Source organism: Pelodiscus sinensis, chromosome 29 (genome assembly GCF_052426305.1).
Source record: "Pelodiscus sinensis isolate ZL-2025 chromosome 29, ASM5242630v1, whole genome shotgun sequence".
In the NCBI taxonomy this organism is placed as follows: Eukaryota; Metazoa; Chordata; order Testudines; family Trionychidae; genus Pelodiscus; species Pelodiscus sinensis.
This window is the reverse complement of record NC_143080.1, coordinates 14,264,113-14,539,010: the sequence shown is the minus strand read 5'-3', so window position 1 is coordinate 14,539,010 and position 274,898 is coordinate 14,264,113. Positions and strand designations below refer to the sequence as shown.

The following is a 274,898-nucleotide window of genomic DNA, read 5'->3' as shown; positions in this document are numbered from 1 at the left end:
AAATCAAACGCTAGAAGATCGACCTGCGGAGCGTCAGTCTTCTCGTGAGCGTAGACCTGCACCTAGTGCCCTGCCCCCGCGCTGAGGCTGGACCGAATAACCTCCGCCGGCCAAAGACGGCCCCTCGCTAACCCGCGTCCAGGGGCAGCCCAGCCAGTCGGCGCTGGGGACAGTAAACTTCCCATAATCCGGCACCTTTAGGACCCGGGGGTGCCGGATTATCAGATATGCCGGACTATAGGAAGGGGGGGCTATGAGGGGTCTGGGGTGGAGTGGGGGGGATGCGCCCCTCGGCGCTGAGGGACCAACCCGGCAGCACCCCAACTGCTCTGCCCCAGGTGTCCCCGAGTCAGCAGCTGGTCAGTTTCAGCAGCGGCTGAATAGCGGAAGCCGGGGGCAGAGCAGCTCCAATTGTCCCGCTGCCCGGAGCACTTCCGGGTTCCAGATGGTGCTGGACCATCAGGAGTGCCGGAGCATTGGATGCCGGACTAATGGAGCTTTACTGTACCTCTGGCCCTAGCTGTGCGTGCCTGGCACTCCAGGACAGGGGCCGTCTTCCCTCCTTTGCAGAGCAGAAATGCCAGGTGCCCCCAATGAGCCACGACAACCCATCTGCAGCCACGGAGACCACTTGTGGGGATCCTACCCCCAGACTGCACCTGCACCCTCCCTCTTGGCCACACACTGCACCTTCCCTTGCTCTTCCCCCTCCAGCTGCTAAACACCCTACTTCCAGCCTGCTCCTGCACCCCACCCCCTACCCAGACCTCACCCCCTCCTGCACCCACCTCCTGCCCAGACCTCACCCTCACCCCTCCTGCACCCCACCTCCCGCCCAGACCTCACCCCCTCCTGCATCCCACCTCCTGCCCAGACCTCACCCTCACCCCTCCTGCACCCCACCTCCTGCCCAGACCTCACCCTCACCCCTCCTGCACCCCACCTCCCGCCCAGACCTCACCCCCTCCTGCACCCACCTCCTGCCCAGACCTCACCCTCACCCCTCCTGCACCCCACCTCCCGCCCAGACCTCACCCCCTCCTGCACCCACCTCCTGCCCAGACCTCACCCCCTCCTGCACCCCACCCCCCACCCAGACCTCACCCCCTCCTGCACCCACCTCCTGCCCAGACCTCACCCTCACCCCTCCTGCACCCCACCTCTCGCCCAGACCCCTCCCCCTCCTGCACCCCACCTGCTCAGATCCTACTCTCTCACCCCATCCCACTCACTGGCAGCCCTGTTCCACACAGAATCCCTTATTCTTGTTCCCACTCCAGAGCCTCGGAGGGGGGGGGGGCACAAAATCTAGTAACCCCAAAAGCCCAGAAGAGTAAATTGGGCCCATGGAAAGCCCTGACCCTTATTCCTCCCTGTCCCTCCCCCCTCGCCCCAAGGAGCTGGAGTGCCAGAGGAGTGCGGTGTGGAGGTTAGGGGGTTTTGAGGAGGTTTTTCTCGTCACTTACGTGGTCCCCAAGTGATTTTTCTGTGGGTGAGCGGCCCCCGATCCAGAAAGGGTTCCCCACCCCAGCCATAGCTAGAGACACATTGAAACCTCTCGTGTGGGACGTGAACGAATATTTTTCTTTATTTAAAATGAAGTTTGATAAATGAACACGAGACAGTTAAAGTGCTTAAGCTGCTTCCCAATGGCAGTATGGCCTCCCTCCCTGGTTAGATCATTAGCCCCCTGCCCAGCTGCACTTCCACAAAATGGCTCGGGCGCGAGTCTAGAACTAGCGGCGCATTTCCCTTAGCACGGGGGGGCCACAGGAAGGGTTGCATTGAGCCGGGGGGGCACAGGAAGGGTTGCATTGAGCCGGGGGGGCACAGGAAGGGTTGCATTGAGCCGGGGGGGCCACAGGAAGGGTTGCATTGAGCCGGGGGGGCACAGGAAGGGTTGCATTGAGCCGGGGGGGCACAGGAAGGGTTGCATTGAGCCGGGGGGGCACAGGAAGGGTTGTATTGAGCCGGGGGCCCACAGGAAGGGTTGCATTGAGCCGGGGGGGCCACAGGAAGGGTTGCATTGAGCCGGGGGGGCCACAGGAAGGGTTGTATTGAGCCGGGGGGGCCACAGGAAGGGTTGCATTGAGCCGGGGGGGCACAGGAAGGGTTGCATTGAGCCGGGGGGGCCACGGGAAGGGTTGTATTGAGCCGGGGGCCCACAGGAAGGGTTGCATTGAGCCGGGGAGAGCACAGGAAGGGTTGCATTGAGCCGGGAGGGGGCCACAGGAAGGGTTGCATTGAGCCGGGGGGGCACAGGAAGGGTTGCATTGAGCCGGGGGGCCCACAGGAAGGGTTGCATTGAGCTGGGGGGGCACAGGAAGGGTTGCATTGAGCCGGGGGGGCACAGGAAGGGTTGCATTGAGCCGGGAGGGCCACAGGAAGGGTTGCATTGAGCCGGGGGGGCCACAGGAAGGGTTGTATTGAGCCGGGGGGGCCACAGGAAGGGTTGTATTGAGCCGGGGGGGGGCCACGGGAAGGGTTGCATTGAGCCGGGGGGGCACAGGAAGGGTTGCATTGAGCCGGGGAGAGCACAGGAAGGGTTGCATTGAGCCGGAGGGGCCACAGGAAGGGTTGCATTGAGCCGGGGAGAGCACAGGAAGGGTTGCATTGAGCCGGAGGGGCCACAGGAAGGGTTGCATTGAGCCGGGGAGAGCACAGGAAGGGTTGCATTGAGCCGGGGGGGGGCACAGGAAGGGTTGCATTGAGCCGGGGAGAGCACAGGAAGGGTTGCATTGAGCCGGGGGGGCACAGGAAGGGTTGCATTGAGCCGGGGGGGGGGCACAGGAAGGGTTGCATTGAGCCGGGGAGCACAGGAAGGGTTGCATTGAGCCGGGGGGGGGCACAGGAAGGGTTGTATTGAGCCGGGGGGCCCACAGGAAGGGTTGCATTGAGCCGGGGGGGCCACAGGAAGGGTTGCATTGAGCCGGGGGGAGCACAGGAAGGGTTGCATTGAGCCGGGGGGGGGCACAGGAAGGGTTGCATTGAGCCGGGGGGGGCACAGGAAGGGTTGCATTGAGCCGGGGGGGGGGCACAGGAAGGGTTGCATTGAGCCGGGGGGAGCACAGGAAGGGTTGCATTGAGCCGGGGGGGGCACAGGAAGGGTTGCATTGAGCCGGGGGGAGCACAGGAAGGGTTGCATTGAGCCGGGGGGGGGCACAGGAAGGGTTGCATTGAGCCGGGGGGGCCCACAGGAAGGGTTGTATTGAGCCGGGGGGCCACAGGAAGGGTTGTATTGAGCCGGGGGGGCACAGGAAGGGTTGCATTGAGCCGGGGGGGCCCACAGGAAGGGTTGTATTGAGCTGGGGGGGCACAGGAAGGGTTGCATTGAGCCGGGGGGGCCCACAGGAAGGGTTGCATTGAGCCGGGGGGCCACAGGAAGGGTTGTATTGAGCCGGGGGGGCCACAGGAAGGGTTGCATTGAGCTGGGGGGGCACAGGAAGGGTTGCATTGAGCCGGGGGGGCCCACAGGAAGGGTTGCATTGAGCCGGGGGGGCCACAGGAAGGGTTGCATTGAGCCGGGGGGGGGGCACAGGAAGGGTTGCATTGAGCCGGGGGGGGCACAGGAAGGGTTGCATTGAGCCGGGGGGGCCACAGGAAGGGTTGCATTGAGCCGGGGGGGCACAGGAAGGGTTGCATTGAGCCGGGGGGGCCACAGGAAGGGTTGCATTGAGCCGGGGGGAGCACAGGAAGGGTTGTATTGAGCCGGGGGGGCACAGGAAGGGTTGCATTGAGCCGGGGGGGGCACAGGAAGGGTTGTATTGAGCCGGGGGGGGCACAGGAAGGGTTGCATTGAGCCGGGGGGGCCACAGGAAGGGTTGCATTGAGCCGGGGGGAGCACAGGAAGGGTTGTATTGAGCCGGGGGGCCACAGGAAGGGTTGCATTGAGCCGGGGGGGGCCACAGGAAGGGTTGCATTGAGCCGGGGGGGCCACAGGAAGGGTTGCATTGAGCCGGGGGGAGCACAGGAAGGGTTGTATTGAGCCGGGGGGCCACAGGAAGGGTTGCATTGAGCCGGGGGGGCCACAGGAAGGGTTGCATTGAGCCGGGGGGAGCACAGGAAGGGTTGTATTGAGCCGGGGGGCCACAGGAAGGGTTGCATTGAGCCGGGGGGGGCACAGGAAGGGTTGTATTGAGCCGGGGGGGGCACAGGAAGGGTTGTATTGAGCCGGGGGGCCCACAGGAAGGGTTGCATTGAGCCGGGGGGGCACAGGAAGGGTTGCATTGAGCCGGGGGGGCACAGGAAGGGTTGCATTGAGCCGGGGGCCCACAGGAAGGGTTGTATTGAGCCGGGGGGGCCACAGGAAGGGTTGCATTGAGCCGGGGGGGCTACAGGAAGGGTTGTATTGAGCCGGGGGGGGCCACAGGAAGGGTTGCATTGAGCCGGGGGGGGGCACAGGAAGGGTTGTATTGAGCCGGGGGGCCCACAGGAAGGGTTGTATTGAGCCGGGGGGGCCACAGGAAGGGTTGCATTGAGCCGGGGGGGGCACAGGAAGGGTTGTATTGAGCCGGGGGGGGCACAGGAAGGGTTGCATTGAGCCGGGGGGCCCACAGGAAGGGTTGTATTGAGCCGGGGGGGGCCACAGGAAGGGTTGCATTGAGCCGGGGGGGCACAGGAAGGGTTGTATTGAGCCGGGGGGGGCCACAGGAAGGGTTGCATTGAGCCGGGGGCCCACAGGAAGGGTTGTATTGAGCCGGGGGGGGCCACAGGAACGGTTGCATTGAGCCGGGGGGGGCACAGGAAGGGTTGCATTGAGCCAGGGGGGGCACAGGAAGGGTTGCATTGAGCCGGGGGGGCCACAGGAAGGGTTGCATTGAGCCGGGGGCCCACAGGAAGGGTTGCATTGAGCCGGGGGCCCACAGGAAGGGTTGTATTGAGCCGGGGGGGCCACAGGAAGGGTTGTATTGAGCCGGGGGGGCACAGGAAGGGTTGCATTGAGCCGGGGGGGGCACAGGAAGGGTTGTATTGAGCCGGGGGGGCCACAGGAAGGGTTGTATTGAGCCGGGGGGGCCACAGGAAGGGTTGTATTGAGCCGGGGGGGCACAGGAAGGGTTGCATTGAGCCGGGGGGGGCACAGGAAGGGTTGCATTGAGCCGGGGGGGGCACAGGAAGGGTTGCATTGAGCCGGGGGGGCCACAGGAAGGGTTGCATTCAGCCGGGGGGGGCACAGGAAGGGTTGCATTGAGCCGGGGGGGGGCACAGGAAGGGTTGCATTGAGCCGGGGGGGGCCACAGGAAGGGTTGTATTGAGCCGGGGGGGGCCACAGGAAGGGTTGTATTGAGCCGGGGGGGCACAGGAAGGGTTGTATTGAGCCGGGGGGGGCCACAGGAAGGGTTGTATTGAGCCGGGGGGGGCCACAGGAAGGGTTGCATTGAGCCGGGGGGGCCACAGGAAGGGTTGTATTGAGCCGGGGGGGGCCACAGGAAGGGTTGTATTGAGCCGGGGGGAGCACAGGAAGGGTTGTATTGAGCCGGGGGGGCACAGGAAGGGTTGCATTGAGCCGGGGGGGCCACAGGAAGGGTTGCATTGAGCCGGGGGGCCCACAGGAAGGGTTGTATTGAGCCGGGGGGCCCACAGGAAGGGTTGCATTGAGCCGGGGGGGCCACAGGAAGGGTTGTATTGAGCCGGGGGGCCCACAGGAAGGGTTGTATTGAGCCGGGGGGCCCACAGGAAGGGTTGTATTGAGCCGGGGGGCCCACAGGAAGGGTTGTATTGAGCCGGGGGGGGGCACAGGAAGGGTTGCATTGAGCCGGGGGGGGCCACAGGAAGGGTTGTATTGAGCCGGGGGGGCACAGGAAGGGTTGTATTGAGCCGGGGGGCCCACAGGAAGGGTTGCATTGAGCCGGGGGGGGCACAGGAAGGGTTGCATTGAGCCGGGGGGGCACAGGAAGGGTTGCATTGAGCCGGGGGGCCCACAGGAAGGGTTGCATTGAGCCGGGGGGGCACAGGAAGGGTTGCATTGAGCCGGGGGGGGGCACAGGAAGGGTTGTATTGAGCCGGGGGGGGCATAGGAAGGGTTGCATTGAGCCGGGGGGGGCACAGGAAGGGTTGCATTGAGCCGGGGGGGGCACAAGAAGGGTTGCATTGAGCCGGGGGGGGCACAGGAAGGGTTGCATTGAGCCGGGGGGGGCACAGGAAGGGTTGTATTGAGCCGGGGGGGGCACAGGAAGGGTTGCATTGAGCCGGGGGGGCACAGGAAGGGTTGCATTGAGCTGGGGGGGCACAAGAAGGGTTGCATTGAGCCGGGGGGGCCACAGGAAGGGTTGCATTGAGCTGGGGGGGCCACAGGAAGGGTTGCATTGAGCCGGGGGGCACAGGAAGGGTTGCATTGAGCCGGGGGGGGGGGCCACAGGAAGGGTTGCATTGAGCCGGGGGGGGGCACAGGAAGGGTTGCATTGAGCCGGGGGGGCACAGGAAGGGTTGCATTGAGCCGGGGGGGCCACAGGAAGGGTTGTATTGAGCCGGGGGGGCCACAGGAAGGGTTGCATTGAGCCGGGGGGGCCACAGGAAGGGTTGCATTGAGCCGGGGGGCACAGGAAGGGTTGCATTGAGCCGGGGGGGCCACAGGAAGGGTTGCATTGAGCCGGGGGGGCCACAGGAAGGGTTGCATTGAGCCGGGGGGCACAGGAAGGGTTGCATTGAGCCGGGGGGCACAGGAAGGGTTGCATTGAGCCGGGGGGCCACAGGAAGGGTTGCATTGAGCCGGGGGGGCACAGGAAGGGTTGTATTGAGCCGGGGGGGGCCACAGGAAGGGTTGCATTGAGCCGGGGGGGCACAGGAAGGGTTGTATTGAGCCGGGGGGGCCACAGGAAGGGTTGCATTGAGCCGGGGGGGCCACAGGAAGGGTTGCATTGAGCCGGGGGGGCCACAGGAAGGGTTGCATTGAGCCGGGGGGGCCACAGGAAGGGTTGCATTGAGCCGGGGGGCACAGGAAGGGTTGCATTGAGCCGGGGGGGCACAGGAAGGGTTGCATTGAGCCGGGGGGGCCACAGGAAGGGTTGCATTGAGCCGGGGGGCCACAGGAAGGGTTGTATTGAGCCGGGGGGGCCACAGGAAGGGTTGCATTGAGCCGGGGGGCCACAGGAAGGGTTGCATTGAGCCGGGGGGCCACAGGAAGGGTTGTATTGAGCCGGGGGGGCACAGGAAGGGTTGTATTGAGCCGGGGGGGCCACAGGAAGGGTTGCATTGAGCCGGGGGGGCACAGGAAGGGTTGCATTGAGCCGGGGGGGGCCACAGGAAGGGTTGCATTGAGCCGGGGGGGCACAGGAAGGGTTGTATTGAGCCGGGGGGGCCACAGGAAGGGTTGCATTGAGCCGGGGGGCACAGGAAGGGTTGCATTGAGCCGGGGGGGCCACAGGAAGGGTTGTATTGAGCCGGGGGGGGCACAGGAAGGGTTGTATTGAGCCGGGGGGGGGGCACAGGAAGGGTTGTATTGAGCCGGGGGGGCCACAGGAAGGGTTGTATTGAGCCGGGGGGGCACAGGAAGGGTTGTATTGAGCCGGGGGGGCACAGGAAGGGTTGCATGGAGCCGGGGGGGCCACGGGAAGGGTTGTATTGAGCCGGGGGGGGGACAGGAAGGGTTGCATTGAGCCGGGGGGGCCACAGGAAGGGTTGTATTGAGCCGGGGGGGGCACAGGAAGGGTTGCATTGAGCCGGGGGGGGCCACAGGAAGGGTTGCATTGAGCCGGGGGGGCACAGGAAGGGTTGTATTGAGCTGGAGGGGCACATGAAGGGTTGCATTGAGCCGGGGGGGCACAGGAAGGGTTGTATTGAGCTGGGGGGGCACAGGAAGGGTTGCATTGAGCCGGGGGGGGCCTCAGGAAGGGTTGCATTGAGCCGGGGGGCCACAGGAAGGGTTGCATTGAGCCGGGGGGGCCACAGGAAGGGTTGCATTGAGCCGGGGGGGGCCTCAGGAAGGGTTGCATTGAGCCGGGGGGCCACAGGAAGGGTTGCATTGAGCCGGGGGGGCCACAGGAAGGGTTGCATTGAGCCGGGGGGGGCACAGGAAGGGTTGCATTGAGCCGGGGGGGCACAGGAAGGGTTGCATTGAGCCGGGGGGGGCCACAGGAAGGGTTGCATTGAGCCGGGGGGGCCACAGGAAGGGTTGCATTGAGCCGGGGGGGCACAGGAAGGGTTGCATTGAGCCGGGGGGGCACAGGAAGGGTTGCATTGAGCCGGGGGGGCACAGGAAGGGTTGCATTGAGCCGGGGGGGCACAGGAAGGGTTGTATTGAGCCGGGGGCCCACAGGAAGGGTTGCATTGAGCCGGGGGGGCCACAGGAAGGGTTGTATTGAGCCGGGGGGGCACAGGAAGGGTTGCATTGAGCCGGGGGGGCCACAGGAAGGGTTGCATTGAGCCGGGGGGGCACAGGAAGGGTTGCATTGAGCCGGGGGGGCACAGGAAGGGTTGCATTGAGCCGGGGGGCCCACAGGAAGGGTTGCATTGAGCCGGGGGGGCACAGGAAGGGTTGCATTGAGCCGGGGGGCCCACAGGAAGGGTTGCATTGAGCCGGGGGGGCCACAGGCCCAAAGGTTCGCGACCCACCGTCCTACGGGGTCTTGCTCTCGGGGTGGGGAGCGTCGCTGCGGCAGGGAAAGCCGTATGCCAGGCATGGGAGGGAGGTGGGGGCTACCTTTCCCCCGGGGCTGGCGAAGGCTCGTGCGTCGCGGCTGCGTGTGCCCAAGAGCTGCTCTGGCAGACAGACACCTTTGTTACCCGGCGTCGCCCGGCTCCTGGACTCAAACCAGTTTTCTTTTTCTTCATTGAAATCATCGCTCTGGGGTGGGGCTGGGGAGGGCGGTTCAGTCTGCAGGCTGCCCTGGGGAGAGAGGACAGCCCCGGCCTGCTCTCGCCGCAGCAGCGTGGGACCAGGTGAGAAGCGCTTCTCCGTGGCCACTGCAGCTCCAGCGGACGCAGCCAGGGGAGGGTGCACGTCCCCTGGCTGGGGACAGGCTGTCCCTTTCTCCACCCCTGCCCCTGCTGGCCCAATGGGATTATAGCTGTCCCAGTCCCCCTGTGGTCATTCTATAGTATAACTGTCCCTCCTAGCAGACCCCTCCCGTTGAATGTTATGAGGAACAACTGAATTCTAGGCACATCCCGCTGTCCAGGCACAACCAACCCCTGACCTTGCTTCACATTATGATAAAAGGAAGCTGCATCCCACCTTTGGTGGTCCTGCCTCTTACCATTTCGGAGGAGTTGGACTCACAGACGGATGGAGGGACACGCAGACAGATACACAAACTCTCTGAAATATGTAGTCGATATCTGGACACAATTCTTGGGCAGTAGGCCTGAGTGCGTGGGCTGAGATTTCTGGGGGAGGGAATTGCCTGCGTGCTGTTTGTGACCTCCACTGTCCCAGGACTGGTACATCTGTGTATCTAAAGCAGGGGCGAGGAACCTCAGACTCAAGGGCCGGATGTGGCCCTTGGCTTGTCTGGATCTAGCCCCGGGGGTCAGGGCCCCCTCCAGCATTGAGGATCCCGTGCTGGTGCGCCAGCCCCTCTGCTGCCTCCCTGGGGGCTGGAGCGCACAAACGCCAGTCGGCTGCCCCCCAGGCTCTGGTGTGCAAGAGGGATGTGGGGAGTGTCGTTCTCCTCAGTCAGGGGCCACAGTGAGGGTGTTTCCACGTCTCACTTGTGTGCAGCCCCCAGCGGACTGTTCTGTGGCTCAGTGGCCCCCGACCCACAGAAGGTTCAAGGTTGCCGTTGAGCTCCGCCTCGCTGCTGTCTCCCCGCTCAGGCACCGGCCCGTGAGGCCTCGAGCGCTGCGCCGGGCGGTGACCAGGCTGTAACAATAAGGTGCTTGGAAGCCGCCATAGGACCCATGTGCCCTGCTCTGGGGGCACAGCGGGACCCCTGCTCGCGTCCAGTGCGGAGTGAGTGTCCAAGGCCTTGTCTGCGCGGGACATTTACCCCAACGGCAGCTGCCCCAGCGCAGCCCCACAAAGCTGCCCCCACACCCACCTGAACGGCGGGGAGCTGCACGGGTGCAAATCCGGGCCTAGAGCAGCTTTGCCGGTCGGCGCGAGGGCCGGGCCAGGGCCAACCGGCGGCAGCGACTCCCGGCTGATCCTTGGGGAGGCGGGAAGCAGGCGCTAGTTGGAAACAGCCTTTGGGCTTTTCTGCAGGAGGGGAACGTGCTGGGTTGGCCAGGCTGCAGGCCCGTCTCACGCCCGTGCACCTGCCTGTAGGGCTGCTGCTCGTGGGGGGTGAAACCAGGTGTGTGTCGGCCCCTGAGTGTGACTCGAACCCACGCTGCCACCTCAGCCTGTCACAGCTGCCGTGCGGCCTGACCGCAGCCGGCCTGGAGATGCCACCCTGGCCCCCGGCGCGTAGTGCCTGCTCCCCAGGGGTTTATGGGAGTTTGGCCTCTTCTGGGAGCCGTGGGGTATCTCCCAGGATCCCCTGCTTCTGGGCATGGGGTCGGGGGGATCAGTGTGGCTCGGGAGCCATGAGACTGCAGCAGTGCGGGCACCGGCCCAGCTCCCGGCCCGGCCCCTGCAGCCACATGGCCCTTTGGGGGTGGCTTCATACCACACGGGTCCATGGGAGTCGCTCGCGTCCCAGGATGGCGCAGGGGGAACCTGCTTGGCTGGTCCCACTGGCAGTGGCCTGGGAGGAGAGGGCAGGTCTCAGGTCAGGGCCTGGCTGCTGCTGACCAAGCCAGGAAGCAAAGCAGGGAGCCTGCCCACCTGGAGGCGCTAGTGAGGTGCCAGGGTGCGGCTGGGCCGGCGGGAAGCGGGTAAACGCAGGATTTCAGTCCCCCGCTGGGACGCTGAGCTCGGGGCCTCCCCCGCCCCCACCCGTCCCTGCCCTCTTTCTGTTGTCTCCCCTCCTCAGGGGCGCGTCTTTGCAGCTCTCCTTCAGGGGAGTCCGACGGAGCCCACGGCTCCCTGCAGGGTCTGTCCCAGCCGCCGTCCCGACCAGATCGGATTTTGAACGTGACTCAGTCTGGGCTCGCTGCCTCCGCTCGTCACTGCCCAGAGCCACACCTCTGTACAAACCAGGTCTGCGGCCTGCTCTCCACAACACGCCAGCCTCTGTGTAAACGCCCCGGCTCCTTCAGCCTTCCCAGCCCCCGGCAGGGCCAGGCGCTGCGCCGAGGAATGCAAACAGGAAAAGGCGTTTCCTCTGCTGGCCTCCGAACGGCCAAGGGGACCGTGGCCGCGTCCAGCTCCCTGTTCCCTCGGCCGGTGCCGACATGAGCGACCCTCGCAGCCCCTGGGGTAACTGGCCCATCTGTTCCATTGCTGCCAGCTACGACTGAGGCTTGGCTTCCCGTCTCAGGTGTTGGGAATCCCTCGCTCTCTCCTAGGTCAGGCCAGCCCGGGGCTTTGGTGGTGCCAGCTGGGCTGACGAAGGGCGGTTACACCATGCACACACAGATAGCAACGGAGCCGAGAAATTCCAGGCCCCAGGACCGGGGCGCTGGGCTCAGCACTGACTCCACAGAGGCGACTCCAGACTGTAACTGGGAGCAGAATCCGGCTCCCGGTCGGTTACAACCAAGTAGACCCACCCGGAGCAGCGCTAGTCACTCCAGTTCCAATCCCATCAATGTTTCCATTGTAAACTCCCTTCTCCAGGGGTGGATGTCTCCGCCCTAGAGCTGGCTGCAGGCTGGGACTTGGCAGATCAAGTTCTCGGGCCGGGAATGAATCATTTTCATGTGTTTGTTTCACGCGGTGGTGAAACCCTGGAGGCCGACTGGGCTGAGCGTGTGTCCCATGGAGTCCACCCTCCGCGCCAGCAGCAGCGTGTTTGTTTCCTGGATTTTCACTTCTTTGACCGCAGGGCAGAGCAGCAGCCTGACCCCACCGGCCTGGACAGAGCCTCACCCCGCCAGGTGCATGTCCGGTCCCCTCCCTGCGCCTCACGGTGGTTCAGAGATTTCCCAGGGCCCCCACCCCGACCGGCACGGTAGGGAACAGGTCGCTCTGTGGGGCACGGGGGAGCTGAGCCATGCCGGCATTTTCCCAGCATCACACAAGAAGTCCATGGCTGAGCCAGACACAGAACTCAGGAGTCTGGAGTCCAGGCCTGTGCGCTACCCACTAGGCCATCCTGCCACTCGTCATCTCTTGTGGCCCATTTCATCCCTGGCATCAGTGCTGAGCGGAAACCCTTCCCGGAGCTTGCGCTGAATCCCCTGGGTGCTGCTTCTGCCAGGCGCCCGCCCAGCAGTGCTGCTTGGACTCCATTCAGATGCACACAACATGCACACAACAGCTTTGAAAATTGGGTGACATGCTCAGGGGCGTGGAAGGCAAACTGTCACAATAAGAGTCCCTGGCTGGACTCTTCTCCCCCCGCCCCCCCCGGTGAAAGCCCCTCCCCTCGGGGACGCTGGCAGACCAGGTGCGGCTCATGCCAAGGCCCAGGGGGCACGTGGGGTCAGTGCTGGGAGGGAGGCTTGTGGGCGGGCGGGAACCCCGCGGATCCCGCTGGGCCCAGGTTCCGGCGCTGCAGGGCGGGCTTGCAGGGCAGACCGCTGCTGTTGGGCCGCAGGAGAGGGGCATGCGCTGAGGAGAGGCGCTCGTCCTGGGCAGGGGCTGCTACCACCTTCCTTTGGAGCCCCCACTGGAAGCTCCTGAGAAGTGGGGCTCACCAGCACCAGGTTTTGGGCCCCGAGGTCCCGCCACTGTGCTGGCTTTCCCCTGAGGCCCCCTCCCGCCACTTGCTCCTCTCTGCCGCCTGCCCCGTCACTCGCCCTTGGGGGGGGCAGGCAAGGCAGCTGGGAAAGGGGGGGGACAGCCGGTGTGGTGGCCTGGGGAGGGCAGAGAGGAGCCAGTGGCAGGCGCTGGGGGAGGCAGAAGAAAGGAGCAATTGGCAAGCAGGGATGCTCAGGGGAAGAGGTGGGGGCAGGGCGTAGCGGAAGAGGCTGAGAGGGATCGGGCCTTGGGCGGGAGAGAGGGGGTAGAACATGGAGAAGGCTGCCCCTGCACCACTGACCACTGGCTGGCTGGAGCCGCACCCAAAACCTCTCCCACACACAAACCCCCTGCCCCAGCTCAGAACCCTTCCTGCACCCTAATTCCCTCCCAGAGCCCCCTGCCTGCACCAACAGCCCTGAGCCCCCTCCTGTACCCCAAATCCCTCATCCTCCGGCTCCCCCCAGAGCCTGCACCCCCAGCCTGAGCCCTCAAACCCTCCTGCACCCCTGTCCCTGCCCTAAGCCGCCCCCCATGCTCTGAACCCCTCATTTCTGGCTCCACCCCAGCACACACACCCAGCTGGAATCCCCACCCCCTCCCGCACCCAGCCCAGTGAAAGTGAATTGCTGCCCCTTGTTCTTCTGCAGGCATCGCCCCCTTCAGCTCCCATTGGCTGTGATTCCCAGCCAATGGGAGCTGCAGGGGCGGAGTCTCAGGTGAGGGCAGCTCAGGACAGCACAGAGCCAGGAAGGGCTGGCCCAGAACACAGGGCCCTTAAGGGCTGCAGCCTCTAAAGCCCCTTTTCCCGCTGTGGCAGGGGAAACGTGTCTCTTCCTCGGCCACGGCCACTCTGTGCACAGCAGCCCTGAGCCCCTCCATGGGACTTATTTGGTGGCCGCCCAGCCAGCCGTGCCCTGCCTTCCCGAGCACCAGACATGCAGCTCCGCGGCCGGCCCGGCCTGTGGCAGGACTCAGGGGGCTGCAGTTCACTGGACCGGGCAGCGGCAGCGGGAGAAGCTTGGCAGGGATGGCGGGCGGTGGAGAGGTGGCTCCAGCAGGAGCGAGGGAAATGCAGACAGGCCGGCAGCTGCATCCGGCTCAGCGAGGGGCAGATCCACTTGTCTCTCTGGCCCGGCTCCAGCGCCGTCCTCGAGACGCTCTTATGCTCAGACGTCTCCCTGTGTCAGTCTTTGCTGGGCCTGCCCTGCCTCACGCCGCTGGGCCCCTGGCAGCAGGGAATCTCTTCATCCCTCTGCCGGTGCAGAAACCACCGCGCTCGCTGTACAGCAGGGCCAGCTTCCCACGCGCCCCTTCCGCCCCCACGTGGCCCCCGGGTGAGGGGCAGCAGCTGTCTGCCCCCCCCTCCGGGCAAAGCACACCGAGGCAGCGAGTGGGAGGCAGTGAGGTGTGTCCAGCCCCCACCCATCCCCTGCGGCTCGTACAACTTGGCAGAGCTGTGGGGGGCTCGGCAGACCCAGGTCAGGGGTTTGGCTGCTTCCTGGAAAGCTGAGCTCCCCTGCGGTGCCCGTGCACAGATTGCAGGGCCCCCACTTTCTCCCTGGGTGCTCGGGTCCCTGCCAGGGCACCACTGGCAGGAGGGTCCCTCACCCCATGCACCTGCCCCAGCCCCATCGGTACTCAAATGCGGAGGCCGGGAGCTGGGGTCCTAGCTCATGCTGGGCAGGGGCAGCACTGGCCCCCCAACTAGTGGGTGCCCCTTGCTCCAGGTAACCCTCTTGGCCCAGGTCCAGCAGGGCATCTGGAGCGCCAGCATCCCCACTGGACCACCCCAGGGTTCCCCACCCTCTCCCCCCGCTAGTGCCCTATGAGCAACTCGAGCCCACTGCCCCTGAGCCCACGGCCCCCTGGGGGGAGACCCTGGCTTGCTGCAGTCAGAGAAGAGGGAGACTGAGAGCATGTGCGGGGGGGGGAGTCTGCGGATTTGGGGGATGGTTTAGGAATAGAGCCCTGTTCTGGCAGGCACTGGGGAGTTTTGGGTCAGCAGGGGTCAGTGCATAGAATCCCAGAGCACTAGGACGGGAAGGGACCTCGGGAGTCATCGAGTCCAGCCCCTGCCCCCATGGCAGGACCCAGCACCCTAGACCATCCCTGGCAGGTGTCTGTCCAACCTGCTCTGAAATATCTCCAGGGACGGGGATTCCACAACCTCCCTGGGCAACTTACTCCAGTGTTTGACCCCCCTGCCAGGCAGGAACTTTTTCCTAATGTCCAACCTCAACCTCCCTGGCTGCAGTTTAAGCCCATTGCTGCTTGTTCTATCCTCAGAGGCCAAGTAGAACAATTCCCACCCCCCCCCCCATGACATTAGATACTGAAAAACCGCTGTCATGTCCCCGCTCAGACTTCTTTTCCAAACCCAAGGAGCCCAGTTCCTTCAGCCTTGCCTCCCAGCTCGTGGTCTCTAGACCTTGCATCGTTTTTGTTGCTCTTCTCTGGACCCACTCCAATCTCCCCGCCTTTGTCTTGAAATGCGGTGCCCAGAACTGGACACAAGACTCCAGCTGAGGCCTGATCAGCGCAGAGCCGAGCGGAAGAACGACTCCTCGTGTCTTGCTCACAACACGCCTGTTCATGCAGCCCAGAATCACGTTGGCTTTTTGTGCAACCACGTCCCACTGTTGACTCATGTTTAGTTTGTGGTTCACTCTAACCCCTAGATCCCTTTCTGCAGGACTCCTGCCTAGACAGTCGCTTCCCATTCTGTGTGTGAGATGGATTGTTCCTTCCGAAGTGCAGCACTTTGCATTTGCCCTCATTGTATTTCATCCTATTGACCTCCGACCTTTTCTCCAGTTTGTCCAGATGAGTTTGAATTACGACCCGATCCTCTAAGCCAGGGGTGGGCAAAAGGGCCCCTGTGGTCTGGATCTGACCCTGCCACCCCTCCATCCCCAGGCCAATCAGGATCTGGGGGCGAGGGAAGTGTGCGAAGTTTCCTTTGCCCTGCCCCTGCCCTACAGAGTGGGCGGAGACTTCACATGCTCCCCCGCCCCCAAGCCCTGATTGGCCTGGGGTCAGTAGGGGGAGTGCGCAGTCTCCTCCCACCATCAGGGGCATGGGCACCTAGGGGGAACCTCTGGGGGGCCAAACACTTCATCGCTCCCCCACCCCTAGACCAATCATAATCTGTGAGTGAAGAAGGGAAGAGTCCTGGCCCCACCCCTTCTGCTTGAGGCCCCGCCCCTTCTGGTGCAGCCTGAGGCCCCTTCAAAAATTTCTGAAGTGGCCCCCAGCAAAAAATGATTGTCCCCCCCCCGCTCTATGCCTGATCTAAATCGGTGGTGCAGAGCTGGTCCCAAAACAGACCCCTGCGGAACCCCACTTCTGCCTTTCCAGCAGGATGGAGACCCGCTAACGACTCCTCTCGGAGACAGGTCATCCAGCCAGCTCTGCACCCAGCTCCTAGTGCCCCGTCAGGTCGTGTTTCCCTAGTTTAGTGACATGTGAGGCTGTATCCACTAGAGGGTCTGATCTGGCTCAGGCTGGAAGGGGGTCCGGTCCAGTGGAGGGGTGTGGGGCTGGCCCTTGGAGGGTGCTTGGCCGCATCCTTGGGGCACAGGGCAGGGCCACTCTGAGGAAGGGTGCTATAAATGGGGTTTCTGAACGCTTGTCATGGTTTTGATGTTCAGAAGTTTTACACAACTTTTCACCCCTCCCCCCATTCACAGGAGAATGGAGTCCAAGCCCTGGGAGCTGGGCAGGGCGCGGCAATGGGGCGGGGCGGGGGGGGGGCCGTAGGGCAGCAGCACAGGCCTGGAATTTGGCTCCCGCTTGCTGCTTGTAGTGTGTTCGTTTTGCCCTGGGCTCCCCTGCGGCAGCCACCTCCGACTGTAACTTAGAGGTGCAAATAACCCCAGAGCAGCGAGCGCTGGGTCCATGGGCAGCCGGTGTGGGGAGGGGAAGGGCCCCACCTCCAGCCTGGCCCTGCCCACACACTGCCCCCAGGACGCCCACTGTGCTGCTGCCCCCAGTGCCCGCCCTCCGTGCTCTGCGCCGGAAAGGCTGGTGTGCGCACGCCCACCTGTCCTCCTCCCCTCCCTGTGGTGGGGGGCGGGGAGGTGGCTTGGCTCCCGTGGGAGGTGGGGCCTCAGCAGAAGGGGCGGGGCTCGCCTCCCCCAGCTCTACCATCCCCAACCGCCCATGGCTGAGTCAAAGACGAGTCCCGTGTCAGGCTCTGGCTTTCACACTGCTCCCCTCCCCGGCGGGGCCAACCCTGCGGGCTCCTCGGCTCTCCGTGGCCACCCAAAGAAGTGGCCCGTTGCCGGGCCCGCTGTGATTCTGTGGTAGCCCCACAAACCCTGGGGGAAGCCCGTCGGGCCATCGACAGAGCCCGGGCTGCTGAACTCTACCTGAAGAGGTGGCTTTGGGACAAAAGGCTCCGCGCCCGGCCGCCAGCCAGCCTGACTTCTGCTCGCCTCTCCCTCCCTCCCCGCGCCGCGGCCCATCCCGGGCTGGCTCTGCCGACACTTGCCCGTTTTTTCCTGCTCATCTCAGGCTTCTATAACACAGACACACACGAGGCCAAGGGGCTCTGAAACACGCAATTGAAAAAACTAACACACGTGACGCAAGTCAACAAACAACTTTAATTTAATCTTGGGGTTAAAAATAGCACAGTGAGACAAACCAAACCATTCCTCACACTGGGCTGGTCACACACACGCACGCACACACACAGACACACTCATGCACACATGCACTTCAGCATATGGGCTGGTCACGCACACACGCACACATACACGCATGCACCCACTTCAGCACATGGGCTGGTCACACACACATGGACACACACACACACACACATACACGCACGCACCCACTTCAGCACATGGGCTGGTCTCACACACACGCACACACGCACGCACGCACCCACTTCAGCACATGGGCTGGTCTCTCACACACATACACGCATGCACTTCAGCACATGGGCTGGTCACACACACACGCACGCACGCACCCACTTCAGCACATGGGCTGGTCACACACATACACACACACGCACGCATCCACTTCAGCACATGGGCTGGTCACACACACATGCACTTCAGCACATGGGCTGGTCACACACACACGCACCCACTTCAGCACATGGGCTGGTCACACACATACACACACACGCACGCATCCACTTCAGCACATGGGCTGGTCACACACACACACTTCAGCACATGGGCTGGTCACGTGCACACACACACACACACACTTCAGCACATGAGCTGGTCACACACACAGACACACACACACTTCAGCACATGGGCTGGTCACACACACACAGACACACACACACTTCAGCACGTGGGCTGGTCACACACACACACACACACACACACACACACACACAAAACGCATCCCCCCCAAACGCAGCCTCCCGGCTCCAGAAGCTACTCTCGTGACTGGCCACGCTCGGCTGGCTAACTGAAGCCAGGGGACAGCTCGGGGAACTGCTCTGTGTCGTCCTTCTTCTCCAAACCGATCACTCTCAACACCGGGGACACAAAAGCTTCCCGCACAGCAATGGCAACCCGCTGGGATTTCAACGTGCGCTTTGCGCAGTGGAGCTGCTCGATTTGGCCCGTGTCCCAGGCCTGTGCCCGAAGCCGGCAGCCACCGCGCGGCAAGTTAGGCTCGTTTAAATGCCCTGCAGAAGAGGGGTCCTGGGCGTCGGGGTGAAGACGGCCGTTCCCAAAGTCCACCGGGCGTCCCACTCCCATTGTCTCGGACAGGAGCCGGGAGCTCAGCTCCATCCAGGATCAGGCCCAAATCAGAACCCAGTGGGGAAGATCCTGGATGCACAGGGTTGGAGTAACTCTCCGGTCGGCCGGGGGCTACTAGGTTTTGGGGGGTGATCCCTATACAAGTCTTTTCCTAATTGAAAACAAAATGATCACAGTAATCCCTGTGTCGGCAGGCAGCATACCCCTGGGATGCCATGTCAGGGCGGCAGATGGGCGCCTCCGTCCCTCCCTGCATTGCCTCTTGGGAGTGGTGGCTGCAGACCTCCCCACCCTGGGGTACAAGGCTCCTCCCCTGTCTCGGGGGGCAATTCCTTATCTCCCGTATCCAGGGCAGCACAACAGTTCTCCAGAGCCACGGAGGGAGGGTTGGGAGCAGGGATGGAGCACTGCCCGCTGCCAGAAGTGACCAGTGCCAGTGTCCACCCTGAGCCAGAGCCATCTCCTCCCCCCCGCGGTGTGCCAGCCATCCCCTGTAGCTGGACAGCTTCCTCAGCCTCAGCTGCTGCACATGAATACTCTGACTTGAGGAATTTCTCCTGGACACAGAAGTTCTTCAGCCCAGACACCTCCCACCTGCTTCCTGAGAGACTCCCTCAGCAGGCCCCTTGCACCCTGGATGGTTCCCCGGCCTGGTTTTCTGTGAGTGGCAAACGCAGGCCACAGTCTGCAAAACCGTCCCAGAATCTGGGGAGAAGCAGCCGTGGTGAGGTGGCCTGTCTGGACACAGGCGCGGACGGAGGAGACAGGAGCAGTGTTGGTACTCGTGATGCTTCCTTCCTCACCGTTATTAGGACTCCCTCCCTCTCGACCTACCGTTTGCAGTCCCCTGGCACTAGATCCTCACAACGCTCTGTATCTAGAACCAACCTCATGTTGTTTGAGTTTCCAAACCTTTTCCCCTTACAGGGGAAATTCTAGTTTACTTTCCCAGGTAGAACCACGCTTGCTCTCCTTAACTGCAGGGTGTGAATGCTACCCAGGGTTTACCCTTAAAAGAATCACCTGAGCAGCGTGGCTCCAAATACTGTTTATTATCCGTCTGCCACTCCCCAGACTCCGCAAAAGTATGTGAGACCCATGACACCCCTCAGGGCTCAGTCTCGCAAATGAGTAACCACGTGATGAGCACCTACTGCTCGCCAAGGCGTCCTGTGCACTCCGTGAGAATGTTTACATGAGCAAAGTTACTCAAGAGTGTAAAGAAGCTTTAGGGGGGAGCCGAGTTAGCCTGTACAGGATAAACTTAAAAAAGAACCAATGGTCTGGTAGCACTTTATAGACTAACAAAACAGGTCGATGGGATCATGAGCTTTCATGGGCGCAGCCCACTTCTTCAGATGACCAGAGTTTTGAGTTTAGGATGTGCAGACCCAAAATAAATAGGGGAGACTGGAAAGAGGGGAAGGGAAAAAAAAGAGGGCAGGAAACAAGGAGCAGAGGGCATGAAAATATCAAAGGGAAAAACAAGTAGGCAGAGCTGGTAATCTATAAGCACCTAAAGATATAAGCTACCAAATCAAAGACTCATTTAATTGCACATCCAGTAATTTGATCTATGCCAGCAATGCCCCACTGCTATATACATTGGACAAATTGGACAGTCCCTACGGGAAAGAATCAATGGACACAAATCAGATATAGGTAAAGGGAACATACAAACCTGTTCAGTCTACCTAATCACTCTTTAAAAGATCTCCAGGTGGCTGTCTTGTCACAAACCAATTCTACAAGCCAAATACCCAGAGAGGCGTTGGAATTACAATTCATCCACAGGTTCAATTCTCATCCTGATGGCCTCAATCGAGATAGCGGATGGCTGGGACATTATCAACCTAACATTCAATGAAGGTGCCAACAGCTCTTTGTCTGTGTAGATTCTTGCAATAGTTCCCTTCCTATCTAATTGCTATCCTATGATCCTTATCTGCTTCTTTTAACTAGCCAATCTTTAGGTGCTTATAGATTACCAGCTCTGCCTACTTGTTTTTTCCTTTGATATTTTCATACCCTCTGCTCCTTGTTTCCTGCCCCCTTCCTTTTTTTCCCTTCCCCCCTTTCACTTTTCCCCTAAGTCCATGGTACCATCTACATGTTTTGTTAGTCTTCAAAATGCTACCAGACCACTGGTTGTTTTTTAAGTTTATCAAGAGTGTAAGTGTGTCAGGACTGCACCTTCCGCTCTAAAAATGCTGGGATTTGCTTCTGAAGGAGCTGGGTGCTTGACGCCCTCCCGTTGAATTTCATCAGAAGCCCCACGCCCATCGGCTGATGTGAAAGTCTCCACCTTAGCAGAGGTTGCCACCAACTACAGTGACAACAACTAGGCCCAGAGGACCACAACTGCTGTGCCACTAAACAAGCCTGCAGAGGGGCCATGTGGCAGCTCCTCACGCCGGCCTCTAGGCATTTTCAAAATCCCACTAAGCCCCTCTTCGCATCTTTAGGCACCGACATGCCTTTGAAAATCTGGCCCTGGGTCCAGCTTCAGCGTCTTTTCTCTGACCACTGTTCTAATGCTGCGTTGCTGGGTTTTTAGAGAGCTTCAGGAAACTATTGGACACAGAATCAGCTGGCCCGCTGCTTCCCAGAACAGAGCATGCCCCACACAAAATTGGTGACCAGCACACAAAGCTGCAGTGGGGTAAAAGCACCCCCCCGTATATTGACATTGCTCTGTCGCAGTGTTCGCCTGAATTAAAACTTCTCTCCTAGCGTAGGCAGCTGATGATAACCACAGATCCCCACGCAGGCTGCTTAGCAGGTGGATTATCAAGGTGGGCAACACTGCACCTGGTAACAATAGAAGAAAGAGGAGGAAAAATTGTGAAATTCAACCACCTCTACCCAGCCCCCCGGTGTCTTTGGCCATCACAGGGCATTCTCGCGCTATCCAGAAAGGGTCCGATCCTGCTGACAGCTCTGTGAAGGCAGACGCTGTGCCCACAAAAGCAGCAGAGTTTGCAGGCCTGGGGCTTAGTCTATAATCACATCTTCTCTTATACTGTTGGACTACGTCTAGACTGGCATGATTTTCCGCAAATGCTTTTAACGGAAAAGCGACGAAGAGTCCTGTGGCACCTTATAGACTAACTGAAGTGTAGGAGCATAAGCTTTCGTGGGCAAAGACCCACTTCGTCAGATGCATGTAGTGTAAATTTCCAGAGGCAGGAATAAATATGCAGGCCAGGATCAGGCTGGAGATGACGAGGTGGATCCAATCAAGGAGGATGAGGCCCACTTCTAGCAGCTGATCTGGAGGTGTGAATTCCAAGAGAGCAGAAGCTGCTTTTGTAGTTAGCAAGCCATTCACAGTGTTTGTTTAATCCAGAGTTGATTGTGTCAAACTTAAAGATGTAGCTCAGCAGTTTCTCTTTGAAGTCTGGTCCTGAAGTTTTTTTGCTGCAGGATGGCTACTTTTAGATCTGCAATTGTGTGTCCAGGAAGATTGAAGTGTTCCCCTACAGGTTTTTGTATGTTGCCATTCCTAATATCAGATTTGTGTCCATTGATTCTTTTACGTAGGGACTGTCCTGTTTGGCCGATGTATATAGCAGTGGGTCATTGTTGGCACATGATGGCATATATTACGTTGGTGGATGTGCAGGAGAATGTACCAGTGACAGTATGGCTGATCTGGTTAGGTCCTGTGATGGTGTTGCTGGTGTATATATGTGGGCAGAGTTGGCACCGAGGTTTGTTGCAAGGATTGGTTCCTGAGTTCGAGTGATTATGGTGCGTTGTGTAGTTGCTGGTGAGAATATGCTTCAGGTTGGCGGGTTGTGTGTGGGCAAGGCCCGGCCTATCTCCCATGGCAAATAGTTAACCTGTGGAACTCCTTGCTGCAGGAGGCTGTGACGGCTACAACTGGAACAGAGTTTAAAGGGAAGTGAGATCAAGTCATGGCAGTTGGGTCCATGGAGTAGTCTTAGCCAGAGGGTAGGAGTGGTGTCCCTGCCCAAGGTTTGTGGAAGGCTGGAGAGGGATGGCACGAGACAAATGGCTTGGTCACTGGCTTCGGTCCATCCCCTCCAGGGTCCCTAGTGTTGGCCGCTGTCGGCAGACAGGCTACTGGGCTAGATGGACCTTTGGTCTGACCCAGGACGGCCATTGTAAGCTCAGGGCTCAGGGTCGGGGGGTCTCAGTGGACCCCCTTGATTTTCATGCACACCTGCTCCTGGGTGGCCAGGCTGGCAGCTCTCCTGCCCTAGCCGGCCACTTTCCTGTGACCTAGTGCGGAGGTCGTGGACGAGGTCCACGATGTCCGCACTAGCCCAGGTGGGTGCCCGCCTCTTGCGGTCCCGGGCAAGCTCCCGGGAGCCGCCAGCCTGGTCCCGGGAAGAGGGGGTGGGCTGGGGGGCATCGGGTGGGTGGCTCTTTGCCGTGCCAGGTGCAGGGTCTGCTGGCTGGGTGCTGGCAGGCTTGCACCTGGCACGGGCACCGTAGCCAGCCTGTGCCCCTTTAAGGGGTCCGGGGCCGGGAGGGGGGCATAGAGTTTCCCTGGTGTTGGCCAGAGTGGCCACCAGGGCAAGCTGGGGAGGGCTAGCCTCCCACTAGTTCGAATTAAGGGGCTACACACCCCTTAATTCGAACTAGTAAGTTCGAACTAGGCTTAATCCTCGTAAAATGAGGTTTTCCTAGTTCGAACTATTTGCTCCGCTAGTTCGATTCAAATTCGAACTAGCGGAGCGCTAGTGTAGTGGCTAGGAATGTTAGTTCGAACTCACGTCCGTGAGTTCGAACTAACATTGTAGTGTAGACATACCCTCAGGTCCTTGCAGTGCCTGTGCAAGACCGAGCCGATAATCAAGAGGCCATTTGGGGGCTGGGGGCAGTCGCTCTGGCAGCTGTCTCTGTCCGTCCACTTAGCTTAAAACCGCCTCGGCAGCCGTTTTCATGGGACATGCAGCCCCAGGATGCTCAGGGACCACCCCCTCCCTCTTCTCTCCCCTCAGAACTCAGCCGACTGGCCAAGGATGGGTCACCACGTGGCCCAGCTGGGCCTTTTCATTTCGGACCCTTCCGAGGACGTCAGCCGGCTGGCCCGGGAGGGGGTGCACCGCCTCTTCCAACTAGTCCTGCACCACAGGGGTAAGGAACCCAGCTGGGAAGTGGGCCCCAGGGACACCCTGAGGGTGCCGGCGGCGGGGGGAGGGGACCCAGCCCTTTTCCCCAGACTGGCCCAAGGGGGGATGCGTCCCTCTGTGTTCCCGTCCTTCTGCCCCCTGTGCCCCTCCATTTGCCCAGGGATGCCTGCAGGGACCCGTGGGAGGGGAAGGGCTCAGACCTGCCAGCAGAATGACCCTGGTTTGTCTCTTGCAGGCCTCAACATCCACCAGGCAGAGGACCTGTGGTGCAGGCACTACTATAAGGAGAGGTGGGTCCTGGCTCACAGCAACACCGTCAGGGTGGGAGAGGTAAGGACGCGCTGCCAGGGCAGGGCAGGGCTCAGGGGTGGGCTGCCCCTTTGTGACGCTGTCCCGGGGCAGCACTGCACGGAGCCCTGGATCTCCCGTAGAAGGGGAACCAGGGCGGGGGGGGAGGTAACACTTTCTGATGTTGGCCAGTGGCCTAGGGCTGCTCTGTTGTGCACAATCTGTTTCTCACACGTGCCAGGCCCTGGCCGTGCTGCGCTGACACCCCACGGTGACCATCGTACCTCAGAGCAGCCCCCGGCAGCCCGTGTTCCCCACAGCGACAGAGCCGGGCTGGGCTGGGTACAAAGTGTTGTGATAGCAGGGCCAGCTCGACCATACAGGCGAATTAGACGTCGCCTTGGGAGCCAGGCTTCCTGGGGCACCAAATTAAACAGAAGAGATTTTGTCTGTATTTAAAATATCTTCACGTGTGTTATCTCCTCTGAACAAAGTGTCAAACATTGTACCTGTCAAACAGCGCCACGTGGCCATGTCAGAAGCTGAGCTGCTTATAGCGCCTAGAGGAGCACAGTGGGGTACGTCAATCCAGTTAAAACGTGGCCGGGCACAGTTTGAAAAGAGCCACGCCGAGGTCTGCTGACTGGCAGCTCAGTTGGTTTCAGTAGCCCAGTGCTGGCCAGTCACACAGCTCGGTCCGTGTTGCTCGCTCCTTAGCGAAGGCCGGTCGGCCACCCGCAGCAGCTGTTTGCCGTGTGAGGAGCCGTGATCCCGAAGGCGCTGTGCCCATGAGAATCGTGTCTTGTGCTGGACTTCAAACGTCTGGGAAGAGGTTTTATCCAGATTGTAAAAGGAGCATCACAAGGACTTGGAACATTTCTTGTCGACTACTGCAGTTAAAGTAGCAGTAAGGCCGGTTTCCTTTCTCCCTACGGCAATGGTCCATAACAGACATTCTGCCCTTTTGTTTAATTGTTAAATAGTTTAAAAACAGTTCTCAATGAATGCTGACATGATAAAAGAAATGAGAACTTACCAGCTGTATGGCACCGAGGTGGCATCGCATGCACGGTAACATGCCCAGAAAGATGTTAGTAAAATAGAGAGCTACACGCTCAATTGTAAAGTCGTCACTTTTCTCTTGCCTTGTGTTATTTATTTCCTCCATATTCCATCATTCTTACTAATCCTTTTGTTGATAGCCCTGCCCAGAAACACTGGGTGCAACTCAAAATGGTTAGAACGCAAAGGTTTATGTTGAGCCAGGTGGTTTGGGGCCAAAAAGCTTGAGAGCCGCTGCTCTGGGATGTGCCCTGCAGCCTCCTGGGGGAGGGGAGGTCACCTCCTCTGAAGCTGGGTTGGGGGAGAGGGAAGAGGTTTCTGCTGTAGGGCTCCCTAAAGCTGGGCCCTGGCCTCTGTCACGTGGTGGTGGGGGGGGTGTCTCTGTGTTTCCGATGTGACTTGAGGTATCACCCCTTCCTGACAGCACGTCCCTGCCCCCAAAAGTGGGAGCTGGAAAAAAAACTGTAAAGAGTCTCTGAGGAGCAGGGATATGTGCGTGTGGGGGAGACCCCCAGACACCTGGGCACAGAAAGGGCAGCTCCCCTGGGCCCTGACTGGGCTCTCATCGCCCAGCCATCCTCACCACTGCCCTACTTCTGTCCTGCTCCTCATCCCCCACCCTCCGCTGTTCCCATCCCCTGTTCTCCTCCATCTCCTCCCCCTTCCCTTCTCCTTCCCCTCCCCATTTCTACCTGCCCAGCTCTCTGCCCATCCCCATCCTCTCCCTCCTCCTCATCTGTCCCCCTCTTAAGTGAGGGGCTTTGCTGGAAATGTCCCTTCCCCCCCCAGCCAGGGAGATCTCCCCTCCGGGAACAATTCACCCCCCCATCTCGCTCCCTCCCCTCCACATTGTTTCCTCCATTCCCCACAGTTGAAAATTGAGTTCCCCCGTCCCCTCAGGTGACAGTCGGGCTCCTCCATCCCCTCAGGTGACAGTTGGGCTCCCCCATATGCAGCTGCCTAGGTAAGCGCCCCCCAGCCAGAGCCTGCCCCGGCACCCACATCCCCTCCCCCACTGCCTGTCCCAGGCGACCACCTGAACCGTCGTCCCCCTTTCCCCAGGTCACAGCTCCCTCCCTGACCCTGCACCCCCCCCCCCCCGACATCCCACCCCCAGGCCAGACTCCTCTCTGGCACCCTGTGACGGCGTGTTGGGGTCCCCCGCCTCCTGCACCCCCGTAATGGCACGAACAGACTCCACCAGCCGGTAGAATAGAGGTGGTTTATTGCTTCTTCAGGATACAGCACAGCACAGATGTCATCAGGCTACAGGGCAGGTCTAGGATGCCTCAGCCCCCCTTGATATAGGGAAGGGGGTCTCGGCTTCTAAACCCCCCAGCCTGTAGCTGAGGCTGCTTCCTCCATGCTCCCAGACAGAAACTAACTAACTCTCCTCCAGCCAGGGCAGACTTCCACCCGCTCCCTGCACCCAGGCTCCTACCCTAAACTCCCTTCTGCACCCAACCACCCCGTCCCAGACCCCAAACCCCTCGGTAGAAATGTGGCCCTTGATCAGTTACCAAAATGCCCCCCCATTAAAAATTATTGACCAAGCCTGATACAAATGTTTTTTCAAATGTTGTTTAATCAGAGTTTAAATCCAGTTCTATACAATTAGGAGGGTTGGGGAGAGGGGGACGCAGCTGCTGGCTCCTCAGCTCCCTCACTGGCTGTCTTCCTGCTGCAAGGGAAGCAGAATCCGTCAGCGGTTCATCCCCCAAGGACTCAGGGGTACTGGGCCCCCCGGGATTTCCACCCCCCTCCCCCCTGCGCTGAGACTTGTTCTGCTCTCTGGTCACGCCTGTCAGGCCTGCAGCCCGTAGGGTGAGCTCCTGACCCCCCCAGGGCTCCTGACACCTCTGCCCCCTCCCGCCTCCTAGGACACGGTTTCTCCCCCAACCATGCGGGTAGGACATGGGGGGGGGCAGCCTGAGGAAAGGGGTGGGGGGGACTCACTGAGGGGAAGAGAAGGAGACCCTGCCCCTGCCCCACTCTCCTGCATTTGCTCCTGCTGCTCACCATGTATTCCAGGAGCTGATGGGCCTGCCCCTGCAGGGCGTAGGCCAGGACCAGCCCGGCCTTGCTGTGGCGCCGCAGGGGGGAGCGGGCAGCGTGCAGAGCAGTCTCCAGAAAGGCATTCTCCTGCTCTGGTGAGAAGAGCTGCCCAAAGACCTGAAATCAAGAGCACGGGAGGTTTCAGCTGACGGCCCAGAGCCCGGCCCCAACTCCTGGGGCTAAAACAGCTTCCTCCTTCTGCAAACTCCCTTCCAGACCCTGCACCCAGACGCTCTCCTCACCCTGCACCCTAACCCCTGCCCCAGGTCACCCCTTCCTCCTGCCCCCAAGACCCTCCCAGACCTCACCCCCCTCCGCACAACAGAGCAGCCCTAGGCCACTGGCCAACATCTTGGAGCGACCTCCATCAAAAAGTGTTGCCCCCCGTCCCGCCCTGCTTCCCCTCCTACGGGAGATCCGGGGCAAGGTGCGGCGCTGCCCCTAGGAAGCGCCGCCCCTTTGAAACGCCGGGACAGCGTCACAAAGGGGCAGCGCCGCCCTGTCCACGGCTCGAATAGTCGAGGGAAAATGCATCGACCATTCGATCAGCGACTCCCCGCTCCCACCCCGCGTCCTACCCGCACGAGGGCCCCAGCCAGCCCCACCCCCGAGCCCTGCCCTGCCCTGGCAGCGCGTCCTTACCTCTCCCACCCGCACGGTGTTGCTGTGAGCCAGGACCCACCTCTCCTTATAGTAGTGCCTGCACCACAGGTCCTCTGCCTGGTGGATGTTGAGGCCTGCAAGAGACAAACCAGGGTGATTCTGCTGGCAGGTCTGAGCCCTTCCCCTCCCACGGGTCCCTGCAGGCATCCCTGGGCAAATGGAGGGGCACAGGGGGCAGAAGGGGAACACAGAGGGACGCATCCCCCCTTGGGCCAGTCTGGGGAAAAGGGCTGGGTCCCCTCCCCCCGCCGCCGGCACCCTCAGGGTGTCCCTGGGGCCCAGGTCCCGGCTGGGTTCCTTACCCCTGTGGTGCAGGAGGAGTCGGTACAGGCTGTGCACCCCCTCCCGGGCCAGCCGGCTGACGTCTTCGGATGGGTCCGAAAGAAAAAGGCCCAGCTGGGCCACGTGGTGACCCATCCTCGGCCAGTCGGCGGAGTTCTGAGGGGAGAGAAGAGGGGGGGTCCCTCAGCATCCTGGGGCTGCACGTCCCATGCTAACGGCCGCCGAGGCGGTTCTGAGCTCGGGGACGGACAGAGACACCTCCCGGGGCGGGGCGGGGCCGGCCTTGCGAGGAGACAACCCTGAGCAATGGCCCCGACTGAAGGGTCACTCCGGGGGTGGAACAAGGGGATCCACTGACGGCCACTCCCCAGTCTGGGGCCCAGGTGCCCCCCGGAAAGGCCCAGGGTCGCCCCTCCTCGGGGAAAGGAGAACGCGGCCCTTTCCCGGCACATTCCCAGCTCTGCCTCCCGGGGACGCTCCCAGCCCCGCGCCCTGCAGCCCCAGACCCCCCGGCTCCGAGGTCACTTACCTCAAACCCCGGGAGGGTGGTGGCGACTCCCAGCAGGGCCGTGGTGCTGCCAAGGGCCCTGGCTCGCTCCTGGGGCAGGCGGGACTCCAGCCACGGGCTCAGGTGCTGGGGGGGAAAGAGGCAGGTCAGGACCCGTAGGGAGGCGCCGGTTCTGGGCAGAGCCTGGGGCTCCTCTCAGACTGTGCCCCCCCCACCCCCAGCCACTGACACAGCTCCTCTCTCGGCCCCCCGAGGAAGCAGGGACAATGGCCCCGTCCCCCCCACGGGGCTCACCTCCATGATCAGCTGCAGCCTGGCGGTGTCTGGGGACTCGGCGAGGAGGCTTGCCAGTAGGGCCTGGAGGTCGACGGGAAGGGCCCGGATGAACTGCTGCAAGACAAGGGGGAGCCCTGGGTCAGAGGGGGGTTGGGGAATCCAGGCCACCCGCTGGCCCCGGGGTGCAGCCTTGAGCAGGGTCTGAGCCGCCTCGCAGAGCAGGGAGGAGCCCAGGCTGGGCATGGAAGGGACGGGCCCCCAGGGAGAGCAACGGGAAACCTGGAGGGAAGGATCCAAACCTGCAGCTTCTTCTCTCCCTCTGCCCCCACCCCACTCCTCTCTGGAGCTCCAGCCCAGCCCGGGAGCAGGGCCCGGAGGGACGTACCTGTGTGTGGATGGGCTCCTGCTGCCAGTCCCCAGACACAGTCTGTCCCACGGCTGCCCTCAGCAGGGGGCTCAGGAGCTGGGCCTGTAGGGGAGGCTGCAAGGTGCTGGCAGGAGAGAGGGGCAGAGACTGTTAATTCAGCAGCAGGGCTGTGTCCAGACTCAGGGGTTTTTTCGGGAAAACTAGCCTTTTTCCGAAAAAACATCATCTGCGTCTAGACTGCAGTCGCGTTCTTTCGAAATTAAATCGAAAGAACGCGGCTTTTCTTTCCACGGCGGTAAACCTCATTTCACGAGGAAGAACGCCTTCTTTGGAAAGTGCTTCTTTCGAACGAAGGCGTTCTTGAATGGAACTAGGGCTTCTTCGAAAGAGAGCATCCAGACTCACTGGGTGCTCTCTTTCGAAAGAGGCTTGCAGTCTAGACATAGCCCAGGAGACAGAGACTTTCCCACTGCCTGGTCAGGGGATCTGCTCTGGGGGGGAGTCGGCGGGGGGGGGGGGGTCGGTACCTGAGGCTGCAGGCGGCGTTGAGGCAGTCGGCCAAGACCAGTGGGGGGGGGGAGTCCTCCATGATCTCCTGTGAGACCCAAGGAGACAAAGGGGCGTGTGAGGCTGGGGCCCCCAAGAGACGCTCACACGGCCAGCGCCCCCACCCAGCAGGATCCAACCCCACTGCCTCCCGCTGGCCTGTAGCCCCCCTGCCCGGCACAGGGCCCCTCCCAGCAGCCCCCTCCCAATCCGGGACCAGCTCAATCCTTGTCCCCAGGCCGTCTCCTGCCCCTCACTGCCCTGGTGACCAGCCTCTGAACCTCCTCATCCCTGCTCCCCAGGCGCATCCCCAGCAGCTCGCTCTGCTAACCTTCCAGCTCCCCCCCCCATGGCACGGGGAGACCCCTCCCTGTTCCGAATCCCCCTCCCTGTCCAGCACCCCAGACCTGCCCCATTTCTGTGTCCCTCCCTCCTCCAGCATCCCCACCCACCCTCCCTATGTCCACCTCCCCCTCCCCCTCCAGCACTCCTGGCCCCACCCATCCCATTTCCAGCACCCCCACCCGCCGCCATGGCCCAGGCAGACCCCTGTCCACCCCACGTATCCCCTCCCCTCCTCCCGGCCGCCGCGACTCGCTCACCACGATCCTGGCCATCATGGTGTCCTTGCAGCAGCGCGGCGCCAGGGTGTCCTCGCCCCTTTGGAGGGCGGCGAGGCAGGCGGGGGGGACGGCCAGGAGGAACCGCTGCAGGGCGGCTGGGCTCTGCACCCCAGAGAGAGTCTGTGAGCCTGGGGCCTGCCTGCCCCCCACGGACAGCAGCAGGGCTCAGGCCTCCCAGGAGTGGAGGTGGGAGCTGCCGGTTGTCCAAGCACCCACACTCCCCCCCCAACTGCTGCCTCAGGCTTGTGGGGGCCCAGCTGGTGCATGACAAGAGACCTCAGCTTGGGGGGCCCAGGTCATGCAGGAGAAGGGGCCCCAGGGGGATCCCCAGGGACAAGCCCCTCCCGGAGGGGGGGACGTGCTGGGAAGGAGCCGGACAATCTCGGGTCCCCCCCGTGTGGAGAAGGTTCCTACCGTGTCCCGGGTGTGGAGCTGCTCTTCAATATCATAGATGGCCCCTTCCTCCACCCGGGAGTCCATCCGCTCCTGGCAGAGCTCCGCCGAGGCGCAGGGGGGCTCTGTGCGGGAGGGAAGGGACCAGGGTGACTCCAGCGGCCAGCAGGGGTCACGCGCCCCCATGTCAGGGACCCAGGGCAGGTTGGGCCCCACACGCCCCTCGCAGGGACCCATCCCCCTTCCACCCTCACATCTGCCAACGCCCTCAGCAGAGCCCCCACCAGGAACAAGAGAGCCAAGCAGCAGCTCCCGCCCCCATCCATTGCCCTGGCTGCGGGGCAGACACTGGGGCTGCCCCCCCGTGTACTGGGTGAGCCCCTGGGCCCAGCATGTTCACGGCCCCTCACCTGGGTCTGAGCGGCTGCAGGAGGTGGCCCGGCTGCAGCTGGAGGCCCAGGCGCTGCTGCTCACTGAGCTGGACCCACAGCTGCAGGGGCTGGTGCGGAGAGGCTGGGGGCTCCCGGAGACTGGCAGGTCCCCGGGGGCCGGGCAGGGTGATGCCCCCTGGTGGTAATGGGGGCTGGGCTCCTGGGGCAGGTGTTTCTCTCCACAGAGGAGGCCCCAGAGCCACCCTACCCGGCTGCCCCGCTGGGCTGGGTCCCGCCTTCCCAGCCGCCTCTGGAGCCAGGTCCGGAGGGGCCTGGCCGGTGGGCGAGTCGCCCCGAGCTGGTGGGATTCAGCTTCCCCGCCCGCGGGGACGGAGGAGCTGCTTCCCACCGGCCCTGGGGCCATCTTCAGGGCTTTCCGGAACCACAGCCTGATGTGTTTGGCCATGCTGCAAATGAGGGGAGCAAAGGGGAGCTTGGGGCACAGCCTGCAGAGCGAAATCCAGGGGTTCCAACTCCCCAGAGCGACTGCCTCCAGCCCCCAAATGGCCCCTTGCTTATCGGCTCGGTCTTGCACAAGCACTTCTGGCCCTTGACCGAGGGCTGGGCCTGCCTGGAACCCAGCCGGCCCCGGGCGGGATCCAAACCCCTGGGGGCTCTTACCTTCTGCAAAACGCTGTCCGGATGTGGAACTCACAGAGGACAAAGCAACTGTGAGCAGGAGACGCACCAGAGCTAAAGCAACCGGGGGTCTCCAAAGTCCCCTGGGCCCGCCCCCCCCTTTATCAGCCTGAGATGTGGGTTCCTCTGTGAGGTCACCACCTCCCCACCTGCCCTTTGCCTGATCTGCTGAGGGCTGCCCAAAGCCCCTGTGAGGTCACTGCCCCCCCCACCTCACCCTGCCAGGCAAATGTCCTGCCTCTGGCCACCCCTCTGGGAAGTTGGAGCCATCTGACGAAGTGGGTCTTTGCCCACGAAAGCTTATGCTCCTACACTTCAGTTAGTCTATAAGGTGCCACAGGACTCTTCGTCGCTTTTGCAGATTCAGACTAACACGGCTACCCCTCTGATACTTTAACGGAAAAGTTTTCCATTAAAAGCATTTGCGGAAAAGAGTGTCTAGATTGGCACGGACGCTTTAACACAAAAGCACTTTTTGCAGAAAAGCGTCCGTGCCAATCTAGATGCGCTTCTGCGCAAAAAAGCCCCGATCGCCATTTTCGCCATCGGGGCTTTTTTGCGCAAAACAAAAAAGCTGCCTACACTGTGTAAGCTTTGCGCAAAAGGACTTTTGCCCGAACGGAAGCAGCATAGTATTTCCGCAAGAAGACTGATTTCAGACAGTAGGAAGTCAGTGTTCTTACGGAAATTCAAGCGGCCAGTGTAGACAGCTGGCAAGTTTTTCCGCAAAAGCAAAACTGTCCAGTCTAGACACAGCCTTGGTGTAGCACTAAGCACACTGTCAGCATTTCGCAAATGGGCATAACAAGAGCCTGTCCATTTGCCCTAGGAGAGGGAGACATTTTCCTTTGGGCATGCCTACATTGGGGAACTTTTATGCATTGGCTAGCAACATCCTTAAACAAGGGAAAGACATCAAAGAGTTAAGTGCCTGCAGTTTGCAACAGAAGGGAGGGCCTAAGATCCAAACATTGCTTCATGCTGCAGGTCCCACAATGCGGGCAATGGAAACGGATTATCAAGCTGTGACGTTCCACACAAGTTTGGGGAAAACACAAAGCTGGATTTTAAATGTCTCATTAGGCACAGCACTGCACAGATCACTTCCTCCCAAGAAAACCTACATCCAAAATGAAATGGCTCCCTCCCAACTGAGCGCCTGCCATAGGGCTACACGCAGCAGCTCCAGTTCTGTGCTGTGTTCCAAAACGCCTAAGAACATGTTTTTGATTTTTTTTTGTCATTCTCAGTCTCTACCCCTACTGGCTGGAATCACGGTGCAAACTGAAGCAACATTCTCATCACCTCTTTGCTTAGGAAGACATAAAATGGCTACGGGCAATGGCAAGCCGTGCACGCATTAGGAAAAGCCGGGCATTTTGCAGATGCAGCTAATTAAAACCATTGGAATCGCTGCACTTCTGCACATGTATTTCCTTTGCACAAACACATCCCCAGCGGGGCCAGAGTCCAAACCGGACAGAGAAACTTGCGCAGTGCGGAGCTGTGACTGTTTGGTGAAAATGGGCGGGGGGGGGGGGGGCATTGGGGCAACTTCTTTTGGAAAGCGCCCAGAGACAATTTTGCAGAAACTGCTCCCAAGTGGCAACAGCAGACTCAAGCGCTCTGCTGGATGCGCCCCCCCCCCCCCGTGGGGTTTTTTTTTGGGGGGGGAGGTGTGAGCAATGCATTTGCACAAGGACACTGCAAAGGGCCCGGGCCGCGGCTGCAGCGCTCACCCCCCCCCCCAGCGGGGAGCCAGGCTGCAAAGGGAAAACCGCGCGGGCCCTGCAGGGCCGCGGGCGTGGGGCGGGGGCAAGGCGCTACAAACACGTCTCGTGCTGAGATTTCCCACAGAGGGAGGGGGAGGAAGAGCTAGTGGCTGTGCCAGCTTATAACTACCACTCCCCTGCAGCCGCCGCAACCTATTCGCGAGGAGGAAGAAACAGCTGCCCGGAACGGTGCATCATGGGAGTTATAGTCTCTTCCCGGCCCTCTATCCCCGTCAACTCAGCGGGCGCTGGCCTCCGACCACGATTCCCACAAGGCTTTGCGGCGGCGCCTCTTTGCCTCCATCACGTTCCGCTCGCCTCCCTCTGGACGCTCTTCCCATTGGTCTGCGGCTCGGCTGCCAATCATCCCGACGGCGACGGCGGATTGGGCGAGCTGGCGGCTCCGCGCGGCGGCTTGCGGGGATGGCCATGGCCGCGGGAGGCGGCGGCCATTTTGTGAGGCCGGCGGTGGGTGGGCTGGCCCCCGCCCGGCGGCCTGGCCTGGGGGGGGGCATGCCGCCCGAGGGGCCCTGGGCCGCTTGTTCCCACAGAGCGGGGGGGGCGGCCTCTCCGCAAAGCCGCCGCCGCCCGCCCCGGGAGGGGCCGCCTCGCTTAAACCGGAGTGAAGCCGGTTTGCTTGGGGGTGACGCTAGAGCTGCGCCGAGCGGGGCTGCAGCGCCCCCGGTTCCCCCCCCCCGTTTGCAGCCCCCCCCGGGGGGGGGGGGGGGGCGCCCTGACACATCCCAGCGCCGCTGAGCGGGAGAGCCTCGCCTCGCCTCACGCGGGGCTCGCTCCGGATCCTGGGGGCTGCGGGGCCCGGCCCCCCGGGGCGCAGAAGCAGCGGCGAGGCCGCCTTGCAGCGCGTCTTGCCGCCAAGCTCCAGCCCCCCGCGCGGATCCAGCCCTGCCCTGCGGGCCGCAATCGAAAGCCCGATGCGGATCGTGCCCCCCGAGATAAATGTCAAGTAGCTTGATTGACAGCAGCGTAAGTGAGCAGAACTGGGGCTAGTGCTGCTGCACAAATACAAGCCGCGCAGATACCCGATGGGAGTTCTTATAACCCCGTCCCTGCGGCATGCTCCGCTTGAACTAATACAGGGAGAAATTAAACAGTTTCTGGGGGAAACTAATGAGTTTTGAAATTTTACTGAAATTTCATCTAAAGATTTTCTGTTAATTTTTACATACTTGACTCTGAGATCAGACAATTGCAAGAGTCTTCTAGCAGAAACCAAGAGTGGACATAACTGAGGAGAAGGGTCTAATTTTATTTTGGGAGTGAACATTTTCATTTTCCTAGTAAATGGCTGTTTTCCATGCTTCTACTTTACTATCACACAGGGTGATTTTCTAGGCAATGGAAAATAATCCTTGAATCCTCAGGGAATGTTCACTTGCTGAACCCAGTGGATCACTTTTAATATGGCCTCCTCTCTGCTGCTATTGTGAAGTGAGACAATTGTCAGTGTGCCATTTGTAGAGGCTTTTAAAAAAATACCTGCCTGTCTTTAGGACTAGAGCTAGATCGGTAGCTTTTCAATTAGTTGCTAAAATGCCCCCCAATAAATAAACCAGAACAGACCTTGTCTTTGAGTGATTAGTTTCATTACTTTAGCTGTTGGAAAGGAGCTGCAGAGACAAGATAAGTAGTGAGTAGAGCGCTCTTCGTGTGCAAGCCTTGAAACAATATAGAGTTGCATGGTAGGCAGTTCTTGAGATGCCAAAAACAGGTGCATCATCCTGATGAACATTAGGAATTGTGAGTGTCTATATGGTGAGTGTATTTTGATGTGTTTAACATACAAGTATACTGCACTGGGGATTAGGAAAACTGGATTGTATTATTGACGTTGTCACAGACTCATTGTACAACTTTGGTCAAGTCACCTAGTCCCAGATCCATAAAAGTTTTTAGGCTCCTAACTTCCACTTTTGTCGACTGGGGCTTAGCCACAGTTTCTTCTACCTGTAAATGAGTAGAATATTGAGGTATGTATCCATGCGCATTATGAGATGTAGCTTTTAGTCTGTAACATCCTGGCTGTGTCTAGACTGGCAAGTTTTTCCGCAAAAGCAGCTGCTTTTGTGGAAAAACTTGCCAGCTGTCTACACTGGCAGCTTGAATTTCCGCAAGAACACTGACGATCTCATGTAAGAAATCAGTGCTACTTGCGAAAATACTATGCTGCTCTCGTTCGGGCAAAAGTCCTTTTGCGCAAAAGGGCCAGTGTAGACAGCTCAGATTTGTTTTGCGCAAAAGCGCTTCTAGATTGGCACGGACGCTTTTCCGCAAAAAGTGCTTTTGCGGAAAAGCGTCTGTGCCAATCTAGAAGCGCTTTTGCGCAAATGCTTTTAACGGAAAAACTTTTCCATTAAAAGGATTTGCAGAAAATCATGCCAGTCTAGACGTAGCCCCTGAGATTTGAATCCTGCCATTTTAGTGAAAACTGATTTACAAAATATGCAACAGAAATACTGAAAGGATCTTTCATGCTAGGAAGATCAAACTAATCAGGGACAATTTTCTTTAAAAATGTATTGCTTGCATTACTCTGGAGTCAATATGTTGTTTGTATTCTGATTCACCAGTTTATATATAAAGGTTCAGCTTTATTAATCACTGCTTACCCTCTTTTCCTAATTGGTCAGGTACATAATCATTGTTTATACTCAGATTTTGTTTAGCTCTAGTTAGCTGGAGATTTATGCTTAATGATGGCTTTTATTTTAAAACCAAAACCAGGCCTTGTTTAGGTATAAAATCTTTAACTAAAGGGGTGATTTCAAATTTAGTTAAACTACTCCATCTTTTGAGTGTGAACACTCAAATTGATTGGTTTAAACCAAGTGTGTGTACACAGGGTTTTGCAAAAACCAGGCCTTGTTTAGGTATAAAATCTTTAACTAAAGGGGTGATTTCAAATTTAGTTAAACTACTCCATCTTTTGAGTGTGAACACTCAAATTGATTGGTTTAAACCAAGTGTGTGTACACAGGGTTTTGCACAGGTTTAAGTAAATTGATTAAAATGGTTATATGCTACTAGCAGCACATTCTCTATCAGGGTCCCAGAACTTGCTCTCCTTAATCCAAAATTGCCCAAATTTGGTGACTTTACAATACTGCAAAAGCCATCCGTGTGATAAGTTTTTGGAGAGGACTCATGCTCTGTTCCAAGAGTTATAGGACCTGGAAGAAAGCTTTTTTGTAATGACTGGCTGGCTCGCTCGCTCACTAGTTACTGTCTGATTTTTTTTTTAATGCAGCTGGGGTATTACTATGTTGCAACATTAATTATCAGAGCCCCAGAGTCTTGTTTAGGTGTCTTTGTTACTATTTAAATCTGAAGAAATGAAGACCCTTTCCATTGTACTATAGATGAAAAATCAGTCCATGCTGAGAAGAGTGGCTTACAAGATGTGCTATTCTAGTAAAATATGCATTGACTTAAACACAAGTGTTCTCAGCAATCTAATAAGGATTCCATTTTGTGCTTCAGGAATAACTTTTAGTTTTCATTCTGTAGCACTATTAGATGTATTTATGTGTTGAGCATTTCAACATTTGATACACTGTTCAGATGGCATTAGTTTCCTGCTGAATCTTCCTCCCCTATTCAGATGTTTTATTTTTAACCAGTGGTTGCTGTTCTCACTTTTTCCTGAAGGGAATAATTACACTGTTTCGAGGAATGTGTTCCAGCAAGACCTGCACAGACTGCTGCCACCACTCTTACTTAGGATATTTCTGCACTGTCCATGTCACAGGGCTGCTGTGGATGTGAGCTCTCCTGGTGATTTAAAAAAAACCACTTCCCACAAGAGGTGGTAGCTTTATCACTGACAGCGCTTCCATGGCAATATAGTGTTGTCTATATTAGCAATTGTCAGCATTAAAACCTTTAGCACTTGAGGTGTGTGTGTTTTCTCACACCCCAAATGACTTTAGACGTATTAATCCATAAGAATAACTCCTGTAGTGCAATCCACAGGCATGGTGGTTAGTCTAAAACTTGCCATACTTTAGAATCTCTCTTCAGCATAGAAAGAAAAATGTTATGCAAGTAATTATGGATCTATTCAATTAGTATCCAAATTGAGCCTCATGTAGTATCATGGAGTGGATAGATAATCTTTTACAATATTCATTACAGCTAGCAACATGAATCAGCATTCTGCTAGTGCATTGCTCTCCACCCACACTGAAAGGGACACTAGGCAGGATTTTCTAGTAGAATCTATTTGATTTAATAATTTTGCATTTTTGGGATCAACTGTTTGTTTATCTTGTCCCTACAATAAGGGAAAGTATTCCAACAGTTCGACTTTTTGGCAAGTGGAAAATCCTCACAATGAGATAAGTGTAAACATTCTCAGTCCAGAGATCCATTATTTTACAAATCATATACAAACCCAATTCTCAAACTCTTGCAATTGGCTACCTTAAAGCTGATATATTTTGATCACTCCTGTCTGTCTGTCCCAGAAGGAACAAACAGAATTAGTGTACTTTCCAGCAGAGCCTGGAATCATGATGGGGGAGAACTTTGACATGAAGAGTCCCACAGACCTTTGAATCCTGTCACCACTCTTAACATCTATGTGTAACCAGTAGACAATATTGAGAGGACACTGGCTGCTATGCCAGTGTTACACAGCTTTCTTTTCTGTTGCAATCTCCTTGGTTACGTCTACACTGGCAGTTTCTTGCGCAAAAACTCTTCCAGAAGAGAGCATCTGCACTGGCATGTGCTTTTGCCCAAGAGATGTGCTTTTGCGCAAGAGCATCCATGCCAGTGTAGACACACTCTTGCGCAAGGAAGGCTCTGATGGCCATTTTAACCATCGGGCTTTCTTGCACAAGAAATTCATGTTGCCTGTCTACACTGGCCTCTTCTGGAAGAGCTCTTACGCAAAAGGGCTGTGTCTACATTGGCACCCTTTTCCGGAAAAGGGATGCTAATGAGACGCTTCGGAATTGCAAATGCCGCGGGGGATATTTAAATATCCCCTGTGGCATTTGCATGAACATGGCTGCTGCTTTTTTCCGGCTCGGGGCTTTGCCGGAGAAAAGCGCCAGTCTAGACGGGATCTTTTGGAAAATAAAGCCTTTTCCAGAAGATCCCTTATTCCTGAGAACAAGGGATCTTCCAGAAAAGGCTTTATTTTCCGAAAGATCCCATCTAGACTGGTGCTTTTCTCTGGCAAAGCCCCGAGCCGGAAAAAAGCGGCAGCCATGTTCATGCAAATGCCGCGGGGGATATTTAAATCCCCCGTGGCATTTGCAATTCCGAAGCGTCTCATTAGCATCCCTTTTCCGGAAAAGGGTGCCAATGTAGACACAGCCATGGGCTTCTTTCTGAGTGGGAGGGTCAGAGTTCCAGTGCAAGAAACCCTAATTTTATACATTAGAACGTCAGTTTACTTGCGCAAGAACATGTGGCCAGTGTAGACAGGCAGCAAGTTTTTGTGCAAGAGCGGCTGCTTTTGTGCGAGACTGCGCTTTGTAGACACAGCCCTTGATCTTAGCTAACTGAAGAAATTGGAGCCTGTCTAAAGAACACTTGGTGCAAACAACCTATGGAAGTCTGAACATGATGCTACTCAGAAGGAAATACTTCCAGATACTGGCAGGCACCATTGCCTTACCCTTTGAGGATGTGTCTGTCCTCTGCTAGTTAAGACAATGTACTGCCATAAGGTCAAACTGGACTTATTGCTGTCTTTGCTATGACACACTCTCAAACACGCTTAGCTAAAGATGAAAGTATCAAGAAAATTGCACTTGTCCCTGTCAACTGATTTGGCCACTGGGGCACGTGCTTGGCACTGCCAGTCTGGATTACTCTTCACTCTACCTGGATCCATGCCAGTGGTCACCAACCAGTAGATTGGGATCTAGTGATAGATCTTGGAGCCTCTGAAAGGTGATCCTGACTGGTTTGGCCAAGAGGCTATCTAGTGCGGACACTTCAGCTGCCTCTCCCACTACTGCTGTGCAGGTCCTATCCTTCGCCTTGGAGCTGCCTCCTCCCACTCCTAGAACCTTCTGCTTGTTGGGCAGGGGAGGGGAGGGAGAAGAGGGGTGCTGATGTCAAGGTGCCTCCTCTCCCATCCTGTATCTTATCTCCACGGAGCAGAGATGGGGCCCAACAGGGCTTGGGATGGAGTTTGCTGGCTGCTTTTGGGAGTGGTGCAGGGCCAGGGCAGGGGTGAGCCTGCCTCAGCCCCACTGCGCCCCCACCCAGGAGCCACTTGAGGTGAGCAGTGCCCACTTGGACCCCATATCCTGTATTCTTACCCCAGTCATGAACCCTCTCCTGTACCCCAAGCCTCTACCTTAGCCCTGAGTACCCCTGCATCCAACTACCTGCCCCAAGCTCAGCTCAGCGCCCCTCTTGCACTTCATACCCTTAATCCAAGTCCAGAGCCTGCACCTTAGCCTGCTGCTCCTGCCTGGTAAAACTGAAGGGCCGTGTCTAGACTGGCGCGATCTTGCACAAAAGCAGCCGTTCTTGCGCAAAAACTTGCTGCCTGTCTACACTGGCTGCATGTTCTTGTGCAACTAAACTGACATTCTAATGTATGAAAACAGGGCTTCTTGCACCAGAACTCTGACGCTCCCGTTTTTGCGCAAGGGCCAATGTAGACAAGCAACATGAATTTCTTGTGCAAGAAAGTCCTATGGTTAAAATGGCCATCAGAGCTTTCTTGCGCAAGAGAGCATCTACGTTGGCACGGATGCTCTTGTGCAAAAGCACATGCCAGTGTAGACGCTCTCTTCTGGAAAAGTTTTTGCACAAGAACTCTTCCGTAAAAGAGTTTTTGCATGAGAACGTGCCAGCGTAGACATAACCAAGGAATGAGGGAGGGAGATGGAATGAGCAGGGGCCAGGCCTCAGAGAAGGGCCAGGCAGGAGGTAGGGAAAGGGTATTTGGATTTGAGGTAGATCTTGGATTGACTTAAATTCAAAAAGTGATCTCATGCTTAAAAAGGTTGGAGACCAGTGATCTAGGCATAAGAACAGCCATGGTGGGTCAGACCAAAGGTCCATCTAGCCCAGTGGCCTGTCTTCTTCTGAAAGTGGCCAATGCCAGATGCCCCAGAGGGAGTGAACAGAACAGCTAGTCATCACATGATCCCTTGCCTGTCATCCATTTCCAGGCCCTCACAAGGCGGCTAGGGCCACCATTCCTGCCCCTTGTGGCTGATTGCCATGGAGGGATTTATCCTCCCTTAGAATGGAAAGAAAGTTTGCAAAGCTGTGCCAGCTGTAGAATGTAGCAGTCTGTCTAACAGGATGAGCTAAAGTGCATGTATGACACCAATGTTCTGCAACTTGGTATCTTTTGTCTAAGAACATGCTGCCAAATGGAAACCATTGATTAAATCAAAGCATGATTTGGAGACTTGATGCTCCACTCTGGGAAGCACCTTTTTAAGTGTCCTGAAAGAATCAGCTGTGAAGTGTTTCAGCCCACTTTAAGAAACATGCTTACCAGTGAACTCGAGTGTAGACAAGAGTGGACAGTTTGTAGTTGGGAGCAACTGCTGTGACAAATGTTTTATGGTAATGTTAGAATCTAAGCTTTAGGGTGGTACACCACTGCAAGTTGAAACAGCAATACCAAAAGTTGAGGTTGTTTTGCAACAACCTTTCTTATTATGCTTTATAATTTAAAAAGTGCAACACAGCAAGTACTTGAAAGAATGGGGGAGTTTAAAAACATTCTTGGAGAGAATTTCATTTGTACTTGGAATTAGTCCGTTCCTACAGTTGCACTCCACCATCCAGCCTTCCTCTTCAGCAGGTTACTGTTTGAGATGTTTGGTGCCCACTTCGTTCGCTGCAACTGATGCTACAGTGCACTAGGCCAGGATCTGCTGAGTGATGTCATGGGGGAAGGAAAGAAATTAAGACAAGGGCTGTCTACACTGGCACGTTCTTGTGCAAAAACGGTTGCTCTTGCGCAAAAACGGTTGCTCTTGCGCAAAAACTTGCCTCCTGTCGACACTGGCCACTCATTCTTGCGCAAGTAAACTGATGGGCTGTGTCTAGACTGGCCAGTTTTTCTGGAAAAGCTTGCCAGCTGTCTACACTGGCCACTTGAATTACTGCAAAAGCACTGACGATCTCATGTAAGATTGTCAGTGTTCTTGCGGAAATACTATGCTGCAGCCATTCAGGCAAAAGTCCTTTCGCCCAAACGGGCCAGTGTAGACAGCAGTTTTGTTTTCTGGAAAAAAGCCCCAATCGCAAAAATGGCGAGCGGGGCTTTTTTGCGGAAAAGCGCATCTAGATTTTGCGGAGAAGCGTCCGTGCCAATCTAGACACTCTGTTCCAAAAATGCTTTTAACAGAACTTTTCCATTAAAAGCATTTCTGGGAAATTATGCCAGTCTAGACATAGCCATGTTGTACTGTAGAAAATCAGGGCATCTTGCGGGAGATCTCTGACACTCCCTCTCAGGAATAAGCCCTCTTGTGCAAAAGCTCTTCCAGAAGAGGCCAGTGTAGATAAGCAACATGGATGTCTTCCGCAATAAGCCCTTACGGTTAAAACACCCATCAGAGCTTTCTTGGGCAAGAGAGCGTCTACACTGGCATGGATGCTCTTGCACAAGAGCACATGCCAGCGTAGACGCTCTCTGCTGGAAGAGTTTTTGCAGAGGAACTCTTCCGCAAGTGTTTTTGCATGAGAACACGCCAGTGTAGATGTAGCCAATCTGTTTACCGCAGCTAGAGCTCTAGTATTTTCTAGTTCTTTCTAAAGAAAAGAATTGATGATACATGCCTTAAACTAGAATTGCTGCCATGAACATGTAATTAAAATCCACCTTGAGCCTTAACAGTAGAGGTCCTAGGTCACTGCAGAGCTAGCTGTTATAAACTCCCTTTCCTAATTTGGACAAGTTTCCACTTCGAATATGGATGACTTTTGCTGCCTACCCCCACTGTAATTGCTGGGTGAACCTAATTTGCTCCTGTTTTAAAAGATGTTGCTACACTGTCTGCACATAGAGTGGGTATCAAAATTGGTAAAAGTGTCACACAGCAGATGTAACTGCGACTTGCATGTTTAAATGGTTGCTAGTTTAGCTTCAATATGGCTCTGTCCACACCAGGCTGCCTTTTGGGGTGCAGGAGATCTCACTGTGCATTGTCTGTCCCGAGTCTTGACCCTTATTATAAAAGTGCAAACATCTCAGTACAAGGCAAAACTGACATGACACTTTACAGCAGGGTTTGGAGAAAATACAGGTATCTGACTTTGTGCCCTATATCTTCCTTTCATTCTGATTCAAATACATTGGTTCAGCAGTTAGTCACTATTTGCACTCTTATCTCCATCACTTGTGGGTCATTTCTGTACATTAAAAACCCTAACAGCTATTGCATAATTTTACTATTTATTAAAGGATCATTCTGTTCTGTAGTTTAAAAATATTAAGAAAACCAAGTCAGCTTATAATAAACATATCTAAATGTTGTACGCAGTGCTTATTTACGTTCTTAGCAGCTCTACAGATCAACAAAGACATTAAAATTCAGAAGAGTCCTTGAAATTTAAGGCAGGCCAATATCAATGTTTTGTTACAATAAGCTGTGAATGACTACACACAAACATGAAGTAGAAGCAAAGTATAGAACTATCTACTCACCCAACAACCCTATTGCATTTACTTTTGTTACAAAAATATTTGCTAAGGCACCAGAAAGCAAAATGAGTTTATATGAACTCATGTACATTACTGGGGTTAGAATTTGAAGTTCTGTAGGCAGCAGAGATGCAAAAGAATGAAACCTAACCTTAAAAAACCCATAGGCAATTAGACCATTTACAAATACAAGTATCACTTTAGAAATTATTCAAAACATATTCCCATAAAGGAGAATGCTATTTTGAATATTTTTCTAGAAATCACACTGAAACTGTTACATTTACAAGTATTTAGATTTATTAGAACTCTATAATGAATTGTATTTTTCAGAATTTGGCCGATTTACAAGTCCCTAGGTTTTTCCCCCTCCCCTGGATTTTTCCCTTTTGTTTTAAACATAAAATGCATAAGTGGAGTCAAATTTACTTGCACATCAAAAGAGACATCCCTCCCCTTGAGTCACATTTATCTTTAAAAAAAGGGGGAGGATTCTCAGTTGCACATAGTTAACAGAACACGCACACACTACACTACGGCTATAGCTTCCAAAACAATACAAGGCTGTGGTTTATTCCGATTATGTTTCATAAAAAGGATCCACTGTTTATATATACACATGTATATAATGTTACATTCCATCCCGGTAGAAATCCCGCCCCCTGTCGCTGCCCCAGAAGTCTCACTCTCCAAACTTGGAAAGCGATTTCTCTTGTCTGTGAAGTTCATTCTCTTTCAACAGCTTCAGGTTCTCGGCTCTCAATCTGTCCAGTTCCAGCTCCAGTTCTCTTACCCGAGAGTCCTCTGCCGAGTCCCCCCCGTACTTTTTGCTTTCCACCCTCAGCCTGTTGTTCTCATCTTCCATCCTGGAAAGGCATTTTTCCAGCTCCAAGTACTCCTTGATCAGCTCCTGCTTGCTCATGTTCTGCAGGCTCTCCACATGGTACCGCTCGTAAGTCTCTGAGAAGTCCCTCTGGAGAAACTCGCTGCCATCGCCGCCCATCCCGTCGCTGCCTCCGTCCTCCACCGCCGCCTCCTCCAGGAAGTCCTCCTCGCTGGTGTCATCCGACTTGGCGGCCACCCGCTTGGGGCAGAGGCCCGTCTTCAGGTCCGGCTCCTCCTGGTCGTGATCCTCCATCAGGAACTGGGTGGTGTTGTAGGGCGCCACGGGCTGCCCCTTGGCGAACATCTCGGCCCGCAGGCGGGAGGCGCGCTGGCTCTGCCGCTCGTCGAACTGCTTCTTCTCCTCCCAGCTCAGCTTGTAGTAGGGCTTCCAGTGCCGCTTCTTCTTGGACGGCCGCCGCCGGTGCTTCTTCTTGCCCAGCTGCCGCAGCTCCTCCTCGGCGCCGCCAGGGGGCCGGTCCCGGGGCCCCGGGCACGGCGGGCGGCCCCCGCCCTGGCACGCCCCGGCGGGCGGGCTGGCCTGGCGCACGCTCTCCTCGGCCCGCGGGCTGGCGGCCCCGGCGGGCCAGCCCGGCCCCCGCTCGCCCGGCGCGGCGCCGCCCCCGGCGGGGCTGGGGCAGGACGGCGGCTGCGGCTCGGCCATGGCGTCGGGCGGGGCTCAGGGGCGAGCGCTCTGCCCGCGGCGGGCCCGCGCCTGGCGCATGTGGGACGGGAGCGGGGTGCGCGCCGGGCCCCGAGGGGTTAACGCCGCTGGCCCCGCCCGGCTGCTGCGCCGAGACCGGGCACACTCATCACAGGCGCCGCAGCCCCGCCCGCCCGGAGCTCAGCCCCCGCACCCTGCGTCGCCTGCTCCCAACTGCAGCTCGTAGCTCGCTGCCGCGGCTTATATAAGGCCACCAGACCCCGCCCCTCTCTGCGCAAGCGCGCTGCCCGCCCCGCGCCCCGACGCATGCTGGGATTTGTGGTCTCCCGTCCCGATCGATTCTCTGGCCCGCGCCTGCCGGAGCGACTACGATTCCCAGAGGCGCGGCGGGGCCTCTCCTGCGGCCAATCAGCTCGAGAAGCGGGCGTGGCCTATCGCACAGTCGCTGCCATTGGCCTCTGAAGCCTCGGGACTACGATTGGTCCTTCGTCCGCGGCTAGACCAATGAGAGAGTAGGGGTGGCACTTGGTCCCTACCATAGTGTTTCAAGGGGGCTTAAACTCTTGGGAGCCGAATGGCTCCGAGCGGCCTGCCAGAGGCTCTGTAAGGTCAAAAGTCAGTAGCTGTTCGGTTTCTGTGCTCCCAGGGGAGGGGTCGCGAAATGTCCTGTCGTCCCTCCTCACGAGGAAAGTGGTACGTTCCAAAATAGTCCTGAACGGCTTCGCCGACTGAGCGGAGGAGACTGCGAATTGGGCCACTTTGCTCCCTCAGTCACAGCGTGGGGGGAGGCGCGGGGGCAACTCCGACTGGGAACGAGAGGGGCCTAAAGGAGACACACGCGTGGGAGGCGGAAGGACCCCAGGGATTGGGATCTGCGTAAAATGTGAGGTGACTGTGATGAGGCGTTGATCGAGGCGGAGGGAGATGTAAACAAACCAGAGAGAGAAACAAGTCCCATCTTAAAGGGACAGCGTCTCCTCCTCCCAGCCTCCCTCGCCGCCCGCTAGAGCTGTGCTGGAAGGGCAGCCGGGACTCCCCGGTCCTAATCCTGGGCTGGGAGCCTCGTCTCCCGGGCGAGGGGCGTGTCCCCGGGTTCAAGAGCAGGGGTGCGAGCCCGGACTCCTGTCTCACCTGCCCTAGCCAATCTGTGCCTCGGTTTCCCCATCTGTAAAATGGGACTAAGAGCTGCCATGTGTAAATTCTGCCCTGCACACGCAGGCTACGTCTAGACTGGCATGATTTTCCGGAAATGCTTTTAACGGAAAAGTTTTCCATTAAAAGCATTTTCAGAAAAGCGCGTCTAGATTGGCAGGACGCTTTTCCGCAAAAGCACTTTTTGGGGAAAAGCGTCCGTGCCAATCTAGACGCGCTTTTGTGCAAAAAAGCCCCGATCGCCATTTTCGTGATTGGGGCTTTTTTGCGGAAAACAAATCTGTGCTGTCTACACTGGCCCTTTTGCGCAAAAGTTTTTCGGAAAAAGACTTTTGCCCGAACGGGAGCAGCATAGTATTTCCGCAAAAGCACTGACAGTCTTACATGAGATCGTCAGTGCTTTTGTGGAAATTCAAGTGGCCAGTGTAGACAGCTGGCAAGTTTTTCCGCAAAAGCAGATGATTTTGCAGAAAAACTTGCCAGTCTAGACACAGCCACATGGCGTGGAGTTAGCCTGTGCCAGCTCAGCCCAGCCCTGCAGGGGGATTGCCCATGCCTGGACTGGCTGAGCTCAAAACTGCTTTCCCCTGTCTCCAGTGGGAGCTCTGGCTCTGGGCTCTGCCACGAGTGGTGGGGGAGATCTGAGTGTGCGCCGCAGGGATAGAAATGGAGCTAAATGCGCAGCCAGCAGCTTTACCACATCTCTTGTGGATCAGAGCAGAGGGGAGCACTGAACGTACACTGGTGGACTACCCATGCCTCTGGCCCCAAAGCCTGGCTGGCAAACATGGCCCATGCAGAGCTGGTTACAAACACGAGTCCTGAATCCCGTGCCGGCTCTGAACTCCTCAAGCCTGCGCTACCTTCTTCCGCCCCGGGGAAGGAGAAAGAAGGAAGGTCTCGCTAGGGTGGGAGGGGCACATCTGCTGCTGCATGGGGGCATGTGTAGCGCTACAATTAATACGCCTGGCTTAATCGGCCCTTCCATTAGGGGACACACTCCGAGCGCTTCTCATACCCTCCAGGCGCTTTCCTTCACTCGGTCCCCCTCGGTACCACCAGAATTAGCAGAACCGGGATCTTCCACTGCCAGTAAAGGGATTGGGAGTGGACTTCTCACGTCTCACTGCATGGAGGTGTTTCCCCCTCTCTAGGTTGGGGACTGTGTTGTGTCCCGTAAAACACAGGGTGGACTCAGCTCATTTGGGAAGTCGGAGCAGCTGGCTAAACCTCTACATCTTCCTTGGCTGGCCAGTGGATTACTGCTGGTATAATTCCAGGCCAAGAGTACATAAAAATCCCCTATACCTTTCAACAAGTCAGCGATTCTGAGAAGGAAGCCATGCTTTCAGTGTGTGTGGAAGGGGATTTTTGTTATGTTAAAGAAGGAGCATAGTCTAATGGTCAGAGCATGGGGTTTGGCATTCAGGAAACTAATCTGGGCTGCCATTCTCTTTCTGCATGAACTTACCCTATCTGTACCTCAGTTTCCTCATCTGTAAAATGAAAGTTCTTACAAAGACGAGAGAAAAAATTATTCTCTTTAGCCTTTGATGATAAGACAAGGAGCAAAGGGCTTCAATTGCAGCCAGGGAGGTTTAGGTTGGACGTTAGGAAAACTTCCTGCCTGTCAAGGTGGTGAAACACTGGGATAAATTGCCGAGGGAGGTTGTGGGATCTGCATCACTGGAGATATTTAAGAGCAGATCGGACTGACACCTGTCAGGGGGAGCAATAATTTTTGCCCATGGGCCACTTCAAAAATGTTTGAAGTAGCCCCAGGCCACCCTGGAAGGGGCGGGGCCTAAACAGGAAGGGGTGAGGACTAAATGGGATGGGGCGGGACTGCCCCACTCTCAGACTATGATTGGTCTGGGGATGGGGGAGCCCCTTTGCCCCCCTTTGCACTAGGCACCCATGCCCTGGAAGAGGCTTGGCACGCTCCCCCAGTCACGGGCCAATCAGGACCCGGGGGCGGGGAAGCACGGGAAGCCTCCTCCCGCCCTGCAAGGAGCACGTGGCACTTTGAAGTGCTGCGGGCGCCTCCCAGGGCTGGGGAAGGGTGAAGGAAGTTTCACGCAGCTCCCCCGCCCCCAGGCCCTGATTGGCTCGGGGGCGGGGCAGTGCGCGAAGCCTCCTCCACTCCCCCCCCCCGCCCTGCGAGCAGCCGTGGTGCTTCTCAGCCCCACATGCTTCTGGCAGGGCGGGAGGAGGCCGATTAAGGCCTGGGGGTGGGGGAGCGCGCAGCCTTCTCTGCTCTGCCCCCCCTTGCGGAGGCCCTTGTGCCCAGCTTGGTCCTGCCCTGAGGGCAGTGAACTGGACTTGATGACTCTGGAGGCTCCTTGCGGTCCTAGGCTGCGTCTAGACTGGCATGATTTGCGGAAATACTTTTAACGGAAAAGTTTTTCCATTCAAAGTATTTCTGCAAAAGAGCATCTAGATTGGCATCTAGATTTGCTTTTCCACAAAAGCATCCGTGCCAATCTAGACGCGCTTTTGCGCAAGAAAGCTCCCATGGCCATTTTAGCCATCGGGCTTTCTTGTGCAAAAAATGAAGGTGCCTGTCTACACTGGCCTCTTGCGCAAGAGGGCTTATCCCTGAGCGGGAGCGGGAAAGTCTTTGCGCAAGAAGCCCTGAGTTTCTACATTACAGAGTCAGTGCTCTTGTGCAAATTCAAGCGGCCAGTGTAGACAGGAGGCAAGTTTTTGCGCAAAATCTTGCCAATCTAGACGTACCTCAAGTGTTCTAAAATTCTATGGTATTTGGAAGTGATTTGCGAGGCTCCATAAACCTCTTTGAGATTCTTGGATAGAGAGTACTTGAGAAAGGCAAATACTTTTACTTTTAACACCTTGCAAAGAACATTAACCTTAATTAACAGAGGGAGCACTCAGATGAACAGGATTTCAGAATCATCTCATCTGAAGAAGTGGGTTTTGGTCACAAAGGCGCATGATACCATATATATATATTTGTTAGTTCCCAAGGTTACGCCTACAGAGCAGTGTTATTTCGGAATAACTAATGTAATAACATAGTCCGTGTCCACACACAAGCAGTTATTTCGATATAATGTCAAAATAACGTCCAGCCAGAGGACTTCTTACTCCCACTCCTGTAACCCCCATTTTATGAGGAATAAGGGAAATCGGGAGGGGGGGAGTGCTCTCCCTCAGACTTCCCACTGTGTAGACTGTGCTAAAAGCTGAAATAAGCTATTTCAACGCTACACAATTGATGTAGCTCAAGTTGGGTAGCTAATTCGGATTTAGCCCTGCTGTGTTGATGTAACCTAAGGTGCCATGGGCCTACTCACTGTTTTTAAAGATTAACAATATGAATTTGAAAAAAAATCGTATACATCCTATCAATTTCATATTAAATGAATGAATTTGAAAAAATGGAAAATCTTATTTACTTTTTACTCCTTATACTGTATTTGGTTATTTTGTTTTCATTGTCTTTTAAGTCCTGCAGGTATTTATGCATGTGGGACAGCTTTAAAGCCATTATTTCCTTTTCATTGCATGAAAAACCTTTCTGTTATTCTTCAGTTTTATAACGCGCTGTTCCTAGAAAAATCTAACTTTGGGACTTAATTTCAGCTGCCTGTTTTGTTTTTGAGCCCCAAAACATCCCCACAGGGGAGGTAAAACTTATCCCATATTTTACCTAGGGGGGAAAGTGGAGGCAGAGAGAAGCTACGTGATTTTCCAAAGGTTACACAATGAGTTGGTGTCAGAGATCAGAGCAGAATTGTAACGTCCATTCGCCTGCTCTGTGTGCACTCGGTGCTAGTTCAGCAAGCCTTTTGCAAAACACCTTAACGCCATGGCTTAAGGAAGGCGGAACGTCAGCTAACATGGCTCTCGGCCTCAGGCCTAAGGCTGCACCTTCCAGTGCAGAGCTGAAGAGGGAATTTTTTTCCCCCCTCGGTCTCACTTAACAATTGATCTGAAGGGAAAATCCAGGGCAGCACAAATGGGATTCTGGTTCTTTCGGCTCATGCCAGTGAGTGCTAACACATTTCCTTCAAGAGAGTAAGAAAAGGTTCGTTCATAATCAGACAGGAAGCTGCCAACATGTCGGGCTGCAGATGGAGGTTAGAGCACCGGAAATGCAGCTCTGCAGCTAGCAGCAGGGGAAGCAGGACCCGCTCTTGCCTCTTGCAAGGTACGTCCCAGGGCTGTGAAGAGTGGTTGTAACCACAGCGGCAGCTCACCAAAGAGGAACCTCGGCTGGGAAGGAAAATGGCAGCCCCCGCGTTGAAATGCTCACACACTCACGAGGACGCTTGATGTGCACATGGACACAGGGGGGCACCCACAGGTCGAACTAGGAGACGCAGTCGGAGCTGCGCAAACCGCGCCGCTTCTTTCGAAATCGTTTCCAAACAAAGCGCTGTTCCGACAGGTGCCTTAACCCTCGCGGAACCGCGGTCACAGGGACGCTGGCATAGCGCGCCCGTTATTTCCAAATCCATTTCGAAATAACGGGCGTGTTTAAAGACGCGGAAAGGCTATTTCAGGGCACTTCCGGGATCCCGAAATAGCGCCGCTGTCGAGATGGCCAAGCGGCCATGTGGCCCCTGCACAGGACCTTGGTTAGCGAACACTCCAGTAGGGGGCTCCCCTTTGGTGGCAGGGAACCCCATGAAAATGGGGGGAAGCTTATTTTAAAGGCGTTTGAGGGAAGCCTGCCGGGGACTTCGCTCTCACAGGGACGTTCCCGCTGCTCTCGCGCACACAGCGCAACTCTCACGGGCGTGGGAATGTGTCAGCTGGCCAAGGGCTGAGCGTTTCGTGGCCTGCGGGCTGGTGCAGAGCAGGTCCCTGGCCCCAGACAGCCAGGGGCCCGCCTGCTCTACTTACCACGCTTAGGGACGGGTCCAGCCTGTGTCCCGTAGGCCTGAAGTATCCCCCAGGCCTAATCCCTTTATCCTGCCAACTCCGCGGGAGGCAGGGCAGGGCTGTACCCAGGGCACAGACAGGCACAGAGAGACTGAGGCCAGATCAGCCGCTTTAGGCCCCCCGACATCCTAAAACCGGCCTCAGCTGCTGCCTAACGCCCCGGTGCCTAAGTCTCCTAGCTGCCTGTTCCCACTGGCTGGCATTCACTGAACCACCTACGCCCTGGCCCCATCCCACAGCTTCCCAACCCCCCTCAGCTGCCTGGCTGCCCCCAGGCCTCCTTTGGGGAGCCAGGACCAGCGCATGGGGTTGGGGGGGGGCACTCGGCTTTGCTGCTCTCACGTACTTGGAGATCTGGGCCTAAGTGACTCGCCTCGGGTGGGGGGGGGGGGGAACTGAGCTGAGGCTTCCAAGACATTGGCTGATACCCTAACCCCTGAGCATGAGGGACTGAACCCCGCCGCCCCCCCCTGACACATGGGAGGGCAGGGCTTCTGGATCCTGGGATTCCCAGGAGATTGGGGGCTGGAGGGGGTGTGGAGGCTGGGAAGGAGGCTGGTGCAGGGGGAGCTCGGGGCAGGGGTTTGGGGGCCAGAGGGGTGCGGGGGCTGGAAAGGAGGCTGGTGCAGGGGAGCTCAGGGCAGGGGATCGGGGCAGGAGGGGGTGTGGGGGCTGGGAAGGAGGCTGGTGCAGGGGAGCTCGGGGCAGGAGGGGATGCGGGGGCTGGGAAGGAGGCTGGTGCAGGGGGAGCTCGGGGCAGGGGATCGGGGCAGGAGGGGGTGCGGGGGCTGGGAAGGAGGCTGGTGCAGGGGAGCTCGGGGCAGGGGATCGGGGCAGGAGGGGGTGCGGGGGCTGGGAAGGAGGCTGGTGCAGGTGAGCTCGGGGCAGGGGATCGGGGCAGGAGGGGGTGCGGGGGCTGGGAAGGAGGCTGGTGCAGGGGAGCTCGGGGCAGGGGATCGGGGCAGGAGGGGGTGCGGGGGCTGGGAAGGAGGCTGGTGCAGGGGAGCTCGGGGCAGGTGATCGGGGCAGGAGGGGGTGCGGGGGCTGGGAAGGAGGCTGGTGCAGGGGAGCTCGGGGCAGGGGATCGGGGCAGGAGGAGGTGCGGGGGCTGGAAAGGAGGCTGGTGCAGGGGAGCTCGGGGCAGGGGATCGGGGCAGGAGGGGTGCGGGGTCGGTGTCCCACAGGCGTGTGCTGCGGGGTCTGCATCCCATGCACCTGCACACTGGTGGGCTGGAGGAGCAGGCGTCTGGCACCCTGAGCAAGGCCCCTCAACTGGGAGCCTGACACTGCCCCCCTGAATAGCGCCAAGGGGCAGTCCAGGCTCAGGGGTGCAATGGAAGAACTGACACCGAAGTAACGGGGGCGGGTGGGCAACCCTGAGACTCCTCAGACGGAATCACGGGACACTGGAGCTGGGAGGGACCTCGAGAGTCGAGTCCAGCCCCTCCCCGACAGGACCCAGCGCCCTGAACCATCCCTGGCAGGCGTCTGCCCAACCTGCTCTTCAGTGTCTCCAGGGATGGGGAGTCCACGGCCCCGGCGCTTTACCCCAGTGTGTAGCCCCGACAGGCAGGAAGATTTTCCTAACCAGGGATGTAACCGTGGAGCCGATGAACCGCTAAGCAAAGGCCTGGGGGTTACTGCTACAGACGCGCAGGGGTCACTTTAGAAATCTGCCTGGGGGCGCCCCCCAGGAGTCCTGCTTCCAGGGCCCTGCTGGCATCGCTCGCCCCACATCCCCCCCAAGGCCCGGGCCCGGCTCCGGGGGCTCCTCTGCAGCCCCACATGCAATACGCGGATGCAAGGGACTTAACGAGCTAATTTGCATATTTGCACAGACGCTGTATAATCATAGACCTCAGCGGGAGGTGGCCTGGCCTGTGTGGCCCCGGGGCGGGCTCCCCTGCCAGGCAACTCCCCCAAGTGCAATGCTAGAGTGATGCCGCCAGGGAGCCGGCTGTGGGCACCAAGCCACGGACCCCAGGCCCTGCCCAGCCTGTGCCCAGCCCCTCGGCAGTGACGGGATCTCACCGTGGGCGTCGGCACCGGGCAGGGCAGACCTGCCCTACCCCTCCAGGTGTCTTGGAGGCAGCTGTGGATCCAGGGAGCCGCAAGAGCGGGGAGGGGGGGCAGGCGAGAGACACAACACAGCGGCTCCCAGCCTTCCCCTGCCACGCACCCGCAAACCCCGTCACAAGCGCTCGGCGGACCGGCGACAAGCTATTTGCACATTTGCATATTCATTATGCAAATACAGAATTTGTTTAATGTTTTGGTTCAAACCCTCCTCTGCTGGCACTTAATCTGGGACAGTTGCTCAGATTGGAGCAGCTCCGGTTTGGGAATCTCCCTCACTTCCGCGCAGTGAAGGCCGATGCAGAGGGGCCCCATCCCCCCGAGTTCTCCTGGAGCGCCCGGGCCCCACCGGCTGTTCCGCAGGCTCCCTGCTGCTCTGGGCTTGCACTTGGTTTGGCTGCTAGTTTTTGGCTTTTGCCGACTAGCCTTGCACACTAGGCTCCTTTCTAGCTCATGGGGGTTGGCTGCCGATGCTCAAAGGCCTCCGCCCGCCTCCCCGGGGTAACCACCGTGGCAGGTTTTGCTCCTCTTCCTTTTTGAGTGTGGGAGGGACGATGTTTGGGCCTCTGTTACTGGGGAGTTAAACCGTTTCCGTGCAGCTTTCCGGCATTTCCTTCTCAGGACTGTTCCTTCGCATTTCCACGGTAGCCGCCTCACTTTCGTGGGCCTCCTTTCGGACGCGAAATGCTGCTTTGCCGGGTTTCTTTGCCGGGCTCCCTAGCTGAGGATGTTCCATGGAGCGGATGAAGTGGGGCTTGCCCCGAAAGCGGGTGACACTAGAGACTTTGTTAGTCTCAAGGTGCCACGGAACTGGTGTTTGGAATTCCTGGGGGCTGCTAGGACCCAGGGAGCCTGCACCCCACTTAGGACTAAATCTAGAATCGCCTCTCCCCTTGGGCTCCAGGACGAGCTACTCCAAGAAGCAGTCGTGAATGGGGCCTGGAAATGTTACCTCCCCGTCCTGCCCGGACAGACACGTACCCAGGCAGTACGGGATCAGAAATCCTGCATCATCCCCGCGCGTCCTGGTTTCGCTGAGTCACCATCACCAGCCTGGTCCGGAGGTCGGCAGGACCCTTCTGCTGCTGGACTCACCCTGCAGGCGCAGCGCGTCGGCCCGGAGTCTAGGGCGGTTGGGCACATTGATGATTTTTTGCTAGATTTGACTCTGTGCTTCCTTTCGCCCGCCAGCCCGGCCTGCTCCGTCACTCCTGCGGGCGTTCCGCCTGGGATCCCTGCGTCCCATTGTTCCACCAAGTGTCCATGACGCCGGCTTGAGCAACACCCTCGCTTGATCCCCGGCGCGTAGGGTTTGGATTCCAGCATCTGTGCAAAGTGCTTAGAACATTGGCCCTCATTTAGTTGCCTGTCTGCATAATGTGTAACTTGAATGGGGCTGTCTTTTGTCTGACACGCCCTGAATCCCCCATTAGCCCCCCCACTGCACACCTCTATACCCTCACTGCACGCCCCCATATCCCCACTGCACGCCCCCATAGCCCCACTGCACACCTCTATACCCTCACTGCACGCCCCCATAGCCCCACTGCACACCTCTATACCCTCACTGCACGCCCCCATAGCCCCACTGCACGCCCCCATACCCCCACTGCACACCTCTATACCCTCACTGCACGCCCCCATAGCCCCACTGCACACCTCTATACCCTCACTGCATACTCCCATAGCCCCACTGCACACCTCTATACCCTCACTGCACGCCCCCATAGCCCCACTGCACACCTCTATACCCTCACTGCATGCCCCCATACCCCCACTGCACACCTCTATACCCTCACTGCACGCCCCCATAGCCCCACTGCACGCCCCCATAGCCCCACTGCACACCTCTATACCCTCACTGCACGCCCCCATACCCCCACTGCACACCTCTATACCCTCACTGCACGCCCCCATAGCCCCACTGCACGCCCCCATACCCCCACAGCACACCTCTATACCCTCACTGCACGCCCCCATACCCCCACTGCACACCTCTATACCCTCACTTCACGCCCCCATAGCCCCACTGCACACCTCTATACCCTCACTGCACACCTCTATACCCTCACTGCATGCCCCCATAGCCCCACTGCACACCTCTATACCCTCACTGCACGCCCCCATAGCCCCACTGCTCACCTCTATACCCTCACTGCACGCCCCCATAGCCCCACTGCACACCTCTATACCCTCACTGCATGCCCCCATAGCCCCACTGCACACCACTATACCCTCACTGCACGCCCCCATAGCCCCATTGCACACCTCTATACCCTCACTGCACGCCCCCATACCCCCACTGCACACCTCTATACCCTCACTGCATGCCCCCATAGCCCCACTGCACACCTCTATACCCTCACTGCACGCCCCCATAGCCCAACTGCACACCTCTATACCCTGACTGCACGCCCCCATAGCCCCACTGCACACCCCTATACCCTCACTGCACGCCCCCATAGCCCCACTGCACACCTCTATACCCTCACTGCACACCTCTATACCCTCACTGCATGCCCCCATAACCCCACTGCTCACCTCTATACCCTCACTGCACACCTCTATACCCTCACTGCATGCCCCCATAGCCCCACTGCACGGCCCCATAACCTCACTGCACACCTCTATACCCTCACTGCACGCCCCCATAGCCCCACTGCACACCTCTATACCCTCACTGCATGCCCCCATACCCCCACTGCACACCTCTATACCCTCACTGCACGCCCCCATAGCCCCACTGCACGCCCCCATAGCCCCACTGCACACCTCTATACCCTCACTGCACGCCCCCATAGCCCCACTGCATGCCTCCATAGCCCCACTGCACACCTCTATACCCTCACTGCACACCCCCATAGCCCCACTGCACACCTCTATACCCTCACTGCACGCCCCCATAGCCCCACTGCACACCCCTATACCCTCACTGCACGTCCCCATACCCCCACTTCACTCCTCTATACCCTCACTGCACACCCCCATACCCCCACTGCACACCTCTATACCCTCACTGCACGCCCCCATTGCACACCTCTATACCCTCACTGCATGCCCCTATAGCCCCACTGCACACCTCTATACCCTCACTGCATGCCCCCATGCCTCCACTGCACACCTCTATACCGTCACTGAACGCCCCCATTGCACACCTCTATACCCTCACTGCACACCCCCATACCTCCACTGCACACCTCTATACCCTCACTACACGCTCCCATACCCCCACTGCACACCTCTATACCCTCACTGCATGCCCCCATAGCCCCACTGCACACCTCTATACCCTCACTGCATGCCCCCATGCCCCCACTGCACACCTCTATACCCTCACTGCACACCTCTATACCCTCACTGCACGCCCCTATAGCCCCACTGCACACCCCTATACCCTCACTGCACGCCCCCATACCCCCACTGCACACCTCTATACCCTCACTGCACGCCCCCATTGCACACGTCTATACCCTCACTGAATGCCCCTATAGCCTCACTGCACACCTCTATACCCTCACTGCATGCCCCCATGCCTCCACTGCACACCTCTATACCCTCACTGCACGCCCCCATTGCACACCTCTATACCCTCACTGCACACTCCCATACCTCCACTACACGCTCCCATACCCACACTGCACACCTCTTTACCCTCACTGCATGCCCCCATAGCCCCACTGCACACCTCTATACCCTCACTGCATGCCCCCATAGCCCCACTGCACACCTCTATACCCTCACTGCACGCCCCCATGCCCCCACTGCACACCTCTATACCCTCACTGCACGCCCCATTGCACACCTCTATACCCTCACTGCATGCCCCCATAGCCCCACTGCACACCTCTATACCCTCACTGCATGCCCCCATGCCCCCACTGCACACCTCTATACCCTCACTGCACACCCCCATTGCACACCTCTATACCCTCACTGCACGCCCCCATAGTCCCACTGCACACCACTACACCCCGATTGCACACTCCCATACCCCCACTGCACACCTGTACACCCTGATTGCACACTCCCATACCCCCAATGCACACCTCTACACACCCACTGCACACTCCTACATCCCCCCTGCACACACCTGTAGCCTCCACTATAATTCCTTCTGAACTCATCGGCATACCACCTAGTGCACACACCCCACTTCACCTCCACAATAGCCCCCGTATGGCACATGCCTACTGTACTCAACCACCTACACCCACACTGCACTCAACCACACTCCCACTATACCTCCACACTGCACCCCCACTAAACCCCCCACTGTGCTCATCTACATTCTACCCACACCCTACCTACATTGTATACCCTCTACACTGCATCACACCCCAGCCCACAGCACATCCTCCCACTGTGCAGCTACAGACACCACATCGCCCTCACCTCACACCTCTGTGCACATACTGCATCCATCCCATGCCCCAGTGCATCTATCCCCACACCCCATGTGTATAAGCTTATCCACCCCACCCCAACACACTGTACTGCATAACCTACATATATCTAACTGCACAAACCCATGGCACCCTCCCCACTGCACACACATCACAGTGTAGACACAAACATACACATCGTGCATGCAGTGATGCACACACACGTGCACACCACACTTGGCTAGGCACACTGTACATGTAGGTGCACCCTCCCCATCCCCAAACTACTCACGTCGCACTATACTTGTGCACACACACACACACACACACGTGCACACACACATCACACCGAGCCCCTTCTGGCCATACGCCCCGTGGTTCCTGTGTACACCCCCCAACTCCTCCGCACAAAGTCACTGTTCACACCTGACACCTCCCCCATATCTCACCTGCTGGAGCAAGATTTTTCGATGGAACCACTTGCCACTGGAAGATGCTGATTCGGTGGAACTGGAACCTTCCTGAGGAACCCGCCAATTGGAAATGCCTGAGGGGAGGCAGCTGAGCAGACGGGCCGGGCCGGTTCGGGCCTGCCTCCCGCAGCCTCGGCAGTTCGCCCGATGGAGCAGCTCGGCACCAGGACTCACAGGGCGCGTGGGCTCCTGGCCTGCAGGCTGGCAAGAGCCCGGAAATCTTCTAAAAATTCCATTTTGGTTCTGAAACAGAATCTCCCTCCCCCGGAGTCTTCTTCAGAAATGCGGCATTCTCTGTGGGCAGGAAACGCTGGTTCCTGTGCATCGCCCCCCCATGCACACACACACGCACATATAGGTATGTGCACATACACACACAAGCACGTGCACACACACACACGTGCGCACACAGGCATGTGCGCGCACACACACACACACATGCACGTAGGGGCACGTGCCTACACACAGACATACAGGCATATGCACACAAACATACACACAGGCATGTGCACACGCAGACACACAGGCACACACATGGGCACTCACTTCCAGGGATCCTGCTTGCAAATACTGTCACTAGCAGCCGCAGGGTGGCAAATCTCAGCCAAGGCAGACGGGCCAAGGGTGCCCAGGCCTGGCCGCTAGCAGGTCCAAAGCGCTTGGCCGCCAAACGTGCAAGAGGCCTGAGGCCTAGGGAGCGCCGCCCACAGCCCCTTTGCGCGACCCCGCTGGCACCGAGGGCGTGAGGCGGGCACGACTTGGCAGGTCCGATTTGCCACATGCCCAGTGGGAGGCCACGGTACTCGGGGCTCTTCCTGGGAGCTCCCCTTTGAGGCCTGGAACAGCCGGGCGTAGGTTAGAGCTGCCCCGAGGCTGCTCTGGCTCACGTGGGCGGTGGAACTGGCCCCCGATTCAGAGACCCACAAAGACAGTCGAAGTCACTTTTGCCCCCGCCCCATCCCTGGGGTCCTGCCCCAATCCCAACCCACCCTTGGGGTGGACACACTCACCGCTTTGGCTGCCTGCAGCTGTCAGTCTCCCCAGCAGGGGTCAGTCTCCCCGGCCCTGGCCTGCTAGGAGGGCCTCTCCCCACCCCACCTCTCCCTGCTTCCTCCAAGGCGCCCCTAAGACCCGAGGCCGCAGGCCAAGGACTCTCGGCCAGCTGCTCAGAGCTGCAGCAGCGGCATCGCCTGCTGGTGCCTGTGGCGCCCCCTGTGGCTGCAGGGTGTGTGTGCGGGGGGCGGGGAATCGCCAATGGTCCTCCTCATTGTTCACTCCTGTGTGCGGGATGAATTTTATGTGCACCAGTATGGAGGTGCTGTGCGGTGAGGGGGGTGGAGCTCAGTGCTAAGGCAGAGGGCTGGGATACAGGGAGGTGGCAGTTCTGGGGTGGGCCCAGGGATGAGGGGCTTGGGGGGTGACCTGCCCTGGGTTTAAGAAGGCAAATGGCATGTGTGGGGGCGGGGGCTGTGATTGGCCGCTGAAGCTGAGGGGAGCTTGCATTGTGTGGGGTGCTTGTGACGCCAACCCACCCTGGTCAGGCTGAGCAGGGAGGGGGGTGCTGCTGCACGGGGGAGCCGGGCAGTGCCCTGGCAGAGCAGCCGCTGGCGGCATGGCGATGGAGCCCGGGGAGCTGCCTCGCTGCCGAATGCCTAAGGGGAGCTCTCTGCGTCCTGGCACGCTCCACTCTCTGCCAGCGGCAGCCCAGGCTCCCTGCACGGCCTCCCATGGCCTCCCGCCAAAGCCAGGGCCTGCGAGGCCAGCGACTGCCAAAGGCCAGCGTCCCGTAATCCCAGCTTCTTCCCCGACAGCAGACCTGGGCTGGGACCCGCCGTGGGCGGAGCCTGCCTGAGCCAATCACAACCACCCCCACCTTGGCTCTTGCTCCTTTACGGTGCATCACGTGGGCTGAGTCTAGTTTTCTCTTTCCGGTTTCCATCTGGCGTGTCAAGGCCCAGCCCTGCCTGTGCTCCGGCCCCGGCTCCCCCGCCCGTCTGCTCGCGTCGGACCTGGGTCACTTTAGGGCTTTTTTATATTGGCAAAAGGCTCAGGGAGAGGCGCGGTTGCTGGTGCCGTGACTGCTCCTGCCTCGCCTGGCCTTGGCCCTGCTCACCGGGGACGGGGTGCCTGCTGGACCAGCAGAAACGCGATTCTAGCGTGAGCGGCAGCTGCACCAAGAGGGGCTGCGTGTGGGGCGCTCTGGCGAACCGGGCCCCGTGCAGACGACAGGCCGCAGCACTCGAAGGCCACGCTGCGGGCTGGCGGGAACGGACCCCAAGGGACAGATTTCCAAGAGCCTCACACCCATAACTGGGCAGGTCCCACTGTGCACCCGGCAGGCTGAGCTCTTCCGAAAATCCGGCCCTAAATGACTCCAAGACTCCACAGAGCCCTCGCCTGCCAGCCTCCTCGCCCTCTGCCAGAAAGGGGAGTAGGCCCAGGCATATGTGCACGGAGCCCAGCTTTCCCCTTGGTTACCAAACCCAGCACCGTGTTTTTATCCCTGCTTAGTGCAACCCAGGGCGGGGCCGGCTGCCTGAGACAGCTCTGAGAAGTGTCTATGCAATCGGGTGTTCACTCTGAAACCTAACGACGACGGCCATGCAAAGGGCAGCACTATTGCCCGTTTCATGGTCACCATGTTACCGAGAAGATCTGACAATGTCCTGCTCCAGGAGGCTATTTGGAACCTCGTATTTGCCGTCCCGCAAAGCGCCAAGCACGGTCGCCCGCTTGGTCTCTGCTCTTCGCGAGGAGAAAGGGACGTGCTGGGCTCCTCGCACCCCCGACATCGCGGCCACAGGCTGCTCTGTCAGAGCGGGCAGGCGCAGGACATGGGCCTTGTGCATGGAGCAGAGGGCGGGGAGGTTTGGGATGGTGCTCAGGGCGGGTCAGTCCACTCCGCTAGGCCAGCGATTGGCAGGCCTGTCCTTGCCGCGGCGGAGGCGGGAGCGGGGCTGCAGAGACCCAGGCCTCTCCTTTCCTTCCAGCTGTGGAGCTACCTCCCATTTTCCCTCGTGCCAGCGGGTGGCTGGGGGCCTCCGTGGGACTCCCCTGGGTCTCCCCCTTGCGCACGGGGGTGGGGAGCCCCAAGCAGCGATCCTGCGCCAGAGGGCAGGGCAGGCTGGCCCCTGGGCGGTGGCCGCCGGGCGTGGCCCCCTGCCGGACTGAGGGCTCCCAAGACCGGAGCCACAGCGCTCACAGGGCAGCCTCTGGTCTGCACCTGGGCTGGGAGGTGGTGCCTGGCTGCCCGCCCCTGAGGCCGGCAGGGGGAGGGGAGCAGCAGCCCCCAGCCCTGGCACTCGGGGCAGCAGTAGCAGCTTGCTGCTCCCTGGCCCAGCTGGCGTGCAGGGCCTTGGCCAGACAGGGAGGGGCACTGCTGACTGCCAGAGCCTGGCACCCACCCCAGCCTGCAGCCCTGCCAGGGAATCCCCCCAGCCGCAGGGGGAAGCAGGGCCCGTGAGCCAGCGGGGCAGAGACATGGGGGTGGGCTGGAAAGAGGAAGCTCTAGGGAGCCGGGAAGGAGGCTCGGGGCTGGCCAGCCCACGGACGCAAACAGTGCAGGGTGCCCCACCCCCACTCTGCAACTGGGGAAACTGAGGCGGGGGCTGACTCACTTGTGACCTTACGAGGATTCAGTGTCACAGCTGGGATGTGACACAGGCTGCAGGTGCCAGGCACTGGGGCCCCCGCTGCAGGGGGCACCTCTCGGCATCCCCCTGCGGACGCCCTCGCCCCCCATCCTCTGCAGCAAGGCTGGGGGCTTGCAGGTGGCACAGACACACTGCGCGGGGGGGGGGGGCCCTTTGTGCGGGCAGCTGCTGGCGCCCCCCAGTGGGGCTCTCGTGCTATAGCGGTTCAGCCTGCTTTCAGGTGGGGGATGGGTGGGCAGCTCAGCTCGGGGGGGCGGTGGTGAGACCCCGTGCAGGCTGGAACCGGGGGCAGGGGGCTGAGGGCACAGCAAGGGCATGGCCATGCCAGTGACCCCCCCACACGGGCAGCTTGGGGGCCAGGTGCTGCCAGCCATGACAGTTCCCCCTCCACCCCCCCGCTGGCGCCTCTCTCTGCTCCGGCCCGGGCTGGGGGCCCTCGGCCTCCATGCCCCTTCCACGTGCTGGACAGCTGCCTCCCCGGCTGGGCTAGGGCCCAGCCCCTCCCAGGGAAGGGCCAGGCGTGGGGGCAGGGCCGGGTACCGCACCGGGGTGCTAGGGCTGCAGAAAGATCTCCGGGCCAGCTCTCTTTGAGGGGCCCTGAGCCTGGGCCCAGGGCTGCAGCCCCCGAGTTCTGGGGGCCGGGGGCAGCCCCGCGCTGTCGTCCCTCCTTCCTGGTGGGCCCTGCGCTGCCCTCGCTCGCACGCTCCACCCCCCCAGCTCCCACTCAATGGCACAGCCACAGTCAAGGGGAGCTGTGGGGAGAGCCCCGGCAGGGGGACGTGGGGCAGCATGGGCCGGGCAGACCCACCAAAGGGAGCTGTCCTGGGTAAGTGCCCCACACCCCAATCCCCAGCCCTGAGCCCCCGGTACCCTAACTCCCCCCCACACCCGCACCCCAATCCCCAGCCCTGAGCCTCCTGTACCCTAACTCCCTCCCACACCCGCACCCCAATCCCCAGCCCTGAGCCCCCGGTACCCTAACTCCCTCCCACACCCGCACCCCAATCCCCAGCCCTGAGCCCCCGGTACCCTAACTCCCTCCCACACCCGCACCCCAATCCCCAGCCCTGAGCCCCCGGTACCCTAACTCCCTCCCACACCCGCACCCCAATCCCCAGCCCTGAGCCCCCGGTACCCTAACTCCCTCCCACACCCGCACCCCAATCCCTAGCCCTGAGCCCCCGGTACCCTAACTCCCCCCCACACCCGCACCCCAATCCCCAGCCCTGAGCCCCCGGTACCCTAACTCCCCCCCACACCCGCACCCCAATCCCTAGCCCTGAGCCCCCGGTACCCTAACTCCCTCCCACACCCGCACCCCAATCCCCAGCCCTGAGCCCCCGGTACCCTAACTCCCTCCCACACCCGCACCCCAATCCCCAGCCCTGAGCCCCCGGTACCCTAACTCCCCCCCACACCCGCACCCCAATCCCCAGCCCTGAGCCCCCGGTACCCTAACTCCCTCCCACACCTGCACCCCAATCTCCAGCCCCGAGCCTCCACTCACACTCCAGAGCCCCGTCCTGCACCCCAAATACCATCCCCAGCCCCACGCCCCCATTCCTGTCTCAACCGCAGCCTCCTCCTGTGCACTAAACCCCTCATTCCCCCCCCCAGCCTGGGGGAGCTCACAAAATGGAACAACCCTGAGCCCCCGGAAGAGTTAATCCGGCCCAGGCAGGGCAAATGGCTCCGCACAAAAGGGCAGGAGGCAGCAGGGCCCGGCCTGGGGGCACAGAGCAGCCTGCACCGTGTGCGCGCGGGGGGGGGGGTTACCTGATCTATGGCCCTGCTCCCCCCCCCCGGCCAGCCATGGCCAGTTTGACAGCGGGGGAGGGGCTGCATCCAGCGGCCCTCACACCCCCCTGCCCCCGGGGCACGTGTGAGCTTCGCTAGCCCTCACAGGACACCCCAGGGTCCACGTCCAGCCCCTCCCCTGGGCAGCACCCCCAGGCATCAGCCACGAGCGAGGAGGGGTCCCCTGAGCTCCCTCTCCCCATGCTGCAGCCGCTGGCGTTCCCTCCGAGGTCTCCAGGCATTTCCGAAGGGCGAGGCCTGGCTCCGAGCCTCCCTGGGCATTTCACCAGGCCTGGGCACAGAAGGGAACCACAGGGTCCCTCCCGCCGCCGCCTGCTCTTCTGGATCCCGTCTGCCTAGCACAGCGACTGGCAGCAGTAGAAGGTTGTTATCTGCATGTTGCCCGGACCCATGGGGCATGAAGAGAGCCACTTTGCCAGCGGGTTCCACCGCCGGCTGCTGGGGCCTGGAGGGGAACGAGGCCCCCCCCCATCCCGCTCCCCCTCCTGCCACTGTCCCTTCCGCTGCTCTTATCCCCACCAGCTCCGGCCGGTCCCCTTCCTACCCTGGCCCTGCCCATGTCTCCCCACCCTCGTGCACTCGCCCCGGCTCCTCTCCTGGCCCCCTGCCAAAAGGGCCAGGCTTGTCCTGCCGTCTCCCCCCGGGGCCTGGGCCTAGCGGGAGCTCTGAGCCTGCAGGGCAGACGGGTCCCTGCTCTGTGCCACGGGGCCAGCACGTCCCGGGAGCCCAGCTGAGCCCCTGCGGCCAGGGCCTGGAGCAAGCTCGGCGCAGGCCGAAGAGGCGGAGACTTCAGCTGCCAACAAGCTGCCCCTGAGCGTGAGCACGGAGCGACTTCAGGGGCTTCTCGCCTGGCCACTCCGGGGACAGCCCGGCCCCCGCTCTGCACCAGGCCACCCCCGCCAAATCCCGGGTCCCTGCCCTGAGCCCCGGGGGAGCCCCTGAGCCGCCCAGCCACCGCCAGGAGTTCACAAGACAGGCGGGAGGGGATACAGCCTGGCACGGTGAACAGACCCCGAGAACCGCGCCAGAAGGCCCGAGGCAGCCGTCCCGGCTGGGGTGCTTCCCGCACGACCTGCCCCACGGCCCCTCACCGGCGGCCACAGCCCTTCCCGTGTCTTCGTCCCCACCGCACGGCCGAGGGGGCCATGCCGGTACCCCACAGTACAGGGGGGAGAGCCGGGCCCTGAGCTCAGGCATACGGGGAGGACCTGGGCATAGGGGACGTTCCAGGTCACAGGTGAAGGCTCTGGCAGCGCAGGGGAACGGCCTCTGGTTGGGGTCTGTCCCCTGGCAGGCTGGCTGACTAGAATCCCGCTCGCGGCACCCACGGCCCAGCCACAAAATCCACAAGCCCGGCAGAGCTGCTTGTCTTTAATGGGGCGTTTGCTCGCTGCCACGTGGCGGGTGTGAGCGGCGACAGGCCACGGCGCCTGCAGTCCGGTCTCAAGCCAGAGTCCCCCGCCCCCGAAACGGCGTCTGAGCGGAGAGCAGGGCTGGGCCAGGCCCAGCTGGGTCCCCGCGACTGTGCTGACGGCGCTGGAGCCACGCTCGCCTGGCCCCCTCCGGTCTGGATGGTCCGTGGAGGCGCTGGCCGGGCCGGGGGCCGCTGGATCCTTCTCCCTTCCCGCTCCCGGGAGCAGAACCTCGTCAGTTTCGTGCTGCTGGGGCCAAGTCCCGGCGCTGAGGGGCTGGGCTCCCCGTGGCGCTCACCTGGCCCTGCGCCAACGCTGCAGCAGCCACTGGGCCACGAACGGCCAGAGGAGCAGGAAGAGCAGGGTGCGGGCAGAGCCCACCAGGGGCCCGCGGGGCGGCTTCTGCAGGGAGGAGACGCGCCGGGGCTTAGTCCGGGGCCCAGCGGGGCGGCCAGGGCGCAGGGCGGGCGAGGGGCCGGGGCGCACGGCGGCTGCTGCTCCATCAGCGTCAGTAACCCCACGGGCTGCGCCACCCTCTCCCTCCGGCGGGGCCGTGGCCTCTGCGCATCGGGTCACCCCACCTCGCCGAGGGCAGGACTCGGGGCCCCGGCTCACCCAGCGGAGACTCACCCCAGGCCCAGCCCCCCGCTTCCACCGCCCCCGTGGGGACCTGCCTGGGGCACTGGGCCTGGGCTGCCGAGGTGGCTTTGGGTGGGCGGAGGCTCCGGCTCCCAGCCGCTGGGGCTGCTCAAAGCGCCGCTGCACATGGAGCCAGGCCCAACCCGCTTCCTTCCTCCTCCGGCCTCCGAGTCCTTGTCCTCCCGGAGCTCCTGCCCAGGGACAGCCCCTGCCAGCCCCCCCCCTGCAGCAGGGACCCCGGAGCCGGCGGAACAGCGGGAAACCGGGCGCGGGCCCCGCGCGTCTCCGGCACGAGCGTACCTGCCGCCCGGGCGAGGCCAGCGGGCGGTGAGGGCCGGACTCCGGCGCCTGCCCCTGAAAGACAGAAGGGGGCTCAGCTCGGCGCTGGCCGGGGGCGGCTCCGTGCTGCTGGGGAGCCGGGTGCAGCGACGGGAGCCCGGCCGCCCCTTCACTGCTGGGTACAAACAGCACCTGCCGCCTCCCTGCCTGGGCTCCAGGGCATCCCGGCTCACGGGGCCTCCCTCAGGCCACGTCTGCTCAGGCGCCACACGCCAGCCCGAGGCTCCGCGCCCCCGGGAAGCCCGGTCCCGGCCCCTGCCACAGGGCAGGGAGGGGCCGGCCGGGGTCACCCAGCGACTCGGTGCCAGAGTCCCGCTGCCGCGCTGCCCCCCCGCCCAGCGCCACGGGCCCTCGCGTGCCGAGCACAGCCCCTCGGAGCCTTGCCTGAGCCGCCTGCACTGGCCGCAGCGGAGCCTTTTCCAGGTCTCACTGGGCTGCGTGAAGCCTCGGGTCTGACGGGCACACCCAACCCCGCCCCCGCCCCCACCCTACCCCCCAACCCTGCCCCCCACCCGCCCCTACCCCAACCCCACCCCCGCCCCCAACCCCGCCCCTACCCTCACCCCGCCCCCAACCCAACCCCGCCCCCAGCCCTGCTCCCACCCCCACTCCACCCCCAACCCCGCCCCCACTCCCAGCCCCTGACTTTAACCAAGGGAATGTGCATGCGGGGGGATGTCCTGGCTGGAAACCACCATCTCATGGGCCTGCCGGGGCCAGGCACGTACCTGCGGGTCACGTACACTGGTGGCATGTACGTTTGGGGCACGTGTACCTGCAGGGTGCGTACCTGTGCGGCACATACCCAGGCAGTACCTGCATAGCACCTACCTGCGGGGCGTGTACCCGGGGGCGCGTGCCGGGGGGCGCACGTACCTGTGGGGCGCGTACCCGGGGGCGCACGTACCTGTGGGGCGCGTACCCGGGGGCGCGTGCCGGGGGGTGCACGTACCTGTGGGGCGCGTACCCGGGGGCATGTGCCGGGGGGCGCACGTACCTGCGGGGCGCGTACCGGGGGGGCGCACGTACCTGCGGGGCGCTCAGCATTTCCAGACGGCTCAGCCTCTTCAGGACGCTCTGCATGTCGTCCTGCAGGGCACGGACGGCGCCCAGGAGCCGCACGTCCAGCTCCGGCGGGAGCCCTGCGCCGGCGGGTCCCTTCGGGGCAGCGTCAGCGCGGTCCCTGGATCCCCGGGTGCCTGGGGCAGCCTGCGGCCCTGTGGGGCGGGAAAAGCAGACAAGGGGCAGGTCAGAGGGGACACGGCAGGCCCAGGCCGGCTCCAGCCCGCAAGGCCAGGGCCAGCTGCTGTCAGGCTCCCGCGGACGTGCTCTGCTGGGGGGCACGGCTCCGTCTGGTCCCAAGCACTCGATCTCGGCCCCTGCCGCCTGGCCGCTCTCCCGCCTCAGGAGAGGCCGGGTGAGCCCCAGATCGCGGCCGCGCAGCAGGCTCCATGCGACGCACCAGGCAGCACGGCGGGCGCTGGGACGTTGGCGTGTTCCCGGCGCCCGGCCGCTCAGCCTGCCCTGCCAGCACACGCGGGGCGGGGCCCACATCGCCCCAGCACCACAGGCCCCTCGTGGGGGACGGGCCTGCCCAGGGCTGGGGAGCTTCCCAGGGAACCGGTCCTGCCTCCGTGGGGGAAACAGGCCCCAGCCAGCAAGTTGCTCTGCAGGAACATGCCTGGGAGGCCCGGTGAGGGACAGCGCAGAGCGCGGCCGGGCAGAGGCTCCGGCTCCCAGACTCCAGAGTCTGCTGTCCTGGTGCCAGGCAGCCGGCTCGGGGCCTAGCCACACGGCAGACGCTGCCACCGCGAGCCAGCGGGATCCTGGGCCCAGCCAGGCAGGCTCAGGAGCTACGGCTGCACACTAGGCCCGGCCTGCGCAGCGGAGCCCAGAGAGCCACCCCCCTGCCCCGCGAGTTCCCACCCTGCCCCAGGGCGGCCTCACCCCCAGGGCTTACACATTAACCTGCCAAGGCCAGGCAGCCGGGCCGGGGATGGAGTCTGCTTCCTGCAGGCAGGAGCCAGCGCCCGCCCTGCCACGTCGGCTGCACGGGACAGAGCCCGGCTGGGGACCCTGCATGGCCTGGCCGTGGGGCAACGTCCCTCCTCAGCTGCCGTCCCTGCACGGCTCCCAGCTCAGCTCAGGCGCAGCCCCGGGGGCTCACGATCCGCGAGGCAGGGGCCAAGGGACCCAGGTGGCTCTTCCCAGCACCATCTGGCACCCTAGATGGGGAGCCCGGGGAGCCTCAGGCCTGCGCTGTGGGGCAGGGCAGCTGGGGGGGCCACAACGGCCCCTACAGCCCAGGGCCCGGGAAGTCCCGGCTTGGTCCCGAGCGGCAGCAGCAGCAGCCAGCCTGCACCTGAGCACGGCCTGGAACGCCAGCCTGGGGGTGCTGCGAGAGGGCCTGGCCATGGCCAGCGTCAGCCCGTTCCCACTGCAGCTGGGCCGCCGGGCGAGACGCCCGCAGGGTGCGTCGGGTGGGAGGGCACAGGGCTGTCCGCCAGGAGCCCGGGGTGCCAGGCCCAGCTCTGCCATTGGCTCAGGGGACTGGGCCCAGTTTCCCACTGTGCCTCGGTTTCCCCCCGGAAGGGGTGATGAGGTGCTGCAAGACCTAACCCAGTGACCTCCGTGCAGAGGCCTGTGCCTGCTTGTGTCCCTGGACCCTGCCCCGTTGCCGACGCCTTCCGCAGGGCTGGGAGGCCAGAGGGCAAAGGCGCCCGGGGGCCGTCTGCTGGGAAGAGACCTGCCCGGGAGCTGCTCAGAAACCGCCGCCCAGAGGGGGAGGCCCAGCCCATGGCCGGGGGTGCGGCAGGGCCTGGGGCGTTGGTGCTGGGTGGGGGAGGGGCAGGGCTCGCAGCCTGGAGGCGGGGGGAGGGGAGGGCAGCCCGCAGGCCTGTCTCGGGGCTTGCTGGTAGCTCAGCAGGCACGGGGCCGAGCTCTCGCTGACCCGCTGTGGGGAGGGGCAGGGCTCTTCCATGGCCCGATCCATCAGGCGCCGCGCGGCCCCCTCCCCTGGGCGCTGGGGGCTTGCGGCTGCCCCTCAGGCAGGCCGGCTGGGAACGCCTCTGCCCACGCAGTTCAGGGGGCAGCCCCAGGCAGCGGGGCAGGGGGCCTGGCACAGGCTGCGGCTGCTCCCCGGACCCCGCCACACCCACCTCTCTCTGGCTGGGGGCCGGCGCTGCTCCTCCCGTCCAGTTCGCCTGCGCCCAGCCCTGCCTCCCCGGGGGCGACGGGCGCTCGGGCCGGGGACTCGCGCCCCGCCCTGGTATCCAGGCTGCTCAGGGGCTGCCTGGCCTGCGAGAGGGAAGGGCTGCATGAGGCTCCTGAGCACAGATGTTCAGGGTCAAGAGCTGCAGCTGCGAGAGGCCTAGTGGTTAGAGCCAGGGCTCCACGCCCCCCTCCTCCCCTGCTCCCCCACCTCCAGGGGACACCCAACTGCTGCCTCGGAGCAGCCCTGCCCCTCCCCAAGAACCGGCCCCGGCAGCCCCAGGCCGGCGCAGGAGGCTCCTCCCCACAGCTGCTCCGCGATGGGGCGGCCCCGCCCCGGCAAGCCAAGGACCGGCGGGAAGCGGAGCAGGCACCCGGCCCCTCCGGCTCGGGGGCAGCACAGAACCCCTGGGGGGGGGGGGGCAGAGCCACTGAGCGGGATTTGCATAAATGCCACTGGCCCCGCCTCCTCCCCAGCTACAGGAAACCAGCCCAAGCTCTGCCCATGGGCCAGCTGGGGGGAGGGGGCTGCCACTGAGACATGGCACATGGGCTGGGGCTCCCCCCACTGCCCCAAGCAGTGCAGGGCCCCAGGGCCCTTGGTTCCCAGCCCCCCGCACCCACAAGGAATCGAGGGGGGCACGGCTGCAGGCAGCTCTGCAGCAACTCCAGGGGGGGCCGGTCCCACCATTGCCCAGGATGGACGGGCCGGCCGGGGAACAGGGCTGTAGGGCAGGTGTCCGGGGGGCAGGGCTCACCAGGCAGAGTGGGGTGGGCACCAGGCTCCCCAGGCAGGGCGGGAGGGGGCAGGGCTCCCCAGGCTGGAAGGGGTGGGCACCAGGCTCCCCAGGCAGGGTGGGGGGGGGGCAGGGCTCCCCAGGCAGGGCGGGGGGGCAGGGCTCCCCAGGCTGGAAGGGGTGGGCACCAGGCTCCCCAGGCAGGGTGGGGGGGGGGCAGGGCTCCCCAGGCAGGGCGGGGGGGCAGGGCTCCCCAGGCTGGAAGGGGTGGGCACCAGGCTCCCCAGGCAGGGTGGGGGGGGCAGGGCTCCCCAGGCTGGAAGGGGGGAGTGGGCAGGGCTCCCCAGGCAGGGCGGGGGGGGGGACACAGCTCCCCAGGCAGGGCCAGTGCGGAAGGAACTCAGGAGGCAGGGCAGACAGGGCGCTGGCGACGCGGCCGGTGGGGGTGCGCGGTTGGGGCAGGGCAGTGGCTCGGCGGAAGGGGGGTCTCCGGCCGCAGGACCGTGCCGTGTTACCTGACCGGGCTCTGCCTGCTCCAGCGGGTCGCCGTAGGCTTCGCTGTCCGAGTCGCTGGGCACTTGGCTGCTCTCGAGGGCCGCGTCAGCCTGGCCCAGCTCCCGGCCTGCAACAGGAGACGGCGGCTCAGCCGAGGCTCGGCGGGGGACACGCTCTGCTCGGCCGGGGGGGGGGTGAAGCAGACGCCGGGTCCCCCAGGCCGCTCCCGACAGGCTCACTGCTTGGCCGTCCTGGCTTCCTGGTCGCTCTCCCCTCTGCCTGCCGCACTGGCCCGTTAGCGCCCAGCGGGAGGAGTCGGCCGAGATTCCCTGGCCCCGATCCCGACAGCCCACAGCATCACCCAGCGCTTCCGAGCCCCCCTCGCCCCCAGGGCTGCCCCCTCTGGGAGCCCAGCCAACGCCAGGCCGGGGCATTTCCACCGGCTGCAAAGGCAGCGCCTCGGCCGGCCCAGGAGGAGAGAGGTGGAAACGCTGCCCCACCGCAGGCTCCCTGCCACCCACGGGAACGGCCCTGACTCGGCCCACACGGCTTGGCGCCCAGGCCCCCTCCCAGACCACACCCTGACCCTCAGCCCAAAACGGGGCCCGGAGACTCCAAGGCCACTGAGCTCACCCCAGGCCGGAGACGATCCCTGCCGGACCAGCGCATCGCTCCCAGGAACAGCCCCCCACCTCGGAGCCGCCGTGGCCCGGGCGAGTTCCCCGCACTGCTAACAACCCGGCTCCCATCCCCCCTCGTTTCGCTTCCTCTGCTGCTCTGCAGAGCCCTCGAGGACCAAATCTCTGTGCCCCGCAGGGACCCCTAGGCCGCCACGGCACCAACTCGCCGTGACACGGACCGGCCAGGACAGGGTAAGGGACCCCCTGGAGGTGGGATGGGATCTCCAGTGAATTCGGGGACAGGGCATGAGCACAGGGTGGATGCTCAGTCCCACTCTCCTCCACTCAGCCAGGCAAAAGCTGGGCAGCCAGCCCCAGCTACGGAGCTGGCTCCTGCCTTAGGAAAGCAGGACAAGGGCCCCTCTGGTAGTGGGGAGGGTTCTCGAGGGGCATAGGGTACTTGCCTGGGGAGGGCAGGGTAGTGGGTTCAAGTCCCACCCTGGGAGTGGCCAGACAGCTGCCTCAGGGATGGAGCTGCAGAGCCAAGGCAGGCTCAGCCCTGCACCACCCCCGAAAGCAGCTGCCATGGTGCCCTGCCCTGCCCCTCACCTACGGGCACCGATCCCGCAGCTTCTCCTGGCCACGGTTCTCCATTACTGATCAATGGGAGCTGCAGGAGCGGTGTCGGCAGGACACCCTGCCCCCCGCTCTGACCATCACAGGGACATGCCAGCCACCTCCAGGAGCACACCTGCCACAGGGACGATGACTCCAGACACGCCAGGTTTGGCGTTTCAGAACTCGCTACTCAAAGAATGACACGTGAGCGTAAGAGAGAAATGCACAGACCAGCCAGCAACTGAAACGAACCCAAAGAACCCACGTTAGAATCCTAGAGCTGGAAGAGACTCAGGAGCCATCAAGTCCAGCCCCCTGCTCTAGGCAGGACCAATCCCAACTAAATCAACCCGGCCACGGCTTTGTCACGCCGAGACTTAAACACCTCTAGGGATGGAGACTCCACTACTTCCCTAGGGAACCCATTCCAGTGCTTCACCACCCTCCTAGGGAAATAGTTTTTCCTAATATCCAACCTGGACCTCTCCCACCACAACTTGAGCCCATTGCTCCTTGTTCTGCCACCTGTCACCACTGAGAACAGCCTCTCTCCATCCTCTTTGGAACCTCCCTTCAGGAAGTTGAAGGCTGCTATCAACTCCCCCCTCACTCTTCTCTTCTGCAGACTAAACAGACCCAAGTCCCTCAGCCTCTCCTCATAAGTCATATGCTCCAGCCCCCTAATCATTTTGGTTGCCCTCCGCTGGACCCTCTCCAATGCGTCCACATCCTTTTTGTAGTGGGGGGCCCAGAACTGGACACAATACTCCAGATGTGGCCTCACCAAAGCCGAATAAAGGGGAATAATGACATCTCTGGATCTGCTGGCAATGCTCCTTTTAATGCCCCCTAACTTTGCAAGCAGTAAACGTAGTGACAACCCCCACGTACGTGTTGGGTCAGGACAGTGTGTGTGTGGCAGCATGACAGAGACACAGTGTGTGAGTGTGACGGAGATTTGCACTGCCACGCTCTCTGTGTGGAGACAGGACACAGGAGGCCCCCTGACATCAGCACCCCCATTCCCCCGCCCACACTCTGCACAGCAAGCAGGAGGCTCCCAAGGGGCAGCCCCAAGGCAGAGGGCAGGAGCAGCATGACAGTGGGTGGAAGGGCGACTGAAGTGCAGGCACTTGAGAGCTTCCCAGCCAAACCAGTCAGGATCCCGTCAGAGGCTCCGAGATCTCCCGGTAGATCCTGATCTCCTGGTTGGTGACCCCTACTGTAAGTGGTTCGCTGATTAAACGGGATTTTACATCCCTGGGAGAACTCAGGCAGGACCGCTCCCGACCCAGGCACGCATGGAGCGAGCGCTCCCATTTCAACCCGGAGCTGCAACAGGCCCGTTTCCAGGCTAGTTGTTAAAACCTTCCTGCTTTGGATCAGTGGTTAAAAACCAACGGAGCCACTAAGAGGCTGCCTCCTCTGGCATTGCCAGATACTTCCACAAAAAATCCCGAACATGACGGGAAAAAAATTGGTTGAGCCAAAAAAAAAAAAAAAAAGGGTCACTGCACCTTTAAATCTCCCCGCTTCCCTCCACCCCCCCCCCCCCCCCAGATGCAGCAGGGGAAGACTGTCCCTGCTGGCCTTCCGCCCAGTATTTTCTGGGGTTTTTTTTACCAGAGGGCCCACAAATACTGGACTGTCCAGGTGAAAACCGGACACCTGGCAGCCGAGCCTCCGCTCACCCTGCACCACGCCCGAGTCAAGAGCCCCCCGTGGGCCGCTCAGCTACACGTGGGCGGGTTTACGGGGGATATGCGGCTGCCCCAAAGGAGACACCCTGGGGCGGGCGGTGGCTTAGGCCTTGCCTTTACACAGGGCACGTTTCTAACCCCCCGGGGCCACGGACCATGCACTGACTTGAAAATCAGACCACGCTCCCCTCAGCAGGGGGGGGAACCAGCAGCCGGGGGCCAAATCCAGCCCCCAAGGCCTGGGGCTCCCCCACAGCATCACTCCAGCCCTTCTGCACCCTCAACCCACCCCGTTTCTGCACCCTACTTCCTGCCCATCCCTGCCACCCCCAGCCTGCTCCTGCAGCCACCACCCTCCCAGATCCCCAACCCTCCGTGCCCCCAAGCCGGCTTCTGGCCAGCATCCACCCCACACTGAACCCCTCATTTTGGCCCCACCCTAGAGCTCAGAGGGGCCCACAAGATCTAGTAGCCGGCCCGGGCTCTGGTGTGCGAGGGGAATGTGGGGAGCGCCTGTCGCCTCCTCAGTCAGGTGGGGGGTTGTTTGGGGTTCTTTTGCCATGGCCAGACCCACGGTCTGTGGGGCACAGCCAGCGTGTGCCCTCACACTGGGGCAGCGGGGGACAGCTGGAGGGACGCTGGTTTGAACCTCCCGGCGAGGAAGCCAGCGGAGCTGACGTTTGGTAGGTCAGAGGCTCCTGGATGTAACCACCCTCCCCGGCCCAGGGGAGACTGGCCGAGCTCCCCAGCGCATGGGACAGCTGGGTCCCAGGCTCTCACAGACACACGGAGCAATCGAAAGGGGGCATGTTCTCAGGCCCAGGCCCCCGGCAGCCCCTCCAGGTCCCTGGAATCTCCCTCCCCACTCTCTGCCCCCGCAGCAGAGAGGCTGCGCGGCTCACACCCACACCGGGCAGAGCCAGCTTGCTGGATGCAGCTGGCCAGGGCTCTGCGGTGCCCAGTCGTCCAGTGTGACAGGAAGAGGAAGAGAGGCCCAATGGTCAGAGCAGCAGCAGGGGACAGAGGAACCCAGATTCCAATGCCTGCTCTGTCACAGACTGCCTGTGAGATCCTGGGCAGTCACTTCCTCCCCAGTGCCTCAGTTTCCCACCTGCACAGTGTGGATCGTGAGGCACTACGGAGATGAGGGCTAGATCAGTACCTGGCAAGGATGGCTGGGAGCTGGAAGGGATGAGCTGTTCCCTCGTAGGCGAGGCATGCGGGAACCAAAGAAGGAAGTATTATGGATGGGGAAACTGAGGCATGGAGCAGTGAAGCAGCTTGTCCAAGCCCTCGCAGCAAGGCAGTGGCAGAGCCACGAACAGAACCCGGGAGTCCTGGCCCAGCCAGCCTTCCAAGCCCTCCCCCCGCCCACACTTACCAGCCTTCTTGAAGAAGGACTCGGGGGGGCTGGGCATGTCGTGGATCACCTCGTAGAGGGGTTTGAAGAACCCAAACGTGTCCTCAGACGTCTCGCCCGCTGGGACCGTGTCGATGACCTGGAGAGAGCCCCAGGCGGAGGAGAGTAACAGCCTGGGGCGGAGCACGGGGGCTGGGAGAGGGAGGCCCAGCAGAGCTGCCTTGGGCAGGGTGCCTGGGGCAAGCGGGCTCCAAAAACTCTGCCAGGACACCCAGTGACCCCGGCCTGGGGCCCTCGCCAGCTCTGCCAGCAGCCTGCCCTCCCCACCTCCTGGTGACTGAATCCAGGCCAGCCTGAGCCAGAGCCCTCAGCGGAGCCAGCGTGAGCCGTGGGCCTGCTCGCCCCTAGCGCTGGCGTCGAGGCCGGGGATGTAGTCGTGTATTCGATTAACCGATAAGCAAACGCTGATTGGAAATGCCTAGAGTCTGTAGCATTACCCCCCTCCCCTCCGGCAGGACATTTCTGAGCAGGCCGGCCAGCAGCCCGGCTCAGTCCTGGCTCACGCCGGGTCCGGGACCTACCCCTGCTGCGGCTCTGCATTAGAAGTGCGTCAGGAGCCAGGCGGGAAGGCAGCCTGGCTCAGTTCCAGCTCGTGCCGGGTCCGGGAGCTCAGCCCCTCTCCGGACAGGGGCTGCTACCCCGGTGTCCCCGGGCGACAGGCAGCCGGTCTGCAAGGGGAGCTGGTTTTTAAACTGTCTCCCCTAGCGGAGCAGCCACTCGGCTGGTGCCCGGCGCTGCTGCCTCTGACACAGAGCCCAGAGTGGCCGGGGGCTCCTCGGGAGTGGGGCCGGAGCGCGCGGGCTGCAGGGACTACGGCTGGTCGACCAGCCAATAAGAATCCCCGAGGTGAATCGACTACTCAATTAACCGAAGTTGAACATCCTAGTGGAGGACCCTTGGTCCAGCGTGTCCCTGAGTGCAGCAGCCCAGGAGCCGCAGGCAGACTTGTACCTTCTGAGCGATCTTCTTCATCTCCGAGACATACGCGGCCATGGCCTCCTCTCTGGGCATCTTCCCCAGCCGGTTCCACGCGTCCCTGCCAAGCACACGGCTCGTGACTGACGCCCCCGAACACGGCAGCACAGTCACACCAGGCTGCTACGGTTCAGCCTTACCACTTATACCGGCCGATGGGATCCCAGAACCCAGGCCGGGGGACCTCGCAGCTGCCCACTGTCGCCTGCTTGTAGTAGCTGTAGAACCGAAGCATCACCTCGTAGGGGGGGCGGTAGGACCCTAGGATACCAGGCAAAGCCATCAGACCATGAGCCACTTCCCCACCCCCGCCATTACCGTGACCCTGTCGGTGGGGCGCTGAGCCCATGCCTCAGCGAGGTGCCAGCCGAGCCCTTGCTGCTGGAGCTCCGCCCTTCGGAGGAGGCACGGAGCTGAGGCGACCTTTTGATCACGGAAGGACTCAGGAGTCAGGGTGTTAACCACGACCCGGGTCCAATTCCCACTCAGTTACATTCTGCCTCCCTAACTCTCCCACTGGCACTTTTATCTGGAAAGTGCAGAGGGTGCGTCGTGTTGCTGGGCGCTGTTAACTAGCAGCTGCATCCCACCCCAGAGACAGCCGCACTTCAGAGGTGGGCGATGGTGTTTGTGCTTTGGGGCGAGAAGGCCCATATACCATAAGGTGCTATGAATATGGGAGAGAAACGACGAGGGAACACTCCTGGAACCTGAGGCTGCCCAGAAAGCACCAGAGATGACATCTTCCACGTTGCTTTTCTCCTCTCACGTGCAAGCTGAAATTTCACATGACCTAGTGCATCAGGGCCAAGATTTTCCAGCACGGGGTGGGACGGCCCAGAGACAGGCACATAAATAAATATGAAGTGCAAGTGCTCTGCACCTCTAATAAACCCTGGGGGATGGGGCAGGTCAGGCCCGTAAAAACTGTCAGAACCAACAGATTCAAACTCCATCCACCCTCCAGTGCAGGGTGCTACCGGAAAGGGAGGCGTCTCCTGGGCTGCATACACACGCCTACTTTTGCAATCCCCCACAAAGGAGAGATTCCTTCCTGACCGCCCACTGGTGATCAGAGCGTGGCCTGAAGCATGTGGATTAATCTGTTGTTCTTATCCTCCCTGGTGTAATTGCCAATGGAATTCGGATTTGCCAGGTCAGGACATGAAAACACGGCTACTGTCGGAGACCCGACTGTGAAGGGGCACCCAGCCATGTCACACAGTTTAACTGATACGGACCCTTTTTTGCACCCTTGTACTAACTAGAGCCATTGCTGTAGAACCAGCCTGCCTAGGACTTAACTTGTGTTCTGCCAAGCACTAGAGATCAGGAAACTACAGACCGGTCAGTTTAACGTCTGTCCCAGGGAAGATAATGGAGCAGGTAATTAAGGAAATCATATGCAAACACTTGGAAGGTAATAAAGTGATAGGGAATAGCCAGCATGGGTTTGTGAAGAACAAGTCATGCCAAACTAATCTGATAGCTTTCTTTGATAGGATAACGAGCCTTGTGGATAAGGGAGAAGCGGTGGATGTCATATACCTAGACTTTAGTAAGGCATTTGATACGGTCTCGCATGATATTCTTATTGATAAACTAGGCAAATATAACTTAGATAGGGCCACGATAAGGTGGGTGCATAATTGGCTGGATAACCGTAGTCAGAGAGTTGTTGTTAACGGTGCTAAATCCTGCTGGAAAGGGATAACAAGTGGAGTTCCGCAAGGGTCTGTTTTGGGACCCGTACTGTTCAATATCTTCATCAATGATGTAGATATTGGGATAGAGAGTACGCTTATTAAGTTTGCAGATGATACCAAACTGGGTGGGGTTGCAACTTCTTTGGAGGATAGGGACATAATTCAAAATGACCTTAGCAAGTTAGAGAAATGGTCAGAGGTAAACAGGATGAGGTTTAATAAAGGGAAATGCAAAGTGCTCCACTTAGGAAGGAACAATCAGTTCCATACATACAAGATGGGAAGCGACTGTCTAGGAAGGAGCATGGCAGAAAGGGATCTAGGGGTAATTGTGGACCACAAGTTGAATATAAGTCAACAGTGTGATGCTGTTGCAAAAAAAGCAAATATGATTCTAGGTTGTATCAACAGGTGTGTTGTAAGCAAAACTCGTGAAGTCATTCTGCCGCTCTACTCTGCACTAGTTAGGCCTCAGCTGGAGTACTGTGTCCAGTTCTGGGCGCCACATTTCAAGAAAGATGTGGAGAAATTGGAAAGGGTGCAGAGAAGAGCGACAAGAATGATTAAAGGTCTAGAGAACATGACCTATGAAGCCAGGCTTCATGAACTGGGCTTGTTTAGTTTGGAAAAAAGAAGATTAAGGGGGGACATGATAGCGGTTTTCAAATATCTAAAAGGGTGTCACAAGGAGGAAGGAGAAAATTTGTTCCTCTTGGTTTCTAAGGACAGGACAAGGAGTAATGGGCTTAAAGTGCAGCAGGGGAGGTTTAGATTGGACATTAGGAAAAAATTCCTAACTGTCAGGGTGGTCAAATATTGGAATAAATTGCCAAGGGAGGTGGTGGAATCTCCCTCTCTGGAGATATTTAAGAACAGGTTAGATAGACATCTGTCAGGGATGGTGTAGACGGAGCTTGGTCCTGCCTTGAGGGCGGGGGGCTGGACTCGATGACCTCTCGAGGTCCCTTCCAGTCCTATTATTCTATGATTCTATGATCTCCCCAGGTTCTGCCTCCCGGCACTGCAGGCTCTAAGCACAGCCACACTACAACCCGCCCCAGCAAGAGCAAAGTGCTGGCTGAGAGCCCCGGGGCCCAGTACACCCCGGGTGGCAGCAGCTCAGCCTGCCTCTGCCCTGTCTGCGGCAGGCCAGTTCTAGAGGCAGGCAGCAGGGAGGCCAGCGACCTTCCAGTCCTTGGCCTTTCTACCCGTGGGGAGGGGGAGTTGTGGCAGGACGCAGGGTGAGGATGAGGCAGTAAATTAGCTCCAGTCTAGCCCGTCTCCTGGGCCAGCACAGCCCGGATCTGTCCTGGACACTTCCCCGGGCTCTGTCCAGTCCCCAGTAACCACGCTTGGGTCTCTGCTACCCGGAGACCCATCTCAGCATCCTTTCGGCAAGGCCCATGACAGCCCAGCCACACGGCATGGGGACTCACCGTTCTTGGGCAGGCCCTGGATGACTCTGACAGCGGCCTCAAATTGCTTCTGGCAGCCCGGCTCCTGGCGCTCCATCCCCGCCCGCTCGCATGCCTGAGAAGCAAAGCCCCACAACCCCGTGTCAGCCCAGGCAGCGACCCGCAAGAGGCTGTGGCAGAGCCACTGGGCCAACTGCAGAGCAGGGCTCTGGGGCTCTCAGGGCACATGGGCCGGGACCTCACACCGTACTGGTCTGGGCACAAGGGCTCACAGCCCTGCAGGCAGGAAGCACCCGATTCAGCACCCCCCTTCCTGCCCTCGGCCCGTCCAGCAGGAGCCCTGGGATGACAGTGCCTCGGTGCGGGGTCTGGCACAGGGGCTGCCGGGGGGATCCACAGTCCTGCCCTAAGGGCCCAGCTCCAGCCCTGAGCCGGCCCAAGGCCCAAGATCTAGGGCCTCTTCCCTAGTGCCCCTGCTGCCCCCAATCTCCCCACAGCACAGGGCACCCAGCCCGGAGCACCCTCAGCCTAGCCAGCCCAGCCCCCAAACTCCTTGGCCTGGCCCTCCCATCTCCCCCTGGCCTGAGGCCCCAGCTCAGAGCCCCCCTTAGATCTCCCCCAGATCCCCTCTGCCCAGCCCAGCCCAGCAGCCGGATCCTTGAGCCCAGATCCTCCCTAACTGGCGCCCCCCATGAAGCCCCTTCAGCCTAGCCCAGCCCAGGCTCTGACCCCCCAAGCCCAGCCTCCAGCTCCACCCTGGGTTCTGCCAGTTCCGAGCCCCCTTGTCCCAGCCCAGTCCCTGGACCCCCCTAACCCGGCTCTTCCCCCCAGCTCGGACCCTGGAGCGCCCGCAGCTCCGAACAGCTGATCCGTCCCGACCCCCCTGTCGGGGTCAGAGCCGTGCATCGCGAGCGGAGACCAGAGTGAACGTCCCAACCAATAGCCACGCGACTTTCACTCCTTTGTCAGACTTCGCCCAATCAGCATCAAGTTTAGAAAATGATGCAAATAAACGCCTCCATGCTGCGGCCAATCAGCGCTCGCTGTGGGGACCAGCTCTGTGCTGGAAAGCCGGCTGCTGCAGGTCAGGCTCGTCAAGCCGGCAGCCTACTGGAACAGCGACCCCTGCAGGGCGAGGGTGGGCTGCACACAGATAGCCTGGGGCAGTAGCGACCCCTGCAGGGCGAGGGTGGGCTGCACACAGATACCCTGGGCAGTAACGCCCCCTGCAGGGCGAGGGTGGGCTGCACACAGATACCCTGGGCAGTAACGCCCCCTGCAGGGCGAGGGTGGGCTGCACACAGATACCCTGGGCAGTAACGCCCCCTGCAGGGCGAGGGTGGGCTGCACACAGATAGCCTGGGGCAGTAGCGACCCCTGCAGGGCGAGGGTGGGCTGCACACAGATACCCTGGGCAGTAACGACCCCTGCAGGGCGAGGGTGGGCTGCACACAGATACCCTGGGCAGTAACGCCCCCTGCAGGGCGAGGGTGGGCTGCACACAGATAGCCTGGGGCAGTAGCGACCCCTGCAGGGCGAGGGTGGGCTGCACACAGATACCCTGGGCAGTAACGCCCCCTGCAGGGCGAGGGTGGGCTGCACACAGATACCCTGGGCAGTAACGCCCCCTGCAGGGCGAGGGTGGGCTGCACACAGATACCCTGGGCAGTAACGCCCCCTGCAGGGCGAGGGTGGGCTGCACACAGATACCCTGGGCAGTAATGCCCCCTGCAGGGCGAGGGTGGGCTGCACACAGATACCCTGGGCAGTAACACCCCCTGCAGGGCGAGGGTGGGCTGCACACAGATACCCTGGGCAGTAACACCCCCTGCAGGGCGAGGGTGGGCTGCACACAGATATCCTGGGCAGTAATGCCCCCTGCAGGGCGAGGGTGGGCTGCACACACATACCCTGGACAGTAACGCCCCCTGCAGGGCGAGGGTGGGCTGCACACAGATATCCTGTGGAAACTTGGACAGATGACCAGGTTTAAAGGTCTAGCTCGAGAATGCCGGGGGGTTATCAGGAAGGCGAAAGCGCAAATGGAATTGCGACTGGCTAAGGATGTGAAGGATACAAGAAAGGTTTCTACAGGCATGTTAACAAGGAGAAGGTGATCAGAGAGGGGGTGCGGCCCCTACTGGATGAAGGAGGTAACCTAGTGACAGATGATGTGGGGAAAGCTGAAGTACTCGATGCATTCTTTGCCTCTGTATTCACGGACAAGGTGGGGTCCCGGACTAATGCGCTTAGTGACACAAGATGGGATGAAGATGGACAGCCCGTGGTGGGTAAAGAACAGGTTAGGAACTATTTAGAAAAGCTAAACGTACACAAATCCATGGGTCCGGACTTAATGCATCCGAGGGTACTGAGGGAGTTGGGGAGCCTTTGGCTATTATCTTTGAAAAGTCGTGGAGATCGGGAGAAATCCCGGATGATTGGAAAAAGGCAAATGTAGTGCCCATCTTCAAAAGGAAGAAGGACGATCCAGGGAACTATAGGCCGGTCAGTCTTACCTCGATTCCTGGCAAAATCATGGAAGGGATCCTTAAGGAATCCATTTTGAGGCACTTGGTTGAGAGGAAAGTGATCAGGAATAGTCAGCATGGATTCACAAAGGGCAAGTCGTGCCTGACCAATCTGATTAGCTTCTATGATGAGGTAACTGGCTCGGTGGACATGGGAAAGTCAGTGGATGTGATATACCTTGACTTTAGCAAGGCTTTTGATATGGTCTCCCACAATATACTTGCCAGCAAGTTAAGGGAATGCGGATTGGATAAATGGACGGTAAGATGGATAGAAAGCTGGCTAGAAGGCCGGGCCCAGCGGGTAGTGATCAACGGCTCGATGTCAGGATGGTTTCTAGTGGAGTGCCCCAGGGTTCGGTTCTAGGACCGGTTTTGTTCACTATCTTTATAAATGACCTGGATGAGGGGATGGATTGCACCCTCAGCAAGTTTGCAGATGACACTAAGCTGGGGGGAGAGGTAGATATGCTTAAGGGCAGAGATAGGGTCCAGAATGACTTAGACAAATTGGAGGATTGGGCCACAAGAAATCTGATGAGGTTCAACAAGGACAAGTGCAGAGTCCTGCACTTGGGACGGAAGAATCCCAAGCATAGTTACAAGCTGGGGACCAACTGGTTAAGTAGTAGTTCTGCAGAAAAGGACCTGGGGGTTACAGTGGATGAGAAGCTGGATATGAGTCAACAGGCGCCCTTGTAGCCAAGAAGGCTAATGGCATATTAGGTTGCATTAAGAGGAGCATTGCCAGCAGATCCAGAGGTTTCATTATTCCCCTTTATTTGGCTCTGGTGAGGCCACATCTGGAGTATTGTGTCCAGTTCTGGGCCCCCCACTACAAAAAGGATGCGGACGCATTGGAGAGGGTCCAGTGGAGGGCAACGAAAATGATTAGGGGGCTGGAGCATATGACTTATGAGGAGAGGCTGAGGGAGTTGGGTCTGTTTAGTCTGCAGAAGAGAATAGTGAGGGAGGATTTGATAGCAGCCTTCAACTTCCTGAAGGGAGGTTCCAAAGAGGCTGGAGAGAGGCTGTTCTCAGTGGTGGCAGGTGGCAGAACAAGGAGCAATGGGCTCAAGTTGTGGTGGGAGAGGTCCAGGTTGGACATTAGGAAAAACTATTTCCCTAGGAGGGTGGTGAAGCCCTGGGCTGGGTTCCCTAGGGTCTGTCCCACACCTGCTGGGTGGCTGAGGGCAAGTCCCCTCCACTCGTTGTGCCTTCTTGCCCTTCTGTGGAGTCGGCCGGGAGATGACGTGCCCCAAGCTAATTCCCCTGGGAGAGGGGCCGGACAGCAGCAGCATCCCTTGGGGGGCGGATCCCAGAGACCCACCCAGCCGCCTTGGAATGACTTCTTTGCTGCCACGCCCTGCACGCAGACCCCCCCCTCCTGCCGCAGGGCGGCAGGGCTCCCTGTGCACTGCCTGGAGCAGTGGCAGCGGGAGATGAGATCGCACAAGGGCCCTTTGGCAAAGCTCACTTGTCCTTTTCAGATGTGTTCATTTTTTTAATTGTATCCTTTGGTATATATGGTTGTGACTATTTTCTTCCACTATTTGATCTGAGGAAGTGGGTCTGGCCCACGAAAGCTCATCGCCTAATAAACCATCTTGTTAGTCTTTAAAGTGCTGCATCGTCGTTTTTTCCCCCTCTGAGCGTGTCATGCTTATGGGAAGCACATGGGATCTTTTCAGGGGAAAAGGCAACACACACACCTTGTTTACTGAAAACACAACATGAAAAGCAGCTTATACATTCCCCCCCACCCGTGCACCCCCCCACACACACCCACACACATCCCTCCACGCACGTCCACACACGCTCCTCCAACCACCCCCACCCACCTCCACCCACACACATCCCTCCACGCACATCCACACACGCTCATCCAACCACCCCACGCACACACACCCAGACACATCCCTCCACGCACGTCCACACACGCTCATCCAACCACCCCCACGCACACACACCCACACACATCCCTCCACGCACGTCCACACACGCTCCTCCAACCACCCCCACCCACACACACCCACACACATCCCTCCATGCACGTCCACACGCACCCACACACATCCCTCCACGCACGTCCACACACGCTCATCCAACCACCCCCACGCACACACACCCACACACATCCCTCCATGCACGTCCACACGCACCCACACACATCCCTCCACGCATGTCCACACACGCTCATCCAACCACCCCCACCCACACACACCCACACACATCCCTCCACGCACGTCCACACACGCTCATCCAACCCCCCCACCCACACGCACCCACACACATCCCTCCACGTACGTCCACACACGCTCCTCCAACCACCCCCACCCACCTCCACCCACACACATCCCTCCACGCACATCCACACACGCTCATCCAACCACCCCACGCACACACACCCACACACATCCCTCCACGCACGTCCACACACGCTCATCCAACCACCCCCACGCACACACACCCACACACATCCCTCCACGCACGTCCACACACACCCACACACATCCCTCCACGCATGTCCACACACACCCACACACATCCCTCCACGCACGTCCACACACGCTCATCCAACCACCCCCACACACACACACCCACACACATCCCTCCACGCATGTCCACACACGCTCATCCAACCACCCCCACCCACACACACCCACACACATCCCTCCACGCACGTCCACACACGCTCATCCAACCACCCCCACGCACACACACCCACACACATCCCTCCACGCATGTCCACACACGCTCATCCAACCACCCCCACGCACACACCCACACACATCCCTCCACGCATGTCCACACACGCTCATCCAACCACCCCCACGCACACACACGCCTTGCCGATGGCTAGTCTGTCATAGCTCGAGTCAATCTAGTGGCCAGTCAGGATCAGGCCCATCTGGGGGACTCCAATTTCTGCGCAATGTCATTGGCACGGGGCTAAGCTCTGATCTCGGAGCTGTGTCCTAGAGCTGGCTCCCAAAGAACTTCCGCTTGGGCCCCCGTTTCTAGAGTGAGACTTGGAGTCCTGCTCGGCTCTACCTTCACCAAGTATGTTTCTAAATGTTACTAACCAGTCATAACATCCGGTAACAGAATTACCTAACCATCATACCCCCCTGCCTTCCTCCATTTACGTCTGGGATACACTGCACATGTGCTGATGCGAGACAGCCAGCAAGTGCCAGCTGTGTCCCTCTGCCATGGGTATTGGCCAGACTGGACAGCCTCTGCGACAAAGGATAAACGGACACAAATCAGACGTCAGGAATGGTCAGACACAGACACCCGCAGGGGAACATTTTAACCTGCCTGGGCGCTCAGTCATGGGTTTAAAAGTAGCCAGCCTGCTACAAAGGAATTTCACCACCCGATTACAGAGAGAGGCTGCAGAACTGGAATTCTTCTACAGATCTGACACCGTTACCCTGAGCTTCAACAAAGACTTCAGCTGGCTGGCGCATTACAAAGCCAATTGCTCCTGCCTTTAACATCTGCATTTCCACATCAAAAGCTACAAACAGGACACATCCAGCCCACTTAATTACCACGGGTCCTGCAATTGACAGGCACTTCTTATATATCTCTTGGTTTCTGTTATTTCCACTCCAGCTCATCTGATGAAGTGGGTCTTACCCATGAAAGCTCATGATACTATATTTTGTTAGTCTCTAAGGCTACCTCTACACAGCAGGGCGAAAGTCAAATTAAGCTATGCAACTTCAGCCACATCAGCTGCGAAGCTAAAATCGAAATAGCTCAGTTTGGCTTTTGGTGTTGCCTACACAGGAGGAAGTGGAAGAACGCTCTTCCCCCGACTTCCCTTACTCCTTGTGCAATGAGGGTTACAGGAGTCCGAGTAGGAAGTCCTCCAGCTCACTGTTACTTTGAAATAACGGCTTGCTGTGTAGACACGCTCTGCGTTATTTCAGAGTAACGCTAGTTGTTCCAAAACAGCGCTGTGGTGTAGACGTACCCAAGGGGCCACAGGGCTGCTTGCGCTTTGAAAGTTCCAGACTGTCCTGGCTGCCCCGGTGAGACTGACTGTCCGAGGTTCTGTCACTCCAGAACACACAGACGGGACGCTGATGAGAAATGCCCAAAAGGCGGAATCAGGAGAGACAACAACCATTCTTCCTACGATTAGCTCTTCCTCAACTGCGGCCTAAGATCCTGGCTGAAACAAGGCCCTGAGCCGTTGCTACTCCCCACCGCGGGAGGACATGGTTTGGAACAAGTCCATGGACAGCAGCTAACATTCCGTGCTGCTTAGATCACGGCAACACACGTGTGTGTGAATCATTTCGCAGGGAACCGGGCAGACACTTGCAGGAGGAATGCCAAGACCTGGGCATTTGGCTGGAATTTGTGCTCATTCTCCAGCCAATGAAGCACCGTAGGGCACGTTTCCAGAGGACTCCACATTGACACCGACCCAAACACTCAAAAATCGCAAGTTAGGCTCCAAAACAGTCCTCGGAGTTTTAAAAACGAACCCAGGCCGGGTTTTCGCTTCTGCTGTTTGAACAGCTGCGACCTTGGGGACACAGGCTCCGATTTCTCTCCGCAACCACGTAGGCTTGAGACATGCTGATTTTGGGGGGGGCGTTAAAGCTGCAAGTCTGATAACAACGTGGCTGCCGGTGCCGCGGCTTGAAGTCAACCCCCAAATCCTGGGAGAGCCGCGCTGCAGCTGTGAGAGCAGGCACCCCCAGGTGTTTGGCTCTTTGGTACATCTGGTCCTATGAGTCCAGGCCACGGGCTGGTCACATCATGGGAAGAGGCAGCAGCTCTGTTGCCAGGAGCACGGCACGAGGGCATGAACAGTCGCCCCAAGTGTCAGCCGAGGCCAATCAGCCAGTGCTGGGTTCCCCGGGGCGGGCAGACCCTCCCACAGGCAGTGTGCTAGAGGCACCCTTGTGGGGCCTGTGTGCACCTCCCTGCCATGGTGGGGGTGTGGGCATTTCGGGGGAGGGCTGGCAGAGCCCTAGGCTCCATTCCGTGTGAATGTGCAGCTGTGTTCGCCTCCCGGTCAGAGGCGCATGCACCGAATTCGGCCCCAAACCGCCGACCGATGCTCCACTGGCACCGCCCCCGGCCTGAGCTCATGGGACTTCTGCAGCGTCCCGCTGGCTCAGGCGGGGCAGGCGCTGGCTGCTCCAGGGTCTGGCATGGGGGGGGTGGTCAACGAAGGGGCAGCACAAACTGTCAGGGCGGGACTGGCCAGGCGGTTGCTCAGAGGGGGGCCGTGGTCAGTGGCCAGTGGCCACCATCCGAGACTCGCGTCACGTCAGTGTCCAGGGACGACGTTACCCGGCCAGAGTTGCCCTCCTCCGGCCGAGCAACCTTTGGTGTTGTTAGCTCGTGACCACGTCGCCGAGGGAGACGCCCCGCGACACGCGCTGCGCGGCCTGGCTGCTGAGTCGTGGTACGTACGTCGCAGGCTGAATGGGAAGGGGGGCGCAGGGCTGCAGGGAGTCTGTGATCGAGACGTGCTAGCTGGCCAACGCCCCCTAATGCCCGTCACCCTCCAATTGGGTCGTGAATGGAACCGTCTGCCCCAAGAGCACCTCATTCGCCTCCTGCAGGGCCGGTGCCGCGCGGGTGCCTCTGCCGGCTGTACTGCCTGAGAAGGAAGCCTGGCTCCCGTCGCCCGCTGGCACCTCGCTGTGGTACCCCCCCGGGAGGCCCCATTGGACGGTGGGAGTCCTTGGCCCAGCAGGGGTTAAACCGGGCTTCTGTGGCTGGAGCCTGCTGCCCAAGGGTGGGCGCTGGGCGGGGAACCGCCTCAGATTGGGCCTGGCGTTGGGGTTTGCAAGGAGAGGCCAGCAGGGGGAGCTGCGGCCCCGCGATGCTTTGGCTTAACCCCCGTGGCTGAAGAATTGTGGGCACCTGGGGGCCTGAGAGACTCGGCCTGGCATGGCCTTTGTGCCCTTCCTTTCAGCTGGGCCTCTGGCCTACGCTCTGATCCCCGCCCACCGCTCCCCGCTCCCCGCCCACCGCTCTCTGCTCCCCGCTTCCTGGTCCCTGCTCCCTGCCCACCGCTCCCTGCCCACCGCTCCCCGGTCCCCGCCCACCGCTCTTCGCCCACCGCTCTCTGCTCCCCGTCCACCGCTCCCCGCTCCCCACCCACTGCTCTCTGCTCCCCGCTCCCTGCCCCCATCCACCGCTCTCTGCTCCCCGTCCACCGCCCACCGCTCCCTGGTCCCCGCTCCCCGCCCACCACTCTCTGCTCCCCGCTTCCCACCCACCACTCTCTGCTCCCTGCTCCCCGCCCACCACTCTCTGCTCCCTGCTCCCCACCCACCGCCCACCACTCTCTGCTCCCCACTCCCCGCCCACTGCTCTCTGCTCTCTGCCCACCACTCTCTGCTCCCCGCCTACCACCCACTGCTCTCTGCTCTCTGCCCACCACTCTCTGCTCCCCGCCTACCACCCACTGCTCTCTGCTCCCCACTCCCCATCCACCGGTCTCAACAGGGCTCCGCTTTGCGGCTGGGCTCTTGCAGTTTCCATGCACTTCAGTTGGCCGTAGAGTGCAGAGCTGCCTCGGGATGGACCATAATCCTAGTGCAGGGGAGCACAGGGGCTAGCAGGTTTCCCTGCCCCACCGTGGCCCTGCTAGTTCAGCCTGCTGCCTCCAGCCAATCCTGATGCTTCTGAGCCACGAAGCAGCTGGTTCTCTGCATGGGCCTGGAGAGGTGCTGCCCCCAGCTCAGCTCCCGCCGGGTCTCTGGGGTCCCAGAACAAGCCAGGGCTCAGACATGGAGCCTGAGCATGGCATTAGAGATGGTACCCAAGCCACTGTGTGCCCAGTGGGGCGTGTCTAGGCAGGCGGCTCATGGGGGAGCCAGCAGAAGGGCTCAATGATGAGGGGGAAGCAATCACAGAATCCGTGCAAATGGCAGAGGTGCTTAACGAGTCCTCTGGGTCAGTGTTCTCCAAGAAGGCTGGTGGGGACGGGATGCCAACGATGGCGAGTGCTGGAGAAAAGAGGAAGGTTCAGAAGTTAAAATAGGAAAAGAACAAATTAGAAATCATTCCGAGAAGGTAGGTATCTGGTGTCTGGCTAAGCAGAGGTTCTGCAGAAAAGGGCCTGGAGTGGAGGAGAAGCTGGAGAGGAGTCAGCAGGGCGCCCTTGTAGCCAAGAAGACCAATGGCATATGAGGGTGCATTAGGAGGGGCATTGCCAGCAGATCCAGAGACGTGATTATTCCCCTTTATTCAGCTCTGGTGAGGCCACATCTGGAGTACTGTGTCCAGTTCTGGGCCCCCCATTACAAAAAGGACGCGGACGCATTGGAGGGGGTCCAGCGGAGGGCAACCAAAATGATTCAGGGGCTGGAGCACATGACCTATAAGGAGAGGCTGAGGGATTTGGGTCTGTTTAGTCTGCAGAAGAGAAGAGTGAGGGGGGATTTGAGAGCAGCCTTCAACTCCCTGAAGGGAGGTTCCAAAGAGGATGGAGAGAGGCTGTTCTCAGCGGGGGCAGGTGGCAGAACAAGGAGCAATGGGCTCAAGTTACAGCGGGGGAGGTCTAGGTTGGATATTAGGAAAAACTATTTCATTACGAGGGCGGGGAAGCACTGGGATGAGTTACCTAGGGAGGGGGTGGAATCTCCATCCCTAGAGGTTTTTAAGTCTCGGCTTGACAAAGCCCTGGCCGGGTTGATTTAGTTGGGATTGGTCCTGCCTAGAGCAGGGGGCTGGACTTGACCTTCTGAGGTCTCTTCCAGTTCTATGGTTCTATGGTTCTATGAAGTCACCAGGGTCTGCTGAAATCCATCCGAGAGTATGCAAGGAGCTGAGAGAGGAGGTTTCTGAGCCTTTATCTGTCATCTCTGAAAAGTCATGGAAGTTGGGAGAGATTCCAGAAGACTGGAAAAGAGCAAATCTAGTCCCCATCTATAAAAAGGGAAATAAGAACAACCCAGGAAACTACAGACCGGTCAGTTTAACTTCTGCGCCAGGGAAGATATTGGAGCAAATAATTAAGGAACCCATCTGTAAACATGTGGAAGGTAGTGTGATAGGTAGCAGTCAGCATGGATTTATAAAGAACAAATCATGTCAAACCAATCGGATAGCTTTCTGTGATAGGATAAGGAGTCTTGTGGAGAAGGGAGAAGCGGTGGACGTGGGATACCTAGACTTTAGTGAGGTATTTGACACACTCTCTCATCAGACCTTCTTATCAATAAACTAGAGAAATACAACCTAGATGGGGCTACTCTAAGGTGGCTGTATAACTGGCTTAATAACCATTCTCGGAGAGTAGTTATTAATGGTTCAGAGTCGTACTGAAAGGGCATAACAAGTGGGGTTCCGCAGGGGTCTATTTTGGGACCGGTTCTGTTCAATATCTTCAGCAACAATTTAGCTATTGGCTGAGAGAGTTTGATTATTAAGTTTGCAGATAACACTAAGGTGGGAGGGGTTCCAACTGCTTTGGGGAATAGTCGTAATTCAAACTGATCTGGACAAACTGGAGAAATGGTCTGAGGTCAAAAGGATGAAATTTAATAAGGACAAATGCAAAGTGCTCCACTTAGAAAGGAACAACTTGTTTCACACACGCAGAATGGGAAGCGACTGTCTAGGCAGGAGTCCTGCAGAAAGGGATCTAGGGGTCAGTGGACCACACGCTAAATGACTCAACGGTGTAACACAGTTGCAAAAAAATGAAACATGATTCTGGGCTGCATGAACAGGAGTGTGGTGAGCAAGACACGAGGAGTCGTTCTTCCGCTGTGCTCTGCGCTGGTTAGGCCTCAGCTGGAGTCTTGTGTCCAGGTCTGGGCACCACATTTCAGGACAGTTGTGGAGAAATTGGAGAGGGTCCAGAGAAGAGCAACAAAAATTATTACAGGTCTAGAGACCACGAGCTGTAAGGGAAGACTGAAAGAATTGGGCTTGTTTAATCTGAAAAAGAGGAGACAGAATAACAGTTTTTAAGTACCTAAAAGATTATTACGAAGAGGAGGGAGAAACATTATTCTCCTGAGCGTCTGAGTAGAAGCAATGGACTTAACTTGCAGCCAGGGAGGTTTAGGTTGGACATTAGGGAAAATCTTCCTGCCTGTCTGGGATATAAATTGGAATAAGTTGCCGAGGGAGGTTGCGGAATCTCCATCACTGGAGACATTTAAGAGCAGGTATGACAGCGCATTGGGGATCCCCCGACCCTGCACCCCCGTCCTCAGCAAGATGTGACTCCGCCAGCCTGTAGAATACAGAGGGTTTCTTGCTTCTCAGAGATACGGCCCAGCATAGGTGCGATGTGGACAAAGGCGTCAGGGCAGGCAGCCTTAGACGCCGGGGGTCCCCTGAACCCCCAGCACTCGGCTTAGTCTCGTTCCTCCAGGCTTCCCCACACTCCGGCTGCCCCCTCTCCAAGCCACACCCTTCCCTTGTCCAACCCCTTCCCTGCTCAGGGCAGAATCTGTTGGACCAAGGTCTAGTGACATGAGGGCTCTCAGGGTGCCCCCCCGCTGGGCCGTGCTACGGACACAGGCCAGTAGGGGTCACCCACAGCCCAAGCACAGAGACCAGAGAATGCCCAACCAGAGTGGAATGCCCAGCCCCCCACTACATGGCAGCAGGCTGGACAGACACCTGTCAGGGACGGTCCAGACGGCGCTGGGTCCTGGCGTGAGGGTGTGACGGCGCATTGGGGGTCCCCCGTCTCCTGCACCCCGAAATGGCACAAACAGACTGCACCAGCCGGTGGAATAGAGGAAGTTTATTGCCTCTCCAGGATACAGCGCAGCACAGATGTAGTCTGGTCACAGAGCTGGGCTAGGATGTCTCAGGCCCCCTTGAGATGGGGGAGACTGGGCCCCTAAACTCCAGCCTCTTTCCCTAGGCTCTCCTCCATGCTCCCAGACAGTAACTAACTAAATTCCCTTCCAGCCCTGCCCCCCAGTCAGGGCAGCATTCCCCTTCCTTTGTTCCTCTCCATGGGGGGTGTCTGGCCACTGGTTCAACAAGTTTGGCATTACCTTGGCCTAGTGAGGCTTTCCCTGCTGGGTCTTGCTCCAGACAGCAGGGGTCACCACAGCCCAGCAAGTACCCCCACTACGTCACAGAGGGCAGGGACCGGACTCGGTGACCTCTCGAGGTCCCTTCCCGTTCTAGTGTCCTATGACTCTGTGACTCATGGGAAGGCAGACGCGGTGCTTGCAGGGCTCTCTGGGCCTGCTACCCCGCCCAGCCTGCCAGCCTGGTTCAGAGGGTGCCTGCAGCGCCCAGGGACGAGGCCTTGTTCTGTAGTCACACTGGGAGGCTGTTGTCCGCAGCCGGACGGAAAGAGCAGCAGCCACGAGCTGCACAGCCGGGGGTCCCATCCCACATTCCAGCTCACGGGCATGGCCGCCGAATTGCCAGGCCAGGCTGTTCAGGAGACCGGTCAGGTGTGAAGATGGTTAAAAAGCCCTTAGTCTGGCAGACCGGGGGGCGCCCCCAGCCAGCCCCCTTCACCTGCCTGGTGATTTTATCGCTTTTCTGTCTGGCTTTATGCATCCCCGTAAGAACCGGGAGAGGGGATCTGCAGCCCCCTGCCCCCCGCCCCCCGCCCGCCCATCCAGCCAAACCCTTCATGCGCTTGCGCGCGGGGAAGGGAAGCTGCATCCCGAAGGCGGTGGGCCTCGCTCCTGCCCCGGAGGAGCAGGCCTTGGGCAGACGGACGGACTCGCTCGCAGTCGGTGCTTTCCCATGTCGGTGCTTCCGAAGTGGAGCCGAGTTGCCCTTCACTTTCTCTGTGACGTTACATCCATTCGGCTCAGTGACGATACATCCATGTTCTCAGCTCCTTTCATTACCCCCGTCACTCTTCTCGAGCCTGCTCCGGGGCCGTCCTTAGGCACCCGCGGCACATGCAGATGCTTGGGATCCTGCTTCATTTGGAGCACCGTGTGCTCCGTGCCTAGGGGCAGGATGTCTGTGCAAGAGCGCCTCCTGACGGCAGGAGCGAGGGCCTCTGCGTTCGGGAGGCAGCTTCCTCGTCCCGACCTTACAGCAAGGGCAGGGGTTGGCTGTGCCAGGCCAGTGGGATGAGCCTGGAATGGGATTGAGTCTCCTAAAGCCCCACAGAAAAGAGACACAATCACCAGGCAGGTAAAAGGGGCTGACTGGGGGCGCCCCACCCCTGGGCCTCCCACTCTCCAGGCACCCTTTGTGGGGGGCTGAAACTCCCCCCTCTTCCCAGCAGGGGGCCCTGACGCTTCCTTTTTTCTTGGACAATCCACCGAACTATGTGCAGTTATTTGGGCCACTGGACCAGCCAGGAGTGTAGACACAATTGGCAGCATCTTTTAGACCACAGATGCCAAAGTCAGGGGCAACCTCACCTCTCAACTGGTCCTCAAGGCTTCCCTGGGTGTGGGTCCCTGGGGGCTGTACTCGCCCTTTGGCCGCAGTGTCGCAGTTTCACTGAGTAACCCACCACGATCCCCAAATCTTTTTCGAGTCTTCAGTTCCCAAGTTCAAGTTCTCATCACCCTTCCCTGTTTGCTGCTAGAGATTTACACAGCCACGTTATAACACATGCTGTTTACGTGTGCCCAGCCATCCAGATTGGTTTGTTTGGGCACGTCTACACAGCAGGGCTAAAGCCGGAACAAGCTATGCAACGTGAGCTACGTCAGTTGTGTAGCGTAAGTCGAAATAGCTTAGTTTGACTTTCGGTGCTGTCTACACAGCAGGGAGTCCGAGGAAGAGCCCTCTCCTCCCCCCCCGATTCCCCTTACTCCTGGTGAAATGAGGGTTCTAGGAGTTGGAGTAAGACGTTCTCCAGCTCAACATTATTTTGACATTATGTCGAAATAACTAGACGTGTGACTGTCATCTGCATTACTCACCTCATCCCCAGTTCTTGTGTCAACTGCAGATTTGTCAGAGATGGTGTTTATGGTTTTTTCTAGGTCATTATAATTAAAATGCTAGAAACACACCCTGCACATGATGACTCCCTGCTTACAGTTACTTTGAGGCCCATCCGCAAGGCAGCTTTTAATCCACTAAGTGTCTGCTGTCTTCATTTTCGGTCAGTCTCGCTTTTTAATCAAAATGTGCGGTGCCAAGTCAAATCACTTACAGAAACCTAAGTTTGTTACTTCAGCACAATTACAGATAATCTCATCAAAAAAAGGCATCATGATAGTTTGGTCGTGTCTTTTCTCCATGTTGATTGGCGTTAATTACATCACCCTCCTTTAATTCTCTATTGTGTCTCATATCAGCTACTCTGATGATGTCAGACTGATGGGTCTGTAATTACCCACAGTTCCCCATTTACTCTTTTTAAATAATGGCCCATCATTAGTCATCTGGAACTTCCCCAGTGTTCATGAGTTATTGATAATGAGCCAGCCAGTTTCTCAGCCAGCTCTTTTTAAACTCTTGGCTACAAGTGCCCAGCACTAACAACTAACATTAGTAGTCACTGTTTAACACCCTTCTGAGCTATTGGTGGGTTGGTGAGAGCACTGTCATCTACTGTGGATGTGAGAGTCTGTCTGTTCAAGAACTCCTCCTAAACGGTAGGAGCTAGGGCCACCTAGTGTGGGAGGCAGCTTCCTCGTCCCCTCCCTTGAAGCAAGGGCAGGGGTTGGCTGTGCCAGGACAATGGGATGTGCCTGGAATGGGATGGCTTCTCTTAAAGCCAGACAGAAGAGGCAGAATCATCAGTCAGGAGGTGCATTGTGGGCACTAGCCGGGCGCAGGGTTCCAGCCACGGCCGCCCCCGTGCCGGACGCAGAAAGAATTTGTCACCTAATTGCTATTCCCGTTTGTGCAGCCCAGGGTCACATTGGCTCTTTTGGCCCCGTGTTGCCCTGGGGACTCGTGTTCAGCGGATTCCCCCCACCGGGCCCAGAGCTGCATCACAATCGCTGCTTCCCGACACAGGGGTGCGACTGTCTCTGGTGGCAGCGGTTACCTCTGGCCCTATGCCAAAGCGCTGGTTGCTGTGCCCAGCTGACCCGGTGAGCCACTTGCTCTGGACCGGTGGCTGCCCGCTGTCCTCTTCCTGGCGCCACGCCCCCGGCTATTGTGCCAGCGGGGCTATGTCTGCACCCCAGGCTTCTTTCGGAAGGAGTGTTTTTAAAACTTCTGAAAGAGCGTCCACACTGCAAAAGGGCATTGGGAAAGGGATCTGCTTTTTTGAAAGAGCATCCGCTCTCTCGCTGTGATTGCTACGGGCGGAGTGGCCACCAGGGCACCTCTGCTTGTTCCTCTTTCCTCTTCTTCCGAAGGAACTCCCTCGTCCCCGCCCACACGCGCCTTTTCCCGGAAAAGCTCTTTTGCAAAAAGGCTTCTTCCTCGTGGAATGAGGAATGCCAACGCCGGAAACGCCCCTCCGCTCTTTCGATTTTCATGTGGAAGAACGCGATTGCAGTGTGGACTTTCCTCAAGTTTTGTCGGAAAAAACGGCCATTTTTCCAGCAAAACTCTGTAGTGTCCACGAACTCTGCACTAGGCACAGGAAGGTGGCCGGCTAGGGCAGGAGAGCTGCCAGCCTGGCCACCCAGGAGCAGGTTTGCATGAAAATCAAGGTGGTCCACTGAGACTCCCGACCCTGAGCCCTGAGCTTACAATGGCCGTCCTGGGTCAGACCAAAGGTCCATCTAGTTCAGTAGCCTGTGTGCCGACAGCGGCCAACCCTAGGGATCCTGGAGGGGATGGACCGAAGACAGTGACCAAGCCATTTGTCTCGTGCCATCCCTCTCCAGCCTTCCACAAACTTTGGGCAGGGACACCACTCCTACCCCCTGGCTAATACCACCACTCCATGGACCCAACCTCCATGACTTGATCTCACTTCTCTTTAAACTCTGTTCTAGTTCTAGCCTTCACAGCCTCCTGCAGCAAGGAGTTCCACAGGTTGACTCTTTGCTTTGTGAAGAAGAACTTTCTGTTACTCCTTTGAAGCCTGCTACCCATTCCTTTCCTTTGGTGTCCTCTAGTCCTTCTATTATGGGAACTAATGGAGAACTTTTCTTTATGAACCCTCTCCACACCACTCTTGCTTTTATAGACCTCTATCATATCCCCCCTCCGTCTCCTCTTCTCTAAGCTGAAAAGTCCCAGTCTCTTTAGCCTCTCTTCATATGGGACCTGTTCCAAACCCCTGATCATTTTATTTGCCTTCCCCTCTCCCACCCTCTCTCTTCCCCTCTCCCACCTCTTTTTCCCAGTCTCCCCCAGTTTTGTTCAATAAAGAGAGATTCTATTTTTGAACACACGTTTTCTTTATTTTGTACATCAAGAAGAGGGGCTAGGGAAGGGTAAGTGGAAGGAGGTGAGGGAGGAATGGGCACGAGCCCCCGATGGGGAGGACTGGGCTGGCTCTGCGGGCTTCTCGGGGTGGAAGTTTTCCTGCAGCCCCCCGATTGCCCCCTCTTCCCAGATGGCAGCCTGCGGCAAGTGCAGCCGGGCTGATGGCCGAGTGCTGTGATGTGCCCAGTGTGGGTAGTCCGGGCAATCCAAGCCAGGACTGGTTTTCAAGCGGGGAACCCCTGAGAACTGTCTGTCCGGGGTGGGGGTCGGGACCCTTTAAGCACAGCCCTCGGCTAGCCTGAGACAGCATCTCCACGCTCTAAGTCCTCCTCTGATGCCCTGCCGGCACTGCTTCCGGCCATCCTTAAGCCCGGTTCAGGGTCCACTTAATGTGGACATGCTAGTTCGAATTAGCAAAACGCTAATTCGAACTAGTTTTTAAGTCTGGATCCGTTAGTTCGAATTAGCTTAGTTCGAATTAGCGCTGTAGTGTGGATGTACCCTGACTGGTGAGACGGGTTCACGGGGGGGAGGGGGCCCACTGGCCTTGTGACTGCCCCTCCCCCCTACAACCTGGGACAACCCCCTCCCCCTCAGGCCCTGTCTTGCCCTGCCCCTGCTCCCCCTCCGCCCCGCCTTTCCTTCCAGCCCCCCACCTGGTTTGGTGTTTTCAGGTCATTGATTAAAATGTGGGTCTCGTTAAATTCACGTCATTCTAGTTTTTAATCAACTTGTTGTGGGGCGCCACATGCCGAGTGAAATTGACGCCTAGTGCGTCAGCTCTGTCATAGGTCACCCCGAGCGCAGCCCCCGCCAGTTACGTGGCTTTTCCTCCTCCAGCTTAGAGACAGCGGCGTAGGGAAGTGCTGAGCCAGCCCCACATCTGCATCAGGCCCTGACCATCTTGTGCTGTAGCTGCTAGAACTGGGAGGGGGGGAACCATTTCTGTAGGGGGCCACCGAACTACAGGAAAATCAGCTGGGGGCCACAGACAAGCCAAAGGGGGGGGGCCCTCACTTGACACAGGGCCTGATCAACTCTTTTGGGGGCCAAAGGCCATTAGATTTTGTGGGACCCCCAAGCTCCAGGGTGGGGGCAAAACGAGGGGGTCAGAGTGTGGGAAGGGGCTGAGGTTGAGGCAGGAGGGTGATGCGGGGGGAGGGTGCAGGCTCTGGGGTATGGCTGGGGATGAGGAATCTGGGGTGCAAAAAAGGGCTCGAGGCTGAGGCCAAGGAGTTTGGGCTCAGGACAGGGAGTTGGGATGGGAGTGCAGGGTCTGGGTGGGAGTTAGAGGGTGGGAGGGGCCTCAGGACTGAGGCCTAGGAGGGAGAAAGGGACTTAGGGCGTGGGAGGGGGCTCAGGGTTGGGGCAGAAGGTCGGGGTGCAGGGCAATGGGTGGCTCAGTGCGACCGGCACTGCCCCATGTTCACCTTCAGGCACTGCCCCTGCAGCTCCCATTGGCTGGAACCCCAGCCAATGGGAGCTGCAGGGGCAAAGCCTGCAGGCAAGGGCAGCACGGCCTAGACCGGGGAACGGCAGCCTGCGGAGCCGCCTCCTCTGGCCAGGCAGGGACGGACAAAGTGCCGGGGCTATAGTGCCCAGAGCCCACGGCCCACGACTACGGGGCTGCTGGAAAGACCTGCACTTCGGCAGGCCAGAGATCGCTTTGCAGGGCCCCCTGGCCCAGGGCCCTTGCTACAGCCCTGGCACACCATCCGGCCCTGCCTGCCGCGGGAACGGGCGTGGGGCACCAGGTCATTCCAGCCCCGCGTGGGGGCATCAAGACTCTGGGCTCCAACTTGCCAGGGCGGATCCAATTAAGCAGGTGCTGGGAAGGAGGTTCCAAGCCAGCGTGTGTGTGTGTGTGTGTGTGTGTGTGTGTGTGCGCGCGCACGCACATGGGTGTGTATGCATGCATATGGAAGTGTGTGTGCACACATAAGCATTCGTATGCATGCATGTGTGCGTGCGCGTGTGTGCGTGTGTGTGTGCACGTGTCCGCGTGCAGGCGTGTGGGCGTGTGTGTGTGCACATGTCCGCGTGCGCGTGCATGCATGTGTGCGAGTGTGCCCGAGCATGTGCATGTGTGCACGCGCAGTTGTGTGCACGGATGCATGTGTGTGCGCAACCCTGCCCAGTGCAATGGGCCTCAGAGGCCAGGTCAAGTGACTTGGGTTCATGGGGCTAGAAATAGCAGCGCAGACATTCCAGTGTGGGCTGGAGCCAGGGTGGGTGCGAGGCTAATAGCCTCGGGGTGAGCCCTGCCAGTACCCGCCAGCGCCCCGGGCTCCCTGCACCCGGCCTTGCTTTGCAGCGGGGGTGGGCAAAGGCCGTTGGCAGGGGGTGTCTTGCCCTGGGCATGCCTGGGCGGGAGCGCGGGGGCAGGAGACAATCGGCCTGGGATCCCTGGTCAGCCCGGCTGGGAATGCGGCTGCTAGTGCCAGGGGCCCGCCAGCCTGGGCAGGGCCACCTCGGTGCCACCCTCATGCTGGCAGCGCCCGTCTCCTGCCCTGGGGCTCCGGGAGGCGCTGCCCGGCCGGGGGAGCGCAGCCGGGGGAGGAGCTCCCCAGCCCCGCGCGGCTCCTAAGCGCGCACCGTGCCCTGAAATACGATTCCCGTCCTACGCCCGCCCGGGACGGGCGCTGGCTCCGCCGCTCGCTCCTCGCAGGCAGCCCGGCCCGGGCCCGGCACCATGATCTGCGGCCGCAGGAAGAAAACTCTCCCGGAGCCGCCGCAGCTCGGCTCGCAGGACGGCGGCGCCCGGCGCCTGGTCAGACCCCTCAGGAAAATGGGTGAGCGCCCCTGGGCCCGATCCTGCCGAGCGCCCCTGGGCCCGATCCTGCCGAGCGCCCCTGGGCCCGATCCTGCTCGCCGGGGGGTGGCTCCAGCACCCTGGGCCAGGCGCGCGGGTGGGGGAGTTTCAGATACAGCCCGGTCCGGGGGATCCGGATCGGCCCGGGGCCCGAAGCTACGAGGATGGGCGCGGGGCTCGGTTCGGGGTCGCTGCGCGCCAACGCGCCCTCCTCACACTGCGCCCCCGAGCCAGGCCCGCCCCCTGCCCCAGCCCCGGGGGCGGCCTCCCCTGCCCAGCGCCCGGCCCGGCCGACCCGCGAGGGCTGTGCGGGGTCTGGGGCGCTGGGTACAGAACCGGTCTCTGGCCCCGGCTGCCGCCAGGAGCCTTCCCTGGGCCACCGAGCAGGCGGGTGGGGGGCTGCCCCCCAGGGCTCGCGGCCAGACCGGGGGAGCTGCCCCCGGGGTAGGAGCAGGTGCCCCGAAGGTGACTAGCTGCCCCTGGCTGGCTCGGCTGCACTGTGACCCCCTCCCGTGTCGGTGGGACCCCTGGAGCGCCGGAGCTGAGCCCCCCTCCAGAGCTGGGGCCAGGGCACAATGGAGCCTGCTCCTAGCCGGACTTGGGGGCGCTGTGAGGGCTCGGGCTGGGGGGCTCTGGCAGGGCCCTGCAGTGAATCGGTGCTGGCCCCAGCCTGGGACGTTGCGGGGTCCACACCCCCAGCGGGGCCGAGGTCCTGCCGCATCTGCCAGGTCCCCCCTTTGCTCCCCCCGGCTGGGCCGCGCCCCGGGCTCCCTTCCCAGCGCACAGACCCCGAGGGCAGGTCCTGGGGACGTGGCCGGGTGGGCAGCCAGGCTTGCGAGGCCTTGGCCCCTCGGCGGGGGGTAGGCGGGGTCCCTCGCCAGCTTTGCCTTCAGCAGCGAGGGGGTTAACGTGCTGGCGACCTCGGAGGAAAGGTGAGGCCGCCCGAGCTTCCTTCCAGGGGAAAGCACAACAGCTGCCTGGCCCGCTCGGCAGGGAGCCGGGAACCCGGGCCCACGGCAAATCCCCCGGCGCGCCCCCGTGCACCCCGCCGGGCTCCAAGCCGCCCAGCCCCGCCGCCGGCCCAGCCCCATGGCGCCCTGGTGTCCCCCCCCCCCCGTGCCCCGCAGCTTCTGAGCCGGCCCAGCCCCCGGGTGCCCTGGGATCCCTCCCCCCCAGGGGCTGGGCCGGCTGAGGAGCTGCGGGGATACCAGGGGATACCAGTGTGACGTGGGGGGGGCTGTCTGCTTTGTAACCGGCGTTCCCACCTGGCTGTGTCGCTCTGTGGTTCCCGCTGACCCCCCACGTGTGTATTGGCCTTAGACACCCCGTCCCAGCCTGGGCCGGTAACAACCCTGGTCCCAGAGACCGACCAGGAGAGGGGGGGTGGGGACGGTCCCCAGGCTGGGGGTCACGGGGAGCTGAGCTGGTCTCACTGGGCTGGGGGAGGGAGGATGCCTTGGACCAAGGAAGGGGGGCGCCCCTCCCCCAGAGGACTAAGGCTGCTCTGTCTGCGCTGACACCGACCCTGCGCCGCGTCCGAGAAGCAGGAAACCCTCCTCTGCTGCTGGCGGAGTCGCGTCTGGCTGCGGAGGGGGAGCAGGGTCGGGCCCCCGACACGTCGTCAGTTCTCACCCCCCAGAGACTGAGCTGAGCAGGGTCACTCGGCCTGGGGACGTTTGGGCCCCGCCGGGTAGCTCCCATCCCGGCCGACAAGGGGCCGGCTCCTGCAGGACGCCGCCATGGCAGGGCCCGGTAAAGGGGTGAGCCAGCGTCACAGCCGATGATTTACCCTGGCCCAATCCCCCCCCCCCCTTCTGTCTCTGGGACCAGGGTTGTTACCGGCCCAGGCTGGGACGGGGTGTCTAAGGCCAATACACACGTGGGGGGTCAGCGGGAACCACAGAGCGACACAGCCAGGTGGGAACGCCGGTTACAAAGCAGACAGCCCCCCCCATGTCACACTGGTATCCCCTGGTATTCCCGCAGCTCCTGAGCCGGCCCAGTCCCCAGCACCCTGGTGTCCCCGGCCCCACAGCTCCTGAGCCGGCCCAGTCCCCAGCACCCTGGTGTCCCCGGCCCCACAGCTCCTGAGCCGGCCCAGCCCCCGGGCACCCTGTTGTCCCCGGCCCCACAGATCCTGAGCCGGCCCAGCCCCCGGGCACCCTGTTGTCCCCGGCCCCACAGCTCCTGAGCCGGCCCAGTCCCCAGCACCCTGGTGTCCCCGGCCCCACAGCTCCTGAGCCGGCCCAGTCCCCAGCACCCTGGTGTCCCCAGCCCCACAGCTCCTGAGCCGGCCCAGCCCCCGGCGCCCTGGTATCCCCAGCCCCACAGCTCCTGAGTTGCCCTGTGGCAGGATTCGGCCTGGCCCCAGCAGTGCTCGGGGGGCGGACCCCGGCTGGGAGCTGGGCCGGGTCCTTCACTGGGGCAGGCAGGCCCAGGGGTCCCCGCAGCCCAGGAGAGACCCAGCCGGGGGCTGCTCTGGGCCAGCTGGAGCCAGCTCCCTTTGTGCTCTGGGCCAGAGGTGGGCGTTGGGTGCTGCGAGGTGGGACCCGCCCAGCCTCCAGGACCAGCCAATCAGGGCCGCAGACACAGCTGGGATTTAACACCAGACCCGCCAGCTCCCCTCGTTTGCGAGCCAGGCCTGGGTCTGGCCCGGAACAGGAGGGTTCCCAGCCCACCAGGGAGCCGGGCCCGGAGCTCTGCCCCTTGCACCCCCTTTCCCTCCTGATGAGCTCTGGCGCTGCCCGCCCTGCTCAGCGTGGGGGCTCCTGCCGGTCCCTGCCTCTCCCCCGGCATCCGGCGGGGAGCCTGGGCAGCCCCACAGGGTGGCAGGGCCCCCGGGCGGGTGTTACCGGGCCCAGCGCTGCAGCGCCCTGGTACCGGGGTGGGTCTGGCTGCCACCCCACAGGGGGCAGGGGGCCCGGTTCAGGCGGATGGGGCTGGGCCGAATGCCTGTGAGGCCATCAGACCCAGGTGTCCCACGACCGGCAGGCGCTGCCCACGTGTACTGGGCTGGAGCTGCTCACGGGGACCCCAGGGCTCCTTGACACTGTGCGTGTGGCTGTGCGTGTGCGTGTGCGCATGGGGCTGTGCGTGCAGCTGTGCATGTGCGCGCATGGCTGTGTGTGTGCCTGTGACTGTGGCTGTGCGCATGGCTGTGTGGCTGTGCATGCGGCGTCTGTGCACGTGGCTGTGCGTGTGGCTGTGTGCGTGCATGTAGCTGTGTGTGTGTGCACATGGCTGTGTGTGTGTGTGTGCGTGTGGCTGTGTGCGTGGCTGTGTGTGTGTGTGTGTGTGCACATGGCTGTGTGTGTGTGTGTGCGTGTGGCTGTGTGCGTGGCTGTGTGTGTGTGTGTGTGTGTGCACATGGCTGTGTGTGTGTGCGTGTGGCTGTGTGCGTGGCTGTGTGTGTGTGTGTGTGCACATGGCTGTGTGTGTGCATGCGGCTGTGTGCGTAGCTGTGTGCGTGTGTGCGTGTGGCTGTGCGTGTGTGTGTGCGGCTGTGCATATGCGTGCATGGCAGTGTGGCTGTGCATGTGGCTGTGCGTGCGTGTGTGTGTGCGGCTGTGCATATGCGTGCATGGCAGTGTGGCTGTGCATGTGGCTGTGCGTGCGGCTGCGCGCGCGGCTGTGTGGCTGTGCGTGTATGCCTGTGGCTGTGTGGCTGTGTGTGTGTGCATGCGGCTGTGCGTGTGTGCGCGTGGCTGTGTGTGTGTGCGTGCGGCAGTGCGTGTGTGCGCGTGGCTGTGCGTGTGTGCGCGTGGCTGTGCGTGTGTGCGCGTGGCTGTGTGTGTGTGCGTGCGGCTGTGCACGAGTGAGCCCGGGGCTCTGTGCGGGATGGGCTGGAGCCCCGGCTCTCATAGCCCAGGGCAGGCGGCGGGTTCGCCTCGGGGGAAGGTGGCTGGAGGAGTCCAGTTTTGGCAGCAGTCAGGTCGGGGAGCCCCCCCATCTCCCCAGGAACTGGCCCCTTGCCCAGCCCCAGCCAGGAGCGCTGGGATCACTTTGCTGTGCAGGAGCGGAGCCGGGGGCGAGGGGGGATGGGCTGCATTGCTGGGTGCCCCCCGGAGCGGCCCGGCAAGCGGCACGTAACCCCCAGCCTGCAGGGCCCTGGGCCGGGTGGCTCTGGGATGGATCGCAGGGCGCGCCCAGGTTTTCTCTGCTTTCCCCAGCCTGGCAGGGGGGCTGGGCTCCAGTGGGAGGGCTGAGGACCCGGCCCTGCGGGGTTGCAGGGGGGGACGGGCGGGTGATGGTGCAGCTGGAGGGAGCCCATGACAAGGGCCGTGACGGTCGGGGGAGGGGATCCCCGTTCCTTGGTTCTCCCAGCCCAGCTGGCCACGGCCCCGCCCCCGGGGCTCCCCCCACCCTAGTGCAATCGCGCCCGTTGCCGTGGGCAGCGTTTCACGCCCACGTTGCACTGGTGTAAGCGGTGCCCTGTGATCTCCCAGCTCCGGGCCGTGAAGCAGGAGGGGGCTCCGGGGCCTGCGTGGGGCTGTGCCGTGGGCAGATGACGGGGAGCAGGGACACGGGGTTCCCATGTGCCCTGGCTGGGTCAGTCGGAGTCACTGCAAGGCCTCCAGACGCGCCCCAGGGCACGGAGCTCTGGCTGTCCCCGCGGGGAGGCCCGGGCGGGCGGCGGGGGGAGAGGCGCTGGGGTTCTGCGGGCAGGCGTTCGGCGCGGCTCTGGGTGCTGCGGGGCCGGGAAGGTGCCGGTCTCTGGGGTCTGAGCTGCCCCGGCCCCTCGACCGCAGCGTGTTCAGCACCGTGAGCCGCTGGCCGGGCGGCTCCCTCCCCCAGCGCTGCTTGTCAGAGCAAAGGGCAGCGAGGCCTGGTGCGTGGCTGCACGTGGGGCCCTCCGGCCAACAGGCTGCGGCCGTGGCACCAGGGGGAGGCGGCTGGAGCCAGCCCTGTGCTGGGAGGCTCCCGGGCCTGCTGCGTGGGACTCGCGGAGCCGGAGTTTGTCTGAGGCCCTGGCTACAGGGTCCCCCTTGGCCTGGAACCGGGGGCGCTGGAGCCGCATGGGGCCGGTGGCAGCAGGATGGCCGGCCTGTCTGTGCCCCTGCCAGGTGAGTCCTGCCCCTCAGGCTGCTGCCGGCTCTGCCTGGGCGGAGGGGCTGGAGGGGCGTCGCAGCCCCGCTGAGCCGGGCGAAACCTGCAGCGATCTCGGCAGGGAGTGCCGACCCTGGGCCGGATCCCCAGCACTGGGGCTGGGGCGGGTTCAGCAGGGTCAGGCTGGTGCTTGGTGGGATGCTGCGGGCAAGCAGGGCGTGGATGGTGCGTGATGTGCCCTGAGCCAGGCACCCCGGGGGCAGGGCTGGTGCCGTGTGTAGATGGCGCGAGGCCCCGGAGGCAGGGCTGGTGTCGTGTGTAGATGGCGCGAGGCCCCGGAGGCAGGGCTGGTGCCGTGCGTGGATGGCGCGGGGCCCCGTGGGCAGGGCTGGTGCCGTGCGTGGATGGCGCGTGGCCCCGTGGGCAGGGCTGGTGCCGTGCGTGGATGGCGCGTGGCCCCGGAGGCAGGGCTGGTGTCGTGTGTGGATGGCGCGTGGCCCCGGGGGCAGGGCTGGCACTGGGGCTGGGGCGGGTTCAGCAGGGTCAGGCTGGTGCTTGGTGGGATGCTGCGGGCAAGCAGGGCGTGGATGGTGCGTGATGTGCCCTGAGCCAGGCACCCCGGAGGCAGGGCTGGTGTCGTGTGTAGATGGCGCGAGGCCCCGGAGGCAGGGCTGGTGTCGAGTGTGGATGGCACAGAGCCCCGGGGGAAGGGCTGGTGCCGTGCGTGGATGGCGCGTGGCCCCGGAGGCAGGGCTGGTGTCGTGTGTGGATGGCGCATGGCCCCGGGGGCAGGGCTGGTGCCGTATGTGGATGGGGCGTGGCCCCGTGGGCAGGGCTGGTGCCGTGCGTGGATGGCACGGAGCCCCGGGGGCAGGGTTGGGGCCGTGCGTGGATGGTGCATGGCCCTGGGGGGCAGGGCTGGTGCCGTGTGTGGATGGCGCGGAGCCCCGTGGGCAGAGCTGGTGCCGTGCGTGGATGGCAAGGGGCCCCGGGGGCAGGGCTGGTGCCGTGCGTGGATGGCAAGGGGCCCCGGGGGCAGGGCTGGTGCCGTGCGTGGATGGCGCGGGGCCCCGTGGGCAGGGCTGGTGCCGTGCGTGGATGGCGCGTGGCCCTGTGGGCAGGGCTGGTGCCGTGCGTGGATGGCGCGGGGCCCCGTGGGCAGGGCTGGTGCCGTGCATGGATGGCGCAGGGCCCCGTGGGCAGGGCTGGTGCCGTGCGTGTATGGCGCGGGGTCCCGGGGGCAGGGCTGGTGCCGTATGTGGATGGGGCGTGGCCCCGTGGGCAGGGCTGGTGCCGTGCGTGGATGGCGCGTGGCCCCGGGGGCAGGGCTGGTGCCGTGCGTGGATGGCGCGGGGCCCCGGGGGCAGGGCTGGTGGCGTGCGTGGATGGCACGGGGCCCCGGGGGCAGGGCTGGTGCCGTATGTGGATGGCGCGGAGCCCCGTGGGCAGAGCTGGTGCCGTGCGTGGATGGCGCGGGGCCCCGTGGGCAGGGCTGTTGCCGTACGTGGATGGCGTGGGGCCCCGTGGGCAGGGCTGGTGCCGTGCGTGGATGGCGCGGGGTCCCGTGGGCAGGGCTGGTGCCGTGCGTGGATGGCAAGGGGCCCCGGGGGCAGGGCTGGTGCTGTGCGTGGATGGCGCGTGGCCCCGTGGGCAGGGCTGGTGCCGTGCGTGGATGGCGCGGGGCCCCGTGGGCAGGGCTGGTGCCGTGCGTGGATGGCGCAGGGCCCCGTGGGCAGGGCTGGTGCCGTGCGTGGATGGCAAGGGGCCCCGGGGGCAGGGCTGGTGCCGTGCGTGGATGGCGCGGGGTCCCGTGGGCAGGGCTGGTGCCGTGCGTGGATGGCGCGGGGTCCCGTGGGCAGGGCTGGTGCCGTGCATGGATGGCGCGGGGCCCCGTGGGCAGGGCTGGTGCCGTGCGTGGATGGCGCGGGGCCCCGTGGGCAGGGCTGGTGCCGTGCGTGGATGGCGCGTGGCCCCGGGGGCAGGGCTGGTGCCGTGCGTGGATGGCGCGGGGCCCCGTGGGCAGGGCTGGTGCCGTGCGTGGATGGCGCGGGGCCCCGTGGGCAGGGCTGGTGCCGTGCGTGGATGGCACGGGGCCCCGGGGGCAGGGCCGGTGCCGTGCGTGGATGGCGCGGGGTCCCGTGGGCAGGGCTGGTGCCGTGCGTGGATGGCGCGGGGCCCCGTGGGCAGGGCTGGTGCCGTGCGTGGATGGCGTGGGGCCCCGTGGGCAGGGCTGGTGCCGTGCGTGGATGGCGCGGGGCCCCGGGGGCAGGGCCGGTGCCGTGCGTGGATGGCGCGGGGCCCCGTGGGCAGGGCTGGTGCCGTGCGTGGATGGCGCGGGGCCCCGTGGGCAGGGCTGGTGCCGTGCGTGGATGGCGCGGGGCCCCGGGGTCTCGCATTGAACTAATGCAAAGCTCGTGCATTTCACTCACATTCCCCACGCTAGGAGCCTCGTGGCCTAGTCTGGGAAGCTGCCGTCCCCTCTGTACCGGGGCGTAGCCACGGGTGGGCCTGAGAGGGCCGTAGCCCACCCACTGTGCATGTAGGCCGGCTCCTGTGGGGCTTTCCCTGCTTTCGCCAGGGAGCGGGCTCAGGGCTTCCTCCCCCTTCCCTCCTGTCCCGCCCCTCATTCCTGCCTGAAGTCGGGGCGCACCCAAGTGAGCCCTTCTGGCTACGCCCCTGCTCCCTGCATTCCCTCTGCAGTCTCCGCTGGCTTTTGCTTTTTGCTTCTCCAATGCTGCCGCCACCTGTCTACTGGGCCATTCGACTTCTGCTGCGTTCCACCCCAGAGGTGGCTGCTTTCTAATGATGCGAGAGGCTCCCCGGAGCCCAGAGTGGCTCTCTGTGCTTGTAGCTCCTGCCTGCCGGGGGTGCGACCCGGAGCAGGGCGGCAGGTTTTCGAAGGCGTTTGTCGGGGGGGGGAGGGGATTCGTGAACCCAAACCTTGGGGCAGAAAGGGGCGAGTGAGCGAGCGGGCCCCGCAATGGCTGTGGGCCTGGTGCTTCCCCCCCTCCAGTGACAGGGAGCCCCGGAGGCCAGTCCACACCCGGAGCCAGGCAGAGCCGAGTGTGGAGGCATGGCCGGGCCGGGCCGCTCTGCGTTCTGCGCGGTCTCGCTCTGGCGGGGCCGGACGCTGGCCCCGCGATGGGCCTGGTGAGCTGGGCTTGGCGTTCCTGGCCTGCGGGGCGAGCGCGCCGGAGGGGGTGCCTGGTCCAGTAGCGGGGGTGGCAGCAGCCAGCGTGGGGCCAGTCCCGTGGCTGTGGCTAGCACCCGGCCCCGTTAGCGCCGAGCGTGGCCCGTGAGCCCGGGCGCTCGAGGGGTGCGCCGCCCTGCAGCCGCACGCGGGCTGGTGCTCTCGGGGCGCGGCGGGGGGGCCACGTGTCCGTTGTCGGGCCGGGCGAGGGGCTGGGTTCCGTCCTACGCAGGTTTGCAGGCGGGGTCCGTGGCCCCTCAGCCCCTCACGCCCCACTGCTCCGGCGGCCGGGCTTGCTCGGGGCGCTGGAGCCGGGCTGCACTGCCTGGGGGAGGGGAGCTCCGTGCCACGGGGTGAAGGCAGGGCAGTTCGGGCTCAGGCGGCTCTGTGAGCGCCCGGGCGCCGCGCCAGGGAAGGGGCCAGCCCAGGGTGTGCGCTCAGGCCCGGCCAGTCCCCGCTGAGGACGGAATTCCTGCCCGAGGGCGGGTCGCGGGGCTGGGAAGGAATGTGGCTCCGGGGTTAATCGCAGGCCTCCCTGCCCTGCACAGCCTGCTCCGGCGCGGTGCTCTGGCTCCCTGGGCTCTGTGTCTGACCCGGGGTCCCCCGGCTAACGCAGCGGGGCCCCGGGGTCACTTGGCCCGAACAGTCGAAACACGGGCGGCCAGAGCCAGTCTGTCTGGACACTCCAAGCGCCCGCCCTCCGGCACTCGGCACAGCCTGGGGGCACCGGCCCTGTGGGACTCTGACCCCCCCCCCGGCACCGGCCCTGTGGGACGCGGGGCTCTGCCCCCCCCCCGGCACCGGCCCTGTGGGACACGGGGCTCTGCCCCCCCCCCCGGCACCGGCCCTGTGGGACACGGGACTCTGCCCCCCCCCCCCGGCACCGGCCCTGTGGGACACGGGACTCTGCCCCCCCCCCGGCACCGGCCCTGTGGGACACGGGGCTCTGCCCCCCCCCCGGCACCGGCCCTGTGGGACACGGGGCTCTGCCCCCCCCCCGGCACCGGCCCTGTGGGACACGGGGCTCTGCCCCCCCCCCGGCACCGGCCCTGTGGGACGCGGGACTCTGACCCCCCCCCGGCACCGGCCCTGTGGGACACGGGGCTCTGCCCCCCCCCCCCCGGCACCGGCCCTGTGGGACACGGGACTCTGACCCCCCCCCCCGGCACCGGCCCTGTGGGACACGGGACTCTGACCCCCCCCCCCCCGGCACCGGCCCTGTGGGACACGGGGCTCTGACCCCCCCCCCAGAGGACTAAGGAAGGGGGGTGCCCCTCCCCCAGAGGACTAAGGCTGCTCTGTCTGTGCTGACACCGACCCTGCGCCGCGTCCGAGAAGCAGGAAACCCTCCTCTGCTGCTGGCGGAGTCGCATCTGGCTGCGGAGGGGGAGCAGGGTCGGCCCCCCCCGACACATCACGCCCCTGTGGGAGGTGGGGCTCTGACCCCCCGGGGGCTCCAGCGGGGCTGGGGAGCCAGGCACACGAGGGGGCACGGGCTGGAACGTGCCTCTTTGCCATGTCTCGTTGGCATCGCGGTGCCCACGTCCCGGAGCGCTCAGCTCCCAGCCCCAGGGACGCAGGCGCCGCTGCCCTCGCTCCTCCCCCGCCGGTGCCCGCGTCTCCCAGCGAGTCGGTGGCGGAGCCAGGACCAGAGCCAGGCGTACTGGGCCCCGCTCCTGTGCGAGGCGGTGGCGGCACCGGCCTGTGGCAGTGCTCTGTGGCTGGCCTGCCCCGACGGCCACTGGCCCATGCGGGGTCGCTGCCACGTGGGGCCCGGGGAGGGCGCCAGGCGCCAGTCAGGAATCACGGGAAAGTCCGTCATGTGGCAAAGCACGGCCCGGCTGTGTGAGATCAACCCCCACCCCTGCCCCGCCAGCCTGTGGGGCGGAGAAATCTCCCCACGGCCGCCGTGCGGTGACATGGGCTGAGTGCCAGGCTGGCCCGGGCACAACCCCACGGTGCCGGGCTGACGCTGCCCCTCGGGGTCCTGGCCTGATGGAACACGGGGCTACATGCAGCCTCTTGTGCAACGCACCAGGCCAGCCCGGGCACGTGCCCTGGGATCACACACACGGAGCTAATTGAACAAGTGCCCACAGGATGCAGTGTGGCTAATTAAAGCCTAACGAGGCCTGTTTATGAGCTGAGCCTAACGACTGCGTGATTACAACTGCCCTGCTGCTTCCGGCGCCCAGGGAGGCTTTCCGGGGGCATTTCCCGGGCGGGGCGGCTGGAGCAGGCGCCTGGCGAGCCCAGAGGGGAAATGCGGCAGGTGCTGGGCGGGTTCCCGGGATGAGACCCCAGACTACACCCCCCCGAAGGGCAGATTGACAGCTCCCGGCAGCCTGCTGATTGGCCCGTGCTCCTTATTTAAGCCTGGACAGTGGCCTGGGAGCTTGGCTAAGCACCAGTCTTCCACCCGCGCCTGCCTGAGCCCCAGTCCAGCCTGGGAACGGTCGCTGGCTCTGGCCCCTGACCCTGCTCTAGCCTCTAGCACCTGCTCTGGTCCCTGCCTGCGGCGCGTGCTGCCTCGTGGCTGCCTCTGCCTTGAGGGTGCCAACCCAGCTGTGACCACTAGGTCTGACTGCCTTGCGGGTCCATGTTCACTGGGCTCTGTCCCAAGCCCCTGGGCCAGGGCTCAGAACTGTGGTCTCAGAGTGGGAGACAGCGTCTGGGGCGGGCCCGTGTCATGGTCCAAGTGCCAAGGCAGGGGAGGTCAGGGCAGAAGCGGGGGAGCCGAGGGGGGGCTGGGAGTCCGGGCTGGGTCTGTCGCTGCCGCGCTGCACAGTCCCTGCCTGGGACTCCTGGGCCTTGCCCGGCCGTGGAGCGCGGACGTTAAATGTCGGTTACTGACCAGTCGATTAACCTCACGAATTCCTAGCGGCGCTGGCCCCGCTCCCGAAGAGCCCCCCGCCTTTCCGCGCTGCTGCTGGGCCACGAGGGGAGCCGGGGTAAAAGCAGCTCCCCGCACGGGCAGGCTCCCTGCTGGATATGGGGCGGGGGGGGGGTGGGGGCTGTCCACTCTGGGCGCTCACTGGGCGCTAGGCTTGGGCAGCAGGTGACCCCTACTGGCCTGCGTCTGTAGCACTGCCCAGCGGGGGGCGCCCCTGTCCCGGAGACCTTAGCCCAGCCGGTTCTGCCCGGAGCAGGGAAGGGGTCGGACAAGGGAAGGGTGTGGCTTGGGGAGGGGGCAGTTGGAGGGTGGGAAGCAGGGAGGAAGGAGACTGAGCCGAGTGCTGGGGGTTCAGGGGCCCCGGGGTCTAAGGCTGCCTGCCCTGACGCCTCGGTCCACATCGCGCCTACGCGGGGCCGTATCTCTGAGACGCAAGAAACCCTCCGTGTCCTACTGGCGGGCGGAGTCACGTCCTGCTGCGGTCGGGGGTGCAGGGTCGGGGGATCCCCTAGGCGCCGTCACGGGGCAGCAGCCCCTGTCGGGGGGGGGGGTCTCAGCTCCCGGACCCAGTGCGAGCTGGAACAGAGCCGGGCTGCCCGCCTGGCTCCTGACACGTTCAACGCAGCCGCAGTGGGGGCCGGTCCCGGACCCGGGTGAGCCAGGCTGCTACAAACTGGACCGGCAAGCGGGACGCGTGTCGCCTGTAGCATTCGCCGATGCGCTTTTGCTTAGCGGTTAATCGGCTGCTCTGCCATCCTAGCGGGGCGCTCCCCTCCCCCGCCGGGCGGCATGGGGGCAGCCCTACCATGGCAGCGCAGGGGTGGCCAGCAGAGACCGGTTTGACCCCAGCCCTGCAGAACCTACCAGCTGGCTCAGGGCAGGCTTGCTAGGGGCCCTTGGGGAACCAGCCTTGGGCGCCCAGCAGGAGATCCCGAGGGAAGGTTCCCCCTGCGCTGAGAACACCTGGGCTGTGGGTGCAGCACGTGGCAGCGTGGCCCCGAGCCCTTTCTAAAGCCCAGCCCAGGCAGGTTACCGGGGGCCCGGGGCCACAGGCGCCGTGTGACAGCAAGGCCCTTGTGACGGACCGGGCCGGGTCTGGGCACAGCCGAGGGCGTCCGCTCAGGGTGAATTGCTCAAAGTGGGGGCTCCTTACAGCCCCCCGACTGGTGACCTCTCCAAACAGGTCACACACCAGTCCCACCGAGCGCTTCAGCTGCCTGCCTGAAGCCTCCCAAGCAAAACCCCTCCGACACCCCAGCAATATCCGTGCCCCAGATGGCCCCGGGCCTCATACACCGGTGGGGGGGTCCTAGCACCCAATCCCACCTACCCCGAACAAGTTCTGTCCGGTTCCAAGAAACCAGCCACAGATCCCTGGTCAATTTACCCTCCGGACCTTACCCACAAATCACGCTGGGCCAATCCTTTAGCATCTAACAACTAAAGGTTTATTGCTACCAGAAAGAAAAGCCTGAGAGTGAGGTTATTAAAGTACAGTACGTTACATGCATCGAATCTCCCAGTTCTCAGTGCAGGCTCTAGCAGAGATGTTACAGCTGCTGGCTTAAGAGTCCTTGTTGCACATCCTAGGTCAGGATGGGTCCACAGGTCTTCCTGGCCCTTCGATCCCTGCACTGCTGCCTCTGAGATGAAGTGCTGAGCTGAGTCCCCAGATGGAGTCAGCCACTTGGCCTATTTATCCCTCCTTCCTGGTCTCTTCTTGGCTGCAGCAGGTCACCTGGCCAGCGGCCTATCCCTGTGTCCCTGCTGGCAGCCCTTAGGTGCCGGGCACCATTCCCGAGGTGTGTCCTTGGCCTACTGAGTGCCATTGTCCCACAGGGCCTCGCTAATTAGCATGTCCATAGGCCGGGCTCTGCCCAATGTTCAAACATGTTCAGAGTGATTTCCAGTCTCCACACAGAGTACAGATCCCTACCTCCACACACACATTGTACAGATCTCTGAAGAGCAGATACAGAATCAGAAGAAAGTAGCTTTTGTTTGACCCCTCCCATGGCCCCTTTGTACCACTTTGGGGGTGAGCACCCCCCCCCATGGGTGCAGCAGTGACCCGGCTGCTCCCCTCACAATCCAATAACGTGACAGCCCTGCCCTGTGGCCGTAAGTCGGCAAAGACAAGGCACCAGGCCGGGATACGCTCCCAGAGGGTCCTGGGATTTGTAACTGTTTTTACTTCCCATGCTCAGGCATGTTACAGGCAGAAACCCAGGTTTGCCTGCAGCGGGCACATTGCTGCCAACGTGGGCACCTTGCTGGCCCCATCACTGTACTATCCTCGCCCGTCACGGCCTTTCACGTCCTGCCCACCCCTGCCAGTGGGCAGCACAGTGCTCTATCCCCAGTATGCAGGAGGGAAACTGAGGCACGGCAAGGCTCAGAGACTTGCTTGGGTTCACATAGGAAGCCTGTGGGAGAGTGAAAAGTTGAATTCTGGTTTCCAGCATCCCCCTGATTGCTCTAAGCACTAGGCCATGCTTCTGCTCCGCAGCTCGCTCTCCATATGTTGATCCGTAAGCCTCACCGCTCATTGTGGGTTTAGCCTCCCCCACCTCCGGTAGCTGGGGAAACCTCATCCCCGTTGTCCATGGAACCCTTCTGCCAGGTGCAGCCACAGCTGCCAGGGCTGGGGTCGATATCGAGGGGTCCTCTCCACCCATCCATCCATCCCAGAACGGCTCTAGCCCCCACTCAGTAACCAGGGAAATACATCCCCCACCTGGGTGCCTCCGGGAGGCAACACCCCCCCCCCCCCCGGCAAGAGTCTGAGAGGAGAAAAACTTTTCATAAAAGGGGGGAGTAACTGGGAGTTAATTTGGGAGTCTCCCCCCCCCCCCCCGCAAGGCTCATGAACAAACCCCACGAGTGACAGTCCCACCCCAGGTAGGGCTGGGCAGTGTCTGTTCCCCTCCGGTTCATGGGCCCAGCCAATCGGAATGTCCCCGCCACTGCCCGGCCCTTCTTTGACCCCACCCCCAGTTGCTGCCCTTGGGTGGGGCAGAACCAGAGTTCAGAGGGGCAGCCGCAGAGGTCACCTGGGTGCAGGGTGGCGAAGAGGCATCTGGCTCCCCTGGTCACTCGCCAGCCGCCTGCTCGCTGTTCTCCGGCGCCGCCCTGCCGGCCGCTCGCGTCGCCTCTCTGGCACCGCCGCCCTGCCGGCCGCTCGCGACGCCTCTCTGGCACCGCCCTGCCGGCCGCTCGCATCGCCTCTCTGGCACCGCCACCCTGCCGGCCGCTCGCATCGCCTCTCTGGCACCGCCACCCTGCCGGCCGCTCGCATCGCCTCTCTGGCACCGCCACCCTGCCGGCCGCTCGCGACGCCTCTCTGGCACCGCCACCCTGCCGGCCGCTCGCGACGCCTCTCTGGCACCGCCACCCTGCCGGCCGCTCGCATCGCCTCTCTGGCACCACCACCTTGCCGGCCACTCGCGTCGCCTCTCTGGCACCACCACCCTGCCGGCCACTCGCATCGCCTCTCTGGCACCACCACCTTGCCGGCCACTCGCGTCGCCTCTCTGGCACCACCACCCTGCCGGCCACTCGCGTCGCCTCTCTGGCACCACCACCCTGCCGGCCACTCGCGTCGCCTCTCTGGCACCGCCACCCTGCCGGCCGCTCGCGTCGCCTCTCTGGCACCGCCACCCTGCCGGCCGCTCGCGTCGCCTCTCTGGCACCGCCGCCCTGCCGGCCGCTCGCGACGCCTCTCTGGCACGGCCACCCTGCCGGCCGCTCGTGTCGCCTCTCTGGCACCGCCACCCTGCCGGCCGCTCGTGTCGCCTCTCTGGCACCGCCGCCCTGCCGGCCGCTCGCATTGCCTCTCTGGCACCGCCACCCTGCCGGCCGCTCGCGACGCCTCTCTGGCACCGCCACCCTGCCGGCCACTCGCGTCGCCTCTCTGGCACCGCCACCCTGCCGGCCGCTCGCGTCGCCTCTCTGGCACCGCCGCCCTGCCGGCCGCTCGCGTCGCCTCTCTGGCACCGCCACCCTGCCGGCCGCTCGCGACGCCTCTCTGGCACCGCCCTGCCGGCTGCTCGTGTCGCCTCTCTGGCACCGCCCTGCCGGCTGCTCGCGTCGCCTCTCTGGCTCCGCCCTGCCGGCTGCTCGCGTCGCCTCTCTGGCACCGCCACCCTGCTGGCCGCTCGTGGCGCCTCTCTGGCACCGCCACCCTGCTGGCCGCTCGTGGCACCTCTCTGGCACCGCCCTGCTGGCCGTTCGTGGTACCTGTCTGGTGCCGCCCTGCTGGCTACTCATGTCGCCTCTCTGGCACCGCCCTGCTGGCTGCTCGTGGCACCTCTCTGGCACCGCCGCCCTGCTGGCCGCTCGTGGCACCTCTCTGGCACCGCCCTGCTGGCCGCTCGTGGCGCCTCTCTGGCACCGCCGCCCTGCTGGCCACTCGTGGCACCTCTCTGGCACCGCCCTGCTGGCCGCTCGTGGCGCCTCTCTGGCACCGCCCTGCTGGCCACTCGTGGCACCTCTCTGGCACCGCCCTGCCGGCCGCTCGTGGCACCTCTCTGGCACCGCCCTGCTGGCCACTCGTGGCACCTCTCTGGCACCGCCCTGCTGGCCGCTTGTGGCACCTCTCTGAAACCGCCCTGCCGGCCGCTCGTGGCATCTCTCTGGCACCGCCCTGCTGGCCGCTCGTGGCATCTCTCTGGCACCGCCCTACTGGCCGTTCGTGGTACCTGTCTGGTGCCACCCTGCTGGCTACTCATGTCGCCTCTCTGGCGCCGCCGCCCTGCCGGCCATTCATGGTGCCTCTCTGGCGCCGCCCTGCTGGCTGCTCGGGGCACCTCTCCACCGCTCTGCCAGCTGCTCATCCCATCGCTTCACCACTGCCCTGCTTGCTGGCTGCCAGTCACCATCCGCTCCCACCCACTCCTTGGCTGGGCCTTGGGCTCCCAGCAGGCGGCTGGAGCACACACACCCCCACCAGGCCTCTCACGCGAGCGAGACTCCTGACGCTGCCTGTGAAGCGGGGGGGGGGGGGGGGGGGGGGGGGAGGGCGCGTGGTTACAGGTCTAACCAGTCCAGGCGAGGGAGGCTCCACAGCCTGCTGCCCTGAGTAACCCCCCTCCCACCCCCTAGAGCGCTGAATGCCCAGCCCCTGCTCGGCACTCGCTCTGCTCCCTGGAGCCCTTCCCCGCGGGGCAGATTTAGCCCCGTCCTGCTGCTCTGGGCTCCCACAAAAGGGCAAACGTTGCTCAGCAGCTTCCCTCTCCCTGCGTCCGTCCACGTGGCCGGGCCACGGCGTCAGCTGGTCGCAGGGCGCCCGCGCCGTCTGCGGGGCAAACCGATCACCAGGCCTGGCCCGGGGCCTGCGAGCACCCTGCAGATCTGCCCTCAGGGCGCCGAGCAGCCCCGGCCCCAGGCGGAGAAGTGGCTGAGCCCGGGACCGTCCCTTACTCTGCCAGCAGCAATGGAAACTGACTGGTGTCCCAGAGCTGGGCGGGGGCCAGTGTCGAGCCGGGCAGAGCGTGAACAGTTAAGGGGCCGTGGGCTTTCCAGGCCAGCGCGGCGGAGCCCAGGGAGCCGGGTTGTGTCTGGAGGGGCCCATGCAGCCGGCTTGGGCTTTTCACCCCCCCTTCGCCCCGGCGTTCCCTCCTGGCCCAGGCCGGCCGCCGCCGCTTCGCTGCCCTTTCCAGCATGACAGCCAGCCCGTGACTCACCTCCCTTTCCGCATGACTCAGGCTCCCTGGACCGCGGGCCAGGGAGGAGGAAGGGCTGAGCCGGGGGCTGGTGCGGGCAGTTCCCTTTGGCAGCGGAGAGCAGGAACACCAGGACGTGGGCTGGGAGATCAGTGCACCTTCCCCCCGGCCCCCGGGCTGTGCCCTGGGCCGAGCACCAGGCATGGCCCCAGAGATATGCCCGGGGGGGCCCGTGACATGGCAGGTCAGTAGCCAGGCTGGGACTCGAGCCCAGGGGTCCCGCCCTGCAGGCGGCTGCTGAACCGCTTGGTGCCTGTCACTCCTGAGACTGCTCTGCTGGGCCCTGCCAGCACCAGCCCCTCCCCTGCAGGGGCATCGGGCTGCCCCCTCTGAGATGCAGAACCTGGCGCCTGCAGCTCCCTTTGGGGTGTCCTGGGCCAGCACCTTCAACCTGGACGGGGCAGCACTAGAGGGGAGTGTGTCGCTGGCGTGGGGCTGGGGGGCCGGGTGTGCCCCGGTGTGCCTCCCCAGTCCCACCCTCTGCCTCCCCAGACCCACCCTCTGCCTCCCCAGTCCCACCCTCTGCCTCCCCAGACCCACCCTCTGCCTCCCCAGTCCCACCCTCTGCCTCCCCAGTCCCAGCCTCTGCCTCCCCAGTCCCACCCTCTGCCTCCCCAGACCCACCCTCTGCCTCCCCAGTCCCACCCTCTGCCTCCCCAGTCCCACCCTCTGCCTCCCCAGTCCCACCCTCTGCCTCCCCAGACCCACCCTCTGCCTCCCCAGTCCCACCCTCTGCCTCCCCAGTCCCACCCTCTGCCTCCCCAGACCCACCCTCTGCCTCCCCAGTCCCACCCTCTGCCTCCCCAGTCCCAGCCTCTGCCTCCCCAGTCCCACCCTCTGCCTCCCCAGACCCACCCTCTGCCTCCCCAGTCCCACCCTCTGCCTCCCCAGACCCACCCTCTGCCTCCCCAGACCCACCCTCTGCCTCCCCAGTCCCAGCCTCTGCCTCCCCAGTCCCAGCCTCAACCTCCCCAGACCCACCCTCTGCCTCCCCAGTCCCAGCCTCAACCTCCCCAGACCCACCCTCTGCCTCCCCAGTCCCAGCCTCAACCTCCCCAGACCCACCCTCTGCCTCCCCAGTCCCAGCCTCTGTCTCCCCAGTCCCAGCCTCTGCCTCCCCAGACCCACCCTCTGTCTCCCCAGTCCCAGCCTCTGTCTCCCCAGACCCACCCTCTGCCTCCCCAGTCCCACCCTCTGTCTCCCCAGTCCCACCCTCTGTCTCCCCAGACCCACCCTCTGCCTCCCCAGTCCCACCCTCTGTCTCCCCAGTCCCACCCTCTGTCTCCCCAGACCCACCCTCTGTCTCCCCAGACCCACCCTCTGTCTCCCCAGACCCACCCTCTGCCTCCCCAGTCCCAGCCTCTGCCTCCCCAGACCCACCCTCTGTCTCCCCAGTCCCAGCCTCTGTCTCCCCAGACCCACCCTCTGCCTCCCCAGTCCCAGCCTCTGCCTCCCCAGACCCACCCTCTGCCTCCCCAGTCCCACCCTCTGTCTCCCCAGTCCCACCCTCTGTCTCCCCAGTCCCAGCCTCTGCCTCCCCAGTCCCAGCCTCAACCTCCCCAGTCCCAGCCTCTGTCTCCCCAGTCCCGGCCTCTGCCTCCCCAGTCCCACCCTCTGTCTCCCCAGTCCCAGCCTCTGTCTCCCCAGTCCCAGCCTCTGCCTCCCCAGTCCCACCCTCTGTCTCCCCAGTCCCAGCCTCTGTCTCCCCAGTCCCAGCCTCAACCTCCCCAGTCCCACCCTCTGTCTCCCCAGTCCCAGCCTCTGTCTCCCCAGTCCCAGCCTCAACCTCCCCAGTCCCAGCCTCTGTCTCCCCAGTCCCGGCCTCTGCCTCCCCAGTTCTTCTTTCCAGCGCAAGCCCGACGGCCCATCCCCCGCTGTGCGTGCCCAGTCCGTGTGCCTGGGAGACAGCTGCCCGGGCACGTCCGGGCTCGCGTGAGCGGCCCTGCGTCGGGTGATGCGAGTCCCTTGGTGACAGCTCCCCCGCTGACTCGTGGCCGTTTCACCCCGTGCTGGGCGCCCGGCGCCTCCTTCGCCGTCGCTGGGATCTGCCCGTCGGAGCCGCTCCAGCTTACACGCTGCGGTAACCGCGCCACCGCGGGCGCTGGGGTGTGCACAGCACAGAGGCCTCAGCGTGACCTTGCCTGTGCGCTCGGCGTGGCAGGCCACAGGGCTTCAGGGTGCTGCTTGGAGATTAAACATGCCATGGGGAAACCGAGGCACCGACGGCAAAGTGCAAGCTGGCGCAAGTCTGAGTTACCTCAGGAGAGCGGGTTCCCTGTGGCCCCCTACCCATCTCTGCCCTCAGGCTCGCCAGGGCCAGGGCCGGGTAGTCGCGGCACTTTGCACAGCGGTACGGCCAGTGCAGCCGTGAAAGGGTTAATGGTCCCACCCGGGCTGCCAAGGGGAGACCCTGGTGGCTGCTCTCTGACGGTTCGGGGGCAGCGAGAGCCGGGCAGCCTGCGCGCTGCGACCCGGCCCAGGGAACCGAGGCTGCAGGACGTGCAAGAGGCGGTCGCAAAAGGGCCGAGACAAATTAGTGACCAAACCCCTCCCCCCGCAGGCGCCGCCCTGCCCGGAGGGGAGGGGGGCAGAGGAGCAGGGCCTTTGGCACCCGGCCTCTCTGGCCTGATCCTCAACGCTCCCGCTGGCACCGTGCGAGGCCTGTTTGGCCCGGTCCCCCAGCCCGCACGGCCCTGAGCCAGTCACCGGGAAACCGGGCCGGGGCCGGCGCCTGGCGATTGCCCGGACAAGCGAGCGGGTGGATTTTCCATGGCCCGTTCTCCACCCCCTCTCCTCGGTTAGCCAGCGGGCCACGCCACTGGCTCCCTGCAGCGACGTCCCCGCCGTGCCTGCGTCCGGAGAGTCGGCCCCACCGGCCAGGGGACAATCCGTTGGTCCGAGCTGCTTCCAGGCCCCGGGCCGCTGGCGGGCGCTGCAGAACGGGGATTTGCCTTTCGCTCAGCGCCGCAGGGAAAGGAGGCTGGCCGGGATGACCAGTGTTTCTAGTCGGTTTCACTCCCCTCCCCCCACGGGGGCAGAGCCCCCCAGACGTGGGGGGAGGGTTATGACGGAATCTCCTAGGAGCCCGATGCACTTTGTGCCTGAATCCCAGTGACATTCCCTGCCCAGCTCGGGTGCATGGCGACCCCAGGCCCTGCCAATCCACGGGGCCAGCATTACAGCCACGAGTGTCCCCGTCTGCGGGCGCCCGGGCGGGAATCCTGGCCTCGTTTTTGCAGAGCCGGATGCGGATTCGCATTTTGCATCCGCCCAGGGCTGCACAGACTCTCCCAACCCCCCAACCAAATCCAGCAGCTTCTCTTAATCCTCTTGGAAATGCAGCTGAGAATTAAATGTGGGGCTTAAAGGGTCCGTAGGTGAGTCCCTCCCGGGCCTGAGCCTGCCAGAGCGGATTCCAGGGCCGGCTGTGCCATCCTCTGCCGCTCCGGGCCCTGCACGCAGCCCGCAAGGGGGTCCCGGGTCACGGGCTGGGCAGTGCCCTGTGCTCACAGCTGTGTGTTCAGGGGCCGAGCAGCCTGCAGGTCAGATGCGCAAAGGGCTGCCTGTTTCTCCCGGGCCCGGCACGGCCGGGGTGGGATCTGCCAGGCCCTGCAGATGACTCGGGGCCTCAGTGGCACCAGGTGTTCAAGGTGACGGCGCATTGGCCCTGACTGGCGGGGGGTGCCCTGCGGGAGGCCAGTCACCTGCCCACAGACTGCCTGGATGCGGGCTGCAGAGGTCGACCCCATGGCACGTGGAGGGGAACCAGATGGGCGCAGAGCAGGAAAGGGCCGGGTGCTGCGGGTCCCCAGCGGCGGGCGCGGAGCCTGGTGTCGGCCCAGCGCTACTTGCCCACATGCAGGCAGGGACTGGCCACCGCATCCGAGCTCCCCCTCCGCCGGGCGAGCTTCCCACGCTGCGTCCGGGGGTCTCCCGAGAGCGCTGGGAGCGAGGGACGGATGTGGCCGGCCGCTTAACCGGCAGGGCGGCTCCAGCCCGCGGGGCCCACCCCAGGCAGCACTGTCCTGGGCACGGTGTGACGGGACCTGTCAGAGCCCAGCACGGTCCCCTCTAGCGCACGGGAGAGTTTGGAGCTGGGCCTGCGGGGAGGCGCTCAGGGCTGGGGTGTTTGTGTGACAACGTGTGCGTGTGAAACACAAGCGAGTGCAACTGTGGACCGTGTGCGTGCGTGATCGTGCCCCCCTTCCCGGGCTGCAGGGGGTGGCCCCCAGTTAGAGGAGACTCTCCAGGAACCCAGGCTGTGGTGTCCGTGGCGGGGAGGACCGTGGCCCTAGCAGGCGGATGCCAGGCCCGGGGCTGGCTGCTTGCGGGCGAAGTTGCCCCGGTGGGCTGGGGCTGTGCGGGGCCTGACGGGTTCTGCCCCTTGCTCCCTGCAGGCCTGGCCGATGACGAGGACATCAAGGTGATGCTAAAGGGCTCCCTGCTCTGGAAGATCAAGTCGCAGCGGCGGCAGAAGGAGCGGCTCTACCGCCTGCAGGAGGACGGCCTGACCGTCTGGTTCGAGAGGCGCTTTCAGCGGGCTCGCTCCAAGCCCATCCGTGAGTCCCAGGGCCGGGGCTCCGGGCGCAAACGCTCCAGGAAACCCAGAGCCCAGTTCCGAGCCCGGAGCCCAAGGCAGACCCGGGAAGCCCCCACTCCCATGGACCCGGGAACCCCTCACACCCAGCACTGCCCACGGCCCAAGGCAGACCCCGGGCAGAGCCTAGAACCCAGATCGTCCCGCACGGAGCCTGGCATCTAAGCCCAGAGCTCTGCTGGGACCCGGGGCTCGGCGCTGGCAGGAAATGGGCATTGTTAGCAGGTTTGCCCAGGAGAATTTTCCTCCCTGCCGCCACGTCCTGTCTCGCCGCTCAGCGCCCCCAGCGAATGCAGGGCCTGGATTTCTAGGGGGACCCACCCTGCTCGGAGGCTCCCCCCAACAGCAGGGGCAGCGTCTCGGTGGGACGCAGGAAACCCTGCGCTCACTGGGCTCTGTCTGGCCTGGGGTCCGGCGCACGAGGCCCCTGCGGGTGGGACCGGGCCCTCCCCAAGCTGCCGCGTTCACAGGGCGCTGCAGGCGGGGCCCACGGGGTGCTGAGCCTCAGCAAACCCGGACGACAGCAGGGCCCCTCCCTCCCCAGCCCCGGATCTCCTGGCTCAAAGCGGCTTTCGGGGCGGCGGGATGAATCTCCGGCTCCCATGCGGCCGGGGGCGGCCCCAGGTCTGCTGTCCCCGGGGACCCGTCCCTTCTCGCCACGCTCAGCCCTGTGGGGCCAGGCTGCAGCCCCCGCGTGGGCTCCTGTGGACGGGCTCCCCATTACACCGCTGCCCACGCGGGCCCTCTAGGGGTCTGGGACCCCGCGGATCTCTGTGCTGGTGGGTGCCCCCACTTTGCCTTCGCCCCGGGGGTCAGAGCGCCGGACACACGCAGCCGCGGGCCAGCCCGTTACCGATCCAGTGCTAACGAGAGGCGGGAATACGGGCCAGGCCCTGTTACTCCTGTGGAATGAGATGTAACAGTTCATCCCAATTAAGGACTTAGTTCGGATTTACTTGAAACTGCCACGTGTAGCCGCGGGCAGTTCGTTCGGACTAAGGGGGATTTAAAAATGGCGTCCGGACGGGAAGATGCAAATAAAGCCTGGGATAGTTAAATCCCGGGCTTCCTGTGCAACTCCGGTTGCCTGATTTGCCTCCCTAGCTCGAAGTAAGGAGCTAGTGTAGACGTACCCCGAGAAGAGCTGGATACATTCATGGAGGGTGGGTCTGTCACGGGCTAGTAGCCAGGCTGGGTGGGGGGGGCCTTAGCCTCTGGCCGAAGCTGGCAATGGGCGCCGGGAGGGGTCACTGGCCTCCCTCTGGGGCGCCTGGCGTTGGCCTCTGTGGGCAGACGGGACGCTGGGCTGGACGGGCCTTGGTCTGAGCCCGCCTGGCCGCGCTGACGCCCTGCGGGTCTCGTGCAGTCTCCATCCCCCACATGGAGAGCGTGCGGGAGGGCCACCAGTCGGAGGGGCTGCGGAAGTACGGCGGCTCCTTCCCGGAGCGGCGGTGCCTCACCATCGTCTTCAGGGGGCGGCGGAAGAACCTGGACCTGGCTGCCCGGAGCGAGGAGGAGGCGCAGAGGTGGGTCCAGGGGCTGAGGAAGCTGATGGAGAAGGTGAAAGCCATGAGCCAGCAGGAGAAGCTTGACCAATATCCTTTGGAGCGGGGGAGGGGCGGGTTTGGGGTGTGACCGGCTGCGACACCTGAGCTGCAGACGGTTCGGCCCCCGGCTCCGGCTCCTCACGCGCACCCGGCAAACGGGGCCCGGCACGGCCCACGGGCTCCCAGCTGGGGGCGGAGCTGGGGCTGGGCCTGCCGGCCCGGCCCACGGGCTGCTGCTTTCTCCCCACGGCGGCTCTCCCAGCCCTAGAGACTATGGGGCTGGAGCCTGGTCTGGCTGGGCCCCTCAGGCCCCAGCTGTAAATGCAGAGGGCTGGGGGGAGGGCTCGCCAAACGGAGCATCAGACCAGGCAGCCCCCTGCCTCCGGGGGGCTCGTCCAGCTCCTGCCGCATGGGGCAGCCTGGCCAGTAAAGGCGCCACCCCAGCTGCACGCCCTGCACATGATGGGAACTGCTGGGAACCAGCCGCAGCAGCTCCCCTAGGTCCAGCCCCTCGTGCCAGCAGTGTGGGGAAACCTTCCCGCCGTGTGCCACCCTGCAAGCGCTCGGCAGGGGCTGGGGCTGCCTGGGGGTGCTGGGAGGGGGCAGCGGGGGGCGGGGAAGCCGAGGTCTCCTCTAATCCAGCGGGGGGCTGCTCCGAGCCACTTCCCTGCCCGCGGGAGCGTCGGATTAGCCCCCTTGAGCCGGACGAGCTCGTCCCCCCAGGGCGTCTGTCCCGCGTTGTCACCTTACATCCCGTGCACCTGGATCCACGACATCCTGCACCAGGCCGACAAGGACAAGGACGAGACGATGTCCTTCGCCGAGATCAAGGACATGCTGAAGATGATCAATATCGACATGAACGACATCTACGCCCGCCAGCTCTTCAAGGTACCTCCCCCCGCAGCCCCCAACTCCCCCCGCAGCCTCCGACTCCCCCCACAGCCTCCAACTCCCCCCTGCAGCCCCCGACTCCCCCCGTGGCCCCCGAGCCCCCTGCAGCCCCTGAGCACCCCCGTGCGGCTCCCAAGGCCCCCGCGGTCCCCAAGGCCCCCTGCAGCCCCCAAGCCCCCCCATAGCCCCCGAGTGCCCCCCACAGCCCCCAAGCCTCCCCGCAGCCCCCGAGCACCCCCTGTGGCCCCCAAGCCTCCCTGCAGCCTCGCTCCCAAACCTTCCCTCACTCCCAAACCCTCCCACGGCTCCCAAAGTCCCCCATGGCCTCCAACCCCCCTCACACAGCCCCCAAGCTCCCCCGCAGCCCCCAAACACTCCCATGGTCCCCGAGCCCCCCCTGCAGCCCCTGAGCCCTCCCCCACAGCCCTCAAACCTTCCCGTGGTCCCTGTACCCTCCTGTGGCCCCCAAACCTCCCCCCGCAGCCCCTGAACCCTCCTACGGCCCCCGAAGTCCCCCATGGCCTCCAGCCCCCCCCTGCAGCCCCCGAACTCCCCCATGGTCCCCAAACTCTCCCATGGCCCCCGAAGTCCCCCATGGCCTCCAACCCCCCTCCCATGGCCCCCGCACCCCCTTGCAGTCCCCGGCGCCCACGTGCATTGGGCGTGTGACTCCCCCGAGCCGGGCTCCTGGGCCAGCAGGGAACCTGGCATCCCGGCTCTCAGCTCTCGGCTCCTCCTGGGGCGGGCTGAAGGAGGCAGGTGGGTGGGGCCGGTGCCGCGCCCCCTCTGCCAGCCAGCAGGCAGGTTAGACTGGGCGACCCGCATGCCTGGGGCGCCTGGCGCCTCCTCACCTACCCTGGGAGCCCGGGGCTGGAAGGACCCAGCCCATCCCCGGCACTGTGGGAAGGCGTGGCCCAGGAGCGCGGCAGGCGGCTGGGTGCAGCTGGCCCGTGCCCCTTGCCTGTTTGTGCCGATTGGGCGGTGGGCAGGGCCTGGCCGTGCCACCCGGGCATATCCTAGAACCCCCAGGCGGGCAGAGCCCTCGGGAGTCGTCACATCCGGCCCCTGCCCGAGGCAGGACCAGTCCAACTGTTCTGGCTTGCAGCCCCCTGGCTGCTCCCGCGCCCGGCCCGGCTCCCCGCCCTGCCCAGCTCTGCCAGTGCCCGCAGCCTGCCTGACTCCCGGCACCCCCCTGCCAGCAGAGCCTCTTGTGCTGCTGCCCTGGGCATGTCCCTGGTGCGGGGGCCTGGGCTGGCTCCCCTGCATTGTAGAAAGGCAGCGGTGCCTAGTGGTGCCCAGCGGTGCCCATGGCCCCACTCCCACTGTGGGCACTGGGCTCCCGCCCTTGGGGCATGGCCCAGGGCCTGCCTAGTCCATAGAAGAGCATGGAGGGCATTGGATCAGGCCCTGGGGTGGCTGCCCTTGGCAGCGGGGGGGAGGGGCAGATGGCCCCGTGGAGGCTGGAGGGTCAGACGCTACGGCCCTAGGGGTGTGGGCCTGGTGAGCAGGCAGAGGAAGGATGGGCTGGTCGGAAGGCGTTAGCTGGACCCTGCGCAGTCATGTACCACTTGTGCCTCAGTTTCCCCTCTGCACTGTGGGGGGAGGGCTGTTCTGTGTCCCAGGGCTGTGACCGTAACTGCAAGGGCTTGGACACTGGGGCGCGGCTGCGACCCGCCGGGCACCTCCCCCAGGGCGTGGAGCTCTCCCCCCGCCGCAGGAGCGGCCCAGGCTGGGGGCAGGAGGGGGGGTCGGGGCCCAGCTGGCAGCGTCTCAGCCTGGCCTCCCCCCAGGAGTGCGACAAGTCCAGCAACGGCCGGCTGGAGGAGCACGAGCTGGAGGCCTTCTGCAGGCGGCTGATGCGGAGGCCCGAGCTGGAGGAGCTGTTCCGCCGCTACTCGGGGGAGGACTGTGTGCTGTCGGCCCAGGAGCTGGCCGAGTTCCTGCGGGACCAGGGCGAGGAGGCTGGGCTGGCCCACGCCAAGCAGATCATCCAGACCTACGAGCTCTGCGAGAGAGGTAGGGACCTGCCGGGACCCCAGCCCAGCACCTCGGGGTGCGCCCCGCTGCCCCCTGCTGGCAGAGCCTGCTCCACACACGGGGTGCGCCCCACCGCCCCCTGCTGGCAGAGCCTGCTCCCCACATGGGGGTGCGCCCCACCGCCCCCTGCTGGCAGAGCCTGCTCCGCACATGGGGGTGCGCCCCACCGCCCCCTGCTGGCAGAGCCTGCTCCGCACATGGGGGTGCGCCCCGCTGCCCCCTGCTGGCAGAGCCTGCTCCACACACGGGGTGCGCCCCACCGCCCCCTGCTGGCAGAGCCTGCTCCGCACATGGGGGTGCGCCCCACCGCCCCCTGCTGGCAGAGCCTGCTCCGCACATGGGGGTGCGCCCCACCGCCCCCTGCTGGCAGAGCCTGCTCTGCACATGGGGTGCATTTGCCACCCCATGCTGGCAGGGCCTGCTTCACACATGGGGGTGCGCCCCACCGCCCCCTGCTGGCAGAGCCTGCTCCACACACGGGGTGCGCCCCACCGCCCCCTGCTGGCAGAGCCTGCTCCGCACATGGGGGTGCGCCCCACTGCCCCCTGCTGGCAGAGCCTGCTCCGCACATGGGGGTCCGCCTGCTGCCCCCTGCTGGCAGAGCCTGCTCCACACATGGGGTGCGCCCCACCGCCCCCTGCTGGCAGAGCCTGCTCCGCACATGGGGGTGCGCCCCACTGCCCCCTGCTGGCAGAGCCTGCTCCGCACATGGGGGTCCGCCTGCTGCCCCCTGCTGGCAGGGCCTGCTCTGCACATGGGGTGCATTTGCCACCCCATGCTGGCAGGGCCTGCTGCACACATGGGGTGCGCCCCACCGCCCCCTGCTGGCAGAGCCTGCTCCGCACATGGGGGTGCGCCCCGCTGCCCCCTGCTGGCAGAGCCTGCTCCACACATGGGGTGCGCCTGCTGCCCCCTGCTGGCAGAGCCTGCTGCAAATGCGGGGTGCATCAGCCTGGGCCCCTAGATTCCCAGCAGCATCTGGCTCCCTCGGGGCCCGTCTGGCCCCCGGCCACTGGGCCCCGTCCAGCCCCGCACCCTGGCCTCTCCCACCCTCCATTGCTGCTCTGGATTAACCAGTCCAGACACGGTCATGCCCAGTGGGTAGGGCAGCAGGTGGGGCACGTGGGTTCTTTCGCTGGTTCAAGGGGGGATGCTCTGGTGGTTATAACAGGGGAATGGGCAGTCAGCCTTGTGGATCTTGGCCCTGACCCTGGCCCTGCCACTGACTCGCTGCAAGAGCTGGGGCAAGTTGGGCCTTGGTCTGTGCCTCAGTTTCCCCATCTGTCATCTGCTTCGCTGTTCTGGGGATTCTGAGGCCCTGCGATTCAGTCCCACTGTGCCAAGGCCGACTGTGGCTTATCCCACCTTTGTCTTCTCCGTGTGCGGCCGTCCTGGCGAGGCACCTGGTGCGCTGGTGGGGTTGGCTCTGGGTTTCCCAGCAGGGAGCTCCGCTGCGCTGGGCTGTAGGCCCAGATCTGGCCCCCCGGCAGCCTGTATCCAGCTGGGGCCAGCCAGGGAGCGTCCACAGGCCCCGCTGTGCAGCGGTTTGCGGGGTAAAGCTGCGGTCACCGCCGCGGTTAGGAGAGCTGCCGAGAGTTTGCATGTGGCTTGGCAGCATTTCTCTTCCTGCCCCACCCGAGGGCCCCGGACTCCGTCTGCCTGGGCGCCCGGTGGCTGCAAATGGCTAACGAGCCAGCAGGGAGTGGCCTGAGCCCGGGGCGGGGAAATGCCTCAGGCTGCCTCCCTCTTGCTGGCACCCCAGCAGCATTAGCACCCCTCTGCCGGGGCTGCAAACTCTGGCTGGGCAGAGGCTGCCGGGGTCAGCTCTGACTGGGGCACTAGACACTCACAGGCTGACCCACGTCCCGCCCAGCCCGAGCTCATGCCCAGGCGCTCTGGAATGCCATACATCAGGGGAAACTGAGGCACAGCATGGGGGAGGGGACATGTCCAAGGCTACACAGTGAGACTGCGGCAGGTGTCCTGAGTCCTAGTGCCAAGCTGTAGCTGGTACAGACCCTTATAAAGCTGGGCTTGGGCCCTGGATTCCTGCCACCCCGGCCCGGCATTAGCCCCCCCCCCCCCCATCCCTTTCCTAGCAAGGCTCAAATCAGGGCTCCCAGACTCTAACCCCTAGGCTTGCTACCCCTGAGGGCTCCCATGGGGTGAGGGGCCATGCCAGGCTGATGCTCCCAGCGTGGCCCCACTGACCCCGGCCCACCCTAACGTGCCCTGGCAACGTGTCCCGGCAGCCAGACAGCACGACTTCCTGACACTGGACGGGTTCACCATGTACCTGCTGTCTGCGGCTGGCGACATCCTGGCCCGGGAGCACACCCAGGTCTGCCAGGACATGAGCCAGCCCCTCTGCCACTACTTCATCTCCGCCTCCCACAACACCTACCTGACGGACAGTCAGATCGGGGGGCCCAGCAGCACGGAGGCCTACATCCGGTAAGGGCCACCCCGGGCCAGGGGAGCCGGCGTCTCCGTGGGCTGGCAGGAGGCGGCGTGTGCCCAGGCGCCGAGTCACTGGCCTCCCAGCAAGAGCGGCCGCCTGCGGGCTGGGGCCTGAATGCAGCACGAGCGCAGCTTGGCAGGTGCCCGCTGCAGATCCCAGGGGACGGGAGCTGTGCAGCGGCACAGAGGGAGCTCCAGACTTGGGGCGCCAGGCGGCACCTGGGAGATTTGGGGCCGAGGGGGAGGGCTCCCCGGCTCCCCTAGAATCCTGCTGTGTCAGCCCCGGCACCAGGGGAGGAGGGTTTGGGGCAAAGTGATGGGGTACCGGCAAGAAGTGGGGTACCAGCAAGAAGTGGTGGAGTACAGATAAGAAGGTGGGGTACCGGTAAGAAGTGGTGGGGTACCAGTAAGAAGGTGGGGTACTGGTAAGAAGTGGTGGGGTACCAGCAAGAAGTGGTGGAGTACAGATAAGAAGGTGGGGTACCAGTAAGAAGTGGTGGGGTACCGGCAAGAAATGGCCGCCTCTACCGGCCCAGACACAGCTGACAACCCCTGGACCACTGATGGGGCGAGAGGGCAGAGACCTCATACCAGTGCTGGATCCCACCAGCAGGGCCGCTGGTGGGGCGCTGGGCTGCCAACGGGCGGGGCCAAAGGGGCAGCTGTCCTGGGGCCTGGCAATTTGAAAGGGCCCAGTGGGCTGCTGGCTGGGGTTACCATGGCAACCGGCAGAGTCCCAGCCAGAGCTAGGGGGGGACGCACCGTGCCGTGCGGAAGGCCTGGCTAGAGGAGGTGGGCCCAGCCCCTGCCCCTCTACTCAGAGCGAGCCCCCGTACCAGGGAGATTTAAAAATTAGTTACCCCTGGATTCACTCCACTAACATCCTGCTGCAGTGAGTTCCACGGGGTAACACTCTCCCTACCCCTCCCCTTCCCTCCCCCTGCACCTCCTTCCCTGACATGCGCCATTAGGAGCCCACTCTCGCCCTGCGCTGAGTTGCTCCAGGGCTTGCCGTTGGTCGGACCCCAAGACAAGGCCCCGGGGCAGGGCTAGGCTCCCCTCCGCCAGCTCTTTCTCCGGGCAGGCCCCCCGATCTGGCCTGCACCTCCCCTGGGCTCCCAGGCCTCCTGGTTCAGTCCCGTCTCCCCACTGGACCCCCCCCTCCACCTCCCCCCCGGCTGCATCCGCTCGTTCAGACTCGGAGCTGCGTCCCGCACCAGGTTCCCGGCAGCGCGAAGCTGGGTTAGTGGAGGGTCAGACCCCTCCCTTGCTCAGCGTGAGCCCTATGGCGCACTGGCCCGGGGGCGCCAGGCTGCCGGAGGGGGTCGGGAGTCCAGGGGACGCATGGGGGCAGGGTGCCGTGCTGGCTCCTGGCTGAGCCGACCCCCCCGGCAGGGCGTTCACGGAGGGCTGCCAGAGGGGATTGGGGGCCGGGGGGGGGGCAGGGTGTCGTGCTGGCTCCTGGCTGAGCCGACCCCCCCGGCAGGGCGTTCACGGAGGGCTGCCAGAGGGGATTGGGGGTCGGGGGGGCAGGGTGCCGTGCTGACCCCCGGCTGAGCCGACCCCCCGGCAGGGTGTTCACGGAGGGCTGCCAGAGGGGATTGGGAGCCTGGGGGGGGCAGGGTGCTGTTCTGGCCCCCGGCTGAGTCGACCCCCCCGGCAGGGCGTTCACGGAGGGCTGCCAGAGGGGATTGGGAGCCTGGGGGGGGCAGGGTGCTGTTCTGGCCCCCGGCTGAGCCGACCCCCCGGCGGGGCGTTCACGGAGGGCTGTCAGAGGGGATTGGGGGCCTGGGGGGGCAGGGTGCCTTGCTGACCCCCGGCTGAGCCGACCCCCCGGCAGGGCGTTCACGGAGGGCTGCCAGAGGGGATTGGGGGTCGGGGGGGGCAGGGTGCCTTGCTGACCCCCGGCTGAGCCGACCCCCCGGCAGGGCGTTCACGGAGGGCTGCCAGAGGGGATTGGGGGTCGGGGGGGGGCAGGGTGCCGTGCTGGCCCCCGGCTGAGCTGACCCCCCGGCAGGGCGTTCACGGAGGGCTGCCAGAGGGGATTGGGGGTCTGGGGGGGGGGCAGGGTGCTGTGCTGGCCCCTGGCTGAGCCGACCCCCCCGGCAGGGCGTTCACGGAGGGCTGTCAGAGGGGATTGGGGGCCTGGGGGGGGCAGGGTGCCGTGGTGGCCCCCGGCTGAGCCGACCCCCCGGCAGGGCGTTCACGGAGGGCTGCCAGAGGGGATTGGGGGTCTGGGGGGGCAGGGTGCCGTGCTGGCCCCCGGCTGAGCCGACCCCCCGGCAGGGCGTTCACGGAGGGCTGCCAGAGGGGATTGGGGGTCGGGGGGGGGGCAGGGCGCCGTGCTGACCCCCGGCTGAGCCGACCCCCCGGCAGGGCGTTCACGGAGGGCTGCCAGAGGGGATTGGGGGTCGGGGGGGGGGCAGGGCGCCGTGCTGACCCCCGGCTGAGCCGACCCCCCGGCAGGGCGTTCACGGAGGGCTGCCAGAGGGGATTGGGGGTCGGGGGGGGCAGGGTGCCGTGGTGGCCCCCGGCTGAGCCGACCCCCCGGCAGGGCGTTCACGGAGGGCAGCCAGAGGGGATTGGGGGCCTGGGGGGGGCAGGGTGCCGTGCTGGCCCCCGGCTGAGCCGACCCCCCGGCAGGGCGTTCACGGAGGGCTGCCAGAGGGGATTGGGGGTCTGGGGGGGGCAGGGCGCCGTGCTGGCCCCCGGCTGAGCCGACCCCCCGGCAGGGCGTTCACGGAGGGCTGTCAGAGGGGATTGGGGGTCTGGGGGGGGCAGGGCGCCGTGCTGGCCCCCGGCTGAGCCGACCCCCCGGCAGGGCGTTCACGGAGGGCTGTCAGAGGGGATTGGGGGTCTGGGGGGGGCAGGGTGCCGTGCTGGCCCCCGGCTGAGCTGACCCCCCGGCAGGGCGTTCATGGAGGGCTGCCAGAGGGGATTGGGGGCTGGGGGGGGGCAGGGTGCCGTGCTGGCCCCTGGCTGAGCCGACCCCCCGGCAGGGCGTTCACGGAGGGCTGCCAGAGGGGATTGGGGGCTGGGGGGGGGCAGGGTGCCGTGCTGGCCCCTGGCTGAGCCGACCCCCCGGCAGGGCGTTCACGGAGGGCTGTCAGAGGGGATTGGGGGTCTGGGGGGGGCAGGGCGCCGTGCTGGCCCCCGGCTGAGCCGACCCCCCGGCAGGGCGTTCACGGAGGGCTGCCAGAGGGGATTGGGGGCTGGGGGGGGGCAGGGTGCCGTGCTGGCCCCTGGCTGAGCCGACCCCCCGGCAGGGCGTTCACGGAGGGCTGTCAGAGGGGATTGGGGGTCTGGGGGGGGCAGGGCGCCGTGCTGGCCCCCGGCTGAGCCGACCCCCCGGCAGGGCGTTCACGGAGGGCTGCCAGAGGGGATTGGGGGCTGGGGGGGGGCAGGGTGCCGTGCTGGCCCCTGGCTGAGCCGACCCCCCGGCAGGGCGTTCACGGAGGGCTGCCAGAGGGGATTGGGGGCTGGGGGGGGGCAGGGTGCCGTGCTGGCCCCTGGCTGAGCCGACCCCCCGGCAGGGCGTTCACGGAGGGCTGCCAGAGGGGATTGGGGGTCGGGGGGGGGCAGGGTGCCGTGCTGGCCCCTGGCTGAGCCGCCCCCCCCGGCAGGGCGTTCATGGAGGGCTGCCAGAGGGGATTGGGGGCTGGGGGGGGGCAGGGTGCCATGCTGGCCCCCGGCTGAGCCGACCCCCCGGCAGGGCGTTCACGGAGGGCTGCCAGAGGGGATTGGGGGCCTGGGGGGGGGCAGGGTGCCGTGCTGGCCCCTGGCTGAGCCGACCCCCCCGGCAGGGCGTTCATGGAGGGCAGCCAGAGGGGATTGGGGGGCTGGGGGGGGGCAGGGTGCCGTGCTGGCCCCTGGTGAGCTGACCCCCCGGCAGGGCGTTCACGGAGGGCAGCCAGAGGGGATTGGGGGCCTGGGGGGGGGCAGGGTGCTGTTCTGGCCCCCGGCTGAGCCGACCCCCCGGCGGGGCGTTCACGGAGGGCTGTCAGAGGGGATTGGGGGCCTGGGGGGGCAGGGTGCCTTGCTGACCCCCGGCTGAGCCGACCCCCCGGCAGGGCGTTCACGGAGGGCTGCCAGAGGGGATTGGGGGTCGGGGGGGGCAGGGTGCCTTGCTGACCCCCGGCTGAGCCGACCCCCCGGCAGGGCGTTCACGGAGGGCTGCCAGAGGGGATTGGGGGTCGGGGGGGGGCAGGGTGCCGTGCTGGCCCCCGGCTGAGCTGACCCCCCGGCAGGGCGTTCACGGAGGGCTGCCAGAGGGGATTGGGGGTCTGGGGGGGGGGCAGGGTGCTGTGCTGGCCCCTGGCTGAGCCGACCCCCCCGGCAGGGCGTTCACGGAGGGCTGTCAGAGGGGATTGGGGGCCTGGGGGGGGCAGGGTGCCGTGGTGGCCCCCGGCTGAGCCGACCCCCCGGCAGGGCGTTCACGGAGGGCTGCCAGAGGGGATTGGGGGTCTGGGGGGGCAGGGTGCCGTGCTGGCCCCCGGCTGAGCCGACCCCCCGGCAGGGCGTTCACGGAGGGCTGCCAGAGGGGATTGGGGGTCGGGGGGGGGGCAGGGCGCCGTGCTGACCCCCGGCTGAGCCGACCCCCCGGCAGGGCGTTCACGGAGGGCTGCCAGAGGGGATTGGGGGTCGGGGGGGGGGCAGGGCGCCGTGCTGACCCCCGGCTGAGCCGACCCCCCGGCAGGGCGTTCACGGAGGGCTGCCAGAGGGGATTGGGGGTCGGGGGGGGCAGGGTGCCGTGGTGGCCCCCGGCTGAGCCGACCCCCCGGCAGGGCGTTCACGGAGGGCAGCCAGAGGGGATTGGGGGCCTGGGGGGGGCAGGGTGCCGTGCTGGCCCCCGGCTGAGCCGACCCCCCGGCAGGGCGTTCACGGAGGGCTGCCAGAGGGGATTGGGGGTCTGGGGGGGGCAGGGCGCCGTGCTGGCCCCCGGCTGAGCCGACCCCCCGGCAGGGCGTTCACGGAGGGCTGTCAGAGGGGATTGGGGGTCTGGGGGGGGCAGGGCGCCGTGCTGGCCCCCGGCTGAGCCGACCCCCCGGCAGGGCGTTCACGGAGGGCTGTCAGAGGGGATTGGGGGTCTGGGGGGGGCAGGGTGCCGTGCTGGCCCCCGGCTGAGCTGACCCCCCGGCAGGGCGTTCATGGAGGGCTGCCAGAGGGGATTGGGGGCTGGGGGGGGGCAGGGTGCCGTGCTGGCCCCTGGCTGAGCCGACCCCCCGGCAGGGCGTTCACGGAGGGCTGCCAGAGGGGATTGGGGGCTGGGGGGGGGCAGGGTGCCGTGCTGGCCCCTGGCTGAGCCGACCCCCCGGCAGGGCGTTCACGGAGGGCTGTCAGAGGGGATTGGGGGTCTGGGGGGGGCAGGGCGCCGTGCTGGCCCCCGGCTGAGCCGACCCCCCGGCAGGGCGTTCACGGAGGGCTGCCAGAGGGGATTGGGGGTCGGGGGGGGGCAGGGCGCCGTGCTGACCCCCGGCTGAGCCGACCCCCCGGCAGGGCGTTCACGGAGGGCAGCCAGAGGGGATTGGGGGCCTGGGGGGGGGCAGGGTGCCGTGCTGGCCCCCGGCTGAGCCGACCCCCCGGCAGGGCGTTCACGGAGGGCTGCCAGAGGGGATTGGGGGTCGGGGGGGGCAGGGTGCCGTGGTGGCCCCCGGCTGAGCCGACCCCCCGGCAGGGCGTTCACGGAGGGCTGCCAGAGGGGATTGGGGGCCTGGGGGGGGGGGGCAGGGTGCCGTGCTGGCCCCCGGCTGAGCCGCCCCCCCCGGCAGGGCGTTCACGGAGGGCTGCCAGAGGGGATTGGGGGCCTGGGGGGGGGCAGGGTGCCGTGCTGGCCCCCGGCTGAGCCGACCCCCCCGGCAGGGCGTTCACGGAGGGCTGCCAGAGGGGATTGGGGGTCGGGGGGGGGCAGGGTGCCGTGGTGGCCCCTGGCTGAGCCGCCCCCCCCGGCAGGGCGTTCACGGAGGGCTGCCGCTGTGTGGAGCTGGACTGCTGGGAGGGCCCGAACGGGGAGCCGGTCATCTACCACGGCCACACCCTCACCTCCAAGATCCTCTTCCGCGACGCCATCGAGAGCATCCGGGCCTACGCCTTCCAGGTGAGCCCCGCGCGGCGGGTGGGGCTGCCTGGGCGGGAGCAGGAAGTGCCCCCCATGGCGCTGTCCCTCACCCCCCGTCTCCCCAGCACTCCGCGTACCCCGTGATCCTGTCCCTGGAGAACCACTGCGGGCCGGAGCAGCAGGCCACCATGGCGCGGCACATGAGAGCCATCTTGGGGGACATGCTGCTGACCCAGCCGCTGGATGGGCTGAGCCCCACGGAGCTCCCGTCCCCGGAGGTAACGCTCTGGGCCTCCCGCTGGAGGGGAGGGTCCCTGGGGGGTGAGCTGAGAGGAGGCCCAAAGCCCCTAGCTTCATGGATTCATCGTATGGACGCCCCTGGGCCTCGCCTCCCTCCATCCCCTTGCACCCAGGGTGGGGCAGAAAGCCCCTTGGCCATTGCCAGAGGGCGAGAGCGGGGTCCTACTGGAGCACATCAGGTGGAGGGGGAGAGACACCGTTACCCTGTGGGACTCTCTGCAGCAGGATGTTGGGCAGGGTGGGGTCCCCCCACCAGTCTTAGACATGGGCTTTCCTCTTGTGCAGCAACTGAAAGGCAAGATCCTGGTGAAAGGGAAGAAGCTGCCGGACCTGGAGTGTGACCCCAAGAACTCGAGCGTCCTCTTGGAGAGCAATGGGGAGGAGGAGGAGGAGGAGGAGGAGAGGATGCTGCGGAGAGCCGGCAGGAGGGTGAGGAGGAGCAGGACCAGCCCCTTGTGGGCCGGGGGCAGGGCTGGGCCCCAGACCTCGTGGCTGCCCCCTTGCGTGGCAGATGCTGCTGCTGCTGGAGCAAGCCGGGCCCAGGTCTCCCTTCCTGCCGCACAGAGAGATCGGACACGGCCGATGGGGGGGGGGCTCTGTGACCAGCCCGGCCGGGTGGCTGGATCCCCCGCTGGCCCCAGCAGGCGTCTCAGGACTAAGGCCGCTGCCTCACCCGGCAGCCCGTGTCCTTGGCATGCTGGGGCCGGGGCCGAGGGCCTGGCTCTGAGCCCCTCGCGGGACCGGGGCGGGGCCGAGCCGAGCAAGTGCCCCGGCCCCCGAAGGGTGGAAAGGTCCCGGGCTGCAGCCGCGACCCCCCCGCTGTGCCTGCTCCCCCAGATCTCGCCGGAGCTCTCCGCCCTGGTCGTGTACTGCCAGGCCGTGCCCTTCCGGGGCCTGGAGGAGGCGCTGCGGAGCCAGCTGCCCTGCCACATGTCCTCCTTCAGCGAGAGGGCGGCCAGGACGCTCATTAAGGAGTCAGGTACCGGGAGACAGGCTGGGCTCCCCCGGCCTTGGGGAGGAGGCCTGGGGCAGGCCTGGGGCTTGGCTGGGTGGGCTGCAGGGCTCTGGCTCTGCCCATGGAGCAGCTGCCTTGGGCTGAGCTGATGGGAGATCCGGGACTGACGGGGGGACCTGGCTGCACAGAGCTGGGGCCAGACAGGGCTGGGACCCCCGGACCTGGCAGGCTTCCCGCTGTCGGGGCAGGGGCTCGGCTGCCTGCTGGGCGTGACGGGGGGACTCGGCTCTTCCCCTGCGGCTTGTCAGCCCCGTGCTCTGAGCTGTGAGACCTGGGGAGACCCTGCTCCTGAGCGTGGGGCCCTGAACACCCTGGGCTGGGCTGCAGGGGCAGCCGGGGGGGCGGGCCAGGGCGGCAGACACGGCCCAGCCGGGCCCCCCCAAGGAGATCACTGGCCAGCAGCCCAGGCGCCACACGGGCTCCGGCGGCCGCGCTGACAGCAGCCGCTGTGCCCTGCTGCAGGGAGCGGCCTGGTCCGGTACAACGCCCGGCACCTGAGCCGCATCTACCCCATGGGGCTGAAGATGAACTCGTCCAACTACAACCCCCAGGAGATGTGGAACGTCGGCTGCCAGCTCGGTGAGACAGGGCGGGGCAGCCTGCGCCGTGCCTCAGTTTCCCCTCAGTGCCGCTGGCCTGCTTTGGAGGAGGGGGGTTCTATTCCTGTGGGCTCTGGGCGCCCCCTGCTGGTTCTTATGGCTCCTTGCTGGCCAGTGTCCCTGAGGGCCTCCCACTTGCCCAGTCTGCCTGCCCCGCGGGGCTGGGGGCCGGGTGCTGCTCCAGGCCTCCCGCCATGGCCTCTGTGCGGATCCAGTCACCGGCCCGGGGGCTCACGGGGCATCTGTTGGGCGTGGAGCCTCGGCCGCACGTTGCCCGGGGTCTGGTTCTCCAGCCGAACGCCCGGCCAAAAGGGGACCCTGGCGGCTGCTCTCCGGGCCACTAACTGTTTGGCCGCCTGGTCGGTGGCGCAGCAGAACCAAGGGGCCTCTTGCCCGGCTCCGAACTGGCACTCGCCCCTCGGTGCCAGGCTGGGGGCTCCGTGTGCTGCCCCCGAGTGCCAGAGGCCGAGCACGGAGCCCCTGGCCCCCGCCTCGGAGCCCAGGGACACGCCAGCTGCTCCTGGGAGCTGACTGCACCCCCCCCGAGCCTGCACCCCTCCCGCCCAGCCCCCTCCCACACCCCGCCCAGAGTCTGTACCCCTACGTGCGTACGCCCCCCCCAGCCTGCACCCCTCCCGCCCAGACCCCTCCCACACCCCGCCCAGAGTCTGTACCCCTACGTGCGTACGCCCCCCCCAGCCTGCACCCCCGCCCAGACCCCTCCCACACCCCGCCCCGAGTCTGTACCCCTACGTGCGTACGCCCCCCCCAGCCTGCACCCCCGCCCAGACCCCTCCCACACCCTGCCCAGAGTCTGTACCCCTACGTGCGTACGCCCCCCCCAGCCTGCACCCCCGCCCAGACCCCTCCCACACCCCGCCCCGAGTCTGTACCCCTACGTGCGTACGCCCCCCCCAGCCTGCACCCCTCCCGCCCAGACCCCTCCCACACCCTGCCCAGAGTCTGTACCCCTACGTGCGTACGCCCCCCCCGAGCCTGCACCCCTCCCGCCCAGCCCCCTCCCACACCCCGCCCCGAGTCTGTACCCCTACGTGCGTACGTCCCCCCGAGCCTGCACCCCTCCCGCCCAGACCCCTCCCACACCCTGCCCAGAGTCTGTACCCCTACGTGCGTACGCCCCCCCCCAGCCTGCACCCCTCCCGCCCAGACCCCTCCCACACCCTGCCCAGAGTCTGTACCCCTACGTGCGTACGCCCCCCCCAGCCTGCACCCCCGCCCAGACCCCTCCCACACCCCGCCCCGAGTCTGTACCCCTACGTGCGTACGCCCCCCCCCAGCCTGCACCCCCGCCCAGACCCCTCCCACACCCTGCCCAGAGTCTGTACCCCTACGTGCCTACGCCCCCCCAGCCTGCATCCCCGCCCAGACCCCTCCCACACCCTGCCCAGAGTCTGTACCCCTACGTGCCTACGCCCCCCCCAGCCTGCACCCCCGCCCAGACCCCTCCCACACCCTGCCCAGAGTCTGTACCCCTACGTGCGTACGCCCCCCCCCAGCCTGCTCCCCCGCCCAGACCCCTCCCACACCCTGCCCAGAGTCTGTACCCCTACGTGCCTACGCCCCCCCAGCCTGCATCCCCGCCCAGACCCCTCCCACACCCTGCCCAGAGTCTGTACCCCTACGTGCCTACGCCCCCCCAGCCTGCACCTCCGCCCAGACCCCTCCCACACCCTGCCCAGAGTCTGTACCCCTAAGTGCCTACGCCCCCCCAGCCTGCACCCCCCGCCCAGCCCCCTCCCACACCCTGCCCAGAGTCTGTACCCCTACGTGCGTACGTCCCCCCGAGCCTGTACCTCCGCTCAGCCCCCTCCCACGCCCTGCCCAGAGTCTGTACCCCTACGTGCGTACGCCCCCCCCAGCCTGCACCCCCGCCCAGACCCCTCCCACACCCTGCCCAGAGTCTGTACCCCTACGTGCACATGCCCCCCCGAGCCTGCACCCCCCGCCCAGACCCCTCCCACACCCAGCCCAGAGTCTGTACCCCTACGTGCCTACGCCCCCGAGCCTGCACCCCCCCGCCCAGACCCCTCCCACACCCTGCCCAGAGTCTGTACCCCTACGTGCGTACGCCCCCCTGAGCCTGCACCCCCGCCCACACCCCGCCCAGAGTCTGTACCCCTACGTGCGTACGCCCCCCCGAGCCTGCACCTCCGCCCAGACCCCTCCCACACCCTGCCCAGAGTCTGTACCCCTACGTGCCTACGCCCCCCCGAGCTTGCACCTCCACCCAGACCCCTCCCACACCCTGCCCAGAGTCTGTACCCCTACGTGCGTACGCCCCCCCGAGCCTGTACCTCCGCCCAGACCCCTCCCACATCCTGCCCAGAGTCTGTACCCCTACGTGCCTACGCCCCCCCCAGCCTGCACCCCCCGCCCAGACCCCTCCCACACCCTGCCCAGAGTCTGTACCCCTACGTGCGTACGCCCCCCCGAGCCTGCACCCCCCGCCCAGACCCCTCCCACACCCTGCCCAGAGTCTGTACCCCTACGTGCACATGCCCCCCCGAGCCTGCACCCCCCCCCCGACCCCTCCCACACCCTGCCCAGAGTCTGTACCCCTACGTGCCTACGCCCCCCCCCCAGCCTGCACCCCCCGCCCAGACCCCTCCCACACCCTGCCCAGAGTCTGTACTCCTACGTGTGTACGCCCCCCCGAGCCTGCACCTCCGCCCAGACCCCTCCCACACCCTGCCCAGAGTCTGTACCCCTACGTGCCTACGCCCCCCCGAGCCTGCACCTCCGCCCAGACCCCTCCCACACCCTGCCCAGAGTCTGTACCCCTACGTGCGTACGCCCCCCCGAGCCTGTACCTCCGCCCAGACCCCTCCCACACCCTGCCCAGAGTCTGTACCCCTACGTGCGTACGCCCCCCCCAGCCTGCACCTATGCCCAGACCCCTCCCACACCCTGCCCAGAGTCTGTACCCCTACGTGCCTACGCCCCCCCGAGCCTGCACCCCCCGCCCAGACCCCTCCCACACCCTGCCCAGAGTCTGTACCCCTACGTGCGTACGCCCCCCCGAGCCTGTACCTCCGCCCAGACCCCTCCCACACCCTGCCCAGAGTCTGTACCCCTACGTGCCTACGCCCCCCCCCCCCCCCGATCTCCACCCACACCCAAGTACCTTCGTGGAGCGTCCGCATCCCTGGCACCTCCAGCCCCCCCTTGTCTCCCCTCCCCCGCCCATCACCCCGCTGCTCTCTGTCCCCTAGTGGCGCTGAACTTCCAGACGCCCGGCTGGAAGATGGATCTGAACCGCGGGCGGTTCCTGGCCAACGGGCGCTGCGGCTACGTTCTCAAGCCCAGCTTCCTGCGCAGCCGCCAGGCCTCCTTCGACCCCGAGGCCGGGTGCGGGCCCGGGCACAGACCCACCCAGCTGCGGGTCAAGGTGCGCAGGCCCGTGGTGCACAGAGCTGTGGAGCGGCTGGGTGCGCAGCTGGGGGGGGGGTGAGTGTGCGAGGGGTGGAGCTGGGGGGTGCAAGGAGAGACGCAGTGGGGATGTGAGGAGAGGGGCAGGGGGTGCGTGCTAGGAAGGGCTCTAGGGGTGCAAGGAATGTGCAAGGGGAGGGCCAGTGAGGGTGCAAGGAGTGTGCACTAAGAGGAGTTGTAGGGGTGCGAGGCACATGCATGGGAAGGGGTTGTAAGGAAAGTGCACTAGGAGGAATTCTAGGGGTGTGAGGAGCATGGGAGGGGAGGAGCAGTGGGGGTGCGAGGAGCATGCAAAGGGAGCGGCATTGGGTATGGGAGGAGCAAGTGGGAGGGCTGGGTGTGCAAGGAGCGTGAGGGGGCTGTGGGTGTGTGGGGGGGCTGTGGAGGTGTGAGAAGTGTGCACTAGGAAAGGCTGTGGGGATGCGAGGTGCATGCAAGGGGAGAGGGAGTGGGTGTGTGAGGAGTGAGTGAGGGGAGCTGTGGGTGTGCAAGGAGCAATTGGGGGCAATGGGTGTGCAAGGAGTGTGCAAGGGGAGGGGCCGTAGACGTGCGAGGAGGGTGCACCGAGGGGCGGGGGTGCGAGGCACATGCGAGGGGAGGGGCTGTGGGCGTGCGAGGAGGGTGCACCGGGGGGATGCAAGGCGCACGCGAGGGGAGGGACCGTGGACGTGCGAGGAGGTGCACCGGGGGGGCCGTGGGGGTGCAAGGTGCGTGCGAGGGGAGGGGACGTGGACGTGCGAGGAGGGTGCACTGGGGGGGCGAGGCACATGCGAGGGGCGGGGCTGTGGGCGTGCGAGGAGGGTGCACCGGGGGATGCGAGGCGCATGTGAGGGGAGGGGCCGTGGACGTGCGAGGAGGGTACACTGGGGGGGCGAGGCACGTGCGAGGGGCGGGGCTGTGAGTGTGCGAGGAGGGTGCACCGGGGGATGCGAGGCGCATGCGAGGGGAGGGGCCATGGACGTGCGAGGTGGTGCACCGGGAGGGGTCGGGGGTGCGAGGTGCGTGCGACGGGAGGGGCCGTGGACGTGCGAGGAGGTGGACCGGGGGGTTGTGGGGGTGCAAGGCACGTGCAAGGGGAGGGGCCGTGGACGTGCGAGGAGGGTGCACCGGGGGGGCGAGGCGCGTGCAAGGGGAGGGGCTGTGGGCGTGCGAGGTGCACCGGGAGGGGTCGGGGGGGTGCGAGGCGCATGCGAGGGGAGGGGCCGTGGACATGCGAGGAGGTGCACCGGGAGGGGTCGGGGGGGTGCGAGGCGCATGCGAGGGGAGGGGCCGTGGACGTGCGAGGAGGGTGCACCGGGGGGGCGAGGCGCGTGCAAGGGGAGGGGCCGTGGACATGCGAGGAGGTGCACCGGGAGGGGTCGGGGGGGTGTGAGGCGCGTGCAAGAGGGGCCGTGGACGTGCGAGGAGGGTGCACCGGGGGGGCGAGGCACGTGCGAGGGGAGGGGCCGTGGGCGTGCGAGGAGGTGCACCGGGAGGGGTCGGGGGGGTGCGAGGCGCGTGCGAGGGGAGGGGAGGGGCCATGGTCCCAGCAGGCTCAGCGCTGGGAATGCTCAAGGCCCGGGTAGGGCCCAGCCACAATCCCCACCTGTTCCTGCCCCCGGAGAGTGGGCCAGGCCCAGGGACTGCCACGTGGATCCCGGGATCAGTGGGGGAGTCCACAGCTGTGGCACAGCCTGGCGCGGCCCCCTCCCCCGCGCTCACCCGCCTCCCTGCAGGTGATCACGGCCCAGCAGCTGCCCAAGCTGAACCCGAAGAAAAGCTCCATCGTGGACCCCTTTGTGCGCGTGGAGATCCACGGCGTCCCGGCCGACTGCAGCCAGCAGCAGACCGAGTACAAGCTCAACAACGGTGAGCGCCCGCCGGGGGAGCCCACGGGCTCCAAGGGGCTCTGGCCGTTCCCCGGCCGGCCGGGACCAGAGCTGCTCCCCAGAGCGGAATCCAGCACCCGGCCCTGCCGTGGCTCTGCTCCACCGCCCTGGTCAGCCGCTGTGCTGCCCCCCACGGCCCTGGGGATCGCTCGGTCAAGGGCAGCCCCCTGGACAGCCTGGGCTTCCAGCTGGCTCGGAGTCAGGGGTCTCTGAAAACATCCACTCCCTGTGCAGCAGCCGACCCAGCAAACACCGTGCTGGGAATCATTAGAAAGGGGCGAGGAGAACACACAACATCCTACTGCCGCTGTAGAAATCCCTGGCACGCCCACAGCCGGCACGCTGCACGCAGAGGGGCCGTCTCATCTCAGACAAGATACACTGGCCTTGGGAAAGGGCAACCACACACAGTGCTGAGGGTTTGAAATGGTCCCTCTGAAGAGATTCCAAAGACGGGGACTTTTCGCTTAGAAGACAGACGACTAGGGGGATATGATCAAGGGCTATAAAATCGTGCCTGGCGTGGAGAAAGTAAATAAGGAAAAGTTATTTACTTGTTCCCATAACACAAGAACTAGGGGTCACCCAATGAAATCAGCAGGCAGCAGGTTTACAACAAACCAAAGGAAGTTTTTCTTCACTCGGCGCACAGTCAACCTGTGGAACTCCTCGCCAGGGGATGTGGTGATGAGTAGGACTTCACAAAAGAGCTGGATGCATTCATGGAGGACAGGTCCATCAGCCCTAAACCACCTATTAGCCAGGCTGGCATGGCACCCCTAGCCTGGTTGCCAGGGCTGGGAATGGGTGACGGGGAGGGATCACTGGCTGGTTCCCTGTTCTGTTCACTCCCTCCGGGGCAGCTGGTGTTGGCCGCAGTAGGCAGCCAGGACACGGGGCTACGTGGACCTTTGGTCTGCCCCGGCCTGGTCGCTCTTCTGTTCTCCAGCTGCTGTTAAATCTGACCGAGCAGGAGGTGGAAACAGAAATTAGCCAAAATCTTCTCTAGGGCCCCACTAGCTCCAGTGCAGGATTTAACTAACACGTGCACGCATTCGCACACGCACTCGCACACGCACTCACACACGCATTCGCACACGCACTCACACTCGCACTCGCACACACACACACAGGGCTAGTGCAGAAGTGCCCCGGTGCACTGCTGGGTCTGTCGTTGGGTGCCCAGCCCCCCTGCCCCTGGGGTAGGCAATCGCCCCATGAGCGCAGTGAAGGGCCCACCTGTCTCGGGCTGGCTAGTGAGCTGGAGCCCCTGCCCCTGAGCAATGGTCCCTCTCGTCTTTTCCAGCCCCACGCAGAATGGATTTTCTTATGTGCACCAAGGCATGTGCGGATGTGCACCACCTGTAGACAGCAAAACCGAGCTGTGGGCGCTTTTCTAATTGGCTGGGCTGCACTTGAATTTCGCCTGAGTGGCCGCCCAAGCCCCCAGCCTACAGGGAACCCTGCCCCTGAGAAATAAAAATAAGGCCTGATTAACCTGTGGGACTCCCTGCTACAGGACACCTGTGGGCCTAAGAGCCTGGCCCGATTCCAGTGGACCTGGGTGTTTAGCTGGGAAAAGCAGGGCTGGAAATCCTCCTGCTCCAAGGCAGTAATCACCCATGGGGCAGAGAACCCCCCCCCCAGCTGTATTCCATAATTATCTACTGGGGGGGGGGGGGGCAGAAAGAGTCCTCCCAGCTCTCTCAGAAGCCGCTGTGGGGCAAGGAGCTGGAGTCCGGCCTGGGGCCTTAGCAGCTCCCCTGCAGTGACGGAGCCTGAGGACCCCCGAGGGTGCAGCCCTGTGGCGCCACATGCGACTGATGCTCGGGGGGGCAGGGGGCGCAGGGCAGCTGGCCCAGCCTGTGACCCTGCCTGTCCCCCGCCCCCCAGGGTTCAACCCGCGCTGGGAGGAGACGCTGAGCTTCCAGCTGCAGGTGCCGGAGCTGGCCCTGGTGCGCTTTGTGGTGGAAGATTACGACACCACCTCCTGCAATGACTTTGTGGGGCAGTTCACCCTGCCCTTCAGCTGCCTGAGAGAAGGTGGGTGTGGGGCAGGCCGGGCGCTGGGGCAGGAAGCACCGTGCCCAGCAGGCTGCCAAGGACCCTGCATGGGGGAGCTGCGAGGCACGGGAGGGGGGGCATTGGAGGGGACCCCCCTAGCTCAGCAGGGCTCTCCCTGGTGCATCAGTCCCGCTGGCCCAGCGACTCCCGCTGCAGGCCTGGCTCCATCAGGCTCCGTGATCCGCTCTTGTCCCGCAGCACCGCAGACCACCCCCCCTCGCTGCACGCGGCCAGGCACAGAGCAGAGGGTGCCGGCCACCTTCTTCGCCAGCCACCTGACTTCAGGCCGGGGACCCCGACCGATGGCCCCTCATCTTTCCACTCATGTGCGGAATAATTTTGTTCTGTGCACGGAGGCATGTGCCAGTGTGCACCACCCATAGAAACAACACAGGGACCAGTGGGCGCTCTGCTGATCAGCTGGGCAGCACCTGAATCTCTCCTGAGGGGCCGCCCAGCGCGCAGGGACGCTGGTGGGCGTCTGCTCTGCTCTGCTTTGCCTCCACGCCCCACCTGCCGGCACTGAGCCTGCCCACAGGGCCTGCCCTCCCGCTTCCCTCCCGCTCTCCTTGGGCAGCCCGGTCCCTCTACCCCCCGCCCCCGCGGTGGCTGCATTTCCATAGCAGATAGCAGGAGTGCATGGGCGGTGGGGAGCCAAGCCACGCTCTGCCTGCGGGGGTGGGGGGCTGGGGGAGCTGTGTCCCTGCCTCACCTGCTGCCTCCCTGTGCTCCCAGGGTATCGCCACGTCCACCTGCTCTCCCGGGACGGGGCGTCGCTGGCGCCGGCCACGCTCTTCGTGCACGTCCAAGCCACGAAGCTGTGAGAGCTCCCGGCCGAGGGACCGCCCGGGCAGGGCCTGCCAGGAGCCCTTCGACATTGCGCGCAGCGGGGGCATGAGTCTGGGCCACCCTGCCGGTCCCACGCTGGGTGCGTGGTGCCGGGCGGCCCTGTGCTGAGTCTGTGGGGCCGGGTGGCCCTGCTGGTCCTACCCTGGGTGCGTGGTGCCAGGCAGCCCTATGCTGAGTCTGTGGGGCTGGGTGGCCCTATGCTGAGTCTGTGGGGCCAGGCGGCCCTATGCTGAGTCTGTGGGGCTGGGTGGCCCTATGCTGAGTCTGTGGGGCTGGGTGGCCCTGCCGGTCCTACCCTGGGCGCATGGTGCCGGGCGGCCCTATGCTGAGTCTGTGGGGCCGGGCGGCCCTATGCTGAGTCTGTGGGGCTGGGTGGCCCTGCCGGCCCTACCCTGGGCGTGTGGTGCCTCTCACCTGCACCTTCCTGCTGTGGGGGCCGCGGGCGGCGCCTATGCCAGCGCCCTGCCAGAAACAGGCAGAGGAGGGACTCGGGGCAGGCCAGCGCCAGGTGTGATGAGGGGGCTGGACGGGCGGCTCTTTCCACTAGCCAGCGAGGGCGTTCCTGCAGCGGGGGCGGGGACACGCTGCCTGCCTCTCGTGCATCACACAAGCGTGTGCATGCGCCCACATTCTCACAGGGAAGTGCACACGCTGAAGGGCCCACCCACACGCCAGTGGTCACGTGCACAGCTACTCTGAGGGGCTACACACACATGTGCAGAGGCCACACTCGCCTCCCTCCGATGGGCACACGCACACGCACTCACACGGCCCCCCGACCCAGCAGAGGGGCCACACGCTCCGCAGAGCACACGCACTCACATGCTTTCCAGTTAACCCTTTAGTGCTCGCTGCACATGCTGGGGGCGGAGACGCTTGCACTGAAGGGGCCTTTGGCTTGGTCGCAGCGGGGCGGGTGGCTGCCGTGCCCAGCAGCTTGGGGGGGGGGGGCTGCCTTAGAGCCCAGGGCCTGTGGCCGTGCCCAGCAGCTTGGGGGTGGGGGGGGGGCTGCCCTAGAGCCCAGGGCCTGTGGCCGTGCCCCGCAGCTTGGGGGGGGGGGGGGCTGCCCTAGAGCCCAGGGCCTGTGGCTGTGCCCAGCAGCTGGGGGGGGGGGAGGGGGGCTGCCCTAGAGCCCAGGGCCTGTGGCTGTGCCCAGCAGCTGGGGGGGGGGGAGGGGGGCTGCCCTAGAGCCCAGGGCCTGTGGCTGTGCCCAGCAGCTGGGGGGGGGGGGGGGGCTGCCCTAGAGCCCAGGGCCTGTGGCCGTGCCCAGCAGCTTGGGGGTGGGGGGGGGGGCTGCCCTAGAGCCCAGGGCCTGTGCAAATCGATCTAATATATTGTGAAGTGCCAATAAAAGTTTATTTTACCAAATGCCGCCTGTGCCACCTGGCGTCTGTGCCGGCCTGCAGGGATGCCCCAGGGCAGGGTCTGGCTCAGCCCCCCGGGGATGGCCTGAGGGGTCGGTCCCTCCGGCGCCGTGGGGCTGGTGGTGCTCCCAGGAGCTGGGGGTTCCCACTCGCAATGCAAACCAGTCCCAGCAGGCGCGGGCGGCTGTCGCCTCTGGCCAGGCACTGGCCGCACAGCGGGAACGGGGCGGGTAACGCAGGGGCCGGGCCCCTCGCGGGGCTGCTGGTGCCTGCGGGCGGGGCCCTGTCACATTCACGGCCAGGTCTGGTCACTTTCACCACCAGATATTGTAAAACCAGCCAGGCCATGTCCCGGTTTCCGCTAGGGGCTGTGAGCGGAGGGCGCTGACCCACACAGGAGTTCGGGGCAGGGGCCAGTGCTGCCCCCTCCCTTCTGCTCTGCTGCGCTCGGGGCTGGGGGCTGCTGGCCGGGAGCCCAGCTCCGAAGGCAGAGGCCTGCCAGCAGCAGCGCAGGACGGCATGGGATGGTCTTGCCACCTCACTTCTGTGCTTAGGGGCCATGTTGGGGGAGGGGGGAAGATCACATACCCCCAAACGCTGTGGGGAGAGGGGCAAGGGGGCAGCTGCCCTGGGCCCCATACTTTGGGGGGATGTCCCAGCATTAGGGGTTACCCCCAAACACTCACCCAGCTGCCCACCCTGTCACTCCACTTCCTGCCACTGGTGAGTGTGGGGGGTTACACCCCTTTCTCCGAGGCCCCTCCCCCACCGACAGCCTGGGGGGGCGGGGCAGGCTGCGGGGGCGGGCCTCCCTGCTCTCACCAGCAGCGGGAAGTGGAGTGACCCAACCCAGGCTGCTCTGTGCCCCTGGCTCCCTGCCCCATTGGTGGGGGATGGGGCGGCTCTGCCCCACTGGAAGGAAGTGGAGCGATGGGGCCAGGGGACTCCTCTTCCCCCTGCCCCCACAGACAAGGGTGGGACAGCTGACCCCTGCTGCCACCCCCCTCCACTACTGCCCCAGGCTGCACGGCTCAGGGAGGGGACTGGGGGCAGGAAGAGCCAGGGCCTTCCCCCAGGAAAGTTTGGGGAGGAGTCACATGGGGGCAGTCACATGACCAGTGGCCCCTGCTGCTCCTCTCCAGCAATGTTCCCTCTAATTTTTTCCATGGGTGGAATAAATGCTGTTCCGTGCACCAAGGTGCGTGCGGATGTGCACCACCGCGATTTCCCACCCGTGCGCGGAGCGTGCAAGCGGGCTCTCAGACACCAGACTGAGTTCCTGGGTGCTAGTTTGGATAGTTGTCAATAAATAGCTTCTAACGCTCTCCCCTCTGCTGCCATGTCTCCCACCCGCCCCTCGCCCCCTCTGCTGTCCTGGCTCCTGCCCTTCTCGCCCCCCTCTGCCCTCCTGGGACCTGCCCCCTCCCCGTCCGCTCTGACCCCTGCACCTGCCCTTCCCTTCCCTCTTGTGCCCACCCCCTCCCCATCCCCTCTCCCCACCTGCCCTGCCTCTCTCCTCTGCCGCCCGTTCTCCCCTCCCCTCGTCTGCCCTTCTACTTCACCCCCACAGCCCGCTGGCACCTGCCCCTTCCCTCACCCCTGCACCCTCCTGGTGCCTCCCCCTTCCCAGATGGCACCTGCCCTACCAACACCTGTCCCCCTCGCCTTCCGCTTCCCTGGTGCCCACCCCCTCCCCACCCTCTGCCCCCTCACACGACTTGCTCCAATCCCCACCTTCCTCAAGCCCACCCCCTCCTCTCGCCCCCATTGCCCCTCCCCTCTCCTAGCATCACCCTGTCCCCTCCCCCCCCCCGACACCTCCCCCCCCCCCCGTCCTTTGCCCTCATTGTCTCCTCTTGGCCCCCTGCCCCGTGTCTCCTCCACCCTGCCCCTTGGTGCCTGCCCTGTGTGTGTGTGGGGGGGGGGGTGGTTCCAGGCCCCAGTCTGGGGGGGAGGGGCTGAGGGCAGAGCCCCCGGAGAAGGGGGGGGCAGTTCCAGGCCCCAGCCTGGGAAGAAGCAGGCTCTCGGCTCTCCATGGCCACAGCTCCAGCCCCTGGCTCTCAGGGCTCAGGCCGTGGCTGCCCGGCCTGCCCCAGGGATCTGGCGCTCAGGAAAAGGAGGGGCCCCGAGCAGGCCGTGTCCCTGGTGGGGAGGAAGCCACCAAGCCCCCTGAGCCACGCGGGACCTGAAGCCAGCGCTGCCGAGGACGGAGCAGGGGGCGGGGAGGGGCGAGGGCCTGGTCTGCCCGAGGAAGGACCGAAGGCGGTACAATATATACCTTTAATATCCACCCGTTCCCCGCAGCGCCGAGCGGGAGCGAGCCCGCAGCAGCGCCGTGCCCGGGGGGCGTCTGGAGGACGCTGCGTGGACGTGCTGCTGCCGCTGCCCAGCGCGGGGCCGGCGTCCCGTGACAGTCCTTAAAACCCGGCGCTGGCGCCGTCCCAGCTCCTCGCCAGAGGGGCCGCGCCCCCGGGAGCCCCACCTGCATGGCAGCCTTGGCTCCCCGGCCCCGCGCCTCCGAGGCGTCGCGCTCCTCTCGGGATTGGCTACTGCAGCACCAGTCCGACCTGCGAGCCAATGGGAACAGGTGAGGAAGCGCGGCGGGAGGAACGTTCCCTGGCCACGCTCCCCACCGCCCTCCCGGCCGCGACCCCCACCGCCCCAGCCCAGCCCGGCGAGAGGCCCGAAGAGCCGCCCGCACCGCAGGGCGAGTCCAGCCCCTGCTCTGCAGCGCAGCCCGGCGTGACCCGAGGCGGAGTCCACCCCCGTGCCGGGACGGAGATGGGAACCGCCTGGCACACTGGAGGGGCCGTGCGAGGGCAGGACGGGGGCCCATGGGGAGATCTGTATTGGGGTCAGGTTGGTCCCTGGCTAAGCTGGTGCCTTTTCATGCAGACGCCCAAATTGTGCAGGGACTCCCCTCCGGAAGGAGCCGCCTGCGGTGCCGGGTGCTGAGCGGGGTCCTGAGCCGATCAGCGCCACTCGCCTGGGGCTGTAGCTGCAGCTCTGCGAGACGTGGCCCAGGGCGGGTTCCACTCCAGGCCGTGGCGCGTCCCGGAGCCTTTGCACCGGGCTCGGCGCCATCCGGACCCTGCTCCTTCCGGCTGCGAGGCTCCGTTAACCGCCGAGGCGGGAGGGGTCGGCAGCGGAGCACATGCAGGTTCACCCATCCCCAGTTGGTGGAGCAGAGCGGCCTGGTCAGGCAGTGCGGCCATGGTGACCGTCTGCGATGGAGCCGAGTAGCTTTGGCCCGGCTCTGCCCACCCCTCTGCCAGCGGCGCGGGGGCCTCCAGCGTGTGGGAGAGAGCAGGAGGCTGGCTGGGGGCTATTAGCAATGGCGCGGCCACAGAGACGTGCAGGAGCCGCTTGCCGAGGGGCCCAGCCGGGTCTAAGGCAGGGCCACTAGGAGCAGGCTTGCGAGCGGAGAGATGGCCGGATGCCCTCGGGGAACGGCTTGTGAGGGGGTGAGCGGGTCGGGCAGCAGCCGCCGGGCGAGGCAGGGCCAGCAGCGAGGCTCATCGCTCGAGGGCGGGCGGAGGCGGCTAAGACCAGGGCAAGAGATGCAGCCGTCGCAGGGGCTAGTCCGCCTGGGCCCCACGCCATGACCCTCTGCCACTGGCACGGGCCAACGCGCCAGGACGTTCCCTGCTGCGGAGGCAGCCGCTGGACCTGCTCGGAACAGCTCGGTTCTTCAGCACAGGCCGCGGAGGAGCTCGGCCGTCAGATGCAGCATCTCTGCGCCCGATGCCGCACTGGAGCCGCTGACGCGGGAGAGCGACCGGGCTGCGTGCGGATGCGGCCTTCCCGGCCGTGTGGGAGCTGTCTGGAGTCCAGCTTCGGCGGCCCGTTTCCAGCAGTACCCTGGCAGGGATGGTGTTGGGGGCACAGAGGTGGTTCCACCTGGGCACAGGCACCCCCCTTCGACTGCTCGCCCAGGCCTGCGCTGCACCGTTTGGGGTGGCTCTGCTCTCCAGGCGCCTAAGAGGATGGCTGGTTTTGGTGGGGTTTTCGGTCTAGGGGCCTTGGTGGACAAGAGACCGCTGAAGGGAGGTTCCAAAGAGGCTGGAGAGAGGCTGTTCTCAGTAGTGACCAATGGCAGAACAAGGAGCAATGGTCTCAAGTTGTGGTGGGAGAGGTCCAGGTTGGATATTAGGAAAAACTCTTTCCCTAGGAGGGTGGTGAAGCACTGGAATGGGTTACCTGGGGAAGTAGTGGAGTCTCCATCCCTAGAGGTGTTGAAGTCTGGGCTTGACAAAGCCCTGGCCGGGTTGATTTAGTTGGGATTGGTCCTGCCTAGCGCAGGGGGCTGGACTTGATGACTCCTGAGGTCTCTTCCAGCTCTGTGGTGATCTATGCTGGGATGAGGGTTCCTGCCCTGGGTCTCAGGTGGTCTGACTGACTTCTCCATCAAGAGGGGCCTTCTGTGTGCCTAGTTTTCTGCTTGTTCCAAAGGGCACGTTTCTGGGGACTGAGAGCTCCCCCCAGGCCACGAACACCCGGAGCGTCCAGCCGGCCCAGGCACGGCCTCTGTGCACGGCCTGGCTCCTCCTCGGTCCCACGTCCCGTCCTCTCGCCTCTTGCTAACCGTAGGTATGTTTTGTATGAAAAATCCCGTTTAATCGGTTCCCCAGTTCAACACGCCCAGCCGGGCCGCTCGCTAGCCGTGCCCAGTAAGGAGGGTGCTTGCCGGCGGCGCCCCGAGGAGGGGGAGAACTACAGTGCATCTGGCCCATTCCGACTCACCAGGGCCGTGAACTCGCTTCGCCCGCCCCGCTGCTGCAAAGTGCCCCAGCCCCCTCCCGCCTCGTGGCCCAGCCAGCGACAGGCTCTGCTAAGACACCACAAGCGTTTCAGGGCGTTAGCTGCCGTCGGGCCGCGCTGGCGGGCGGATTGCGTTTCCAGAGCCCGTGGGCCAGTGCTGCTAGCCCCGGGCATGGCCGCAGGGCAGCCACTGAGCCACGGACCCCCCCAGGCCCAGAGCTGCGGAGGCCCAGTAGAGCCTGCGCCAAGTCCCAGAGGTTCGGTGGCAGCTGCTCAGCCTGGCCGGTGGGCGCTGACTGGGCCGGGCTCCGGAACAAGCCCCGGCAGGGCGAGGCGCTCACCTTCTCTGCCCCCATGCTGGGGCATTTCCAGTTGTAGAGATAATACTGCAGATTCCCGTCCCCAATCCCAAACTTCAGCTTCTCCAGGAAGGTTTTGTTCTCCATGAGATCCAGCGCGTTGAACACGTCAAACCCCTTCTGCAGGGGGCCACAACGGGAGAGGATCAGCAAGGCTCCCCCAGCGCCAGCCTCTCCAGCTGTGCCGCCCTCTGCCCCGGCGCCGCCCGCCCAGCCTCCGCCAGCCTGCCTCCCCCGCCAGGGCCTGGAGCAACCCGCCCCGCTGCTGCCCGGCTCTGTGCCCGTCGGGGCAGGTCTGTACAGCCCCTTGCACCTCGCAGGGCGCGTCTCAAGCCCAGCTGTCTGGCAAAGGCTGGACGGGAGGCCCTGGGAGACGGCCCGGCTGGGCAAAGCACAGGCTCCTCCGAGCCACAATGCAGGTCTCCCCGTTCATGCGTGTTTTCACCGTGGCTCCCCCAGATCCCCAGGGCCTGCACTCAGCCAGCTCAGCCCAGCCGCCCGGCAGCGCCCGCCCCGGGCCTGCTCACCGACTTGGCCAGGATGAGGGCGTCGCTCATGAGGTCGAGCAGCGGGGTCCTGGTGTGCACGTTGTAGAAGGAGTAGGCGGCTTTCAGGCTCTTGTGCGTGGGGTGGTTCATGATGGTGGAGGGCAGAGTGTAGAAGCTCAGGAAGTCCGTCACCTCGCCGGCAGGGCTCTGAAAGCCAAGGGGGCAGCGTAGGCCCAGGCCAAGGCCTCAGCTCAGCACGAGGGGGGGTGCCAAGGCCGCGCAGCTGCCCCCGCAGCGACCCAACCCCCTCCCACCGCCCGCGCGGCGCCCTGCCCCGTGGGCACCTCGCTCCACACGCCTCCGGCCCTGCAGCCCCAGCCTGGCCAGGAAGCGGCTCCCGGCGGCCAGCAAGCAGGGGAGCAGCTGAGCCAGGCGGGCCGCGGGCTCAGCGGCGCTCACCTCCACCACGAAGGTGTCGATGATGTTCTCCTGCGGGAAGAACCAGTGCTCCACCTCCTCGCGGCTCATGGCCGGGCTCAGGTGGAACTGCCGCAGGTACTTGCTGAGCAGTCTGTGCACGGCGGCGATGTCCCTGTGCTCCATGGCCCGCAGGCCGGACGTCTTCGGGGTCTGTGGAGGGCAGAGTCCGTCGCGCTGGCTCGGTGCCTGCAGGGCTGGGAGGGGACCTTTGGAGGCTCCAAGCCAGCTCCAAGCCAGCCTGACCCACAGTGCCAGGGCTCAGGGCCAGGGCCGGGCAAGAGCACGCAAGGGGGCGCAGGGGTGCGGCAGGACGTGGGGCTGGGGATAAAGTAGGCGGCAGCTTCCCTGGCTGGGCACTGAGCCCGACCCCTTCCAGAGCGTCCCGGAGGTGCCAGCTTCTGGCCAGGCGTCCCTGCCCCCAGCGGCGGCACGAGGGGGATGCCAGGGCACAGCTCAGGGCGCCGGGCGCTCTGGGACCCCACAGCCAGAAGGCTCCTTGGAGCAGCTCCCAGAGCCACGCTCCAGTCCTGCGCCCAAAAGGGCCGCTCTCTGCTGTGGGCCCTGGAAGCTGCCAAACCACGCTGGGTCCCCGGACCTCCCCCCAGCACACGACGGAAGCTGCTGCCCCCGGCCTGGGGTCTGTCTGGTCTCAGCCGATTCCTGCCACCCAGGGCAGCAGGGCCGAGCCAGACCCAGGGCCGGGCTCAATTCCTGTGAGAAGTAAGCCACTGGCTGCTATGGTGACGGGCGTCCTAAATATCCCTCCAAGCAGGAGGAGGCTGATTGGCCAGCAGCAGCTGAGCACGCCGGGCCAGTGGGGACAGCTCTGGGGCAGGGGGAGACCCCCGAGCGGGGAAGCAGCGGCTGAGCATGGCAGGCTCTGGGGCAGGGGGAGCCCCTCGTGGGGGGCACAAGTGGCTGAGCGGGGCCGGCTCCGGGGCAGGGGGAGCCCCTCGTGGGGGTCACAAGTGGCTGAGCGGGGCCGGCTCCGGGGCAGGGGGAGCCCCTCGTGGGGGTCACAAGAGGCTGAGCGTGGCCGGCTCCGGGGCAGGGGGAGCCCCTCGTGGGGGGCACAAGAGGCTGAGCGTGGCAGGCTCCGGGGCAGGGGGAGCCCCTCGTGGGGGGCACAAGTGGCTGAGCGGGGCCGGCTCCGGGGCAGGGGGAGCCCCTCGTGGGGGGCACAAGTGGCTGAGCGTGGCCGGCTCCGGGGCAGGGGCTCAGACTCCCCGGCGCAGGCGGCTCCCAGCACACACCTCCGGCAGGCGGTAGAGCTTCATGGTGCGTTGCATAGTCATGTTCCGGCTCAAGTGGGAGAACTTGACCTCGATCAGTTTGCGAGGGTTGAGGGAGCGATGCCAGTATCTGTGGGGACACGAGCCCAGGTCACCAGGCCGGACGTGCCTGCAAGTCCTGTGAGCGCCACAAGGTGGCGAGCAAGAGCCGGCCCAGGCAGCCATTCCCCCAGCCCGTGGGTCAGCCCCTCGCCCCGCCCCCCAGCGCCTGCTCGGGGGGGCGCCTGCAAACTCCCTCCAACCCCCGCTTTGCTTGACGCCTGCAACACCCGCCAGCCGCTCGGGACACCGCCCACCGTGCGAGCCACGCCCGGGCCATCGTGTCCCGGCTCGGGCCGACGCCCCCTGCTGTGGGGCAGGACGGCTGCTGGCGCTCTGCAGGGCCACGCCTGGGGCTAACACGCCGGAGCAGCGCTCGGGACGAGGCTTCAGGCCTCCGGAGCCGGCAGCTCCCTGCCGCCGCCGCCCGGCTGGCTCCCTGAAGGGCAGTGCGGGCAGGACAAGCTGCTCGGCGCGTCACTCACCTGCAAGTCCCCACGGGCTTTGGCAGCACGACCCCTGCCGTGTAAACAGCCTGGAAAATCCCCTCCAGGTGAACCCGCCGGGTGATCTCCCGGATCAGGACCGGGGCCACCCGCTTCGAGCGCAGCTTCTTGTGGACGCACAGGAAGTTTATCTCCACCATCTTCTTCTCTCTGGAGGGGGCAGCGCAGAGCGGGGGAGTCCTGCACGGCCGGCGGGAGGAACCCCCCTCGCGCTGCAGATGGCACAGCCCTAGCCCCCGGAGCCCGGCACCTCCCCGTTGTGGGCCGTAGCTCCAGGCAGTCACCCCCCGCGGCGGGGCAAGTCACCAGCACAGCTGCCTGGACTGGCGGCCGGAGCCCTCCGCTCCCAGCGCTCGGTGAGTCACACGGGCGGGTTTGTGCCTCGAGCAGATCAGCCTGGCCCATGCCGGGGGCTGCACAGGCAGCAGCCAGTGGGTAGGAGCACGTGTGGCATCAGTGGGACCCGGGATCGTCAAGCCCAGCCCCTGCCTGGGGGAATCCCAGCCCCAGGCTTCACCCTCTTACAAGAGCCGCTTCCCTCGGACCCGAGGCTCCTAGAGCCACGTGCCCCCTTCCCCCCCAAGCACCAGATGCTGGGACCCAGCCTCGCGCCTCCGGCGCCCCGGGGAAGAGCGGCAGCTGGCGGAACAGGAAGGGGCTTACGACTCGTAGATGTGGATGGTGGCTGGAATAGCGCTGATGAATCCAACCAGCTTCTTGCTAGACACGACTCGGACGCCGCAGTGCCACTGGGGCAGCCAGCCGGGGGGCCGCAGAGCCCTGGAGAAGTCAAGCCGCTCAGTCCCGGCACAGGCCTGCACCATTGGCCGCTGCCTCTCCCCCAGGCGGCGCCCACCGCCACCCAGCGGCCGCGCCCGTCCGGGGGAGCAGCCCTGCCCACAAGCAGCTTTCCCCGGGCCCAGCAGTCCTGGGACCTGCCACAGGACCTTTCAGCACAGGGAGCAGAAGCCGGAGCACTTCAGAGCCAGGGAGAAGTTCTGCCCATGGGGTTAGTGCTGGGCACAGCGGGGCGGGTCATCGCACTGCTGCGGGGTTAGTGCTGGGCACAGCTGGGCGGGTTATGGCGCTGCACTGCTGCGGGGTTAGCTCTGTGCACAGAAGGGCGGGTTATCACACTGCACTGCTGCGGGGTTAGTGCTGGGCACAGAGGGGCGGGTTATTGTGCCACAGTGGGCACTACTGCAGGGTTATGCACGAGCACAGCTGGGCGGGTTATAGCACTGCACTGCTGCAGGGTTATGCACGAGCACAGCTGGGCGGGTTATCGCACTGCACTGCTGCGGGGTTATGCACGAGCACAGCTGGGCGGGTTATCGCACTGCACTGCTGCAGGGTTATGCACGAGCACAGCTGGGCGGGTTATCACACTGCACTGCTGCGGGGTTAGTGCTGGGCACAGCTGGGCGGGTTATCACACTGCACTGCTGCGGGGTTAGTGCTGGGCACAGCTGGGCGGGTTATCACACTGCACTGCTGCGGGGTTAGTGCTAGGCACAGAGGGGCGGGTTACCGCACTGCACTGCGCATTGCTGCGGGGTTAGTGCTGGGCACAGCGGGGCAGGTTACCACACCGCACTGCACTGCTGCGGGGTTAGTGCTGGGCACAGAGGGGCAGGTTACCACACCGCACTGCACTGCTGCGGGGTTAGTGCTGGGCACAGAGGGGCGGGTTACGCACTGCACTGCGCATTGCTGCGGGTTTATGGCTTGCACAGCTGCAGTGACACACACTTGTAAAACACGAGGGGTTCTTCACGGCCATGGGCATGGCACACTCGTTAAGTAGCAATAATTAAAATCCAATGCAGAGAGTAGGGACGTCAGGGTACAGTCGAGTACACGATTAACGATAAGCCTGGGCGTATCAGTTCATCCTGCCAACTACATGCACTCCCCCTTTGCTGCCTCCCCCTTTGCTGCCTCGCAATTCGAGGGTGCAGGGAGGGGAGTCGGGAGCTGGTGCTCCCCACGAGCACTGGATTCCACAGAGCCACCTGTCCGCCCCCCACCCCCACATGCTGCAGCCTCTGATAGAGAAGCAGCAGCGTGGGGGGTGGGGCAGGCGTGGGGATGGGACACACGGGGAGCTGGCTTTCAAGCCGGTTCTCCCCATGGGCCAGCTCCACAGAGCCACCACCTGGCCCCCCCGCTTTGCTGTCTCGATCAGCTGCCACGGAGATGCCAGCGCAGCCTGTGTCCGTGGGGAGCTCGGACCCGTCACGGCAGCAGACCCTGGAGGCGGAGGCAGAGGCAGCAGCACGGGGTGGCCAGCGGGAGCTGGTTCCTGAAGCCGCTAAGATCGGATGCGGTTACACAACGATCCAATTACTCAACATCCAGCGGCCTAGCAGAGCCTCTCCCCCGGCGCCGGCTGCCCCCGGGAAGGTCACTGCTCACTGCTGCTCCGTGGAGCGGCACACAGCAAAGCGCCACTCGCTCCAGCCCACAGGAAGGAGCAGGCGATGGGCTGGCTGCAGCAGCCCCGGCCAGGGTCTCTGGGCTACCCGGACGATCCCGAAACCAACGAATCGCTAGATGAGCAGCTTCCCCCCGGGGCGACTCAGTGAGCAGGAGCCCGGGACTCCCGGGTGGCTCCCGGGCTGCGGCCTTGGCCGGTCCCTGGCTGAGGTAGGGATGGGAGCGAGTAGCCAACAAGCCTGGGCTGACCAGGCGGTCGAGTCACGACTCCGCCGGTCACTTCGCCCGCGCCCACTGCCTCGGCATCAGCACGGGGGCAGGGGAGCAAAGCCAGCACTGGGGGGAGCGGGCGTAAGCCGCCCTAGCACCGTCTCCGTGGGGGCAGGGGACCGAAGCAGCCCCCACCCCCGCGGGGTCCCCGCTGCGCCTCTGCCTTGCACCGGAGCTGCCGTGGCTGCTACATTTCAGTGTCACAGGCAGCGGCGCAGCGAGCGCCCCACCGACCACTCGATTAGCTGGAGTCCCGATTTCACATCCCCAGCCTGAGGCCACGGAGCAGGCCAGGGCGGGGGTCTCCGCAGGAGAGGGGCTGGGGCCGTTCCCACGCCACACTAAGGCTGCGCAGGGCTCCACAGAACGGCGCGGGGGCGGGCCCAGGCTGCACGAAGGACTGGACGAGGGGGCCACGCGCCTGCGGAGCCGACCCAGGAGAACCACGGGCCAACCCAAGCCCGGCCAGGGCTCCCCAGCGAGCGTGATGCTCTCGCGTGGACCCTCAGCCTCCCTGGCAGAGCCGGGCGCAGAGCGGGGGGGGGGGGGGGGGGCAGCCGCCTGCCACTCACCACAGGAGGAACTCGGGCGAGTAATCGAACCGGAACATGTTGTCGTCGTCCTCCACGTAGTTCTCGTTCAGGAGCGTGTAGAGCTCCTTCAGCTGCGGCGAGAGCGTCGGTCAGAGCAGCCCCCCAGCCGCAGCCGCTGGCCAAGGGGCCCCCACCCCGGAAGGGCCGCGCGGGCAGCCCCTGGAGCGGCACAGGCCCAGCTGCTGCCTGACTGCCAAGGGGCAGGCCCCTGCCCTCTTCGCACAGCCGTGGGCGGCAGGGCCTCTCCACGGACCGGGGCAGCGCTATGGGGCCGCCCTGCGCAACGCTGTGCACGGAGGGCTGGGCTGCAGGGCTGGTGCAGGAGGGGGCTGAGCCCAGGGGCTGTGACTGGGGTGCGGGAGGGGGGCAGGGGCAGGCTCTGGCCGGGAGGCGCTCCCCCTAGGTAGCGGTGCGGGGCTCAGGCAGGCTCCAGCCCATCGCAGCCCCACATGCAGCTGCTGCGTGTCTCTGAGCGGAGGGGTTCAGCAGGTCGCCCCTTGCTGCCCACACCCACCAGCACCGCCCCGGCAGCTCCCATTGCCCAGTTTCTGGGCGAGTGTGCAGAGGGCCCCGCGGGGCCACGGCTCCGGCCCACAGGCCGCATGTCGCCCGCCCCGCTCGAGGAGAAACCTCTCCGCCCCCAACTCATCTGGGGGCATCTTGGCCTCGGGGGCGGGGACGCTCCCGCCATGTTCCTCGGGCCCCCTGCGCGCCCGGGAGCAGCTAGACGGGCCGCATGGGAAGCGCCCTCTCCCACGGGCACCCGCCCGGTTGGCTGGCAGGGGCACAGATGGCGCTGGAGCTGCCCAAGGCAGAGCCCCGTCTAGCCCGAGCGCGCAGCCCAACGGCCGCCAGAGCTGGGGAAGCGGCAGGGCTCCCCGAACACATCCCGCCGCTCGGGGCCCAGCACCAGGCTGGACACCAGCCAGCGCCCTGCCCTGCTCACCACGCCGCGGTCCCCCAGATCCAGGGCATCCCACGTGAAGCCCGGGGGCAGGGTGTAGGGCTCCTGACGGATGTTGTCTTTGTCTGGTTCCACCGGCCCGTGCGTGTTCACCACTTCCCCTGGGAGAGAGACAGGAGCCATGGACGCGCCGAGAGCCCCTTGCCCCCCCCTGGGGCCCCGCCGAGAGCCCCTTGCCCCCCACAGGGGTCCCGCCGAGAGCCCCTTGCCCCCCACAGGGGCCCCGCCGAGAGCCCCTTGCCCCCCCCAGGGGCCCCGCCGAGAGCCCCTTGCCCCCCCCAGGGGCCCCGCCGAGAGCCCCTTGCCCCCCACAGAGCCTCCCAGGGCTTATCCCCGGCTCTGAAATCCACCCAAGGATCCAGAACCGGCTCGTTGCCTCCAAGCGCAGGGCAGGCCTAGGGGAGCAGAGCTGGGCTCTCCCGGGCCCCGCTAGGAGGGGGCAGGTCCTGGCACCCAGCAGGCGACACATCCACCTCAGCAGCCCGTTAACTGCTCCCTGCAGACTCTGGGCTCTTCCTCAGTTTCCCACCCAATTGCTGACCCAACCCAACCCCTAGAGAGGGGAGGGTCTTAGCGGGGAGCCAGAAATAGCCGATCTCGCTGTGGCCTGTCAGCTCTGCCTGAAGCGCGTCCATTGTCCGCAGGGCCGTCCTAGCGCGTCTCCCGTCCAGCGCCGGCCTCTGCCGTCTGGCAGCCCCCAGGATTCCCCCCCCCCCCGTGTTTCAGTGCCCTTGAAGCGAACAAGGCTGCTGTTGTTTCACGGCTGTGGCTGGTAAAGAGCCTGATGGAGCCAAGAGACCTTGACCCGGGCACCAGCTGTCCCGGGGGGTCAGCTCAGCTCAGCTCGGGGGGGGGGGGGGGGGGGGGGGGGGGGGGAGGGTGTTAAGTGCGGCTGAAAGGAACGTGCGACACGTCTTCCTGCCGCGCACGAAACCCTTTCACTGGTGCTCAAACAAGAGCAGGGAGCAATCCCCCGACACGCCGCCCGCAGCCCCCCCACTGGGGCCCCGCAAACCCCGACCGGGCGCTCCCCCCGTTCCAAGTGGCAGCGACCGGACAGTGCAGGAGCTGGCAGGGGAGGGGGAGCAGGCCTGAGCTAAGCTACCCCTAATGCTGCAGCAGCGACAGCGCTCCCCCCCCCCAAACCCTGAAACTGCTGAGGCCGGCGTGGGCCCCCCACCAGACCCAGCACAGAGTGCCGTGGCCAGGGGCAGGGAGCCGCCCAGGTAAGCCCAAGTCCCAACCCCCTGCTGTCCCCAGCCCCAAGCCCCTCCTGCATCCCAAAGCCCACACCTCCAGCCCCACTCCAAAGCCCACAGCCTGTGCCCTTCCTGCATCCCAATCCCCAGGGCAGAGCCCCTCCCCGAGCCTGGGGCCCCCCTCATTCCCTGACACCCCTGCAGCCCAACCCCCTGCCCTGCCCGGAGCCCCTTGGCCCCACCCCCACCACGGGAATGTTGTTATGTGCGCCAATACGAAGGCGACCTGTCGCACGCCCCCTCCGCATCGCACGCCCCCTCCGCGTCGCACGCCCCCCTCCGCGTCGGTGCTCTTAAGAAAATTCATTCTGCTCAAGGACGGGAAACACGCTGGTCCTGAGCTCCGGTAGCAGCACCACCACGGAGCTGCTCTCTGGACAAGGCCTTGGAGCGCTCTGGGCCTCCGTTTCCCAGCTGTGCTGGGGGGAGATCACAGCTCAGCCCCTCCCCCCCCGGGGCTGTGTGACTCTTCCGATGCCCTTTGGGCTCCTGGCATGCAGGCCGTGCACGAGGGGCGAGGGCCAGGCGCCCGGGAGCGCTGCCCCTTTCCGAGAAGGGCCCCGGGGAGCAGACACGCCTGAGCTGCACTGAAGGTGCCAGGCTGACGCCCAGGCACAGGGCTGGCCAGACCCCACGTGGGCAGCACAAAGGCCTCTCCAAAGCACCTGCTGAGAAGAGCCAAGTTCCCTGGCTCCCCATGGAGGGGGGACGTTTGGCCTGTGGCTCCAGGCGGCTCCCGCTCGGGGCGCTGAGCTGGGAGCGGCCGGGGAAGCAGCGGTGCGCTCAGACGCCGCGGGAGCTGCTGCTGGGACGTGCCCGCCTCCTCGGGGCACAGACACGGCTCTTCCTGCCATTGCTCCCCTAGGCCCTGGCTGGGGACAGCCCTTGGTGCACGCTCCCCGAGGCAGACGCAGCCAGTGGCAGCCCAGTGGCCTCGCAGTCCCGCCCTCTCCCGGGAGAGAGCAACTGTGCGGAGCGAGGCCCGGCCGGTGCCCTGCCCCTCCGCGGCGAGACAGGGCGGACGCCCAGCACTGGCCCCGCAGCCCAACAGGGAAGCAGGCTAGCACGTGCGCAGGCCCAGGGCGCTGCTCCCCCACACGGCAGGCCTGCAAGCACTGTGCGGCTGGCCAACTGGCCCACATGTCCAGCCAGGAGGCGGGGCAGCAGGACCCCCGGGAGGGCGCAGACACCCGCTCCGCCACAGTAACAGCGCGGGGGCCTAGTCCCACGGCAGCTCCCCGGCTCACCAGCAGCAGGCTGTGGCCTCTGCCGGAGCCAGGGTCCCCACGGCAGCACTGCACACAGGCTGGGTCGGGCTCTGCCACGCCAGGGGTCCCACACGCCCCGCTAGGGGAGAAGCGGAAGAGTTGCCAGCGGTCCTGCCCCCGGCTCCCCAGCCCCCCTGGGCCCTTCCAGCCCCATGGCCTGTCTTCCCACAGCGGCTGGAGCCAAGCGCCGCCAGGGAGCGAGCAGAACAGGGGGTTTACTGAGTGGTCCCGCCCCAAAGCCCGCGGCTGCGAACCCAACCACCGTGGCTAACAGCCATTGCTGCATCCATTCCTGAACTCGCAAGAGAACTTCTGGCCTTTCCATCAGCCCTGGCCAGGAGCCCCCAGCCCCTCCCCCGGGCTGGGCTCGCTGGAAGAGGCTGCCCCTCCGTTGTGCTGGCCGAGCCTGGCCCCCGGGCGATGGGACGGGGTGCAGGCTCCTCCTTACTCCGGCGCCCGGGCGGGAGAGGAAGAGATTTGGAATCACATGGTGGAGAGAGGCTTGAGCATGGTCTGGGGAGATCTCAGCCGTAGGCCCGAGCTCATCCCGTGCCGGTTGGTTTCGCTGGTCAAGGAGCTTGGAGCCAGCTGGTTCCGCCGCCACGAGGAGACCCGCAGGCGCCGGCGCCAGCGCTCGGCATTTTCACTCCTCAGCTGCGAACTTCTACCCAGGGAAGTGGGGCCTTCGGGCTCTCGGTCACGTGTGCGCCAGGACCGGGCCCCCCGACAGCCCTCCCGAGCGGGGCGCTGTGGCTGTGGGGAGCCCACGGAGACGGGTCCAAAGGGAGAGTATCGGCAGCGAGTGCTGCTAATGAACCGGCCCCAGCACACACCAGTCACCCTCTGTGCCAGGGCAACAGAGCAACCCCAGGGAAGGGAGGGCAGCGCGGAGGATCAGCCACCAGACCGGGACCCACACCTGGCTCTGCCACTGAGCCCACAGCACCCTTGGGCCAGTCACTTAGCGTGCCCGCGGCTCCGTTTCTCCCAGCTGACAGCAGGGACACGCCCCCTCGCTCCCATGGGCGCTGTGAGGATCAGCACAGAGACTGGCCTGGCGCCCACCTGAGGCAAGGTGCAAAGGTCTGGGGGGCTGGGCCACGGTCTGGGGGAGGGGTGTCGTCAGGACCCGTGGGCACAGCGTGCCCATAAGTACATACCTAGCTTGGGAACCGGCTGCGTGTCCCAGAACTGGTAGCTGCGCTTGCTGGCCTCCTCCATGGTCTTGGCAGGGCCCTGGCCCACAGAGAACAGCTCGATGGCTTTCTGAATCTCCTGGATCCTCTCGGCCGGCAGCGAGTTCACCTGCATGGCAGAGAAGGGGGCGCGAGGGCAGAGCGGTGAGCCACGCTCCCCGACCGCCGGCTACTGGAGTCGGAGGCGAAACCGCGGCAGGGCCTGGGCAGGGAACAGAAGGTGCCTCCTGCTCTTGACATTGACACTGCCCCCAGGCGCCCGCCGCGGCCTTCGCAGCACTTGTCTACTGGCGCGCGGGCCCGATGGCAGCCGGGGCCCAGGGCTCCTCGGGGTGATTTTATAACCCTCAGCCGCACCCCGGCGGGTTTTAAAACCAATTGTCACCGAGGTGCTGTCGCCTCCCCCGTGAATTCAGAACCGGCCAGTCGGTCCCGGGGCTGGCAATGCGTCACTCCCACGCGACAGGCCCTCCCCCACGGTCAGTGGCTGCTCACGGCCGGCCGGCCCTGTCGCTGTCACGTGACCGAGATCCTCGCCGGAGGAGGCAGGGCCACAGAGCAGGGAGTGGACATGAAGGCCCAGCGCTGCCCCACGTAGCTGCGTATCCTGCACAGGGGTCAGGGCGGCTCGGATGCCAGCTGTGTCTGAGGCAGGGCTGCGGCCCGGGAGCGCTGGCTCAAAGAGGCCCAGACCTCGATGGCCCCGGCCTGACAAGGGAGCCGAGCCCCTCCCCTTCGGCCACAAGGGCAGCCAGCAGACGCTCTCGGCCCCGGCCCCACCGCAGAGCGAGCCAGGGCTTTGCAAACCGGGATGCGCAGCCGCCAGCCACGATGGCCACAAGGGCCCAGGGGACCACGCGGCAGCACGAACCTGCCCCCCCACCGCTCCAGTCACGCAGCGTTCGCGCTAGGACAGACGAGGCCCCGCTGCGCTCGGAGCTGGACGCACACAGCCAAAGGGCAAAGCGCCCCCAGTGGCTGCTATTTGCTTACAGCACCCTGGTTCCCCAGCGTGAGATTCTCCCCTTCCTCTCGCTGCCGGCCCGGCTCTCCCCAGCCTCCGACCCCAGCGAGCAGAGGGCAGGCCCAGGGCCGGGAGAGACCACTCCTGCGGCCCTCACCCCCGGCCCCCGCCGTGCGCCACGCCCCCAGGACTGCCCCATCCCTGCTGGACCGGCCGTCACTGCCCTGGGGTTCCAGGCACAGGCAGCTCGAGGGCCTCTGAATGGCGCACTCGGGGTGGGATGCTACCCACAGGCAGGAAATACCGTCCCCGTCTAGGGGGGGCCGGACAAGGCCCCTGGCCGGCGGCGGGAGGGTCTGGCTGGCGAGAGAGCAGCAAGCCCCCCTTGGCCACCCCACAGCAAGCTGGCGGCAGACCGGGCAACGCGCCAGGCTGGGCAGGCTCACTGCAGCACTGGCACTAGCTTGGACTGCCCAGCAACGGGCTGGGTCCAGGTCTCCCACATCCGCCTCCGGGCACTGGCGGGACTCCCAGGCTGGGCGGCCCCGCGACACAGCCTCCAGGGGGCGGGTCTCCGCACCGGGCCCCGCCCCACAGAGCGGGGGGCAGCGCAGGCCGCAGGCAGGGGATTTACCTTCACGGGCTGGTCCTGAGCCGCGTCCAGCTGGTCTCCCTTCTCCTTCTTCCGTTTCTGTTTCTTCTTCTTCTTTTTGGCTCCACTGTCGTCCACCGGGCTCAGGCCGCTGGGAACAAAGCAAACCGCCTTGGGGGCGTCTCCTAGGGCACTGCCAGGCTTGGGGCTCCAGAGACAGCACAGGGCTCCCTGGTCCAGGCCAGGCCTGGGGGTGCCCCAGGAGCCTGACTAATCCTCAGGGGCTGCCCATTTCTGAGCATCAGCACTTCCCAGGGAAGCCTCCGGTAAGGGAGGTGAAAAGTGCCCGGCCTCCTTCAGCCCGGCAGGGCCTGGCCTGGCAAGAGGGAGTCCCGGGGCCCTTCCCTCGGGGCAGAGGGGCAGAAACGGCGTTGGGGGAGGGCGAGGGGGAAGCTTCGTCAAAGAGGACGAGTCCTCGTGTCTCCTGCCTCACCTGGGCTCTTCCGGGAGCCGCTTGTGCGAAGGCCTCTGCCCCGGCTCCACCCTACCCCCTGGCTGGGGCAGCGACTGGCCTGAGCGGGCTCTGATCCGGACACCCCGGCGCACGGCAGTGGGGGGTGCCCGGGAGACACGCAGCTCAGGGCATGCTGGGAAAGGAGCTCCGAGACAAGCCGCCCCGCACGCCCCAGGCTGCACTCACCCCCCAGAAGTCCCCGAGCCAACGGCCCCGGCGCGGCACACACGGGAGCGCCCTCGCCCGACGGGTCAGGTGCCACAGTCGGCGGGGGCATGAAACTCAGACTCCCCACCCGGACCGTCGTTGGCGCCGCGTTCGGCCTCAGCCGCGCCTGGGAAGCACCGGGCCAGCCCGCTGGGCGCCACACACCCTGAGGCGAGGCGCAGGGCAGGAGAGCCGCCCGCCCTGCCGAGACACGGAGCACCAGCTTGGCAGGGCAGCGGAGGGAGGCAGCCGGTTAGAGGGATGCGTCTCTGAGTACGCCCCGGAGGCAGCCCCCAGCCCTTCTCCAGACCATCCCGGCTGCCTCGGAGCTGCGCGAGGCTACAGGGGGCGGGAGGGGAGGGCAAGGAGCCTTTCGCGGCTCCTCAGTCCGGTGAGACGCGCCCAACCGCTCCCCTGGAAACGCTGCCGGCCCAGCCCGGGCAGTCAGGCCTTCGGGAGGCAGGGCCAGCACCCAGCCCCCGGGCCAGGCCCGGAGCGAGCGGCAGGAGACCCCGAGGCGGCCAGGAGAAAGGGGCCTGTTTAGCAGCAAGCCGGAGAGGCCCCTCCAGCGCGCACCACAGCCAGGTGCCCAGCCGCCCACCGGCCCCAGCACTGCAGAGCTGAGAGGCCCGGGCACAGCCCACGGGCCAGGCCTCCAGACGCCAGAGGGGGAGCGTCTCTAGCCGCGTCCCTCCCACGGCCTGCCCACGGCGGGCTTCGGGGCCTGGCTCCCTGAGCGAGACACTGCCTGGCGCTGCCGGGGAGCCCCACAGAGTCTGGCCTGCGTGCGCGTCTCCTGGCTACGCCGCCACACACGGGGACGCGGACCTCGCACAGAGCCCCCCGCGGCAGGGCCTGGCAAACGCACTGCCGCGTCCGGGGGCGCTCTCAATCCCTCCCTGCGGCCGTACGCCACTCGCAGCCCGCCCCCCCCGGGCTCCCGCCCTCCCCACAGGATTCAGCAAGGCAAAGGCAACAGCCCAGCTGCGGCGCCAAGACTCTTCCTCCCGCCTGGGCGCCGGCCGCGGGAGACCGTTGGCAGCTCCCAGCCGCGAGCTCGCCACGCACGGCGCCTCAGACGAGCGCCGAAGGCCACGGCAGGCCCAGGCAGCGGGAGGCTGCTGGTGTGGCAGCACAAAGGGCAGTCCTGGTGCCCCCGCAGTCCTTGCCAGCTCCCGGTGCCAATGGGCCACGGGCAAAGCCGCCCTCAGCACGTCCGCCAGAAGCCCTGGGGTCTCAGCGGGCTCCCTGCCGCGCTCTGCCGGGACTCCACTGGGGCGGGGGAGCTCACTCAGCACGTCAGCACAGGGATTTCTTCCAGCTCGCCCGCGTGCCCAGACGCAGCAGCCTCCCCTCCTGGCGGTGAACCGAACTCACCCGGCCAGGCCTCTGCGCCTTCAGCCTGGAAACTAAGTCGGTCTGGTTGCTGCACGTCGGAGGAGCAAGGGCTCCAGGCGGGCTCCCCCTCCCCGTGTGCTGCAATCCCTACCCGGGAAGTGCCCGGCAGACAAGCAGGGCCTAGCCAGGCAGGCTCCAGGGAGGGTACCCGCCTGTGCGGGCGTTGGCTGCAACCAGCGCGATCAACCCTCACCGCAAACTGCGCAAAGTGCCCAAAGCCACCGAACCCAGACCCCAGCTCGGCACCGGGACCGCGACACCCGAGACCCCCCTCGCTCCGCGGGACGCCAGACCCAGCACCACCGAACCCAGGACCCGGCACCGGGACCGCAACACCCGAGACCCCCCTCGCTCCGCGGGACGCCAGACCCAGCACCACCGAACCCAGCCCCCGGCTCGGCACCGGGACCGCGACACCCGAGACCCCCCTCGCTCCGCGGGACGCCAGACCCAGCACCACCGAACCCAGCCCCCGGCTCGGCACCGGGACCGCGACACCCGAGACCCCCCTCGCTCCGCGGGACGCCAGACCCAGCACCACCGAACCCAGCCCCCGGCTCGGCACCAGGACCGCGACACCCGAGACCCCCCTCGCTCCGCGGGACGCCAGACCCAGCACCACCGAACCCAGCCCCCGGCTCGGCACCGGGACCGCGACACCCGAGACCCCCCTCGCTCCCTGAGTCACCAGACCCGGCACCACCGAACCCAGCCCCCGGCTCGGTACAGGGACCGCGACACCCGAGACCCCCCTCGCTCCCTGAGTCACCAGACCCGGCACCACCGAACCCAGCCCCCGGCTCGGCACCGGGACACCCGAGACCCCCCTCGCTCCGCGGGACGCCAGACCCAGCACCACCGAACCCAGGACCCGGCACCGGGACTGCGACACCCGAGACCCCCCTCGCTCCGCGGGACGCCAGACCCAGCACCACCGAACCCAGCCCCCGGCTCGGCACCGGGACCGCGACACCCGAGACCCCCCTCGCTCCGCGGGACGCCAGACCCAGCACCACCGAACCCAGCCCCCGGCTCGGCACCAGGACCGCGACACCCGAGACCCCCCTCGCTCCGCGGGACGCCAGACCCAGCACCACCGAACCCAGCCCCCGGCTCGGCACCGGGACCGCGACACCCGAGACCCCCCTCGCTCCCTGAGTCACCAGACCCGGCACCACCGAACCCAGCCCCCGGCTCGGTACAGGGACCGCGACACCCGAGACCCCCCTCGCTCCCTGAGTCACCAGACCCGGCACCACCGAACCCAGCCCCCGGCTCGGCACCGGGACACCCGAGACCCCCCTCGCTCCGCGGGACGCCAGACCCAGCACCACCGAACCCAGGACCCGGCACCGGGACTGCGACACCCGAGACCCCCCTCGCTCCGCGGGACGCCAGACCCAGCACCACCGAATGCAGGACCCGGCTCGGCACCGGGACCTCGACACCCGAGACCCCCCTCGCTCCGCCAGACCCAGCACCACCAAACCCAGCCCCCGGCTCGGTACAGGGACTGCGACACCCGAGACCCCCCTCGCTCCCTGAGTCACCAGACCCGGCACCACCGAACCCAGCCCCCAGCTCAGCACCGGGACTGCGACACCCTAGACCCCCCTCGCTCCCTGAGTCACCAGACCCGGCACCACCGAACCCAGCCCCCAGCTCAGCACCGGGACTGCGACACCCTAGACCCCCCTCGCTCGCCGGGACGCCAGACCCAGCACCCTGGGCTGTGCAGAGCGAGGGCTGGGGACAGAATCTTCCCACCTGCCAGCGCCCTGGCAGCCACCCAGGCTTGGCAGGGAGCCTGCAGCTGCCCCCTTGGCTCTGTCAGCTCCTAGCAGGGGAGCACTTGGCAGCAGCAAGGGCAGCGCGTGACTCGGGCGGCAGCCGCGGGGCTACGCTGACAGTCCCCTCTCCCCAGAGCCCGCGACGCAACCCGGCAGCCAGGGGCTCTGCCACCCGCTCCGGGAAAGAGCAACTCTTCAGAAAGCAGGGGAGTGGAAACGGCACCAAACCCTGTAGCCCGCCCCAGGCTGGGGCAGGAGAGCGACGCCCCGCCAGGAACTGCCCCCGCAGAGCTGGGCGCCTCGCCCACGAGATCCGCCCCCAGCCAGTCAGGGCCCCGTCCCACACGCCAGGTAATCCCATTAGACTCCCGAGGCCGGGGGAAGGGCAGGTCTAAGCGGCCGTCCAGATGGCGAATTACGGGCAGCGGGGCCGAGCGCGAGGTCTCCGCAGGGCCCGCCCCAGGCCTCGCACACAGCTGGCCCTTGGCATGGAAGAGGCTGAGAAACCAAATTCCAGGGCGCTCCTCAGCTGGGGGAGCCGTACCACGGCCTTCGCCATGCCAGCGGAGGGGCTGCCTCGCAGACTGGAGAAGCTGCAGCCCCCCTGGAGAAGCCCTGTCTGCCACCCTTCCCCGCTGCCCTGGCTCCCCCAGCCGCTCGGGGGACAGGGCAGGCCCCCCTTCTCCCCAGCCAGAGCAGCCCCGCCCCTGCCTTCCACACCCACAACAGCTGCTGGGCTCGCTGTGGCAGGCGGGGACCCCACCCGGGGCACACACCCTAGTGCCGAGGTCTCTAGCAGTGAGCATCACCCCGGGCTCCCTGCTACGACTGCCCCCCCCAACCCTCTGCAGCCCCCACAGGGGCCACCATCCAAATGCAGCCATTTGGGGGAGAGCAGCACGCAACTGGCCCCAGTGCGACGGGGCGAGGGAGGAGACCGAGGCTGTGGTGGTTCCAGGGCCCCTGCAGACGAGCTCACTCGAGCATTGGACTTGTTGGCCATGTACAGACCGAGGGGGGGGGGTTTGGGTCAGGGGCTGCTGGCCCACAGAAAAATCAGTCTGGGGCCGCACACAAGTGAGAAGCAAAGAGACGGAGGAGAACGCCGCTCCCCACACTGCCCACAGCGGAGCTGGGGGGCCAGGCTAGCAGACTGGGTGTGCTCAGCCCCACAGCAGAGCAGCAGGGAGGGAGGGATGCCATCACTGGCTCCCCAGTGCTGAGCCCTAGGGCTGGATCCAGGCAAGCCATGGGCCACATCCAGCCCCACGGCCTGAGCTCCCCCAGCCCTGCACTAAACCGGGAAACGACGCTCTGGTCAAGAAAGCCTCCTCAGCACAGAGACTGCGCCAGGAACCGGTCCGCCAGCAAAGCAGACCCACCTCACTTCCTCCGCTTCCCACCCGTAACACCACTGCACAGCAAAGTGACCCAGTGTCTGGCCCGGTCGCAAGAGCACAGTGGCCCTGGGGCAGCGCCCGGGCGCCGAGGAGGGGAATTGCCCACAGCTGTTTGCCACTTGGCAGATCGCTGCGCGACAGGCGGCATTTCAGATGCTTCCCCCACTTGGGATCCATGGATCGGGTCACGCTGGTTTCCGCACTCGTATTAAACGAACAGAACACACCCACTGCCACCACTCGGATGAGCTTCTGGGAGTCTTGCTCTTCTCCTCTTTGGTCTTTTCTCTTAGAGGCCTTTGACTGGGCGGTGGGGTGGGGGGGTCCTGCCTTGTCCATATTAGGATGGGAAAATATCAGGTGCGAAACTTTCCCCCCAGGAAGACAAAGGGCTGAGAGTTTATACTCAGCTGGCCTGGGCAACGCCAGCAAAAAGCACAAAGCAAAGTCAGCAGGCGAGACCCAACCCTGCTCCTTGATGATCTGGTTTTACAAACCCAAGCTGCCAGAGGAGAAGGCAATCAAAGCTCCCAGGCCAGCTACTACACTAAGAAGCAGTGCCCCGCCCACGGGCAAAGGAAATGCTACAGCAAGCCCCTGTGGACACAAGCAAGCTTCTTTACTAGTTCCTCCGTGAGCTTTTAACAGCTTGTTCTTTCACAAGAGATTGCCTAATAAAAGCTGCTGACAAAGAGGCTGCTCTCTAGCTGATGGCCTCTAAATCTGCACCTAGGGGGCCGAGGATACGAAAAGCGGAGCAAGTCGTTCCACTGACGCTCAGATTCGCACAGCACAAGTCTGGAAGACTGTGGTTATACACGTGGCTGAGTTCGCACTGACCAACACACAAAGTGGGGCTAATGGAGGGGAAAGTCTCTCCTTTAAGCCACCCGCATAACTAAGTTTTCTGGAGCCTACAATAGGCAGCAAGAAGAACATGGAGAACAGCTGCCCTAACCTGGGTGCCATAAGCAGCCTCATACCCAGGAGGCAGCAAGTGCATTTCGCAGACTGTTCCAACCAGCCTGCCTCACGCCATACGCAGACCCACCGTATGAACCAGCAAAACAATGAGTCCATCCCCGAGCCAGATCCCTCAAGATGTGCGATTTAGATACTAAGAAGCAAAGACAGGGGGTTGGATAAAATCTCCAGCATAAATATTCCATAAAATAGGTCATTAGAAACCCCCAACAGATTAGACTAGAATAGCAAAACAAGGCCCTCCCATCTGGAACCAGAAGCATGCTGTCTACACCTGGGTTTGGACACAGCTGGTGTAGCAGAAGCCAGGCCTTGTTCCTCTGATCTACACAACTACAAAAGCCCAAGGAGTTAGCCAGGTTCATACTTGAAGGGGGGAAAAATCCTGGTTCACATTAACCAGGAAAACCTTCTGGCTGTGGGTGCCCTATGGTCTAGCAGCAGTGACAGTCAAGCTGCCCTGGACACAGACATTTTGACAACCCCCCCCCCCCCCCCAATCCCTTTTCATTGCTCACTGTTTACAAAACTTCCATTTTCCACTGTAGCCATTTCCTAGTAATACTCTGGAACACCTTCCGCACGCAGAACACAAAGCCTCTGGCAAGCTGGGTTGCATGCAAGACTCGCTGCACCTGATATTAAGGGGGGCCCTTTCGCTCATATTTCCATCACATGCATTACACGGTGAAGCGACGTGCTAGGGGTGCACTGGAGTCTCTCGCCCCCAGGGAGAGCCCCACAGCGGCTCCCAGGCCCCAGCAACACGCACAGCTTGGAAGCTAAACTGCAGGGGAGCCGATGAAGTCACCCCAGCGGAAACCCGGCCAGAGCACAACTGGCTGGGGTGCAAAGCTCTCCAGGGTCCGCAACAATCACGCCTGCCCAGGGCGGCTCCCTGCATTGAGGGTGCCCATGCCCACCCCAGGCTCCCTTTCCTGGGCCTTTCGGCTGGTGCCTCCCCCAAGCCAAAGGGGGCAGGACCCAAGCACCAGCAGCCCTCGTGCTATGGCGCCGGCGTGGCCAGCAGCTCCCTCGCCCCCGGCTGGGGCGCCCCACCCCACGCCACAGGTCTCCCATCCACGCCCTGCTACGGCCCGGCCCTGCTTAGCTTGCAAGACATGCTGCTGCAGCCCACGGGCCCCTCCCCCTTGGACTGGCAAAGAGGCCGGCCAGTCACAGCTCGCCGCGCCGCCCGGCAGCCAATCAGGCCGCGCGAGGGCGGGGCGAGGCGCACTTCCCGGCCGCGGCCCCGCTCAATGGGCCGGTCCGGCGGGGCCCCGGGGGCTCGGGGCCGCGCTCACCCCCGGTTGTAGCTGCGCCCGTCCTCGTTCTCGCAGTCGCTGCAGTGCTCGTGGTCATTCTCCTCCGTGGGCGATCGCTGGGGCCTCGGCGGCGGCCGCTGCACTGCAGGCTCGCTCTCGTCCGCCATCTTGAAAGGGGCCTCGGCGCGGCCGCGCCCCCACGGCTAGACGCGGCACGATTGGGCGGCTCAGCGCGGAGCATGCTGGGACTTGTAGTCTTCGGCGAGAGGAACGCGGAAGAGCGCGTGACAGCGCAAGGGACTACAATTCCCATGAACCTTAGGGCGTGGCAGAGAGGCGCACGAGGCCAGGGGCTTTCTGGGATGTGTAGTATTAGTGAATAGTGCTAGCGATGCAGCCGTGTTAGTCTGGTGTAGCTGGAACAAAAGACAGGACTATGTGGCACTTTAAAGACTAACAAGATGGTTTATTAGGTGATGAGCTCGTCCTGTATTATTGAATAGAGGGACTAGGAACAGTGACCGTTCATTGGCCCCATGTCCAGAAACTATCAATTCTTTACCCCAAATGAGACTTAGAGCTATGAAGGCTGTGACACCAGTAACTGGACGTCAGAGCCTGGGAAGGGCACAGAAGTACTACATGGTACAGTCGGCCAGGTGGATGAGGGGAGTGGTCAAGGAGGAGACCCACTCTGCCACCACGTGCTGCATTGCACTGCGCCTTCTTAAGCTCTCCAGACACGCTCCTGTCTTTCACATGTTCTGTGAAGAACCTCAGGATGCAGTGAATGGGGAACTCTCTTCTGGGGGTGGGGAGGAGATGGTTCAACTTCCTCAAAAGCATTACGAATTGACTACCGGACACTAGATTAGTTGGACAGATTATTAAACTGGCATAGTGCAGATTTTATCAGACTAATACTGCTTCCTGCTGGACAGAAGGAACTGGACTGCTATCGGAACTTCCTCACTCTCAGCCCATTTGAGCTCAATATGACGATGCAATCTCCTACTTCAGGTTTCTAGTTGTTGACAGGGCCTAAATGATTTGTGGCATCACTTCTGACATGCCCTTAATATGGAAAACCTTGTATCATGCGTGGCACAAAAATGCTAGAACCAATGTAGATATCTATGTAAGCTGCATGCTTATTTGTCCCACAACAGATGTACACATAGTCTTGGGCCTATAAGGTTCCAATATTGTATATTTCTTCTTTTGTGGCAGCTCTGGCAAAATGCAGTTTTATAGATGGGGATAGTGATAGAAATGTAGCCGTGTTAGTCTGGTGTAGCTGAAACAAAAAACAGGACTATGTGGCACTTTAAAGACTAACAAGATGGTTTATTAGGTGATGAGCTTTCGTGGGCCAGACCCACTTCCTCAGATGCCTCAGACCCACTATTTGATCTGAGGAAGTGGGTCTGGCCCACAAAGGCTCATCACCTAATAAACCATCTTGTTAGTCCTTAAAGTGCCACATAGTCCTGTTTTTTGTTTCATAGATGGCGATGGCATTGTCACATCTTCTCAAACACCACAGCGGGAGGGGCAAAGGGCCAGCAGTTATTGGGCACAGCCATCTGTCCATAGGATGGTTCCTCCAACCAGCCCAGGCCTGTATGTGGGGACTAGCAGGGGATCAGGCCCACCCCCACACTCATTACGGCAGTGAGCAGAGCAAAATTGGAGGATTGGTCCAAAAAAAATTTGATGAGGTTCAACAAGGACAATGGCAGAGCCCCACCGTTGGGACGGAAGAATCCCAAGTACTGCTACTGGCTGGGGACTGACGTGCTAAGCAGCAGTTGAGCAGAAAAGCACCTAGGGATTACCGTGAATGAGAACCTGGAGATGAGTCAAGACTGTGCCCTTGTAGCCAAGAAGGCTTACAGCATATTGGAGTGCATTAGTAGGAGCATTTCCAGCAGATTATTCCCCTTTATTTGGCACTGGTGAGGCCACACCTGGAGTATTGCGTCCAATTCTGGGGCCCTCTGTTACAGAAGGGATGTGGACGCATTGGAGAGAGCCCAGCAGAGGGCAGGAAAAATGATTAGGGGGCTGGAGCAAAAGATTTATGAAGACAGGCTGGGGGATTTGGGCTTATTTAGTCTACAGAAGAGAAGAGATAAGTGGGATTTCATAGCAGCCTTTAATTACCTGAAGGGGAGGTTCCAAAGAGGATGGAGAGAACAAGGAGCAGGTGGCAGAACAAGGAGCAATGGTCTCAGGTTGCAGTGGGGGAGATTTAGATTGGAGATTAGGAAAAACGATTTCCCTAGGAGGATAGTGAAGAACTGGGCTGGGTTCCCTAGGGAGGGGGTGGAGTCTCCATCCCTAGAGGTATTGCCGTCCCTTGACAACCCCCTGGCTGGGATGATTGAGTTGGGATTGGTCCTGCTTCTCACAGGGGTGGCTTGATGACCTCCTGAGGTCTGATCCAACTCTATGATTCTATGAATCTGGCCCCAGCCAGCTCTACTCTCCCAGCCATGTAGCTCAGGGGAGGAGTTTAGGGGAAGGGTTGGAACTGCCCCTTGCACTCCCCAGTGGCAGAAATGGATAGACATGTCTGGGGGCTGGCGGAGCAGAGCTGGCTTGGGCCGAGTTGCTCAGCTTACCACTGCAGGTGAGTGTGGGCAATGGGAAGGGGCTGAGCCCTGCTGTCATCACCTGTCACCCGCCAGTTCCTTGGGCTTTGTTGCTCAGGGGAGGGGGCTTGGAGGAAGAGGTAGAGTGGGGGTGAAGTGGGGGCAGAGGCTTTGGAGAATTGGAAGAGCAGGGCTGGGAAGAGGTGGGCCCTCCCCTAACCTACAGGTGATGTGAGGAGGAGTCACATGGGGAGGGGTGGTCACGTGGCCAGTGCAGCTGTTGTCCCTCTCCAGCAGTTGCCACTGTGTAGATGGCCATAGCACACTTGTGCACTGAGCAGAGAGACAGCAATCATCACTTCTGCCCTGTGTTCTTTATGCTGGCTAGGTAGAAATACGGCCCTACCAAATTCGCAGCCATGAAAAATGTGTCCCTGACTGCAAAAGCTCATTTTCCCCTGTGAAATCTGATCTTCTTGGGCACTTTTACCCTGTATGTACAGATCGCACAGGAATGACCAGCATTTCTCAAAGTGGGGATCCTGACACAAACTGCAAGGGGATCGCAAGGTTATTGGGGGGTTGCAGTATTGCCACCCTGACTTCGGCGCTGCCTTCAGGGCTGGATGTCTGGAGAGCGGTGGCTGTCGGCTGAATGTCCAGTTCTGCATGCAGAAGATAGTGTGCCAGTACCACACTAGGCCTTCCTTACTTCAGTGCTGCTGGCAGTGACTCAGCCATCCAAGCTGGGCTTCTGACCAGCAGCTGCCACTCTCCAGCCACCCAGCTCTGAAGGCAGCACTGCCGCAAGCAGCAATGCAGAAATGCTGCGTAGCAGTACCACAACGCCCTTGCAAGAACCCTGCAATCCCCTCCCACTCGTTTTTGGGTCAGGACTTAAATAGCTGAAATCACAAAATGTATCATTTCAAACAGCTGGTGGCCCATGTAACTGACCAAAGCGGACTGTGAATGTGGCAGGGCCCAAGTGTAAAAGCAAGAGCTGAGTTTAAACACGTGTCTCTTCCCCCCCCCCGCACTAGACTCATCCCTGGGCTCTGGGCCAGGCTGATCTTGCAGCGCGCGCTGAGCTAGAGGCTGCAGGCCCCGCCCCCGGCCTGGGCTAGCCCGCCTGACCTCCCCCCTCACGCCCCGGGGGCGGGGCGAGCCCAGTAAGAGCGGCAGCGATTGGCTGAGCGGTGGGGGCCGGGTTGCTCCCCGCCAACGAGAGGCCGGGACAGGGCGGCGAGGCTGAGGCGGCTCCGCGGACGGGTGAGGGGATCGGGGGGGGGGCCTGAGGCCGCTTCCGCCGGCCCCCGCGCCCCACAGCTCGGCGGCCCGTTGGGGGGGGGGGGCGCTCCCCGCTCCTGGCGCTGGGGGCTGCGCGGGGAGGCGCCGAGAGCTGGGGGGGCTGGGAAGGGCCGGGGGGAGGCGCCGAGAGCTGGGGGGGCTGGGAAGGGCCGGGGGGGGGGAGGCGCCGAGAGCTGGGGGGGCTGGGAAGGGCTGGGGGGGGGGGGGGGGGCGCCGAGAGCTGGGGGGGCTGGGAAGGGCCGGGGGGGGGAGGCGCCGAGAGCTGGGGGGGCTGGGAAGGGCCGGGGGGGGGGAGGCGCCGAGAGCTGGGGGGGCTGGGAAGGGCCGGGGGGGGGGAGGCGCCGAGAGCTGGGGGGGGCTGGGAAGGGCCGTGGGGGGAGGCGCCGAGAGCTGGGGGGGCTGGGAAGGGCCGGGGGGAGGCGCCGGGGGCCGGGCGGAGTCCGGAGACGGGCCCGTCGGGCCAGGCTGCTGCCCGCCCGGCAGTGGGGGGCGGCGGGGGGGCTGTCCCGCGCTGCGGGGGCGGGGCCGGGGGACCGGCACTGTGCAAACGGCTCCTGTGCAGCCTCCTTTCGCCCATCCACGGGCTCTGGTCGCGCCTCTTCCCAGGACATTCAATAACAATCTAAGTAGATCAGGCTTCCGCAGTCGCCTAAGGGAGCCTTCTCGGAGCTCTCTTCTGAGCCTCCCTGCAGTGTGGATGCTAGACATGGGCATGGCTTTCCAATCAGTGCTGTACCAAGCCCATAACCTCTCCTTGTACCCGCCTGCTTCAGGATCATGTGTACCCTCTTACAGCATTGCAGGGGAGTGTCTTTTCCTTGGCTGTGTGCCATACCCGAAGTCAGGGGTCTCCAACCTTTTTACACCCAAGATCACTTTTTAAATGACAGATGGAGCCAAGATCTACCGCCCCGCCCCTTCCTTGAAGCCCCGCCCTCTCTATTCTCTTCCTCTCCATCACTTGCTATCCCCAATCCTTATACTGCTACTTTAAAAAAAAAATTCCACCATTCCTCGCAGCTACTCACCTGTGCTGTTGCTCGGTGAGTAGCTGCTCCTCAACTGAGGAAATCTAATGTAAATGTACTGCGCAGGCGTGCAGTTCAGAGAGGGCTCAAGAGCTACTCTTAGAGCCCCTGTGATCTACCGGTAGATCGCGACCTACTGGTTGGTGACCATGGCCCTAAGTCCTATTCAGTGTCACTACATTCTAGGGAAGAGTCAACTATTTTTATAAGTTTGACCTACACTCTTGGTTCCTCAGCATATAACCTTACATTTAATTGAATGCTGTCCATGAGAGCCAAGCATCTTACCAGACAATTCAAATTAGCATGTGTAACTGACCTGTCTCACCATTTGTGTGTTTGACTAGCAATGATTTTATATTCCAGATCTACTATATTTTAGAAACTATGTGTGTGCGTCTATGTGTGACTCTCTTTTAAGAACTCCTTCTAAATGGTAAGAACTAGGACCACCAAATTTTGTATGCAGTAAGGTAATGGTTTGGTTGTGCCAGGACCATGGGATGTGCATGGAATTCAGCTATTTTCCATAATATAGAAAGGGATGGGGTCTGGTAGGAGAGACTGTGATACTGTATATTGACCACAAGGGGCCAAAGACGAGGCATGGGACAACTATAACCCCATTGGGCCAGCGGAGGTGGAGAAAGGGGAAGGTATTTACTACATATTTCAGAGAGTTTATGGTGTGTCTGTCCCCAACTGGGGGATGTGCACCCCTCCCTCGGCTGTGCCCACTGCAGCTGCAAAGGCTGTGGACAGGTGCTTCTCACCTTGCCCAAGCTGCTGGAGTGAGGGTTGTCCTTTTTTCTCTCCCCCTCTGCCCCCATTCAATATCTTAATCAACGATTTAGATATTGGCATAGAGAGGACACTTATTAAGTTTGCAGATGATACCAAGCTGGGAGGGGTTGCAAGTGCTCTGAAGGATAGGGTCCAAATTCAAAATGATCTGGACAAACTAGAAAAATGGTCTGAGGTAAATAGGATGAAGTTTTATAAGGACAAATGCAAAGTGCTCCACTTCAGAAGGAACAACCCGTTTCTCACACACAGATTGGGAAGCGACTGTCTAGGCAGGAGTCCTGCAGAAAGGGATCTAGGGGTTAGAGTGAACCACAAACTAAACATGAGTCAACAGTGTGACGCTGTTGCAAAAGAAGCAAACCTGACTCTGGACTGTGTTAACAGGAGTGTTTTGAGCAAGACATGAGAAGTCCTTCTTCCATTCGACTCTGTGCTAATTAGGCCTCAGCTGGAATATTGTGTCCAGTTCTGGGCACCACATTTCAAGAAAGATGTGAAGAAATTGGAGAGGGTCCAGAGAAGAGCAACAAAAATGATTAAAGGTCTAGAGAACATGAGCTATGAAGGAAGACTGAAAGAACTGGGCTTGTTTAGTTTGGAAAGGAGAAGACTGAGGGGGGACGTGATAGCGGTTTTCAGGTATCTAAAAGGGCGTCACAAGGAGAAGGAAGAAAAATTGTTCTCTTTGGCCTCTGATGATAGGACAAGAAGCAATGGACTTAAACTGCAGTAAGGGAGGTTTAGGTTGGATGTTAGGAAAAGCTTCCTACCTGTCAGTGTTGTTACACACTGGAGTAAATTGCCTAGGGAGATTGTGGGATCTCCATCTCTGGAGATATTCAAGAGCAGGTTCCATAGACATCAATCAGGGATGGTCTTCTAGATGGTGCTTGATCCTGCCACGAAGGGAGGGGACTGGATTTGATGACCTCTCAAGGTCCCTTCTAGTTCTGTGATTCTTTCCCTGGGGTAACCTGCATACTGAGCCCCTCCTCCCCAGCTCCATCTTGGTACGATGGTTTAAATGAAGAAACACAAAATATTTAAGGATCTGAGCAATACAAGGTAAATCTTGTAGTAATTACTAAAGACATTTATAGATTCCGAGGCCACAACAGATGATTATGGTCATCTGAACTCCTGCATAATGCAGGCCAGAGAACTTCCCCAAAATAATTCCTAGAATGGGGCTATGTCTAGACTGCAGGCTTCTTTCAGAAGAAGCTTTTCTGGAAGAGATCTTCTGAAAAAACTTCTTCCAAAAGAGAGCGTCTCCACAGCAAAAGCAGATCAAAAAAGCGATCTGCATTTTCGAAAGATTGCGTCCACACTGAATGAACACTATCTCGTATTTAAGCTGTTATTACTATGGACGAAGTGGCCACTAGGGCACCTACGCTTTGTCCTCTTTCCTCTTCTTTTGAAAGAACTCCCTCTTCCCCCTCCACACATGCCTCTTTCCGAAACAGCTCTTTTGGAAAAAGGCTTCTTCCTCATAGAAAGAGGTTAACCAATGTCAGAAAAACCCCTCTGTTCTTTCGTTTTTTTTTCTTCCCCCTCCAAAAAGTTTTTTTGCAGTGTGGATGTAAGCAAAGATGTTTTAAAAAAAAGCCGTTTTTCTGAAAAAACTCTGCAGTGTAGACATACCCTGGATCTGTTAGAAATATATATTGAATAGCATTGGACTGAGAACAGATCCCTGCAGGACCCTACTAGAGATATGTATAATTTCTTCAGTTAAACAGATTTTAATTAATTTAATATGGCCTGCATTGTTTGGCATGGTGTTAAAAGATTTATTCAGAACACCCAGAAGGGCTAAATCCATCTTTAGACTTATGGAAATCTCAAAAGTAACTTGACACGGTCCATTCTCACCCAAACTGGAAGTGAATTTGAGGGAAGAGAGATGCAGCAGTTATGGTGAAAGTTAAAGCACTTCAAGCGCAAAGGTTATTTTGTTTTGGATAAATGAAAACTTTTCATAATACCCTTGTCTATTAAAACCCATCTGCCTTTATTGCCCTGTGCTTATTTAGCTGAACACAAAGGGTAATGCCAAAGGTCCTTTGGCATGATTTTTTTCCTTTCATTCCCAGCCCTGTGATTCTTCTATGGCCAACTGGCCAGTTGAACACAAACTGCCTGAACTTGGTCTTAAAAATGGAAGTCACTAAAACAATTATAGCTGTGATAGAAATGGATAATCACATTGCTTTGTCAATTGACTATAAGATAGAAGGTGAATGAGGTAATATCTTTGTACCCAATTCCTGTTGCTGAAAGTGGCAAGCTCCCACCATCAGAAATCGTTCCACTAAAAGCTATTGCCTCACCTATCTTGTCTCTCTAATATCCTGAGACTGACGTAGCTACAACTACACTATGCGAATTAGACAGATGCCTGTTTTCGCAGAGCTATTTTATAGAAGGCAGTAAGGGTTAGTTCATTTAAATTTGTTCTTGGAAAACTTGTTTGTCTCTCTCTCTCTCTGCTGGTGGGGATGACCCAGCTACCAGCGGATAACGGGCTCATCTCTAACTCATTCTAATGAAATACATTGTCCCATATCATCCTGAGAGCAACCCAACCACGACTTGGTCACGCTTTCAGCACTGGTCTTTCAGTCTGATCTCTTTCCACTGAAGTAAGCACCAAGAGGACAGACTAGAGTGTGTAAGTGTGCTTGTGTAGAAAAAATAACGTTAAGAGTCAGAAGCGAACACAAGCTAGAGGCCTATATGTAAGGGCTAGCAACAGTTTTAAACTCTATTTACTCTGCACAGCAGAGGGGAAATTGGCAAGCAGTAGACAAACATGATCGTCCCACCTTTAAATTAAAGGTTACTTGCAAAGGAACTGATTCTTTGTTATTTCGCACCATGTATCATTATTTGCACTAGTGCAAAGTGAGTATAAATGGTACCATTATGGCCTGGATTTTGCATTGGTGTAAACGATGACCCCTGGTGCAGGGGAATGGTGAATTAGGACTTAATGTCATGATCCACAGCCCATGGAAGTAGGAATGCATGGGTCAGTCTTCCTGAACTGGCAACAGAGTGACTTGTCAGTCTTGTGAAAAGCTGTGCTTGCTATTAGTAGGCTTTCTATCTCTGACCTCCTTCTCAATCCCCTGTGGTTCTTGTTACCCTGGAACTGCCTGGCCCACTCTGCTTTCCTAGGCTTTTGGGAAGAACAATTAGCAATGTGCACTTGCCTCTTTCCAAGCACTAGCAGGAGACCTGGGTGCTGCCTTGGGTACTGATAGCAGCAGGACTGTGGCAGTTGACCAGGGCATCTGGCACTGGCTTCCTTCATGGCGGCCTGGCACGGTGACTTTCGGCTGGCTGCCCATTTCCACTTCTGAGTTGCCTCCAACTGCCATAGAATCTTCTGGCCCCTCATCCGGCCTCTGACATCGCTGTCTCCCAGCCTGCCCCTCCCTGCCCCATTTACAGGACTGATGTTCGATCTGTATGCTCGATACACACGCAGGTCACCAGCAAAAGGAAAACCAGCACGGCTGGTGCCACCCTTTAACAGGTAAGCAGCCAAGATTTGCACACAAGATGAACCGCTTTTTGTTATTAAAGACTCTTTAGCTCTCTTTGCACAAGTAATTAATACATTGTGAGTACTACGCTGTGTTGAGCGCTGTCTCTTGGTTAACTATATTTTGCCATCTGACGCTCTTTTGAATCTGTTAATTTTCACTGTCTCATGCTGCTCATCAGTGTTAATTTGTGCTGGTACACAATGAGAGGTGGCCACATTTCAGCGGTAGGCAAAGTAATTCACATGTGTGTGCATCCACAGTGTTTGGAATTTGTTGTTTCAGACTTTACTAATCTTTAGTAAGCTTTCTGGATGAAAGGTGCCATATAAATGTATGCTCATTAGGTTTACACAGGCATCACTTTGGATGGAAGTGTGACACCTAGTGGGCAGCTAATGCTACTTCAAGCAGTATCCTTACAATAGTATCCAAACATGACTTGGCCACAGTGATCCGACTGGATTACTGTAATGCACTTTGTGAGGCTGCCTCTGAAGAGCCTTCGGAAACTTCAACTGGTCCAGAATGTGGCTGCTCGCGTTTTAACTAACACTAGTTATACCGAGCACAGTATGTTTCCGGGCACAATTTAAGGTTTTAGTTATGACCTATAAAGCCTTAAATGAGTTGGGTCCGGGGTATCTGAAGGACCGTCTTCTCTCATATGAACCTGCCCGGGGATTGAGGTCAGCTGGGGAGGCTTTGCTTCGTGTTCCCCCACTTGTGGAGATAAGATTAACATCTACGCGGAACAGGGCATTCTCAGCTTTTGCTCCCAGGCTGCGGAATTCTCTTCCTCGGGATATTCTCATGGCACCAACACTAGCGTTGTTTTGGCGTCAGGCTAAAGCCACCCTTTTTACTCGTGCTTTTATTAATGTTTGAGTCTGGATGTGTGAGTTCCTCCTCTCTATATGTTTTTAGCTGGTTATGTCCCTCTGAGGTCTCATATTTTAAATTTGTATATATATTTGTATTTTTTTTTGTTCTTGTAAGCTGCCTTGAATATTTTAAATAGAAAGGCGGGGTAAAAATATTTAAATAAATAAAATAAATAAATAGTTGTCAGTTAATAGGCATTAACGGTGAGTTGTTAGGATCCATCTGGAATGCACAGTATTTCTCATTTACTGGAAATCATATACTTATATACCTTCTGCTGTATTGGGGGAAAAAAGGATTCCATACAGGGACTTAGTTCTCATGTGATGAGATGATACACATCCGCATTCATACATCATGAAGAAATGGCTCACACTTAATGTCTTTTACTATTTTTGCACTGGAAGGAATGTCAAGTAATTTGAACAAACAAGTGCAGAGGAACTAACAGTGAGCAAATTGCAAAACTCTGTTAGGCTATGTCTATACTGCACCTGTTTTGTGCAAGTAATATGAATTTCTTTTCCAGGAGAACAGCTCTTGCGCAAGCGGGGGGTCTTGCGCAAAAAGGAGCGGTGTAGGCACCTTTTGTGCAAAAAGTGGTCACTCATTAATTATGCAAATGAGGCTCAGCGATATTCCATGCTTAGCCTCACTTGCATATTTCTTTCGCAAAACGGGTGCAGTATAGACATAGCCCTGGATTGAGATTACTCTCTGCCCCCAACACTGCATTCGGCACAAGAGTTTTCTTTCCTGGAAAAAGGAAGCTCTAATATTGATGAGATTAGATGTTTATAAGTCAGACCAGACTCTCCAAAATAGGGGTCACTTGGAGCATTTTGAGATCTTTTAGACTTCTCATCAGAAAAAAACCCATGACCTCTGTATAGGGCCTTAGGTGGATCACTCGTGGAATATTGAGTCCAATGTTGGTGTCTGCTTCAAAAAGGATGTTGAAAGATTGAAAACCTTTCAGAAAAGAGCTGTGAGAACGATTCTGGAAAACATGCTTTATGTTGAGAGGCTGGAGAAGGGAATAAGCCAAGCACAGTGAGCAAGAGAAAGTTACAAGGTGGCTTGAATCATTGTTTGTAAAGACTTAAAGGGAAGAATATTTCTGATAGTAGGTGGCTCTTCAGTCTGGAGGACAAAGGCATAAGACAAGCCAGTGGAAGCTGAAGCTAGACAAATTCAGACTAAAAATAGGACACACGTTATTAACCATTAGTGTAATGAGTCTTTAGAATGTATGGGTCTGTTGGGATTTTAAAATCAAGACCAGATGTTAAAAGAACAATGCTCTAGTTCAACTAGAAGAAATGGGCTTGATGCATGAATCAGAGGCTGAAATTCTGTGGTCTGTGCTAGGCAGGCAGTTGGAGGAAGTGATCAGAACAGAGACATTCTGGCCCTGAACCCTATTAATCTTAGCCCACAACAGGCAAACTGAATCCTTGAAGTTCAGTGTGTTAGCGAAGTAACAAGGGTGCTAATGAGATTCATAGGCATGAACAAATAGGTTGGAATACTACAAGAAACTCCACATCAGGTTACCCTTTTGAAATGTGCAACCTTCAGGTAGTACAGAACCTGGCAGCCTGCTTCCTTAATGTTGTTTTTGCAGAGAGCACATTGCACATTTTCCATAGCCAGCACTGACCTGAAGTTAGTTTGCTGGGGCAATTAAATGTGCTGGGTTTTGCTCTGTAAGCCTCAGTGGGCTGTGGGTGCTGGCTCTGTTAGAGGCAGCCTCTCTGCTGTTGCATCCCGCCTATTGAGATAACATGGAGTGCTCTCTCTGCTCGTCCATGAAGCCTATCTGGGGGACAGATGCTCTGAGAGGAGATGAGCTAAGTCACTTGGGCTGAAATTTTCAGGGGTGTCTCCTAGTGATGTAATAGTGTAGTCAACTAACCGATTATCCTATAAGCTTTAGCTTATTGGCTAATGCTATAGACACACGCACGTCCCACCAATCCTTTTTTTTTTTTTTTTTTAAAGCCGGCTGGCCAGCAGCCTGGCTCAGTCTTGGCTCCTGCCGGGTTCGAGACCCTCCTCTGCTGCGGCTCTGCATTTAAAGTGTATTAGGAGCCAGGTCGGCAGACAGCCCGGCTCAATTCCAGCTCATGTCGGATTAGGGAGCTCAGCTCCTCTTGCCCCTCCAGATGGGCTGCTGCCACCCTACACTGCTGCTTCTGATTCAGAGGCAGCAGCGCAGAGCAACAGGCAGCTGGTTCATGAGGAGAGCTGTTTTTTAAACTGGCTCCCCTCATGGACCAGTTCCCACCTGGCACCCCGCACAGCTGCTTCTGATACAGAGGCAGCAGTGCAGAGTGACGGGGGGTTCTTCGAGATTGGGGCTGAAGTGCGCTGGCTACCGGCCCCACCCCTAGGGACTATAGAATAGTCGAGTAACTGATAAGAATTCATGATGTTAATCAATTATCCAATTAACTGGTATTTGACATCCCTAGTGACTGTTAATTTGGGAGTCCTCATTTGAGACTCATAGCCTAACTTATTGAGGTGCTGAGCAGCCACAATTCCCGTTAGCCAACTGGCTCTGTAGATACTCAGCTCGTCTGAAAATTAGATGCTATTTGACTCAGAGCCTTGCATGGATCCAAAATGAGTGTCCGGAGCTGTAGATATCAGCATCCAGAGCTGTGGATGTGGATCCCCGTGGATATAAAGCAGTTATCCACGGATCTGCAGGGCTCTACACATTGTGCATTCAGAACTGGTGGGCACTAAATGATCTTGGCCTTAATCTCTGTTTCCATTCCCCAGTGTGTAAAATGGGGTTAGGTGACTCAGAGGGTAAGGGTTAATCCATGTTCATCAAGTGCTTTGAGATTGCTCATGAAAACATGACACCAATACAAGCATGGTCCTCTTTGAATGAGGACAAATATGTGCATGTCCAGAACTAATGAAACCCAGAGTTAATTTGTTGTGCTTTAAGCTTTCTTTCCTTTCCAGAGCAGGATGTTCCTGGTTGGACTGTCGGGGGGAATTGCTTCTGGAAAAAGCACATTGGTTGCAGTGTTCCGGGAACTGGGCTGTGCGGTGATTGATGCTGATGTTATTGCCAGACAGGGTTAGTCTTGCATAGTTGATCTCTTTTCTTGTATTTTTCTGACAATCTGGAAATAGTCTGGTGCTGCTTTGCAGTTCAGACAGCAGAGGGTGCTCTGTGTTCAGTCAATAGCTGAACCTTTTGCTTGCCCAGTTTAAGACAAGATCGGTGTGGACTGGCTGTCTTTGGGGATTGGGAATAGGATACATTTTTGATCAAAAGACACGTCTCTGACACACACTGTGAAGGGATAGTGCTCTGGATGTTGTACTCCTTGAGCATAGTGCAGTGAACACTGCTTTGTAGAGCAACTGTCTGTAAGGAGTGTAACAAAGTTCTCTGCAGATCAGTGACTCCTTCCCTCCAGCCATCACCAAAGCTGCCATGACACAGCTCCCTACCTGTCAGGGGCTGTTGGTGAGGCTTGAATGACTAGTGAATGTCACTTTGATACCCCAGAAGAGACTGTCCTCCTTCACGCTGGGGCTTTTTTGTCAAGATCCCAAATAGTTCTGCCCCCAAATTTAGTTCTCACCTTAAAAATGCAACAAAGATGAGAACCAGCCTCGTGTGACAGCTGCAATTGTACTCAAACTGCAGTTTTGTTTTATTGTGCTGCACCAAAATGCACATGCCTGGGAATCTGTAACACTTGCCATACAAGGTCCAGTGCATTGGAGCTGGGGGTGATGATTCAGAAGATCTGAGATCATCCTCCGATCCAGGTTAAACCCTTATTTTTCCATTTCCGCTGTAAAACGGGGCTTGCCTTATCAGGGTCTTGTGACGTTGAATTTGTATCCATCCCTTTGCAGGTTTGCTGATGAACAGCACTGCAGATGTACAAAGTATTATGCAGACAGCAATGTCACGTGGATGGCTTCATTTTTAAGTACCTCCAGTTTTCTATTCATTGAAGGACTTATTCAGTAGCCATTTTAACACCGTGATATTTTGACGTTTTATTGCAGTGTAATGTCTCTTGAGGGGCAGAAAGCCTGCTAGCGGTGCTGACGGGCCTCTGAAAGGCCAGGATGCCATGTAGAACCACTGTGCATGTTCAGTGCCACACTGCACCAAGCAATTTATTTTTCTTCAATTGCTTTTATTTATTTATTTATTGGTGGTGTTTACTACTTGAATTTCCTTGTTAACGTCTAATTCAGGGAGTTCCAGTTACTTGGGTAATTGTAAGAAATTCATCTTAGAAAAATGTCTTTCTGACTTGCTCTGAGTCTCAATCAAGTAGAAATGTCTGTGTCATTAGACAAAATTACATACACTGATTTTTTTTTTCCACATCAGTTTATCCCCAGCCTTCTCCCAATTACTTTTTTTATTATTTTATCCTTTGGGTGGTGATTTCGATGACTTTTTTTAAAATGACATTTTTCTTACATCACACTAGTCTATAATAAGCTCCAAACAGTTCTTGGGAATTGGCCTCCTACAGGCCTTCATGTGCAATTTATCATAAAAAATCTCCAGTTCTATTATGTAGGAGCCCTTACTGATGACACTGGAAACCTTCAACCTATTAATATCCAGCCCTCTGTGATATTTAGTAACCCACAACTTCTTTGTGGGAGCCCAGCACGGTTCATCCAGTGCAGGAGTGCTCAGTTAGAATGGGCCAAATATTGGTCCCTGTCTCCTAGGGATGTAAATACCCATTAAAACAGTTAACCGGTTAAATGACTAAAATTATCTTGGTTAACTGTTAGAGGGCTGGTGCAAAGCAGCCAGGGCTGTGTCCCACCTGGGCTGCAGTCCCTGGCCTCTGTGGGATGGTGTGGCAGGGACTGTTCCAGTGCAGTCTGCCATGGCGAGGATCCTGCTAGCCGGCCTGTCACAGATCAGGGGCTTCTCCAGACTGGGCCACCGTAGGTGGAATCCCACCAGATAGGTCTTTGCCGCTGGCTGCCCATTGGAGTTTGGACCGGTTAACTGGTTACTGGGTAAGCATTTCAGTAAACCTAATGCTTACCAGTTAACCGGTCAACCTTTTACATCCTTACTGTCTTCTAAGGTCACTAAAGATTAGGATTGGAGGAGACCTCAGGAGGTCTGCTAGTCCAGCCCCCTGCTAAAAGCAGGACCAGTCCCAACTAAATCATCCCAGCCAGGGCTTTGTCAAGACGGGACTAAAAAAATCTCTAAGGATGGAGATTCCCCCACTTCTCTAGGCAACCTAGACCTCCCCCGCTGCAACTTGAGACCATTGTTCCTTGTTCTGCGTTGGTCACCACTGAGACCAGCCTTCCCCATTCTCTTTGAAACCCCTTTCAGGTAGCTGAAGGTTGCTATCAAATCCCCCCTCGCTCTTCTCTTCTGTCGACCAATTAAGCCCAGTTCCCTTAGCTCAGAAGTCCTGTGTCCCCAGCGCCCTAATCATTTTCATTGCCCTGCTCTGGACTCGCTTCGATTTGGCCACACCCTTTCTGTAGAGGGGGACTGTGACGGCGCGTCGTGGTTCCCCGCCTCCTGCACCCCCGTAGTGGCACGAACAGACTCCGCCAGCCAGTAGAATAGAGGGAATTTATTGCTTCCCCAGGATACAGCTCAGCCTAGATGTAATCTGGTTCCAGGGCAGGCCTAGGATGCCTCAGCCCCCCTTGAGATGGGGGAGACTGGGCCCCTAAATCCCAGCCCCTTTCCTAGGCTGCTTCCTCCATGATACCAGACAGAAACTAAAAAAACCTCTCTTCCAGCCCTGCCCCCAGCCAGGTGCTGGTCTCCACCCTCCTTCCTTTGTCTTCCTCCCTGGGAGGCTGAGCCCGGGTGTCTGGGTTAATCCACATTTGGGAGAGTCAGTGAGAATCTCCCATCCCAGCGCAGGGGGCCCGCGGGTCACAGAGCAGACAGCCCCCCACTACGCCACAGGGACCCAAACTGAATACTATACCCCAGACACGGCCTCGCTGGTGCTGAATAGAAGAGAATAGTCACTCCCCTAGATCTGCTGGCAGTGCTCTACCAATGTAGCCCAATATGCACTTAGCCTTCTTGGCTACAAGGGAATTCCGACTTGTATCCAGCTTCTCATCCGCTGCAATCCCCAGGTCCTTTTCTGCCAAACTGCTGCTTAGCCAGTCCGTCCCCAGCCTGTAACAATGCTTGGGATTCTTCCGTCCCAAGAACAGGACTCTGCACTTGTCCTTGTTCAACCTCATCTGATTTCTTTTGTCCAGTCTTCCAATTTGTCTGGATCACTCTGGACCCTGTTCCTGCCCTCCAATGTATGTATCCCCCCTTCCCCCGCTTAGTGAGCTCTCCACTCGCCGCCCATTTGGAATTGAACCTGTTCCCTCAATTCCTTTCAGCTTCCCCTGACAGTGCATGTCGGTTAAACGTGTGCTTGCCTTTGAGCGTGCAGCTAAGTCCCATCAAAGGCAGTGGGGCTTAAGCACGAACTTAACTTTGAGTGTATCTTATGTCCCATTGGCTAAAGTGCTTTGCTGAATCCAGGTCCACCTCTCTGGAGTGTAGGGAGGTAATGGACAAAGCAACGTCTGTCTTCCCTTATGAATTCAAACCGAATCGATGGCCGTCATCTCTCCTGTGTGAAGGCACCACTCACTCCTCCTTATCATTAGCAGAATCTCTCCCCCTCCCCCCGCATTACTGTGCTGCCAGGCTGCACCGCATGGGCAGAGCAATACCTGCCCTACCTCCTTGCCTTTTCAGGGTGGGGGAGAGCGCGTGAGCATAGGCTGCTGGGAGCAGCAATTGATGAGGCATGCAACCCACAGGCTGGGTGGCCTTCTGAGGTGAGTCAGGGTGAGAGTGGCGCTCTGTCCCTAGCCCTCCATGGGATCTGGTTCGCATTGCCTGGCATCACCACTTGTGCCCCCCAGCCCCGAACATTCCTCCATGCCCTTCTGGGGGGGGGCACACCCCATAGTTTGCACACCACTGATTTAAGGCATGTGTGCTGAAAGGTCCATCAACATTTAAACTGGCCCTCGGAAATGGCAAAGGTTTTATTACAACTGCTCACTGCAAGGTTTTCCCTTTTGAAAAGAAACAAACTGCAGTAACATTTATCATTACTGAGCACTCCTAGTGGTTCAGTTAGAAGCAGGGCCTCTGCCCTTAGAACCTGTCAAAAGAGAATCCTCTGAGCCCTAGTTATTAGAGCGAGGAAGCATGATTCGGCCGTGCTTTTCCCAGCTCTCCGAGGGGGAGCCATGTTAGTCTGTACCTGCCAAAACCACGAGGAGTCCTGTGGCACCTCAGGGGCTAGCGTTTATTTGGGCATCAGCTTTTGTGGGTAAAATTTACTTTGTCTGACAAAGTGGGTTTTTACCCATGAAAACTGATGCCCAAATAAATGTTAGTCTACAAGGTACCACAGAACTCCTTGTTTTCCCAGTTCTGCTACCAACTTGCTGTGTAACCGCGAGTAAACCCTTTTCCCCAGATTACTGCTTTGTGAAATGGGGATCATGCTGCCTCATAGGAGAATGAGGAAGCTAATTAATGTTTGCAAAGTGCTTTGATCTCTTGGGTGTCTGGCACTGTGGAAATTTAAAGTGTTATTGAACCAAAAGTAGCAAATTAATTTCTGCGGTATGAGATTCAAGTTGGATCTCCTGTAGATTTTTAGACCCTTAGGTGAGATGTTCCACAGCTTTGCTTCAGTGTATGCTGATCAACAGATGTGATCTCCCTTGAAAGGCCTGGTCTTCAGTGGAATGAGTTAAGATTCATTTAAGACCCTTCACTGATGTAAACACTTCCTTGTATGCAGCTTTGGCACTAACCTCCAGCTGTTTGTTTTGATCAGTGGTTCAGCCCCACTTCTTAGCCTATCAGCAGATAGTGCATTACTTTGGAAGTGAAGTCCTGTTGGAGAGCGGGGAGATAAACCGGGAGGCGCTGGGAAACATTATCTTCTCCCAGCCAGAAAAACGGCAGCTGCTGAACTCCATCACTCACCCTCAGATCCAGAGAGAGATGCTGAAGCAGATCTTTAAATACTTTGTGCTAGGTAAGACGCTAAGCAATCGTGCTGGAACCCCAGGATATCGGGCATAGTCTGGTTGTACAAGCAACCAGGAATACATCGCTGGGTTTTATTTTGATGGAGAAAGAGGGAGCTAAAACATTGCCTGCCTGCCTGCCTTTGTGCCATGTCACTGGTGGCCTTTAGCGATGTGGCTATCTTTTCATTGTTAGTGTTCAGAGAATTCTGCCTTTCAGTTTTGCCCTTCACATTTTCTCCCTTATATGGTTTAAAGTACATCTGTAGGGCCAGAAAATGCATTGTATGGCTTCTTCTGCGATTGCTCCTTCGATAGTGTCACACCTTCTGAAATGTTCTCATATTCTGCCCCGCCATCCCCAGCTTAACTAAAAGCCATAAAGCTCTTTTAAACTTGATAAGGTGAAAAATGGGTTGACAGCTGTGGATTCTGAAGTCCCGCTTTTCCCTCTGATAAATATAACAAATACAGCTGTCAGACTTGGTCTAATCAAATGCCAGATAAGATCACCAGCTGTTTTGGAGGTCTCCATGTAGACAGAAGGATGTCTTAATGGAGTCCGCCTCGTTTGCAGAGCTTATCAAGGGGGAGCTATGTGACAGCTGAATAGCCCTTTGCTAGGGAGCTGAAGAAGCCACGCTCTCTTGAGAGAGGCAGGGGGAGAAAGTCAGGCAGTGAAGGAAGGTGACACAGCTGGGGAAATGGGAAGGAAGAGGCATCTGAGCCCCTGGCAGCCACTTGGGGAACTGTCCTGCTCCAGCTATCCAGTCACAAATCCTTTTGTCTTCATTGGCTTCCAGTAATGGACTCGGGAGATTTATTTTTGGTGTCATGGGCCAAATGGCTTTAGCTAAAGGTTTGTACAGATACCGAATCCCTGCCCCCACCCCGTTCTGAGGCCCGGTCCTGTAGCTGGTGACGAGTTGAAAGCCTTAAGCTCCAGTCCTGCAGAGCTGGAAGAAGGAGTCCTTACGCCATTGGAGAGGGTTTCCCAACAGAATGCACTGCCCCCACTTCCGCACTCCAAGAGATCAGAGTTGAAAGCCATGGCTTTGTGTGTGTAGGAGAGCTCAGATCACTGTTGGGCATGTCTGTTTTCTTGCTCTCTTTGTTGGTGCCTTAAGCACCAAAACTACCTTCCTTTCCCAGTAGAGGGGGATATAAAATAGCATCTAGGTGGAGTATCAGAGAGGTAGCCGTGTTAGTCTGAATCTGCATAAACATGAGAAGTCCTGTGGCACCTTAGACAACAGATTTATTGGAGCATTAGCTTTAGATGCATGTGACGAAGTGGGTCTTTGCCACAAAGGCTTCTGCTCCAATAAATCTGTTAGTCTAGGAGGTGCCACAGGACTCCTCGTTGTTCATCTAGATGGAGGAGTACATAAAATAGACTCTTCTTTGAGTGCTTGTTTATGTGCATTCCAGTCAGGTGTGTGTGTGCACACATGCACAGTAGCGGGAAAACTTCTCCTAGCAGCTAGGCATAGGGTCAGCCTTGATGCCCCCAGCAGTGGTGTGGAAATGGCAGCCAATATAGGGCACCAGTGACCCTCTCCCTTTTCAGTTTCTTCTTCCTGTCAGCGAGGGTGGCTGGCTGGCATTTCCCCTTGCTGTCTCTTGCTTCACAAGCTGATTAGCGCTTCTCTCATTAGTCTGTAAAGATAAGGTGCAGCTCTGCCCACATCCGGCATTGTTACCAAAGCTGGGCTCCAGTTTCCACATGGCTCAGGGCACTTTTTCTCTCCCAGTTTTCTACCCAAAGCCGCCTTCTGGTGCTAGGGAACAGCTCCGCTCTCTGTGTACCCAGAGCGCTGGCCTTTTCCATTCACAAAGCAAGACCATTTTTGAAGATCACCTCAGCGGTGTGTGGCAATTGCTGAGAGAATGAAGGGCCAGTCAGTACCCTTGATGCATTACGTCATGGACAGCGTCCTGTGTCTGTGAATGTTATGGCCTCGTGGGGATGCCTCTGTCGCTGTTCCCGGCACACTCTGCCAGGGCCCAGGCGTCCCCTACAGCATCCCTTGCCCAGGTTGCTCCTCGACTCACACTTTTGCTGCACACTACGTGATCACTCGGAAGCCTTGGGGTGATGCAGCCTTTGGGAGGGCAGTGCACTGATGACTGAAGAACCCCCTCTCCCCGCTTGCTAGGTTTGGGCTTGGGTGTCACCTGACTGGAATACTTCTTTGAGCGCTGCTAGTTGTGCAACGGTGACTCACCTTTTGTAACTGTTGTTCTTCAAGCTGTGGTGTTCATGTCTATTCCAGTACCCACCCCCGGCCCCGCTGTCGGAGTAGCCGGCAAGAAGAACTGAAGAGTGGGAGGGTCGGTGGGCTGACCCTACAGCTAGCTGCCAGGACAAACGTTTTCCACCTGATGGGCATGCACACGCACAACACACACCTCTAAGAACAGCAGCTGCGAAAGAGGAGTAACCATTTCTTTCTGCATCTAGGTGCTATTTTATAACCACACATCTTCCTGCGGCTTTTTGTACCATGCCGTAGCATCTACGGGTGAGAGCTTTTTAATGGTATGAGGTTTTATAGGCCCTCATGTGGGATCACACAGCCAGAACCCAAACAGGGCTAATAACCCTTTGGCTCACCTCCCACCATCCCGCGGCTTCTTTCGAAGACCACAGGGTTTTAAAAATGGCTCCTCCTGTGGAAGTACCATGAGTCCCACTGTGAGGGCCTTAGAAGGGGGGATGTAGAACTCATGGTGGAAGCTGGCAATGCGGGGTTAAAGAAATTCCTGTGGTGGCCCCATGCTCCCTGCAGCACACCTCCTCCCCCCCTCAATGAGAGGCAGCCAGGTTGGGGGGGAACAGGAGGCGGGTTAAAAGCCAGTTCCTCCCAGTGCTGTCTCCAGGGTGCTGCCTGCTCCTCCTCGCTGTCTCTATCCGAGGCGGCAGGGGGGTGGAGCAGCCTCCTGGTCACAGCAGATGGGGCTGCCAGGTCCCAGCTCTCACAGATCACCTCACCTCTGCATTTTAAACCTAAGAGCCACAGTGCGGGCGGTTCCCAGAGCTGGCATGAGTCATACTGCTCGGTCCCGGCTTGAGCCGGCTCCTGGCTCTCCCCTTGCTGCGGCTCTGCAGAGCGGTCCTGTTGACTAACTGTATAACTTGTATTGACTATACGATTAGCCTGATAACCGCATTTTAACATCCTGAGCTCTAAAATAGCTTTTCTGTAAGTTCATGTTGCAAGACAGAAGCCCTTAATGCAGCAGCCAGTCATGGCTAGAAGTCCTGCATTTGGCAGGGAGTTAGACTAGATGATCCTTACGGTCCCTTCTAACTCTGACTCTGTAAGTCCTGCCTTCCACTTGGCAAAGGGGATTCCTTGCTCTGAAGGGGGTCAAGTGCTCAGTTCTAGCCCTGATGACTGTTACCCGTCACAAGCACAGGAGTGAGTGTGGCCCTGCAGCTCCTCAGACCAGCCTGTTTTCAGGGGTTGGGGCAGGGAAGGCTTAACATGTGGAGGAAAATACGGGAATGCTTTTGTGGCAGGCTGTTATGAGAAACAGAAAAGGTGGCTCTTGGGAGCTGCGGTGAAGCTGGGAGTGAGACAAATACAGGAGAATATTGTAGTTTATAAAACAGTTGGTCATGGAGACACTGCCTCTGAGTGTGTCTAAGGTGGAACTGGCAGGGATGCTATCGCTAGTTGGCCAACATAACACGTCCCATTATAAGCCTGCATGGCTGGCTGCTTATCATTTTACCAACTTGAATCATTTGGGATGCAGGGTTGCATGCTGCTACCTGACTCTGGCTGGCATTTATTTCTGAAAGCTTCAGCAACAATGGGTTAGAACTTCCAGTCGTAGGCTAAGGAAAAATACACTTAAATTCTGACCTGCTTAAAGGAGCTCCAGCACCCTCCATGTTTGAAGCAGAAGCTTTCAATTCTTTTTGAGTGTTTGTGTTTGTGTGTGAGAGAGAGCGAGAGAGTGACTGACTGGCTGGCAATGCCTTCTCTAGTCCAAAGGTGCATCAGGCTTTGCATGACAACTCTCTTTTCACTCTCAACGTTCTGAAGTGTCCTGAAAGGTCCCAGGCTTGGAAACCTTTGGGAAGTTTAAGCAAAAACACCTCCGCTTCTTTTGGGGAGAAGAAAGTGAAAGTGCTACACTTTCCCGGGATGGCAGCTGCAATTGTGCAGCTATGCAATTCTCTGTGCAGACTCGCACTGGGGAGCCTGTGTGTGTCTGTGTGTGCAGGCTGTGGCGGTAGGGGTCTGATGAGCAGTAATGCTTCGATTTAATATGTACCTATTGGTTTTGGTGGGGGGTTGGCTTGTTCATCCAGGCTACCGCTATGTTATACTGGACATTCCTCTGCTGTTTGAGACCAACACGCTAACCAAGTTCATGAAACACACAGTCCTCGTTTACAGGTAAGTGCCGCAGCGGTCACGGAAACTGGTGGGTGAGAATGTCCTTTTGGAAGCCCTTGTTAATGCAGCCTTGTAGTTAACATGGTCCTGCTACTTGCATTTAAGATTCAGAAAACTAATCCCTGTGGATTTTGACTGGCTAAATACAGAGCCAGCCTTAAGAATGAAAGGGATACAAGCAGGCAGTGTTACTAGTCTGAGACTCTGAAGGGTTTCCTCTCTGTCTCTGTTTCCTCTCTTGCTTTTTGTTTTGTCTGATCAGACAGCTTAGGGCAGGGACTGCCTCCCGGGGTGTCTATGCCACCCCATCGCTCAACGGGGCCCTGATCTCCAGTGGGCTGTGGAATGCAAATACGAAATAATAGTGCTAATGAATGCATCAAAATCCCTGTGTGGGACACTTAGAAACCCCTCAGCTGGACTAGGGGATGTGATGCACCATGTGACGTCCACTCCCCGCATGCTAGTTCGGCTGGTGCTGATACCCTGTTACCAGGTGTGATGCCGAGTCGGGGTTCCTCCAAATCCTGCAGCCCTGTAGCAGCAAGAACAGACTCCGCCAGCCAGAGACTAGAGAGGGTTTATTGCTTCTCCAGGCTACAGCACAGCACAGACGTGATGTGGCTACAGGAGTCTGGGCCAGGATGCCTCAGATCCTTTGGGTTGGGGGAGGGGTCCATCACCCCCTTAGACCTCCAGTCCTCAGTTTAGGCCGACTCCTTCATGTTCCCCAGCCAGCAACTGACCCTTTTCCCCCAAGCCTCCTACTGATCTCCGCCTCCCTCCCTTTGTCTCTCCCCCTGGGAATCCCGTTAGCTCCTCAGGCTGAGCTCAGGTGTCTGGGTTAATACACGTTTGGGTGAGTCAGTGGGAATCGCACATCACAGTGCAGGGGGACCCCAGGTTACAGAGCAGACAGCACCCCCACTATGCCACACCAGGGGGCGGTGCTGCGTTATCTCCCCCTCCAGCAGTGGTGAGTGCGCTGGCTCGACTGGCTGGTAAGAAAAAACGGGTCAGTTACTTGGCTCCTGCTGGCTTGGCAGGCTCCGGAGGAAAGGAAACGTTTCACCAGGGAGGCGCTGGGGTGAAGTGGTCTCTGAGTGCAGAGGGGACTCGCTCTCTCCCCGCCAGGTGTACTGGGGGGTAGGGCGGAGAAACGCCTGTTACCCTGGCGCACTGAGCATGCTCAGTTTCCCTGCTTGCAGTGTGGGGGCATTGGGGAACGTCACTCCTGTCCAGACTCCTCTCTGAGGCTCAGTCTCTCGTTCCCACCCCGGCAGTGATCCGCAGACCCAGCTGTCACGACTGATGAAGAGGAATGGCCTGGCCCAGGCCGAGGCCGAGGCGCGCATCGCTTCCCAGCTGCCACTTGATGAGAAGTGCAAACTAGCTGACCACGTGATTGACAACTCCGGGGACTGGGAGAGCACGCGGAGGCAGGTCCTGAGACTGCACTCACAGCTGGAGGACTCGCTGGATTTCCTCGTGGTGCGCCTCGTGGCAGTTACAGCAGTTGCGGGAATTGGTGGGCTGATGTGCTTTCTCTTCAGGCATTTTCTCTCTTAATTCACTTGTTAAGGGACCAAACTCTGCCTGGAATGTCCAGGGTGGTAAAGGGTGATGGTCGTGAGCCTTAATGAGCTTTGCTGTCTGAATACAGATGACAAGATGAGGGTCTCTTGTAAACTTCTCAAGGGGAAGCTGGGTCCCTTGGCTGTTTGCTTTTAACTTTTTAGTCCTGTTCCTAATGATCAGTGACTGCTGCAGGAGTGAGAGGGGTGCCCGCATAGGTGAAGATTCTCTGAAATCGGTTACACAGTTCAGCTGGACGTCTAAGACCTGACCTCGTTGAAGTGCTAGCCGCCAGGGTGCAAGGAGCCTGTGTTGATTCAACCCTGGATGGAATATGGCTCCTGAAAGAGTCTCATAGCCGTCTTGTCCAGGAGTGGGAATTTGGACTGTGGGGTTCACTTTCCCCACTTCGGAGCATCCTCCGCTGCCAAGAGCTGGCCCTAAATGTTCACTTGGACTCTAGACAAGCCATCCCCCTCTGTTTCTCCTGGTTGTGAGTTAATGAATGTTTTCCAAGTGCCTTAACCCACCGATGCAGGACACTATAAAATTGCAAGTGTTACTGTAAAATGTCTCTTTCCTGCCATCCTTGTACAGGGTGTTCTATTTTACATAGCTGTGGTTTCCAGGGTTCAAAGAACTTCCTGTCTGTGCAATATTTTAATTTCCCCCTGAGTCAAGTGAGCAAGGCCACATGGCAAAGGGGGCATTGACAGCAGCCACCTGTATACCTCAGGATGTTGGTGTGAGCACACCTGCCCTGCCAGAGCTGTATGTGCTAGGTGGAGATGCACTCGGAAATGTGTGCTTCATGTGGCCATTGCACCTGCTGGTGGTGGGGAGGGTCGAGAGCAGCTGCAGTGTTCTGGCGGAGTCTGCAGACGGGTTCCTCTGGGGCTTTGACATGAGCAGAACATTTTCCCAGCCCCAGTGGGTCTGTCCGGGGCCAGTGCAGAGCGTACAAGTGGATTTGGTCCCTAATGTCACAAGATGGATTATGAAGACTTAAAATCCTCCATCTTGAGATGGCCTGGCACATCAGCAGCACGTGGTGTACAAGCCCGGCGGAGGTTTTGAACTAGGTTGGACCTCTGAGCAGTATCCGGCCTTGTGGAGTGGCCCGTAGCAGCTATCGTAGAAATCTCTCTGCCCCCGCCCATGTGTGCAGGCCTAGTTTATTGTGGGGCCTCCTTGCCTCACTCCTACAGTGATCAGGGTAGGCCCAGAGGCAGAGGCTTCCTTACCTGTTTTAAACCGATCCCGTTTCTTATCAGTGTTAGCTTCAGAGCAGTTCCAGGAGCTAGCCACCCTCTTCAGCAGGATTTTCAGAGAAGAAAATGTGTGCTAGGGCTCCCCTGCTGCCTGTAGCGCTGCGGCGTACCTCCTTGGCCCCGGGGGCTCTGCTGCCTGTAGCGCTGCGGCGTACCTCCTTGGCCCCGGGGGCTCTGCTGCCTGTAGCGATGCGGCGTACCTCCTTGGCCCCGGGGGCTCTGCTGCCTGTAGCGATGCGGCGTACCTCCATGGCCCCGGGGGCTCTGCTGCCTGTAGCGCTGCGGTGTACCTCCTTGGCCCCGGGGGCTCTGCTGCCTGTAGCCCTGCGGCGTACCTCCTTGGCCCCGGGGGCTCTGCTGCCTGTAGCGATGCGGTGTACCTCCTTGGCCCCGGGGGCTCTGCTGCCTGTAGCGCTGCGGTGTACCTCCTTGGCCCCGGGGGCTCTGCTGCCTGTAGCGCTGCGGCGTACCTCCTTGGCCCCGGAGGCTCTGCTGCCTGTAGCCATGCGGCGTACCTCCTTGGCCCCGGAGGCTCTGCTGCCTGTAGCGCTGCGGCGTACCTCCTTGGCCCCGGGGGCTCTGCTGCCTGTAGCCATGCGGCGTACCTCCTTGGCCCCGGGGGCTCTGCTGCCTGTAGCCATGCGGCGTACCTCCTTGGCCCCGGGGGCTCTGCTGCCTGTAGCCCTGTGGCGTACCTCCTTGGCCCCGGGGGCTCTGCTGCCTGTAGCCATGCGGCGTACCTCCTTGGCCCCGGGGGCCCTGCTGCCTGTAGCGCTGCGGCGTACCTCCTTGGCCCCGGGGGCTCTGCTGCCTGTAGCGCTGCGGCGTACCTCCTTGGCCCCGGGGGCTCTGCTGCCTGTAGCGATGCGGCGTACCTCCTTGGCCCCGGGGGCTCTGCTGCCTGTAGCGATGCGGCGTACCTCCTTGGCCCCGGGGGCTCTGCTGCCTGTAGCCATGCGGCGTACCTCCTTGGCCCCGGGGGCTTTGCTGCCCAGCGTGCATCTTTCTCGGGCACAATGGAGTTGGTGTTAGTTAACCGCACAACTTGTCACCATCAAAGCCGTTCCTCACTCCAGTACTTTGAATGCAGAGTGAATGAAGTCTCACATAAGAGACTTCACGATACTCTGCCACTAAGGGCTTCTGCTTAAAAACCTACCAGGTCACAGATTCCCTGCCTTTGGGTGGTACAGTACCATCACCAAACTGCACAAACTCCTTTGAGAACCCAAGAGGACACACGTAAGAATTTCTTCTCGTGGGATATTCTCAAGCCCTTTAATCCTCCCTCTACAGGGAGCTTGAAAACAAACTGTCATTTATAATAGCTGACCTGGCAGTTTTAGGCATGTGCATGCAGAACCTCCTGCCTTCTAGGACACGAATCAGATCATAGCCTTAAAAAGGTGGGTTTTTATTAACAAATCAAAGACGACACACTTGGAGAAGCATTACTTGGTGGCCAGGTGTTGCAGAGCAACTGAAAAGGCAAGATTAAACACAGAAAATTGCTTCCCTAGGGTTCAGTTAAAACATTGGGTGTGGGGGGTAGTACATGGGCTCATCACCCAGGGGTCCAACAAACCTGAAAGTAACCTGATGCTAAACATTCCCTGTTGTTTTCATATCAGTTATTCCAAGATTTAGTCTCTCCCTGGGCATGGATATGCTGGAAGTTCCATGCCTTGTTCTTGGTGTAACTCGTATCTCCCAGCTCAGCTCGGGTCGTGCACAGACTGCAACAGCAGGGCCCTGCTTTTCAGTTTAAAAAACTCACACTCTGTTTTCATTGGCTCTTTGACAACACTTCCTGGGGACTCTAGGAGCCCATGTCTTTGGGTTTAACCCTTACAGGCAGTTTAGTTAGCTGAATGGATGGGATGTCCAGAAAAGAGTAGCACCCCTCCTGTTCATCACAATTACACTGAGGAATCCTTATGGTGCCAACATCTCCATGAGGGGTCTAGGGTGGCAAGCAAGATACTACATTATGTAATGGACTCAATATTTAGCTCCACCCACAGCATACAACCTGTGGAACTCCTTGCCAGAGGATGTTGTGAAGCTCAAGACTACAACAGGGTTCACAAAAGAGCTAGATAAATTCGTGGAGGACAGGTTCCCCCACTGGCTGTTAGCCAGGATGGGCAGGGATGGTGCTGTAGCCTGTTTGTCAGAAGTGGGGAATGGGCGATGGGAGGGATCACTTGATGATTTACCTGGTCTGTTTATTCCCTCTGGGGGACCTGGCACACACATGCCCACTTCGTAATTCCTTTGGTTGGGTCCCTGAGCCCAGTGCTCATTTCCCTGCAGCCTTTGAATGATCCTTGTCCCCTTACGGAAGGGTGTCAGCCACCAAAACGGTGGCATTAAACCTGCAGCTCATGCCCTCCCTCTGCACTGGGTTCCAGCCCACAGGCCTGTGCCCACAGACAGTTGGCACCAGCCCCCTCCTTAGTGCTGTTCACCTGGGCTTCCAGCCCATCCCTCTCAGGCTTTCTTCCCCACAGTCGTCTGGGCTGACCCTTCTTTCAGGTCAGACTGGATGATAAAGGCCTTAAAGACTGAGACCAGGATCCCAGGTCTTATTCTCCCTGCTGGGTTCCCCCTGTGCCCTGTTCCCCAAGAACGATGCAACCATCCTCCCTGCTTAGGGGGACCGTATTTCCCAAATGGGAGAGCAGGACACCATCTGGGGCTGTTGCTCAAGGCACCCCCATAGAGTCTGGCCCAAGCCCTGTGCCCTTCCCCCTCCACACACGTGGGACCAGCTTGAGCTGCCTGAGCCCTCCCTCCACCCACATGGGGCTGGTCTCACCCCTCCCTCTGCACATCTCTCTGCCCTAGGGGCTGCACTCTACCTTCTGGCAAATCTGGGCATTTATCCTGGTCACGCTTGTCAGCAAAAGCAAACGGGCCAAATGCCCAGTTTTGCCGAGAGGACGTCTGGGACAGGGCTTCAGAAAGGGCCTGTCCTGGCAAAAATGGGACGGATAGTCTAGGGACGTTAACTAACCTGTACTTGTGTAAACGTGGACCCACTGGACTTTTTAACGGTCACACGTTTCCATGCGGGGGGGGGGGCAAAGAGTCAGTGCTCACAGGGAGCCAGCTTCTCCCCGGGAGCACTGACTCCTGCTTCCTTCCCCCCCCCCCCCGCCCCATTGCCTCTGATAGAGGCAGCAGTGCAGAGGGCAGGAGGCTTAGGCTCCAACTTGAAAGCTGTTTCCCCGCGTACCCGCTCCCCTGCCTATCCCCCCCCCCCCATACATCCCTGTGCTGCTGGCTGTCCAAGAGGCAGCAGCGTGAAGGGCAAGTGGCTCCGCGGGAGCTGGTGGTCATGGGGCTTTTAAGCTGGCTCCCCTGAGCACTAACTCCCAGCCTGTCCCCCTGCGCTGCTGCCTCTGTGGGAGGCACTGGGGGAGGAGGGGCCCGGTGGCTCGACAGGAGCCAGCATGCACAGAGAAGCCGGCTCTCCACGCGTATCGGTTCTCACCTGCAGTGCTGGGGGAGCCAAGCCAGTATGTGCAGGGAACTGGTTTGAAAGCTGGCTCCCGCCTGCCCCTCTCATCCCACTGTGCTACTGCTTCCCTGTCCGAGGCAGCAGCACTGGCCGGGGAGGCAGCTCTGGGGGAGCCGGCCTTTGTGTCAGCTCCTCCCGATCACCGGCTCCCACCTGCCTCCCCGCGCTGCTGCCTCTGTGGGAGGCAGCAGGGAGGGGGGCCAGAGAGCTCTGCAGGAGCTGGCATGCATGGAGAGATGGTTTTTAAGTCGGCTCCCCAAAGACACTGGCTCCTGCCTCCTGCCCCTCCCACCTTTGCTGCCTCTGATACAGAGGCAGCGGGGGGGGGGGGGGGAGGAGGGTTCGCGTGCGTTTAGTCATTAGGATTACACAGTGAGCCCAGGCTTATCAGTTAATAGTGTGATCAGCTACACACTCACATCCCTAGTACGGTCACCCCATCCCTGCAGCCAGCTCCTTTGGTTTTGTTTTTCGGCACAGCCACGTCATGCTCTCACTACCGCTTCCCTCATTCCTTTTGAGCTTTTTTTAAAATATCCTTTCACTCAGACTGGTCTCCTATGTCTTTCCTGATTTTCTACTAGTCCCTTTAGGGAAAAATCTTTGCTTCCAATCAACTCAATCTATTATACATCTTAGAGAAGGTGTTTGATCAAGAACTCCTCAACTAAATGATCAGAGCTAGGGCCACTACGTTCAGGAGGCAGCTTCCTCTGATCCTAACTTAAATCAAGGGCAGGGGTTGGCTGTGCCAGAAAAATGGATGTGCCTGGAATGGGATTGCTTCTCATAAACCCAAACAGAAGAGAGACAATCACCAAAGCAAATGCCGTGCTCACAACTGGCACAAGTGAGTGAATGCTGAAAGACACTGAACCAAGCTAAGCCAGAAAAATAGGGTGAACCTGGAGTAGGATTGCTTCGCAATGAACCTTACAGAAAGTGGAGAAATGTGGAGCGGTGCTCTGTTTTGGCACAGCTACCTCAATGCTTAAGGTTTGAAAACTAGAAGACAGCGTTATTGGAAACCCAGTTGACTATAGCCCTCTTTTTGTTAAAACATAATAGTTCATAGGGATGAAGGAAAAATACTTCATAGAATTCACATTTTACAAAATTTGCTAAACAAAAATTTAAATGGGAAAATATTAACAATCCCTTTAGAAATCCAAAATAAAAATTAACTTTATAAAGATAACACTGTATTTTTGAAAAATACAGTTATTTAAATAAAGCATGTTCCTTTTCCTTTTCTAGCAAGACTGGGTAAATCTGCTAGTTTTTCATATAGAAACTTTCTTTCCATAGAATATCGCCCACAATGCTAGAGAACATGAGCAGCCATTTCTCTGGATTTGCAACACCTTCCAGAGCCCATCTTTGTCTTCTGCATAAGCTTTACCCCTCTCATACGTCACAGGCAGTCACTGTTTCTATCGTGACTAGGATATGTATTAGCTTTGATTTTTGAGCATATATCCTGCAACCTTCATCCTGTTGTTCCCTTGGTGTGTAGTTCTTGCCGTTCCTTTGCATGCTCTGCTGTGCAAGTGGTCATGCTTAAATTCCTGTCTGCTGAAGGACAGCTTAATGGCCACCTCCTCATATTTTAGAGCTTGTTTCTCTGCTTTGTCATCCCTCTCATGTCCAGGTGTTCTGATGTGCACTAGAATCCATCTTACTTTTACACAGTTACCTGCTTGCTTTATTTCGGTAAGTAGGCACGTTATTTCACTCATCACGTCATTTCTGCTTTCCAGAGTCCCTGTTCTGTTGCAGTAATGCCTCACGAGTAACTAGATCAAATTATGGCTGCAGCCAGTCACACGTCTTTTACCCAGGTTAATGCTGCCGCGCTCACCAGCTGATCAGTCTTCGGGATGGCCACACGGTCTGATCGCCTTTTCCATTTCTGCATTCCTGGGCTAGGAATACAGAAGGCTATTCCCAATCTCCCCATGCTGCTGGCTTTGATCCGGCTTTGAAGACAGAGCTGGCCCCACGTGCCATAAATAAATTGATATTTCTTTAGTCATAATCTGTGGGTTTATTGTTCCCTCTTTTTTTTCATACAATTCCACAAGTGGGGGAATACAGGCAGTCCCCGGGTTACATGGATCCGACTTACATCGGATCCCTACTTACAAACGGGGTGAGGCAACCCTGCACTAGCTGCTTCTCCCCAGCAGACCAGGGAGACGCGGAGCGGCTTCTCTCAGCAGACACCTCAGCTTGAGAATAAAGGACTGAGGGAAGTGAGGTGTGGGAGAATAAAATTGAGCTCTGGAGAAATGTTTGGCTAGAGTTTCCCCTACAATATGTACCAGTTCCGACTTACATACAAATTCAACTTAAGAACAAACCTACAGTCCCTATCTTGTACTTAACCTGGGGACTGCCTGTAATTACCCACCTGTAATTTGATTTCTCATGACTAAAATGGTTAGTGTTCTCAAGTTTTTTTTTCTACATCTCTCCTTTGCCCTTTTTTTTTTTTTTTTGCCCTGATAGCATGAGGAAGTCTGTGGAAATCCATATAATATTGTCTAAGTGCCCAGCAATCCTCCAAACTCTGTTCTTTACTTCTGTTTTCATTTCTTTTTTACCTTTGTCCAAAAAACTAGGGCTAATAGTTTCATCCTTAGATGTATCAGTGTTTCTCCAGTGGCTACTTGCAGCACACACTGGTGTTAACCATTGGACTACATGCCAGCCACGGAGCTTGGGTCTGGGGAAGTTCCACGTTTCTAAGAGTTGTTTTTGACGGTGGACAACAAAACTTTGAGGACATAATCTAAAACTGGTCTTTCCAGTGCTCTCTACAGTATCATCAAAACCTTTGTATCTGCACCGTGTTTTGAGCTGCTTTTAAGTACGTTGATTCTGCTTTTACACTTTTGTATGATATCATGTATGGGGCCTTTTCAAGCTAATTTATGATCAAAAGCTTCTTATAACAAACTTTGGAACTATCTCAATTTTTTTCATGAGAAAGAAAGTTCCAATCTTCCCTAATTTTCCTCCTGGTTAAAAGCATTCCCTTCGTTTTAGCAAACGAGCATTTAAATTCCCTGTCATTGCTCCACTTGAAATGAGTACCTCGTTTGTCTTTTTCTATGAGTGCTTTGTCATTTACCCGCAGTCTATATAGCATAATTGTCTGCAAAAAGAGAAATACCTATTTCTGTCTGAACTCTTCCTGGGAGGTCATTTATCAGAATGGAAAACAAAGCAGGCCGGATAATACTCCCTAGCGGAATCCCATTTGTAAGCTTGTAGAGTTGTGTTAAAGCTGTTCACACTTCGACTGACAGAATTCTGTCACTTTAAAAGTGACTTATCTGCCCAGTGTAGTTGTAGTAATGTAGTTCCCAGGCTAGTCGAGAGAACAGGTGGGTGAGGTGATACCTTTTATTGGACCAACTTCTGTTGGTGAGAGAGATGAGAATGGCTCAAAAGTTGGTGTAATAAAAGCTGTTACCTCCTATTCCTCATCTCCCTTTTCTACCCAAAGGTGCCACCATGGCTAAACAACAAAGTGAAAGAAGCAATTAGAGGCAAAAGGGCATCATTTAAAGTGGAAGTTAAATCCTACTGAGGAAAATAAACTCTGTGCCAAGTGAAGTGTAAAAATATAATGAGGAAGGCTAAAAAAGGATTTGAAGAACAACTAGCCAAAGGCTCAACATCTAACAGCAGTTTATTAAAGAGCATCAGAAAGAGGAATCCTACTCAACAACCCATGCGCCACTAGATGATCGAGATGCTAAAGAAAAGCTCAAAGGAGCTAAGGCCGTTGAGAAACGGAACGAATCCTTTACATCATTCTTGTGGGAGATTCCCAAACCGAGACCATTTAGGTGGCAAGGCTGAGGAACTGCCTTGTGGCATTAGATGAGATTTTGGAACAAATGGATAAAAGGAACATTAGTAAGTCACCAGGACCAGATGGTTGTGATGGGCTGGATCTCAGAAAGCCCCTTGGGTTTGTCCACCAGTGTGCTGTTCAAGCTACTGAGCCTGCCTACCTGTCCTCTGGGGCTCGCCGCCACCTGATCCTGCTGGGCCGGAAGCTCTAGTCTCCCCCAGCCAAGGCCCAGAGTTGGGGTAACAGCCCCCTATGGAGTAGCAGACCCTGAGCCAATTCATCTCCGTGAGACCTCAGCTGTAAGGGCTCAGCACCAGGAACACAATGCCCAAAAGGGACCAGCGCCCGTGTGAGTTGTGCACAGAGGAAGAGGGTGGGGCCTGTAAGTATCAATGAGAGAGATGCACAGTGGTTGCTTCCCCCAGGTAACAGTTATTTACACTGGGCTAGATAATAAACACGATTTTTTTAAATTAGTGTAGACAGTAGAGACTTTAAAGTGATTGCAAGTGCAAACAGTCAGCTCAAAGCAAGTTAATAAATTGAAATAAACAAAACACACCAGCTAACCCTACCCCACCGTGGGACATGCACATTCCTGCGCTAAGCAGTTGTTCTAAACGTCTTTCACAAGCCTCCGTGCTTGGGCCCGATCCTTTCCCCCATTCAGTCTTTGATGTTTCCAGTGGGCATCTTAGGCGGTCAGTGGGGTCTCCTGGCATCTGGCCACTGCCCGTATTGTTTGCCAGGGCGGGAATTCTTTGTGCTCAATTCAAACTTTTCTCCCCTGGAGTGGAAAAGCGCCAGACGCACATGGCTTTCAGCACCAGGCTTGGCCACATGTCTTTGTAGGGCCAACCGCTGTTTGGGTTGACAGGAAATATAAAACCATTCACACGCTGTTGACTTGATCATCCAGCCATTAAGTTTCTAAACTATCACTAATGGCTTTTATTAGAAGGCCTGGTTTAATAAAACAGTTCCCACTTAATATTTCTAACTTCACATGAAAGATACATGCACACAAATAGGATACACACATTCAGGGGATCACGGACTCTTGAATGATACGTTACGTGACCTGTTTTGCATAAATTGTCTTCAAATAATGCATATTCATAAACCAATTTTCATCAAGCATGAGGAGGCTGTAACAGTGGTATTCACTCAAGAATTCTGAAGGAACTCAAATGTGAATTGGAGGATAGCTAATGTGACCCCAATTTCTTTAAAACTCCTGAGGTGACCCTGGCAACTACAGACTGGAAAGCCTAGCTTCAGTACCAGCTAAATTGGTTGAAACTATAGTAAAGAACAGAACTGTCAGACACAAAATGAACATCATTTGTTGGAGAAGAATCAACATGGTTTCCAGTGAGGCATGATTTCCCTTTACAATCTAAAATTCTTCGAGGGGATCAACAAGCATGTGGACAAGGCGGATCCAGTGGATCTAGTGTACTTAGATTTCCAGAAAGCATTTGACAAGGTCCCTCGCCAAAGGCTCCCCAGCAAAGTGTGCAGAGGGAAGATCTTCTCATAGGTCAGTAAGGGGATGTCTACACAGCAGTGTTATTTTGGAATAACTGACATTATTTTGAAATAACAAAATGCATGTCTACACAGCAAGCTGTTCAAAATGGAGGACTTCTTAGTTCAACTTCCGTTACCCTCATTTCATGAGGCGTAAGAACACTCTTCCTTCGACTTACTGCTGTGTAGACAGTACCAAAAGCCCAATTCCGCTATTTCAATTTGAAGTTGTGTTTCTTAATTCAACTTTTTCCCTGCTGTGTAGACATACCCTAACTGGTTAAGTTAGGAAACAAAGGGTAGGAAGAAATGGAGAGAGGTAACTAGTGGGTGTCCCCAGGGACAATCCTATTCAACATATTTATAAATGATCTGAGCAAAATAATAATCAGTGAGGTGGCAACATTTGTAGATGATACAAAACTGCTCACAATAGTTAAGTTCAAAGCAGACTGTGAACAGCTACAAAAGGGTCTCACAAAACTAGTTGATTGGGCAAGAAAAAGGCAGATGAAATTCAATGTTGATAATGCAAAGTAATGCCCCTTAGAAAACCTAATCCCCTCAGGGGGTATGAAATGATCAGGCTGAAATTCGCTGTTACCTCTCAGGAAGGAGCGGTTGAGTCACTGCAGATAATTCTCTGAAAACATCAATGTGCAGCACCAGTCAAAAAAGGCATCACAGTGGGAACCAGGAAAGGGCTAGATAAGGCAGCACATAGCGTATTGCCTCCATGTCAATCCATGGCAGGCCCACGTTGGAACACTGCGCAGGGCTGGCCCCCCAGCTCAGAGACGATCCCCTGGAAATGGTAAAAAGAACCGAAAAGGGGAAGAGAAATGATGAGGGGTGAGGAAGAGCTTCCATCCGAGGAGCGATTCACAGAGCTTGGAAAGAGACGACGCGACGGGGGCGGGGTTATGCTAGCTAGCTAAGATGGCAATGGCCAAACTCGCTGACCTTCCAAGCTGCCTATGTCAATCTTCAGAAGTTCGAAAGCTGGGCCCTGCCTGCTGGGGCTTGGGGCTTCCGCCCCACGGGACGTCTCTGCTGGGGCTTTAGCCCCACTCCTGGTGAAGTTCTGGGACCTCTTCTCTCCACTGGGCGGAAGCCACAAGACAGAAGCTTCTATCCCGCCACCCCCTGCAAGGCAGAGTCCTGAACTCCTCCGCCTCGGGCAGGAAGGCGGAGCAGGCAGGGCGGGGGTGGCTCTATTAGCTGCACTTACATAAGACCGGCCATGGTGGGTCAGGCCAAAGTTCCATCTAGCCCAGGGGCTTGGCTTCTGACAGTGGCCAAAAGCAGGTGCCCCGAGGGAGTGACCACAACAGGGAATCATCAGACGATCCATCCCTTGTTGCCCATTCCCAGCGTCTGACACAGGCTAACAGCCACTGATGCAGGGGTGGGCAATCATTTTTAGGGGGGGCACTCCAAGAGTTTGGACAGTGTTCAAGGGCCACACTTCCATGGTATAAATGGAGATGTGGGGTCTGGGATGGGGCTGGGTGCAGAAGGGAGCTTGGGGAAGGGACTGGGGTGCAGGAGGGAGACTGGAGTCTGGGAGGGAGTTGGGATGAGCAGGCAGTTGTGACCTAGGGCAGGGCACTGGAGTGCAGGGGTTGGGATGTGACCTAGGGTAGGAGGGGATTGTGATCTGGGGGAGGAGATTGGGGTACCAGATCTGGGAGGGGGTGTGGGTGTCAGAGGGGGACAGAGGGTTTGGGTACGTTGAGGGGGGGCAGCGAGTTGGGGCAGGAAAGGGCTGCGGTGCCAGGAGCAGGCTGTGGCCAAGAGAGAGACTTGCCAGCTGCCAAACTAGCCCACCTGCCTGCAGAGCTTAAAATGTTTCCCAGCCAGCCTGCCTGGCCATGTGCTTCATGAATAACTGAGCCAAGGAAAGGGGGCGGGATTCTTCTTAGCAAGCAGCTAGCATTGGCTGGTTTCTGGCAGAAATGGGAATGTGCTGGGGGCAAGGCGACTCCTGAAACTTCTCCCCTCCCCTCCAGTTTCAAAACACAAACGGAGCCCTGCAGCCACTTTTCTGCATGGTGTGGGGCAAGCCTGGGAGCCAGCCTGGGGCCAGATCCGGAGGCTTGGCAGGCTGGATGCGGCCCATGGGCCATATTTTGCCCAGGCCTGCATTGATGGATCCATCCTCCATGAATGTATCTAGTTCTTTTTTGGACCCTGTTAAAGTCCTGATCTTCACAACATCCTCTGGCAAGGAGTTCCACTGGTTGACTCTGCAAAGAAAAACTTCCTTGTGTTTGTTTTAAACCTGCTACGTAGTCATTTCAAAAGTTTCAGAGAGGTAGCTGAGGGCCAGTGGTTCTTGATGTCTGTGTAGAATCTGGTGTTAGTCCTCTTCCTTTCTTAGTGCAGACAGGTTCTTACCAGCCTCTTTTAACTAGTCTTTGAAGTGCTAATAGACTCTTTGTTGTTTTTTAAGTTTTTCCTATTCATTCATAATCCTAGTTCTTATGTGAAGGGAATAAGTAAAGAACTTTTCCTTATTCACTTTCTCCACACCAGTCATGATTTTATAGACCTCTGTCCTATCCCCCCTAGTCTGCTCTTCTCTAAGGTGAAAAGTGCCAGTCGCTTTAATCTCTCTTCATATGGGACCCGTTCCAAACCCCTCAGCATTTTTGTTGCCCTTTTCTGAAGCCTTTCCAATGCCAATGTATCTTTTTGGAGATGAGGCGACCACATCTGTACACAGTATTCCAGATGTGGGCATTCCATGGTTTTATACAGAAGCAATAAGATATTCTTGGTCTTATTCTCTATCCCTTTTTAATGATTCCTAACATTCGATTTGCTTTCTTGACTGCTGCTGCACACTGAGGCTATGTCTACACTTCCAAAAAAACTTTGAGTTACGTCCACACTGCACTCGGGTTCTTTCAAAAAAAAAAATGGAAAGAACAAAGGGTTTTCCGACATTGGTAAACCTCTTTCTACGAGGAAGAAGCCTTTTTCTGAAAGAGCTCTTTTGGGAAAAGACGTGTGTGGACGGGGAAGTGGGAGTTCTTTCGGAAGAAGAGGAAAAAGCACAGGTGCCCTGGTGGCCACTCTGTCCATAGCAATCTCAGCTTAAATGCAAGCGCGTGCCCATTCAGTGTGGACGCTCTCTTCCAGAAAAGGTTCTTCCGAAAGAAGCCTGCCATCTAGACGTAGGCTGAGTGAGAACTAGATACATCCCTGGAGGACAGGTCCCTCGCTAACTTCAAAAGTAGGTTCTGCATGCTCACTGCAAAGGAACTAAGTCCCTGGCTTAGAACTCTGTACCCAGCCCCACCCCGCCCCTCGGTCCCCCCAAAGTATGTCATCTCCCAGAGCCTGAGCAGGGCTTGAGTCTTTAGCCAGGTTTCTTGTGTGCGCCCAACATCAGGTTTCTCCCCAGGTCCCTTTTTTCCATTTCAAAGATGGCTAGGGTTGCCTGCTCTTAAATTGTGCAACTACCCTGCCCCCCCACCCGCCATTCTCTGGCCCCGCCCCTTCTCCAAGGCCCTGCCCCCTGCTCACTCCATCCCACCGCCCTCCACTGCTCCCTCCCCACAATCCTCTCACTTTTTGGGGAGGGAGGGGGGCTCTGGGGCGGGGAACCTAAGGCCCTGGGAGCGCCAGCCCCCCCCGCGGTCCCACTGGGGCTGGAGCAGAGACTCTTCCAGGCCCGGCGCGCAGGGAGGGGCACGTCAGTGCGGGCTTGGGGCTTTCTTTCAGGCTGCTCGCTTGCACCCCCGGATTGCTCGCTGGGGCCCCGCCCTGAGCTAAGGGCTGCCCAGACGAAAGCCTGGTTAAGCCGCAGGCTCGCTGCGCGCCGGCCGGCTCTGGGCTCCGGTTTAACCCTTTCGGCTCCCGGCGCAGGGGGGCTAATTAGTTCTGAGGGGCGCTGCGCGTTGCCCGCCCCGCTGCTTTCTGGGTGATTGGGGGGGGCGATTTCTCCAGCTTGTTCCCAGCCCACGCGCCCCCCCATGCAGGGGCTGGTCCGCCTCCGCCAAGTGACCCGGCCCTGGGCGCCGCGCCTCCTTGTCCCCTGCCCCCTTGGACGTGTCCGGCCGGCGGGAGAGAGAGCGGCTGTAGCCGGCAGCGTGGGTGGCCCGCCTGGAGCCTGGGTGGCCAGTGCCCACCGCGTTACGCGCAGCTGGAGGAGGCAGGAGCCCCCCTCTCCAAGGCAGCGGGTTAACCGACCGTCGCCTCCGCTCTGTGCCTGCCTGCCCGAGCAGCCCCGCTGGCTCCGGCCGGGAGACGGAGACTTTCACTTTCCTGGCGGTTGCACTTTTAGGAAGTTTCCCCGCGTGCTTTTTGCGCGCCCCCAGCGCTTCCCTGCGCCCGCGCCCGCGTTCCATTTCTGCGCGCTCCTTGCAGCGCCAGCCAGAGCCACGCTCCTCCTGCAGCCCCGGCTCTCGGCCGGCCGCTTTCCCCTCCCTCGGCAGCCCCACCCCCTCCGGGCCGCAATTGCCCTGAGCCGCGCCCCGAGTCCAAGGGGGCCCCAGCAGGCGGCGGAACCGGGTTGCCACCGCGCCCTGCCCTGGCCCCCTCGGCGCCTGAGCGTGTCCCGCCCGCCTCGAGCCCCCGAGAGGAGCAGGCGACCCTGAGGCGCAAGGAGCAGGCGGGTGGGGTGGGCACGTCTGCGCTGGGAACACGGGGCTGCACGTTCAGCCTTGAGCCGGCCTGGGGCCACCCCTGAGTCTGGGCTGCCCAAGCGGCTACACAATTCAGCAGCCTGTTGGCCCGGGGCAGGAGCCAGGGTGTCCCCAGAGGGAGGGAGAGATGCCCCTGTGCCCACTCCTCCAGCAGCCCCACTCTGATCCTGTGAGCTACCCCTCCTCATCCCCTCTCCTAACACCTCCCCTACACACCTGCCCTGCCTCTCTCCTCTGGTGCTGGTCCCTCCCCTGCAGGTGTCTGCCCTTCTGCTTCACCCCAGAATCCCCTGGCACCTGCACCCTCCTGGTGCCCCCCCTTCCCTCTCTGCCCCTGCACCCTTTGTCCTCTTTTTCCCTGATGCCCACCCCCTCACCATCCTCTGCCCCCATTCCCCTCATGCCCCTGTGCCCTCACAGATGTCTTGCTCCATCCCCGCCTTCCTCATGCCCACCTCTTCTTTCAAGCCTTCTCCCAGCACCTCCCCATCCGCCCTCTAGCCCCCAGTGCCCTTACCCTCTCCTCTCCCAGCATCACCCTGTCCCCCTCCCACTGACACCTCCCCTCCTGCCCTTTTCCTCATTGTCTGCACTTGGCCCCCTGGCATTTGTCTTTCCTGCACCCCTGTCCCTTGGTGCCTTGCCCTTTCTTCTCCTGACCTGTCCCCCTCCCCTCAGCACAAGCCCCTTCCTCTCCCACCCCCTCCCCTTATCTTCCCCCCTCCCCTCCCTTCTACCTTCCAGTTTGCGGGGCAGCGGGGCTGGAGTCTGCGATCAGGCCCTGCCGTCCCACTGTCCGTCGAGGGGACATAGGCCGCTCTGGCGTCCGCTGCCCGTTTCTTCTGGGGCTGTGGAGTCTGAGCGTCCGCCCCATGGGGTTGTCTGCCGGGTCCCGGCTGCTGCAGGAGGGGTGGGCGCTTCCCTGAGCTGAGCTCACCTCACGGCCCGGACCTCGGTGGGCTCCCTCCCCCTTGTCTGCCACGCCGCCGGCATTTAAAATACCTGGCGCGTGGCGTGAGCTTGCGCTGCAAGGGGGTGGGGCTGGCCCGCCGCTCCTGCTCGCTGCAGTGTCCGCCCAGGGGCGAGGCCTTCGAATCCCGTCACCCCTGCCTGGTGCTCAGTGTGCGCATGCGCCGCAAGGGCACAGGGGCGGGACCAGCCTGCCGCGATAGGGGCTGCGGGCGCACAGTTATGATTCCTCTTCTCCTCCAGGGACGCGCTGGGGCCGGGGGAGGAGCAATAGTCAGAGCCAGGGGAGAGACCCAGCTCCAAATATTGCAGGAGCAGGGCCCCGGCTCTAGATATTGCTGGAGCCTGGTGTGACGTAGTGGGGGGGCCTTGCTAGGGCTGTGGCGACCCCTGCTGTCTGTAGCAAGACCCAGCAGGGAAGGGGGAGTCATTATGCAAAGGGGGCTCCAAACCTGTCTGACCAGCCACCCCCATGGGGAGAAACAAAGGAAGGTGGATGCTGCCCTGGCTGGGGGCAGGGCTGGAGGAGAGTGAGTTTTCTGTCTGGGATCATGGAGGAGACAGCCTAGGGAAGGGGCTGGAATTTAGGGGCCCAGTATCCCCCATATCAAGGGGGGGGCCGAGGCATCCTGGGCCTGCCCTGGATCCAAATTCCATCTGTGCTGGGCTGTATCCTGGAGAGGCAATAACCCCCCTGTTCTACTGGCTGGGGGAGTCCGTTCGTGCCACTACGGGGGCGCAGGAGTCGGGGGACCCCAACGCGCCGTCACACCTGGGCACCACGAGCCCATGGGACTCGCCACCCGTGGGCACCGCCACTGGTAACCCCTGCCGGGGGCCTCTGCCATTAGACTGTCTCAGCTCCCAGGCAGCCCTGCCGTGACGAGCTCTGTGCCCTTCACCAGCCAGTGCAGGGGAGGGGACTGGCTGCTCAGGAGGAGCCCCCTCCTGGTGCTGAGTAAATGTCTCACCCGCCTCCTCCCGGCCCCTGGGACCACTGAGCAAATAGCAGCAGCTTCGGGCTGCCTGGCGCTGGAAGGACGAGAGGAGATGGGGGGGGGGGGTGTCCTCTGCCACTGCAGCCAGCAGGGCCCATTGCACCTGCCCCCGTCCAATCAGCCGCTCCCCTCCCTGCTCCTTGCCAGGGCTGCCTCCTGCCCGCCCCCAGGCCCTGCCCAAGTGTTAATTGCTACATGTCCCCTCCCCCCTGGCTGCCCCCCTGCCCTGGCCCTGCTCTGGCCTCTCGGGGTGCTTCTGGGACAGAGCAGCCCCACGCTCCCCGGGGCAGAGCACAGGGCCAGGGGGCAGGGGGCCTGGGGGCTGCTGTGGAGCCTATGGGCTTTGGGTGTGAACAGGATGGAATTGCTTAGCTGAGGGGCAAGGAGGCTTCCCCATGCCACTGCTCTGGGGAGGGTTTGGCGTTTCCGGGCTAGCACCCTGGGCTTGGAGGAGCAGCGGGGCTGGGGGGTGGGAAAGGGACAAAGCAGGCAGAGGACAGTGCAGGGAGGGGGGAGGGCACATAAGGCAGGTGGGCGAGTGGCAGTGGTGATGTGTAACGGGCTGCGGCCTGGCACCTGCCCGCACTCACCAAGCACCGCAGCCAATGCCCGCTGGAAACAGTGGGGGCGGGGCCCTGCTGGCTGGAGCGGGGGCTGCTCTGGCAGACCGGCAGGAGGGGCAGGTGGCCAAATACACTTTGCCCCCCCCCCCCACCTGCCTTACCCGTCATCAGCCACTGGATCCCCGCCACTCGCTGCTGCCGGCAGGACGCTGAGCAGGGGCCCAGCCGGCAGCAGGACCCACCAGAAAACGGGACAGTTTGCCCATTTGTAAGAGACACCAGCAGGAGGCTTAAATATAGGCCTGTCCCTTTGAGAATGGGCCGTCTGGTCCCCCTGCAGCGATCCTGATCCCTGCTGCGAGGTCCCCTCCACCCTGGTGCACTGGGCAGCTCTGCTCATGGACCGTGCGGCCCAAGGTGACGGGGCGGTGACCTTCTGTGCTTGGGGGAGCGCCCGCCCCCAGCCCGTCCCGCTAGCACAGAGATCTTGTGTCCAAAGCTGGCCCCCGGGGGCCAGGCAGGTCCATTCTCCAGCAGGTCCGAATCGTGCTGTGGGGTTGTCACTGAAATGCGGGGGGAGGCAACCGCTCCCAGGGCAGGGGAGCCAGAGGCCAAGGACTCACCTGCATGAGGCCACAGCCAGGGGGCCAAGGACTCACCTGCATGAGGCCACAGCCAGGGGGCCAAGGACTCACCTGCATGAGGCCACAGCCAGGGGGCCAAGGACTCACCTGCATGAGGCCACTCCTCGCGTGCCCCAGGCAAGCCTGGACCTGTGTTCTCCAGGCACAGGGCCTCAGGGTGTAAGAAGAAAACAGGGGCCCAGGCCCAGCCCCCCACTTCCCACAGCCCCGCAGCAACACTCGCCTTCCTGCTGGAGCTGGAAGGTGAGTGGCGTGGCTGCTCCCACGGCCGGGGCCACGTGGTGGGTGGGGCTGGGGCCAGGGGCCTCTCCTCTGGCAGCTGGGGCTGTTTTGGGGGACAGCTGTTCCAGCTGCCCTCAGAGTTTGCAGCCTTGCAGCCACGTGGGGGGCAGGCAGATGCTGCCGGGATTTGGGGCTGTGGGAGGGCGAGTGAGCTGGCAGCTGGGGCTGTGTTGGGGGCTGGCTGTGCCGGCTGCCACCGGGGTTTGGGGCCGCGGGCGAGTGGGGTGCTGCCCAGGGCTTGAGGCAGTGGCCACACGGCGGGTTGGTGGCTGCTCCGGTGCCAGGGCTGAGTGGCTCAAACACTGGGGTGGGGCAGGGAGCAGACGAGACAGAATCAGGTACCGTGAGGACAAACTCGGCATTTCTGCGCTCGAGTGGGGCCGACGCTGCTCTCACGCTGGAGCCCAGCAATCGTGAGCAAACAGGAATGCGAATTAACATTTACACTTTTAAACAAGACCCGATGCCACAGAATTAGAGCCGGGAGCTGTTTTCCTTCAGGACTGGTCTTGGAGCTTACTCTGTGTCCGGTTCCAATGCGTCACAATAGGAATGTACAATCACTCTGTTTTGACCTGTCCTTGCAGACTACAGGGTGGGGTGTTACAGCTGTTGGGGGTCTGCTTAATGCGCTGGCTATTAGACTTCATTCTCCCATCCTTGAACTGAAATAAAAGCATCTTTAACAATGGCAGGTCTGCAGTTATCATAAGCCGTGGAATATGGAAAATTGCAAGCATCTGATATGGTCTCGCATGATCTTCTTATCAATAAACTAGGCAAATACAACTTAGGTGGGGCTACTGTAAGGTGGGTGTATAACTGGCTGGAGAACTGTTCCCAGAGAGTAGTTATTAACAGTTCACAACCCTGCTGGAAGGGCAGAACAAGTGGGGTTCCGCAGGGGTCTGTTTTGGGACCTGTTCTGTTCAATATCTTCATCCACGGTTTAGAGATTGGCATACAGAGGACGCTTATTAAGTTTGCAGCTGATATGAAACGGGGAGGGGTGGGAAGTGCTTTGGAGGATCGGCTCATAATTCAAAACTATCTGGACAAACTGGAGAAACGGTCAGAGGTAAACGGGATGAAGTTTAATAAGGACAAATGCAAAGTGCTTCACACACACAGAAAAGGAAGCGACTGTCTAGGAGAGTCCTGCAGAAAGGGATCGAGGGGTCAGAGTGGACCACAAGCTAAACATGAGTCAACAATGTGACTCTGCTGCAAAAAAAGCAAACCCGATTCTGGGCTGCATTAACAGGAGTGAGGTGAGCAAGACACAAGAAGTGATTCTTCCGCTCTGCTCTGCGCTGATCAGGCCTCAGTTGGAGAACGGTATCCAGTTCTGGGCACCGCATTTCAAGAAAGATGTGGAGCAATTGGAGAAGGTCCCGAGAAAAGCAACAAAAGCGATGAAAGGTCTCGAGAACATGAGCTAGGAAGACAGAGAATTGGGCTTGTTTGGAAAGGAGAAAGAACCGCCGTTTTTCAGGTACCTAAAAGGGTGTCCAAAGGAGGAGGGAGAAAAATTGTTCTCCTCGATCTCAGAGGACAGGACAAGGAGCAATGGGCTTAAACTGCAGCCAGGGAGGTTGAGGTTGGACATTAGGAAAAAGTTCCTGCTTGTCAGGGGGGTGAAACCCTGGAGTAAGTTGCCCAGGGAGGTTGTGGAATCCCCGTCCCTGGAGATATTTCAGAGCAGGTTGGACAGACACCTGGCAGGGATGGTCTAGACGGTGCTGGGTCCTGCCATGGGAGCAGGGGACTGGACTTGATGACTCTCGAGGTCCCTTCCAGTTCTAGTGCTCTGGGATTCTTCAGTACTGCCCAAAGCAAAGCCAGGGCCCCGCCATGGCCCCTCCACACACACACCGCTGGGTTACTCCCAGCTTTAACGAGTGTGCTGGGTGAGGGGAAAGCTGGCCTGATTGTGGAGCAGAAGCCAGGAGGCGCCGACTGCTTTTAATAGTAATAGAGGAACTCCGTGCGACTCTTCCACCACTCATTGTTAATCTGCCATTCCTGCTCGCTTGGTGCTCACTGCGAAACTACCGGCAGCGACGCTGTGACTACGAAAGGCAACGGAAACTGTCGTCAGATGCATTTGTCACCTCCCAGCACCGACTGGGGCTCGCCTGATTTACCAGCTTCCCAGCCGCTTCTTGTGCTTTTGCTGTAAATAACACGTCTTGCTAACGGTCCCCAGTTCTGGTTGCTCTCCCCAGGACAGTGCAGGAGACATACCCACTAGAGTGAGCCAAAGACGCCCTGGATTACATGAGTGTCTCTGTGAGTCTGCTTGCTCCTTTGGAAGAGCCCAGGAATTGCCCAGTCAGGCGCCCTGGGAGGAAATCGTTCTCCCTGGCTAGGGGACCGGAGCGGTGTCTGTAACTTCACGCCAAAGGCACTTTCAGGCACTCCAGGGCTTTATAAGGCAGTGGGCAAGCGACCAGGGAGCTTGCGACAAGCTGAGTGCTAACAGGGAGTTTAGAGAGGGAGTTGGGAAGGGGGCGAGGGTCTCTTGCCTTCTTTTTAAATCCCTTCTCCAGGACAGCAGGTGATAGGTCCTCTGCTGTTACCTGCACGGCGTGTGCCATGTTTGTCTTCCTCCCGGAAGAAAGAACGGATTTCGTCTGCATGAAGTGCAAGCTGGTCGCCATTTTGGAAGAAAAAATTAGAGGACTGGAGGCCCAAGTGTCGACCCTGCGCTCGACCAGAGAGCATGAAGACTTCCTCGATAGAAGGCAGCGTTTAATCCTTCAAGCACGGCAAGCGGAAGAGCCAGAGAGGGCAGAACGGGACCAGGAAGAGAACTGGCAGCATGTCACTTCTAGAAGAGGGAAAAGGCAGAACGGGAATCCCCCAGGGTCTGTCTACGCTACAAAGTTAATTCGAACTAACAGCCATTAGTTCGAATTAACTTTAATAGCGGCTACACATACAAAGCGCTAGTTCAAATTTAAATCGAACTAGCGGAGCACTTGATTTGAACTAGGTAAACCTCATTCTACGAGGACTAATGTCTAGTTCGAATTAAGGGCTGTGTAGCCACTTAATTGGAACTAGTGGGAGGCTAGCCCTCCCCAGCTTGCCCTGGTGGCCACTCTGGGCCAAACCAGGGAAACTCATCTGCCCCCCTCCCGGCCCGGAGCCCTTAAAGGGGCACGGGCTGGCTACGGTGCTCGTGCCAGGTGCAAGCCTGCCAGCACCCAGCCCGCAGACCCTGCACCTGGCACGGCATGAGCCAGCCACCTGCTACCACCCAGCCCTCCCCCTCTTCCCGGGACCAGGCTGGCGGCTCCCAGGAGCCTGCCCGGGGCCACAAGAGGCAGGCGCCCGCCTGGGCTAGTGCGGAGATCGTGGACCTCATCCAGGTTTGGGGGGAGGCCTCCAATGTCCACGATCTCCGCACTAGGCACAGGAATGTGGCCGTCTAGGGCAGGATAGCTGCCAGCCTGGCCACCAAAGGCCACATGCGAACCCAGGAGCAGGTTTGCATGAAAATCAAGTTGGTCCAGTGAGACCCCCGCCCCTGAGCCCTGAGCTTAGAACATAAGAACGGCCATACTGGGTCAGACCGAAGGTCCATCTAGCCCAGTAGCCTGTCTGCCGACAGCGGCCAACACCAGCTACCCTGGAGGGGATGGACCAAAGACAATGACCAAGTGATTTGTCTCGTGCCATCCTTCTCCAGCCTTCCACAAACAGAGGCCAGGAATACCATTTCTACCCCCTGGCTAATAGCACTCCGTGGACCCAACCTCCATGACTTGATCTAACTTCTCTTTAAACTCTGTTCTAGTTCTAGCCTTCACAGCCTCCTGTGGCAAGGAGTTCCACAGGTTGACTATGTGCTGTGTGAAGAACTTTCGCTTATTAGTTTTAAACCTGCTGTCCATTCATTTCATTTGGTGTCCTCTAGTCCTTCTATTATGGGAACTAATGAAGAACTTTTCTTTATTCACCCTCTCCACAGCACTCATGATTTTATAGACCTCTATCATATCCACCCTCAGTCTTCTCTTTTCTAAGCTGAAAAGTCCCAGTCTCTTTAGCCTCTCATCATATGGGACCTGTTCCAAACCCCTGATCATTGTAGTTGCCCTTTTCTGAACCCTTTCCAAGGCTAAAATATCTTTTTTGTGGTGAGGAGACCACATCTGTACACAGTCCTGAAGATATGGCGTACCATAGTTTTATACTCCCCCTCCTCCGTCTTCCCCTGGCTTCCCCCTTCCAGCTCCCTCCTCCCAGGTTTCCCCCTCCCCTCTTCCACCCTCTCTCTTCCCCTCTCCCACCTCCTTTTCCCAATCTCCCCAGAGGTTAATCCCCACCACCACCTCCAGTTTTGTTAAATAAAGAGCATTTCTATTTTTGAACACACATGTCCTTTATTTTTTACATCAGGAAGGGGGGCTAGGGAAGGGTAAGTGGAAGGAGGTGAGGGAGGAATGGGGTACGAGCCCCCGATGGGGAGAACTGGGGTGGCTCTGCGGGCTCCTCGGGGTGGATGCTCTCCCTCAGGGCCTCCTGGATCCTAACAGCCCCCCGATTGACCCTCCCCCGGATGGCAGCCTGTGGCAAGTGCAGCTGGGCTGATGGCCGAGTGCTGTGATGTGCCGAGTGTGGGCACTCAGGGCACTCCAAGCCAGGACTGCTTTGCTGTCCCTCATCGAGGTAGACAAGCAAGCGGGGAACCCTTAGAACTGTCTGTCCAGGGTGGGGGTCGGGTCCCTTTAAGCACAGCCCTTGGCCAGCCTGAGACAGCAGCTCCACGCTCTAAATCCTAATCTGATGCCCTGCCGGCACTGCTTCCGGCCAGCCTTAACCCCGGTTCAGGGTCCACTCAATGTGGACGTGCTAGTTCGAATTAGCAAAACGCTAATTTGAATTAGTTTTTAGGCCTAGATGCACTAATTCGAATTAGCTTAGTTCAAATTAACTAATTTGAATTAAGTTAGTTTGAATTAGTGCTGTAGTGTAGACATACCCTCAGTGCTATAGAGGTAAGCAATCGCTCTCAGGCTCTCTCCACAGCTCTGCAGTGCTGAATGGTTTGGACGGGACCTCACAAGGACGAAACCAGAAGGGAACACCATCTACTGGAAGGCATGGGATGTGTGGTCCTAGGGATGGGGGTTCCACGGCCACCACCCCCAAAGAAAACGACGGGTGGTGGTGGTCGGGAACTCCCTCCTAAGAGGGACTGAGCCATCCCTCTGCCGACCGGACCTGGAATCTCGAGAGGTGTGCTGCTTACTGGGAGCTCGCATTCAGGATGTGACTGAGAGGCTTACCAAGCTGATCAAACCTTCAGATCGCTACCCCTTCCTGCTTCTCCACGTGGGAACTAACGATACAGCCAAGAATGACCTTGAGCGGGTTACTGAGGATTATGTAGCGCTGGGAAGAAGGATCCAAGAATTCGGAGCGCAAGTGGTGTTCTCGTCCATCCTCCCTGTTAAAGGGAAAGGACTGGGCAGGGATCGTCGAATTGAGGACGTAAATGCGTGGTTGCGCAGATGGTGTCGCAGAGAGGTCTTTGGTTTCTTTGACCATGGGACTCTGCTCCAGGCACGAGGATTGTTAGGAAGAGATGGGATCCACCTAACGAAGAGAGGAAGGAGCATCTTCGCGGGCAAGCTTGCAAACCTAGTGAGGAGGGCTTTAAACTAGGTTTGTCAGGGGACGGTGACCACAACCCTGCGGGGAGTGGGAGAGTTGGATACCAGGAAGAAATGCAAAGAGGAACAAGCAAGAAAGGAGGACCCCTGATTCGAATGGAGAAGATAGGGTGATCAGCTGGCTATCTGAGGTGTTTGTACACTAATGCGAGAAGCCTGGGCAACAAACAGGAAGAACTGGAGGCCCTGGCCCAGTCCAAGAAATATGATTTAATTGGTATAACGGAGACTTGGTGGGATGACTCGCATGGCTGGAGCGCTGTCATGGAAGGGTATAGATTGTTCAGGAAGAACAGGCAGGAGAGAAAAGGAGGAGGAGTTGCGCTATATGTAAGAGAGCACTACGATTGCTCTGAACTCCAGCATAAAGAGGGAGAAAAACCTGTTGAGAGTCTATGGGTTAAGTTTAAAGGAGCAAACAACAGCAGTGATGTTGTGGTTGGTGTCTGCTACAGGCCACCGGATCAGGTGGATGAGGTAGATGAGGCTTTCTTTGTGCAACTGAGAGAAGCTTCCAGATCGCAGGCCCTGGTTCTCGTGGGGGACTTTAATCACCCTCACATCTGTTGGGAAACCAATACGGCAGTACACAGGCAATCCAGGAAGTTTTTGGAGAATATTGAGGATAACTTCTTGGCACAAGTGCTGAAGGATCCGACCAGGGGCCGTGCGCAGCTTGACCTGCTGCTCACAAACAGGGAGGAACTAATACGGGAAGTAGAGGTGGGTGACAACCTGGGAAGCAGTGATCATGAGATGGTAGATTTCAGGATCCTGACCAAAGGAAGAAAAGAGAGTAGTAAAATACGCACCTTGGACTTCAAAAAAGCAGACTTTGACTCCCTCCGAGATCTGATGGGCAGAATCCCCTGGGATGTTAACATGAAGGGGAAAGGAGTCCAGGACAGCTGGCAGTATTTTAAAGAAGCCTTATTGAAGGCACAGAAAGAAACCATCCCGACGCGTAGCAAGAGAGGCAAACCTGGTAGGAGACCGGATTGGCTTACAGGGGAAACCCTTGGTGAACTTATGCACAAAAAGGAAGCTTACAGAAAGTGGAAACTTGGACAGATGACCAGGGAGGAGTTTAAAGGTCTAGCTCGAGAATGCCGGGGGGTTATCAGGAAGGCGAAAGCGCAGATGGAATTGCGACTGGCTAAGGATGTGAAGGGGAACAAAAAAGGTTTCTACAGGCATGTTAACAAGGAGAAGGTGATCAGAGAGGGTGTGTGGCCCCTAATGGATGAAGGAGGTAACCTAGTGACAGATGATGTGGGGAAAGCTGAAGTACTCAATGCTTTCTTTGCCTCTGTATTCACGGACAAGGTCGGCTCCCGTACTAATGCGCTTAGTGACCCAAGATGGGATGAAGATGGACAGCCCGTGGTGGGTAAAGAACAGGTTAGGAACTATTTAGAAAAGCTAAAGGTACACAAATCCATGGGTCCGGACTTAATGCATCCGAGGGTACTGAGGGAGTTGGCAAATGTCATTGAGGAGCCTTTGGCTATTATCTTTGAAAAGTCGTGGAGATCGGGAGAAATCCCAGATGATTGGAAAAGGGCAAATGTAGTGTCATCTTCAAGGACGATCCAGGGAACTATAGGCCGGTCAGTCTTACCTCGGTTCCTGGCAAAATCATGGAAGGGATCCTTAAGGAATCTATTTTGAGACATTTGGAGGAGAGGAAAGTGATCAGGAATAGTCAGCATGGATTCACAAAGGGAAAGTCGTGCCTGACCAATCTGATTAGCTTCTATGATGAGGTAACTGGCTCTGTGGACATGGGGAAGTCAGTGGATGTGATATACCTTGACTTTAGCAAGGCTTTTGATATGGTCTCCCACAATATTCTTGCCAGCAAGTTAAGGGAATGCGGATTGGATAAAAGGACGGTAAGATGGATAGAAAGCTGGCTAGAAGGCCGGGCCCAGCAGGTAGTTATCAACGGCTCTATGTCAGGATGGCGGTCGGTTTCTAGTGGAGTGCCCCAAGGTTCGGTTCTAGGACCGGTTTTGTTCACTATCTTTATTAATGATCTGGATGAGGGGATGGATTGCACCCTCAGCAAGTTTGCAGATGACACTAAGCTGGGGGGAGAGGTAGATACGCTTAAGGGCAGAGATAGGGTCCAGAGTGACTTAGACAAATTGGAGGATTGGGCCACAAGAAATCTGATGAGGTTCAACAAGGACAAGTGTAGAGTCCTGCACTTGGGACGGAAGAATCCCAAGTATTGTTACAGGCTGGGGACCAACCAGCTAAGTAGTAGTTCGGCAGAAAAGGACCTGGGGGTTACAGTGGATGAGAAGCTGGATATGAGTCAACAGTGTGCACCTTGTAGCCAAGAAGACTAATGGCATATTAGGCTGCATTAAGAGGAGCATTGCCAGCAGATCCAGAGATGTCATTATTCCCTTTTATTTGGCTTTGGTGAGGCCGCATCTGGAGTATTGTGTCCAGTTCTGGGCCCCCCACTACAAAAAGGATGCGGACGCATTGGAGAGGGTCCAGTGGGGGTCAACCAAAATGATTAGGGGATTGGAGCATATGACTTATGAGGAGAGGCCGAGGGACTTGGGTCTGTTTAGTCTGCAGAAGCGAAGAGTGAGGGGGGATTTGAGAGCAGCCTTCAACTTCCTGAAGGGAGGTTCCAAAGAGGCTGGAGAGAGGCTGTTCTCAGTAGTGACAGATGGCAGAACAAGGAGCAATGGGCTCAAGTTGTGGTGGGAGAGGTCCAGGTTGGATATTAGGAAAAACTATTTCCCTAGGCGGGTGGGGAAACACTGGGCTGGGTTCCCTAGGGAAGTAGTGGAGTCTCCATCCCTAGAGGGGTTTAAGTCTCGGCTTGACAAAGCCCTGGCCGGGTTGATTGAGTTGGGATTGGTCCTGCCTAGAGCAGGGGGCTGGACTTGATGGCTCCTGAGGTCTCTTCCAGTTCTATGATTCTAGGATTCTATGCTCTGGGAGCTTCCCTGCAACTGGCAGGGGGTGGTGGGTAGGGCCCAGGGTGAGGTCCACCTGCACCCGCACCTGCACCCATCTGTGCCGACCGACACCTGCACCCGCTTGCACCTGTACCTGTGCCCACCCGCACCTGCACCTGCCCATGCCTGCACCCACTCAGACCCTCACCCATCTGCGCCCACCCACACCTGCTTGCACCTGTACCTGTGCCCACCCACACTCACACCCAGCTGTGCCCACCCACAGCTGTGCTGAGTGGCCACAGCGCCTGGAGGAGTTTGCTGCTTGTGAACGCCTGGCAAGCAGGACACCAGCCCCCTGCCCTAGTCCCTCCCGCAAGGCTCAGAGTCTGGGAGTGCAGGAGCCAGCCATGAAAGGAGGAGGGGGGCAGACTGGAGCTGGGGGTGGGGTACCAGGCCCCCTACCCCAGTTTGCCCCACAGCCGTTCCTACACAAGCACTTGGGTCCACACCCGCTCACCCTGGACGAGCGCATACGGAAAGTCCCTCAGCCAGGAGCCCGCAGGCCTGCTCCACGCGCCTGGGCCTGGCACCGCACACGCAGGAGAGACGCTCTGGATCCAGCCCTCCAGCAGCGCCAGCAGCGTGGCTGGGCCCAGCGGGGAGCAGCCTGCGGCCGGCCCCACGCTGCACGCCAGAGACTCGGCGCTGGCTGCAGCCGCTCACTGCCGGGGTGAGGGCTGCATCTGTGGGGCGGGTGCCCTGGCGCTGGGATCTAGCGCAGTCTCAGCCTGGCCTGCGGATGCAGGAGACGTGGCTGGCTGGACCGTGAGGCTACCCAGTGACTGCACTTCCTGCTCCTCCCAAGCTCTCCCCTGGGAGCGGGAGGCAAACCCTGGGCTGCATCATCCCACCACTAGTCCCACCCAGACAGCCTGGCCCCCTCGCTCCCCGCCCTGGAGGCGCCCTGCCCCCCCGGCCCCATGGCCAGCGGGGGGAACCGGGGCGATTTCCCGTGGGAGGAAGCAGACCCTCTCATGTCCGGGCAGGAGCAGTGACAGCTCCAGCTGGCTAGAGCTGGGGATCGATCGGGCGCCTGCCCCCGCCTCGCGGGCCGGCCGCCTGCGCTAATTGCAGTCTGTTTGCGCAGGGAGCCGCGCACGCCCAGCACACAAGCCAAATATTTAGTTGCTGCAAATTGGCCTCCGGATCAATGACTCTGCGGGTTGTGGAGTGGCATTTCCAGCCCCGGCGCCGCGGCCTCCCCATTCCCAGGCGCTGCACGGCTCCCTGCGCCACCCCCGGCCCGCGGCGGCCTGGAGGGGCACGTTTCTCAGCACGGCCCGCAATACATCATCTGGCGCCGGGCGGGCGGGCGGGATGCTCCGTGCAACAGTTGGGCTTTGCTCGTTCTCCCTGTGCAGGCCTTGAACTCGGCTCCTTGCCTGGGCATTGGCGCCAGGCCCCGGGGAGGGGCGTCACGCCGACACGCCCGGGGGCTAGGGAGCCATGTCGCCAGACGCATCCCTGCCGCAGCTTGAATACGCCCCAGGCACACCTGCCGCAGCTCAGTGCACACAGGGCGTGGCCAGCCCCAGGTCACAGCGAGGGGACGAAACCAGGAGCCCTGGCGTCCAGGCCCCGGTGAGACCCCAGGGCCACTGGGGTCCAGGCCACTGCGTGGCGGGGCTCCCCCAGGACGGTGAGGGGCCGATGTGGAGCCGAGAGCTGGGGGATGGGGCAGTGTCCTGCGAGGGGGACGTACAGCGCAGGGGAGATGGACCTGACGCAACCCAGCACCCCGGGGAGCTCACCCTGCCAGACGCCTCCTGCAACCTCCAGGGAGCTGGTGCCGAGTGGGGACTTTGCTTGTAGGAGGGAGAACAGAGCTGCCTCCGTCATCAAGTCAGGCTAACAATGGCCCTGCACAGCCGGCAGGGGAGCTCACACCATGTGTGTCAGTGTCACCGCCCTGCACAGCCAGCAGGGGAGCTCACACCATGTGTGTCAGTGTCACCGCCCTGCACAGCTGGCAGGGGAGTTCACACTGTGTGTGTGTCAGTGTCACCGCCCTGCACAGCCGGCAGGGGAGCTCACACTGTGTGTGTGTCAGTGTCACCGCCCTGCACAGCTGGCGGGGGAGTTCACACTGTGTGTGTGTCAGTGTCACCGCCCTGCACAGCCGGCAGGGGAGTTCACGCTGTGTGTGTGTCAATGTGTGACGGCGCGTTGGGGGTCCCCCGTCTCCTGCACCCCAAAATGGCACAAACAGACTCCACCATCCAGTGGGATTGAGGGTGGTTTATTGCTCCTCCAGGATACAGCATAGCACAGATGTAATCTGGTTACAGGAACTGGGGCTAAGAGGCCTCAGTGCCCCCCTTGAGATGGGGGAGTCCCAGCCCCCTCCCCAGCTCCTTGTCCCCTGCTTTCCAGACAGGAACTCACTAACTCTCTTCCAGCCCTGCCCCCCAGCCAGGGCAGCATTCCACCTTCCTTTGTTCCTCTCCATGGGGGGTGTCTGGCCATACTGGTTTGCATAGTGACTCATCCTGTTTTGCTGGGTCGTGGTACCCACGGCAGCCAGTGGGGGTTACCCCAGAGCCAGCAGCATAGAAACCAGCCAGGTACCCCCACTACGTCACACAGTGTCACTGCCCTGCACAGCCGGCAGGGGAGCTCACACCATGTGTGTCAGTGTCACCGCCCTGCACAGCTGACAGGGGAGTTCACACCGTGTGTGTCAGTGTCACCACTCTGCACAGCCGGCGGGGGAGCTCATACCGTGTGTGTCAGTGTCACCGCCCTGCACAGCTGGCGGGGGAGTTCACACCGTGTGTGTGTCAGTGTCACCACCCTGCACAGCTGGCGGGGGAGCTCATACCGTGTGTGTCAGTGTCACCGCCCTGCACAGCCGGCAGGGGAGCTCACACCGTGTGTGTGTCAGTGTCACCACTCTGCACAGCCGGCAGGGGAGCTCATACCGTGTGTGTCAGTGTCACCATCCCGCATAGCCGGCAGGGGAGCTCACACTGTGTGTGTGTCAGTGTCACCGCCCTGCACAGCCGGCAGGGGAGCTCACACCGTGTCAGTGGGCGCTCACAGTCGGGCTGGCACTGCACTAGCTGGAGGTGCGGTGACTTTGGGGCGCGACCTGAGAGCCGTGACAAACCCATCCCCTCATCCAGGTCCTTCAGAAAGACGTTGAACAGAACCGGCCCTAGGGCCGACCCTTGGGGCACCCTGCTCGCTACCGACCCGCCGAGCAGACCCTGAGCCGTCGATCACTCCCCGTGGGGCCCAGTGACCCTTTGTCCCTCCCTCGCCGGCTCGAAGCTGCGGGAGTCGTCTCGCCTGCTTGCTCACGTCAAGGTCTAGCACGTCCGCCGCCTTCCCGTGCCCACAGCCTGGCGCCTGTCCCGGAAATCCGGGTGCGAGCCCGGGACGGCTGCGTTTCCCATCGCTGCATTCCGCTTCCCAGCCTCTCGGCCCACGTGCGGCTGAGGCACGGCGCGATCTCCCCTCCCCCGCGCCCCCGTACAGAGGATATCAGAGCTGACATTTAAATGCCATGTGTGTTTAAAAGTAGCGCCCCAGGGGCCTGGGGGGAGGAGGCTGTTGGCAGGATGCTCTCGGCTAGATACACACGGAGATTGCTGGGGAAGGCGGCTGGGAGGAGGCCGAGGCCCCTGCAAACATAAATCAATGGGGGACTTTAATAGACGTGCTCTCGGCCCGGGACGCCGCGTGACCTTGACACTGGGCTCAGTGTCCGCGCGGCTGCGAGCGCCGGGCCCCGAGGGAAGGGGAGCGAAATTAGGAAGCCAAATTCTCCGGCTGATTGACACCTGGGTAAACAGTCGCCCAGCAGACGGCAGGAAAAGCTCCAGCGCGATCGATATTGTGCATGTTCCTCACGTTTCAGGGATGAAGCTGCCTTGGAAAGACGCGCGGAGCTGCCATCCCGGGGCCTGGCTCAGCCCCTCCCCTGAACACAAACGAAATGAGCAGCATCCGAGGAGCCTCACGAGGAAGATGAGGATGCGGCAGCGGCGCCTGGAGGGTCCGAGCTGGAGCGAGTCCTGGTGGGCGCTGCCCGGGCAGAGTGAGAAATGGGTCCTACCAACACTCACAGCGCCAAGTGGTACTGGGTGGGAGGGGAAACTGAGGCATGGAACTGGGCCGGGCCCACAGTCACCCAGCGGAACCAGGCAGGGAGTAACGTGCCTTGAGGAGCCGCTGGGTCCCAGCCACTTCCAAGCTGCCTCCAACCAACTCAGCCTTCTCGGGGGCTGCGTGGGCACCACAAATGAGCCGTGGACCTTCAGCACCATGGACCTTGGCCTCTAGAACTAACAGTGCGTCTCCACTGCCCCTCGGTCGATCTGGTGTAGACGCACCCTCAGAGAGCAACTCCATCGGCTGGCAGCAGTAGTGGGTTGTTATCCTGCAGGGTGATGCAGTCGGGGTATTCCTTCCCTCCCAGTCCTATTCCAGTTCCTCTGGCCCGGGCCCCTCTCCCGCACGCAGACTCAGCTGCCCGGCGGCTCTCCGCTCCCTGGCGCAGCAGGGCGGGAAGGCTGGCCCATGCCGGGAAGAGGCCGAGCCCCAGGGAGCCCGGCCGTCTGCCTTGCCCTGCGCTCCGCCGCGCCGGCCCTGGAGCCAGCCGGAGAGTCCTGGCAGCCGGAGCTTTGCCTTTTGGACGCTCGCCTGCTGGTCCGCGGCTTTCCCAGGGCTGGCGCAGCGCCAGGAGGCCCGGCAGCGAGCCCCGTGCGGGTCGGGCTGCGACTGGCAAAGGGGGATGGACGCGGCTTGCACCTACCGGCGGGCGGGGCCCGTTCTCCACAGGCAGCGCCTGGCTCTCGCCTCTCGGTGCTGGGCCCCTGCCCCACGGAGGCACCGCGATGCCCCGGGGGCTGGGCACGGGAGAGGGAGGGGGGCTGTATCGGAGGGGGGGCTGGGTCTGTAGCACTGAGCCCATCCCTGGAGGGGTTTCCAGGCAGCGGCAGAGCCGAGAGCTTCACCGCGCTCTCCGCGAGCAGGGCCGGGCGGCCCCCGTCAGACGCCTCCACCACGGCTCACTCGGCCGCTGGGAACCCGGGAGACGAGACCCCGACCTCAGGGCCTCCCTAGAGGGGCGCAGGGCCTGGGGCAACCTCCCGCCCCCTCCCACCTCTGCTCCATCCCCGCCCCGAACCCCCTCCCCCTCCCACCTCTGCTCCATCCCCGCCCCGAACCTCCCTCCCCCTCCCACCTCTGCTCCATCCCCGCCCCGAACCTCCCTCCCCCTCCCACCTCTGCTCCATCCCCGCCCCGAACCTCCCTCCCCCTCCCACCTCTGCTCCATCCCCGCCCCGAACCTCCCTCCCCCTCCCACCTCTGCTCCATCCCCGCCCCGAACCTCCCTCCCCCTCCCACCTCTGCTCCATCCCTGCCCCGCCCCCGCCCCAGAGCTGACTGCACCTAGTCGCAGAGGGGTCTCCCCAAACTGGGCCGTGGGCAGCGCGAGGGCAGTTGGGTGTCAGGGGTGACGAGCAAAGCAATGCCCAGGGGAAATCGAATCCCATCGGTCCCTATAAAACGGGGGGGGGGGGTGGAATCAGTGGGGACAGAGCTGGGACATCAGCGCCCCACGGAAAAGGCGACAGAATTAGGAAGGGGTCAGACAATAGCACATGGCCGCCGCACAAATCCAGGGCTCGCCCGCCGCTTGGAGGCTGCCGCGGCGCTGGCCGCCCCATCGGGAAAGGTCCTGAAATGGCAACAGAGCTGCTGAGGGTGAGGCCCGGCCCCCGGCCTGCAGCTGGGGCTGCTCCCCTTGGACAAGAACTGACTGCAGGGGGAGGGACGCGGTAGGGCAGCGTTTCGCAACCTTCTTTTTACAGTTCCCCCTGTTCAAAAAATATTAGAAGTACCCCCCGTGCCGGCAGTTTTCAGACATGCAGCTTGTTTTCTGCCATTGCCACACATTTGTTTGAACAACTTAATTGTAGCCGGGCAGGTGGTGACATTTTTGGGTGTAAAAAGTACAACAATAATAAAACACTGTAAAACTTAAAACAAAAATGCCACTTTCTCCATATTTCAGTTGTGTTGACGTAGCCCCCAGACGTCTCTCAGGCACCCGAGGGGACTCGCCCCACTGGGGCAGAGCGCTGTGTTTCCACCTTTTCTCATAAAGTGCCCCCAGTACCTGCAAGTTTCCGGACACACAAAAACGTTCTCGACCATTGCAACACATTTGTTTAAACAACTTAATCATAGGGGGGCAAGTGCTGACATTTTTGGGTGTCAAAAGTAAAAAACCGAAGAAAGCGCTGTAAAACTGAAACCAAAACTTTAGTTTTCTCCAAGGCTGTGTCCAGTCTCAGGGGTTTTTTTGAAAAAAGTAGCCTTTTTTCGAAAAAACTTCACCTGCGTCTAGACTGCAGCCGCGTTCTTTCGAAATTAAATCGAAAGAATGCGGCTTTTCTTTCGATGGCGGTAAACCTAATTCCACGAGGAAGAACGCCTTCTTTCGAAAGTGCTCTTTCGAAAGAAGGCGTTCTTGAAAGCAAACAGGCTTTTTAGAAAGAGAGCATCCAGACTCACTGGGTGCTTTCTTTCGAAAAAGCAGCTTGCTTTTTCGAAATTCCGCGTGCAGTCCAGACGCTCTCTTTCGAAAGAGGCTTGCAGTCTAGACATAGCCCAAATTTCGGTTGTTGACGTGCCCCCCGGACGTCTCTCGAGTACCCCGAGGGCATGCGTGTCCCCGGCTGAGAAACGCTGGGCTAGAAAAGCATGAACGGTGTTGGAACTAGAAGACCGAAATGTGATTTTCTCCTTCCCCAACACAAGACGAGGTCGGCCAAGGAAATGTGCAGGCAGCAGATTTAAGACACACAACGGAAATGATTTCTGCACGGCCAACCTGTGGAACTCTTGGCCGGGGGATGGGGAACGGCCCAAACTCTAGCAGGGTCCCAATGAGTAAGTTCAGTGGCTGCTGGCCAGGGTGGGTGGGTGGGGCCCGTAGTGTCTGTTTGCCAGGAGCTGGGAGTGGGCGACGGGAGGACCCTGATGGTCACTTCTGCTCATGCCTCCGGCAGCGCCGGCCCGTGGCCATGTTGGCAGACAGGTTACAGGACTGGACCCAGTCCGGCCGTTCTGGTGTTCGTACCTCGGTCTGACGTATCTACCCCCTTGCGGTAACTAACCCCCCCCAGCGGAGACAGAGCCCGGGAGTCCTGCCCCCCCCAGCGGAGACAGAGCCCAGGAGTCCTGCCCCCCCCCCAGCAGAGACAGAGCCCGGGAGTCCTGCCCCCCCCAGCGGAGACAGAGCCCGGGAGTCCTGCCCCCCCCAGCAGAGACAGAGCCTGGGAGTCCTGCCCCCCCCCCAGCAGAGACAGAGCCTGGGAGTCCTGCCCCCCCCAGCGGAGACAGAGCCCGGGAGTCCTGCCCCCCCCAGCGGAGACAGAGCCCGGGAGTCCTGCCCCCCCCCCCCCAGCAGAGACAGAGCCCGGGAGTCCTGCCCCCCCCAGCAGAGACAGAGCCTGGGAGTCCTGCCCCCCCCCCCAGCAGAGACAGAGCCCGGGAGTCCTGCCCCCCCCAGCAGAGACAGAGCCCGGGAGTCCTGCCCCCCCCAGAGGAGACAGAGCCCGGGAGTCCTGCCCCCCCCAGAGGAGACAGAGCCTGGGAGTCCTGCCCCCCCCAGCGGAGACAGAGCCCGGGAGTCCTGCCCCCCCCCAGCAGAGACAGAGCCCGGGAGTCCTGCCCCCCCCAGCGGAGACAGAGCCCGGGAGTCCTGCCCCCCCCAGCAGAGACAGAGCCCGGGAGTCCTGCCCCCCCCAGCGGAGACAGAGCCCGGGAGTCCTGCCCCCCCCCCCCAGCGGAGACAGAGCCCGGGAGTCCTGCCCCCCCCAGCGGAGACAGAGCCCGGGAGTCCTGCCCCCCCCAGCGGAGACAGAGCCCGGGAGTCCTGCCCCCCCCGAGCAGACCGCCCCCCTGGAAGGCCGAGAGGCGCCTGCCCACGCGGCGTGGGAACGTGTCTGGGTGGGAGCTGGGGGGGTCTCATGGTTATTTCCGTCTCTTTCCTTTCGGTCGCCATTGGAGACGGCCCCTCCGCCTGGGGCTGCGTGATCTGCCGAAGCACCAGCCCCCCGGGGCCTTAGGAGCCCCTGGACAGAGGTGATGTGCGGGAGTGTTCGGGGGGGGTCACATAGGTTCAATCCCCCCCCCCAATGTTCTGCTTGGCTTGTACTGAGCATGCCAGTAACACTGCTGAAGCCTCCGTCCTCAGTCCTCCCGTCCCATGCTCTCATGCCCCCTCAGAGCACGCACAGCCCCCCCCCCCATGGGCAATGGTGCCTCTGCTGGGGGTCAGAGTTAACGGTGGAAGAAGCACTGGCTAAGGCCAGCACGGTGCTGCTGTCTAACCCTGCCCCCCTCTGCAAACCCCATCTAGCCAGTGCCCCCGGTGTGGGCCACAGTCAGAGCGGGGAGGCCCCCGGGCTGGCCTGCCAGCAGCTGTGCCTGAGGGGCGTCCGGGGGGGTTTGCCGTGTCCCTGGGCCTGGGCTCAGAGCGGTGCAGCCTCTGGCTCCGGGTCTAGCGAGGGTTCAAGCGCAAAGCTGGTTTGGCTCCTGCTGAGTGTGGGTGCAGAGCCGCCCGGCAGAAGCGTCCCCAGCGGATCCAGGCTCCTGGGTCCTGGCTGGCAGCACCACGAGTCTCCGTTGCAAAAGGGATCGAGGGGTCCGTGGACCACAAGCGAAATAGGAGCCAACAGTGCGACACGGTTGCACAAAAAGCCAACGTGATTCTGGGCGCGTTAACCGGAGGGTTGTGAGCAAGACACGAGGAGTCGTTCTTCCGCTCTGCTCTGTGCTGATCAGGCCTCAGCTGGAGTCCAGTGTCCAGTTCTGGGCGCCGCCTTTCTGGAGAGATGTGGAGAAATTGGAGAAGGTCCAGAGAAGAGCAACAAGAATGATGAACGACCTAGAGAACATGAGCTAGGAGGGGACATGGAGCGGTTTTCAACTACCTAAAAGGGTGTCACGAGGAGGCGGGAGAAGTGTTCTCCTCGGCCTCTGGCGATAGGAAAGAAACTTAAATTGCGGCGAGGGAGGTTCAGGTTGGACATTAGGAAAAACTTCCTGCCTATCAGGGTTGTCAAACACTGGAATAAGTTGCCCAGGGAGGTTGGGAATGTCCATCCCTGGAGACATTTAAGGGTGTGGCTGCACTTGCACCCTATTTGGAAATAGGGATGCAAATGAAGACATTGGAAATTGCAAATGAAGCCGGGATTTAAATATCCCAAGCTTCATTTCACATTCGCGTTATGGTGCTATTTCCAAATAACAGACGCTGTTAAGACGCGGTTATTTCGAGAGAAAACCCGTCTCTCAAGATAACCCTGATTCCTCATACAATGACGTTTACCAGTTATTTCGAGGGAAGGGTTTTCTCTCGAAATAACCGCGTCTTAACAGCATCTGTTATTTGCAAATAGCGCCATAACGCGAATGTGCAAATGAAGCTTGGGATATTTAAATCCCGGCTTCATTTGCAATTTCAAATGTCTTCATTTGCATCCCTATTTCGAAATAGGGTGCAAGTGCAGACACACCCTAAGAGCAGGCTGGACAGACGCCTGTCAGAGATGACTAGACGGCGCTGGGTCCTGCCGGGCGGGCAGGGGACAAGACTCGGTCCCTCTCGAGGTCCCTCCCAGTCCGAGTGTTCTATCAGGAAATGCAGATTCCGGCCATTCTCCGTGGGGAGCAGGGGGGCAGGCGCAGACCCGGGTCGGACCGACGCTCCGGCAGGGAGCTGGGCTGGCCGGCTGCGAGGGCGGTGGCGCTGTCCAGTCGAGGTAACGAGTCACACTCAGTCACCATGGGGTCAAGATGGTGATAAGCCTTGGCCAAAGTGAGCCTGGCGCGGTGTCAAAGGAAGAGCTCCGCGCTGCCAAGTGTTACTCGGTTTCAACCCGTCTTTGGCGAGGAGCCAACGGGGGTCTGGGCCCGCCTCTTGTGAGCACCCTGCTCTGATTGGCTGGAGCAGGGTGGCACCGTCTGTCCCGCGCCCCTCCTCTGGCCGATGTTTCTCAGCAGGTCGAGTGACAGCCCAGCACTGTGTGTAGACGGACCAGAGCAAACCCACCCCTCGTGGGGGTACAGCCTTTCCCTTGCCCTCCCTGGAGACCCTGCCGTCGCCACCAGTCCAACAGGGCCCAGCGCAGGTGTGATGGGTGCTCACAGAAGAGCCCTTGGGGCTGTTCCTGGTTTGCTGATCGTGCCACTGACACTTGCCTCTCTTGGACTCCCCACTCCCCTGTCCAGGTTGGCCAGGCCCTCTGGTCTCCCCCAGCCAAGTGCAGAGCTGGGGTATCCCTCCCCCCAAAGAGCAATGCAGGTACCCATCAGTTCAGCTCTGGGAGAATGCAGTGCTAGGCACAGCCCCGGAACCACCCCCCAAAAGGGATCAACCCCCCATAAATCCGTCTTGCCCTGTGTAAACGTTTACCAGAAAGAAAACTCATGAGGCTGTTCCCCTCTGTCGCTGGAAGACAGGGTACGTCTACACTAGCCCCCTAGTTCGATCTAGGGAGGCTAATGAGGGCGACTGAAAATGCAAATGAAGTACGGGATTTAAATATTCCTCCTGCAATGAGGTTTACCAGCTAATTGGATTTAGGGCTTTAATTCGGAATCTTGTTTCACTGCCGTGTGTAGATGCGGGCAGTTACTTCAGGCTAGTCAATTTCTAAAATGGCGACCTGCCGGGAACATGCTAATGAAACGCGGGACATTTAAATCCCGCGCTTCATTTGCAATTTCGGTCGCCCTCATTAGCCTCCCTAGATGGAAGTAGGGGGCTCGTGTAGACGTACCCAGAGAGATGCACACTGGTCGTTCCTCTGGCAGCATTTGTCCATTTCAAACCATGAGCAATCCCAGATGTCACATGAGCCGTGCCCCCCAGTCGGACAGCCGGACCCTGCCGATTGTAACGTTACAGTCGAGAGGTTGCACGGGGCTGCGCGCACTTAGATTTAGCAGCCACTTGCACCCAGCACGCGGTGGGGGGGCCTCGAGTGGGACCCTTCATTGGTGGGTCCTTTTCAGCAGCCCCCAGCCTGGCTCAGCCTTTAATCGGGCCAGGGCCCATTGCGGGCTCACTGGTTCTGGGCTCAGGCCTGGCTTAGTCCCTGCAGCCAGCCAGGAGCCGGCTCCTTCCTAGCTCCCCATCTTCGGCTGCCCTCCATAGGCTCAGTCCTGCCTGCACTGAGCTGCCCACACAAGGTACAATGGGGCAGCTGCCCTGCGGCCTGGTGATTTAAAAGGGCCTGGGGTGCTACTGCAGCAGTGGCTGGAGCTGTGGGCCCTTTCAGTCACCGCCGAGCTCCATGCAGCGTGCTCCGAGCACCCCGAGTCAAGCCCCAGCCCCACCCCTTCCACATGCTGCCCCATCCCATCTGGGGCCCATAGCTGGGCCCCCTCCCACTTCACACAAGGGCATGGAGTCTCTCCGTCCAGCCATCCAGGAGCCCAGTTCTCTCTGTTCCAGCTGCAGGCAGCAGCAATGGACTGCTCTGTCACGGCTGCTTCTTTTTATATGGCCCTCCTGGTCCCTGATTGGCCACTCCAGCAGCCCCTCTGATTGGCTGCTTCCCCCGTAGCCACTCTAGGCTGCCTGGAGGACTTTTCTATTCTTTTCTGTGGTGGGGCGAGGCCTGTGGATCTAGCCTGCCCGTCACAATGAAGTTACGAAGTTTTCCTACCTGTTTGTGGCCTGGCCGCAGCGAGACGTGTAAGGACACATGGTCGGAGGCGCCATCTTTGCGCCCGCGACGTTCCAGCGCTCGGGCTGCCCGTGTCCAAGGGAGCTGGTGACATCGTGGCTTCGTCTGCAGGCCTGGTCCACGCCCCTGCACGGGCTTCCTAACCAAGGAAAGGACCAATACGCCCCGATTTAATGGGGGTGCAGAGCATCCCACTACGAACAAGCCCTCGCCCAGGCGCTGAGCCCCTTGGCATTTGTCGGCATCCTATCGCCGTTGGAAACTCCTCCTTGGGATTAAGAGCCCGCGGGTTAGCGCCGCGAGGGGTCTGCTATAGCAGAGATGCAGTAATTCCTCACTGGACACGCGCCCGCTTAACACGTTTTCGCGATAGCACCATTTCTTTTTTTAGGGAACATTTTTCAAACACCACGACCCCGTCCCCGCAATAACACGATTTCCCCGAGGGCCGGCAGCTGCACGAGGCTTCCCCTGCCTCCCTGCAAAGCGGCAGAGGATCGCCGCTCCCCGGTGACCCCCTCTGGCCGGACGCCAGGCATCTGGCCAGAGCGGGTCACCGGGGAAGTGCGCGGTGAGCGGCAAACCTCCGCCACTTTATAAGGAGGCAGGGGAAGCCCAGGCTGGGGAAACCCGGCTGCCGGCTGCAAGCCCCGTCCCCTGCCCTTCCCTTTCCTTCTCCAGGGCCAAACCCCTCCCCTCCCTGCCAGAACCCAGTCCCCTTCCCCCCACCCTTATGTCCCGGTCCCGGCTGCTAACAAGTGCCGGCTGGAGCTGCGAGCGCCCGTGCGCTTGAAATGCAACCCCCCCCCCCCATTTGCATTATTTCCAATGGGAAATGGACCCGGCAGCGCCCGTTTTCACTGAGCACGACCGTTTTCTGGACCGTATCCACCGTGCTCAATGAGGAATTGCTGTATTGACCGGGGGGGGGGGCTGAGCCGTACGTACGCTGACTCCCGCCTCCCTGGCCTCTCCGCAGCGAGCAGAAGCTGGGAGGGACGGGACGGGAATGCCCAGGGGCTGTGGCTTAGCTCTTTGCTCTGCTGGAGCCCTCGGTCTGTCTCTGGCCGTGCTCAGGCTGCAGGACTGTGCAGTGCGGCCCCCGCCCCGAGGACCCAGCCTCAGGCTGCCCTGAGCCAGGCTCCTGGATCCCTGCGGCCGCTGGGCCCGGCAGGCCCCCCACACCAGTGCCCGCGTGCCAGGATTTGCACCCGCGCCCAGTGCAGCAGGGTGTGTTCAGTGCCGACGACGTGCCCCCTCCCCCGGCTCTGCCCCAGGGCCCAGCCCTCGCGCCTGCACGGGAGGGTCGCCATGCGCAGCCTCCGCAGCCCACGATTCAAAGCCCCCGAGTGAGCCCCTGGGCCATGGTGAGCCCCTGGGGCGTCCTGTCTCTCCTCCATCGCCCAGGCACGTCCATCGCCCCCCCGGCCCGGGCAGCATGCAGGCCGCGGGCCCGGCGCCACGGGGGCTCAGCCGGCAGGAGGAGCTGAACCAAGGCACCCCCCGGGTCACACCCCTGCTCTGCCCCCCAGTGACCTTCCTAGGGCGGCCCCAGGCTCTGACCCAGGCTCTCCAGGCCTGCACCACACCGAGCAGCAGGCAGCTGGTAATTGCCGAACATGCTGCAGCATCAGGAGCCGGCCAGGACGTTAGTTCCTGCGGGTGACGCGGCTGGGAGCGGGGAGCCAGCACAGCCACGGATCTAGGCCAGGGGACCCGGGCTCCATCCGTTCCCCCTGGAATCGCCTCTGGAAGGAGCATGGAGGCTGCCACTGCTGTGCCCAGGCACGCGGGGCAGCGGGGGCGAGTGTGGCTGGGCAGACCTGGGAGCCAGCCCGTGGGAGGTGAAAGCGGGGGGGCCGGTGCTCTGTCCGGGCTCTCAGCTGGGCTCTCGGGGGTGAAGCTGCTCCCCCCACGCCCGGGCTCTGGCCTGTTTCTTGCCCAGCTGCCTCAATGAAGATGGAGCCCAGTGCGCTGGAGTCCTGCGGCGTGCGTGGTGCGATGGTGCAATGGCACATGGGCGTGCGATGATGGGAAGGCATGCGATGGCAGGCAGGTATGTGATGGCAGCTGAGCGTGCAATGGTGAGTGGGCGTGCAACGTGGCAGGCATGTGTGACATACCAGGTAGGCATGCAATAGTGGGTGGGTGTGCAACATGGTGGGGGGGCGTGAAACGTTGCAGATGGGTGTGCAATGGTGGGTGAGTGCAACATGGCATGCATGTGTGCAATGGCAGGTAGTGTGCAATGGCAGGGGGTGTGCGACATGGCGAGGGGTGTGCAATGGCAGGTGGGTGTGCGATGTGGCGGGAGGCCATGCAATGGCAGGTGGAGTGCAAAATGGAGTGTGAGCGTATGTGTGCAATGGTGGGTGGGCATGTGATGTGACCGAGGTGTGTACAATGGTGGGTGTGTGTGTGACGTGGCGGGGGGTACAATGGCAGTCAGTTGTGCAATGGCGGGTAGGCATGTGATGTGGCGGGGGATGCAATAGCGGGTGGGCGTGCGACATGACGGGGGGTGCAATAGCGGGTGGGCGTTCGACATGGCAGGAGGGTGCAATGGTGGGCTGTTGTGCAATGGCGGGTGGGCGTGCGACGTGGCAGGAGGGTGCAATGGTGGGCTGTTGTGCAATGGCGGGTGGGCGTGCGACGTGGCAGGTGGTGTGCAATGGTGGACGGGTGTGCAATGGCAGGTGGGCGTTCGACGTGGTGGGGGAGGCAATGGCGGGTGGGTGTGTGATGTGGCGGGCGTGTGCAGCGGGGCTCCGCTCAGCTCGTTGTGGCTGCGCCTGGCCCAGTCGGGGGCGTGGCTGGGCTGGTGGGAGTCCCTGGCCCCGACGTTCCTGCCCGTCCCTCGGGGCTCCAGAGACAGCCCCACGTGTCTGGGCCTGAGGGGCCACGTGCAGCCGTTGGGGCAGGCCCATCCCCAGTGTTGCCCCCCCACCTGGGTGCAGCGGGATGCTCGGATCCTGGCCACGGGGCCAAAGGCGCTGGGACGCGGGGCCTGTCACCCGCTGGGCTGATCATAGCACGGAGCCAGCCCTCTGGGCCAGAAGCTCTGGTCTCCCCCGCCCAGGCGCAGAGCTGGGGTCACAGCCCCGACGGAGCCACATGGACACGGGGCTGGCGGCGCTCCGGGAAGGCTCCGTCACAGGGACTTGCCCCAGCGCCCCGGTGGGACCCGGGAAATCCGTCTTACTCTGCACACGAGTTGTACCCGGGGCCAGCTCGGGAGCTGAACATCCCCCCCAGCTATTATCTCCACTGGGTCCAGTCACACCCAGCCGTGGTTTCCACGCGTGGACTGACGGGGGTGGGGAGATGACAGAGCCCCGGTGAGTCACCGAGCAGCGTGCGCGGGCGACGTGCCGCACCCCAGGGACGTGGAGCCCCGGGGCCGCAGGGCGGGGCAGCCCCTGGCTCTCGTTTCAGCACATGAACCGCTCGCCCCTGCCGGTCATCTCCCCTTGGGAGCCGACGGAGGCTGCTGCCGCTGCCAGTGTGGCCGGAGGGGGACAGGAGAGCGTCCGTCCCAGCGAGGCTCTGAGCCTGTCACGCGCCGGGGCTGGCAGGTCTCCGCCCTGCCCGTGCTGCTGCAGGCAACGCCCCAGGGCTCCTTTTGCGGCTCCAGACCCCTCTTGCCCGGGTGCGCCCCTTGCTCCCGGGTGCTCCAGCCTCTCACTGGGCAGGGAGTCCGTGAAGAACCAGGAGGCTCAGGCTGCCCGGCCTGGAATAGCCCTGTGATGGCGCAGACCCTTGGTCTCCAGGCTTGGCTCCCTGCCTCTCGGTGGGAAAACAGCAGCATTGCAAGGTGGAGCCCGGTGCCAGGGTCCTGTGGCCCCGCGGTGTCATAGCAGCCCTGAGTCCGAGGCTGTTCGTAGCGTCATCAGGGCGGGAAATTAGCTTCTTCTAAGACCCGCCGCTCCCCTAGCGGCCTCTCCCCGCCAGCCTGCTGCTCTGACGAGCTTCTACCGCGCGGGCATCTCCCGGCGCCGAGCCGCGTGCGCCACGGTCCCAGCTCAGAGCCCGCACTGAGTCGTGTGAACAAGCAGCAAAGCGGCTTCCGTAAATCAGAACCTTCCCAGGGACGCCGCCCGTGACCCACCCGGGACACACACGTCCTGGCGCAAGAGCATCGCTGTGGGGAATGCGGGACGCAGGGTCACCTCCCTGGGCCGGTTTAACGTCTCCGGCCACCCTAGCCCCTCTCTGGCGTGGGGCCCGCAGGGCGTGCTGAACGCTGGGCTTGCCGGGGATCTGCTGGCCCAGCTAACTTGTGCCCCTGGGGCGTCTGTGAAAGAGGCCTTGGAGCCTACCCCACCCCAAGGCCAGGCGGCCGAAGCCCCCGGCCACAGGGCGTGGGAGGGGCCTCCGGGAGGCTGGGCGAGCGGTGCTCAGAACCAGCCCTTGCCTTTGCTCTTTCGTCCTACGGCCCCAGCGGGAGCCGCTCCCGCCCAGAGAGAGTCATCAGCTGGGCTTTTTGTGCATGTTGATTTTGCTGCCGGGTGCCAGGGCTGAGTAATGGATCACCCTGGGCAGATTATCTACGTCCCTGGATCAATCCACGCCCCCCCCCGCTGATCTATCTCGCCTGCCGCACTGTCCGGGCGCCAATACCTCGCGGCACGAGTCACTAATTCATTAATGCCGCTCGCTGGCTGCTCCTCTGTCACTGTCCTTTGCGGAGGGCCGGGAGCTTCCCGCCAGCGGCTGCACACGGCCCTCCGGCTCGTGGGCTCCGAGTCACGGCCCAGAACGTCCCCAGTGGCCACGCTCCGCCCCGGAGTGGCAGCGGCGGGGGCACACGCCGCGTGGCCGGGTGGCGGGACGGGCCCCGCTGCAGGGCCTCCGAGGCCAGGTTCCGCCTGGGGCGGGTCCGTAGGAGATGAGCACGGCCCAGGCCAGCTGGCTCCCAAGTCCCCAAGGCTGGCGGAACCGAGCGCTCGGCAGGGGCGGCCGTCCGTCCCCCTTTCCAGGCGTCTTTCCCCACAGCGGTGCAAACGGAGCAGGATCCGGCGAGCGGCAGCGGGTGGGTGGCCTCGACCCTCTGCAATGGACAGATCCGCATGCCCAGGCGGGAGGGTGACTCAGTGGCGGGTGGGGGCTTGGGACCTGGGCTCAGTTCTCAGCAAATTCCTGCCCCTCGCCGTGTCTCTCTCTGCCCCCGCACAAGAGGGCTCGGGCTGATATGGGGCGGGACCAGTGGATTGGGGGAAGGGCGCAGATTGTGGCTCCGCCCCCATGCTGCAATGTTCCCCAAAGCCCCGCCCCCAGCCCCCCTGTTCCCTGAGTCCCTGCTCCCACACCCGGACCTTACCACCCCTCCCCCATTGCTCGCCCTTGCAGCCTAGAAACGGGGGCATGGGCGCGGTACCCCCATTGGGGCTCAGCATGCTGGGGGACCCCAGTCAGCATCGCACAGAAAGGCGCAGGCGGGAGGCTGGTCCGGGCCAGGAAAGCCGGAGCGCCCTGCTCTCGGTGAGCACCCCAGCCCTCTCCTGCGGCGTGCTAGCCGGCTGCGCGACCCCAGGCTCTCGCGCCAGGCTGGGGCAGGGGGGAGGGGCAGGCGGGGGTGGGGAGAGGGACCGTGGATGTGGGGGAGTTCTAGGGCTGGCGGGACAGGCTCGATTGGCAGGTGCAGTGGGATCCCACGGACATCGCTCAGCCTTCTGGACAACAGAAGCCTGGGAAACGAACTCCGTGGACAGCCAACCAGCCAGGGCACTGGCCCCAGGGCTGCTGGATCCAGCAGTGCTACAGGCCCGGGAGCAACCCAGTAGGTTGACCTGGGCAGGCAGGGACTAGGCAAAAGTGAAGCGGGGACACGCAGCCGTGCAGTGACACGGGGATACGCAGCCGTGCAGTGACACGGGGACACGCAGCCCTGCAGTGACACGGGGACACGCAGCCCTGCAGTGACACGGGGATATGCAGCCCTGCAGTGACACGGGGACACGCAGCCCTGCAGTGACAGGGGGACACGCAGCCGTGCAGTGACACGGGGATACGCAGCCCTGCAGTGACACGGGGACACGCAGCCCTGCAGTGACAGGGGGACACGCAGCCCTGCAGTGACACGGGGACACGCAGCCGTGCAGTGACACGGGGATATGCAGCCCTGCAGTGACACGGGGACACGCAGCCCTGCAGTGACAGGGGGACACGCAGCCGTGCAGTGACACGGGGATACGCAGCCCTGCAGTGACACGGGGACACGCAGCCCTGCAGTGACAGGGGGACACGCAGCCCTGCAGTGACACGGGGACACGCAGCCGTGCAGTGACACGGGGACACACAGCCGTGCAGTGACACGGGGACACGCAGCCCTGCAGTGATACAGGGACACACAGCCCTTCAGTGACACAGGGACACACAGCCCTGCAGTGACACGGGGACACGCAGTCGTGCAGTGACACAGGGACACACAGCCCTGCAGTGACACGGGGACACACAGCCCTGCAGTGACACAGGGACATGCAGCTTGGTGTGAACGTGCCATGGGGGGGGGGGGGGGCAGTGTAGCCAGACATGGCTGTTCGGCGCCTCCTGAAGTCACAGCCTCATGCAGATGTGGTGGCCTCGGGGGCCACAAGGCTGCCCTAGGGCGGGGCTGCTAGCGCCCTTGCAGCACCGTGATGCATGGGGGCGCCGGGACGGCAGAGCCCTGTGGCTCACCCCGGTTGGGCTCCCCAGACACTGCGGCGTAGGGTGGCTCGACCCTGCCGTGATGCTCACTGGCTCATGCACCTGGCTGGTCCCTTGGGTTTCGAAGGGCCTCTCGTCTCCCCGTTTGAGCAGCCCTGTGGGTTCTGGCGGGGAGGACTCCATGGGTCCAGCGCTATCAGTGTGACAGCGGCCAGGCTGCTCGGGGGGGCGGTGGGAGAGTCACCGGAGGGCGCCTTGCTGGGCAGACCAGCTGGGATCAGGCCGACCGACCTGCAGCCAGGCAGCTGCCTTCATGGCTGGTTGTCACATTGAACGTCATTAGCTCCTCGGTGCACGGCCGCCTCTCCTGGGCGTCTGTCACCGCGCGGCTGTCGGGACACTTCCCTCCGGGGCTCAAAGCACTCGGGAGGCAGGAGTGACCCTGTCACACGGGAGAGGGGCCAGCCAGGGTCACGGGCTGCCAGGGGCATGAAGCAAAGCAGCTGCTAGCAGAGACGCCGTGGGGTGTGGGGGGTTGGGGGCGGCGGAGGCAGGCTGGCATCTGGCCAGGAAGTTAGGGGGCTGCATGGCAGGGAGGTGTATGGAGGGGAGCTGCGCGGCGGGGAGCTGTGTGGAGGGGAGGTGTGTGGAGGGGAGCTGGGTAAGGGGAGCTGCGTGGCAGGGAGCTGTGTGGAGGGGAGCTGGGTAAGGGGAGCTGCGTGGCGGGGAGCTGTGTGGAGGGGAGCTGTGTGGAGGGGAGCTGTGTGGAGGGGAGGTGCGTGGCGGGAAGGTGGGTAGTGGGGAGCTGGGAGGCGGGGAGCTGTGTGGAGGGGAGCTGTGTGGAGGGGAGCTGTGTGGTGAGGAGCTGCGTGGCAGGGAGGTGCGTGGCGGGAAGGTGGGTAGTGGGGAGCTGTGTGGCGGGGAGGTGTGTGGAAGGGAGGTGTGTGGAAGGGAGGTGTGTGGTGAGGAGCTGCGTGGCAGAGAGGTGCGTGGCGGGAAGGTGGGTAGTGGGGAGCTGGGAGGCGGGGAGGTGTGTGGCAGAGAGCTGGGTAGAGGGGAGTTGCGTGGCGGGGAGGTGTGTGGAGAGGAGCTGCATGGCGGGGAGGTGTGTGGCGGGGAGGTGTGCGGCGGGGAGCTGGGTAGAGGGGAGCTGCGTGGCAGGGAGCTGTGTGGCGGGGAGGTGTGTGGCAGAGAGCTGGGTAGAGGGGAGCTGCGTGGCGGGGAGGTGTGTGGCGGGGAGGTGTGTGGCGGGGAGCTGGGTAGAGGAGAGCTGCGTGGCGGGGAGGTGTGTGGAGGGGAGGTGTGTGGCAGAGAGCTGGGTAGAGGGGAGTTGCGTGGCGGGGAGGTGTGTGGAGAGGAGCCGTGCGGCGGGGAGCTGTGTGGCGGGGAGGTGTGTGGCGGGGAGCTGGGTAGAGGGGAGGTGTGTGGAGAGGAGCTGCGCGGCGGGGAGCTGGGTAAGGGGAGCTGCGTGGCGGGGAGGTGTGTGGAGGGGAGGTGTGTGGCGGGGATGTGTGTGGAAGGGAGGTGTGTGGTGAGGAGCTGCGTGGCAGGGAGGTGTGTGGAGAGGAGCTGCGCGGCAGGGAGCTGTGTGGAGGGGAGGTGTGTGGCAGAGAGCTGGGTAGAGGGGAGCTGCGTGGCGGGGAGGTGTGTGGAGAGGAGCTGCGCGGCGGGGAGCTGGGTAGAGGGGAGCTGCGTGGCGGGGAGCTGTGTGGCGGGGAGGTGTGTGGCGGGGAGCTGTGTAGAGGGGAGCTGCGTGGCGGGGAGGTGTGTGGAGAGGAGCTGCGCGGCGGGGAGCTGGGTAGAGGGGAGCTGCGTGGCGGGGAGCTGTGTGGCGGGGAGGTGTGTGACGGGGAGCTGGGTAGAGGAGAGCTGCGTGTGCAGTCTTGTAATTGTGTTGTCAGTAATAAGTCAGTTAGGGTATGTCTACACTAGAAAGTTAGTTCGAACTAACGGACGTTAGTTCGAACTAACTTTCCTATGCGCTACACTAGCGCTCCGTTAGTTCGAACTTAATTCGAACTAACGGAGCGCTTAGTTCGAACTAGGTAAACCTCATTTTACGAGGACTAACGCCTAGTTCGAACTAGCTAGTTCGAACTAAGGGCTGTGTAGCCCTTTAGTTCGAACTAGTGGGAGGCTAAGGCTTCCCAGGTTTCCCTGGTGGCCACTCTGGCCAACACCAGGGAAACTCTATTGCCCCCCTCCCGGCCCCGGAGCCCTTAAAGGGCCACGGGCTGGCTACTCACTTTGTGCCAGTAGCAAGGCTGCAAGCACCCGTGCCTGCACAGCCTGCACCTGCCACACCATGAGCCAGCCATCCGAGGGCTCCCAGCCCTCCACTGCTCCCCACGACCAGCCTGGCGGCTCCCGGGAGCCTGCCCGGGGGCGCACAAGGCGGGCGCCCGCCTGGTCAAGTGCGGAGATCGTGGACCTCATCGAGGTTTGGGGGGAAGCCTCAAATGTCCACGATCTCCGCACTAGCCACCGGAACGCGGCCGTCTATGGACGCATGGCTGCCAGCCTGGCCGCCAGGGGCCACCAGCGCAGCCGGGAGCAGGTGCGCTGCAAGATTAAAGACTTGCGGCAGTCCTACTCCCGGGCCTGCCTGCCAGGGGCTGACCCGGAGGCCTGCCCCCACTTCCATGCCCTGGACCGCATCCTGGGGCCTCATGCCGTCCCTGCCCCCCGGGACGTGATTGACCCCGGGGCAGAGGGACCGCTCCTGGACACCGAGGAGGAGCAAGAGGGCTCTGAGAGCCAGGAGCCTGCTGCCAGCCTTCCCAGGACCCGGGACCCCCGAGGCACCCCACAGAGCCGCTCGCCTGCATCATCAGAGGCCGGGGAGGCGTCCACCTGTGAGTACCCTCGTGTTCCCCTTATGTGTACAGGGGGCTGGGGCGAGAGGGAGCCCCGGGACCGTGCGCCTGGGCCTTGCCCACCACGGAGCAGCAGCTGGGGATCCTGCAGGGGCCCTGGCCTTGCAGAGGGGAGCTGGGTTTCACACACCTGGGCCCCTGGGGTAATTGACCGCTGGTCTTCTTGCACCACAGCTGCAGCACCAGGGACTGCAGGGCGCACCACACCGCCTGCAGCAGCCGCCCGCGCCCGGGCAAGCAGGACAGCCAGGAACCAGGAGGACTACCAGAGGCGGCATCTCCGGTTCCTGGACCGACAGCTCCGTCTCCAGGACCACTGGGTCCAGGAGGACCTCAGGCTGCGCCAGAGGAGTCTGGAGGCCCTGGAGGAGCAGGGCCGTGCCCTGCGAGGCCACCTCCAGAGCCTGCTAGACCGCTTTCCATTTCCTCCTCCCCCTGCTCCCCCTCTTGCTCCCCCTCTTGCTCCCCCTGCTCCCCCTCTTGCTCCCCCTCTTGCTCCTCCTGCTCCCCCTCTTGCTCCTCCTGCTCCCCCTCTTGCTCCTCTTGCTCCCCCTCTTGCTCCCCCTCTTGCTCCTCCTGCTCCCCCTCTTGCTCCCCCTCTTGCTCCCCCTGCTCCCCCTCTTGCTCCCCCTCTTGCTCCCCCTCTTGCTCCTCCTGCTCCCCCTCTTGCTCCCCCTCTTGCTCCCCCTGCTCCCCCTCTTGCTCCTCCTGCTCCTCCTGCTCCTCCTGCTTCCGCTCCTGCTTCCTCCACACCCCCTGTCCTCTCTGCCCCCCCCCCTCCACAACCATTCCCCACCGACGCCCCCGGACCCGCAGTGTGGCGAGACGGGAGAGGCACCCAGACTCCCACCCCTGAGCTTTCCTTTCCCTTCCTCCCTTCCCTCCCCTCCCCTCCCAGCTCCCTCGTCCCAGGTTTCCCCCTCCCTTCTCCCACCTTCATTCCTCCCTCCCCCACCCCAGTTCTCTGAAATAAACAGACGTTTTTGTTTGAAAAACAGGTGTCTTTATTGTACAGTAGCTAGGGAGGGGAAAGGGGAAGGGGGGGGTAGGGTGGAAGAAGGCCCCGGTGGGGCATGCAGGGAGAGGTCAGTCCTCCTCCTCCTCCACCTGGAAGCTCTCCCGCAGGGCTTCCCGGATCCGGATGGCCCCCCGCTGGGCTTCCCGGACGGCGGCGGTGCGGGGCTGACCGTAGTGTCCAGCCATGCGGTCAGCCTCAGCCATCCAGGCTGGCAAGAAAGCCTCCCCCTTCCGCTCACACAAATTGTGGAGCACACAACATGCCGCCACCACGGGAGGGATGTTGTGCTCGGCCAGGTCCAGACGGGTGAGGAGGCATCGAAAGCGGGCTTTCAGTCGCCCGAAGGCCCCCTCCACCACGATGCGGGCCCTGCTCAGCCTGTTATTGAAGGCCTGGCGGGAGGGATTGAGGTGTCCCGTGTAGGGCTTCATGAGCCAGGGCTGCAGTGGGTAGGCGGCATCCCCCACCAGGCAGACGGGCATGTCCACGTCCCCGACCCTGATGTGGCGGTCGGGGAAGAAGGTCCCGTCCTGCAGCCGCTGGCACACGGAGGAGTTCCGGTACACCCGGGCGTCGTGTGCTTTGCCGGACCAGCCCACATTTATGTCCGTCAACTGTCCCCGGTGGTCACACACGGCCTGCAGGATGACGGAGAAGTACCCCTTGCGGTTCACGTACCGGGACGCCTGGTGTTCCGGGGCACGGATGGGGATGTGCGTCCCGTCGATGGCCCCCCCGCAGTTGGGGAAGCCGAGGGCGCCGAATCCCCGGATGACGGCATCCGGGTCGGCGAGGCGGACCACCCTGCGGAGCAGCACCCGGTTGATGGCCTTGACCACCTGCGGAGAGAGACACAGCAAAGCGTCAATCAGTGGGGCGCCCGGGTGGCTGGGAGCGTGCGTGCCCTGGCAGTGCCCCGCGCCCCACTCCCGGAAGCAACCCCCCTGGCGGTGTGTAGTACGGCCGGGACAGCCCGACCCCTCCGGTGCGGGGCGCTTTCGCCTCCTCCCGCCCCCCCCTTTGTCCCTGGGGCGGCCCATCCCCTCCTCGCAGCCCCCCTGCCCCCCGGCTCGGTGGCCGACGAGCGCCGTACCTGCATGAGCACTGCTCCGACAGTGGATCTCCCCACGCCGAACTGGTTCCCGACGGATCGGTAGCTGTCCGGCGTGGAGAGCTTCCAGAGGGCGATGGCCACCCGCTTCTGGAGGGGGATGGCGGGCCTCATGCGAGTGTCCCTTCTTTGCAGGGCAGGGGCGAGCCACTCGCAGAGCTCCAGGAAGGTGTCCCTCCTCATCCTAAAGTTCTGGGTCCACTGTCGGTCGTCCCAGCGCTCCAGGACGATGCGGTCCCACCAGTCGCTGCTGGTGTCCAGACGCCAGATGCGGCGGGGCACGCCGGTGCCGGGGCGCCGCCGCGGCTCCTCCACGGCCCCCAGGGCGGCCAGGCGGAGAGGCAGGGGGCTGACGTTCCCCAGGTGGTGCCAGGCAGCCTCGAGCCATTGCTGGCAGGCTTGCAGCAGCAAGTCCAGAACGTGCACCAGAAGGTGCAGGGCGAGCCGTGGCTCCATGTTGCCACCTGCGGCGGCCCCCCCGAAGGGAAGCACCGACACAGACGGGCACAGAGACCGACGCTTTGCTGTCCCTCGGCGAGGTTGGCAAGCAAGCAGGAAAAGCTGAGAACCGGCTGTCCAGGGGGGGTCCCTTTAAGCACGAGCCTCAGATAGCCTCAGACAGCAGCCACACAAAGCAACTGCTGACCTGATGCCCTGCCAGAACCGGTTTCAGCTGCCCTTAAATGCCCCCCTGCGTCCAATCAGTGTGGACGCGCTAGTTCGAACTAGCAAAACGCTAGTTCGAACTAGTTTTTAGTTCTAGATGCGCTAGTTCGAACTAGCGCTGTAGTGTAGACGTACCCTCAGTTCTAATGAATGTCTGTTCCAGCATAAGGGCTGGGGCCGGAGACTCAGAAGCTCCAAATAACTATCTACTAAGCGGAAGCCCCCTGAAGACACAAACTGGACCAGGGCAGATTGACGAGCCCTGAAGTTAGCAGCAAGCCCCCCGTGATAGGGAACCCATAGCAAGTTTGGCCAGAAGACAACGGCCAAGCGGGGCCATCAGCACACTGAGACCAGGGGCTGCGAGAACAACCTCCCGATCAACACGGCGCAGACAAACTGCTTGTGATGCTGAACGACTGATTAAGGCCTGACAAGGCAAAATGCATCGACTCGCATGGACGGAAAATCCTGTAAAGGGGGGGAAGCGTTTGTACGGGTCTTCGGGTTCCATCCTGCCACAGCCTTGGAGCATCCGTCCGGACTGACAAGAACCCGGCTCCTCCCTCGCACTCAACTTATCTGGCCAATCAGCTGGGTCGAGCGCCAGACTGGTAACTATCCCATCAGCAGGGTGCGTGTGAATGCACATGCTGCTTTGCTATATTGTTAATAAACTAGTCAATTAGCCCGTCTTAAGACGGGATTTTCAGGCCTCTCCTCCATGTGGGTCTTCTCTCCTGAGCCTCTGGTCTCTCGCTCCGTGTCTCTCTCCTCCTACTGCCTCCCCCTCTCTCTCAGCTCTCCTCCACCTCCTGCCTCTTTTTCCATCTCTCTTTCTCCTCCCCCCCCCCGCCCCCCGCCTCTCACTTGGGGGACCGTGGAGCCCAAACGGCCATTTGAGCACCACGCTCCCTGTACAGCATGGAGAGCGTGGAGCCCAAACAGTCGCTTGTGCCGCTTGCTCCCCCGTGGTGGCCCGGCTGAGTGGCGCAGAAGTCAGCCGAGCGCCACGGCGGGAGGGGAAGGACGTGACTCAGGCAACAGCGCCGCCCAGAGGGAACAGCCAGCATTTCAGCGCTACAGACTCTCAGACATTGGGCAACTATATATAGGATGCGGCGTGTGGCCTTGCCTCCCTGAAAGAGATCCCCATGCTACATGGTGGGGATCTGTGTGCCAGGGAGCTGTGTGATGGGGGGAGCTGCGTGGCTGGGAGCTGCGTGGCTGGGAGCTGTGTGATGGGGGGAGCTGCGTGGCTGGGAGCTGTGTGATGGGGGGAGCTGCGTGGCTGGGAGCTGCGTGGCTGGGAGCTGCGTGGCTGGGAGCTGTGTGATGGGGGGAGCTGCGTGGCTGGGAGCTGCGTGGCTGGGAGCTGTGTGATGGGGGGAGCTGCGTGGCTGGGAGCTGTGTGATGGGGGGAGCTGCATGGCTGGGAGCTGTGTGATGGGGGGAGCTGCGTGGCTGGGAGCTGCGTGGCTGGGAGCTGCGTGGCTGGGAGCTGTGTGATGGGGGGAGCTGCGTGGCTGGGAGCTGTGTGATGGGGGGAGCTGTGTGGCTGGGAGCTGTGTGATGGGGGAGCTGTGTGATGGGGGGAGCTGCGTGGCTGGGAGCTGTGTGATGGGGGGAGCTGCGTGGCTGGGAGCTGCGTGGCTGGGAGCTGTGTGGCTGGGAGCTGTGTGATGGGGGGAGCTGCGTGGCTGGGAGCTGTGTGATGGGGGGAGCTGCGTGGCTGGGAGCTGTGTGATGGGGGAGCTGTGTGATGGGGGGAGCTGCGTGGCTGGGAGCTGTGTGATGGGGGGAGCTGCGTGGCTGGGAGCTGCGTGGCTGGGAGCTGTGTGATGGGGGGAGCTGTGTGCCAGGGAGCTGTGTGATGGGGGGAGCTGCGTGGCTGGGAGCTGTGTGATGGGGGGAGCTGCGTGGCTGGGAGCTGCGAGGCGGGGATCTGTGTGTCAGGGAGCTCCGTGGAGACATACCATCCCATGATGGCCCATCGGTGCCCAGCCAGCCCTGGTGTCGCACATGCTGGCAAACGGGCACTAGGGGCCGGGGCGCGGGGCAGCCCATCCCCTTGGAGCAGGCACTCGGCCGGCAGTAACGCGACTCCCCCAGCCGCCCTCCTGTGCCATGGAGAGAGGTGGAGGCCGGGGCCCGGTGCTACGTGGCTGGTTTGCAGGGGCCCTGCTCTCACCCAGACGCCTGGGTTGCAAGGAGCGCGCTGCCGGCTACAGTGAAACCGGGGTCGTGTGTCGCCTGCAGCCGTCACCCCAAGTGGGCCCTTCTCAGATGCACGATACAGCAGCACCAATATGTCCCAAGCAGGAGGGCTCGGGGCCCCTGCCGTACCCAGCAGCCTGGGCAGGGGCACAGGCTATCCCATGCTTCTGCCAGGCTGGTCCCAGGGGTTGCTCGTACTCCCAGCTCTGCCAGCACAAGCCCCTTTGACGCTCTGCCGGATCTAGCCGGGGCGTAAATGGGGCATGTTGCTCACAGCGCCCCCTCGTGGAGGGATGGTGTCATGCAGGCTGGCGCTTCAGCCCAGGGCCCCATTATGTTCCCCACCCCACTGACACTGCCGGGCTCGGTGCGGATCCGTCTCTGAACAGTCCTGCTGTTCCACGTGACGCAGCTGGCGGGCAAGGACGGGCTGTGGTCGGCCTGGAGTCCTTGGGGCTTCTTGGGTGCTATTTCCGAGGTTCCCGCTGACCCTTCCGCTCTTGGCCTCGGTCACAGAGAATCCAGAAGCTGAATCTTTTGTCTTTGTGACGCGGGACGTGTCCGTCCTTTTTCTGCATCCAGTTTGACATGAGCACGGTCACCGGGTTCTCGGCTGTGCCGCCCTCTGGGTAAGCGCTACCTGTAAGGGCCCAGGCGCTCCCTTCGCCTGCTTGCCCGACTCGGCTGCTGCCTTCCGGCCTGCCCTCTCCGGAGGAGGCTCTTGTCCCAAGCTGAAAGTCGCTGACTCGGTTTCCCCTCGGGAGCTGCGCTGGCCTGTGTCCAGGAGCAGCGACTGGCGCGGAGCCGTCACCCAGACACGCCAGGCGTCCCTGCTGTGGGACGGCTCGGCTGCCTGCAGCGCTCTGCCAGCCCCTCCGTGCCGGGCGACTAGATTCTGAGCGGAATCACACTGTTTGGAATTGCTCCGGTGACCTGCACGCTGGTGCCCATCACGTGTGGCTCTGGATTTCTGCAGCTCGTCTCTTTCGAGCTCTCCCCTGTGGCGGGTTTACATTCTGCCGGGGGCTCCTCCCCATTGTCTCCTAAGCTCATTTGGGCTTGGATCTCCTTTTACAAGTCCAGGCCATCAACTCCTCTGTCATGCCCTCCCCCGTTCCCACTGGGCCCGTCACGGTTGCCACGGGGGGGCCGAGGAGGCTGCTGGTCTTTGAGGCCTTGCACGCTAAATGCAAAGCTTTGGAAGTTGCTTCTGTGGTGGACTCGCCTGTGCAGGTCAGATTCCGCCAGGGCTGGTCACGGCTGGGCTAGGGGACCTCGGAGCTGGGCAGGGCTGACGGTCACTGTGACATGAGAGACTGAGACGGCCGCTCCTGGGTGCACTCTAAAGTCAATGGTCTTGCCAAGAATATTCAGTTTCACTCTGTGTTCTCCCCAGTGACAGATCTCGGAAACTGCCTGCAGTGTGGGCCAGTTCCCTGCCGGCACAAGAGGGCCACATTTCATGCATTTATTAGACCATGCACCATTTATTAGACGCGCCTTCTCCCTCGGGAAATGACGCTTTCCATACCTTGCGCGGGTTGCTTGGAGCGTGTCCCTCAGCCGTGGAGTTTTCTCTCCTTGATAGTGACTTTTCACATCCATGTGTCTGTTTAGTTTCTAAGCCAGTTTCAGGTGTTTCAAGCTGTTCCTGTCTTTTGTTCTGTTGGTTGATTAATTCTGACTGCTTTGCTATTTGTGCAGCTGTAGCTGGGGCTAAATCTCTCTTCGGCTGTGGCGGCGGTGAAAGGTTTTTATCTGTTAATCCAATAGACAGCCTGCCACTGATAGGTTCATGTGTTTCATGTTCCCAGAATCAGAGTTTTCAGCCAATGTTTGCAGAGCTCTTATAAAACATTCAGCGTTTCCCCCTGGTTCTTGAATTCTCTGGTGAAGACATGCTCTTTCATAAACCGCATTTCTCTGCAGTATGAAGTATGCATCAAACATAGCCAGAACCTTTTCACAGTCATCTTTGCGATGGCCTTCAGGAATATCAAAAGATTTAAAGAAATTCTCTGCTTGCTTCCCCATAGCATGAATTAAAGAAGATACCTGTCTATCTCCAGTTTCTTTTCGGAGCTCATTTGCAATTCTAGATCTTGCGAAATGGGCTTCCAGTCCACCCATTGAGAAAGTCTGTCAAAGCTGAAATTCGCTGGGACACCGACGTTTGTATGTTGATGGCAGCTCGCAACTTTGGTTGCTGTTTGGTTGGTTGCTGTTTGCTTTCCTTTACTCTTCAGAGTTTACTCCTGACACCATGTCCCAGTCCTCTCTATGGCTGTGTCTAGACTGGCAAGTTTTTCTGGAAAATCAGCCGCTTTTCCGGAAAAACTTGCCAGCTGTCTACACTGGCCGCTTGAATTTCCGGAAAAGCACTGACGATCTCATGTAAGATTGTCAGTGCTTTTGCAGAAATACTCTGCTGCTCCCGTTCGGGCAAAAGTCTTTTTCCGAAAGACTTTTGCGCAAAAGGGCCAGTGTGAACAGCACAGTACTATTTTCTGCAAAAAAGCCTCGATCGCGAAAATGGTGATCGGGGCTTTTTTGCGGAAAAACTTGTCTAGATTGGCCACGGACGCTTTTCCGCAAAAAGTGCTTTTGCGGAAAAGCATCCTGCCAATCTAGACGCGCTTTTCCGAAAATGCTTTTAATGGAAAAGTTTTCCGTTAAAAGCATTTTCGGAAAATCATGCCAGTGTAGACGTAGCCTATCAGAGCCAACTCAGACCCCGAGGAGGATGGATGTGTCCCTCCCAAACACTGGTTATTTTTCAGTCTGGTTTGCTCTGCTGCCTCTGGTGATTCTCACTGTCCATATAAACTCTGCTAAGCCGTTAGCCTCAAAGAGATCCAGTGGCAAGGAGTTCCACAGGCTGAGTGCCTGAGAGACAGGCCTTCCCCGAAAGCACGTGCAGCCTTAACTCTGCAGTACTGGACTTTGAACCTCGGGGCGGGGGGGGGGGAGGGTTGTGTGGGGCTTATTTGAAATGGCGTCATCGCGGTAAGCTCAGGAAACACCTCCTGGTCCAGGGCTGCAGGAGCAAGACGTCAGCTCACAGCAGGCGCCCACCTGTCCCTCGGGCGAACGCTGCAGGGCTGGGGGGCAGCGAGTGCCGGAGCCGTGTCCCCGGGACCCACTTGCCATTCCCGTTGGTGCTCTCGCAGACCCACCTGCACCCCCGAGCCCTCAATCGTGCCAGAGGGAACGTAGCTGAGCAGACGTTTAACAGCCCCCTCGGCGACCCTTCTCGACAGGCCTTCTGGTGGAAAACTGGACACTGGCAACCCTGCCTGCAGCAAAGGGGGAGCTGCCCGGCCCATGATGCGTGAGCCTCTGGGGAGGGGCAGGCAGCTCTGAGCTCCAGGCAGGGGCATGGCGGAGGAAGAGGGCAAACCGGGCAGAGGATATGGAGCAGAGCCTGTGCACAAAGCAGGAGCCCGGCTGGGAGGGCAGCAGAGCTGAGGCAGCGCCTGAGCTGAGCACCCACGCGAGAGGCCCCGGGGCACGGACCCTTGGGCTTTGGAGGCAGCAGAATCTTCCAGGTGCTGGGACTGGATTAGCGGGGAACTCCCCCACAGCCGGCTCCTGCCCCCTGCTCACAGCGCCCCCTGCTGGGAGACCCTGGGGCTGCCATAGCCAGGAACTCCCCCACAGCCGGCTCCTGCCCCCTGCTCACAGCACCTCCTGCTGGGAGACCCAGGGGCTGCCATAGCCAGGAACTCCCCCACAGCCGGCTCCTGCCCCCTGCTCACAGCGCCCCCTGCTGGGAGACCCAGGGGCTGCCATAGCCAGGAACTCCCCCACAGCCGGCTCCTGCCCCCTGCTCACAGCGCCCCCTGCTGGGAGACCCTGGGGCTGCCATAGCCAGGAACTCCCCCACAGCCGGCTCCTGCCCCCTGCTCACAGCGCCCCCTGCTGGGAGACCCAGGGGCTGCCATAGCCAGGAACTCCCCCACAGCCGGCTCCTGCCCCCTGCTCACAGCGCCTCCTGCTGGGAGACCCAGGGGCTGCCATAGCCAGGAACTCCCCCACAGCCGGCTCCTGCCCCCTGCTCACAGCGCCCCCTGCTGGGAGACCCTGGGGCTGCCATAGCCAGGAACTCCCCCACAGCCGGCTCCTGCCCCCTGCTCACAGCGCCCCCTGCTGGGAGACCCAGGGGCTGCCATAGCCAGGAACTCCCCCACAGCCGGCTCCTGCCCCCTGCTCACAGCGCCCCCTGCTGGGAGACCCTGGGGCTGCCATAGCCAGGAACTCCCCCACAGCCGGCTCCTGCCCCCTGCTCACAGCGCCCCCTGCTGGGAGACCCTGGGGCTGCCATAGCCAGGAACTCCCCCACAGCCGGCTCCTGCCCCCTGCTCACAGCGCCCCCTGCTGGGAGACCCAGGGGCTGCCATAGCCAGGAACTCCCCCACAGCCGGCTCCTGCCCCCTGCTCACAGCGCCCCCTGCTGGGAGACCCAGGGGCTGCCATAGCCAGGAACTCCCCCACAGCCGGCTCCTGCCCCCTGCTCACAGCGCCCCCTGCTGGGAGACCCAGGGGCTGCCATAGCCAGGAACTCCCCCACAGCCGGCTCCTGCCCCCTGCTCACAGCGCCTCCTGCTGGGAGACCCAGGGGCTGCCATAGCCAGGAACTCCCCCACAGCCGGCTCCTGCCCCCTGCTCACAGCGCCCCCTGCTGGGAGAGACTGGGGCTGCCATAGCCAGGAACTCCCCCACAGCCAGCTCCTGCCTCCTGCTCACAGCGCCCCCTGCTGGGAGAGACTGGGGCTGCCATAGCCAGGAACTCCCCCACAGCCGGCTCCTGCCCCCTGTTCACAGCGCCCCCTGCTGGGAGAGACTGGGGCTGCTATAGCCAGGAACTCCCCCACAGCCAGCTCCTGCCCCCTGCTCACAGCGCCCCCTGCTGGGAGAGGCCAAGACTTAGCGCTTTGTCTCCCCCTCAGCGCTTTGTCCTGCCCACTGCAGCACCTCCTGCTGGGAGCTCCCCCACAGCTGGGCTAGAGAACAAGACAGAGAACATCGCAGTGCCTCTGTGTACATCCCTGGTGCGCCCACAGCTTGAATACTGCGCACAGATGTGGTCTCCTCGTCTCAAACAGGCATTGGAAAAGATTTCAGGAAAGGGCAGCCAAAACGAGGAGGGTTTGGAACGGGTCCCATGTCAGGAGAGAGGAGTCAATCTGGGCCTTTCAGCTGAGACAGGAGGAGACCGCAGGGCGCTAGGATCGAGGGCTAGGAAAGCACGACTGGGGTGGGAACCGGCAAGGAGGAAAAGAATCAGGGCAGCATGACGCTGCTGGGACACTCGCTGGCTCGGGCGCCTGGCTGGGCACTTTGGTTTCGAAGGGCCACTCCTCTCGCCGGCAGAAGCTGGTCCAGTAAAAGCCGCCCCCCCCCCCCCCCGGGCTTTCCAGTGCCTGAGGGTTAACCACCAGTCTCGGGCCGAGGTCCCACCACACCCACTGCCGCGGCTGGCGACTGCTGCCGTGGTCGGGTTCCCTTCAGAGGCCAATGGCCTCTGCTCCTTTGCCATCGGAGGGGACAGAAAACTGCTCATTGCCCAGGGCCAGACTGGCACCTGGAAGCCCCAAGGCCGGTGCCCCCTGCCTAGCGTTGCCCAGTCTTGGAGAGGTGAGGCGCCCTGTGACGGACCGGGCCGTGTCTGGGCACAGCTGAGGGCGTCCGCTCAGGGCGAATTGCTCGAATCCGGGGCTCCTTACAGCCCCCGACTGGCGACCTCTCCACAAAGGCCACAAACCAGTCTCACAGAGCGCTTCAGCTGCCTGCCTGAAGCCTCCCGAGCAAAACCCCTCCGACACCCCAGCAATATCCGTGCCCCCGATGGCCCCGGGCCTCATACACAGGTGGGGGGTCCTAGCACCCAATCCCACCTACCCCGAACAAGTTCTGTCCGGTTCCAAGAAACCAGCCACAGATCCCTGGTCAATTTACCCTCCGGACCTTACCCACAAATCACGCTGGGCCAATCCTTTAGAATCTAAAACTAAAGGTTTATTATTACAAGAAAGAAAAGCCTGAGAGTAAGGTTATTAAAGTACAGTACGTTACATGCACCGAATCTCCCAGTTCTCGATGCAGGCTCTAGCAGAGATGTACAGCTGCTGGTTTAAAAGTTCTTATTGCTCATCCTACGAACAGGATGGGTTCACAGGTCTTCCGGGCTCTTCAATCCCTGCAGTGCTGCCTCTGGGATGAAGTGCTGAGCTGAGAACAAAATGGCATCGACCGCATGGCCTCTTTATACCTCCTTCCTCGCCTCTTCTGGTCTCAGCTGGTCACCTGGTCCTCAGCCTCTCTCTGCTGGCAGCTCTTGGGTCTCCGCCCTCATGCTTTGGGTGTGTCTTCGGCCCATCAAGGGCCATTGTTCCACAGGGCTTCGCTACTCAGCCTGTCCATAGCAATGCTCAACCACATTCACAGAAATATTCAGCTTCCACACAGATTACAGATTCCTACCTACACACACAGACATTATACACTCACATAAATAGTGTACATCAGATCAACAAACAATAATCTCCCATTCAATACCCCACATGGCTCCCCCCACACCAATTTCTGGGGCCAACACCCCCACCTAGGGGTGCAGCAGCGATCTGGCTGCTTCCCTCCAATTCAGCAACGTGACACGCCCCCAGAGGGCCGGCACCCCTAGGCACGTGCCGACTGGGAATCCAGCCCAGACTTTGCCCCCTTTTAAATCATCCGGTGAGCTCCTGAAATGCTCCCTCCTCAAAGAGCGTTGCCCCTGTGGCAAGGAAGGGGCAGCGAGTCTGACAGCCAAGGGTCCATGCTGGTTTCTTTCCCACTGGGCCCGCCTACACTGCAGAGTGATCTGACTCCGCAACCTCTGACGGGCCAGCGAATGGCCACTTAGCTGCCACTGTCCGTAATTGCACCTGGACAGAGGCGTCTGCCTTTCCTTTGTCTGGCAAAACCCAGTTTGCCCATTCCCAAGCCATGTCTGGGTCCCACTCAGTCTCTTATGTCCTTCCTATTTGCACAGTCTTGTGGATGGTTACCGTGCACACACACTATTATGGTCACCACTTGTACAAATTGGGCCTTGTGTGTTATCATTAGAAACCCATAATCTACTGAACATTATTATCCCATTTCAATATGTGCAGCTACACTACAAGTGAAGTGATGAGGTTGTACTGTCTGATTGTTACTCACATATGTTGTAAGCTGTTTCCTGTAAGCTGTGCAGCCCCACAGCAGCCTGTTTCATGCTGCATAGGTGCTCAGGGCAGCTGCCTGGGCACCTGCCCCTCCCTTGGCCCCAACCTAACCTGGCTCCCATCTGCTGCAGCCAGGGAAGGGATGGCCTGAACCCAGCCCTGGGGCACTCTCCCGTGGAGAGAACCCAGCCCCTGGCGCAGACCTGCTGAGATGGGAGAGGCACCTATTCCTGCAGCCCTGGCCTTGATGCTGCTGCCAAGAGAGAGTGTTGGGTGGAGTCCTCTCTCCCCTCCATAGCCCCGGAGCACCACCCTACATCCCAGCCCCTCATTTGCCCCAGCCCCAATTCACACTCTGAACCCCTCAGTCCCACCTCACCTCCATATTGATTCACATAACAAAATTCATTCCACACTTGAGTGGGAAAAAGCAGCCCGGGGAACAGCCGTTAACTAGTTTTTCAGAGACAACGACACACTGGTGTGTCCCAGCAAAGTCAGACTGGCCCCCCCTTACTGAAGCAGCCATTTTTCAGCAACAGGAAGGTTTAAACAAGAAATTTACGTTGCATCACGAGAGGATTTCCCCCTCCTGTGCCCAGTGGCCGGCATGTCACGGTGACCCAGCCAGGACGTCTCTCGCACGAGAAACTGCGCTATACAGAGGAGGAAACCACTCGGCTTCACCTCTCCTCCCGCCATCTCTCTGCTCATGACATCAGAGGACCCCTGACGGGGTGTGAACTGGGGGAGGGTGCCTGGCTGACAGGGAATCCAGCCTGTGAACTGTTAAACTCGTGGTCAGAGAAAAATACGTGCTTCAAATCCGAGTCGTTTGTTAAAAATTTGGGAATTAGCTTGTGTGTTTAATCCTTTTATTTTCTTTCCTCTCCAGTTCTGACTTTTATGCTTTATCCCTTGTAATCACTTAAAGCCCGGCTCCGCAGTTAATGAACTTTCTTTATTGTTTTCTCTAAGCCGCTGTGTGTCTGGATTGGCGTGTTTGAGCCACCAGCCTGCTGCCCCCTCAGCGTGCGCTGTAGAAGGGACGGGAGCACGAGTGTAGCTGGGAGAGAATTTCCACGCGGGAGGCTGCGAGTGAGCCGAACCCAGAGAGCCGGTTGTTTTGCAGCTGCCCGGGATGGAATCCAAAGCAGATGGGGACCCACAGGCCCGGGGGCCGGAGGCGACGCCCAGCTTGCCTGGATCTGACCCCCAAGGCTCAGGGCCCCCCCCCCCAGCATTGGGGAGCCTGTGTTGGCACTCTGACCCCCCCGCTCCTCACTGTGGGGCTGGCGCACACACAATCTAAGTGGGAGGGGAGCATGGGGAGCATCTTTCTACTTCTCAGTCGGGGACCACGTCAGCGAGGGGGGGTTGGGTTTTTTTTGCTTCTCACTTGTGTGCAGCCCCCGACTGATTTTGCTGTGGGTCAGCGGCCCCCAGCCCTGCACAAGAGTGTCCTGATGTTCGACAGTCCAGATTGTCCCTTGGGGAACGTCGCGTGTTCAGTGCGGACACTGCAAGAGATTCAGCATCACACGTCAGATCCCAAATCTCCCGAGACTGACCCCCATCTCAGGTCACATTAGAAAAAGACCATTTGGTGGTTTCGGTGGCCACTGGCCCTTGTGTGATAAGAACAGAAGAGCAGCCGCCAGGGGCAGCCCAAAGGTCCGGCTAGCCCCGTGTCCTGGCTGCCCTCAGTGGTCAACGCCAGGTGCCCCAGAGGGAGTGAACAGAACTGGGACCATCCAGTGAGCCCTCCCCTGTTGCCCATTCCCAGCCCTGGCAAACAGAGGCTACAGGCACCATTCCTGCCCATCCTGCCTAACAGCCGTTAATGGACCCATCCACCAAGAACTTGAATCATTCTTTTTGGAACCCAGTTATGCTTTTGACCTTCACAACATCCTCTGGCAGGGAGTTCCACAGGTTGACAGTGCACTGTGTGAAGAAAAACTTCCTTTGGTTTGTTGTAGACCTGCTGCCTGTTCATTTCATTGGGTGACCCCTGGTTCTTCTGTGATGAGAAGGAGTAAATAGCACTTCCTTGCCTACTTTGCCCACGCCAGTCATGACTTTATAGAGCTCCATCATATCCCCCCTTTGGTCAGCTGTTTTCCAAGCTGAAGAGCCCCAGTCTCATGAATCTCTCCTCACACAGCAGCCGTTCCAACCCCTCTGCTGCCAATTGGTGTCACTTGAGCTGCCGGTCTCTCATCCCCACGTCTGCCAGCAATGAACCCTGCTCCCCCAGCTCCCCCCAGCCTGGCTCCCCATCAGCCCCCAAAGCTCCCCCAGGGCCCCACATGCGGCTCTGTCACTGTCCAGCCAGGTGCTGGGGGAAGCAGTGAGGTCCTGTCCTGTTCCCATTGCACCCGGGGGGTCCCTGAGCTGCCGGGCTGGTAGCAGAGAGCAGAGGGGTCAGACTCTTGCAGCTCCCGACAGGGCTGAGCTTTGCATCACCAGACAGGCTCCCGACCCCGCTGGGACCACGCCCCTCCTCGGCGCCTGGCTCCAATGAAGCTGCTGAGTCCTTCGTGCCCCGCCCCAGCTGTGGGGAGCGATGGGCGCCCCCTGCTGCAGACCAGGCAGGCTCAGGGCAGGGCTGGACAATAATTGTTGATGGGGGCCACTCCAAGAATTTGGAAAGTGGTCGAGGGCCGCACTCTTCCATGCTATTAATAGGGAGGTGCGGGGGTCTGGGATGGAGGCTGGGTGCAGAGGGAGCTTGCGGTAAGGGTGGGACTTTGGGTGAAGGAGGCAGCTGTGACCTGGGGGGCTGGAGGTTGGATTGTGACCTAGAGCAGGGAATTGTGGTGCAGGAGGGGTGCAGGGGCTTGGGTTGTGAGCTAGGGCAGGAGGGGACTGTGATCTGGGGCAGGGCATTGGGGTGCCAGATCTGGGAGGGGGTATGGGTGCAGGAGGGGGGCAGAGGATGTGAGGGACAGGAGTGGGGGGCAGAGGGTTGGGGAAGGGAGGGGCTGGGGTGCCAGAGGCAGGGTCTGGCCAGGAGACTTACCAGCCAGCAGCCTGTTCCTGACACGCTGCCAGTGAGGGTTCCCTCTAAGCTGCCCAGCAGCACAACGTCACAGGTGATGAATGAGCCCTGCCCAGCTGGTCAGCTCCATGCAGGAGCCTTGAGCCTCTGACTGGGCAGGGCGCATTAATCACCCGCGCTGCTGCAGCTTACAGGGACCATCGCTGCCTGCCCCACCCCCGCACAGGCAGCAGCCATGTGCTCTGGAGCCCCTTGTACTTCGTGGCTGCCTGTTATTGAAACAGGCAACTCCCATTGGCCAGTTTCTGGCCAGAAACTGGCTAATGGGATTGTGCTGGGGGCGGGAGCAGCTGCTAAAGCTTCCCCCCTCCCCTCTGGACTCACAGTCTTTTAAGAAAACCCCCCCTAGAGCCGTGTTTCTGAGCGGCAGGCCCAGGGCGGCTCGGGTTGCCAGGGCTCTGCTTTTGAACCGGGCAGTCCGGTATTTCAGCCTTCTGGTCGGGAAACAAACGGAGAAAATAGAACTGTCGGGGATTTTCTAATTAAGGACGTTTTATGATCATCAGGGCTACGTCTACACTGGCATGATTTTCCGAAAATGCTTTTAACGGAAAAGTTTTCCTTTAAAAGCATTTTCGGAAAAGCGCGTCTAGATTGGCAGGATGCTTTTCCGCAAAAGCACTTTTTGTGGAAAAGCATCCGTGGCCAATCTAGACGCGCTTTTCCGCAAAAAACCCCGATCGCCATTTTCGCAATCGGGGCTTTTTTGCGGAAAACAGTCCTGTGCTGTCTACACTGGCCCTTTTGCGCAAAAGACTTTTGCCCGAACGGGAGCAGCATAGTATTTCCGCAAAAGCACTGACAATCTTACATGAGATCGTCAGTGCTTTTGTGGAAATTCAAGCTGCCAGTGTAGACAGCTGGCAAGTTTTTCCGCAAAATCAAATGATTTTGCGGAAAAACTTGCCAGTCTAGACACAGCCCAGGAGTGTCAGGACGGAGTTACGCACTGCGTGAGCGTGTCCACCGGCCAGGCAGTGCGCAGCTACGCAGTAGAGAGGAGGGGGAGGGGCCAGGGCGGGATGGAATCCCCAGGGCCCCACTGGGACCGTGCACGGGACAGGCAGCACCCCAGGATCTGCGTGCGCCCAGGTCAGCCCCACTCCCTGCGACCCTCTCCCGGCCATCCCCACTCCCCGCGACCCCCTCCTGGCCAGCCCTGCTTCCCACCGGCCAGTTCCTCCCCCCGATCTCCCCCGGCCAGCCCCACTCCCCGCGACCCTCTCCCGGCCAGCCCTGCTTCCCACCAGCTGGTTCCCCCCCCGATTTCCCCCGGCCATCCCCACTCCCCGCGACCCCCTCCTGGCCAGCCGTGCTTCCCACCAGCTGGTTCCCCCCCCCCCCGATCTCCCCCAGCCAGCCCTGCTTCCCTCCCGGCCGATCCTCGCCCCCCATCTGAGATCAAGCATGTCTGGTATATTTTTGAAACCATCTGGTACCTAGTGGCATGCGGGGGGGGGGGGGGCGAGGCAAGTGGGGGGCCTGCCCTGGGATCTACCCATGTGGGCAGCACTGGAATCTCTCCTGCACAGCCCTGGCGAGCCAACAGCTCCCTGCCTGCTCTGGGGGCGGGGGCAGATCTGGTCCCATGTCCCTACCCCACAGTGCCACACATGGCCCCTGCTGGCGGGGGCTGGGCTGGGTACTGTGCAGGCAGCTGTGGGAAGGCCTGGGGGAGGGAACATGGGGGCTGCTTCCAGCGTGGCCGGGGACAGGGCCTTGGGGGGAAGGGCAGGGCAGGGTCTGGGGTCCCCGTTTGGGAAGGCGCTATTGCCTCTCGTCAGGTCCCTCTGAGGCCACTTGTACAGGCTGCCGGGAATGGTTCTGGCTGTGGGCTGCCCCACAGGTGCTGGGGGCCTTACTCTGCCACAGACTCACCACGTGGCCTTGGCTGTGTCACATAGGGTCTGTCTACACTACAGCGCTAATTCGAACTAACGCATCTAGAACTAAAAACTAGTTCGAATTAGCGTTTTGCTAATTCGAACTAGCGCGTCCACACTGATTGGACGCAGGGGGGCATTTAAGGGCGGCTGAAACCGGTTCTGGCAGGGCATCAGGTCAGCAGTTGCTTTCTGTGGCTGCTGTCTGAGGCTATCTGAGGCTCGTGCTTAAAGGGACCCCCCTGGACAGCCGGTTCTCAGCTTTTCCTGCTTGCTTGCCAACCTCGCCGAGGGACAGCAAAGCGTCGGTCTCTGTGCCCGTCTGTGTCGGTGCTTCCCTTCGGGGGGGCCGCCGCAGGTGGCAACATGGAGCCACGGCTCGCCCTGCACCTTCTGGTGCACGTTCTGGACTTGCTGCTGCAAGCCTGCTAGGAATGGCTGGAGGCTGCCTGGTTCCACCTGGTGCGTCAGCCCCCTGCCTCTCCGCCTGGCTGCCCTGGGGGCCGTGGAGGAGCCGCGGCGGCGCCCCGGCACCGGCGTGCCCCGCCGCGTCTGGCGTCTGGACACCAGCACCGACTGGTGGGACCGCATCGTCCTGGAGCACTGGGAGGACCGACAGTGGACCCAGAACGTCAGGATGAGGAGGGACACCTTCCTGGAGCTCTGCGCGTGGCTCGCCCCTGCCCTGCAAAGAAGGGACACTCGCATGAGACCCGCCATCCCCCTCCAGAAGCCGGACAGCTACCGATATCCGCACCTGACCAGGCGGGCGCCCGCCTCTTGCGGCCCCGGGCAGGCTCCTGGGAGCCGCCAGGCTCGTCCCGGGAAGAGGGGGAGGGCTGGGGGGCAGCGGGTGGCTGGCTCATGGCGTGGCAGGTGCAGGGTCTGCTGGCTGGGTGCTGGCAGCCTTGCACCTGGCACGGGCACCGTAGCCAGCCTGTGCCCCTTTAAGGGCTCTGGGGCCGGGAGGGGGGCAGGAGCGGGGCAGGGGGGCAGGAGCACAGTTGGGGACTGTGCTCCAGGCTGGGGGGCAGGAGCAGGGCAGGGGGGCTGGTGGGGAAACAGGTGAAAGGGGTAGTGGTGCAACAGAGCTGTGGACTGGGGAATTGGAGCCTCTGGGGCTGGGTGCAGGGCAGGGGCCAGGGGATGGGGGGCAGGCAGTGGGGGGGGGCAGGGGACTCGGGCTGGGGTTGGGGCTGGGTGCAGGGCAGGGGCCAGGGGATGGGGGGCAGGCAGTGGGGGGGGCAGGGGACTCGGGCTGGGGTTGGGGCTGGGTACAGGGCAGGGGCCAGGGGATGGGGGGCAGGCAGTGGGGGAGGCAGGGGACTCGGGCTGGGGTTGGGGCTGGGTGCAGGGCAGGGGCCAGGGGATGGGGGGCAGGCAGTGGGGGGGCAGGGGACTCGGGCTGGGGTTGGGGCTGGGTACAGGGCAGGGGCCAGGGGATGGGGGGCAGGCAGTGGGGGGGGCAGGGGACTCGGGCTGGGGTTGGGGCTGGGTGCAGGGCAGGGGCCAGGGGATGGGGGGCAGGCAGTGGGGGGGAGGGCAGGGGACTCAGGCTGGGGTTGGGACTGGGTGCAGGGCAGGGGCCAGGGGCTGGGGGGCAGGCAGTGGGGGGGGGGCAGGGGACTCAGGCTGGGGTTGGGGCTGGGTGCAGGGCAGGGGCCAGGGGATGGGGGGCAGGCAGTGGGGGGGGCAGGGGACTCGGGCTGGGGTTGGGGCTGGGTACAGGGCAGGGGCCAGGGGATGGGGGGCAGGCAGTGCGGGGGGGCAGGGGACTCGGGCTGGGGTTGGGGCTGGGTGCAGGGCAGGGGCCAGGGGATGGGGGGCAGGCAGTGGGGGGGGGGCAGGGGACTCAGGCTGGGGTTGGGACTGGGTGCAGGGCAGGGGCCAGGGGCTGGGGGGCAGGCAGTGGGGGGGGGGCAGGGGACTCGGGCTGGGGTTGGGGCTGGGTTCAGGGCAGGGGCCAGGGGATGGGGGGCAGGCAGTGGGGGGGGCAGGGGACTCGGGCTGGGGTTGGGGCTGGGTACAGGGCAGGGGCCAGGGGATGGGGGGCAGGCAGTGGGGGGGGCAGGGGACTCGGGCTGGGGTTGGGGCTGGGTACAGGGCAGTGGCCAGGGGATGGGGGGCAGGCAGTGCGGGGGGGCAGGGGACTCGGGCTGGGGTTGGGGCTGGGTGCAGGGCAGGGGCCAGGGGATGGGGGGCAGGCAGTGGGGGGGGGGGGCAGGGGACTCGGGCTGGGGTTGGGGCTGGGTGCAGGGCAGGGGCCAGGGGATGGGGGGCAGGCAGTGGGGGGGAGGGGCAGGGGACTCGGGCTGGGGTTGGGGCTGGGTGCAGGGCAGGGGCCAGGGGATGGGGGGCAGGCAGTGGGGGGGAGGGCAGGGGACTCAGGCTGGGGTTGGGGCTGGGTGCAGGGCAGGGGCCAGGGGATGGGGGGCAGGCAGTGGGGGGGGCAGGGGACTCGGGCTGGGGTTAGGGCTGGGTGCAGGGCAGGGGCCAGGGGATGGGGGGCAGGCAGTGGGGGGGGCAGGGGACTCGGGCTGGGGTTAGGGCTGGGTGCAGGGCAGGGGCCAGGGGATGGGGGGCAGGCAGTGCGGGGGGGCAGGGGACTCGGGCTGGGGTTGGGGCTGGGTGCAGGGCAGGGGCCAGGGGATGGGGGGCAGGCAGTGGGGGGGGCAGGGGACTCGGGCTGGGGTTAGGGCTGGGTGCAGGGCAGGGGCCAGGGGATGGGGGGCAGGCAGTGGGGGGGGCAGGGGACTCGGGCTGGGGTTAGGGCTGGGTGCAGGGCAGGGGCCAGGGGATGGGGGGCAGGCAGTGCAGGGGGGCAGGGGACTCGGGCTGGGGTTGGGGCTGGGTGCAGGGCAGGGGCCAGGGGATGGGGGGCAGGCAGTGGGGGGGGGGCAGGGGACTCGGGCTGGGGTTGGGGCTGGGTGCAGGGCAGGGGCCAGGGGATGGGGGGCAGGCAGTGGGGGGGAGGGCAGGGGACTCGGGCTGGGGTTGGGGCTGGGTGCAGGGCAGGGGCCAGGGGATGGGGGGCAGGCAGTGGGGGGGCTGGGGACTCGGGCTGGGGTTGGGGCTGGGTGCAGGGCAGGGGCCAGGGGATGGGGGGCAGGCAGTGGGGGGGGCAGGGAACTTGGGCTGGGGTTGGGGCTGGGTGCAGGGCAGGGGCCAGGGGATGGGGGGCAGGCAGTGGGGGGGAGGGCAGGGGACTCAGGCTGGGGTTGGGGCTGGGTGCAGGGCAGGGGCCAGGGGATGGGGGGCAGGCAGTGGGGGGGGCAGGGGACTTGGGCTGGGGTTGGGGCTGGGTGCAGGGCAGGGGCCAGGGGATAGGGGGCAGGCAGTGGGGGGGCAGGGGACTCGGGCTGGGGTTGGGGCTGGGTGCAGGGCAGGGGCCAGGGGATAGGGGGCAGGCAGTGGGGGGGCAGGGGACTCGGGCTGGGGTTGGGGCTGGGTGCAGGGCAGGGGCCAGGGGATAGGGGGCAGGCAGTGGGGGGGCAGGGGACTCGGGCTGGGGTTGGGGCTGGGTGCAGGGCAGGGGCCAGGGGATGGGGGGCAGGCAGTGGGGGGGCTGGGGACTCGGGCTGGGGTTGGGGCTGGGTGCAGGGCAGGGGCCAGGGGCTGGGGGGCAGGCAGTGGGGGGGGGGGCTGGGGACTCGGGCTGGGTGCAGGGCAGGGGCGGGGCATTGGGAGGGATTCCGAGTGCAGAAGACGGGACCTCGACCCCGTGGCCTCGGCGGGCTCCGCTTGTAAACTCTCCCCGGCTCTGAGAGACAAGAGCCAAAGCTGCCACCGTCAGGTGATTTACCCCAAAAAGAAACCGGGGGTGGGGGGGCACTTAAACCCCCCCCAGGGCTGCCCAAGCTGCCGTCCTGGTGCTGACCCCTCGCTCCCGGCAGGCAGAGCCCCAGCCGACCCCTGGACACGAGACTCAAACCGTGGCCTTGGGAGGGATCCGTGTGAATGAGCCAGGGATGCGCCGGAGGTTGCAGAGTAAAACAAGCGCAACCCAGAGACCCCTAGGGAGTGGGGGGCAGGGCGGGGGGGGATTCCCACCGAGTTCAGCCAAAGCAGAGACCCCCCCGATGGCGACTAGATCGGCATCTCCCCTCGCTCCCGCGCCGGGTGGATCCGTGCGCCAAGGCCCAGGCCACGCCCTGCCCAATACTCCCCTCGTGACTGCGTCTGCCCCCCGCCCCCCGCCCTCCGCTGAGGAGACACAACGGCAGAGCAGACCAGGCCTCTTGCCAATTCCGATCCCAGCGCTGTGCCCAGCTGTTCTTCTGGCTCCCTGCCAACACCTTAGCTGCCTGCCTGGAACCCCGGAGCCTCCAGGGGCTGGCAGCCCCCCTCCTGGCCATCACAGGGGGCAGGCTGCAGAGTGGGGGGGCGGGAATTTGGATGGCTGGGCTGGGCAGCAGGGCAGGACCAGGAGATTGGGGGTCCCCGGCTCCCCGGCTCTCGGCTCTCAGCTCCCCGGCTCCCCGGCTCCCGGCTCTCAGCTCCCCGGCTCCCCGGCTCTCAGCTCCCCGGCTCCCCGGCTCCCGGCTCTCAGCTCCCCGGCTCCCCGGCTCCCGGCGCCCGGCTCTCGGCTCCCCGGCTCTCCGGCTCCCCGGCTCCCGGCTCCTGGCTCCTGGCTCTTGGCTCCCCGGCTCCCGGCTCCCCGGCTCCCGGCTCCCGGCTCCCGGTTCCCGGCTCTCGGCTCCCGGGCTCTCGGCTCCCCGACTCCCCGGCTCTCGGCTCCCTGGCTCCCCGGCTCTCTGTTTGGCCTGGGAGCTCCGTGGGGCACTGAGGGTTTGCCCGGCCCCCGGCCCCACAGAGGGTGGAGCCCCAGCTCCATGGCAGGGAACCTTCCTGCCGCAGGCTCCCGGGCTCCGGCACTGAGCCCCTGGGGATGCCAGCGCTGGGGCCTGCCCGTGCGGAGGGCAATACAAGCAATCACAATGGCCTTGCACAACCCCAGGCTGAGCAGTCGCACGCCCTGGGCTCTGGATCGGACGGGCACAAGGGGGACACAGTGCGGGCCTTGCATGAGGAGGCAGGACACTCCCCTGCTGTGTGGCCTTGGGGAGCTGCAGCCCCTTGCCGTGCCTCAGTTTCCCTATTTGGCGGGGTTGTGACACTCACCCAGCTGTTAGAGAGCATTGAGATTTGCTCTCCTCTCACCAGGCAGCTCTCAGACGAGGCTTCTGAAGGGAGCGGCGGCTGCCCTGGGCCAGGGTAGCCCTGGCTGATCCCAGCAAGGGGCAGCTTCTCCCCTGGCTGCTAATTGCCCCCATGAGCTGCTGTACTGCAGGGCATGGCCCCCTTTTCTGAACACACCACAGGGCTGTAGATTGCTCTGTCCAGGGGCACCACCTGGCAGCTGGGGAGCTCCCTGGCCCCGCAAACCTGCCCCAGCAAGAGCACAGCCTCTCTTGCTAGCTCAGCGCCAACGCACCGGCCCAGAGAGAGAGAGAGGAGGGAGGGAGAGAAAGAGGGAGAGCAAGCGAGCAAGGGAGGGAGGGAGAGAGCTGGAGAGAGCGAGCGAGGGAGAGAGATGGAGAGCGAGAAAGGGAGGGCGGGAGGGAGAGGGCTGGAGAGCGAGAGAGCGAGAGAGGTGGGAGGGAGAGGGCTGGAGAGCGAGAGAGCGAGAGAGGTGGGAGGCAGAGGGCTGGAGAGCGAGAGAGCGAGAGAGGTGGGAGGCAGAGGGCTGGAGAGCGAGAGAGGCGGGAGGGAGAGGGCTGGAGAGCGAGAGAGGTGGGAGGGCCCGGGGATGGGGGGGGGGGTGCAGGCAGTGGAGCGGGGGCCCGGGGATGGGGGGTGCAGACAGCGGAGCAGGGGCCCGGGGATGGGGGGGTGCAGGCAGCAGAGCGGGGGCCCGGGGATGGGGGGTGCAGGCAGCAGAGCGGGGGCCCGGGGATGGGGGGTGCAGGCAGCGGAGCGGGGGCCCGGGGATGGGGGGTGCAGGCAGCAGAGCGGGGGCCCGGGGATGGGGGGTGCAGGCAGCGGAGCGGGGGCCCGGGGATGGGGGGGTGCAGGCAGTGGAGCGGGGGCCCGGGGATGGGGGGTGCAGGCAGCGGAGCGGGGGCCCGGGGATGGGGGGGTGCAGGCAGTGGAGCGGGGGCCCGGGGATGGGGGGTGCAGACAGCAGAGCGGGGGCCTGGGGATGGGGGGGTGCAGACAGCGGAGCGGGGGCCCGGGGATGGGGGGGTGCAGGCAGTGGAGCGGGGGCCTGGGGATGGGGGGGTGCAGACAGCGGAGCGGGGGCCCGGGGATGGGGGGTGCAGGCAGCAGCGCGGGGGCCCGGGGATGGGGGGGTGCAGGCAGTGGAGCGGGGGCCCGGGGATGGGGGGTGCAGACAGCGGAGCAGGGGCCCGGGGATGGGGGGGTGCAGGCAGTGGAGCGGGGGCCCGGGGATGGGGGGTGCAGGCAGCAGAGCGGGGGCCCGGGGATGGGGGGTGCAGGCAGCAGCGCGGGGGCCCGGGGATGGGGGGTGCAGGCAGCGGAGCGGGGGCCCGGGGATGGGGGGTGCAGGCAGCAGAGCGGGGGCCCGGGGATGGGGGGTGCAGGCAGCGGAGCGGGGGCCCGGGGATGGGGGGGTGCAGGCAGTGGAGCGGGGGCCCGGGGATGGGGGGTGCAGGCAGCGGAGCGGGGGCCCGGGGATGGGGGGTGCAGGCAGTGGAGCGGGGGCCCGGGGATGGGGGGTGCAGGCAGTGGAGCGGGGGCCCGGGGATGGGGGGGTGCAGGCAGTGGAGCGGGGGCCCGGGGATGGGGGGTGCAGGCAGCGGAGCGGGGGCCCGGGGATGGGGGGGTGCAGGCAGTGGAGCGGGGGCCCGGGGATGGGGGGGTGCAGGCAGTGGAGCGGGGGCCCGGGGATGGGGGGTGCAGGCAGCGGAGCGGGGGCCCGGGGATGGGGGGGTGCAGGCAGTGGAGCGGGGGCCCGGGGATGGGGGGTGCAGACAGCGGAGCGGGGGCCTGGGGATGGGGGGTGCAGGCAGTGGAGCGGGGGCCTGGGGATGGGGGGGTGCAGACAGCGGAGCGGGGGCCCGGGGATGGGGGGGTGCAGGCAGCGGAGCGGGGGCCCGGGGATGGGGGGGTGCAGGCAGCAGCGCGGGGGCCAGAGGATGAGGGCAGCCCCACAAGGCAGAGAAGCAACCGGGCAGGGGGCGGCTCTGACGCTTCGAAACAGGGCCGAGCACTGAGGCCTGGTGCCGTTTTCAGGCCCAGAGCACATCACAGACCTCTGGGCTCGGAGGGTTTGCACTTGGGCGTGGGGAACCAAGGCAGGACCAAAGCCAAGTCCCCTGTGGAGAGCGCGGGGGAGGGGTGTCCCCGGGGCGGACAGCAGTGACTGAGGGTGGCAGGGCTGTTCTCAGAGCAGACACTTCGAAGCTCAGCTCCCCGGCTCCCGGCTCTCGGCTCCCCGGCTCCCCGGCTCCCGGCTCTCAGCTCCCCGGCTCCCCGGCTCTCGGCTCTCAGCTCCCCGGCTCCCCGGCTCCCGGCTCTCAGCTCCCCGGCTCCCCGGCTCCCGGCTCTCAGCTCCCCGGCTCCCCGGCTCCCGGCTCTCAGCTCCCCGGCTCCCCGGCTCCCGGCTCCCGGCTCTCGGCTCCCCGGCTCTCCGGCTCCCCGGCTCCCGGCTCCTGGCTCCTGGCTCTTGGCTCCCCGGCTCCCGGCTCCCCGGCTCCCGGCTCCCGGCTCCCGGTTCCCGGCTCTCGGCTCCCGGGCTCTCGGCTCCCCGACTCCCCGGCTCTCGGCTCCCTGGCTCCCCGGCTCTCGGCTCCCCGGCTCTCCGGCTCCCCGGCTCCCGGCTCCCGGGTCCCGGCTCCCGGCTCTCGGCTCCCGGCTCCCCGGCTCCCCGGCTCCCGGCTCCCGGCTCCCGGCTCTCGGCTCCTGGCTCCCCGGCTCCCGGCTCCCTGGCTCCCTGGCTCCCCGGCTCCCGGCTCCCGGCTCTTGGCTCCCCGGCTCCCGGCTCCTGGCTCCCGGCTCCCGGCTCTCGGCTCCCGGGCTCTCGGCTCCCCGACTCCCCGGCTCTCGGCTCCCTGGCTCCCCGGCTCTCGGCTCCCGGCTCTCCGGCTCCCCGGCTCCCGGCTCTCGGCTCCCGGCTCTCGGCTCCCCGGCTCCCCGGCTCCCTGGCTCCCCAGCTCCCGGCTCCCGGCTCCCGGCTCTCGGCTCCCGGCTCTCGGCTCCCCGGCTCCCCGGCTCCCTGGCTCCCCGGCTCCCGGCTCCCGGCTCTCGGCTCCTGGCTCCCCGGCTCCCGGCTCCCTGGCTCCCCAGCTCCCGGCTCCCGGCTCCCGGCTCCCTGGCTCCCCAGCTCCCGGCTCCCGGCTCTCGGCTCCAGGCTCCCCGGCTCCCGGCTCCCGGCTCCCGGCTCTCGGCTCCCGGCTCCCCAGCTCCCGGCTCCCCGGCTCCTGGCTCTCGGCTCCCGGCTCCCCAGCTCCCGGCTCTCGGCTCTCGGCTCCCCGGCTCCTGGCTCTTGGCTCCCGGCTCTCGGCTCCCGGCTCCCGGCTCTCGGCTCCCCGGCTCCCGGCCCCCGGCTCCCGGCTCCCGGCTCCCCAGCTCTCGGCTCCAGGCTCCCCGGCTCCCGGCTCCCGGCTCCCTGGCTCCGCACACGCTGCATGAAGCGGATGCCAGCGAGCTGGGACTGCTGTGCGGGACCAAAGCGCCGCTGAGGGGAGCCTGGCGAGCAGCCACTGCTTAACCGAGCCCCTAACTTAGCTGTCTGAAGGCTCAGGACACAGCCCAAGGGTGGCCGGGCTGAGTGACCAGTGGAGCAGAAGCAGCTGGCCCTGTTCACAGACAATAGGGAACTTTACTTTGGTTCTTTCTTGCTTTATTTCTTTTCTAATTTATTTAGGCGCATGGCTGCTCCCAGTGCAAGGAGGTGGCTGCGCATGGGGAAGGGATGAGAGGGGCTGGGGTCAATTTCCTGCTCTGCCACAGACTCCCTGCATGACCCTTGGCACATCCCTTCATCTCTCTGGGCCTTGTGTGTAGCAAGGGGATAAAACGACCTCTCTCTGTTTGGCCTGGGAGCTCCGTGGGGCACTGAGGGTTTGCCCGGCCCCCGGCCCCACAGAGGGTGGAGCCCCAGCTCCATGGCAGGGAACCTTCCTGCCGCAGGCTCCCGGGCTCCGGCACTGAGCCCCTGGGGATGCCAGCGCTGGGGCCTGCCCGTGCGGAGGGCAATACAAGCAATCACAATGGCCTTGCACAACCCCAGGCTGAGCAGTCGCACGCCCTGGGCTCTGGATCGGACGGGCACAAGGGGGACACAGTGCGGGCCTTGCATGAGGAGGCAGGACACTCCCCTGCTGTGTGGCCTTGGGGAGCTGCAGCCCCTTGCCGTGCCTCAGTTTCCCTATTTGGCGGGGTTGTGACACTCACCCAGCTGTTAGAGAGCATTGAGATTTGCTCTCCTCTCACCAGGCAGCTCTCAGACGAGGCTTCTGAAGGGAGCGGCGGCTGCCCTGGGCCAGGGTAGCCCTGGCTGATCCCAGCAAGGGGCAGCTTCTCCCCTGGCTGCTAATTGCCCCCATGAGCTGCTGTACTGCAGGGCATGGCCCCCTTTTCTGAACACACCACAGGGCTGTAGATTGCTCTGTCCAGGGGCACCACCTGGCAGCTGGGGAGCTCCCTGGCCCCGCAAACCTGCCCCAGCAAGAGCACAGCCTCTCTTGCTAGCTCAGCGCCAACGCACCGGCCCAGAGAGAGAGAGGAGGGAGGGAGAGAAAGAGGGAGAGCAAGCGAGCAAGGGAGGGAGGGAGAGAGCTGGAGAGAGCGAGCGAGGGAGAGAGATGGAGAGCGAGAAAGGGAGGGCGGGAGGGAGAGGGCTGGAGAGCGAGAGAGCGAGAGAGGTGGGAGGGAGAGGGCTGGAGAGCGAGAGAGCGAGAGAGGCGGGAGGGAGAGGGCTGGAGAGCGAGAGAGCGAGAGAGGTGGGAGGCAGAGGGCTGGAGAGCGAGAGAGCGAGAGAGGTGGGAGGCAGAGGGCTGGAGAGCGAGAGAGCGAGAGAGGTGGGAGGCAGAGGGCTGGAGAGCGAGAGAGCGAGAGAGGTGGGAGGCAGAGGGCTGGAGAGCGAGAGAGCGAGAGAGGTGGGAGGCAGAGGGCTGGAGAGCGAGAGAGGTGGGAGGGCCCGGGGATGGGGGGTGCAGACAGCGGAGCAGGGGCCCGGGGATGGGGGGGTGCAGGCAGCAGAGCGGGGGCCCGGGGATGGGGGGTGCAGGCAGCAGAGCGGGGGCCCGGGGATGGGGGGTGCAGGCAGCGGAGCGGGGGCCCGGGGATGGGGGGTGCAGGCAGCAGAGCGGGGGCCCGGGGATGGGGGGTGCAGGCAGCGGAGCGGGGGCCCGGGGATGGGGGGGTGCAGGCAGTGGAGCGGGGGCCCGGGGATGGGGGGTGCAGGCAGCGGAGCGGGGGCCCGGGGATGGGGGGGTGCAGGCAGTGGAGCGGGGGCCCGGGGATGGGGGGTGCAGGCAGCGGAGCGGGGGCCCGGGGATGGGGGGGTGCAGGCAGTGGAGCGGGGGCCCGGGGATGGGGGGTGCAGACAGCAGAGCGGGGGCCTGGGGATGGGGGGGTGCAGGCAGCGGAGCGGGGGCCCGGGGATGGGGGGGTGCAGGCAGCGGAGCGGGGGCCCGGGGATGGGGGGGTGCAGGCAGCAGCGCGGGGGCCAGAGGATGGGGGGTGCAGGCAGCAGCGCGGGGGCCAGAGGATGGGGGCAGCCCCACAAGGCAGAGAAGCAACCGGGCAGGGGGCGGCTCTGACGCTTCGAAACAGGGCCGAGCACTGAGGCCTGGTGCCGTTTTCAGGCCCAGAGCACATCACAGACCTCTGGGCTCGGAGGGTTTGCACTTGGGCGTGGGGAACCAAGGCAGGACCAAAGCCAAGTCCCCTGTGGAGAGCGCGGGGGAGGGGTGTCCCCGGGGCGGACAGCAGTGACTGAGGGCGGCAGGGCTGTTCTCAGAGCAGACACTTCGAAGCTCAGCTCCCCGGCTCCCGGCTCTCAGCTCCCCGGCTCCCCGGCTCCCGGCTCTCAGCTCCCCGGCTCCCCGGCTCCCGGCTCTCAGCTCCCCGGCTCCCCGGCTCCCGGCTCTCGGCTCCCCGGCTCCCCGGCTCCCGGCTCTCAGCTCCCCGGCTCCCCGGCTCTCGGCTCTCAGCTCCCCGGCTCCCCGGCTCCCGGATCTCAGCTCCCCGGCTCCCCGGCTCCCGGCTCTCAGCTCCCCGGCTCCCCGGCTCCCGGCTCTCAGCTCCCCGGCTCCCCGGCTCCCAGCTCTCAGCTCCCCGGCTCTCCGGCTCTCCGGCCCCCCGGCTCCCGGCTCCCGGCTCTCGGCTCCCCGGCTCTCCGGCTCCCCGGCTCCCGGCTCCTGGCTCCTGGCTCTTGGCTCCCCGGCTCCCGGCTCCCCGGCTCCCGGCTCCCGGCTCCCGGTTCCCGGCTCTCGGCTCCCGGGCTCTCGGCTCCCCGACTCCCCGGCTCTCGGCTCCCTGGCTCCCCGGCTCTCGGCTCCCCGGCTCTCCGGCTCCCCGGCTCCCGGCTCCCGGCTCCCGGCTCCCGGCTCTCGGCTCCCGGCTCCCCGGCTCCCCGGCTCCCGGCTCCCGGCTCCCGGCTCTCGGCTCCTGGCTCCCCGGCTCCCGGCTCCCTGGCTCCCTGGCTCCCCAGCTCCCGGCTCCCGGCTCTTGGCTCCCCGGCTCCCGGCTCCTGGCTCCCGGCTCCCGGCTCTCGGCTCCCGGGCTCTCGGCTCCCCGACTCCCCGGCTCTCGGCTCCCTGGCTCCCCGGCTCTCGGCTCCCCGGCTCTCCGGCTCCCCGGCTCCCGGCTCCCCGGCTCCCGGCTCTCAGCTCCCCGGCTCCCCGGCTCTCGGCTCTCAGCTCCCCGGCTCCCCGGCTCTCGGCTCTCAGCTCCCCGGCTCCCGGCTCTCAGCTCCCCGGCTCCCCGGCTCCCGGCTCTCAGCTCCCCGGCTCCCCGGCTCCCGGCTCTCAGCTCCCCGGCTCCCCGGCTCCCAGCTCTCAGCTCCCCGGCTCTCCGGCTCTCCGGCTCCCCGGCTCCCGGCTCCCGGCTCTCGGCTCCCCGGCTCTCCGGCTCCCCGGCTCCCCGGCTCCCGGCTCCCGGCTCCTGGCTCTTGGCTCCCCGGCTCCCGGCTCCCCGGCTCCCGGCTCCCGGCTCCCGGTTCCCGGCTCTCGGCTCCCGGGCTCTCGGCTCCCCGACTCCCCGGCTCTCGGCTCCCTGGCTCCCCGGCTCTCGGCTCCCCGGCTCTCCGGCTCCCCGGCTCCCGGCTCCCGGCTCCCGGCTCCCGGCTCCCGGCTCTCGGCTCCCGGCTCCCCGGCTCCCCGGCTCCCGGCTCCCGGCTCCCGGCTCTCGGCTCCTGGCTCCCCGGCTCCCGGCTCCCTGGCTCCCTGGCTCCCCAGCTCCCGGCTCCCGGCTCTTGGCTCCCCGGCTCCCGGCTCCTGGCTCCCGGCTCCCGGCTCTCGGCTCCCGGGCTCTCGGCTCCCCGACTCCCCGGCTCTCGGCTCCCTGGCTCCCCGGCTCTCGGCTCCCCGGCTCTCCGGCTCCCCGGCTCCCGGCCCCCGGCTCCCGGCTCTCGGCTCCCGGCTCCCCGGCTCCCGGCTCTCGGCTCCCCGGCTCCCTGGCTCCCTGGCTCCCCAGCTCCCGGCTCCCGGCTCCCGGCTCTCGGCTCCCGGCTCTCGGCTCCCCGGCTCCCTGGCTCCCTGGCTCCCCGGCTCCCGGCTCCCGGCTCTCGGCTCCTGGCTCCCCGGCTCCCGGCTCCCTGGCTCCCCAGCTCCCGGCTCCCGGCTCTCGGCTCCAGGCTCCCCGGCTCCCGGCTCCCTGGCTCCCCAGCTCCCGGCTCCCGGCTCTCGGCTCCAGGCTCCCCGGCTCCCGGCTCCCGGCTCTCGGCTCCCGGCTCCCCAGCTCCCGGCTCTCGGCTCTCGGCTCCCCGGCTCCTGGCTCCCGGCTCCCCAGCTCCCGGCTCTCGGCTCTCGGCTCCCCGGCTCTCGGCTCTCGGCTCCCCGGCTCCTGGCTCTTGGCTCCCGGCTCTCGGCTCCCGGCTCCCCGGCTCCTGGCTCTCGGCTCCCGGCTCCCCAGCTCCCGGCTCTCGGCTCTCGGCTCCCCGGCTCCTGGCTCTTGGCTCCCGGCTCTCGGCTCCCGGCTCCCGGCTCTCGGCTCCCCGGCTCCCGGCTCCCCGGCTCCCGGCTCCCGGCTCCCCAGCTCTCGGCTCCAGGCTCCCCGGCTCCCGGCTCCCGGCTCCCTGGCTCCGCACACGCTGCATGAAGCGGATGCCAGCGAGCTGGGACTGCTGTGCGGGACCAAAGCGCCGCTGAGGGGAGCCTGGCGAGCAGCCACTGCTTAACCGAGCCCCTAACTTAGCTGTCTGAAGGCTCAGGACACAGCCCAAGGGTGGCCGGGCTGAGTGACCAGTGGAGCAGAAGCAGCTGGCCCTGTTCACAGACAATAGGGAACTTTACTTTGGTTCTTTCTTGCTTTATTTCTTTTCTAATTTATTTAGGCGCATGGCTGCTCCCAGTGCAAGGAGGTGGCTGCGCATGGGGAAGGGATGAGAGGGGCTGGGGTCAATTTCCTGCTCTGCCACAGACTCCCTGCATGACCCTTGGCACATCCCTTCATCTCTCTGGGCCTTGTGTGTAGCAAGGGGATAAAACGACCTCTCTCTGTTTGGCCTGGGAGCTCCGTGGGGCACTGAGGGTTTGCCCGGCCCCCGGCCCCACAGAGGGTGGAGCCCCAGCTCCATGGCAGGGAACCTTCCTGCCGCAGGCTCCCGGGCTCCGGCACTGAGCCCCTGGGGATGCCAGCGCTGGGGCCTGCCCGTGCGGAGGGCAATACAAGCAATCACAATGGCCTTGCACAACCCCAGGCTGAGCAGTCGCACGCCCTGGGCTCTGGATCGGACGGGCACAAGGGGGACACAGTGCGGGCCTTGCATGAGGAGGCAGGACACTCCCCTGCTGTGTGGCCTTGGGGAGCTGCAGCCCCTTGCCGTGCCTCAGTTTCCCTATTTGGCGGGGTTGTGACACTCACCCAGCTGTTAGAGAGCATTGAGATTTGCTCTCCTCTCACCAGGCAGCTCTCAGACGAGGCTTCTGAAGGGAGCGGCGGCTGCCCTGGGCCAGGGTAGCCCTGGCTGATCCCAGCAAGGGGCAGCTTCTCCCCTGGCTGCTAATTGCCCCCATGAGCTGCTGTACTGCAGGGCATGGCCCCCTTTTCTGAACACACCACAGGGCTGTAGATTGCTCTGTCCAGGGGCACCACCTGGCAGCTGGGGAGCTCCCTGGCCCCGCAAACCTGCCCCAGCAAGAGCACAGCCTCTCTTGCTAGCTCAGCGCCAACGCACCGGCCCAGAGAGAGAGAGGAGGGAGGGAGAGAAAGAGGGAGAGCAAGCGAGCAAGGGAGGGAGGGAGAGAGCTGGAGAGAGCGAGCGAGGGAGAGAGATGGAGAGCGAGAAAGGGAGGGCGGGAGGGAGAGGGCTGGAGAGCGAGAGAGCGAGAGAGGTGGGAGGGAGAGGGCTGGAGAGCGAGAGAGCGAGAGAGGCGGGAGGGAGAGGGCTGGAGAGCGAGAGAGCGAGAGAGGTGGGAGGCAGAGGGCTGGAGAGCGAGAGAGCGAGAGAGGTGGGAGGCAGAGGGCTGGAGAGCGAGAGAGCGAGAGAGGTGGGAGGCAGAGGGCTGGAGAGCGAGAGAGGCGGGAGGGAGAGGGCTGGAGAGCGAGAGAGGTGGGAGGGAGAGGGCTGGAGAGCGAGAGAACGAGAGAGGTGGGAGGGAGAGGGCTGGAGAGCGAGAGAGCGAGAGAGGTGGGAGGGAGAGGGCTGGAGAGCGAGAGAGCGAGAGAGGTGGGAGGCAGAGGGCTGGAGAGCGAGAGAGCGAGAGAGGCGGGAGGCAGAGGGCTGGAGAGCGAGAGAGCGAGAGAGGTGGGAGGGAGAGGGCTGGAGAGCGAGAGAGCGAGAGAGGCGGGAGGGAGAGGGCTGGAGAGCGAGAGAGGCGGGAGGGAGAGGGCTGGAGAGCGAGAGAGCGAGAGAGGCGGGAGGCAGAGGGCTGGAGAGCGAGAGAGCGAGAGAGGCGGGAGGGAGAGGGCTGGAGAGCCATGCTGCTTGATGCACAGGGATAAGCAGCTTGCAGAAAGAAATGAGCCAAATTCAACCTTAGCGGACTCCTTGGGAGGTGCTGTTTGTGCCTCGGCATGGGCATGGCTAGATTAACAGTGGAATCAAACCGCTCCTGCCTGTGCTGCAGCCGTCTCTGGGAAGTGAATCACACACAATGTGAATGATGGCGATTGTCTGGCGTTAACCCGGGCGGCTAATTCCCCGGGGTGCTTGGGACACAGGCCTGTCTGGAAGTCTGCAGGGTCACCTATTGCTCACTAGGGTTGCCAGATAGTTTTACAAAAATACGAAGGTGGTGGGAAAAAAATTGATTGAGCAAAAGAAGAAAAAAACCAAAACACCAAAAGTTGTTGAGAAAAAAGAAAGAGTCACGGCCCCTTTAAATCCCCGCACACTCCCACAGTCCCCACCACACACGGCAGCGGAAGAATGTCCCAAGCAGGCTTCCATCTGGTATTTTCTGGTTTTTTTACCGGACACATGGCGCAAATACCGGGCTGTCCGTCCAATACCGGACACCCAGCAACCCTATGTTCATCCATAGGGAGTGGTCCCAAGATGGAGGTGCCCAGGCCTGCTTGGACTCCCCCTGACGGGGACACTGGCACCCCGTGCCCAGAGTGCCGAGCAGGAGGCTGGGACCTCGCCCTCGTCTCCCGCCAGCCACTGGGCGAGAACCGCGGGACTCATTCTGTCCGAGTGCGTTACAGCCACAAAGCTCAGTGTCCCCCCGTGGGTGTGAGCGCCCAGCCGCTCTCCTGCTGGCTCCGTGCGGCGCTCAGAGCCAGTCCCGGCCCCTGTGCTACTGTAACGCGGCTGGGTGGCGCGCCTAGGAGCTGGCGGTCCGTGTGTCTTTGGGCAGGGTCGGAGACGTTCGTTAGCTGCAGGGGGGAGGGAGGGGTCCCATCCTCCGGCGCTGGTGGAACCCACCTGTGTGATGAATACGATTGTCAGTGGCCCTCACTGCGTCTGGCTCGGTGGCGGTGCAGACCGAGGGCTGGGTGCTTCCGGGGCTTCTGGGTACCCAGCAGGGCATTGCAGGAGCAGTTGTGCGCTGGTGCGGTGAGGTTACGTGTCAGAGGAACCACCCGCTTTGGGAGCAAGCAGAGTCCTGTGGCGCCGCAGAGACCAATACAAATATCTGGTGTCCGGAGCCTTCGTGGGTAAAACCCGCTTCCATTCTTTGCGGATTGACCCTAATTGGAGAG

General features: G+C 61.8%; 7 protein-coding genes across 16 annotated transcripts; 3 read left to right on the top strand and 4 right to left on the bottom strand.

Annotated features, from left to right (window-relative positions):
• Positions 1-26,423: 26,423 nt before the first annotated feature.
• Positions 26,424-34,100, bottom strand: LOC142820966 (maestro heat-like repeat-containing protein family member 7). Of its 2 annotated transcripts, XM_075911208.2 has the most exons (12): positions 33,469-34,100; positions 30,978-31,405; positions 30,589-30,692; positions 30,154-30,276; positions 29,533-29,600; positions 29,024-29,129; positions 28,657-28,752; positions 28,384-28,488; positions 27,875-28,010; positions 27,552-27,646; positions 26,874-27,026; positions 26,424-26,535 (listed from the first exon to the last, which is right to left on the bottom strand). In XM_075911208.2, exons 2-12 carry the CDS (start codon positions 31,402-31,404, stop codon positions 26,518-26,520), a joined length of 1,431 nt encoding a protein of 476 aa, XP_075767323.2. In that variant the 5' UTR covers position 31,405; positions 33,469-34,100; the 3' UTR covers positions 26,424-26,517. The 2 variants fall into 2 exon arrangements, with proteins under 2 accessions (XP_075767323.2, XP_089630124.1); XM_089773998.1 differs by lacking the exon at positions 30,978-31,405 and having other exon boundaries at positions 33,469-34,092.
• Positions 34,101-42,805: 8,705 nt separating this feature from the next.
• On the bottom strand, positions 42,806-44,837 carry HEXIM1 (HEXIM P-TEFb complex subunit 1). Its single transcript, XM_075911222.2, has one exon. The coding sequence runs from the start codon at positions 44,611-44,613 to the stop codon at positions 43,750-43,752; it is 864 nt and encodes a 287-aa protein (XP_075767337.2). The 5' UTR covers positions 44,614-44,837; the 3' UTR covers positions 42,806-43,749.
• Positions 44,838-64,429: 19,592 nt separating this feature from the next.
• Positions 64,430-79,316, bottom strand: ACBD4 (acyl-CoA binding domain containing 4). 3 transcript variants are annotated; one of them, XM_075911289.2, is made up of 10 exons: positions 79,203-79,316; positions 78,386-78,479; positions 75,384-75,504; positions 75,220-75,304; positions 74,230-74,347; positions 69,931-70,037; positions 68,627-68,765; positions 66,498-66,685; positions 65,430-65,483; positions 64,430-64,892 (listed from the first exon to the last, which is right to left on the bottom strand). In XM_075911289.2, the coding sequence occupies exons 2-10, from the start codon at positions 78,459-78,461 to the stop codon at positions 64,785-64,787; spliced, it is 996 nt and encodes a 331-aa protein (XP_075767404.2). In that variant the 5' UTR covers positions 78,462-78,479; positions 79,203-79,316; the 3' UTR covers positions 64,430-64,784. The 3 variants fall into 3 exon arrangements, with proteins under 3 accessions (XP_075767404.2, XP_075767405.2, XP_075767406.2); XM_075911290.2 differs by having other exon boundaries at positions 79,179-79,236; XM_075911291.2 differs by lacking the exon at positions 65,430-65,483.
• An 18,204-nt stretch (positions 79,317-97,520) lies between these two features.
• On the top strand, positions 97,521-143,582 carry PLCD3 (phospholipase C delta 3). 4 transcript variants are annotated; one of them, XM_075911417.2, is made up of 15 exons: positions 97,521-97,976; positions 119,246-119,407; positions 120,812-121,040; positions 121,754-121,883; positions 123,677-123,902; positions 126,176-126,377; positions 132,333-132,477; positions 132,564-132,716; positions 133,024-133,167; positions 133,576-133,717; positions 134,216-134,332; positions 137,586-137,761; positions 139,518-139,650; positions 141,564-141,713; positions 142,470-143,582. In XM_075911417.2, exons 1-15 carry the CDS (start codon positions 97,877-97,879, stop codon positions 142,556-142,558), a joined length of 2,298 nt encoding a protein of 765 aa, XP_075767532.2. In that variant the 5' UTR covers positions 97,521-97,876; the 3' UTR covers positions 142,559-143,582. The 4 variants fall into 4 exon arrangements, with proteins under 4 accessions (XP_075767532.2, XP_075767533.2, XP_089630178.1 ...); XM_075911418.2 differs by lacking the exon at positions 97,521-97,976 and adding an exon at positions 102,889-103,059; XM_075911416.2 differs by lacking the exon at positions 97,521-97,976 and adding an exon at positions 114,583-115,032.
• A 2,631-nt stretch (positions 143,583-146,213) lies between these two features.
• Positions 146,214-169,174, bottom strand: NMT1 (N-myristoyltransferase 1). The gene is made up of 12 exons (XM_075911419.2): positions 169,015-169,174; positions 161,460-161,568; positions 159,826-159,970; positions 156,121-156,239; positions 155,154-155,245; positions 152,536-152,652; positions 151,852-152,022; positions 151,289-151,397; positions 150,015-150,185; positions 149,595-149,762; positions 149,050-149,187; positions 146,214-146,514 (listed from the first exon to the last, which is right to left on the bottom strand). The coding sequence occupies exons 1-12, from the start codon at positions 169,140-169,142 to the stop codon at positions 146,494-146,496; spliced, it is 1,488 nt and encodes a 495-aa protein (XP_075767534.1). The 5' UTR covers positions 169,143-169,174; the 3' UTR covers positions 146,214-146,493.
• A 3,526-nt stretch (positions 169,175-172,700) lies between these two features.
• Positions 172,701-193,787, top strand: DCAKD (dephospho-CoA kinase domain containing). 4 transcript variants are annotated; one of them, XM_075911749.2, is made up of 5 exons: positions 172,701-172,844; positions 182,146-182,263; positions 187,032-187,235; positions 191,555-191,642; positions 192,926-193,787. In XM_075911749.2, the coding sequence occupies exons 2-5, from the start codon at positions 182,152-182,154 to the stop codon at positions 193,209-193,211; spliced, it is 690 nt and encodes a 229-aa protein (XP_075767864.2). In that variant the 5' UTR covers positions 172,701-172,844; positions 182,146-182,151; the 3' UTR covers positions 193,212-193,787. The 4 variants fall into 4 exon arrangements, with proteins under 4 accessions (XP_075767864.2, XP_006130934.2, XP_014432872.2 ...); XM_006130872.5 differs by lacking the exon at positions 172,701-172,844 and adding an exon at positions 173,419-174,347; XM_014577386.4 differs by lacking the exon at positions 172,701-172,844 and adding an exon at positions 173,419-178,265.
• A 47,074-nt stretch (positions 193,788-240,861) lies between these two features.
• On the top strand, positions 240,862-248,505 carry LOC149521316 (uncharacterized). The gene is made up of 4 exons (XM_089773904.1): positions 240,862-241,426; positions 241,622-241,962; positions 247,543-247,692; positions 248,389-248,505. The coding sequence occupies exons 1-4, from the start codon at positions 240,877-240,879 to the stop codon at positions 248,503-248,505; spliced, it is 1,158 nt and encodes a 385-aa protein (XP_089630030.1). The 5' UTR covers positions 240,862-240,876.
• The last annotated feature ends 26,393 nt before the right edge of the window (positions 248,506-274,898 follow it).

Coding starts and splice junctions, on each gene's coding strand:
- LOC142820966 (XM_075911208.2), bottom strand. CDS start 31,404: ATGGCCAAACACATCAGGCTGTGGTTCCGGAAAGCCCTGAAGATGGCC. Junction 28,753..29,023: donor AGGAGCCCATCCACACACAG/GTACGTCCCTCC, acceptor CTTGTCTTGCAG/CAGTTCATCCGGGCCCTTCC. Junction 28,011..28,383: donor CCACCCTCCCGGGGTTTGAG/GTAAGTGACCTC, acceptor CTCTCCCCTCAG/AACTCCGCCGACTGGCCGAG.
- HEXIM1 (XM_075911222.2), bottom strand. CDS start 44,613: ATGGCCGAGCCGCAGCCGCCGTCCTGCCCCAGCCCCGCCGGGGGCGGC.
- ACBD4 (XM_075911289.2), bottom strand. CDS start 78,461: ATGGAGCGCCAGGAGCCGGGCTGCCAGAAGCAATTTGAGGCCGCTGTC. Junction 68,766..69,930: donor AGCAGGCAGAGCCCGGTCAG/GTAACACGGCAC, acceptor TCCCTCTCGCAG/GCCAGGCAGCCCCTGAGCAG. Junction 64,893..65,429: donor TGGCCTCGCCCGGGCGGCAG/GTACGCTCGTGC, acceptor TCCTCCCTGCAG/AAGCCGCCCCGCGGGCCCCT.
- PLCD3 (XM_075911416.2), top strand. CDS start 114,696: ATGCAGCCGGCTTGGGCTTTTCACCCCCCCTTCGCCCCGGCGTTCCCT. Junction 115,033..119,245: donor GGGGGCCCGTGACATGGCAG/GTCAGTAGCCAG, acceptor TGCTCCCTGCAG/GCCTGGCCGATGACGAGGAC. Junction 141,714..142,469: donor CTTCAGCTGCCTGAGAGAAG/GTGGGTGTGGGG, acceptor CTGTGCTCCCAG/GGTATCGCCACGTCCACCTG.
- NMT1 (XM_075911419.2), bottom strand. CDS start 169,142: ATGGCGGACGAGAGCGAGCCTGCAGTGCAGCGGCCGCCGCCGAGGCCC. Junction 159,971..161,459: donor CTCAGGACCAGCCCGTGAAG/GTAAATCCCCTG, acceptor TCTGCCATGCAG/GTGAACTCGCTGCCGGCCGA. Junction 146,515..149,049: donor CCAGCATGGGGGCAGAGAAG/GTGAGCGCCTCG, acceptor ATTGGCTCGCAG/GTCGGACTGGTGCTGCAGTA.
- DCAKD (XM_006130872.5), top strand. Junction 187,236..191,554: donor CTTTAAATACTTTGTGCTAG/GTAAGACGCTAA, acceptor TTGTTCATCCAG/GCTACCGCTATGTTATACTG. Junction 191,643..192,925: donor CACACAGTCCTCGTTTACAG/GTAAGTGCCGCA, acceptor CCACCCCGGCAG/TGATCCGCAGACCCAGCTGT.
- LOC149521316 (XM_089773904.1), top strand. CDS start 240,877: ATGAGCCAGCCATCCGAGGGCTCCCAGCCCTCCACTGCTCCCCACGAC. Junction 241,427..241,621: donor GGCCGGGGAGGCGTCCACCT/GTGAGTACCCTC, acceptor CTTGCACCACAG/CTGCAGCACCAGGGACTGCA. Junction 247,693..248,388: donor TGGTGGACTCGCCTGTGCAG/GTCAGATTCCGC, acceptor ATTTCTCTGCAG/TATGAAGTATGCATCAAACA.